Source organism: Macaca mulatta, chromosome 8 (assembly GCF_049350105.2).
Source record: "Macaca mulatta isolate MMU2019108-1 chromosome 8, T2T-MMU8v2.0, whole genome shotgun sequence".
Taxonomy (NCBI): Eukaryota; Metazoa; Chordata; class Mammalia; order Primates; family Cercopithecidae; genus Macaca; species Macaca mulatta.
The window spans coordinates 129,295,265-129,583,622 of NC_133413.1; the positions used below are offsets into that span (position 1 = coordinate 129,295,265).

A 288,358-nucleotide genomic window follows, 5' to 3' on the forward strand; every position below is an offset into this window, starting at 1 on the left:
AAGTGGTGATAACTAGGATGTTTAAAGAAAATTGACCTGACAGTTACATGCAAGAAGGATTGTAGTTGGTGAACCTAGAGGCAGGCAGAACAGTCAGGAAGTTCGACAATAACTTAGGCTCCTGAGGGTTTGAACTCTGAGTGGCAGTGGATGTGGGAGTGAAGGGGAGATGAATTCAGGAAAACTTGAGAAGAAAATCAGTTGAAGGGAAGATAACTTGCTTGAGAAGGGCAAAAGCACGGCATAGTCAAAGACAATTCCAGGTTTTCAAGTCTGGCAAGATGAAAAGATGTTTGGTGGTGTCCCTGACAGAACTGGGAGTGTTGGAGAAGGTAAGAAGTTTGGGGGGGGGGGGTCAGGTGGTGTAAGGTAATAATAAAAATCTTTTACATAATAAAAGGTTTGCCTGGCCTCTGTCCCTGGTTTCTGGAAGGGAGACTTTAAATCCTTGGACCATCCCAGGTGATGAAGAGTGTCTTTGTTATGCTAATAAGATAACTTATGATAGACCCGTAGATGATTTTGAACAGGGACTGGTCAGCAGAAAGACCAATGATGTTGATTAGAGTATTGGAACTCTGAGTTGGCCTGACTTCTGGGGAAAGAGAGGACTGGAAATTGAATTCAATCATGTGGTCAATGACTTAATCATGCTCATGTAATGAAACTCCAATAATAACTAAAAGGTGTAGCTTCCTGGTTGGTGCACACATTATTGCTGTGCTGTGGAGGTAATATGCTGATTCTATAGGAATAGGGTATGGAAGCTTTACATCTGGGAGCCTCCCGGATCTTACCGCTATGGATATCCTTTATAATAGAATTGTAATCACAAGTATAATGCTGTTCTGAGGTCTGTAAGTCGTTCTCATGAATTATCAAACCTGATGGAATTGTGGGAACCCCCAATTTGTGGCCAGTCAAAACCGTGGTGGCCAGGGGACCTTCTGAAACTTGTGGCTGGCATCTGAAGTGCGGGCAGTCCTGTGAAGCATTTTGCCCTTACCTGGGAGATCTGCACATACTCTGACTAGTTACTGTCAATTAAATTTTAGTTCACTCACTTTGGGGTGGAAACAGAATAGGTGGACGTTAAGATGACGTTAATTCCTGTCTGTAGGCAAAAGACGGTTATGTGAAACCAGTTTCCACTTAATACTGAGGCAAAAAAAAAAAAAAAATCAGAGAAAATTAAATGCAACTTTTAAATATTCACTTCTTGATTTCTGATTGACCTCTCTCTGACTTCCACAATGACTTTTTGGCCCAGTGTGATGGAACAAAATATCAGGGGTTTTAAAGACCGAAATGAGTTCAGATTCTGTCCTTGTCAGTTACTTGTTATGAAATAGCAGGCATGTAACTTATTCTTTTTGGATCGTAGCCACTTATCCTAAAATGAGAATATTAATGCCTAATTTGTAAAGCTGTTAAGAGGATGAACATAAAAAGGTAAGCTCTTGGTACGTAAGAGATGCACAAAGAATGTTATTTTCTGCTGTCCTTTATTTCCAATTGCAATGGTTCTTTCTGAGAGAGATTCTTTTATCCAGATTTATCAGAAGGGAGTCAAAGTGATTGATGTGGCTTCACGGAGCTTTCAGCGAACTCTCTGACTTTGGGGGATATGCTAACTCATCCTCTCAAAAGTCGGTGGCTGTTAGAGAGTTTTGTTCTAAGAAGAATTTTACAGTAATTGAAGAATTTGTAATCTCTGCCATGTATGTGAAGAGAAAAGATCTCTGCAATGCCTGCGTCAGCTTGGCACCACATTTGTCACTGACTAGCTGAGCTACAGGTGTTTTGTGAATGATCTCAACGGCACCATTGCAAGAGTCATACTATATACGTAAGTGATTTTTCCAAAGAGACCAAACAAGTCTGAAGCCCAGAATGACAGCCAGGCCCTTGGATTTGTCCTTGTATCCTCAGCTTTCCTCTCCTTACTTGCCTTTCTTCCACTTTGTGGTGAGGTGGTTACAGCTGTGAACCAAATAACTGGCATAGTTATCTTGAGGAATGCTCCTGAATCATCACCCTCAAAATGATTACATGAAATGGTTGGGCACCATCTCTTTTGCGAATTTATCTCTTGTGAAGAAATGTTAATACATGCTTTAACTATGACATACTGTGATAGAAACTTGTAGGGAATGTCCAAATAGGCTTTTGAGGTTTTATTCCACCTATTAGGCATATAGGGAGACTGAGTCCCAAAGTAATCAAGTGACCTGCCCAAGCCATACTATTTAAGAGAAGAGACAGGATTTGAAATCAAATGTCTTACTCTGAAGCCATTTTTGAAAGACTGTAACTTATTTCTAGGTGGAATCTGCTCCTGTTTTCTTTTTATTCTCAGACTCTATCTGATTTTATTTTTTCTAGACAATTTATTATGACATTTTTTATTCTTTAAATATAGCTTAGTCAACAGAGCTTATTTTCAAATTGTTTGTAAATAATATAGTACTAGATACACTAAAGTGCCAGTCTGCTGGCTTTAAGGTTTTTTGTTGTTGTTGTTGCTGTTTAACAGCTAGTTTCAAATTCAGGGTTTGGGTTTAACTGAAATTTATTCTGGAGGTTTCAGCAAGGTTTGCTTCTTTTGCCATCTCCTCTTAATGAGCAAATCCTGGAGACTTCCCTTGCCACAAGTGCTTAATGGCAGAGAACGTCTTGTCACCATCCAAGGCATATCCTTTTGAGTGATATATTCTTTTGGCTAGAGAGAAAAATCTGACCCAGACCCCACAAATAGCAGATTTATATTACATTTAAAACCATTACTCCTGGAATCCTGGCCAGTAGATTTCTGTTTTTCAGAATTTTTACTTTTTCTCTTTTGACTCTTGATGTCTTCACATTTCAGGGGTTATACTTGACTTCTGAAGCTTAAATCCAAAGGTATAATCAAAATAGATAATTGGTAGTATGTATAAAACTTGAGATGGTTGAGACTAAGAGATTAGGCAAATGTTGTGCCCAGTCTAAGCAGTAAACAGGTGTACAAGTCCCAATAAATGGGTGGTGGATGTCAGGGGAAGTCAGCTGCTGAAGCTGTTAGGATTTAATGAAGTGATAATGATGTAATAAATGAGCAGTGGAGGTCAGGGAGAGTCAGCTAATTGGGTCATTGAGATTTAATGAGATGATGTCTATAATTGTCTTAAGTGTAGGGCTGTGCACCTTGCAAGTTCTCAAAAAATGACATTTACTATGAGTACCGAAGTCAATGAGGGAGCAATAGCAAATCAGTACAAGATGAATCAGTAATCTCTTGTTTTTTGACTTTATAAAACATTGCTTTCTAGGAATCTAGCTGGGCCCAGAATATGGGGCTACAAGGAAAGCATTGAATAAATGATGTGATGATTATTTTCATTACCATACCAAAAGTATGGTAATGGTTATATACCAATGGTAACCTTGGCATTTAATCAAAGTTATATACCATATACTGTTGGTATATTTAACTTTTGGTTAAATACCAAAAGTATGGTAATGGAAATAACATGGTATCGGGTAAACTGATAAGTACAATGTCAGATTATAAAGTGCAACAATAGATGCATACACCCAAATAGGAAAGACTAGTTTTTCACCACCTTTATTAAGAGAAGTGCAGAGTCAAATGAATCTTAGTTGGACTGATGGGTTCTAAGTTCTACTGCTAGATGTGTAATTCAATTTCTTGCAGATTTATCTGGATCCTTAAAGATAATGCAAAATGATAGTTCCTGAAATTGCCCAGTGAGAATCCCAGCAACCCATTTCTGACCCACAGAATCAAAATCAGCTTGGAAGACAAATTAGTAACCTCTTGAACAAACATCCCAAATGATTCATATGATCAGTTAAGTTTGAAAAACACTGGGCTAGTTTTAGCTAGAACTGGGCTAACATCTCCTGTGCCATGCTGTAAAATTTCAAGAGAGTGGAAGTTTTTACTAGTTAGGAAGCCATTTTCTCCCAGTCCCAATTCCAGAGTAAGAGCTATGGGTTCCACCAGCACACACGCTCTGTTTCTCTCTCTCTGTCTGTCTCTATCTCTGTGCACATCTGCGTGCTTGTGTGTGTGTGTATGGAATCAATACAGTAATAAGATATTTAAAGTTGTTAAATCCAAAGTTACCACCCTCTAACATGGTTTTGGGTATAGCTGGAGCGAAGTAGGAGGAATGAACAGATGACCTCATTATCTCTTAGAAACCTATGATTCCATGAAAATGATACAGGTTTTATGCATGATTTGCCCTGTTTACCTCGAAATGTCTGAAGTCAGTGAGTCATAAAAAACCAAAATTGCTATAGAAATGTCAATTTGGAAGACATCTTTGTTTTAGTTAGAAGGATTTTTGTGGAAATATGACTTAAGCCTTTGTATTTCAAAAGATGAGGTATATTTCCCTGGGAAAAGACTCAAGAAAACACAAGGAAATGGAAGATTTATTTTCTATTAAATACTTGGAAAAAGACAGAAGTCTCAATCCATTAGTCACAACCAAATGCCCAGTGATGAAATTGCTCCTCTTATGACTCTTCTGGAAAGATTAATGGCTGTTTAATCTGACCCTTCCTTTCCACTCTGTGCTTCCACCTCCAGTCTGAGTTGTCTGTTTACTCATGACAGCTCTAATAGTCAACCACCTGTTTTAATTGTCTCCAGCTTATTTCTGCTCCGATCCATTTGACATCCCTGTGCCAAAAGAATCTTTCAGAAAAGCTGCTTTACAACTAATATCAACTTCAATAGTTCCCATTGTGTTTATAGATAAATATTATAGAATTAAAGATTCTCAGGTGGATAGCACCTCACAAATCATGACAGTTAGCTCCTCAAACCCAAAGATCTGTGTCTGACATTCAAGGCCTTCTTATGTACTCCATATATTAGTCAGGACTCTTGTTTACAAGAGAGGGACAGAAACTGTCTTGGGTAAAAAGGCAAATTCAAAATGATTCACAAAACTAAAAATGTGGAAGAAAAGATATGGCTAGAACCAAGGGCCTGAACATTAGGATTCTTTGCCTATCTCTTCTCCCTAGTTTTAGATTTCTCTCTCTTTGGCTCTGGCATCTTTAGGTTGAACATCTTTACATCTTTTCATTAAACAGAAAAAAAAAATCATTTTTAAGTAATTCCAAATGTACAGATCCTAAGAAAGGTCTCTGATTGAATATCTTGGGTTAGAGTTGGGGTAAGGTTGAGAATTATCAGTCCCCATTGGAAATATATGGATAAGTTGAGAGGATGTGAGAGAACAGTTTATTAAAAGACAAAGGTATTTAGCAAACAGAAATGAAGGTTTCTGGATAGATAAAGCAATTACTTTTATCTACTACAACCCACAGTGTATTATCAATCAGCTTCTACAAGCTTATTTTATACTAGTCATTGAATTTTTCTTTTTCTTTCTGAGACAGAGTTTTGCTCTTGTCGCCCAGGTGGGAGTACAATGGTGTGATCTCGGCTCACTGCAACTTCCGCCTCTTGGGTTCAAGTGATTATCCTGCCTCAGACTCCCAAGTAGCTGGGATTACAGGCACCTACCACCACGCCCTGCAATTTTTGTATTTTTAGTAGAGACGGGGTTTTACCATGTTGGCCAGGCTGGTTTCCAACTCCTGACCTCGTGATCCACCCGCCTCGGCTTCCCAAAGTGCTGGGATTACAGGCGTGAGCCACTGCACCCAGCCCTTACTGAATTTTTACACAAACCACATGGATCTAATCAGTGTTTCCCCAACATGTTACATATATTTTTCCTACAAAACCTAGCTGAAGTTACTGCTTCTTGGTCTGTCCTAAGGTTCAGAGATGACATTTGATGACTGTGCCCTGTTTATACAACTCAATTGGCACTAAGCACATACCATCTGGTATTAGTAAACATTCTTTCATGTGTATATCCTGTTTCCCCAGCTAGATTATAACCATCTTCAGAACAGATATATTTAAACTCAGGTAGAGAGAGAATTGCTGCTGGCTATTATTATTATTATTATTATTTTTTTGAGACGGAGTCTCGCTCTGTCCCCCAGGCTGGAGTGCAGTGGCCGGATCTCAGCTCACTGCAAGCTCCACCTCCCGGGTTCACGCCATTCTCCTGCCTCAGCCTCCCAAGTAGCTGGGACTACAGGCGCCCGCCACCGCTCCCGGCTAATTTTTGTATTTTTTTAGTAGAGACGGGGTTTCACCGTGTTAGCCAGGATGGTCTCGATCTCCTGACCTCGTGATCCACCCACCTCGGCCTCCCAAAGTGCTGGGATTACAGGCTTGAGCCACCGCGCCCGGCCGCTGCTGGCTATTATTAAGGTTAAATCCCTGTTTTATAATTTCCTAGTTTGGGAAAGAGAAATTTGAAACATAACAGCAAGGAAGTCATAAAAATTGGAGCCTAGTTGTATTCAACACCAACAATTGGAATTACACTAATTGAACAAATAGTAGCCATTGGGAACCCTTGATCAAGGTAAGAGAATAGTACAAGTTTGTCCCTCAGATTGAGTTTAGGCATTAATTCAGGAAACAACTCTGAAGGTACTAAGTATTTTAGAAAGGAGATATTTCCAGGGCTATAGAGCTCCACATTGGTAAAGAAGGTCTTAGAATTCTCTCCTATCAGAGCGCTCGCTCTCTCGCTCTCTCGCTCCCTCACACTCTCACACACAAAATCGTCTCTATGCCCATTTGCAAATAACTTCTGTTTGAGAATAATTTTACACATTACAAATTAAAACAACCTAAAACTCGATGCTCTTGAATGTAGTAGTGGTTTGCAACTGTATCTCTTGCTTAGAACTACATTGTCTTGAGTACTCAAAAACCTTTTCTTTTCAATAATTAACAAATGAGATTTTCAATGTATGAATCAAAAACTGAAGCTAGTCTATTGAATAAGATAATGAAAATAACAAATAAAAATTTTTAGTGGACTTCATAAAATGTTTTGCTAACACATCTAGAATAAAGACTTCAATATTGTTTCTTAGTTTTGATATTTTAGACTGTAATATTAATCTACAAAATATTTCACAACTTGCATAGGTTTCTAGATGAACAAGGGGACACAGTAGATCTGGACTCATGGAAATAATTTTAACTCTAAATCAATCTTTTACATCAAGTCTTTAAACAATGAAATTGACTTGATATGTTCTGGCCGCCACCCTGGTATGTATAAAACTGGAAAGTGTAGACAGCAAATATTAGTGATGTTCCAAAACTAATGACAGAAAAGATCAAATTCAAGTTCAAAATCATGGCTTTCAAAAACTCATTGGAGAACTGAGGTCACAGAACAAATAACAGGCCCCAAATCTAAGGGACAGTGACTCTGGGGAGAGAGGAGGTACAAATGAGTACCTATCTGAGATTGATACACTGGACACCAGTAGGAAGAATTCAGTAGACTAGCTGAAAAATCAATATAGGCCTAGTGTGGGTTGATGGAACAGCGTAGATATCCCTGGGTGTTAGAAAAAATGTGGGAATCTGTAGCCTTTTGCAGGATCTTTCTCCATTAACCCATTAAGCACTCAAAATAAAGATCAGAAAGAGTCATGCAATCTTGGAGAGCAGTCGCCCTGCATGAGAGCAACAAATATCACTCAAAAGTGTTTATGGAGGGAAAGCAAAACTACTGACTTTAGGATATTGGTGACCACTCATTGCAGCTGAGGAAAGGGAACAGGATGGAGGAAATAGAAGTGTATTCCTAGGAAGAACAGCCAGATTAAGTGCGGAGCCAACAAATATAGCCAAGAGAAAGGCAGGAGAGCTGAAAAGGCCATGCATCCCAGGGAAACAGACATACTTAACCTTAATGAGAACAACAGAGACTGTACCTGACACCCTTTACTGTGAAGCTAAGAAGCTTCGAATAACAAGTAACAGCGTAATGCCATTGAGAGAGGGATAGGAGAACAAGAACGTACAAAGAGAACCTCTTTGATGCACAGTTTAAAGGTAGGCCTAAGACTCAGAATCAAGCAAACATTGCTCTGGTATATATCCACCACCCTAGAAATAAGCTATCTATAGGAATTTGAAATCTGTAGTTCACTGAGTATAACCATAGCAACAACAACAAAATCATAAAACCTGTCCAATTTTCACTTGGATTAACGCAAAGCCCTCCATTAAAGTTCTAGAAGGAGGAAAGAAAGGCATGCCCATTGCCAGGTATAAAAAACATCTCCCAGACTTTCCTAACCTGCCAAACTTTTAACAACAACAACAAAATTATGAGGCATACTAAAAGGCAAGAAAAACCAACACATTCCCAAGTAACCAAGCAACCACTAAATAACTTCAAGACTTACTATAAAGCAAGTGTAATTAAGATAGTGTGGCACTGGTGAAAAATATAGACTTACTAAGTTAATGGAACAGAATACAGAACCCAGAAATATCCCCGCACAAACATTTCAACCAATTTTTGACAAAAATGCAAAGGCAATTCAATGAAGAAATGCTAACCTTTTCAACAAATCACACTGAAACAATGGGCCATCCATATGCAAAAAGAAAAGAGAAGAATGTCAACATATATTGTACAAAAATTAACTCAAAATGGATCCTATACCTATATTTGAAATGTGAAGCTATGAAAAAAACAGAAGGAAATCTGTGGGTCTGTTGATGAGTATGTAGATATGACACCAAAAGCACAATTCATTAAAAGAGAAAGATCAACTGTACCAACATTTAAAACTTTTGCTCTGTAGAACACACAGTAAGAGTATTAAAAGGTAAGCCCCAGATTAAGCAACTATGTTTGTAAATTGTACACTTGAAAGTCTGGTACCCAGAATATGCAAAGTACTCTTAAAACTCAACAATTAGAAGAAAATAAACAATATAACTTAAAAAATGGGCAAAAGATCTTGACTGACATTTCACCAAAGAAGATATATAGATGGCAAATAAACATGAAAAGATGCTCAACATTATTAGTATTATATAATAAACTGTCCTCAAAATTTATATGTTAAAACCCTAACCCTCATCATGTATTTGGAGATGGAGGTTATATGGAGATAATTAATTTTAAGCGAAGTCATAAGGTTGGGATCCTAATCACATAGTACTGGTGTTCTTATGAGAAAGAGACATGAAAGATCTCCCTCTGCATGTGCACAGAGGAAAGGCCATGTGCAGACACAATGCGAAGGCAGCCATCTAGAAACCAGGAAAAGAGGCTCCGCCGGAAACCAAGCCTGAAGGAACAATGACCTTGAACTTCTGGCCTCCAGAAATGTGGGAAGTAAATTTTTGTTGTTTCAGCACCCAGTCTGTGGTATTTTATTATGGCAGCCCCAGTAAACTAATTCATTTAGTCATTAGACAAATGCAAATTAGGAGTACAATAAGATCCCACGAAACAATGTAAGAATGGCTAAAAAATAAATAATAAAACCTGACAAAATGAGGTTGCGGCAAGAATGTAAAACAATAAGAATTCTCGTTTATTGTTGGAGGAAAAGCAAAATAGTATAGCCAAATTGGAAAAGAGTTTGGCAGTTTCTTATAATTAAACATAAACTTATCATATAACCCACCAATCTCATTCCTTGGTATTTACCCAAGTGGGTTGAAAATTTATGTTCACATAAAAATTAGTGTGCAAAATTGATAGTAACTTTATTCATAATCATCTCAAATAGCAAATAACTACAATCTGCTTCAACAGGTGAATGGAAAACCAAAACAATGGTCATCTAATAGAATGTTACTCAGAAAGACAAAAGAGCAAACTATTAATTCACATAGCAATATGAATGGAATCTCTAATGCATTTTGCTATGTGAAAATAGTCACAAAAATGGCAACATATTGTATGATTCACTTTATGTAACATTTTAGAAAAGGCAAAATTATAAGAATGGGAAACAGTTCAGTGATTGCTAGAAGTTGATAGAGGGGGCACAGACTAACTACAAAGGAGCTACCCAGAGACCTTGTTAGGGTAATGGAACTGTGATGTATGGCAATATGTTGGAGAATACATGATTTTATGCTGTTGTCAAAACCTTTGGTTTGCCACAAAAAGTATTTAATTGTATGCAAATTTAAAAAATCATTCAGGTTATAGGGGGATTCTCCAGGATAGAATGTAGACTGTAAGAATTAAATATAACTGTTTCAATATATGACATAACTTCACAGAAGGGGTGAGGACAAAAGAGCTGGCCCAAGTGACTTTGAAAAATGTTTTGAATGCATACTGTAATGCTGAAGATGAAAAGAACTGTAAAATAATACTGTATTCTAGTTGATAAATTTGTTTCTCACAGAGATACCTGTTAGAAAATCTGAAAATACTTTACATGCATTTGTGGTTAACAAATAAATAAATTACATATAATGTGAGCCATGTTACTCACTCTCAGAAGGATGACACAAGAAATCAGGGAGAAGGAGAGTGAAGGCTGGAATGAACCCAGTGACTTATATAGCTGTGTGTATTACATAGAATATATATGTATATAGATATAGAAATAAGTATGTGTAAACATACATGGGTTAACATACATATTATTTACTAGCTCTGTCTACTGAGATGGCCTAGGAGCAGTGATACCTCAGTAGCAAAGAGCACACCTAGCACCTGGATTGTGGTTTTTAAAATACCATTTTAGAATAAAAAGAAAAATGCCTGGTTCTAGAGTTAGGGAAGAAGAAATGCAAGATGAGCATGGAGAATCTACTAGTGTCAGAAAACACGAAATGCCCAAGAAAATAAGGATGGGGAGGGCATATTGAAAGGGCACAAGAGTCAATGGCCAAAGCTGAAACAATTTGAGCAACATAAATAGTGATATTATTGGAATATAATCCAAAGAATAACATTAATTTTCTTGAGTCCATAAGCATATAAATAAATGATTGACACAAATAGGCAGAAGAGAATGAAAGCACTTAAATGTAGGGGGCATGAGGGAAATAAGAAAATCGCCGTTAGAAATTCACAATAACAGTTGCTGCAGGCAAGATTGATTGATGAATGCTAAAATTAGTGGAAGAATCTTTGAGAAATGGTATTTTCAGAGCCTCCAAGACTCTCTTCCCTAAAGTGACTAAATCTGTGGTAGTTTTAATACATTAACGCAAATTCCTTGGTATCTCCTTCTCCAATATGAAGAGTTTAATTCTCCTTTCCTTGAGTGTGGGCTAGATCTAATGATCTAACAAATAATTATAATGAATAGAGTATACAAAGGGAAAAATAGTAACTTTACGGTGGAAAAACCTGGCAAAGCCATTTTAACCAAGTCATCACATTTAAATTAACATCAACAGTAATTAGTCATGCTGATATGGTTGGCTCCCGATCAGATGCAATGAGAAGAGTTATGGATTTCACAATATTCTTTCCCAAACTCATAATCTCAGTCTATTCCTGAGAAAACATCACAAATACACAAATTGAAGGATATTTTACAAAAGAACTGACCGCTTCTCTTCAAAAAGTGCCAAGTTGAGGAAAGACAACATAGACTGAAAAACTGTCACAGATCACAGGAGACTAAGAAGAGATGATAACGAAATGCAACATGGGCTCTTTATTTGGTCTTGAAACAGAAGATGAATACCACTGGAAACACTGGGAAAATCTCAGTAAAGTTGGCAGTTTAGTTAATAGTATCAGACTAAGAATTTTTTTTAATAAGTGAATAATGGTTATGAAAAATGATAATTTTAGAGGAGGCCGGGTGAAGGGTATACTAGAAAACTACTTACTATCTTTTCAGTGATTCTGTAAATCCAAAATGAATTCAGAATTAAATTTAAAAATATATATATATAGGCCAGGCACGGTGACTCACGCCTGTAATCCCAGCATTTTAGGAGGCCGAAGCAGACAAATCACGAGGTCGGGAGATCGAGACCATCCTGGCCAACGTGGTGAAATCTCATCTCTACTAAAATACAAAAAATTAGCCAGGAGTGGTGGCACGTGCCTGTAGTCCCAGCTACTCAGGAGGCTGAGGCAGGGGAATCGCTTGAACCCAGGAGGCGGAGGTTGAAGTGAGCCAAGATCGTGCCACTGCACTCCAGCCTGGTGACAGAGCAAGGCTCCATCTCAAAAACAAAAACAAAAACAAAACAAAACAAAAAAAGCACTGGTATGATATTTACAAATTTTATTTCCCTTGAAAGAGAAGTTCAAGGTAAACTGAACCCAAAGGAGCAGCCAGGGAGGCCGATCAAAGAAGCATTTGAATAATTTAGCCTTGATGCCATGAATTTTCAAACTTTTCTTAAACTTTGTGGAGTTGCGTAGGGCATTTCATTTTCTGCAAAGAACTTTGAGGGAAGAACTGGAGCTGCTGAAGGGAAAATGAGGCCTAATAGTTAACTCTTGGCCTTCTGCTTCTACTATCAGCATGTAATTTCCACCACTTTTGTCATGTCCAGTATTGCAACATTGGGAGGCTGTTACCCAGGTTAGAGCCTCTTGACTTCACTTTCACTTTTCATTTTTCCAGGTTTATGAGTCTGCGTGATATTTACCTAGACATACTCTTCTATCAAGGTGGCCATAACTGATCTAATTTCACAAATCTGCTTTCACAGGGATGGTCTGTGTCAACTCTAAATTTTAAGTCATAGTAAAGTGAGGAAGGCAATAATACACTAGGAACGGATAGGAAGTAATTTCTGGGCCCCATTCACAATGATATCTTCTTCTCGGGAAGTACAACTGATAAACAAGGACAGACACTCAATGGCCATGCCTTTACATCAATCAACCTAAGATTGTTAGAGTCTCCTTCCTGGGAATTTGGAACTAAAAGATACAAAGATGTTTGACTAGGAGGAAGAGTTGGACCTTCTGCCCCAAAGGACCCAGAGTTCTAGAGAGGCCTGTTTTGCGCCTACTTGTCTCCATCCTCTGGTGCCAGCTTCCTTACCATCATTGCCTCATTGAGGCATAGCTAGATTTTTCTTACAACAGTCTCTCCCCTCTTACTTCAACTTCTTCTTCTGGGGATAGGGGGAACTGGTGATATTGAAGATGACTAATTGCTATGTTACGGGTTTGAGTTGCATTTGGCTATAAAACAATCTTGTTTGGAAAAGTATATGGGGGAGAGGACCTCTTCCCACACACTCCTTGAGACAGATACCAAATGGTCTGTGATCTTGTTTGCAAGAGATTCTGCTGGCCAAACGCCTAAAGATAAAGGTGGGATGGCCTTCAGATTGTATCAGCTTAGCTAGCATTGCTAAGCAACTGTTGCCAGCTCTGAAAGTAAAAAATTTTGAGCCAACACGCCCCGGCCCCCTGCCACACACAAAAATTGATTCTGCTCTTTTTAAAGCTTGGATGCCATCTTTGTTAGTGTCCTGTGGCTGCTGCAGCAAATTACCACAGACCGCATGGTTTCAAACGATAGAAAGTTATTCTCTGACAGTTCTGGTGGCCAGAATTGCAAAATCCAGATGTCAGCAGAGCCCCACTCCCTACAGAGGCTCCAGCAGAGTGAGGGCAGCCCGTTACTGGCTGCTGTTAGCTTCCTCGACTTACAGCTATATGACTTCCACCTCCGCCTCTGTCTTCACATCATCTTTTTTTTCTGTTTGTCTGCTCTGTGTGTCTCATAAAGACACTTGTCATTGGATTTATGGCCCACCTGAATAACCCAAAATGCTTTCTTCATCTAAAGATCTTCAACTTAATTAAAATGACACTTTTTCTAAATAAGGAAATGTTCACAGCTTCTGCGAATTTTGAAAATATCTTTTGGGCGACCACCATTCAACTCAGTCAATATACTACTCTTCCAATTATTTTTTTTTTCTTAAACTTAATAGTGCTAGTTTCTCTTATTTGCTACCAAAATAGCTTACATAGCTTGGTGTCTCAGGGTTAGTGGCAGCAGTTATAAGTGGCTTGCACTATCTGTAATCTAAGGCTGACTTCAGAAGTTCTCCAGTTTTAGTGTAATACGAATTACTTTGGAACTTGTTAAAAATGCAAGTTTCTGTTCTCATTGCCAGAGTTTTTCAACAAATTGGTCCAGGAATCTGCATGTTTAACACTTCCCAGATGTTCCTGGTGATAACAGGGATATTATGAAAGCTCAGACCCATTAATGTCCCATTCAAATAAAAGCAATAGAAAAAGCAATAAAAAATAATTTGAAAACTTTAATAATGTCATTTATATAGTTATAAAACCAAAAAATCTTTTAAATAAGGTACATTCAATTTCTCAGAGCATCTAATATTCAGATAATTTATATTTCATACGTTTTTCCAACATTAAACAATTGACTAAATAATGCATTTTCTATAAAATGATATTACAGCTTATACAGATAAAATTATAAAAATACTCCACACAGAAAAAAATGGCAGTACCTATTAGAAAAATGCTACAAACTTTCCATTAAAAATATATTTTTATCTCTTTCATTTGTCATAATAAACAGAATATAATTTTTTCTAAAATTAAGTCATACCATTTCTTTATAGGATGATATGTACAAATCTTATATCTGAATGAATATAAATAGCAATACTGTAATAGTGTTACAGATATATTAGTAACTTTTACAGAAAAAAATATGGCTTTCTAATAAAAGCCTCTAGCATAGCTGAACTCTCAAAGCTATTTAAGTTAGACATTCCCATATTTAGTAAGGCACAATGGAGTCTAATTTTTTTTTGTAAATTTCCAGTTGAATTACTGCAAGCAGTAATAAGGCAAAATACAGTCAGTAGATAACGGACCAGATCTGACAGTTAGATAAACCATTTGGGGTTTATTGGAGGAGATGTTAGTTCTTTCTCCACATCATAGTTTCTTTTAGTACCCTGTGGCAAAATTAGTCATTGGTAATGAGAAAGATATCACCGAACGCCTCAAATGCCTGAGAAACAGTTTACTAATCCATGGGATCTGGCCAATTGTGAGGAAACAGCTCAATGGCCATTTCCAGTTATAAGCAGCTTATTTTTACTGATTGGACCTGGTTCCCTATCATTTCTAAAAATAACTTCTGATACAATTTGTACATTGTGAAGCTGTGAAGGAACCGGATGGTCTTCTTCAGACTCTGAGTGACAGTTTTGGGAAAGTGGTACGTCTTCGAGTGCTTTAGTGCGTGCATTAGACCCTTCAAGGTGTCTTGGTCGCCATTTTTTATTCTCCATAAGCTGAGCAGCTTCAGGATCTGGTCACTGGGTTTGCATGCCTTTGTTGTTTTCTCGATGTCTTCTGCTCCCACTTTCTTTCCAGGTAAGCTTTCCATCAAGCTACGAAGCTGCTCGAAGGTGAGGTTAGCATGTCCAATGTGCCGCTGCACACTGTTTTCACAGAGGTCAATATCTGCATAAAGCAAAAGCCCAAAGAAGTATTCACATCATTTATATTCATCCAATACCATCATAAAACCAGCCTGAGGCAAAAGGTTCTCACAGAATTTCATAATTATATTTTAATGATAACCTTTTCTTTTTTTGAGGGGGGGTTAAGTGACACCATTTATTTCTAAGAACTGAGATAAATATTTTTTGTTATAATAGGATAATATGCTATATATTCTTGGCATCCAATGAAACTTTGGAAGAAGCCCCTGAGTTTGAAAATTAACAGTAGAAAATAAGGTACATCACTCTCAGTTTTCTAAGAAAAAGTTTGAGAAATTAAAACCATAACATTTCAGAAAAAAAGGAAAGTATTCAAGTTAGCTGCTTTGTAATATAAAGTTTCATTCGTAGGAGCTAGTTAATAAGTTCATTGCTCTAACTAGTCTTTAAAGAATACACATAGCACCAGAGGACTACCTCCATGAGGAGGATATCTGAAAACCCAAAGACATGAGGTCAAGGAACTAAAGGAGACACACAGCCTAGAGAATATTTCAGTAATAAGCTAGGGTACAAACCTAAGAGGGAGGAAATAACATTTCTATTAATGACATGAGTCATTTAGTATCTGTGAGCCCTAAGGCAAATCAGTTCATCTTTCTGCGTTAAAATATCCTCATTTATAACATAGGGAATTTGGTCGCTTCCAATTCTAACAGTCTCTGATTTTCTCTTTTCTTTTGGCTTCAGGGCTAATTATACGTTCAAAGAATACTTTTGGTTTGCCTAAAACAGAATAAAAGTTTACTCTTTGCATGAACAAAAGCATTCAGCTCTCAAAGATGTTGGTCTCATAAAATGTTACCTCAGATTCAGACACTTAAAGTTTTTTAGGGTAGTGCAAGACTATACAGTCACTTAACTACTGGTGAGGACCAGAATGAATTTCTCATTGACCCTGTCTGCATTATGGAAACCCTCCCTCCTTTTTCTTCTAGCCTGTCCTCCCAATGCTTACTGAAGTTAGAACTCTATCCATCATGTGTCCTAAAACTTACAGTCCACACTGGATGAAACTGCTTTTCTTCAGATTCTTTCCCACTTCTCTCCCTATCTCTCTTTATTTCTCTCTCTCACCATTTCTAATGGAGAATCTTTATATAAACCTATAAAATGTGAGAATGTTTTGCTTTAGCTTTTTCCTACAAGAGTCTCATTTTTCAGACTTTATCTCATTAATTATCATAACATATGCTATGAAAATAATTTTAATACAGGCCATATCATGAGGATTAATAAGAGGATATTTGTAAGCTACCTAGGGCCTACCTGGAGAAAATTACCAAGTAAATACGACAGAGCTTCTTGGTAGAGATGCAATGTAAGATTCAAAGTTGTTATAGAGCTTCTCCTTGGTAGTCTAGAAGGACTGCTTACAGAAGAGTTAAGGGATCTGAAAGCAGATTCCCTGAGATATGGTCCTGCCTTCAAATGCATTTCTCTTCTCTTAGAGTGTTCAACATACTTTACAAGGAAACTGAGGAGCAGGGGTGAGAACAAAATCTTGTATAACTATTTTTGGAATCACATCTACATTATCAGTTGGTGGAAACTTTTTCAGATTGATCTTTATATTTTAGATTATCTTACCTTGGATGATCTTCTTGACTATATCTTGGTCTTTGTTTTGATGTTTCCATAACTTCAGCAGCTGGAAAGTCTGTTCCTGTGAGCTGTGTCGCCGTTTTATCCTCTCTACACTCTCTGCATTTACTTTGGTGCCAGGCAAATTGTCTACCAAGACACTAAGCCAGTTAGGTGTAAACTTTGTAGGAACAGCAAACCTGAAGAATGCCTCCTCACACAGGGTAACATCTAAAGAAAGGTTAGAAAACCAAGAAGATTTACTCAACAATTGGATTTCTGAAAGTCTATTCAATATCAACAAAAACAAAAAACCAACACAATTGAATTTTCCAAGATAAAATATGCTAAAATGCAAAGTTTGAATAAATCAAGCTTTTGTTGGCTGGTCTTAGTGGCAGAGACCAGCTAAGCTTATGTGCCTTCTAATGTTCTTTCTTGGGCATTGTTTTCAAGAGAAAGTTTAGTAAATGTCTAATTAGAATGACATATTGCTGTAAATAAGTAACAGCCAAAAATTCTTATAAAGAATACAAATATTAACATTATGTTAAAGGTTTACCTACTACCCACGGGGAACTTCACAATTAATGTCAAAACAAATATTATCACTGACTTAAAGGAATTTGAACAGTAATTTGGAATAATACTATGTTATTTTATGCCCACATCTAGACATATAGTTTACCTTTGGAAATAAGGCAAGAGATAGATACAGATATATAAGTAGACATTACATAGGAAAATAACCAAATATAAAACTATGTTATTTACATAGGCATTACAAAGGCCAGAGCATCTGGGTAGAGTAAGTATATCCCGGAAAACGGGAGTAATGAGGGTTTGTTTTTGGATTCATCAGACCTGGCTTTGAATACTAGTTCTGCCGTTCCACTACCTATATTCATCTGAAGCAACTTCCACAGTGTTTTTGTAAATATTAAAGCCTCTATAGCACAGTACCACATAGTAAGTGTGCAATACATGAAAAAAGTAAAATTAAAAATGAATTAAATTAAAGAGAATGTTAAAATTTAATCACTCCTTTTAATACCCCTTCCTTCATTTTTTTTTTTTTTAGATAAGAAAACAGGCTAAATGGCTTGTGTATGATTTCAATTACACAATGAAAAAATGTTGGAACTAGGTTAGAATCTCATATATATATATCAATTCACGTTCCTATGCTTCATAAACTTCTTTGTAGTACAAAAATCTGTTTGGGCAGAGTCAAGCTGGTTTATACCATTGCTTAATTAAACACAAAAAAGCAAATAATCTTTAGTGTGATGCGTCTTTGAGTGAAGGTCTGAGATTAGTCTAGCAGTGGGAGTGACAAGGTGAACACACACACTAGCCTGATGAATTGTCATCACGACCGTGGAATGCATTCAAATAACCTGAGCTTAATACTAGTGACCTGTACCCAGTGAAGAGCTTAACACAACCAGAGTATCTTGGAACTTCCATGCAATAGATACACTAATACCGTAGGTAACAAAGCCAAGTACACATTTCTAATTTATCTTTTTTTTTTTTTTTTTGAGATGAAATCTCACTCTGTTGCCCAGACTGGAGTGCAATGGTACAATCTCAGCTCACTGCAACCTCCACTTCCTGGGTTCAAGCGATTCTACTGCCTCAGCCCCGAGTAGCTGGTACTACAGGTGCCTACCATCATGCCAAGCTAATTTGTGTATTTTTTGTAGAAATGGGGTTTTACCATGTTGGTCAGGCTGGTCTTGAACTCCTGACCTCAAGTGATGTGCCCACCTCGGCCCCCAAAAGTGTTGGGATTACAGGCATGAGCCACCATGCCTGGCCTAATTTGTCATCATTTTTATATCAGTTTGCTTCTTAGTTGCCAATTTATACTTTAGCTAATCATACAGACAATCTCGAAAGTAATAACATATAACTTGAATTCTATAATTTGGACTCGACTCTCCTAATTCCATCTCAGTGGCAAACTTGACACTGCCCATCACTCATGGGTATGGGTAAGATTTGATTTCAGCGTGAAAGGAGAGAAAGTCAAGCTTTGAGGTGTTATCTGTGAGAAGATGACTTTTTGAGAGATTCCAAGTTGTAGCTTTAGCAGTGATCCATCAAGAATAGCCTTAGCTGGTGAAGGTTCAAGAAAGGGAAAATGTGAGTTTGACCAAGAATGTGGCCGGAGGCCTTGTGTTCAATTCAGAGAGAGATGATACTACAAAATCGTACTAAGACATATTTTGGAATGTAATTACCTATTCCACACTTTTGAGTTGATTCACTGTTTCCAGAACATATATTGTCGTGTGTTGCATTTCCTTTCTGAGTTAGCAGGAGACCAAAGACACTGCAGTTTGTGTGTTTTCTACAGGGTGCTTTAGATGACGTCTCATTTGAGAAGAATCCATCTGGACATCTTTTGCAAACTGTATTTCGCTCTGGGGTTCCTACAGAAAATACCAAGCAATTTAGTACCTTCTCCTCAAATCCTTTCCCAGCAGATGCCCTCTTAACACAGTTTTGGAAAGACTTTTCACTTGGTTTTTACTGCTACTCTTATGTTGCACAAAACTCTAGGCATTTTCATTTTTCACTTCATTAGACAGAACAAAACTTCCACTGTCATCCCCTTTGGCAGTTTCTTCTCTTTGTAATACAAATGCAAGTCAGTTTTCTCGTTACCTACAAAATGCTCATGAAATGTTAGAGGAAAGGAAAGAAGGGTAGGGTGTTCATTAGTCCAGCCTCTGCTGAGTGGCAGTAAGGGCTTGTTGTCAGCCATATTATTCATACAATTATTCCTAGAAAATCATCAAGATAACTGCTGTGTGTCTGCTGTAATATCATTCTTCGAAATTAGTACCCATTGAATGCTGCATCATTAAATTCCAATCAGTTCCTACTGAAGTTCTTTCTTTCCTGAATCCTAATTGTGAAGCAACTCATAAGTATGCTAACCTTGAGAAGTAAAAATTTACAACATTATAATAAACTTTTGAAGGTGGCAATAAAGTTGGCCGCTGACTCAAAAGCCTAAGCCTGCAGTTAAGTTACATAGTAAACGGAAGATGATATACTATTTGCTTAAACTGTTTAAAAGAGCAGAGTCGTTAAAAATTCAGGAAGGGTGACTGCAAGGGCATTTTACTTCATGATGGAAAGATATTTGATAAATTTGAAGAAATCATTGGCAGAAAAACTTGAACCAGTCAACAACTAAAGATGCTATTAAAAATAAATGCCTTCAAACACTTGAGTCTATTACACATGACTAGATCATACATTCCAGTGTATCTGAACATGAAAATATCTCCATCTAGTGTAAGCTAGTTGAACAGATTTAGACTTCAATATTCAAATGTAGATTTTACAGGCCAATTCTGGCTTATGCAAGATAACAAATATGAAAGAGACAAAGCTTACAGAAAGTTATTAAACTTCATTTATAAAAAATGTCAACCTCCTACCTCATTGCATCTTTTACCAAAACCTGAAAATAAAAAGGGGGCAAAATGGATTGGTTGTAGTTTCATCTCCTGTCTCTTACCTTTCTACATGATTCATTGACCTGTAAAAATGACAAAGGGCTGGCAGAAAAAAAGAACAGGAGGGGAAACCACAGCCTAAAACCTTCACATATTAAATGTTACTTCCAGCGTTACACTGACATTATCTTAGGAACCATGTTACAAAGCAAAGAGAAGTTTTTTGTTTGTGTGTTTGTTTTTAGTACTTTCCTGCTACATCCTACTCCTTAAATGGGATCCAACTCTACACCGAATTCTACAATATCATAAGCAGAGGTATTTGGGCAGGGATTCCATGGTGTTCTTTCATTGTTAATTTACTGAAAATAAGTGACTTGGACACCTGGACCCCGGTCTCCCTTTGTTGACTGCCATATGTTCTGCATGAAGAAGAATCTTTTTTGGGTGGAAAGGGAGGGGGGACCGCAGTGAGGACAGAGTCTCATCTGTCACCCAGACTGGAGTGTAGTAGTGGGATCTCAGCTCACCACAACCTCCACCTCCAGGGTTCTAAGCAATTCTCCTGTCTCAGCCTCCTGAATAGCTAGGATTACAGGTGTGCACCACCACGCCCGGCTTTTTTTATATTTTTAGTAGAGACAGGGTTTCATCATGTTGGTCAGGCTGGTCTTGAACTCCTGAGCTCAGGTGATCCGCCTGCCTTGGCCTCTCAAAGTGTTTAGATTACAGGTGTGAGCCACTGTGCCGAGCCTAAGAATCTTGTCATTCTTGAGATACGTACCTGTCGTGCATCCTAATGAAAAGTTCATATGTGTCAGATATTTCTTTTAGGTAAGTTAGCTTTTAAAGTTATTTAACAAAAAGAATCTAAGAATGACAGAACTAAGGTTTCATAATATATTCAGAAGCTTTATCTAATGACCTTCCTGAACATGACTTCCCTCTTTATAACTGATGGTACTTTTTATGAAAAAGATCTATCCATCTAAGTAATGATTTTACCTTATTACTATCAGTGGAAATATAAAAATTATAACCTGGCAGGCAAAATGTGAAATTATAATGATGGGAAATTTGGCTTTACAGTTTAGAATTCGCCATGGTTGCTATAAGTAATTCCACAGGAATTAACAGAATGAAGTAAATAAAATATGGAGAGGAGACAATCTGATTTCAAAACAGCAACAGCAACAACAAAACGGTTATTAAATACTTTTTAGAGTAACACCGCATAGTCTTTCCTTCTCTTTGGGCTGGAAACCTCTTATTTCCCAAGAGGAACCACTGTGTGGGTTTCTAGGGAGGGAGAGGTAAATAAATCCCACTGTGGTGCCAGTGTACACAGAGTAAAATGTGTACTTTTGTTCTGAGTCTTCTGGTTGCCTGCTTGCTTCATTCTACAAACAGATTTTCATACTTATTTAAGAAAGATCCTTGTTATTTCCATTATTTTTCAAAATTTTCTAGTTTCCAAGCTGCATAGCCCACGTTTAATTTTTCTACATATACAACTTACTGAATGAATTACATGGATTTGCTTTTATCAGATGGGATTCCACACCCCCACCACACACACACGATTTAGCTTAGCTTTTGAGTCCCAAAGTACCGTCCAATAAAAAGTAGGAAATAACACCAATTTCTCCCTCAGATACTCATACCAAGAGGAATTTTAAGAGACTCTGATGTAATTTGCATCTTCTGTGATTAATTTTATAAGATTCACTATTTGAGAAACTGAATAGATTTTGATTTTTGAGTATGTTTCATTTGTATGCCTTTAAACCTAAAATATTGGTCATCTAATAATTTAGACTTTGTATATCACAAGTTTTGAGAGTTAAAATAGTTACAAATACTTAGCACTGATGATCCTGTTCTCAACCAGGAGCGATTTTGCCACCTGACGACATTTGACAATGTCTGAAGACGTTTTTGGTTGTCGCATGGGGGAAAGATGACTGTTATTGGTATCTAGTGGTTAAAGTCCAGGGATGCTGCTAAAATTCTACAATGCACAGGACAGCTGTCCACAAAAGGGAGCCCAGCCCAGGAATCCAGATATTTCTTAAAATATCAGTAGGGCTGAAGTTGAGAAACACTGCTTCAAATTGAGTCATCAGAATCTATACTGATTACTTCCTCCATCTAAGTAAGTGGATACTCTTAATTTTCTCAAGCTATGAAAAGTTATAGACTGCACTGAAGCTTCACAAGTGTGGTAGAAAAAAATGTGGGTTACTGGTTTAAAAGATTCAATACACATGAGCCCTAACCTATGCTGTTCAAGATGCAAAAGAGAAAGCATTTTGTTTATAGACAAGTGCTTGCTCCTGGCTTGACAATCTGTTTTGTCTAAGATAAAGAATAAGCTCATTGAAAAGATGCTGCTATAGTCTTTATCCTCCCAGACACTCAGCTCCCATGCTAAAGGAAGAACTAGACTTGTTTTTAATAATGAAATGCAATTCCCCTCACCATTCTCATTTTTTACATAATTAATTATAACTGCTTATTGTTAGCACTCCGGAGTCTCATTAATATCAGCATAATTACTCTCTTGGTATAAATTAACATTTCTGATGTTTGTCAAAAAGCACTGCAGTTTGAAGGTGTCCATGCTGAAGTGAAACACAGAGGTATAGATCAACTATCAGCAGTGCAACTCGAGTTGGTTTCTTCAAAAAACAAACAAACAATCCATCACGCATCTCATGAGAGAACAATTTGCTGCATTTGAGATTTGTCACTAAATTGCCCTGTAGTGGCAAAGTATTCCTCTGAGCAATGGTCCTTTGGAAGCAGTCCAGACATATAGTACCTACCTGGCAGGTTCCATTACCTTTGCAATTTGCTATCCTAGAATGTCATCAGAAGAAAAGTGTTCTCCTAAACTGTCACAATTATCTGACTTTGCACGATCCTAATTAATTTTGCTGCACATTGACACGTACCAGCTTGCACCACTCCAAATCCAGGAGGGCAGCTCCTATGTTTCAAGCAGAACTCTATCTCAAGGTAGCGCCCTTCCTTGCATTCGCACACACGGTTGTGGGTGCGATTGCACTCCTGCTTGACGTACTGCAGCTCCTTGCACACAGGGCTGCAGTATAGACACTCATCACTGGTGTGCCAGCTGTCTGTGTAGTAGTGGTCAGGGCAAGGGGCACACACGGTCTTCCACTTCGCTGTACAGTGTTGTTTTAGGTAGGTACCAGGAGGACATTTGTCACATAACAGCTGATGAGAGGTTTCTTGATCATAATGAAGGTACTTTGGAGGAAATGTTTCCTGGGTGGTCCACTTAATGGAGATGTCCAGAAACTAGAAGGAGAAAGGAACGCAGTGGCATCTTAGCATGAAAATAGCATTGTTCTTATGTGCAATAGTATCATTTAACTCAAAAAGTCCTGTATTACCTTAAGCCTAATGAGATTTACCACAAAGTAAGCTTAGAAGCCATAATATTTTGCCTCCAGGAGCTTAATCTCAAAGACCAGGAATGCAGATAGCAGTGCTATCTGCTGGATTTTACATATTTTACTTAATATAAGACGACTGGAGTAGAAAGCTCAAAGACGACTGGAGTAGAAAGCCCATCAAAATAGAACTATAACACTTAGATGCACTGCTGAATTACCATGTGACCCGAAAGACACTGTCTTCTTGGGTTTCAGGATTATCTCTAGGTGAGTGAGTTGGATTAACTGGTTGTTCTCAGAACAGCTACACCAAAATCACCTGTTAAAAATGTAGATTCCTGGGATTCATATCCTTAAGTATTCTTATTCCACTGATGTGGGATTGGGCCTGGGGATTTAAAACACCTGCAGTGCTTCTGACGCCTGGGATGCATACTAAAAATTTATCTTTTCATTTATTCATTTGACAAATAATTACTGAGTCCTTTGTATGTGCCAGGCTTTGTTCTGGGCACTTGGGATACAACTCTGAATAAAAGAGGCAAGAAATCCTGCCCTTATGGAGTTAATCCAATTAGAGGAGTAAAAATAATACTTTATACTAAATTATGCAAGTATTGTTTTTTTTTTTTTTTTAAAAAAAAGGAGAGAGAGAGTAGGTAAAGAAGCCTGGAAACATGGAGGGGAAAATAGGGAGATTAACATTTCTAAGTAGGGTGTTCGTACTGGGGACTAAAAGATACCTCTTTCAGAAAGGATACCTCTTTCAATTTTCCTATTCTAAGACTTTTTGATTCCAAGAAAATGCGGAAGAATCGGTGATATGTGAAGGTACATGATTACAACAGTCATTCCTGTCATCATTCATGCAACAGATATATGTTGAATGCCTTCTAGGTGTCAAGCACCAGGAATATGCTGGTGAGTCAGATATGACCCCTGTTCCCATAAGCTTGCAATTCATGGAAAAGTTTCCTCAAATGTAAGGTTGATATTTTCTCTAAACATCATATTGATCAGCAGTCTTGACTCTCATAGGTGAATGACATCTAAAAAAAAATATTAAGCAAATTAAACAACCACATCTCTTCAGGTGTACTGGGATAAATTTCAGGGAGCAGGCAGGGTTCAGAAGTTTCCATACATAATGGCAGGAAGAGGCCTGTGGAGTAGGGGAAAGAGGATTTCATGGACAAGGGTGCCACTTGGAAGGACAGTTTCAAGTGGGTGTTCTATCTTGTATTTTAGATCCCCAAAGGTCTTCCAGGGAGCACTGAAGTAGTTCTTCACACTAATTACAGGAATCACACGCTCAGAAGAAACTGTGTTATTTGTGTGTAGGGGGTGGTTTGTTTGTTTTTGGTACAGGGATCAACACTGACTATTTTCAGGCTTTGGGGAGGTGGTAAACCAAACAATAATTTTTTCCAAACTCTCTTTGCAGAATTCAGGAAATCTCACAGGAACCCCCTGACCTGGAAAAAGCATGCCAAGCTAGGGAAACAGCACACCCTTTTGAATTAGGGGTGGCAAAGATAAAGAATGGCCCTTTTCATAAGCATTTGAACATTTTAACTAAAGTAACTTCATTCACTTCTTACGGAAACATGGCAAGTGTTTGGGCTGATTTGACCTAATATGAGTTGATAAACCGAAAGAGGGGAATGAAACATCTCATCCAGAGTCATTGACCTCTCCACAGAGACAATTTTCAAAGAGAGGGAGTGCTATAATGTAAGGAACTCCCAACCAACAATAAGCAAAATTCAGTGCAAGCTCAGAGGTGCTTCAGTGGTCTTTTCCGGACACTCCCTTGACCTGACAGTTTCTAGTGAAAGCATCTTCTTGAATTTTCCTGGGGATTTTAATTGTCTCAGGTGGAGTGGGTTGACACTAGATTAAAGAAATGGACCAGTAGTGAGTGGCAGCTCTGGTTTGTTCTGAATCTTTCAGAAATAGATGGAACCTATTTCTTCATTCAATACACATTTATTGAGCATTCACTATGTACCAGGCATCATGGAGGGAACTTAGCATGTGGCAAGAATAAAACACAAATGGCCCTTGCCTTCAAGTGCACAGTTGAGTGAGCATGCAGACAATAATAAGAAATAATTACGGCAAATAATTACAAATAATGATCAAAGTAATGCAAGAAAGCAAGATGACATGTCTGACTTTCTTGCTAGTTTGTCATTTGAATATATACTGGGACATCTTTCAGGGCTCCTATGATATAATTAATCCTATAATATATCGGAGAATTATATATGATATATAATTCAGGGCTCCTATTGTATAAGCAATTCTCAATATTATAAAATGAGATTTCCTGATTCAACTTGCAAAAACATGTGCAAGTAATGAGAAATACTATTTTCTCTTGCTGTTCACATTCAGTTTCCTGGAAAGCCACTTTTGAGAGTTTTGTTTGCTTTCAAGAGGCCTGGCATAGAGATCCGGAGGGATTCCTTTATCTTGAGTGCCACTGCTAAGTGAGTCACATCCTGGTAGGTAGGAGTCCTAAAGGTTTTCCCCAGCAGACCTTCTCACTGGTTTCCCTTTCCCATTTCAACATGGTTCAGGTGTGCCCATTTGTTCATCAACACACGGACTCTCCTCCCTTGCCAAAAAATGAGAACAGGGTGGGAAAACTCTACAGATGGTGCTTGTGATCTTCATTAGAAAAAGCCATATAAATACAGATATGACCAAGAACACTGATGCAATTTATATTTTTCTAGGTATTTGGACATGATATTGTTGGTTTCCAAAAACCATACTTCAGAAATGTGTTGCTCTTTCTTAAAGATACAGGGAGGTTGAGGTGAAGGGAACCCACAGAGAAAATGAAAAAATAAGGTCAACTTAAGAATTAGAGAGTATGTTAATGAAGGTAATGTCTCCAAGGCTATCACGTGGAATAATCATACACAGTTTTAAAACTCGGAAAGCCTTGAGAAATTACAAACTTGTTTTCAGCAAGGTCAATTGGGCCTCTGTGTTTTAGTTGAAGATTTTTCCACTTTGGTAAAAAGACAGGCTCTGTGTGGCCAAAATTGGATGTTTAGGTCTCAATCTTTGGTTAGCCCCAATTCCCACACAGAATTTCTGGACTCAGTTACTGGACAGAGGATGGGCAAGATTAATAGAGCTCTTCATCTCAGTCCTTTCTCTCGGTTTCTTCTGCTTATTTCCTGGAAAAGCAATGAAAAAGATGCCACAGGACAGATCACCTTAACATTGGATACAGCCCCTTTGCCACTTGATAATATTTTAAACCTAATAAGACCTTAAAAATTCATTTATGTGTAAAATGCAGACCCCTGATGACCATCTGCCCAAGCTGGGACACATGCATAGGAGTGTCTGCTGAAGCATGAGGTGCTGTCTATAGAAGAAGCTACTCCGAGATGGCGCCACTGCACTCCAGCCTGGCGACAGAGCGAGACTCTGTCTCAAAACAAAAACAAAACAAAACAAAACGCTACTCTATTTTTTGTGTGTTTTATGCTTGACTTTTAAAAAAGAAATGATTTTTTTTCTGTGTTCTTTCTTTCATCCTCCTCCCATTCCCTGGCTACCCATCCTTTGGTATAGACCACTTATGCTTGAAGAGAACCTGAAAGTCTTCTAATCTAGTGCTTCTCATCAGTCCAGAATTTCTTCCTGAAGCCTCCATTCCTTTTTTTGAAAGGACAGTTAAGGTTCCATCTCAGCTAGCTTTGTCCCTCTCCTTGCCTTCCATTTTTAATGTTGAGCAATGTTAAAGAATTTTCCATTTTAAGCTTAAGCATCTTTTCTCACATATCAAATGCTAGCAGACGATGGTAGTGGGTGAAGATGGTGGGTGAATTGAATTAGCTGTTCTCTAATGCCTTTTCTAGCTCTATCATTGTATTATCCTTTGGTTTCATAGTTTAATTACCCAGTAAACTTGGAAAAAAATGTGTTGCTCTAATCCCCTTCATACTTCTTGTTCCACTTTGTTTTATTTGTGAAACCCCTCTTCATAGCAGAACTCTTTACCAATCTCCCCTTCTCAGATTCTCCCATGCCTTCCATTCCCCCTGTAAAATCAACAGATTTCCCAGCTTATCAGTTATGCCTTTCCTCTAGCAAGCCAGCTCATGTTTGATCTTACCAGTGGAGCTGTATGCTTAACAAAAGTCAATTCTGAATCTGTTTATGCTAGTTGTAACTATAATTAGGAAATTCAATTAAATTTTATGTAAACCAACAAACATGAATGTGAAAAACATTTTTCTATGAAAAGTAAATGGAATGCTTTGGAATGACTTGAGAAAAATGAAGCCTTTCCCTTACCCTCAAAATAAAACACACAAAAAACAACCTACTGCAGAATTTGGAATAGGTGAGATAACTGTTAAGACAGGGAAAACACCTAGAAGGATCATTTAATCAATTAGTTTCATAAATAGCTTTAAGTTCCAAAGCTGAATGAATGGGTAATACTTACAGAAGGGGGTTTTGTAAGAAAGGCAGCATGAGAGCAAACACCGTCTCTAAGAAAGAGGTTAGTTGTATCTCAAAATACAGAGGAATGAATGTTTATTTAAATGTTTTAAGTCAAAATAAAATATTTAAGATATATGTATATAATTTTTATTAAATGCTCTGATTTTGCAATTAATCATATTTAAGAAGTAGGAAAGTATCATAATGGTATATGCAAGAAGAAAAAAATAAGTATTTTGAACTTGGAATTTTATTTTGTCTATATCAATTTTATTTTATTTTTATTGAGATGGAGTCTCGCCCAGACTGGTCTTGAACTCCTGGGCTCAAGCAATCTGCCTGCTTCAGCCTTCCAAAGTGCTGTGATTATAGGTGTGAGCCACCATGCCTGGCCTGTTTTGTCTGTTTCATTCGAGCATACATGTATTAAAGCAACTCTGTGTCAGACAGTGGAAGAATAAACAATGTATATAATATTTTGGTTTGTACCTACTTAGAATGTTTAATCATTGTTGTTATCATTAAGTCTTCACCAACTATAAAAATGAGTCATGGTAATTAACTTGCTTCACATCATAGTAATTAGTGCAGGCAGAATTCAAACTTCGAGCATGTGTCATATAAAATGAATTTTTTGGTCAAATCCTTTAACATTTACCAAATGCTTTCCCTTACACTATTCTCTTCATACATAGTCCAAAAGTAAGCCCTAAAGTGCTTAGTTTTCATTCAGTCTCAAGGGCATAGAGTTAGAAGATCACCAATGTTAGGACATCAATCACAACCTTCCTGAAGTCCAGATAAACTGACCTTGACTTTTCTTTGTGCTAAGACTAGCTCTTGTCCAAAGCTACTGAGTTGAAAATTTCTCAGATCACAATTGATTTGACTAGAGAATTCTACTGGTGTATGCGTCTTCCTAAAAAAACAAAAGAATACACTTGGTCCAGCAAGTTTATTTTTGTATTATGCAATGTAGCCAATCCCATACTACTGGGCTTGCTCTCTGTATGCAGAACCATGAGTGACACAGTGGGTTTCCATTTAGGGAAATTCATTAAAAGAAGCCCACACAAAGTCTGAAATAACCAGTTGGTTTGGGAGTTCCTTTTGTGATCCCTCGTCATGATCTTTGCCACAAAGAACTATTTGAGGACTACCCAGAGTTAGCTAAACTTCTGGTCAGTTTGAAAACCATGTCAGTTTACAGTTCATCTTAGCCAAGAAAGGAAACATCCAGGATATATACTATTTACTAAAGATCTCTTGTAGTATAAGTCATGAAAGTTATCAAAAACCATCTTCCTGTGAATGTCAGTTTATTTGATTTTTTATAGTCTTATATTACACCTCCTCTCCCCTTTTCCTCCATTCCTCAAATAATTCATTTATTCATTCAACAAGCACTCATTGAAACAATTGCTATATTCTGAGAATATGGCTAAGTGGAGTTGAATAAGTTAATGTTAGCATGCATCCAAAAGCCCATTCTGATGTAAAATACAAATCACTGCGAAACAATTGGAGGAATAAAAGGGGAGAAAGAAGAGCAAGAAAAGACTCAATAGAGAAAGAGGTTGGAAACTATAAGGGGTACTGGTAATGGAGAAGGAGAGGAAGGAATAGGTATGACATGTTGCCTGGTCACATTGGGAGGGGGTGGTGCTAAGAAGCAATTGAAGAGCACATCCATGAATTCTAGCCAGTAGGTATGTGGTGTTGCCATTAATTACTGGCAGCAGGAAGAGCCAACAATTGTGGAGAAAGAGAATGAATTTGATTTGGAACATCTTATCTGCCTTCTATAGGAGACTCAAGTGATGACGTCTGGTAGACAATTAGAAGTATGTATTGGGAACTCAGGACAGAAAAGCAGCTGAAGACATAGCTTTCATGGTTATGAGCACATAAATTACTCTAGAAGCAGAGAGACTGGAGTGACATTACCCAAGGAAATTGTGTACAAGCCAAAAAGGACAAAAGTGTTAACCCTTGAGACTTACAAACATTTGGTGAGGTAGGATGAAAAAGGGAAGGATTAAAAAAAAAAAAGCACGGAGAATTTTAAAAAGGGTGCTAAATCTATATACACTATGGAATACTATGCAGCCATAAAAAAGGATAAGTTCATGTCCTTTGCAGGGACATGGATGAAGCTGGAAACCATCATTTTCAGCAAACTATCACAAGGACAGAAAAACCAAACACCGCATGTTCTTACTCACAGGTGGGAATTAAACAATGAGATCACTTGGACACAGGGCGGGAAACATCACACACCAGGGCCTGTTGGGGGCTGGGGAGCTGGGGGAGGGATAGCATTAGGAGAAATACCTAATGTAAATGAGTTGATGGGTGCAGCAAATCAACATGGCACATGTATACCTATGTAAAAAACCTGCATGTTGTACACATGCACCCTAGATCTTAAAGTATTAAAGAAAAAAAGAAGGTGCTAAATGGGTAAGTTCTGAAAAAGTGCACAGCTTGGCTATTTGATCAATCAATTAACAAAAGCACTTTCAGCTGGGAAACCTGCATTTAGAATCTGCATACCATAATTCCAAATTGAGCTCCACCACTACTTAGTAACCATGATCTCACCTCTACAATAAAAATAAGCCTTATTTTTACCTACCTCAGTACAATTGTTATATTTCAAATCAACGAAGGGACACAAACTTGGTAAGAAATATGGGTCAGACTATCATGAGACATTATTACACATACTCATTACACAGGAGGTAGGAAGTAGAAGACATTTCAAATCAGACTCATTTCTGGAGACATTTTGAAGATTCTTGTTCTGTATGAAGTAATACACCTAAATTGTGCCATAAGTTCATTATCTACCCTGTTCTTGTCTCCAGAAAAAAAGCACCTTGGATTTGTTGATAAAATTAGTTTCAGTATCTTCCCAATTGGCATCATTTTCTTGGTGTAAAACAAATGATTCAAGGCAGTTCCATGACTTTGTTTAGAAAACTCAGCTAGAAAATAATTTGTCTCTGTATTTCTTAAATGCTTAGCATGGTGTCTTACAAATGGCAAGTATTCAATATATCTAACTTTTTTCAAATCAATAGACATATTGATTATCTACTATGTGTCATTTGGATCATTGGAATTCTACAGATGCCAATAAATATTCACCATGTAAAGGATACATTCGCAAGGATAAGCACAAAGCCTGCAATTTTCTCATCTGTAAAATGATAGTGATGACCGAAAGTGCCTAAAGGAAGAGATTTTTTTTAAAGCATCTTTCATCTCACATGGTGTCTTGTATGTACTGTTCCATTTGTTCTTAACTTCCATTTTAAAGGTAAATGTGTGAAAAGAGCAGACAACTCATGGGAGAGGTTTATCTACTGCTGCCAGTTCCCCACCTGAGAGTCTACCACTGCTTAATAGTTTTCACAATAGCCAGTTGTTTGGCCAAGAATTATGTCTCTAGGTAAGGCAAGAAGGGCAAATGAATTAAATCTGTTCATCTATACAGACCTGATTTGCTTCCAACTGCTTTCCTAGGTGAACAGGGGAAAAGAAACACAAACAATTATGATTTATTAGATGAGTCACTGGGCCAGATTCCACACGATTTTGCTTCCCTTGAGGCTGAAGAACTGTCTTCAGGTAAAATTTAACTTTCAGTGTAATTTTTGTTCCCTTCAGAAGTCTCCTTTAGTTGTCTGAAGGCTTTTAAATTAATTAGCAATACCTTGTTTGTGTTTGGAATCAATCATAATTGTTAGGTTGAATTTGCTTATGATGTTTTTTGCTTCTTCAGGGGAATGTTATAGACAATATTTAACAGATTAACAAGTGAAGACAAACAAACAAACAAACAAAAACACAAAAAATCTGAGAAAAGAGAACTTGTAATGCAGGGATATGCTTAAAACTTTCCCAAGAAGATATACAGAAATCGCACATATTTTATCTAATAGATCTTAATATTTCTTCCTTTGGGCTTCTGTTAATCATCAGATTTGAGAATTGGCATCAAGTTTGTAAAGCCAATTCAACAGCAGGGATGGCCGAATTTTTCATTGTAATTATCTCATTCAGGCCCACCTGACAAGCACAAGGGTAGCACCACTACCTCGGGGTCTTCCAGCTACAATCCCTGGCATTCTGGCTCAGAACTGGAAAAATATTTTTATATGTTGATATTTTTGAGCATCAATTTTTAAGTTCCATTTTATTTCTACAGTTGCTTTTCTTTGAAGATAATGCATTGCTCACATTACCTTATGAATCCCTTTTGGTTTTTAATGACCTATATTAAAGCCCAATCAATATATGACAATGGACGGCTGGTGAAAACTAGATACGAAAAGCCATGTGATGATGAAATAGAATAGAAACTAGAAGAAGAGATGGACTAAAACAGAATCCAAGCTAAACCTGCAGATATTGACTGCATGTCTATGATGAGCAAAACATCATATTGGAAGCCCTGGGTGATACGGCAAATATTAATAACTTAGTATACTATATTATTGTATAGTGGGCTCTATACTCAGCCCTTTCTTCACTTGCTATTACCTTCCATCCCCTGCAACAATCTCTAATGAGATATGATTATCCCTATTTTACATATAAAGAAACCGAATCTCAAAGAAGTTGAGTGACTTTTTAAAGGTGTCAGAACTAGCACACATTCAAGCTGGGATTTAAATCCTATCCTGTCTGAACCTAAGCCTTTAACAACTGACTTTTCCCTCTGGGAACTTGCAGTTATGAAGAAGACAGACATATAAATGACCAACTACAACACAAAATTCAATATGATTTACTATCTATCCATCTACCTACCTACCTATTTGACCATTCATCCATCCATCCACCCATCCACCTATTCATCCATCCACCTATCTACTCATACTGGTGAATAAATGCTTCTCCCTTCTTCTCTTGTCCTAAAATACAGTACTTTACACAACCTCTCTGGAAGACAGTCCTATGAGATTGAGTAATCAGTTGCAATTTATACTAAGCAATAGCTTCTCAGTAATTTGCTCCCTGTTCTCTTCCTTTTCTACATTACTCATCATACACTTTCTCCTGCTTCCCCAGGACTGCACTTTCTAAAAGGTACTCAAAGTTTTTGTTTTATGTTCTGTTACCTAGGGAATCTGGGCTTAGACTCATATCCACTAAGGCTAGGGCGCTTAATTGCTAAGAAAAGAAATATGGTAAACACCTGAAGCTTGAAGAAGGAGCTGAAAAAAGGATGAGAAATATACTAAAATCACTTCACCCAAGGATTTGACCCTCATGAACCCCATCCTGGGCATTCTTAACCCCTGTGGAAAACTCTGAGTTCAGGGTATCCACAGAGGGTTTCCTCTCATTAATGGGTATTTTTTACTGGACTCAGCTAATATATATACACTAGTATAGAGCAGAAAAATTTCTCAGCTGGGTAACATTAGGGAAAGTTACGTAACTTCTCTGAACCTCAATTTCCTTATCTTTGAGACAGAGATACTAATCTCTGCATCATAGGCTTTTTGTAAAAATTAAGTGAAATATGGTATATAAGGTCCAAATACAGTACCTATTCTAAAAATGATTAGCGTCTTTCTATTTTATGGCTTCCTCCTTTTGGCCTGGCTTAAATGGGTAGAAGTTGTAGATGAAGATAACTGAACTTCTACAAAGGGTGAACTGGAAGCAAGGAAAAACAGGATCCCTGTTTGCTTACTGTCACATAATAGGGTGTTTGATTTGGAGTGTATTGTTAAGTGTCTGTTGACCTTCCCACTTTGCAGCCCAGCTAACCCTTTATGTAATCTAAATTTTGAATTTTTGAATTTTCAGCAGCAGAAGGCAAAAGAGATCCTTCTTCATGAATCCTTCTAACAATAGCTTTGATGAAGAAGGGGTTGGAGAATCTAAAATCACAGATTTAGTCTTTTGGGGTTTGTAAATGTTCTTTGCAGTTGCTTACCCTCAATGATCAGATACAACTGGGATTTGGCTACTGAATAAGTCAAGGATGGTTGGGTCTTATGTCAGGCCAATAAACAACTTCAAGCATCTCACTGGCTTAAAAACAACAAAAGTTTATTTCTCACACATAGTAAAGTCCCTAGTTGGTCTACTGAAGACTCTTAACATTGTCTTCTGTCCAGGACCTAGGATGATATAGCAACCAACACCTGAAATATTGCTGATTTGCTGTCAAGGAGGAAAAGGGAAAAAACAAAAAACTTTGGGAGGGCTGTATACATCAACTATTAAGTGCTCTAATTTGGAAGTGACTTATATCATTTTAACTCATGAATTACTGGCCAGAACTATTCACGTTCTCCCCGACCCCATCCTTATCAGGAAACTAGGATACACAATCCCACCAAGCTTCTGGAAGGCAGAAGAACCGGGAACAACTGGCAAAGAGCACTAACAAGTACACCATCCTCATAAACATTGCTCATGCTTTCTATTGGCATTTATTTTAGCACAATCTAGTTGGGTTTTTTTTTTGTTTTGTTTTTTGTTTTTGTTTTTTTTTTTTTGTTTTTTTTTTTTTTTACATTTTTACTGGATATTAAAAGAAGAGACAGGAAACAGAGCGTGGGTGCAGAGGTTTCTGTCCATCAGCCTGGTGTATTATTCAAGTGTAGTTGTTAATGGTCATGCCAACATACCCATTATCATGCTTACTCTGCCTGAAGGTTTGACATTTATTCCAAAGAATGGTGTGCAGTTGTCAAGTACTTCCTTGTGAATACAAATTCAAAGAAAATTCCACTCAATGCGTCCAAGGAGACTGCAAGTGACCATAATTACATCTCTTCAGTAAGTCCTGAGGGAATGTCTTGAACCTGCTTTTAACTAAATGGGATATGAAAAATACTCACATTCATAACTTCTATGCATACTGGCTAAAGATAAGAAGAATGTGTCTCAGAATGAGAAGATATTTTTTGGCTTAAAAGAATAATTTGTGACTCTAAAATATATAAGTAATACTACCTAACAGTAGGTGACATTTCAAAAGCTGCTTCATCTTGTAGTCTCACTGATTTAAATAGGATTTCTTATACATGAACCAATGGGGCAGAATAAACTTTGACAAAGGCAACAAAATAGAATATTTTAAAACACTCCTATAATGTTTTTTATAGACAAGTCTGTTTGATATTTGCATGTTTTGAGCAGGAAATAATGCACAATCGTGTGTGTGTGTGTGTGTTCAGATGGCAAAATCTTTACATCAGACTTTCCACATATCACCTATTCTAACACCTCTATTTTAGCGATGCTGGAAGTAAGACCCATAGAAGTGGTGTCACCCATTAGAGTTCAGAGACTAAATAGAACTGAGAACTTTGGAACCTGGCTTTCCAAATTTAATTGGAATATGAAAAATGCACACATTCATAACTTGTATGCATGTTGGCTAAAAGACAAGAAGAATGTGTCTCAGAATGAGAAACTCTTGCCTCTCACCACTGCCACTGCAAAAGTATTGTCACCATGACCCACAACTGAATTGTTAAATTACATTCTTTGGCGATGGTGGTGGTGGTGAAATTGATGCAAATTGATGGTCAGGAGAATTTTTTAAGGAATAGAGTGCTGATATTCATATTTCTAAGAATAAAAGAAATCATTTTTTGGAACAAGAAAGTAGTATTACATGGCAAGAAAACTGAGGTTTCTGGATCAAAGACCAGAAAAGAAAATTGGATTTACTAAAGGCAGCCACAAAGCTTAGATGAGTCACTGTCTTGTCTTGAATCTAAATTCATCTTGACACCTATTTTCCTATTTTATTGGTGATTATTGAAGAGGCTGTTATAGAAAAGGTCCAGTCTGAATTGGAGTACAAATCTCAAAGCTATTCATTTTATTTTCAAAGAAAATGGCTTCAAGGAAATTAAATATTTTAATAGGTATTAAGACTATAAATCTAGAGAGGTGAATTTTTAAAAAAATCACAACAATAAAGTGGTAAATCAAAGTCATTATCAGCACATTACTTTTTTTGGAAGGGCTTTAGGAATTACATTTCATTTCCTCTTGCATCCTCTATCCAGTTATGGTCTGGCTGACTCAGGTGCTTCTGAGAAATTGGGGTGAAAAACTACTCAAGCACCTCGGAAATTATGTCAACTTGTAGCTGGAAAGAACCATTTTAGTGGGTCTAGAGACTGTTCTAGCCTCGGATCATTCATTTAGAGAGGCCAGGTAAATGTGAGAGAGAGTGGGTACCACTCAGTTTCTTACCTAATGTGTTGTAACACTATTCTTATCCCTTACAACTGTCTAAAATGATTCTTTTTTTAGACTTTCTATGCTAGTTACCCCAAAATATTCTGTGGTAGTGAGTTCCAAAAACTAATTACATGTCACATAAAAACACCGTCCTTGTATCTATTTCAAGTTGGCCATACCTCACTCTTTCTTCTCGCGTAGATAGTTTATGGATGTTCCTAGGATTTCCGATTCACTAGTTCCTGCTATTGTGGGTTGCTAAGTTTTATTTTGATTCTTGTTTTCTTTTCTAAACATGGCTGCTAGTGCTGTTCATATTTGCATTTTGTTTACCAGGCTATCGATATCAGAATTGTGCTCTGGGGGCAGCTTCACACTCTTCTGTCTTGGCATGTGAAGTCATCCTTCTCTAGGGCTCCAAAAGTCTTCTCTAGGCTGATGAGACACATTTTTTTTAATCTCCAGCCCAGCCTTCTCCTGCACTCTGAAATATTTTATGTCTAAATGCCTACTTGACATCTCTACTGAGACATGTTACAAACATATAAAATTTATCAAACCAAAAATGAACAGTTGATGTCCAAACCCACCATCATTTGTTCTCCACTCAGTAGCTGTGTATACTTGTATTCTCTATTCAGTAGATAGCACACAGTCCCAGCTGGATGGGAAGGCCAGAAAACCAGTCCTGCCAGGCTTAGATCGCACTCCAAATATCAATATATGAATCTGGTTCATTTTTGTTACTTAAGAATGGGCTTTCGTGAAGGTATTGATATGAACCTTTACAGTAGGAATGTACAAATGTATTTAAAATATTGGTCAGGTGGGTAGGATGTTATGTGTATCTTTTCAAAGAGATCAAAGTTAACATTAGAAGTGAACTATCTGGCAGTAAGCTAAATTCTGTTAGAACATCCATGGAACTTGCTAGCAGATTATCCAACACCCTAGCAGATCTCTTTATAGCTCCTTTGACTCAGGAAACATACCTTAGTGTCATGCACTATGGAGACCCTGGGGCTACAAATGAACAAGATGAAAATCTGTGCTTGCAAAAAGCTCATACTTTGCCACAGAGGTGGTGCTATCCCTCAGGAGAAGTTCTAGGAATCTGTGGGGGCATTTCTCTGGTCATAATGACTGTATGCTGCTGGACATCCTGAACAATGAAGAATAATCCCACATCCCACACACGTTCATGTCCTATTGACCACTGATACAAGTAATCTAAATTAAAAAACCTATTTATTAGTATCTGAGTCTAGACCAGAACTCCATTTTATATACACACGAAGTGTTTTTTGCATGATTGTTATCCATAATTTTTCAGGAATTTAACAAGATAAAATGTGATCGAAGATTATTAAAACTTGTTCTGTTTAAAACTCTAGCAACATTTGTTCACCATTTCAGAAAATCACAGTACCAAAGCCAATGCTGACCATGTTTTTGAGTCACCAATATTACACATGTTCCCCAGTCTTTATTCCTAGTGATGTGTTCATGGCAATTTTACAAAAAGATGCTAGCACATCACTACTTCTTTATGTCTTCTAGTGAAGCCTATTTTATTATAAATTACTTTCCTTTTATTACTCTTTATAGTATAGTTATGCCAGTATATTGATTTTTAAAAATTATATGTGCAGGTAAAATATATGCACTCTGAATTTCATTTCAGGAGAGCAAGGAGGTTGTTACAAAGGATGTATTGTAAAAGTGCATGGAAGAAATCTGATATAATTGAGAACTACTGCCCTACAGGGTAAACCACACAAATATCCTGATAATTTTGGCATCTCCGCTCCATTGTAGCAACAGAAGGAGCAGCTAGGCATCATCAGTCAAGGCTTTCATGCAAACATAAATTTTTGTAAGATTACTGTTTCCCTTCAAAATATTCCCCAGTCTTTTTTTTTTTTCTTTTTTGGCTGCAAAGGAGAAACTCAAACTAAAGGAAATGTTGTTGGTTAATGAGATGCTAGAGAAAATAATACTTTTCACAAAAAGCTTTCACACAAAGGGAACATGCCAGCAGGGGGCTGAGGGTTGCCAAGAGCAAAACCCAGCAGGCAAGTTAGTGGCTAGGAGAGCAAAAATACCTGAGTGTGTGTTTAGTTCCCTTTGATCAACACTGCCATAGCTGTCCTTCTAGAACTAACCAGATAAACCATCTGGTGCAGAACCCTTACTTCCCTGATCGATGGAATTTGACAGCTGTAGTTTCAGCTTAAGAAGTGAAATTTGAAACTAGATTGAAATGAGAAATTGTGCTGGAGGTTGCTAGGTGACCTAGGCCAGGAACGTTGCTATGGACAGGGATCAGGACTGTTTTGGATTGAGGGTTTGTCACATTTTCCTAGAAACTACAGGGTATTCGTTCTCTTAAAACAAAACAAAAAAATACAAACAAACAAACAACAACAAAAAAAACCTTAACCACTAGGGGGAGGGAGAGGAAACCAAAATAACAACTATAAAACAACAAAAAGCCCCCAAAGGCATTATCCTACAGGAAAATGGACCAGACATTTTTCCTGAGAAAAAAATAAATCTACTCCCTCCCTGCCCACTTCTCCACCCCAACTCCTAGTATCACAACATTAATTCAGAGCTTAGCTTTGAGAAGTTCAATGGATAATTCTGATACTAAATGATGGGAAGTTTCAGCCATCCGTTAAAACCTAAGCCTGAGTGAAGCAGAGAAGGCCTCTGCTTCAATGCATTAAGGAACATTCCAGGAAAACCCATGTCTGTGACATTAGTACTAATGACAACATCCCATTCCTACCTCCTTCTCTGCTTACCTACCAGCATATCCTTTGCTCTCAGAAAAAGAATCTAGAATTCTATTTTGCTACACAATCTTGCCTTCTCTCACTTCTTTGGTCCAGGACGCCTGATTTTAAATCTCCAACAATGACACGTCATACCCCTCCTCCGGGATGACAGTAGATGGCTATCTGTCCCTTCTCTGAGTATCATCAGCACTTCGTTTACATAATTCACTTGGCCCTAGATTGTCCTATAGTAAGTTATCTGTGAGCATCATGCTAGAAGCTAGTGTTGATATGAAGCAGAAACTTTACGTGGGTATCTTGGATATATGCATATCATTATTATCATTTTATAAAATACAAAACTAAAATTCAAGAAAGAAGTAACTTGGCCACAGTCATTTCTCAGGTAAGTGGTGGTACTGGTATTTGAATCTTGGTCCACATGATAACACTGCACTAGGAACTTCCCTTATAAGATGCTATAAGGCAGAATCTTTTATATTCCCAAGTCACCCATTAGTTTCTGTTTTGCAACTCTATATACACAATTACTTGCCCAATCTGCTTTCTCCATTACACTATGGGTCCATGGTGACAGGAATAGTGTCCATCTTGCTTTTCACACTGTCCTGATGCTTAGTGCTAGTGGAATGCCCATTATAAAGAAATAAATATCTGTGGTGCTTCTAGTTCCTACAATGGCACCTTGGTTTTACAAAAGGGCATCTGGACTCTATGTGTAAATACAAAGTGTCCATTTGCAATCATTTTCAAAATAAAGTAACTCTCAGAAGCTAAAGGGGAAGCAAAATTCTTCCTGTATAAAGTATTTACTGTGTTCCCAACACAAAGTCTTTTCTTTTGATAATGCTGTATCATCTAAAATTAGTATTATGTCTATCTTCCTGTACAGACCACATATAAAACTATTTTACTATCATTTATGGATACTTCTAAGTAGAAACCTATATTATTTAGTGGAAATCCTGAAATTTAACTCATTGCTAGTATGTTTATTATTAATTAAATCTTTGAAACAATAAAAAGGGCTAGGAAGAATAAAAGTGTCCCCATATTAACAGCAGCGTTATTTATACTAACCCAAAACTAGGATGATTAAATCAATTGTGGTGTGTCCATACAATGGAATACTATACAGCAGCGAAAATGGACAAATTATTATATATCCTATAGTACAGATGAATCTCACAACAGAACTTTGAGTGAAGGAAGTCAAATGCAAAAAAATGAATAAATTCCATTTATAGAAAGTTCAAATACAAGCAAAATTCATGTATGGTGTTCCAATCAGAATACTGATTGTTCTGGCCATGGACATAATAGTGATGGGAGTTCCTGGGGTGCTGATAATATGTTTCTTAATCTGTGTGCTAGCTCACAAGTGCTTACTTAGAAAAACTGCATTAGGCACTTACGACTTGCACAATTCTCTATGTGTTATATTTTAATAAAGGTTCACTTTTTTAAAAGCTCTCCATAGTATCTATAGTGATGAAGTTATACATACATACACACACACACACACACACACACACATGTATTTTAACATACTTATGGGTAGATTCCTATCCAACTTACCTGTTCTTTAGTGTCTTTGCTATTTATTCACTTATTTATGTTTCTGTATCCTAGGAACTAAGTGGAAGACTACCTAGCCTTCTATTCATTATTTGTGGGTTGGAGGTTGAAATTCAAACATTTACTCAAACACTTCCAAAACACATATGTGGCTTAAATATGGCTTTTCCTAGCCTTGCATAAATTTCTGATTCATATCTTGATGTACTCTACACTCTAGTGACATAAAGAAAATAAGTCATTGGTCGTAGAAAAACTTACATGCAAATCTTACTAACTTGATCAAAATCTAAGCTTAAAAAAAAATCTATGTTACAGAGATTCCTTTCTTTTCCAAATAACATTTTAGAAAAAATTTTTAGCCCTATTTAGGGAATTTCAATTATTTAGATATATTTTAGAACATAACATATGGCCAATATTTTCCACAGTATATTGAAGTTGAGAAGTGAAATAATTTTAACAATAAAATTTTATTAAAATATTAAATTGCACAATTAAGTGTGTGTGTATGCAAAAGACAGATCTTTTCTCCAAATTATTCCAAATATCCCATACTGTATTAGAAAAATCTAATAATCTATCATGTCATATTCCATGTATCCAAATTATATTCTAATTATAATGGTTTTAAGAAGACCAACGTCTTCTTCCAACTTACTCTGAATCTAAGGGACCACTTCTTTGCCACTAATAATAAAAGTCCAAGTTCATTAAGCAAAGATACTATGGACTACATGAGGGCGTTAATATTCCGAGATGAAGACAAAAGCTTAAAGACTAAAAAAACCTTCAAACGAAAAGTTCTCTCTCTTCTGTTCTCTCTCTCTCTCTCTTGCTGTCTCTCTCTCTGTCTCTCTCTCTCTCTCACTCGCTGTCTGTCTCTGTCTCTCTCGCTGTCTGTCTTCCATAAAGTCAGCAGGAACTTTGCAGCGTAAAAAGACACCCTAGGGGAAGCATGGCATAACTTAAAAGCGGTTTCCTGCTCCAGCCTGACCCCAAGCCTCTCCTGGGAGGGAGCCAGTGGAGCCTTCTTCCCGCCGGTCCGCTGGGAGGTTGGGAGACCAGGTGGCAGCAGCCTCCCCAGGCGCCGGGCACCCGTCGGCTGGCCCAGGGACTTACCACGAGCGCGCAGCACAGCAACTTGTTCATTGTGGTCCCAGGAAACCTCAGGCGCTTGGAGGCGGCGGCTGGGCGAGCGCTCCGGTGCGTCTCTGCAGCCCGTGCGCTCATCACGTTATATATAGCGTCCCAGCAACAGGAAGTATCGCCTGCCTTTGATCAGTCATTTTTCTATCCTGGACCAAACTTTGCACCTTTCTTTTTTAGGAAGCTTGGGCGGGAGCCGTCGGGGGGTGTGCAGAAAACTCCAGGGTTAACGCTTTCAGGGCTGGGGAGGAAAGGATCCCCCAGGGAGGTGGGGCCTGAGGGGTGGGGCGCTGGTGTCTGGCCTCTGGGAGAGCAGGGGAAAAAAAAGCCACCAGGCTGAGGAACAAGGCGGCTGCTGTCTCTGCGGGGCTCTGAGGTTTCCCGGCCCCTTCCCGCCAGCGGCCAGCCTCCTGGCAGCCGGGACTAGCAGTGGGAGGGCTGGGCACACGCTGGGCAGCTGCCGTGCTTGTGTCTCCTCCACCCTGAGCGTCCGATTCAGCCAAGATCCAGACGCAGCTGGAGTGTGTCCCAGACCTTTGTCCCCTCGCTGGGCGAAAGCTGTGAATTTCCGCCGTTCCCGGCTGCCTGACCCCTTCACTTCTGGTTCTGAAACCTCAAATTACAGGGCCCCTCTTTATGCATGGCATTGTCTGAGCCCTGTTCGGGGAGTTCGCAATTATTCATCTTCAAGTTTACATAAACCATGTAGTAGGAATTTTTCTAACTCATGTCTGATTGGCCCTAAAGCCCGTGCTATTCTGCATTCACTCCTTGTTATCTGGGGTAGTTACAGCCAGAGAGAATCTGCAGAGTGAAAATTGAACTGCCTAGGGTAGGGAGAACCTTGCGGAGCACTATTTCCTTCACCAACACCATCATCAAGAAAGGGCTATTGGTGCCAGAGCTTACTAGGTGCTGAACTTCTGGAGTTGTCTCCTCGAGGTCTTTCCACTAGCCTCAAGCTATTGACAGAAGTTTGGCACTTTGCTCTGGGGTTCGCTGTCTCCATCAATTCCCTAGTCTGGAAGTTAGACTTGATGACTTGTAAAGCTAGTCCCATTCATGGATTACAGTTCTCGGGTTGCCACTGAAACTGTTTGCAGATGGCTGAAAAAGTCCCTGCAGAGCTGCTTCCCCATCAGGGCCAAGTGTTCAAGTTACATGTCTCCAGAGAAGGGCAAATACTGCCTTTCACCAGATTCAAGGAAAGGAAGGTGAAGAATCAGGAGAGGGGACCTCCGGGGAGCAAGGATGGCCCACCGGGATCAGAGCACTTGCCCCTTCCAATGGACATCCTTCCACCACTAGTTCAAAGTGGATCCAGAGACTGTTCCACGCTACAAATTACAGAAGATGGCGGTGTCATTCAGCTTTGTTCCTCAAGGGCCAGAATATAACAGCATGCTGGTTTCTTAAGTGAACTAGTGAATAAATGTAGCTCAGTGAGTGTGGATAAAGTTGTGTGACTCCAAATCACTCCTCATGTTTTGAATCGTAGTTTCGACATCTATAACCTGAGATATCAACACTTAGACTTGCCACGGGACTCAGGTCAATCCAAGTGTTAGTAGTGAAGCACTATATAAATAGCAGTATTATTGTTTTTGTTAGAGTAATATTTGTCTAGGATATTATTTGAAGGTGTTTTTCTCAGAACATAAAATGATGTCAATATGTTGGTGTCAGACCTTAGAGAAAACTAATCAAGAATTGAGTCCTTCAGTGTTAACCCTGGGAAACGTTTATGTCTCCCTAAGCCTCATCTATAAGATAAAAATATGCTGATATTGCAGAACTGTGAGAGAAAGCAAATGGAAGCATTTAAAAAACAATTATATAAATGATGGTGATCACTAATTATGAGCATTAAATAAAGTAATGCATGTAAAATAACTCAGCACAATGCCTGGCCCATAGGAATTATTTCCTATAGTTATGATTATTCTAGGGCAATACCTAAGATACTGGCCTTTGAAACCTAGATTTGAGCCCCAACTCCAATTTTTCCTAGCTCTGTGACCTCAGACTAGTTGCCTTACCTATTTGTGTTTCCATTTTGTTTTTTATTCCTATAATGAGGATAATCATATCTACCTCAAAGTATCATAAAGGTTATTGTAAAGATTGAATTAGATAAAAGATGTAAAACACTAAAAATAGTGTCCAGCACATAGCGAGTGCTCATTAAGTATTATTATCTGAGGTTCTCATGTGGACATTTGTATAAGCACAAGGCAAATCTAGATTGTAAGCTCCTGAGGGCAGGAACTACATATTTTTCTATGGTATTCACTGAAGCTTTTAGCTCAAATTCTGGCTCTCCCTGTAAAGGAGCGATGGTGGTGATTTGGGGATTCAGGGGATTGGTGATTAGGTGTAATCTGGAGACAGGTTGGGGCACCATTTATCTAGAATCACAAAATAGACTGTGTATTGATTGTGCCTTTCATTTCAGGGTCTAACTGTGGGCCTTTTATTCATCACCCACTGACAGGAAACTGACAGAGACCATGAGTTATCAGTCATTTCATTTGTTATATTCTTGGAGCAATCTGGCCCATCCCCTAGGGTATTCCTAAGTAATCCACTACTGTGGGCTGCAGGCTCTGAACACTCTGAGCTGGAGTTCATTTTAAGATTTAATTGGAATGGACCCAGGGATTCTAGGCTGAACCCAAAGGGGGACATTCGAACAGTAACTAGAAGACTACATTCATCTTCCTGTGACAGATCCCTCATTGACAGAGGCCATCGGTGACATTAAGCAGAATGTTCCATAAATTTAACCTTCTGTTTCTAGGCACCAGATATATGTGATGCTGACTTTCTAGGGGATACCTCATCAGATATTCCTCATCTCTTGTATCCTAAACTCTTCTGAATTAGGTCCCATGTTGAACAGATTTTGGATTGGCCCCCAATGACATACTGTCTACTACCCCCAAACCCCATTTCAGCCACTTCTAAAGCTTAGAGAAATGGTGCCTGAATATTAGGAGTTCCTACGGGGAAAACACTTTATCTCTAGCACAGTAGCACAGGCCCTGATCCAGATGGTCATTTATAATCATCATCATAATGGAAATACCTGAGACTCAGGAAAGCAATTGACTTAGGTGATTTGGGAGACAAGCCACACAGCCCTAACGTAACTGAAAAGTGTCTAAAGCATCTTGTGCCTATGCTTCCTCACCTGAAAATTGTAAATAATAGTTCTGGTTATGCAGACAAAAGGATATTAACTTGAAGAACAAGAACAAATTCCTTGTTATTTCATTGTTATTAAAAAGAATTTTTATTCTTATTTTATAAAAGGAACAGAGAAAAACAGCAGATAGCCCATTGATTTATTTTATTAATGTTGTCAATTTCCTCCTTTAAAAACACAATTTTAACCATATTAATATTTGAGACACAAACTATTTACCTTTATAGGTCTAGACTATGTTTTAAAACATATATATTTAAAAAATAATGTACAGAAAGGTAAAGGTAAAGTTATCTAGCTGACTCACTTTCTGATGAAGCAAGCCACCAGCAGCTCAAGAGTTTGCCTGAACGAGTTGGACTAGCGGTCAGTAGTTGCTACTTATGGTTCACTACTCACCTATAATGTGATTCTGGCATTGCTAGCCATGCATTAACATAGCCCTTTCTTTGAAAATTGGCCTTAATCAATCACACAAATATAGAAATATAAACAAGACTGTGTATTACATGAAAAGAAATAAGTGGCAATAGAAGGACCTGACCCGGTGTGACTTTTAACAAGAACTCTGAAAACTGCATATATTAACAAATGATGAACACATGGTGAAGAGGTGGGGCGGGAGAGCCTTTGGGCAAGGAGGACAGGGTGTCAGTAGGTCTCCCAGTGGGAGGAAGCAAGGTAGGATTTCAAGGAACTAGAAATATTCCGGTATGGTTGCTGCGGAGAGCAAGGCATTGTGTGGACCAGGAGAGGCTGAAGAGGTGAGTGGACAGTGGCCAGGTTGCAGGTGGAAGTGTTTCCAGTCTTTCTTCAAAGAACCATACACAGTACTAGAGTTTTAAGCATAGGAGTGTGTCTTAATCACTTTGGACTATTATAACAAAATATCATAAACTGGGTGGCAAATTTAAGCCACAAAAATTTATTTCTCACAGTTTTGGAGGCTGGAAGTTGGAGGTCCAGAAACCAGCATGGTTGAGTTCTGATGAGGGCCTTCTTCTGGTTTGCAGACTGCCAACTTTGTCTTGCAACCTCACATGGCAGAAAGGGTTAGAGAGTTCTCTTGGGTCTCTTTTATAAGGGTACTAATCCTATTTGTTAAGGCTCCACCTGCATGGCCTAATCACCACCCAAAGGCCCCCTCTCCTAATAGCATCACCTTGAGGGTTAGGATTTCAACATCTGAATTTTTGAGCAACACAACATTCAGTCCATAACAAAATGACATGATCATTTAAGCTGCTGAAGGGTGTAATTCTCTGAACCTCACCCTGCTCGTGGCCATAAATACAAATACAGACATGTAAGAGAAAACTCTCTTAAACTGCAAATCACAGTCAAATTGATGACACCTCTGGGTAGGGAAGTTGGGAAATAAGGAACAATGACCTCAACAGTCCATAACAGGGATCTGTTTTTCTGATCAGCTCAAGGAAGAGATACAACCTCTTGCTTATAAACTTTTGCCAGTCACTCCAGTCACTTCAACTGGAATTTCCAGAAACTCAGATAGTCATCTAGAGCCTACTCAGTCCCAAGAAATCAGTTTCTTAGTTAACTGATGCATATTCCAAATAACCACTCATCAGATGGCTTCTGAACAAATAAATGTTTATATCAACAGAGTAGTAAAGAATACTGTACACCCATTCAGGGTTCCTCCTCAAAAAGTATTGATGTAATTTGGTCATCTCTAGCATTAATTCAGAAATGCTCCCCCACTTCCCTAATGCCCATGCAATTTGTCAGTACCTGGCTAATGAAGATGTCTTTATTAGATAAAAAGTCTTAAAACGATGTTCTTAATAGCCGATAAAATGCTTCTATCTGGGAAAGTCCTGACCTGGAACTAATATAAATTTTTAGAAACAGAAGTTTTGATGAGATAGTTTTCAGAGAAACTAGCCTGCAAGAGTGAATCGCTTCCTGAAACAAGGGTTTGCCTATAAAAGCCTTACCCTAAAGGAATCTTTTCAAATAAATATTAAACCAAAGAGGGGAGTTAAGTGCTTTAACATTTAATGAAGGGATACCATTAACAAATCAGGAAAGAAAGTATGTCTCAGCACCAAAAATGTATTCATTTATTGAGCCAAGATTTACTTCGTATCTACTAGTGACAAGCACTGTGTTAAGTACCCTGATGCAGATCAAAAGTCCCCATACTTCTGAAGCTTACAATCAAGCTGGAGAGAAAGAGTCACCAACTAAACCTAGAAATAAACTCTTCGGATGGTGATAGGTCAATTTTAGAGCGGTGATGTCTATGACACAAGCTAATGTAATGGTGACTGGCTATGAAGGCCTACTTTAGCTGAGCTTTTTAGGGAAGGATTTTCTGAAGAAGCCCCTTTTGATCAGACAATGAAAGTAGAGAAAAGAGCACATGAGGTGGCCCAAGGGAGCAAAGTCAATGAGGCTAGGGCCAAGGGAACTGGAGAGAGATACACCTTATGTGTCCAGAGAGGTGAACAGAGACAGTCCATGCAGTATCTAGAGGCTCAGGGTAAGGACTTGTCAGTTGAATCTGTGGACAGTAGGAAGTCATTGGCATGTCTTAAATGTGAGTGAAGTGATTTGACATATATGCTAACAGATAATGTGGCTAGAGTGGAAGCAGGAGGAACACTGGGTCACTGTCTCCAGGACAATCATCACTGAGTGCTTAGAATACATTAGGAATGAATTCTCTATCCACTCCTGCACCTCGCATAACCATAATTTCACCCACAGGAGCTCCTTTTACCACCATTATGCTAGGTAACAAAGCCTCTGGTGTTGCTGACAGATGGACAGGGCTGAATCCCTGGAATGGGAAACTTCTGATGAAATACTAGTTCCTCTCCTGGGAAGTGGGAATCCCAGTAAAGTCAATTGCCTGCCTGGAGAGAGTAGCTCAACCTGAAGAATGTGTACATAAGGTCACGCTGCCTGTGCTGAAGTATTTTGAAATAAATTACAGATATAATAACAGCAATCCAGAGCAAGCGAGTAGGCGGAGGAAAGAGTTGTGTGCAGGGAATAGCTCAGACGACAGTGGGAGAGAAAGAATAGGACTTGGCTCCAGAGGAGGATGAACAATGCATAAACAAAAAGCAGCCCTACTTTCATCACTGCAGTTTCTTCTCAGGTGCGTCAAATGGCCTTCAAGGGTTCATATTTCTGTACGCTCCACATAGCATTTGGTGAGAATTAGGGAGGTGAGAGCAGTGGAACCTGAAAACAGTCGAAGTCATCCTTTTGGTTTGGGTCGGAAAGACATTGTCTGTGCTTTAGGTTCTTTTCTCCAAAGACACACTGCTTCTGCTGGGAGGAGTTCCACCAAAGCCTAAGGCACACTTGTATTTGTAAACCAGACCACTTAACAGAGTTTTGCACAGTGGCACCAGAGGCTGCATCTAGAAATGATGACTGACTTGTTCTAACTCCAGTAAGTGTGTGGCAGGAATGCCTCCTTGGCAAGAAAAAGCCTCATGGCTGAATCTTTCAAATTCATGAACACTATGGGTCTTCTGCCCAGGATAAAAAAAAGTGTATCTAGGTTTACACAAATCTAGCATTCAATTTCAAAAAGTTCAAGGCCCTATGGCTCCAGTGGGGAAATTGATTTGGAATACGATGAGACCTTTCGCTGCTCAGTTTCAAAAAGATGTTTGTACCTTCGTTAATAATAATATTGTTGTATCATCATTTGTCATATTTCAATATTTATCTTTCCAGGGTTCTTGACCAGGATACCAATTCTGAATTTTCAATGAGGGTTACATAAATGAGGGTTTTCTCCTCACCAGTGCATCATTATACTAACCAGGTCTATAAATGGGCTTGTCCTTTGAAATTAGGTACCCTCAACAGCTCAGATCTCAAGGCAGCTGATTCTGCCTGGCAGGTGTGGGATGTGAGATTGAGTCATTCTAGAATCTCAAAGAGATACTTGTTGGAGGGAGCAGCAAACAGAGACTGATTCAGTAGCTCCTTGACTTCCAAACAACCTGGTACTTACCACAGTTTACATTTGAAGGAAGCTCTGCCCCTTCTTTAGTGGTTGTTAGATGTAGGGAGATGAAAGGTAGACAAAAGCAGAAGTTCCAACAGGCAAGCACAGTGGGAAGTGTGAAAGAGGGGATTTCTTTTCACGGTCTTTTTAAAGAACAACAAAAAATACCAGTGTCAGATAAGGCTTGGAGAGCATAAGATGAAGATCTGGAAGTTCAGTAGCAAATGTGGTCAAGTCATTTGGGGCCCTTGTAGACTGAAAACAATGGAGCACAGTGATTAGAGCTCAGGCTGTGAGGCTAGACTCTTGTATTTGAATCCTTATTCATTTGCTAGTTTTGTCTTTTCATTGCTCTGTGCCTCAGTTTCTCTAGGCAATAAAGAACCATATAATAGTATCCACCTCCTAGGAATGTTCTGAGTATTCAATGAGAAAATATATACAAGGCACTTAGAACAATGCCTGGCAAGCCATAAGCTCTCCACAAATATTAACTCCTATTTGCAATCAGATTCACTGCTGAGTTACCTGAGAGTGATTGTACCTTGTGCTGTGTGGAGACAGCTATTAGGTCATTGCATGAGGAGATTTTATAATTTTAAAGAATGTTCATGCTACTGCTACTACCTATTTGAAACTATAAACTAGCATACAAAACTGAAAACCTGGCAATCATGTCAGCTGGGACATGTGTCCCCAAGTTCCCACAATGTGTTCAGCCCCATGCCAGACACTATGAAACCTACTGAAATTGGCTATTCATGCGTCTTCCTTGACTTCTATCTAGTCTCTTGACCAAAGCTTGTTCTATACTTTTTCACACGGATTTTTAAAAGCTTCAGTAAAGAAGTGACGCAGAAGGTCAGAAGGCATAACGATGTGAGGATGGTATGAAGTCCTTAGAAGTTTAGAGATAGGAAGGATATATTTGAAAAGAGATGTAATGGTATTTGGAAAGGCTTCTTGAAAGAAAAGGTGTTTCAAACATTAGCAGTGCTTTGAGATGCAGATATGAGAAGGGAATGGATTCCAGATAGGAGACACGAGGCTACTGAAGACCCAGAGGTGGATAAGAGTGGGGGATGGGGGGTGTTGATGGTAGTGGTAGAACGGGTACTATAGCATGTGTGGCTCTAGCAGAGGGAATCTGGGCAGCAATGGTGAGAGAGGACCTAGTCCCAGTGCTAAAGCTGCAGAGAAGGAAAGGGCTAAGAAAAAGCATGGATAATTTTGAATTCCATGTGCTATTGTTTTACAGGCAGTAGAGGCTGAAAAGATTTTTGAGCATGATCAGACCTAAGCTTCTTTTGTACTTATTTTCTTTAAAATACTTTTGCATACTTTATTTCATTTTGTCCTGATAGCAGGGTTATGCAATGTGTAAGGGAGCCATCATAAGTCTCATTTTACCTAGCTGTGTCATACCCATTGCTCATAAAGCAGAATGATCAAGAGATTGCGCTGTAATCCCAGCACTTTGGGAGGCTGAGGCAGGTGGATCACCAGGTCAGGAGATCGAGACCATCCTGGCTAACACAGTGAAGCCCCATCTCTACCAAAAATACAAAAAATTATCCCAGTGTGGTGGCACGTGCCTGTAGTCCCAGCTACTCAGGAGGCTGAGGCAGGAGAATCGCTTGAACCCGGTGGGTGGAGGTTGCAGTGAGCCGAGATCATGCCACTGCACTCCAGCCTGGGGGAACAGAGCAAGACTCTGTTAAAAAAAAAAAAATTGTGCTGTTCACATGCAGGAGAAGGATTAGGAGGAAGGACACTAGACGATATGGATCACCTGCGAGCCAGGACCTCTTCCACTCTGCAGAACTACTTGTTTGGAAACAGAATCTGCTTCTGTTCCAAACTGTGCCAAAAGTTTAAATAAGAATAATGTCTTTATTCATAAAACATATATATTGTCATGTCATGATATCTTTAAATAGGCATTATCAATTTATATTTTAAGTCATACAACAAAATATAACATTTGTATGGTGATTTTAACCAACAAAACATTATTCGATCCTTTATTTGACCTTCCCAATAACTGAAATGTAGATAGGCTAAAATGTGATTAATATTCCTACTATAGTGATAAGGAAACTAAAACTCAGAGAGGACTAGTAACCAGTCCAAGGTGGTCCAGTTAGAAAGAGATAGAATCAAAATTAAAGCAAGAACTTGAACCCTACATTCTTTCAAAAATCCCATGGTTCATCATATTTTGTTAGCTGTTTCTGTTTAATGCAACTCAAACCATTACCATTACTTATGTGATAGTAAGCTCCAGCAGGCTAATGGGTATTTTTAACTATTAGTAGATTTCTTTCTTTGCTATGCCTGATGTATTTGAAACCTGTGGGTGGGTGCCAAGATGGAAGACTACAAGTGGCTCATCAGATTCAGGCGCTGGCCCTCTCTGCATGGGGCAGAAACTGGTCAGCAGCACCAAGGGACACTGCCACGCTGACTTTGCTATGAGACATGCTGCACTTTGCTGATATTTTGGCCTGCCTCCCTCTCCTCCCATCTCTTACTCCTTTCACTCAGGCCAGAGGAGCAGGGAGAGTCTGACACTGGAGCCCTACCTTTTCTGGCCAGCTACCCATCTGCGTCAAAGTGGTGTTGGCTTTGGCGCCTGGGTGGCTGGATTGGAGACCATTCTTGGGCAGTTATTATTTCTTTCTAATGGTTTCTTTACCTTTAAAGTCAAGGAGGGTTATTTTTGCTTAGAAAGACCTTAAGATTTCAATGGGAATTTTGGTTTTGGATATTTTTTAATGCCCTACTCTGTTCCGAAGAAATTAAAAGAGGCTAAATCACTTTCAAAGAAGTATTTTGCAAGTTGGCATGTCAGCTAGTGGGCCTGCAGCTGAGCTCATGTTCTCCAAGACCTACTTGTCTAAATGAGTCAGGGAAACCAATCACCCCCCTGTTGTTCTGTGTGACCTAAAAGCCAACACTCCCACAGGGCAGTGGTGGATGTAATTTCTGGCACCCATACAAAAATGTTGAGAAACATTTGCAGTCTCTTTAGAATCTTGTAAGGTAAACAGCATACCATGGTCTGCTGGGGCAGCACGTTGAAGTCCGACTGAGAGGTATAACTGACTGTGGTAGAGGTTTATGAGTATGATGAGGAACATCCAAGGTGAGTACCAACCTATGCATTCTACAGACTATTCCTATGTATTCCAGGGAGCAATAGTGTTCTCTGAAACTATTGCCAGTTAGTGTTTAAAGAAGTTTTGTTGAGTGCATAGATAAATATCTAGTGTATTCATCACCAAGGCTTTAATGAAACCATTCGCTTTACCTGGAAGGTCTTTTATCCAACAAATACTTTAATTTTACAGCTTTATTGAGCTGTATCAATAAAGTGTATCTCTTTATAAGAAAGGGATAGAATCAAAATTAAAGCAAGAACTTGAACTCTACGTTCTTTCAAAAATCCCATGGTTCATCATATTTTGTCAGCTGTTTCTGTTTAATGCAATTCAAGCCATTATCCATTATTTATTTGACAGTAAGCTTCAACAGGCTAACTGGTATTTTCAACTATTAGTAGAATTCTTTCTTTCCTATGCCTGATGTATTTGAAACCTGTGGGTGGGTGCCAAAGTGGAAGACTGAAAAAAATTCATATTAAATGAACAATAAATATGTAAGCTGTACAATTCGATGACTTTGGATATATGTGAACACCTGTGGTACCATCACCACAATCAAGGTAATAGGCATAATCAATACCTACCAACCATTCCTTGCATTTTTTTTTGTTTTTGAGGCAAGAACACTTAACATGAGATCTAGTCTCTTAAAAATTTGGGAGCTTATTTGAATTTATAGTATTGTTAATTATAAATACTGTGTTATACAGCAAATTTCTAGAATTTATTAATCTAGCATAATTAGAACTTAAGACAAATTGAACAACACCTTCCCATTTTCCACAACCCTCAGCCCTCAGCAAACACTATTGTATTCTCTGCTTTTATGATTTTGACTATTATAGATATCTCATAAGAGTGGAATCTTCAATATTTGTTTTCCTGTGACTGGCTTGCCCCAATTCATTCTCATATTCAGTCAACAAATATTGTAAGAACCTTCTTGGTGCCAGGCACTGGATATGAGTAAATCTGGGTTTTCATGTTCAAGGGATTAATAATCTAGCTGGGGAGACAGATTAGTGATAAGTTGAAACTGAGGGTGTAAAAGAAAAACACAGAGTGCCATGGAAGTATGCAGAGGGGGCAGGGAGCCGGGGTCTGGCAAGTCAGGGTGGAAGGTCTGACAGTTACAACAAACAACTAAACAATAAATCAGCTAAAGTTCAGTTCAGGAGTTACCAAATAAAGTAATAAAGGTAATAACAACTACCATTTATAGAATATCCATTAACTTTAGTCTTTTGCATACATCACCCATTTTCCAAATTAGGAAATTGAGACTCAGCAACTTGCTCAAGTTCACTCAACAAATAATTATCAGGGCTGAGGTTAGGATATATCTGCCACTAGCGTTACTACATAACATGTGAATACACACTTGGTTCTTGACTAATATTTCTATTCTTTATGACTAGTCACTTGTTTGATATTACACTCTCCCTCCATACCTAATTCCAGCTTCATTCGACTCAAGGAGCTCTCTCTTGACACAACCTGTCTACTTTTATATTTCACTTTAGCACTTGTCATCATCTAACATGAAATATCCTATTTCATCAAATCTAAGATGCCCATTTTTCATATTTTTACATCTCTGAAGTTAGGATGCATTAAAACATCAATGGCATAGAAGAGTTTGAGATATCCTTTTCATAGTCTACACATAAAAACAGAGCATTCTTGAATTGATAGCTCTAAAATTCCTCAAATATGTAGCATTTTATTTATGTTATATTGCTTTTTTTTTCTGTCTTTCCCCAGTAGAGTATAAGCTCCAAGAGGTTAGGGTTTTTGTCTGCCTTTTTCACCTTTGCATTCCCTATCGATTGGAACGTTGTTGAACAAATTAACAACTGGATAGATACAGAGTGCCTACTACACGTTGGACGCTGTGTGAGATGCTGGACATGGAGCGAGCAATGAAATGGATATGAGCCTTGCCCTCCTGTGGGGGATGCACGTTGAACAAACAGACAAACAAATGAATGCATATACCAATGTGCAATTTTATGTGGAGAGATGGAAAAAGTGAAAACATTGAAAGTGCTATGGAGCAAGTAAATGGGGACTGAGGTGTTTTCCAAATTTTGATTAAAAAGTCTAGGAGGACCTCTTTAAGGAAATGACATCAAAGCTGACACCAGAGGGATGAACGTAATAAGTCTAGGAAGCCAGACTGTTATGTTGCCCAGCACACCTAATAGCCAATCTTGATCATCCTAGTCCAAAATATTTTCTCCCTTCTTGCCACAATGTCTGATACCTGTATCTGCATGCACTTTTAGTTATATTTTTGCAGATGTCCTTTCATCCTCCTAGATTACAAATACATCGATCCCTTCTCATAGAATAGAGCACTAAATTAGGAGACAGTAGGTCTGGGTGGTAGTTCCAACTTTGCCCCTCCTTTACAAATTGAGGAAGTTAGATAAACTCTCTGGTCCTCAGTATCTTGCCTGTACAATTAGGTTATATTAGAGAATCTCTAAGGTGTCAATGAGCTTTAACATTTAAATTCTGTATTATTAGTCCACTTTAACAAACAGTTTTGAGGAACTACTATGTACTAAGCTGGTGAACTTTCTGTAGGGCACTGAAGAAATTAAGATGAAATAAAAGAGAAAGATATGACCTGTTTATTTAAGGTGCTTATGATCTTGAGAAGGATACTGATACTTTGATAACTTCAATATAATGTAGCATAGAAACTCCTCTGCTTCTGAATTTTCAGCTATTATAATTGTCTTTCCAAGGAGTGACCAAAGTCAGCCCTGTACCCTGAACTTCTAAGTAAAGGCATTTAACTCTGCTTGCCACCAACAGATGGTGCAAGTGGTCACATTGACTAGATACTGTTGCATTAAGTTTTAGAACTAATGGATGAGAGGCAGGTCTGATAGCCTAACTTATATGTAGGAAAATAAGTATAATGAGAGGCAGGTCTGATAACCTAAGTCATTTGTAGGAGAATAAGTATAAGCCAGGGTACCATGGGAATTGAAAGCAAAGGGTCACCTTGTTCCACCTAGGTGAAGGTGGCAGTGCTGTAGGGAGGTCAAAGAGAGAGATTTCATAGGGCATTGATGTCTCAGCTCAATGTTGAGGGAAGAGAAAGGATTAACCAGGTATCTTTCTTGGGATGCTTTCAACTTCAAAATACAGACTACCCATCTAAAGGTGGATTTGATAAGAAGTGCAATGACTATTCTATTATTTAAGACTATTCTACTATTATAAGATACAGAGTCAGGGTAATTCCCTGTATTGTAAGATACAGAGGCAGGGAAATTCTCTGTATTATAAGATACAGAGGCAGGGAAATTCCAAGCTCAAATGGAATCTCAATAACTCAAAATATCGTGGAGAACTCAGGCTCTTTCTACCTTTCCTAGGAATGCTGGGTTTTATTAAGTTTTTCCCTAGTGGTTGCAAGATGACTGTCAAATCTCTTTACCAAAAAGAATAACCGTACTCTTCTTGCTCCATTTTCCTCATTTCTCACCCCAGTCTCAACAAGATTCCTGGTAGGTTCTGGTGACCAGGCTGAGCCACACACCCATGCTCTAAATGCAAAGGAGGTTGGGAAAGTGTGTACCTGGCATTTCCAGTCTCCATATGAGATGGCAGATTCTGTCTGCTAGGAAGAAGTGTGGATGCAAAGCGGGGAAGAAGTAAGTGGAGTGATTGCTGGGTAGGCCTCCAATACGGTCTTTCAAAACAAGAAGAGAAGAAAAGGGGAGTTATTCATGGATTTCATGTTCAGGACCTGGCACAGTGCTTTGCTTTCTGCATTGCAGGCATTCAATTGATATTTTTTGATTTTGGAATCATTATCATGGAAATAGAATCAATGTCAGGTCAGGCAAGTGAGTAGTTAAATTAATTATTCTTTCCAGGCCATGACTAGATGACAGAAAATTAATTCCTTTATTTGAATGGGTGGCTGTTGATATTTCTAGTGAGGGGTTAAACTGAAATACTAATTCAACATCAAGAGAGGTAGTGGTGGCATTTTCATAAACCATGTCTAATTTGGCCATGGTTTTATAAACTAAAAGCAAATCAGGGGAAAATCTAAGTTAAATGGAAAAAGACCAGATCCTAGCAGATGAAAGTTTACTGAAAACACCATGTGAAGGGTTTTAATGGAAACAATAGAGTTTAAAATGGTCCCAGGAATATGGAAAAAATTTAGTAGGTCCTTATAAAGGATTGTTTGTTGACTATACATGGAAACTCACAAGAAGGAAGCAAAAGAGGACACCACATTAGTTCATTTAAAAAAAATCAACTATATACAAAGCAGACATTAATATTTTTTGGAAAAATTTCCTTTGCCTTTTCCACAACTACAGAAAGAACAGAAAGCTGTGAAATTTTTTCCTACTGTAACAACAACAAAAAGAATATTACATTCAGAAAGAAGAAACGAGTCATTCTTTTGGAAGGGGTGAATTATTTTAAATAATTTGTATGAAGTAATGCAGGGAGATTTCAGTATCAGTATGAACTTGTAGCACACTGATCCTTTGAAATATCTTTTCTTCATGTCTTTTAAGCCTGTCAAGTCCTTTTGCAGAACTGTGAGAGCTTACCTAAAGAACTGAAAACAATACAGATGAATAAAAGATATAGATTATTTCCCACTGCTCTTTCTTGGATGAAATTGTCTCATGGTTTTTTAAATGACTGGGACTATTTAACTGCAACCATAATGTATTTTCTGTGGTTTCTTAATTTGGAATTTTACTTTTCAGCTCCACTTCATCCTGTCTTTCTTCTTATTGAATGCCAAGGCATTCAACACAGGAAATGGGGCCACAAAGGATTATAGGAGGTTGGCTTATGTTTAAGTCTTTCTAATTTCATAGCATCTGCTGTGATGTGTCAAGCCAGGTACCATATTTCTATTATAAATCAGTCTTTCTGCCCAGACTAGATTCACAATCTTTTTAGAGTTATTATATACTTTTGTTGATCAACTTTTTAAAGACCACTTGGAGTCTTTAGATTCCTCCAATTCTTTAAAGGTAATGATGCGGTTTCTGTACCTCTTTCAATATTTAATAAGACACAGGAAAATGGTTTTACCCCAGGAATCCATATTACAATAACACAGGGAGATTTTATATCTATACAGGGTCTACTTGGCTTGGCATGCCAAATTAAAATCTCTAGGGTAGAGGTCTGGCAAAAGTGTTTGGAAACACTTGTTTGATTTATTCTGTTGTACAAGTCTGGTTCAGAGACATTGGCATATTTGAAGTAATAAATTTACCATCAAAAAAGAAAAGAAAAAAAATAGAAAGGAAAACCAAAGTCTGCATAGGCAGCTCTTGCCTCTAATATGCCACCTTCATAGTATGGTAATACTGAAAATTGACACAGTATCTTGCTTAGGATACAAATGCCCTGGATTCAAATTTCTGCTCTGCTTTGTCACCTGAATCAAAGTAAACTTGTAGCTGTTCTATGCCTTAGTTTACTTACTTGTATAATAAGTACAATAATAATGTCTGAAGTAATTTTGGAATTAAGTTATATATCATGTATAAGATTAAATACTTATAAAGTACCTTCTGACTGGCATAAATTAATTGCTCAAACAATGTCAATTGTTATTTCAGGCTGCTCAGAGGCTCAGATTGGAAGTTAAATAACGTGTTTTATTAGAAAATAAAAACATAAATAATTGCAAACAAAGAAATTTTGTTTAGTAGCTGGAGCATTTAAAAACCTAAGATCCACATGGGATTTTGTTTTAGGTCCTTGGTATTATAAATGTTAAATCCATATTTTCATTAAAATAATCATATTAGCATTGAGAATGCCAGAGCAGTCCCCTTTAATGGCATTAGTAAAACCCTAAAGTATCACAACGTGATAGAAATTACTGGGGTGGATAATTAAGGACGGTGTTATTTCCTGCAGGCTAGGAGTATTTTGGACTGGATTATCCAATAAGAAGATTAAGAATGCATTTAGTGCAAGAAGAGGACGTGACAAGAAAATGACAGTTCTTTAAATGAAATTATTCAATATAGATATTTCAGAAATGCATTTAATTAGTCATCAAAATAAAATTAGATATTTGTTTTAGCTATTTATATTTATTTTGTGTTTAGAGTTTTTTTTTTAATACAAATAAGAGTAGGACACAAAAAGTTTTTTTCAGTTCTTGGGGGTCTCTGATAGCTTTTAGTCTGGGCCTGAGTCAGATTCACTTCTAGGAATTCTGAGTGTGAATTCCGTGTAAGCAATTTCTTTAGACAGTGTTTTCTTGCAGTGATGTCATTTGGGAATGGAGTTAGTAGAAACTCTGTAATTAAAATCTTTGCTCTTATCCCTAAATATATGGCATAGATGCTAAACCATCTGGTTATACAATAGACAGGAGTCACCTGACAAAAATTCTCTTTCAGTGACTCTGATTTGCCATAGAACTCCTTTACTAACTTCATAATAGATTGTAAGCTCCACAGCAACAGGACCAGGCACTCTCCATGGTCCCTAGGCTCCACATCAGCAGTGGGAGCATCCCACATTTCAGAATCAAAGGAGTCTTTGTGTGTGTGTGTGTGTGTGTGTATACACACACACTTTAAATTCTGGGGTACATGTGCAGAACGCGTGCAGGTTTGTTACATAGGTGTACATGTGCCATGGTGGTTTACTGCACCCATCAACCCGTCATCTACATTAGGTATTTCTCCTAATGCTCTCCCTCCCCTAGCCCCCCACCCCCAACAGGCACCAGTGTGTGATGTTCCCCTCCCTGTGTCCATGTGTTCTCATTGTTCAACTCCCACTTATGAGCGAGAACATGTGGTGTTTGGTTTTCTGCTCTTGTGTTAGTTTCCTGAGAATGATGGTTTCAAACGAATACTGTTCCCTCAAAGATGTCCAGATTCTAATACCCAGAAACTGTGAATGTGTTAACTTACATAGCAAAAGAAGTTTCACAAATTTGATTACATTAAGGATCTTGAGTTAGGGGCATTATCCTGAATTATCTGGCAGGCCCGATTCAATGACAAGGATCTCTATAAGACGAACGCAACAGGATCAGTCAGTAGAAGGAATTATGACAATGGAAGTAGAGTTTGGAGTGATGGGGCCAAGAGCCAAGCCAGCAACCTCTGGAAGTGAATAAAGGGAGGAACAGATTTTCCCCTGAAGTCTCCAGAAGGAACCAGCACTGACAGTACTTTGATTGTAGCCCCATAAGACTTATTTTGAACTTGTGGCCTCCAGAATGATAATAAATTCATGTTTCTTTAAGCCACTAAATGTGTGATAATGTTGCAGCAAACATAGGCAACTAATGGAGACTCATGGATCATCACATTCAATCTACTCATTTTTGATTAAGTGATATAAGGTCCAGAGAGTTTGGGTGTGCATTTATTCACTTATTCAACAATTTATTCAGTTGCTAACATCTGCCAGGCACTGTTAGCAGTAAACATCTGATCTATACTACGCCTTTTTCTGAATATTTTGCTCAGGACCCTGGGAATTGGAATCTGGAATGGAGAGTACCCCAGAAGTGAGATGTTTGGAGCTGATGAATTGTAATGATGGTTCACCCAATCCCCACAGCTGTACTCTTTCCATTCCTTCCAGAGGCTGGATAATTGGTTTCTTTCTTTCTTTCTTTCTTTCTTTCTTTCTTTCTTTCTTTCTTTCTTTCTTTCTTTCTTTCTTTCTTTCTTTCTTTCTTTCTTTCTTTTTCTTTCTTTCTTTCTTTTTTTCTTTCTTTCTTTCTCTTTCTTTCTTTCTTTCTTTCTGTCTGTCTGTCTGTCTGTCTTTCTTTCTGTCTTTCTTTCTGTCTGTCTTTCTCTCTGTCTTTCTGTCTTTCTTTCTGTCTTTCTTTCTGTCTTTCTTTCTGTCTTTCTGTCTTTCTGTCTTTTCTTTTATTCAGCTCCTTATAATAAATTCCTTCATTTATGCAAGTTGGATAGAGTAGGTTTCTGTATTTTTTATACCCACTGTAGAAAATTATCTAAATAATCAGTTAATGGTGTCCTCTGATCACTTCAAAGGTTTATGAGAGTTTTAGATCAGTGATTTCTTTTTACAAAGGGCATTTTGTTCCACAGAAATAATTGGCAGGTCACTAACCAACTGATGTTGTCATCCCCAACAAACCAAGACCACACCCTCATCTCAGCATTTGGGAAATATTTTTCTCTGTCTATGTGGAAAGAAGAATGTGAGCCACAGACTGCATTTGCAATCCTCTGATGTCTGAGCTGCTAAAAATGTGTTGTGGATAGAATCATTTTATTATAAATATGAATTTCTTAATAATTTCAGTAAGCATTACCTGTCATCTACAAATAAGAAGATTGTTTTTATTGGATAAATTTTAAAAATAGCCAAGAAAGGTGTGATGGCAGATGTATCTTGAGTTTAATAAGTAGCCATAATACTATTTAAGGAGTAGCAAGTTATTGTAAGAAGGATAAAGGACAAATCAGAGAGCAGAGCCACTGCCTGTATGGGCACAGGTCTGTGGGGGTACATCCAATGACTCCACGAATAGTCTCTCGATGACTCCAGTTCCAGACACACTTGAGACTTTACTCTGTCTCCCCCTTTCTGACTTTGACAGTCTCTGATAGTAGCAAGATTCAACAGGTTGGTTAAAAGATTAAAACTGAATCCAGGTTCCACTATTTGATTTCCTTGATCAACTTAACTGTAAATGGTAATATTAACATCTATTTTCTAGGTGGTGGTCAAAGAATCAAATGAGATAATAGCTGTCAAGTATTTAGCAGTGTCTGATGCATAGTGGAATCTCAATATATGTTTTTGCCTTTTCCTTTTTTTTTTTTCAAATGCAAGTGTGACTAAGTACATGCTTTTGCTTTTGTATCTCTGGGAGATCATTAGAAAGCATTGTAACTCTTTGAATGATATAATACCCTTTCACACACATCATACTTTTTTGTCATACCAATAATTTAATGAGTAAGTACTATAATTATGTCCATTTTATAGATAAGGAAAATGAGGCTCAAAGAAATTAGGCAACTTGATCAATGAGTACAAGCATAATACTTGTCACAAATATGACTTGCATTCAAGTCATTGAACTCAGAGCCCCTTCATTTTACAGTCCATGCTTTTTCTTTGAAATTTGCAGGGAGCCTGACTTTGTAATGGCCAAAGATCAAGCCAGGTTAGGACTATCTCTGTCTAGTAGTCTTCCTATTTTCACTGTCAGTAAAAACACATGACTTAAGGTCAACCCTAGGTATGCTGAATCTTCACCAAGGAAAGGGGAGTTGGGTTAGTGTTAGTGTGAGTGTGGCCTCCTTATTCTGTAGGAGTGGGAAACCACGTTTTAATCTTGCTAGGGTTTCAGACAAGCAACCAAAAGGAAAAAAAAAAAAACTGTGCTTGCTATCTTTTCATCCTTCACTCCCAAACTCCACCCCCATCCTTGGCATGCTAGTTGGCAAAGACTACACTCTTTCTTTCTAGGTCACCTCTGGATGATTGAATTTCTATGCTGAAAGTCATAGGTGGCTTTAAGGCATGACTCTCTTTTTCTGGGTTCCAATAACCATATCATCTCAATTTTTGGAAGGTGGCAGGGGGAATTAGGAGTGGTAACACACTCAGGGTACCACACACCATTGTAAACAATAGCTTATTAAATCTTCCTCAATTTAGCCTACTTTTTAAATGGGAAAATAAGTGATAAAATAGGTAGCTCCAAATTGTTCTAGGAAGACCTACCCTAGGTAGATAATGGCTGTTTATATCAGCTTCTTTTCTCGTCTCCAAATCAAAGTCCTCAATTGCACAGTGTCCTTTTATGACTGTTTTCTCTTTCAAGGGTATCCTATGCAGTCATTTTAATTTGGTTTTCCTTATACATAAAAAATGTTGCAGTCTGGTTATGTGGACATTGTAAGGAATATTTAATACACAACCTCATAAAGGAGTCTAGTTGGATTTCAGAGGTAGCAGAAGATAATATAGTGAGAGTAGTGGTGTCAGATCACTTGGCTAAAAATCTCAGTTTTACCATCTGCTAACTATTTGATCCCAGTTTGCTTAAACTCTTTTTATTTCAGTAGCACCAGGAGAATTGTATCAGGAGCTTTTGACAGCTCTGCGCCACACTCCCACCTGCAATCAGACTTCTAACCTCTATCATTTTAAGATTAATCTGTACTTTACTGCTTCCCACTCCTACTCCAAGCTCATCCCCTTACTAGAGTCAAACTGAATGAATTTGTTTGCTGCTAACACATATGTGGCTCCTTCCTAAATTTTTTCTTAAAAAATAGCACCTAGTGTGATTTGAAAACTCTAATTTTTCTCTTGATGGTCATATGTGCCTTGAGTAGAAAAAGTTATGTTGGGCTTATAACCAATTTTCTGATCCTGCAATTCATTTATTTGTTTAACTTCATTTCCACAAGCCCACGTCTCTAGAAGGAAGCAGAGACCCTGAGCAATGCAATTTCAGGGCTTACATGTAACAGCTTCTGGTTTTACTCCATTCTTGGCTCTGAGAGAGTCAAATAAAGAGCTACTTCTATGTTCTCCTTTCTCCTTTGTCCTCTAGTTCTGGGGGTACCTGCTCTTACAATCTCCCAGGGAGAATGTGAGAGTAAATCATGTGATTTCCAAATTTGTATATCCAACCTGGGCTTTCCACCTGAACTCTAGATGTAATGTCTACTTGGGAATGACTGATAGGAGTCTCAAACTTGGCAATCCAAGGTAGAACGCCAATTTCCAACCTGTACCCTCACCTCTCCCTAAAAAGTAAAACAAACTGACAAAATTTTCTCCTAGTCTTCCCCAGTAACCTGAGTTGCTGTGGCTAAGAAGCTCAACACTACCCCTGACTTCTTACTTTCTCCCATAGTCCACATTCAATACATCCGCAAAACTATGAGCTCTGCCTTTAAAATCCATCTACCTTCTAGTATAATCATTATTGTACCCCTACTCCAGGTTATTAGTTCGTTCTCACGCTGCTGATAAAGACATACCTGAGACTGGGTAATTTATAAAGGAAAGAGGCTTAAATGACTCACAGTTCAGCATGGCTAGAGAGGCCTCAAGAAACTTACAATCACGGCAGAAAGGGAAGCTAACATATTTTTCTTCACATGACGTCAGCAAGAAGTGCTGAGCAAAAGAGAGAAAAGCCCCTTTTAAAGCCATCAGATCTCATGAGAACTCACTCACTATCAGAAGAACAGCAGCATGAGGGTAACCACCCCCATAATTCAATTACCTCCCACTGGATCCCTCCCATGACGTGGGGATTGTGGGAACTAAAATTCAAGATGAGATTTGGGTTAGGACACAGCCAAACCATATCACCAGGTAACTGATACTTCTCACCAGAATCATGGCTTGAGCTTCTTAACTGTTCTCTCAGCTTTTGCCTTTATTCTGTTTTAGTTATGTATTAATGCATAATAGTTCACCACAACATTAGCAGCTTAAAACAGCATTCATTTATTATCTTATAACTTCTATGGGTCAGGAGTCTTGGCACAGCTTCTCTCAGGGTCTCCTATAAGACTGCAATCATAGTGCAACCTGGGGCTAAGGTTTTATCTGAAGGCATGACTGGGGAAAGATTCACTTCCTCAAAGGCTGCTGGCCTGAAAGGGTCTCAGTTCCCTTTTGGCTGTTGGTCAGAGGCTACCCTCACTTCTTTGACATGTACATTTCTCCACTATGGCTTCTTGCTTCATCAAAGTACACAAGTCAAAAAGACAGGAGAATCTACTAGCAAGACAGAAGTTACAGTCTTATGCAACCTAATCACAGAAGCAACATCCCATTACATTTTCTACATTTTATTGGTTATAAGCAAGTCATAGATCTTGCTCACACTTAAGTGGAAGGCATTAAACAAGAGCATGAGTTAGCAAGAAACAGGAATCATTGAGAAGTTGCCTGCTACATTCTCTTACTCTTTCTTGTTCATGTAGCAGCTGGAGAAATCCTTTTAAGCATGAGTCAGGTCATGCCATACATATATTCCAAATCTTCCAACTATTACATATTTAACTCACAATAGACTCCAAATTTTTCACGATATCCTTGCATCATCCCCATCTCAACTTATATTACTCTTCTGATACTCACTTTGGTCTGGAAGTACTGACTTTCTTCTTATTGCTCAAACCCACCTGGCCCTGTCCCATTTCAGGACCTTTGCACTGTAATTCACTCTACTTGGATCCCTCTTGCCCCATGTACATTTATGGTCTTTCATTTAATTCAGGCTTTTGCTCCAATGTCACCTTTCTAAGAGGCCTTTCTAGACTATGCTATCTAAAACAGCAATTCCTGCCTTGCTTTCTGCCTCCTTACTTTTCTCTATTTTTATTCTTATTATTTTAACTGCATAAAATATTATATACCATATTTAATTCTCTGGGTTTTTTTTTTTTTACCACTAAAAGGAAAGCTGGAGCAAAGACTGCCTATTTTATTCATGCAATACATGGAGACTTATTTGTCAAAATACAGGGGAAGTATGATAGGACAAATGTAAGCACTAAAGAAGTAGAAAAAGGAGAGTGCTGATTTCTTCTAATAATTATACTGTAATCACTCAAAAGGGTACACCAAAGTACTCTGCTCTGACCCTAAGGAAGAGGTGTGTTTTCCCTCAATTAAGATAAGAATTCCTTCAAGAGCATTCAGTTAACTTTACTGCTGTCTTATCAAGCAACTTTGTGTCACTAACTCAGTTTTGTAATTGTCTTGTTCTGGGAACAACTGTGAACGGAGGGATATTGACATGAGGGTTTTGATGACTACAGTTGTTTATTCTCACTGTTCTCAAGTTTATAGTGGCATTTCTCCTTAAATTTACATCAACTTATAAAGTCAAGATTCCAAATCTGAAAAGCTAAGGACTCAACTCTGCACTGTGATCTTTTATCGAAGAAGCGGCAGCCGTCATAGAACACATCTGAAAAAGTTATCCAACCTTATCCATTACTATCATCTGGTATTCCAAGGAGGTCATATTTGTTTAAATGCAATAATTGCAGGTTTTTCAAAGTAATAAGCTTAAAGTTTATGGTTTCTTGCTGGGGGAAAAGGGAGACATTTCTGTGGCATTGGCCTTGAAGTTTACTTTTAAAGGACAGATTTTCATTTGATGAACTGCACAAAACAAAAATGCTACAGAAATTTTTCTCTAAGTAGCTACTTAATAAAGCCTAAACTGGACAACTTCCATGCCCTTCAGGGTTTCAGAAATACAAACAGGAAGTTAACATTTCCATAGCGATAATGATTCAGTAATAAAATCTGAGGAGAAACAATAAAACAGAAGGTCAGGATGAAAGCAATTTACATTTTATTAACATCCTAACACTACATCAGAATAGATATTAAATATTTAAATGGAGTCAGAGTGTAATTATAAAAGCATCTGTAATCAAATGACTTTTTTTTGTTTGTTTTTGGGCATGGCTTTGCTGTGGTCTTGTGTTAAAGTGCAAACTTATACAGCATTTCTAAATTCCCTCAACTTGTAAATTCTGCTTTGTTATCTTATGGACAATTTTTGCAGACTAAGTTTCTTGTGTAAATGTTCTTTTCAAGGAAAAGTCATATAACTTATAATGTCATTCATGTCATTATTGTCAGACACTGTATATTTTAATGAATGTGATGAAATTCAGTTATTGGAAATGAGTCAAATGAATTATTTCAGAATTTCAGACACTCTTTTAAGCCAATAGGGAGACAGATTGTCCTTTAGGCATGGACAGATCCTATAACTGGTAAAGTCTCCTGGGTTTTCCAGTGGCTTGGATTTTTCTTTTCCAAACTATTAATCTTGCCTTCTCTCTATTAGAGGAGAGAGGTGATTTCCTGAGAGAGTGATAAGATACTTCAACATTGCATTAGGAAGGAAGAACTGAATGTCAAGGAGAGAGAAAAGTGAATGTTCCAACCCTGAACTAGAGGAAGAATGACCAGGTGATGGTGAACCACTGTTAAGAATAGAAGGAAAGAAGGTGGTGTTAATTCTGTAAACCACGAATTTCTTACTGTGACCTTGAGCTGACCAGGCTTCTGGCGTTTTCTATCTTTGTCAGGTGTTGAGCTTCTAGGGTAGAAAAAGTAGCTAAGAATTGGGAAACTGATTCAAAAAATTTGGACTCCCTCTCATTGTAAAGATAATCTATCTTTCATCAGTTATCTTTTGTTGTTTCAGGAATACATACCCAGTTTCTTTAAATGTTTAAAATACCTTAATGACAGTTTCTAAGCCTTTCACTCCTTTAAAAATGTGCTGATGGCCAGATAGTATCCAAATAAATTCTTTTTCCATTATAATAACTATCCTCTTTTATTTTTCCACTTTACCTCTAGTCATTGAAATATGGTTTTGATGTGGGAAATAACACTGGTGTTGAACATTTAGTTGTAATCATGTACTTTGTAGTTTACACACGATACATAAAAAGTAACTCTTTCCAAGCCTACATCCTAGTCCTAGAATGTCCTCACTTAGTTGGGTTGACATACGTGTTTTAATATGCCACAGTACTGATGGGATTTAAGAATACTCTCCTTGTTCTAAATAAATGCAAATCTGACAGCCAGAGAAATTGTAATGTGACTTTGCTTTGACTGTAGTTGAGGTAAATTTATATACTTGTACTTAAAATATACAAATTACTTTTCCTAACACAGCCCTTAGGTTGTAATACTAGCAAGTGCTGCACCAGTCTCACACTCCTGTGATATCATTGTACTGAGCATCTACAGGAAATTGTGTAAGATATTGTGCAAATGGAATGCTGCCCTCTTATGGTTGCACAAACCCTTCCAGGGTCAAACATAAAGCCCCAGTCGCTAGCTAGGGTACTTAATAGAAAGATGTAAGAACTAGGAGGACATAAAAAAAATTAACCCACACTGATTTTACAAATTACAAACTGGATTGAATGGAGGAGACTCATACCAATTTCATATAAGCTGACAGGATAGAGCCAAAGATAAAATCAAGTTTATTGTTTCTTTCATTCTAATGCACATTTGAATATGATTTTTAACTTCTGGTTTCATAATTTAAGTATTCCAAGGGACGTCGCAAAACATCAATTTTATCAAAATAAGTTATAATAGGGTAATTACAGTAAGTCAACATGGTGTCACATTTCCTCAACCATTGAAGGACCTCTTCATTTTGTCAAATTAGAAGTCTCAAATATCTAACCAAAATTTGAAAAGGTCTCAAATATCAAACTCAAAAATTTTCAATTTCCAGGACATTTTTTCTTATATTTTCCTAAGATCATTCTTATTCTTGTTTATCATCTGGGGAGTCACAGTTGAATGCTTATCCAATATGTGACAGCCTGTCAAACATTGGATAAAAGCTGTTTTTTTTTTCCTAAAAAACCTCTTCCAAGATAGCTATTTGCATTTTTATTTGTTCTCTATGCAGTTTTAAAAATATATATTTAAGTTTACATTACTGCAATTTATTTATTGAACATAAATCACTCTTCATTATATATACACACATATATGTATATGATTGTATATATATAGTTTTATATATTCTGATTGCTGAGGCAAAAGATATGTATTTGCGTATAAAACTTAGATAGACAGTGTTAAATTGCTTCTGAAATAGCGATACCAATTTACCCTCCCACCAACAGTATACAAAAGCCCATTTTGCCGTACGCTTATAAATACCAGATAAACCTCTCATCCATGCCTTTTAACTTTTCTGTCATATTTTCTATCACTTAGGCATTTTTAAAACTATGAATTTGGAAAATCATTTTATCACTCACATTTTACAAATCTAATTTACCAGTTTGTTGCTTATCTTCTAATTTTACTTGTGTTATTTGACAAAGAGATGTTTTAAATTTAAGTAGTTTTCATGCCTTTGTTAAAGTAATTTACAAGATTTGCTCACCAAGTTTATATAAAATACTCAAATTTTCCTTTAGTGGCTTTGTGATTTATTTTATTGCCTTTTTATTTAAATCTTTATTTGAAATGCATTTTATTATATGGTGTAAAGTAAGATAATTTGATATTTTTTCCAAATGGTTATTTTTCTAAGCATTTATGAAACAGTTCATTGAAACCCTACCATTTAGAACTGTCGCTTTAAATCAAGTACCATACACTTATGTAAACTCAGAACTTTATTTGTTCTCTCTACTTTTTGGACATTTATTTTATTATTTTAACTTTATTACATGCATTGACATCCAATATTCCACAAATTCGTCTTTAAATATGTAGAAAATGACTATTATAGACTTCCAAATTTTTGACATTATTAAAATACAGTAAGGTAAACAATAATAATAATAATAACTTTCCACCTAGAATTAGCTGCTAACATTGTGGCATATTTGTTTTCAATTTTTTTTCAAATTACTCTGATATGCTTGTAAACATAAAACTGATATTTTGTAAATATGCTTGTTACAAAGAATTTAATCATTCCACAAATTGCAAATAGGCAACCATCGTCCCAATTTTCAAGAGCTAGAAATTGTCATCATTAACATTAGTTAAATGTCATTTCAAGTATTGTTCATACCTATATAAATATACAAGAATGGATGCATGAACAGACAGGCAGAAATGCATTTATTAGAAGTAAATGTGTCTGGAATTGCTTTCCAGCTTGAATTCTGTGAGGTTGCAGTCAAGCTGACAGCCAGACCATCCCATCGACATCTCAAAATCTGATCAAGTTGATGAGTTCAATTTCAAGCTCACTCACATGGGTGTTGGCAGACTTCTGTTCCTCATGGGTTATTGGACTGATGGCCTCAGTTTCTTGTCCTTTATAAGGCTGCTCAGAACTTGGCAGTTGGCTTCCCCAGTGTGAGTAATGTGTGAGAGAGAGTGAGAGAGAGAGGGAGAGAGAGAGAGAAAGAGGGCACGCAAGAGAGCCCAAGACAAAAGTCACCGTCTTATTACAACTTAATTTCAGAAGTCATATAATTTCTGCCGTATTTTATTAATTAGAAATGAGTCAATAAGGTTAGCCAACCATTAAGGATTACTCAAAGGCATGGATACCAGGAAATAAAGATCACTTGGGGATCTTTAAGTACCATAAAATATTCTGTCTTTTTTTTGAGACAGAGTCTTGCTCTGTCACCCAGGCTGGATTGCAATGGGGCGATCTCAGCTCACTGCAACTTCCACCTCCTGGAGATTCTCATGCCTCAGCTTCCCAGGTAGCTGGAATTATAGGCGAACACCAGCACGCCTGGCTAATTTTTGTATTTTTAGTTGAGATGAGGTTTTACCATGTTGGCCAGGGTGGTCTCGAACTCCTGACCTCAGGTGATCTGCCCGCCTCCACCTCCCAAAGGGCTAGGATTACAGGCGTGAACCACCATGCTCAACCCCATTAGACATTCTTTAAGCTGTAGTCTTATATTTTTTTAAATACCTGTCATCAAGTTAAGGACGTTCCATTATATTTGTAGTTTATTAAGAGTTGTTATAAGTAGCAATTAATTTTTTTAAAATAAAATTTTGCTTCTACTCAGGTGATTTTATGTATTGTCTTAGCTTTCTTGAAGCATGTTGTTCAAGATAGTACCATTTTCCGTACACTTAGAAATGAAATCTTCATTATTTATGAAAATTTAGAAATACAGACATGTTCAAAAAATTCAGTTGACATATTGATTGTAGAAGTTTCATTTGTAGTTTCATATGTGAAAAAATATTGTCTTCCCATTATGATAATTGTATATTTTCCTATGGCTCAAGTGTGTGTTTTTTTGCTTTTGTTTTTTTTTTTTTTTTCGGGGGGGGGGGTGTTTGTTTTTTACATCTAGGGCAAATTTTGTTGCTTCTTCATATTGACCCTGTGCATTTTTTGTCTAACTTATTTCAAGGTACCATATATTTCTTTGCAATGTTAATAATGGAAGTTTTCCTATATATATTTCCTAGCAGTGTTTGCCTACAGAGTCTTGTTAGTTGGAGTAAAAGTGTAAATCAGGTGGTTATAAGACAATAGGGAGTGGTGGGGCCTGGCTAAGCTCTTCTGTGGGTTCCACCTAAAAGTGACAAATTCAACTAAAACAAGCAAGCAATGAAACCAACACTGCAACAAACAAAACATATTTATACTTTTTGTTTAAAACAAACAAGAAAATAAACACTATGCTTTTTAAAACTATCTGCAGAATCATGGGCACCAAACTGAGATCTGTGATATCCTTTACATTACTGCAATTTGAATTTTCAGTTATGTTGCTTCCCTATGTCTGTTATATTTCTCAATTTTTATTTTCTTAAAAAAACTATCAATTTATTGAGCTATTTTGCACTTTTAATGCTTTTAGAAATACTATGCCATTTTTATCTCCCAGTGGTTATACTTAAATTTAATAAAATATATATTTTATCCTAGATTTTTAAAAAAATAAATTGTGTGGTATATTTTCCAACCTGGGGTAAAAATGAGATGTTCTGTAAAATTATCTTCTGTTTCTTGTAGTAATTCTATTTCTTCAGGGGGCATTTCCATCAAGTAATTGAATTGTTTTCCGTATTTGCAACTAAAGTTACTTGTATATCCAAAGATTAGTATTTTGCTTATCCTGATGGAATAGAGAAAACAAATTTTGTTCAGCAATTGAATCTGATATGGCCAGAGATGTTTGAATCCTGTTATTGATGTATTTTAGGCCCAGGGGATGGGATAAGAAAACATTGAAGATTGATTAAACCCCATTTTCTCAGTTCTCTGATGAGTTGCAAAGGATTTGCATGGAAACAATGACTTCCTGGAGGTCCTCCTAGTGTGATGAAGGGTTTGTGCCAGCTGAAGTTAGCTATTTCTTTCCTGACACATCTATTCTCCATATGACTCTGCCAGGGCATCATCCTGCTTTTTTTGACTTTATAAAATATAGTTTTATTGTTAATTATTTACCTTAATAATTTCAGAAAGAAAAACAGACTAGCTCAGTCCAACATGATTGGCAGTTGGCAAAATCTGGGGAAGCAAGTGTTCTGATTGCTAAGGATTTGATTAGATTCTTTTAATACTTAGCTATCTAATGCTTCACATATAATCCAGAATAAATGTATCATCTCCTTCCCTTTCACTTTAATACTACACCTACCTCCCTTCAATGTGGAAATATTTTCCTTAAATATGGTTTTCAGAAGAACAAGTTCCCTCAAGAATATAGCAATGAGGACAGTGCACAAAAAGAAAAACTCAAAATGAAACTCTACATGAAAATTTGTCTAAAGAAACAAATCTTTCAAAATATTATGAAATAAATCCAGTTACAAATACACTTATTCATCTGTGAATAGGTTCTGGTATAATAACTGAAAATGGCTGACTGTTTACAAGATACACAAACAGGAACAGTGCACCTACCCCTGTAATGGCCCTCAGAAGCCCAAAATGTTCCATATGCTGTAGGCCAGAACATACAAGAATCAATCTTCATCTTTTTCCTTCTGAAAAGCTGTCCCATAGTTAGGCTGGACTATGGGACTGTCTTGTTCACAAACAGGAAGATCTCCTTTTCAGAAGGAAGCTGAATCCTTTTCCTGATGATTCATATTAACTGAGCTACAGTGGCATCAACTGGACCCAACTTCCTCTGGTTGTCAGTGTTAACGACCTGAGAGCCTGAGACCTTTTCCACAATTACCAGAACCTGGTCGGGATATATTGCTCAGATCTTTGAGGATTCTATACATCTATGTTCCAGTGAGTGTTCTTCCTTGAACATCTACTTGATGATGGCGGTGAGTAGGAGGTGGAGCTGGCTCTTGGAGCTGTGGATCTCAGTGCACCAACCACACCATCCTCTGACTTATTTAGCCTGCTAGCCATGCTGTTACAGCTTGGGTTGAACATTGCAGTCCACGATGCTTCTTGTGTCATCACGGTGCTCTTTGCCTGAAATGCTGGTAGAATGGAGATGTGTTCTACAATGGATGTCCTACATCTCTGTTGTTGCTTTGAGCCCTTGCTCTGAATTTATCAGTATTTTGGTGTTCCACAGAGTTAGAGTGAGATCCTTTTGATATTTTCTTCTAATGAGCTTTTCCTTTGTTGACATCACAAATGATCAGTTATTTCAATCCACTCGTGTGTCTACCAGAATGCATAAAATCCTTCCCCAATTTCAAAGGCTAGTATATGTTTTTACTTCTTTTGTTTATACTTCTTTGTTTCTTATATGAGATTTTGAAGGTTAGTGAAGATAGGGAGGAGTTATATTTACAGTGTCAGTGTGATATGTTAAAGCAGATATCACATGACATATTCTTCATGAACCCAGTCTGCTTCCCAGCAACCGCATGGGCTTATTTTATGGAGGCTCATAGATACCTCTTAACAAAATCATCCAGAATAATTATTATGTGTTGAATTGTGTCCCTTCAAAAGATTGTTGAAGTCCTAATCCCTGGAAATTGTGAATGGGACCTTATTTGGAAATAGGGCTCTTAAAGCTATAATCATTACAGAATCTATAAAGAATTTAAACAACTTTACAGGCAAAAAACAACTCCACTGAAGAGTGGGCAAAGGATATGAACAGCTAATTTTCAAAAGAAGATTTACATGCAGCCAACAAGCATATGAAAAAATACTCAACAATACTAATAATTAGGTAAATGCAAATCAAAACCATGATGAGATACCATCTGACACCAGTCAGAATGGCTATTATTTAAAAAAAAAAAAACAAAACACAGATGCTGGCGAGGTTGCAGAGAAAAGGGAATGCTTATACACTACTGGTGGCAATGTAAATTAGTTCAGCCATTGTGGAAAGCAGTTTGATGATTCCTCAAAGACCTTAAAACAGAATTACCATTCAATCTGGTAATCCCATTACTGGGTATATTTTCAAAGCAATATAAATTGTTCTACCATAAAGACGTGCATAATCTATTAATTGCAACACTATTCACAATAGCAAAGACATGGAATCAACTTAAATGTCCATCAGTGGTAGACTGGACAAAGAAAATGTGACACATATACACCATGGAATACCATATAGTCATTAAAAAAGAATGAAATCATGTCCTCTGCAGCAACATGGATGGAGCTGGAGGCCATATCCTAAGCAAACACAGGAACAGAAAACCAAATACTATATGTTCTTACTTATAAGTGGGAGCTAAATAATGAGAACACGTGGATGCTAAGAAGGGAAAAACAGACTCTGAGGCCTACTTGAGGGTAGAGGGTGGGAGAAGGGAGAGGATCAGAAAAAGTAACTATTGTGTACTAGGCTTAGTACCTGAGTGATGAAATAATCTGTGAAACAAACCCCCATGACACGAGTTTACCTACATAACAAATCTGCCCATCTACCCCTGAACCTAAAATAAAGGTTAAATAAATACAGATGTAATCAAATGAAGATGAGGCCATTCTGGATTAAGGTCATACTGGATTATGTAGATCCTAATCCTGTGGCTTGTATTTTTATTCAAGGGAAATTTGGACACAGAGTCACAGAGGAAAAAAGCCATGTGATGATAGAGGCAGAGATTGGACTGATGTGTCTATAAGCCAAGGAACACAAAGAATCGTCAAAAGCCACCAGAGCCTAGGAAAAGGAAAGGAAGGTGTATTAGTTTGTTTTCACGCTGCTGATAAAGATGTACACAAGACTGGGCAATTTACAAAGAAAAGAGGTTTAATAGAGAACTCACAGTCCCACGTGGCTGAAGAAGCCTCATAATCATGGCGGAAGGCAAGGAGGAGCAAGTCACATCTTACGTGGATGGTGGCAGGATAAGAGAGCTTGTGCAGGACAACTCCCATTTTTTAAAACCATCATATCTTGTGAGACCCATTCACTATCAGAAGAACAGCACGGGAAAGACCCACCCTCATAATTCAATCGTTTTCCACCGGATCCCTCCCACAACACATGGAATTATGGGAGCTACAAGATGAGATTTGGGTGAGGACACAGAGCCAAACCATATCAGAAGGATAGTTCCCTGCAGCCCTCAGAAAAAGCATGGCCCTGCCAACACCTTGATTTTGGACGTCTAGCTCCCAGAATGGTGAGAGAATATTCTGTTGTTTGAAGCCACCAAGTTCATGGAACTTTGCTATAGCAGCCTTAGGAAAGGAATATGGTAGTCATTTGATAATTTGAAGAATTCAGGTCCTCCTTAAAAAAAAATTGGTAAGGAATATTTTATTGCCCACCATTCTGCAAAACCTCTTTCTTCATGATTCTGCGATGATCATTAATTTTGTAAGAAGGTCTGACAAATTTCATAATTTTTCCTTCTAGTTCCTATTGTGCAGGAGTATGAGAGAAAAAAGCAGCTTCTGAGCTTGGTGTAAATTTTACCTGGGGCCGTTGTTGAGTAAATGTGTTATTTTTAAAAAAGGTGATTTAAACAGGGATTTATGAGCATGTACTCTCCTTTCCACATATAAGATGTGCATTCAGTGGGTCCAAAGGGCAGATGGAACATGTGCTCAAGCCTCATTCTCCCTCTCTTGGTCCCCAGATATAACATACAGTTCTAGAAAGTACCCAAGAGGTCTAGAAATTATTAGGAAATCCTGAAGAAAGATATAAAGAAAATCAGTGGTCTAGAAATTATTAGGAAATCCTGAAGGAAGAGAAACCTAGAGCCAAAAGCATAGCTCCAAATACATTTCAGGTGGAAGAGGACTCATAGTTACTCCAAGCTGGGAGGTGGTAAATAAGATTGTTAGGTAGGGGCCCTGAAGTGCATATCAGGTGTTTGACTAGAGACCTATAGCAGTTCCAATCTGAAGTTTTCACCCTCTTTCAACAATCAGTTAGGCCAAGCAGTGACCAGTACAGGCAACTGCTCCACTGCCATCTTTGGAGTCAGAGTTCAGTAAACAAATACAGCACTTATAGAAAGGCTCTGCGAGAGACTCTCCAGTCATGATGGTCCCATGGTCAAGAATCACCAAAACTTGGGGAAATCTAATTTAATGAGGAATATTAATACAATGAAAACTCTCAAACAAAACCAAAGCAAATACAAAGATACCATGAAATGACTAGAAATGACAAATTAAGACTTTTAACAAAAGTTTATAACTAGTAAAGATATGGAGCAATATTATATCTATAGAAAAGAAACAGATGTAGAGATAGGAAATTCAAAATCTGCCCCTTGAAGAATGCATCTGATGCTCTGAGTAGCAGAATAAACATAAAAAGAGTTGTAAATGGAGTTGAGCCATTTTCTTTATTCAGGAGAAGAGAACAACGTGATTGAAAATGCAGAAGAAAACCAACATCCGACTGTTCTAAATAAACTTGTTAGAATTCCAGAAGAACATAAAGAGCATGGATGGAACAAAACATTCAAAGAAATGTTAAAAATTATTTTACAGTGCTGAGAAAAATAAATAGATTATAAAATTGAAAGTAATGATTGGATGCCAAACAAGATGAATGAAAAGAAGACCCACATCTAGGCCAAAATGTAGAAACAACTCAAATATCCATAAACAGATGAATGGATAAACAAAATATATTTATGTACACTCAAATAGTATTTCTCCATTAAAATGAATGAAGTACTGATGCATTCTACATTGTGGATAAACCTTCCAAGCCTTATGATAAGTGAAAGAAGCCAGTCACAAAAGGCCATACATATTATATGATTCCATGTACATGAAATATCTAAAATAGGTAAATTTATAGACACAGAAAGAAAATTGGTAGTTTTCAGGTATGGCACGTGGAAGGAATGGGGACAGACTTTTTAATGGGTAAGGGGGTTTCTTTTAGGGTGTTGAAATGTTTTAAAACTAGATGGAGGGTCTGGTTGCACAATATAGTATGCTAAATACCACTGAACTGTACATTTTTTAAAGATTAATTTTATGTGAATTTCACCTTAACTTTAAAAAAAGAAAAAGCAACAGGGGAAGAGAGGTGAATACTTTGTCTCGTCTCTGAGAGATACATGGGAATGCTTATGGAACTGTTCCTGGAGAGTAAAAACAAAACAAACCCACACCTTGATATATTGTAAGTGGAACTTTAGAACGTCAGATGTGAAGAGAAAATTCTAGAAGTTTCTGGAGAGAAAAGCAGATAACTTACAAAGGAGCAAGAATGATTGATAACCAGGCCAGGTGCAGTGGCTCACACATGTAATCCCAGAACTTTGAGAGTCTGAGGTGGCCAGATCACTTGAGGCCAGGGTTTTGAGACCAGCCTGGCCAACAGGGCAAAACCCTATCTCTACTGAAAATACAAACATTAGCCAAACATGGTGGTACAGGACTGTAATCCCAGCTACTTGGGAGGCTGAGGCATGAAAATCTCTTGAACCCAGGAGGCTGAGGTTGCAGTGAGCCAAGATCGCACCACTGCACTTCAGCCTGGGAGACAGAGTGATAATCTGTCTGAAAAAATAAAAAGAAGAAAGAAAAACTGATTATATACTCTTCATTAAAAACACTGAGTTCAAGAAAACATTTAATATCTTCAAAGTGTTGAGAAAAAAAATTCCAAGCCTTAAATTTTATGTGTAGACCAACTATCATTCATGTGAATGGCAGAATAAAGGTAGATGTAGACATTCCTGGACTTAGGACATTTATCACCCATAACCCTATCTGAAAAGCTTATTAAAGTTATATGTCACCAAAATATTTAAAAATCTTCCATGTATTTTATCAGGAGCATGATAAGCAAAGAAACTGATAAAACTTTTTAATAAGAATAATAAATAGTCTTTGGTTTCAGCACCAACAGGTAAAGTATGGAAATCATCACTCCTGTCCTTAGAACAAAAACAGCTGGACAAACTAAAAATCAACACATGTTTGGTTCCACCAGAGAACCTGGGTCTCATGGCAAACCACCCCAAATCTGGAGAGACAGGTGCATCCAGAGAGATCGAGCTGAGATCTGTTCACCTGGAAAAGAAGCTGCTGGAGTCATAGACTGGTGGAATACTTACATGGTAATTTTGATAAGTTATTGAAGGCTGACTGTGAACCAGCATGAATAAGAAACTACTAGGGACCCCAGTCTTCGGGATTTCCTAAAAGTTTGTGGGTTTTGCTTCCAGGAATATTATCAGATTCTCATCATGAAGATCTGGGAAAGATCCCCTTAGGGTTCTGGCGGTGGAGACAGGGGTAGGGGAGAGTAAGTATTGAGAAATGTGTCCAACTCCTCTCTATAACAAAGACATAGTCTCCCTGTGAAAGTCTTCAGCAGAGAGCAATTATGAAATCTGATCACAGCCGGAAATAGGGAATTCTTCCTACTCTAGTCCCTTCCAATCCTCTTGTTTCACCTAAGAGGGGAAAGACATTATCAACAGGAGTTAAGGCTTCAAGGAAATAGACTAGGAATGAGGTAGCTAGGGAAAGGAGTAGAAGACGAGAGAAAAAGTGGCATCACTGGCGAAACATCTGTGAAGGTCACTGCCCTGAGTCACAGACTGACTAAAAATCCAAGATCTAATTGAAAGATTATGGAAGGCTCCTTCTTCACCACACCTTACCATCACACTGACAAGTATAATAACAGTGAATTACAGCTGGAAAAGCTGCATGCCACAGACTCTCTTAGGACTGCATAAAAAAAAAAACCCAAGTCAACAGGGGAGCCAACAACAGAAACTCTAGAGGAATTAGAAACCTCTGACACCTATAGCTACAACAAATATTAAACATAATCTAACTCCTAGCCAGATTAACATAAATCCTCACACTGCAGGCCATTTTGCTCAGTTTTTATTACCCAGTACAATATGTCTGGCTTTCAACAGAAAATTATAAGGCATGCCAAAAGGCAAAAACAAAATAAAACAAAACCAACCAACCAACACACAAAAACATTCTGAAGAGACAAAGCAGTCATTAGAATGCGACTCAGATATGACACAGATATAGAATTACTAGGCAAACGATTTAAAATAACTATAATTAATGTGTTAAAGGCACTAATGGAAAAAGAAGATATCAGACAAGAACAGATGAGTAATGTAAGCAGATATTCTAAGAAAGAATCAAATGTAAATGCTAGAAATCAAAAGCAAAGCAACAGAAATGATGAATGCCTCTGATGCATTCATTAGTAGAGTGGACATAGCTGAGAACAGGATCAGTGAACTGGAACATAGATAATAGAAATTTTCTAAACTGAAATGCAAAGAGAATAAATAATGAACCAAACAGATGATAATATCCAAATAAAAGGTGTAACACCTATAGTTGGAATACCAGAAAGAAAGAATGGAGCAGAAGAAATATTTGCAACAACCATGCTCAAGTGCTTTCCAAAATGAATGTTACACACCAAATCACGGATTGAGTAAGCTTAGAGAACACCAAGCAGGATTTTAAAAAGACAAAACGCGCACACACACACAAACACACACAGACACACATCTGCCTGTAACTTACTCAAACTGCAGAATACCAAAGACAAAACCTTGAAAGAACAAATAAAATTATAGTCTTGGAAAGTTTAAGATTGTATCAATGTGTTAGTAGCATATGGTGAAAGGATGAAGGCAAGTAAAAATTTGTGTGTTTGTGTGTGGGAAGGCTGTATATACAGATTAGCTCTAGATAGTAATAAATGTCATATTGAGGTTGAGTATCCCTTATCCAACATGCTTGAGATGAGAAATGTTTTAGATTTCAGATTTTGAAATATTTTATTGTCATACTTACCAGTTTAACATCCCAAATCCAAAAATCTGAAATGTTTCAATGAGCATTTCCTTTGATCATCAGGTTGGTTCTCAAAAAGTTTTGGACTTTGGAGCATTTCAAATTTTGGATTTGGGGATTTGGGATGCTCAACCTGTGCTACATATATAGATACTGTGGAACTGTAACAGTAACAACTTGGGGGTTTGAAATAGGGTATGTAATTTCCAAATAACTAGAGGAAAAGAGATAGATAAAAAATGAAGTCTTATCAACCAGCTGTATTACATCTCTACCGAGGAATCTGAGGTCATTACAAAGAACAAGATAGATTGTATGGTCACTGAGCTCAAAATATTTTATCTAATATTATCCAATAAAAACTACATATTTTCATACATATGTATATGCATATAAATATATTTTAAAAGCTGAGAAGAATATACCTTTAGGAAGAGAAAGGAAATAGAAATGGTAAAGGGAAAAAGACATAATTTTTACTTATATTGTTTGAATATATGTAAACATTCATGTATAGCTGATATAATTTGGAAAGTGATTTCTAAAAACTACAAGCCTGTAAATAGATTCTGTCTTAATGCTGAAGAAAGGAAGGTGGACCTGAATTTTCCATTCTTCACTGTAAATGGGAGGACCAAGTTAACATAGAGTAATACGTAAAATTACAAATTATTTCTCTCCACAAAACCTTAAAATGTCATGTGAGAGGATAGAGCTTCAAAGGGAAATAATTTGTTCCTGGAACACAATTTTTCATTTAAACACCATCTTCATTTTGAAGAGAAAACAAATGTGTGCAATATGACCCTGCTGGCCTTAGGCCTACTCCTGTACCACAAGTGCCATATGAAACCATGAAAGGAACCACATCAAGGCAGATGAGACCACTGAGAACTTCAAGGAAATCATGTCAGCCACGTATGATTTATCTGTGGACCTATGTTGGGCAAAGCAAGCTGAGAGGCCCAGAGTTAATGGGAAAAGTCATCAAGTTAAAAGTCATCCTTGGAAAGAACACGAAGGAGCAGGAATCTAAAAAGTTTGGAAATGCTGTCAATTCCATAGACTTAGTACTCTTTCATTTAGGGAATTAGAGAGAAAAAAAACAAAAAACACCATAATGCTGTTCATTGTACTCAAAGGCAGTATTATTCTGACAATTTGGAAAATCTTTTATTCTTTCATTTAAGCCTAAGAAACAGTTTTTAGTTAATTTTATTTTGACAAAGTATTAATCATGTCATAAATACACTATTTGGGGGCATTTTTAATATTTCTGGAATTTCACGTGTATCATTTATTATCTGGAGGTCAGTGTTGTGTAGTTAAGAGACTGGGCTTAAGGCCACACTGCCTGAGACAGCATCCTACCTGCAACACTTACTAGCTATGTGACATTTGTCAGTATGTACCTTCCTGTGCCTTAACTACCTCAATTATAAAATGAACTGTACCCATTTCATCAAGTCGCTGTGAGGATCAAATGAAATACAAAAAGGAAATTTCTCGCAATCCTCCCTGGTACAAATGAACACTTATGAATAACATCTGTTAAAACCTTCATTCAACCCCAAGAGGTAGATTCCCCTTCTGAAGATAAAGTCACTGAAACCTAGAGAGGGAAAGTAATTGGTTTGAGTTTGCAAATGGTGGATAGAAGTGGTGGAGACAGAATGCAAACCAGTGGAGTCTGGCTCCCAAACCCCTGGTCTATGCAGTCACCATAATACATTGTTTTGAAAATTTTTCATACCTTTATCTTTTGCTTTTCCACTTGAACATAAACTCTGGGAAGTCAGAGGCAACTGTGTCTTCTATTTCTAGATTTTCTTGTGTGGCCCAATGCAGTGTCCTGAGTATGTGTGGCTAATATTGCTGAAAGGAGAAAACTGATATTAATAAAGCACTTAGGTAACAACTGCCAAGAATTATGGCCAGGTACTGAGATAAATTACATTTATACTCAATCCTTACTAAAATAAATTTCAAGAGACAGATATTATTATTCTTGTTTTACAGATGGTTTACAGTTGTTGCTTAGAGGACAAATCTTTCTTTCCTTGGACTGTACATTCTTCTTGTAGGAGGCACACGGTCATTGACAGCATGATTTTAAAGCTAGAGTTGATAAGAAATTTGATTCTGCTGCTTACATAAGAGTGTGATTTTTGAGTTATTAAACTTCTCTGAGTCTCATTTGTAAAATGCAAATAGAAAATACAGCCTACATAAATTAATAATGATAGTAAATGAGGAAATACATGTAAAGGTCTATGTTGGAATGACAGCAGTCTATAAATATTAGCTTTCACTATTATTATTATCATTTTTAATATGTGTTTCAATAGAGTCAGTTGAAGTGAAAGGATCTTTTTAAAAATTTTAACCTGTCAGTGTGCTCCAGTGTGAGAAACATCCTCTCTTCAACGGAAAAGCTTTAGGGGTCATTTATACAGGTAATTGAATCAGTTTAAACAACTCCACTAGGCAGTGCCTGTCCAAAATAATCATTGTTTCAGTAAAATGGTTGGCAGGACATGCTAGAAGATATTTTTAAAATATTACTTCCTAACAAAAGTGTTGCCTATAAGTTTATAGGAATAGGAAGCTTGTGATGGGCAGACAGAAATCTGTATGCAACAAATATTACTTCTCCAGCTAAAGGACTCGACCTTAAAAAGGACAGTGAAGCCAAATCTATTAAGATTTTATCATCATTTGGTGATTATACCTCAGAAGTTCAAAATCCCTGGGTGAAGAAAACACCACACATATTTTTATCTCATTCTACTTTTAGAAACTATGATAAACTACACTTTAACCAGAAAGATCAGTAAATTGGATGTTCTGGTTATAATCAAATAATATTTATCATACATCCCAAATGAATTAAAAGGTAGAATATTCACATCAAACATTATACCATAAACAATATACATAATAATAAGCTTTCAGTGTGTAAAATGTTTACTTTGATTATTCTGGAAGCACTCTAGGTTTTCAGAATGTCCCAGTATTATCATTATGAACCTTAATTGTTAGGATAATATAAATTTCAGCACAAGGTAAGGAATATCTTCTCACAGAGAAACAGCACCTCTACAATGGAATTGGGCCATAATGGAATTTCATGAGTTCCCTTTGCAGGGAGCTTTAAACAAAAGCTGTAGGATTGCTTGCCTAAAAGGTTGCAAAACAGATGTTGGTATAAGATAAGGAGTACTAGAGTTGTTTATAAGAGCTGGTTACATTAGTTTCCTAGGGCTTCCTTAACAAAGTACCACAGATTGGGTGGCTTAAACAACAGATATTTATTTTCTCAGTTGTGGGTACTGGAAGTACAAGAGCAAGATGTCAGCAGGATTTTTTTTTTCTCAAGTCCTTTCTCTTTGGCTTGTACATAGATGTCTTTTCTGTTTTCTCACATGGTTCTTCTTCCTTCTTTCTCCTTCTTTCCTTCTTCTTCTTTCCTCCTCCTCCTCCTCCTCCTCCTCCTTCTTCTTTCAGACAGAGTTTCACTCTTGTTGCTCAGGCTGGAGTGTGATGGCACAATCTTGGCTCACTGTAAACTTTACCTCCCAGGTTCAAGTGATTCTCCCGCCTCAGCCTCCCGAGTAGGTGGTGCCCACCACCACAGCTGGCTAATTTTTGCATTTTTAGTAGAGACGGGGTTTCTCCGTGGTGCCCAGGCTGGTCTTGAACTCCTGACCTCTGGTGATCCACCCGCCTTGGCCTCCCAAAGCGCTGGGATTACAGACATGAACCACTGCTCAGTCATGGTCTTTCTTCTATGTGTGTCTGTATCCTAATCTCTTCTTCCTATAAAGACACCAGTCATATTAAATAAGGGCACACATTAGTGATCTCATTTAGCCTTAAATACCTATTTAAAAACCCCATATCCAAATATAGTCACATTCTGAGGTACTGGGGTTTGGGACTTCAACATGTGAATTTTGGGGAACTTAATTCACCCTATAACAGGGGTTTAGAGGAGAAGCACTGGGACCCTGGTTAAAGATTAAGAATTCCTCAGCTTTACTCCTGAATATTGATTCAGTAGGCCAAGAGAGTTGCATTTTTCATGTGTCTAATAGCTAGGACTTGCTTTTAGCTAGTGTCAGGTGATCATCATCTTAAGCTAGCTCAGCTCAATCAACATGGAGGACGTATTGTCCCACACAAATAAACATTTCAAGAATAGGGTTTTAGAGGTACCTTGAATAAGGTCTGAATACAACAGCTTAGATTCTCTTTTTACATTCCTCCCATCTGCTTTCTCAGTGTGGCTTCCATTTTTCAGTCCCCTTGTGGCTGGAAGATGCCTTGACCCAGCCCCCTATGTTTACAAAGGTTCACGTTTAGTGGAGGTGGAGGCAAATCATTTAACATTTTACCTGTGAAGTGGCAAGGTAGCTCTTAAATGGCAAAAATGGATCTTAAGTGGCAAAACAAATGAGGAATAGGTGAATTTCTGCACTGTGGAACCTGAAAGAGCCAATTTACATACACATAAAGATACAAAATATACAATTATACAAAACTGTAATTCCAAGTTTGTTTTAGTAATAGGCAAATAATACTAATAGTGTTTACTTAGTGCTACCTGTCAGCCCCTAGCTTGAATACTTCACATGTATATTTAATACATTAGGTGCAGTTATGATCACCATTGTTCAGATAAGGAAACAAAGTGGGCCAGAGTCTATATCCCTTGCCCAAGGTAGAGCCAGTGAGAGCCATGAGGAGGCAGAACTGGGATTCGAGTCTTTGTCTTTGGAGTCCTTATTTGCTAATGCCACTTTTTGCAGCCTCCTCGACGCAGATACAGAGGGTATCAGAGTTATCCATCTCTAGTAGAGCTGAACTCACTCAAATTTCATGATACGACAGTAACGTCGGGGATGAAAGAAAAGTTATGTTATTTATTTTAATTATGCACATACACTAGAAAGACCCACTGATCTGACTTTAGTTTGAAAAGCTGTTTTCCAAATTTAATATGCCTGAGTTCATTTTATCTCACAGCACTGACAAACGGACCCATCACAAGGTAACTATTAATACTTATTAAGGATGTGTTAATTCAATGTGGGCAAAAGGGGAAAAAAAGAGTTAAATAATGCTGCTTTAGCCCCTCCTTGAGCTACGAATCTTATCTAATAATGAGGTCACTTGAAAACCTTACCAATCAGCAAACTGAGAAGCCTGACATAAATACTACCCAGTCAGTATTCAGTGTGTCTTGTCTTTATTTGATAAAGTATATTTCTTTCACTATTGAATTGCAGCAAAGGTGTAGGTCTTTCCCTGGAATTTGAGCAGAATGCTTTGTCCTATTGCTAAGAAAATGCATATAAGTGCCTGAGACAGTTTAGTGGTCTTTACCAAAAATAGCTTGGCCTTTTGACTCACCCAGGCTGCCAGTAAACTCTGTATTTTTTCCCTCTCTCCACAGATATGCTAAATCTGGTAACATCACGTCAGTGCATTCCGAATTGGATGCAACACTGAATTTGTTTTAATTTGGAAATCCTTGTTATCAGTTCATATGTTGAATCAGAGAACATTGGGACAGGAATGGTCTAGCAGATTATTTAGCCCAGCCTCATGGACTTATAGATAACAAAAGAAAATATAAGAGATGTTAAATGACCCACACAAGACCACATTGCTGGTAAGTGGCAGGCCCAAAATAACTCTGGGCTCCTGGTGCATGAAACAATTTGTTTTCTACCGGAGTCTTAACAGGAGGTTTCAGGGATAGGATATAGCCCACCCCTTCAAAAATAGTTTAGTAGAGTAACACAAGGTGTGAACCCTAGATGCTACTGTATTTAGGGACTTTTCATATTGCTATACAGTGCTATAGCAAGAAGGAATATTTAAGAATCAAATGATACAAAATCCAGGAAAACAAATAGATATTTTAATGATCAAACTTGGATATGGGTGGCTCTCTTTCTTTCTTTTTTTTAACTGTGGTAAGAATATTTAACATGAGATATACCCCCTGAACAAGTTTTTAGAGGTACAGTACAGTATTGTTGACTGCAGGTAGAATGTTGCACAGACAGTTGCTAGAACTTATTCATCTTGCATAGTTGAAACTTTGCACCTGTTGAACAGCACCTTCCCAGTCCCCTCTCCCCAAACCCCTGGCAGCCAACATTCTACTTTCTGCTTAATTGGACTGTTTTAGATAACTCACATAAAAAACGATCATGCTGTGTTTATTCTTCTTTTTGGCTTATTTCAGTTAGCATAGTGTCCTCAAGGATCATCCATGTTGTTACACATGGTAGTTTCCTTCTTTGACTAAGGCTGAACAGTATTCCGTTGTGTGTACATACAATGTTTTCTTTATTCACACAACCATGATAGCGATTTCTTGGCTATTGTAAATGATGCTATAATAAACATGGGACTGCACATATCACTTTGAGATCCTGATTTAAGTTATTTTGGAAAAATACCTAGAATTAAGATTGTTAGATCATATGATAGTTCTATTTTTAATTTTTTGAGGAACCCTCATTCTGCTTTTTATAGTGGCTACATCATTTTACATTCTTACCAACAGCATATAAGAGTTTTAATTTTTCTTCATCTTTGCCAGCACTTATCTTTTTTTAAAAAAAAAAATAAGGGCTATTCTAAAAGGTGTGAAGTGATACCTCATTATGGTTTTGGTTTACTTTTATTTGATTATTAGTGATGTTGGGCATCTTTTCATATACCTGTTGGCCATCTGTATGCTTTCTCTGCTAGTCTATTTGTGTTACCATAATGAAATACCTGAAAGTGGGTAATCTATAAGAAAAGACGTTTAATTGGCTCATGATTCTCCAGGCTGCACAGAAAACATGGCACCAGCATCTGCTCAGCTTCTAGTGAGGCATCAGGTTCATGGTAGAGGGCAAAGTGGGAGCGGGCGTGTCATGACAAGAGCAAAGCAAGAGAAAGAGCAAGGGTTGGGGGAGGTACCACACTCTAAAACAATCAGCTCTCACATGAACTAGCAGAGTGAGAACTCACTCATTACCACAGGGGTGGCATCAAGCCATTCATGCGGGATCCTCCCCCGTGACAAATGCCTCTTACTAGGCCTACCTCGCACATTGGAGATCACATTTCAACATGAGATTTGAAGAAAACACACTTCCAGACCATGTCACCTTTGGAGATATTTCTATTTAAATCCTTTGCCCATTTCAAAATCAGACTGTTGTTTTCATCAGGTTTTGTTTTGTTTTGCTATTGAATCACATGGGTTCCTTATATACATTTAATAATAACCTCTTACCAAATATATGGTTTACAAATATTTCCTCCAATTACTTAGGTTGTATTTTCACTCTGTTGATTGTTTCCTTCCCTGTGCAGAGGCGGTTTAGTTTGATGTGGTTCCACTTGTCTATTCTTGCTTTTGTTACCTGTGCTTTTGATGTCATATCCAATAAATCATTGTCAAGACCAATGTTTTGAAGCTTTTCCCCTGTGTTTTTTCCTAGGAGTTCTAAAGTTTCGTATCTTACATTTACATCTTTAATTCATTTTGAGTTGATTTTTATTCACAAGTACTTAGTAAGCACTTTAATCCTCATGCTGACCCTTGAATTACATTTTACTGTCCTCATTTTTAGATGAGAAACAGATTCAAAGTATTTATGCCTCAAGTGACACAGCAAAATCATGATGAAAACAGAGTCCGGACCCAGCTGCAACTGATTCTGAAAGCTATTCTCTACTCACTGCCTTCTAAAGAAATCTCTTTGTAGGCTGTTCTTTTGCTATAACTCTTCCTCCATTTTTGGTCGTGTTTGATAACTGGTGAGTGTTTGGGTGTCTTCTGCATTACTAGAAATTCACAAGAGTTAAATGGCTGTGTTTCATGGCATGTAAAGTTATATACAGTAGATTAAGGCATGCACCTGGAGCTTCTCAGTTAGAGGGATGTTAAGGGAAATGTTTTAGAGAGCAGTAAAATAAAGGTATTGGTGTTAACAAGTGGAAACAACCTGTTCTATTTCATATGATAAAATAAATTCATCTTGTACTCCATTAAGGTGGCAGCATTGAAAAATAGCACTGGAATGTTCAACATATGATCAGTCAAGACCTGGGTGTCAAGCACAAGTTTACCAAATACGAGTGATGTGATTTTGAACAGCAAATTAACCTCAGTATTTTCATCTATAAAATAAAAATATTCTTTCTGCTAACTCGCAAGGCTGACTTAAAAATGAAATGAGAAAAAATATAAAGATTTTATCTCCTCTAAAATGGTGTGAATTTAGAAGAAAGAAGTTAAATCTGCCTTTTACCCATAACATATTTCCCAGAGAGAGTAAACATTTCAATTATTCCCAGTGTGGATAAACTTAAACTCTGTATGAATTTAATAGGAAATATTCATTCTAAGCTTTTCTTGAATTGGCTGTATTCCTATCTAAAGTTGAGGAAATGGAGTTATTTGCGACATGTATGGTACAGTCATGAAACCATCACCTTGACCAAATAAAAAGTGTAATCACTTACACATTTTGCTGAGATAGCTCATGAATAGAAGTTCATAAAAGGCCAAGTGATTTTTACCATCTTGTGCATGTGATCTTGTGGTAAAAATTTGAGAACTTGGATGTGCTTGACTTGATTGCATCATTCTAAATAATAGCCCGTTGGTATCACAACTAAGATTTTTATTGTGTTAGCATTTATTGGAGGCCCCCTATTCTCCAGGCACTGTGCTAAGTACTTCATGTATATTATCACCTAATTTTCATAAGAACCCCAGGCACAAAGTAATGTTACCAGTAGAGACATAAATAAATATGTCCAAGGTCACATGGTTTGATATATACAAGGTATAGCTAAGACTATTAAAAAGGTCACATTTATTATAAATACATTCATTTATTTATTTGTTATTAATTACTCATTACTAGGAAGAATGGTGTGTGAGTGGCATTTTGAGCCATTAAAATGGATAAAATGGTCTTAGGAAAAGAGAAGCTAGTGAATGGGAAATGGCTGAGGACAGAGCCCTAGGACGTCCTGGAGTTAGAGGTCTGATAAAGAAGAGCCATCGCCTGTAATCCCAGTATTTTGGGAGGCTGAGGTGGCTGGATCATCTGAGGTCAGGAGTTCGAGACCAGCCAGGCCAACATGGTGAAATCCCATCTCTACTGAACATACAAAAATTAGCCAGGCATGGTGGTGGGCACCTGTAATCCCAGCTACTCAGGAGGGTGAGGTAGGAGAATTGCTTGAACCCAGGAGGTGGAGGTTGCTGTGAGCCGATATGACACCACTGCACTACAGCCTGGGCAACAGAGTAAGACTCCATCTAAAAAAAAAAAAAGAAAAGAAAAGAAGAAAAAAAGTCAGTAAAGGAGAATGAGAAAGAGTTTTCCTCAAGGTTTTCCTCAAGGTGGAAGAAAAAAGCACATAAACATGGTCTCAAAAGCCTAGAAAATGAAGTTATTTAAGAGAAGGAAATGGTCAGATTTGTTGAATCCTACTGAAATTTTGAGCAAGGTAGGACAGAAAATTGACCATTTGCTTTGGGAAGATATAAAATGTTGGTGATGGTGATAAAAGTAATTTCAGTTAACAACAGTTCAATTACAGTGAGGTTAAGACAGAATAGAATGGCAGGAAGTGGAAGCAATGAATACAGAAAATCCTTTAAGAGTTTTTTTGTAAAGAGAGCAGATATTGAAATGATAGCTGAAGAGGCATGGAATATTTTTAAATGATGGGTGATATGAAGGCATATTTGTGTGCAAGTAGAAATGATCTCGTGGAGAGGAAGAAAATAATGTTGCAAAAAAGAAAGAGCATAGTGCTGATCTCTGAAAGCAGCAATGAAGGGGATGGCCTTACATGACAGCAGGACACCTATTCCATTATAACTGGGAGAATGGCAGAGTGTGCAGATGCAGATAAAAGGAGGAGCCAGCATAGAAGATGAGGTCATTCTTTCCTGATTAATTTTCTGGGACCTATCTTGTGATGTTTTCAGCTGAGAGTGAGAGGGGAAGAAAAGTCGGACATCAGAAAAGGATGATACAGAGGAGAATAGGCAAATGAGTTTCCTAGAGAAGTGTGATGGGATTATATGGCATTGTGGGGTGCTAATTTGAGACTTGTAGTCATGAGTTTGAGACGAACTGCTCATCAGCACAGTTGTGTGCTTTTCTCCTAGCATCCTGGAGCCTCTCAGATACAGGCACAGAGCAAGTACACAAAGGAGCTTAATCAGGCTTGAGTATCACCAGGCAATAATGGCAGAGTAAGAGGGGAGAGAAGCAGAGTTAAGAGTGCTTGCAAGGAAGTGATTACACATCTGAACATGGAGTGTAAGCCGGAAAAGGAGCACAATAAAGATGTGAGAGGGTGGTGAATATTTAAAGAAAAGAAAAGTGATAGCAAAAGGGAGTAGAGGTCAGGAAATTTCTTAATTGGGTATATTAAGAGTATGTAAACTGGAATAATATGTTTTTAAATGGGCAAGTTATTAGGGAGAATAAGTTTCATACACGTAAATAATTGAGACAGAGGAAAAGAAGTCAAGGAACTTAGAGGCCAAGGTAATTGATAGGTGAAAATATTGAGTGCGCTGAGGATGATTGCAGGAAATGTAGAGAGGAAGACAGTGGGCCTGATGATAAAGTCACCCATAAATGCAGAGGCAGTGGTGGGACCACAATCAGTTCATATGAAATTCACATAGGAGAAAAGGTATTAACAGAAGGGCAGAGGAGTTATGGTCTGGAAATTACTGGGATGATCGGTAAAACCCTGCTCCTTCTGCAACCTTTTCATATGAGTGAGCTTCAGGGGTGCAGTTGGCCTAGGGAAGAACTGGAACTCAAGTCAGAATACACAGGAGGGATTAGGTGATGATATTGAGGATGCTAATCATTGCATTTTGAATTTTAGTGTCATAGTGGAAAAATTTGAGAAGGTGACAAGGAGTAGAAGATTGAAAAGAGAAAGAAAATACCAACTACGAAGATGGCACAGTAAGGAGAATAAAAACAAAAGGCTGGTATTTTGGCCGGTGATCAAGGAAATGGTGTTCTGAAGCAAGGCAGGTTAAATTTTGCCTAGATGCTAAATCCCAGTAGTGACATTGTATAAATTGGAGGAGGGAGAAAGAGGAAGAGAAGCTTCATGATTTAGCTACTGCCTAGCAAGAAAGCCTGGCTCTGGCCAAAACTGTCACATGGGGAAGGGAGCCAGTAGTGATGCAAAGTAATGGACCAAGCACCGTGATGCAACTCAGTGACAGCAGTGAGGTGGCAACTATAATAGGCACATAAAAATGCATGCTCAATAAAAACTTGGTAATTGGACTTGATCAGTAGGACCTCCAAGGCTTATGGATTCGTTGAATTCCCCTGACATCAAATCTGGTTCTCAATTCCACTTTTACCAGACACCAGCCAAAACAGTCAAAAACAAATAAACAAAAAAAACAGTAATTCTGAAACTAAAAGTTAGCAGTATATTGTAGGTATTTGTTTACAAATTTGAAGTTTGAATCAGAGAGAACCACATTCAGCTTTAATAATATAAATTACAAAAGAATAATCTGTAAATCCTCTACAGTCTTAAAGTTTATGATTTACAATATATGACACCACAGCCTGACTAGCTGAGCTTTGGCAGTCAAAAATCAAAACCATATTCGATTTGTCAATTACTTTCATGTTAGAATTTTGCCCCCCATTCACAAATACGAGCTTAGCTCTATTTCTGTGTCTTACAAACCAAGGCTCATCATGAAATTGGGCTTATATTTCTGCATTGCCTAGAAAAAAACCTGTCTAGTTAGTTTACAGTCCTACTTCATAAACACCAATACTCAATTACATAGTTGCTATAATTGTATGTGTGTATATAATTTTTAGTGTATACATTCATATAATTTATGAATTATATCTTGTTATTTCTATGGACAACTTTCATTTAAAATAAGTTTCAAAAGTAATAGAAAAATATTTAGAAAGTAGTAGTATTATTAATAAAACATCATAAATGTCGTAGTGTAGTTTCTTGAAATGTTTTTATCACACTAATAGCACTTAATTTAAACATTCCCTAATGAAATATATAAAAACACATTTGGATTATTAAAAGATAGGTTTCATTTTACTAGGAGAAACTCTAAAAATTTTAAATTCTATGAATGAATGCTCTTCCATTAAGGTATTAAATAATATTTGCTCTCAAAAGAAACTGAACAACTCTAGATTGGGGGCTGGGACCCAACTGTTAAAACATATTACAACCAATTACTTAATGAACTAGAATAAGTAGGATAATCTAGGCCAAATTTTCTGGATGATGGCATTTCATTTACCATACTTGGGTGTTCTATTCCAATGACTAAATGCCTTCTAGTCACTACAAGTTCATATATGGTCAATTAAATGTGTTACAAAAGAATCTAATTAGAAGGATGAATAGGGTTTACCCAGGCTAGCTAGAAAACAGGATTACATAGTTCTTGGGGAAAGCTTTGCTAAAATAGGTGACCAAAAGGCATTACCTGGATAGCATGGAAATTGTAGGTAGATTGGAAATTCAAAGAAAGACAGGTAGATCAACTCTGAGGAATTATGTCTCATGAGTGGGAGCATCATTTCAAATCCTGAGTTTTTGAAATAATCTAAACCTGACTTTATTCCCTACTCTGCCTCTTGGTAACTGAGTGACCTTGGACAAATTAGGGTAGGAGAATTCTTGACATAATCATATTTAAGTTTTTTATCCATTGGCTTGGTTCCAATTGAATTTGCACTTTGGAAAGAGAAATATTCTGGCTGAATATCATAACTATTTTTGAAATTCATGGGTAAATATTTAGGAACTGAAATGTATGGATAAATATTTAGGAAAAACTCTTTGCGTTGCCAATTTTTAAAAATGTGACAGTTATAAGAGAGACATGTATAAGACTTTACTTGACTATGTTTTTCAATTACTTTTCATAAATCTTTTAAGTCAGATAAATTTATGAGTGTACTCAGTAAGAAAGCTATATTTCAATCTGATTTGAAAATGCAATGTCAGAAACTATGTAGATGGAAATTGTCTGCAAAACGAAGTATACTTTATACCAAGTTCTCATTTGCAGGTTTTTAGGTTCTGCTGAAGCAGTTGGTTTGGCACCCAAATGGCATGATTGTTTAGAAAAGATAACAAGATGGACATCTGTTTTTGATGTTGTCTTGAAAAGTGAACAATTTCTGATGTCATCATCACAAAATTATTTCAGCATAAACAGAAGAAGGCTGTAGTGGACATCACTAAGGTGCAGGTAGAATAAAAATTGAGTTATGTAAAGTTGGGTAGCTCAAGCATTAGATTGGCATGGGGCTCAGAGGATGAATTAATGGAATGGGTCCCTTCTAGATGGATGCTTGGAAGACAGAGTGGAATTATGAAAGGATCACAAGCTTCAAAGTAAGAGAGATCTGATCCCACTTCCTGTTTGATCTTGGTTGCACCACTTAACCCATACCTTATCTCTAAATTGGAATAGTTATATCCAGCAGATTTCCCAGATTCTCTATGATTTTTACATCTTACCACACATGGAAAAGTCTAATATTTGCTTTGCACATTGAGGCAAATTGATAAGGGCAGAGGAAACTAGTTTGGGGCCCCCAACTACGCTAAATTGCCTAGCCTATTGAAGGGATCAATATTTCAGTGCATTTATACCTAGAAGGACTATACAGCTGATTATGCAGACATAGATACCTTTTAAAGAGAAATTGGGAATAGAAATAATAACCCGAGGACTTACTGGGAAAACCAGGACATATGCTTAACTGTAATCCATCCAGAACAAATAGCATACTTTTGGAGAAGCTCTAGGCTCAACCAATGCTTTTCATAGTAAGCAATCAAAATTGGTAGCTGTTGTTATTTACAAAAAAATCTAACTGCGGAGACCTACTTTGACCCCTGGGGAAGTAGTTTTCTCCAACTTAGTTATTACTAGTTCAGGATGGATCCCAACCATCTATTCTAGCTATTCCTACTATCAGATCAAGGGGAATAAATAACCTAACAACAATGATCCTAGGAATCACACATCATTATTTCTAGTGTCATAGATTTGTGTTACTTCACTTTCAATCTTCTCCTTTTTCCTTAGTGGCTGAGAGCTGCCCTTGAGAGAAGTCCATGATTCAGGAATCTTTCTGAGGCCATTGTTTATTTTCTCTCCTCATAATGGCTATATGCTATTAATTCTCACTCTACCCAGCCCTGGTCTCTCCCTTGAATTCCACATTGATATTCTCAATTCTTGCTTGATATATTCAAGCATGTATTTGGATGTATATATACACACACACACATATGCATATATGCATATGTATATATAGTTATGCATATGTATGTGTGTGTATATATCTCTCTCCAGATATCCAACCCATCTTCAAACTCTACATAGACAAGTGAGCATTGTATATCTCATGCTTCACCCACACCAGGCAACATTTTTCTAATCTATGTTTTTAATTTGTATTAGGTCACCCAATTGCTCCCCTGGGAGTAATCCTAGATTCCTCTATTTCTTATACTTTTGTTTTCAAACTCAAACCCAGGCCATTGACTCTTTCTCCAAAATAGCTTTCAAGAGATTATTCTCTGTATAATCCTACTGCCTGAATGTTTCCTATCATCCTCTTTCACCTCCTTACTAAAAATGGTTCTATTTGTTGGTCTTTATACTACTAGTTCTAGCACTTTTGCTGCCTACAAACTTTTATCATTCTAACATGCAGGTGTGGTCATATTATTTCCACGCTAAAAATCCATCAATGACATTTGGTAAAGGATAAAATCTAAAATACTTTTTCATCACATAAAAAGATCCTCGGATTCAGGTCTTTTAAGTGTCAAGCTTAATTTCACTCAATTCCTTTCCACATTACCCAATATTACCACCTCTGTGCTGTGTCAAATGTTCTCAACCTTTTGAAAGAGAAATTGGGAATAGAAAGAATAGCCCTAGGATTTACTGAGCAAACCATGATATATACGCAACCTAACTCTAACCCATTGAGAGCAGGAATAAACCTCTTATTTTAATCACAGTCACATTGTTATAACCAGTTCTGTATTGAATTCAACAAGCTTCATTCAGGTCCATTCTGAAAATGTCTCACCTTGTCCTCAAGCTACATAGTTTTTCTTTCCCCAGGGCTTCTCTGTCATCAAAGCATGGTGCACGCTGAGGAAGCCTCTCACTATCACAAGTGGGCAGCCTGAAATGGTAGGATGTTCACATGCATGGAACCACCTTGATGTGTGGGAGATAGAATCCTGGACCGATCGTTCAGAGATGTTTTATGAACCTTCACTTCAGGTCGTGTAGGGTTGAGCATTTGTCCACTGTACTAATGGCCTATTAAGCTACTCATATGTATATATTTTCTTTCTCTTTTTTACTCCCTCTTTCCATCATTCCTGATCCATGTGATTACTTCCCAAATAAATTACCTTTATGTAATCCTTGACTGAGGCCCAATTTTCAAAGAAATGTGAAAGACTAGTTTCTAAAGAGTGTTTATAAAACAGACCTCTGTGATGGGATTTTAAAGTTGATTACTCATAGATCAGAAAAGGCTAAAACTTTGATCACTTGTGGAAAGTCGGTGGTGATCATCTTTGGCATGCAGTCACATATAAAGACTGTCACATGGGGTGGATTGTGACGAGGTGCAGGTAGAAAGCAAGCTGAGTTATGTAAAGTAATTGGGTAGCTCAAGCATTTTATTGGCTTGGGGATCTCTTAATCATAAGGATTCCTGTTCATATCACAGATGTGTCCTCTAGGAGGATTTTCCTCACATTCTCATTTAGGAATATCCCTCACTGGGTCTGTGGTGTGCCAGCAGTGCTTTTAAAGCTATCATCAATATCCTATGTGAACACTAAAATATTCATGAATGTGACAGTGTCCTGAATCTTTGTGGAGTTCATTTTCTACCCTCTGTCTCTGACTCACATGTCTCTTACTGGGTATTTATATTTCTGGCTTCTTTATGCTCACAGGGTCCAGATGCACAGAAGGCAATGTTGTGATGGATCAGACTAGTGGCATAAGTGGACCTGAGTAGTGTGAGAATAGGAAGTATTGGAAAGTTCAAGTTTTCTTGCTTCACTTATGAGACACATATCATAAACTTCCATAAGCTCTTAGGCTCAAGCAACTGTTGCCTATGTCAGGGGTCAACTTAATAATGCAACCTTGTATTGGCTTACCTTCCTTTCCTGTTTCATTTTCCCCTGTCTATCTCTTCTGCTTTCTGAAATCACTTTCTAAATAAACTACCTTCACTACAAATTTGTTCCTGAAATTGTTTTGTGGGAAACACTCACTAAGAATTCATTTTAAATACTATTACCAAAATACTTACAGCACTTAACAAAGGGGCGGACACATGGTATGGGCCCAATCACTGTTGGTGTAATTAACATTGGTCTCTGTAAATGCCATGCTACTTCTATATCCTGGGTTCTGCCTGGATCTTTGCCCAGGATTTTCCTCTGTCCCAAATGCCTCCATCCAGACATTCCCTGGATATTCCTACTGCCTGGATATTGCCTATCATCATCTTTACCCATTTTTTTTTTAATCTCCCTCAGATATATCACCTGTGTAACTCCTGCTTATTTTTCAACTAATTTACATCTCCACTGGGTAAATTCTCCTGAGTTCTTTTAGGAAATATAACGTAATTTGTTCACAAAAAAAATCCCTGATTTCTGGAAATATTGCAAGAGAACATTTTCTAATCATCATTTCATGTAACTGGGTCAATATGACGGAGTTCTAGCCAGGGAAATGTAGGCAGTGGTAATATAAACAATTCAGAAAACCCTAGTCTTAAAACTATATGCAGGATTTTCTATACTTCCTCTAGTTATACCTATGCAAGCTGGAAGTGGAGGACTCAAAGATGACAAAACTATAAGCTGGAAACAGCTGTTTACTGGTTCATGACCTGGAAAACAGTTCCCTAAGAATATCACCAAACCGCATTAGACTGAAAAACTTTGTGTTAAGTCACTGAGATATCAGGCTTCATTTCTACTTTGATATAGCCTAGCATACCATAACTAATATGTCCCAGAAACATATAGGGAATTCCTCTATTTTCTACTGGACTTTGGACAGAACCTATATTAAATCAATAAATATTTAACTGTAGTTGTCTCATTTTATTTCCATCAATTTTACTGTAATCTCTTTGGATTTCCCAGTGCTGGCACTACATGACAAATTTACTGATTGGATAGATGGATAAGGAAGATTCTTCTGTAAGGTTCTAGGAGGAAAACGTTTAGAAATTATTGGGATTTACACGTTTTGATTGACTAAGTAAAAGTAGCTTCTCAAAAGTTTAATCATGGAACAATGGAAAAGAGCTGCTTTTGGAAGTGATGAATGATTTGTAACTTGGGAGCCCAGCTGGCCTGAAATTTAAGACCAATTGTCCAAACTTTTCAACTTACTAGTGAAGTAATTAAGTGCGGGGACATCAAAGGACTTACCCAAACTATGTTAGTAATAGAACTTAGAGTGAAATTGAATATCCTGTTTCCCATACCAGTAGTTTATTACATCAAAATTTTTAAAAAGGCTGAGTAATCAGCACATCCAATATGTACCAGAAATCAGTTCAAATCCTGACAATTTACTAATTATGTGCCTTTGGTTTGATTACTTAATCTGGCTCAGGGAATCAAGGAGGTTTTCTCATTTATAAAAATGAGATTTAAATATCTTCATAGGTTTTCATGAGATATAATAAGGTAATCTACATTGACCCTGAGCCTGACACAAGGTTGCAATTATTACTATGTTTATTATAATTTTACTAAGTACAAAACATTATTATTTAAGTTGATTATTTACATTTTACCATTTACTGTTATGATATTAAGTTTCAGCTACATTATAGGTCAGAGAGTTTGGGGAGCTAATTAGAAATATAGATCCATTGGAAAATTCCAGTTCAAGACCCACGCAACTGAATTCTAAGTGAATTGTGTAATGCCATAATTTTTTCAAACTGAGAACTTTCTGTAAAGACATTTTTATGTGTGGCTGTAATTAATTGCAAGCAGTAAGTGGAAAGGAATGGGAAAGGAGGTAATCTGGGAACTTAGATGATGGTGAATGCTGGAAAGTCCCAGAATACCATTCCTCTCCTTAGATTCCCAGTTTCCATAGTGATCTGGGACAGTATTCATTTGTGATTCCCATGAAAATAAGTAATTTAGTAAATGTGATACTATAGAGCCAGAGAAGGTCTAAGATGACAGAATCATCATCACGAGGATTTTATTTTTATTTATTTTTAATTTATTTTTTATTTTTTGCCATTGGGATTTGGCTTGTGCTTAAGGTTTGGATCCATGATAACTCAAAAGTTCACATCTCTTCAAGGAGATCTCCTAGAGAATAACCAGTGGGATGATTTCCCAGTACCTGGGCTCCCAGAGTTGCTTATGACCCTGGTGGGTCCCTCATGGAATACATTAAGGCAAGCGTGTGTGATGACTAAGACTCTGACATACCTAGATAACTCATCCTGGCTGTGCATGTCTGTAATCTTGAGAAAGTTACTAGGTTGGCTGGTGCAAAAGTAATTACGGTTTTTGCCGTTAAAAGTAAACCTTTTGAGCCTCTGTTCCTCCCGTACAAAATAGGGGTAACGACCCTGTATTGAATTGTTGTTACAATTAAGTGAAAATATGTGAACGAAAATGTTATCTAGCACAGTGCCTGGCACATAACAGGCACTCAATAGCAATTCCTTCTGTCTTCCTTTCTTTTTTTCCTGAGCATTATTATTAGCAAATTCATTTAATACCAACTTAGAATTCTCAAACACAAACACATACATTGTTCCAGTTTTCTCTGTTAGGCAAGCAGTGCCTTTCATACGTACTGATACATGCTTCAGCTACCATCCACCCATAAAGTTCACCTTTAAGATTCACTTCTATAAAACCCAGCACAGACAGGTGAGGAAAGGAGGAAGAGACCACTGGCCCAGACCCTCCTATGTATATTGCCTCCCCTTAGGGATGAATTTTGTGAGAAGTTAGAATAGAACCTTGCTATGGTTTGAACATGGTGTGATTCCACCAACACTTATGTTGAACCTTGATCCTCAATGTGGCAGCTTTGGAAGTGGGGCCTGTGAGAGGCGATTTGGTTGTTAAGAGGTACTAACGCCTTTCTATCCAGACTAAGTTCTCTCTCTCTCTTTCACCTCCCCATGGCAGCTAGTTGCTATAAGACAAGGCTCTTCTTGTGCTTGGTCTGTTTCTTAGGTGCCTGCTTCCTTTTCTTCTTCTCTGCCATGTAATGACATAGCATAAGGCCCTTATCAGAAGCCAAGTAGATGCCAGTGCCATGCTTTTTGGACTTCCCAGCTTCCAGAGCTATAAGAAATAAATTTCTTCATAAATCATCCAGTCTCGGGTAATCTGTTACAGCAACAGAAAATGAACTAAGACAAATGTAAAGAAGTGACAGATTTGTTGGGCACAGTATAAACGGCAGTCTGATTTTTTAATTCCCGCTTTATTCCTTTGGGAGACTGGCTAAATCACCTTTGATCTGCTCATCTATAGATTAAGGATTAAACTCACTTAGAGAAGATTATACTTTGGCTCCTAATAGTTATAAAGTGAGTGTAACAACTTACCCACAAATGAAAGCGTGGCTGTTTTTTTAAAAAAAATAAAATAAACTTTATTTTTTATATAATTTTTGGTTCATAGCAAAATAAAGTGGAAAATATAGAAACTTCCTGTCAAACCGCTGCCCCTACACCCCATGCATAGTCTCTCCCACTATCAAAATAATTGGTGCATTTGCTACAATTTATGAACATTAACACATCACTATTACCCAAAGTCCATAGTTTATACCATGGTTCACACTAAGCATTGTATATTCTGTGGGTTCAGGATAATGTATGATGACATCTATCCACAATCACAGTATCATGCAGAATAGTTCCCCTGACTTAAAAATCATCTGTGTTCTACGTATTTAGCCCTCCCTCCCTCCTAACCCCTGGCAGCCATTGATCTTTTTACTATCTTCAGAGTTTTGTCCATTCCAGAGTGTCAAATAGTTGGAATACTATAGTATGTAGCCTTTTCTGATTAGCTTCTTTCAGTAATATGCATTTCAGGTTCCTCCATGTCTTTTAATGGCTTGATAGCTATTTTTTTTGGCACAAAATAATAGTTCATTGTTTGGACATACTACAGTTTACTTGTCTGTTTACCTACTGAATAACATCTTGGTTGCTTTTAAGTTTTGGCAATCATGAAAAAAGGTGCTATAAATATCCATGTGCAAGTTTTTGTATAGATATACAAACTCCGTTAGTTAAATATCAGGGAATGCAATTACTGGATTTTATGGTAAGAGTATGTTCATATTTGTATGACACTGACAAACTGTTTCCAAAGTAGTTATACTGTTTTGCATTCTCACATGCAAGTTCCTATTGCTCCACATTCTTGCCAGCATTTGATGTCAGTGTTCTGGATTTCGTCCATTCAAATGGGTTTGTAAAGGCAACTTATTGTTGGTTTAATTTCCATTTATTTGATGACATATGAAGTGGAACATCTTCTCATATGGTAATTTGCCATCTGTGCATCTTTAGTGAGGTGTCTGTTAATGTCTGTGGCCCACTTTTAAATTGGGTTGTTAGCTTTCTTATTGTTGAATTTTAACAGTTCTTTGTACATTTTGGATAACAATCCTTGTAAGATATGTCTTATGTCTTTCAGTGTGTGATTTTCTTTCAATTCTCTTGGTAGTGTCTTTTGAGAGTAGGAGTTCTTCATTTTAATGAAGTTCAGCTTATCAGTTTTCTCTTTCATGGATTTTGGCTTTGGTGTTGTAGCAGAAAGATCATCACCAAACCTGAAGTCATCTAGATTTTCTTCTCTTGAAGTTTTATAGTCTGCATTTTACAATTAGGTCTGTGATTCATTTTGAGTTAATTTTTGTGAAGGTTGTAAAGTCTGTGTCTAGATTTATTTATTGGCATATCAATGTCCAGTTGTTCCAGCACTGTTTGTTGAAAAGAGTATTTTCTCCACTGTATTGCCTTTGAAAATTTGTCATAGATCAGTTGGCCATATTCATATGGGTCTATTTTTGTGCTCTCTGTTCTGATCCACCGATCTATTTGTCTGTTCTTTTGCCAGTACTACTACACTGTTTTGAGTAGTATAGCTTTAGAATAAATCCTCAGGTCAAGTAATAACAGTCCTCCAATTTTGTTTTCCTTCAATATTGTGTTGACTGTACTTGGTCATTTGCCACTCCATATAAACTTTGGATTTATTGATATCACAAAATAACTTGCTGGGATTTGATTGAGATTGGATCAAATCTATAGATCAAGTTAGAAAGAAGAGACTTGACACTACTGAGTTTTCCAGTCCATGAACATGGAATATTATTTAGTTGTTTAATTTCTTTCACAAGAGTTTTGTGGTTTTCTTTATACAAATGTTGCACATATATTGTTAGACTTATATCTAAGTATTTCATGCTTTCAGGTGCTAATCTTATATTGCATTTTTAATTTGAAATTTCATTTGTTTCTTGCTGGCATATAGAAAAGTGATTGACTTTTGTGCATTTACCTTGTATCCTTGCAACCTAGTTATAATTGTTCATTAGTTTCTGAAGTGTTATTTTTGGCATCCTTTTCAGAGTTTCTACATTAATGATCAGGACATCTGCAAACAAAGTCAGTTTTATTTCATTCTTCTCTACAGTATATATTTTATTTTTTCCTGTTCTTGTCTTATTGCATTATCTATGCCTTCTTTTCAGTATGATGTTGAAAAGAGGTAGGTAGTGAGAGAGGATATCCTTGCCTTATTCTTGATTTTAGCAGGAAAGCTTGGAGTTTCTCACCAGTAAGTATGAAGTTAGCAATAGGTTTTTTAAATAGATATTCTCTATCAGTTGAAGAAGTTCAGTTCTATTCTTAGTTTACTGAAAGTGTTTTTTAATCTTTAATGGGCGTTTGATTTTGTCAGATACATTCCCTGCATCTACTGATATAATCACATAATTTTTATTCTTTATCCTGTTAATGTGATGGATTACATTAACTAATTTTTGAATGTTGAAACAGCCTTGCATACCTGGGATAAACTCAACATAGTTATGTTGTATGACTCTTTTTATACATTGTTGGATCCAGCTTGTTAATATTTTGTTGAAGATCTTTGCATATATGTTCTTGAGAGATACTGGTCTGTAGTTTTTTTTTTTTTCTTGTGATGTCTTAGTCTGGTTTTAGTGTTAGGGTCATGCTAGCCTTATACAATGAGTTAGAAAATGTTCTCTCTGCTTTAATATTCTGTAAGAGTTTTCAGAGAATTTTGGTATTATTTATTCCTGATACATTTGATAGAGTTCACTCTTGAAAACTTCTGGTCCTAGTGTTTTATGTCTTGGAAGGTTACTAATTATTTTTTCAATTTCTATAATAGATACAGGCCTATTCAGATTGTTTATTTCTTCCTGTGTGAGTTTTGTAGATTATATTCTTCAAGGAATTCATTCATTTTATCTAGGTTATCAAATATGTAGGAACAAATTTTTATAGTATTATTTTATTTCCTTTTAATATCCATGGGATCTGTAGTGATGTTCCTTTTTCATTTCTGATATTAGTAATTTGTGTCCTTTCTCATTCTTCATAGTTAGGCTAGCTAGAAGCTTATTGATTGTATTGACGTATTCAAAGTCTCAACTTTTGGTTGTGATGATTTCCCTATTAATATTTTGTTTTCAATTTTGTTAATTTCTGATCTAATGTTTCTTTACGTCTGTTAACTCTAGATTTATTTCGCTGTTCTTTTTTTTTTCTAGTTTTCTAAGGTGGAAGCTTAGATGATTGAGTTTAGATCTTTCTTTTTTTCTATTATGTGCATTCAATACTATTATTTTCCTTCTAAGCACTGCTTTTGTGGCATTCCATGAACTGAATTTTGACATGTTGTGTTTTTACTTTCATTTAATTTAAAATATTTTTAAATCTCTATAGACATTTCTTCTTTGACCCATATGTTATTTAGAAGTGCATTGTTTAGTCTCCACATATTTTGGATTTTTTTCAGTTATCTTTCTATTATTGATTTCTAGTTTCATTCCACTGTGGTTTGAAAGCAGACATTGCATGATGTCTACTCTTTAAATGTGGTCAAGTATATTTTATTGCACAGAATGCAGTTTATCTTGGTGAATGTTACAAGTGAGCTTGAGAAGAACGTGTATTCTGCTCTTTTTGGATGAAGTAGTCTCTAGATGTCAATTATACTCAGTTGATTGATAGTGTGGTTGAGTTCAATTCAATGTCCTTATACTATGTCCTTACTGATTTTCTGCTTCTTGTATCTGTTCATTTCTGATAAAGAGGTATTGAAGTCTTCAACCATAATAGTGGATTAATCAATTTCTTCTTGATGTTTTATTACATCAAGTATTTTGTGGCAGTGTGGTTAGGCATATACATATTAAGTATTGTTATGTCTTTAAAAATTGATCAATTTTTCATTATGTAGTGCTCTTCCTTATCCCTGATTACTCTCCCTGCTTTAAAGTCTTGTTTGTCTGGAATTCATGTAGCTACTCCTGCTTTATTTTGATTAGTATTAGCATGATATATCTTTCTCCATCCATTTACTTTTAATCTTTATGTATCTTTATGCCTAATGTTTGCAATATACGTTTACAACTAATCCAAGCCCCCCCTTTTTATATACTTTAAGTTCTAGGGTACATGTGCACAATGTGCAGGTTTGTTACATATGTATACATGTGTCATGTTGGTGTGCTGCACCCATTAACTCATCATTTACATTAGGTATATCTCCTAATGCTATCCCTCCCCCCTACCCCCTCCCCACAATAGGACCCGGTGTGTGATGCTCCCCTTCCCATGTCCAAGTGAACTCATTGTTCAATTCCCACCTATGAGTGAGAACATGAGGTATTTGGTTTTCTGTTCTTGCGATAGTTTGCTGAGAATGATGGTTTCCAGGTTCATCCAATCCAAGCCCATTTTAAAGCAATAATGTATTGTTTCACGGGTAGTGCAAACACCTTATCATAACAAAATAATTTTAATCTCTCCCTTCCCTTTCTGTATTATTGCTCTCATTTATATTATTCATACACAAACACATACACACACACAGATATACACACACATTCAAATACATTGCTGCTATTATATTCTGAATGACTGTTATCCGTAAGATCAATTAAGAATAAGAAAAATTAAAGCTTACATTTTATCTTCACTTATTCTTTTTCTGATGCTATTATTTTATGTAGAATTAAGTTTCTGACCTACTTCATTTACCTTTTCTTTAAAGAATTTCTTTTAACATTTCTTGCAAGGTAGCTCTACTGGCATCAAATTCCTTCAATTTTTTTGTTTGTTTGTTTCAGAAAGTCTTTATTTCTCCTTCACTTTTGCAGAATAGTTTCACAGGGTACAGAATTCTAGATAGGTAGGATTTTTCCCCCTCAGTACTAAACACTTTACTCTTTCCTTGTTTGCATGATTTCTGAGGAGAAGCTGGATATAATTCTTAGCCTCTATAGGTAAACCAGTTTTCTTTCTTTTTTTTTTTTTTGCAATGTTTAGAACATTTTATTAAAGTACAAAATTGTTGGAATTTAGCTATTAGAAAGATATAGTAAATATTTACAAAAACATTGATAACATCACTCAAGTCACACACATGTAACAATGTAGACAGGTCTTAACAAAGTTTACAAATTGAAATTATGGAGATTTCCCAAAATGTATCTAATAGCTCATTGCTGAGCATGGTTATCAATATAACATTTAAGATCTTGGAGCAAATGTTGTCCCTGAGTCTTCTGCAATCCAGTGCCCCTTAGAAATTGGTTTCTTTCTTTGGGAGATTCAGACTCAGAGGCAGTCAGAGGGGACAGGTGAAGAGCTGAAATAATCACATAGCTAGGCCAGTTTTCTTTTTGTTTTTCTGGCTTCATTCAAAATTTTTTCTTCATCTTTTATTGTCTGAAGTTTGAATACAACATCCCAGATGTAGTTTTTGTTTGTTTGCTTGACATTTATCCTCCTTGGTTTCTCTGAACTTCCTAAACCTGTAGTTTAGTGTCTGATAATAATTTGGGGGAAATTATCAAATATTTTATCTGTTCTTTTCTCTCTTATCCTTTGGGTATATCCATTACAGATGTGTTACACCTTTTGTAGTTGTCTCACAATTCTTGTACATTCTGCTCTGGTTTTTTGTTTGCTTGTTTTTTGCCTTTATTTGTCTTTGCTTTTCCGTTTTGGAAATATCTATTGAGATAGTCTCAAACTCAGAATTTTTTTCCTCTACTGTGTCCAGTCCATTAGTAAGTCCACCAAAGGCATTCTTTATTTATGTTACAGTATCTTATGTTACATTTATTTTTAATTCTTTCTTAGAATTTCCATCTCTCCACTTACATTGCACAACTCTTCCTGTATTTTGTTTAGTTTAACCATTAGGGCCCTTAGCATATTAATCATAGTTCTTTTTTTTAAAGAATTCCAATCTGATAACTTCAATATCCCTGCCATATCTGAGTCTGGTTTAGATGCTTTAACTGTTTCTTCAAAGTATGTTTTTGCCTTTTAGTATGCCTTCTAATTTTTTCTTGATTGCAGGGCATGATGTATTGGGTAAAAGAAATTGCTCTTAGTAGGCCTTTAGTAATGTGGTGATATGGTGGGGAGGTGAGGCATTGTGTAGGCTTCTGAGTAGGTCTCAGTCTTTTGATGAGCCTGTGTCTCTGGACTGTGAATTTCACATATGTTTCTCAAGTCCCTCCCACTGTCTGACCATTAGGTAGGACAGGATGGCTAGTGTGGGCTGGAGTATGGTGATTCTCTTCTGCCAGATCACTTAGGCACTGATAAAACCTCCACAGATAAGGCTCTGGTTGAATAGTTTCTGCTAAGGGCAGATCTTGTTAAGAAGAACAGAATTCTCTGGTGTATTTCAAAATAGTTTCTTTTCCCCTGCCTGTGCTAGAAGCATGAGGGGATTTTCTTCCATATATACTATGAGGTAAAACACAAAATGTGTTGCAACCCTGCAATGACTGGGTCATGTTGGAGTTTTTGACCTTCAAACTTGTTCGCACTGAGACTCCAGCAATATGTTGGAATTTAGGATTTTCTGCTGTGCTGGTTCCTGTGAAGGTTTCTGCTTCAGTAAGTTGTAAGGTTCTGTATTCCTCTGTCTCTCCAATTTCAGGGGCCTGTACCTAAGAAGAGAGTGGTTTTCTTCAGTGTGCTTAGGTTATAACTTCTTGTTAGGATGGAGTGGTGGCTTCCTAGTTCCTTACATGCTATGCTAGAAAATGGCCAAACTCTGCTTTTTATGCTGGTTAGACTGGTTCTAATAAAGGTAGTAATAGCAACGAACCCTAGAATATATATTGTATACCAGGTAGTGATTGAATCCTCACAACCAACTTATAATATAGGTATGCTATCATTCTGCCTTTTACAAAGGAGGAAACTGGGCTTTTTATTTTTATCTTTAAGTTCTGGGATACATGTGCAGAACATGCAGGATTGTCACACAGGTATACATGTGCCATGGTAGTTTGCTGCACCTATCAACCTGTCATCTAAGTTTTAAGCCGCGCATGCATTAGCTGTTTGTCCTAATGCTCTCACTTCCCTTGCCCCCAACCCCCTGACAGGGCCAAGGGTGTGATATTCCCCTCCCTGTCTCCATGTGTTCTCATTGTTCACCTTCCACTTATTAGTGAGAACATGCAGTGTTTGGTTTTCTGTTCCTGTGCTAGTTTGCTAGAATGATGGCTTCCAGTTTCATCCGTGTTCCTGCAGAGGACATGAACTCATCCTTTTTATGGCTGCATAGTATTCCACAGTATATATGTGCCACATTTTCTTTATCCAGTCTATCACTGATAGGCATTTGGGTTGGTTCCAAGTCTTTGCTATTGTAAATAGTGCTGCAATAAACATATGTGTACATGTGTCTTTATAGTACAATGATTTATAATCTTTTGGGTATATACTCAGTAATGGGATTGCTGGGTCAAATGTTATTTCTGGTTCTAGATCCTTGAGAAATTACCACACTGTCTTCCACAGTGGTTGAACTAATTTACACTCCCACCAACAGTGTAAAATCATTTCTATTTCTCCACAGCCTTGCCAGCATCTGTTGTTTCCTGATTTTTTGTTTTGTTTGTTTTGTTTGTTTGTTTGTTTGAGACAGAGTCTTGCTCGGTCACGAGGCTGGAGTGCAGTGACGCAACCTCAGCTCACTGCAACCTCCGCCTCCTGGGTTCAAGCAATTCTCCTGCCTCAGCCTTCTGAGTAGATAGGACTACAGGTGCCCACCCCCATGCCCAGCTAATTCTTGTATTTTTTGTAGAGATGGGGTTTCACCATGTTGGCCAGGATGGTCTGATCTCTTGATCTTGTGATCTGCCTGCCTTGGGCTCCCAAAATGCTGGGATTACAGGGGTGAACCACCTAGCCTGGCTGTTGCCTGGCTTTTTAATAATGGCCATTCTAACTGGTGTGAAATGGTATCTCATTGTGGTTTTGATTTGCATTTCTCTAATGACCATTGATGACAAGCTTTTTTTCATATGGGAAACTGGAACTTTTTACAAATGAGGAAACTGAAGCATAGAATGACTAACTAACATATCCGAGGATATATTGCTAGGGATTAGTAGAATTGATATCTGAATCCAGGGCATGTGGTTCCAGAAACTGTGAGCTTAACCACTATACTCTACTACTGGGTTTGGAGAGTAAGTTTAGCAACTCTTAATTATAAGACAATAACCTACCAAGAAAATGATACCCTTCGGTGATGAGCAATTTAAGCAGGTAATTGTTTTCAAGACTACAGTAATGACAGCTCCTTGCATTTTTAGAGAGCCAGATAGTAAGAAGATTCCATACCAGCTCTTACTTATTGGTGGTGCTTGAAGCATTGTGTTGAGAATGATTCTGAGGCTTAAACCCAGCTCTGTGGGAATAAGTGCAAGGACTGACTAGCCATGTCTTCCACAAGTACCTGTGATTGAGGAACACAGCGTATTGACTAACTTCTTATTGAGAGCTGTATTTTGGAAATTGCTGTCATGTATCACTTCTTCCAGAGTTATCTCTTTGGAGCTCCTTCATCACTATGCATACCACTATGATTTTAAATAATTAATTGTGTAAATATCTATGGTGTTTTTCTTACTCTTAATCTTGAAGTCACAAACCTCATGTATCTGGGTAACCTAACTGTTCAGCATGACACAAATTCTGGCCCATAGTAGGACTCAATAAATAATTATTAAACAATGTATAGCTAAAAATAACTTCATAAGTGTTATTAGCTGTTTAAGAAGTCTGAGAATTCTGTGAAAACCACCTTGAGGGAGGGCAAGACTTGGCATCAAATTCACGAGTTTTCCTCTGGGCTAGATCTTATTTCTAAAATGTAAATGACTTACCCCATAGCCACTGGGAATTTTCAAAACCATTACTATTCTAGGCGGGGACAAAAGACTTCTAAAGTTGCTCCCAGTAGCTGACATACTGTACTTTGTTTGGAATTAAACTCTGCCTGTATTTCCTGCAAACTTCATTAGTTCCCTACAGACATGAAAAGAAACAGTTTGCACTGAGCCATCTTACCGGGAGACCTTTACTGAAAGTGTCCTGAAGAAGAAATTATTCTTCACCCCTAGGGTCACTTGGTAGCTAAAACAGACTCCTCTTTTTTCTTCCAATCTGTTCTACTTCACTGACTCCTTTTTCTGTGTGTTCTTAAAGGTATTGCCTTATTTACTTTGATGGTTTCTCAACTAATCGAATACAGCAGTGAGTTCTTTCTTTCTGGACTCTTTTGGATGTTTCTACTACCCCAAGGGGAAAGGTTCCCATCAGACAGCTTGACTTTGAGATGCTTGCTTATTGAAACTACTTTAAGAGTTATTGCTATTTACAGGGCTGTTAAAAGTTTGCACATTTGGCTAAACTATACAAAATAAATTGATGCCTGCTTTGGCTTTTGCCAATGGCAATCCTAACTTATGTATAGGGGAATAGTTTCTGAAAACAAAAACTGGATATGTCTTGTGACTTGATTTTTAGGTTGATGTGTAATCAGATCCTAATATGATTTTTTAATCTATGGAATCACCTGTCAATGAAGAATATAATACAAATTATAAAGTCCAAATCATGTAGAAACATTACTGGAAATAAAGAAGTAATTGTCTCAGAACCAAATTCTTGCCTTTAGCATGGAGATGATGTGATTCTGACTCCATAGGTAGTAAATCTTTTCTAATTATTTAATGTGTGCATACACATCCCCCCAGTACCCAGGGAAATCTTCCATAACTGGTTACAGTGGTATACAATCTTCTGTTACCCTCTTTCTTCCATTCCCATTTTCATATGCTCAAAACCTTTTTGTCAATATAAGGATTTTGTTTGAAAAAGCCATAAAAATCTAAGAAAAGATGCCTACTATCTTCCCCTTCTGCACAGTTATTCGCATCCAACAACTCCCAGAGCTCAGGATTTTCTAAGCTTCTATGTTTAGCATGTTGTATGTGTAATGAATCATAGTGTCCACCTGTAAGTGTCATAAACAGATGGTATAAATATGCTTGCACACTGTGACTCAAAACACATCTCCAGTTTTAGCTTGAGTTGAAACAATATTCACAGTTCCAAGAAACCTGTGGCTTGCAACTTCAGGGTCAGTGGGAGGAGAATACCGGAAAACTGGAAGCCTGTGTTCTCTGTTGCCTGTCAGTGCAGTCTGTATTGAAGAAACCCAGGAGGAAGGGAAGGGAGGGATAGTGAAGGAAAACCTGTTTTCCACGTGCTCTTGAAGCCAATCATTTTGAAGATGCTTGAGAAATCTGTCTTTGGATCCTATGGGAGTGGGTGGTTTCACTCATGGTCTTCCCTCTTCCTGGAATGTCCTTTCCTTCTTTCCACACCATGCCCCCACCACCCCACTTCCATTTTTCCCTGATTGTCTACAGTCATCTGCCAGGTTTCAACCTCAAAGTCTTTTCCTGTGTGAGGTCTTCCTAGCCCACAGACCAGGTAAGAGGCCTCTGCTCTCTGCATCCATGACACACCACTGAACCTCCCCAACTCCTTACTCTAACCAGATTCCACTGCGATTGCATTTTTAATGCATGCCCTTCTCACGACAGTGTGAATCCACTAGGGGAGGAATTGCCGTCTCATCTGATGGTGTATGCCCAGTATGGAACACAGCATCTAGCACTTAATAAATATTGTTCACTTGAAGGCCTATCCCAATAAACAATTGATAAAGCTAAACAGCCTAGTTAAAATTTCAATGTGATGTCATCTGGCTTCATGAAGGTGACAAGAATTTACTTTTGAAGAAAAACAGTACACAAGTTTACATTTGATTCTGGGGCATTTCATTCATTTCTCAATATTTCTCTCACACAAGGTCCAGATCCTGCATCCTCTCCTCTTTGAAGTTCTGTCTGATTTCCCTGGGCAAGCAGTAGCTTTCCCATGTATGATCACACAGGGCTTATTCATAGCCTGGCCTTTGTCTTTCCCCTCATTTTATCCTGGTCTACTAGGTCCTTAGACAGTCAAGATTGTGAACTGGGTTTCTGCTGCTTCTGCCTCATTTTATGGTCCCTAGGGCCTAGCATATTGCTTAGCATAGGGAAGGCACTCATATTTGCTGAAATGATTGAAATGGTGGTGAGAAAAATAGAACATCTATTCATTTAACCACCATTAAATAAATATTTATTGTGAGCCCAACTGTTTACCAGGTACTGTTTTAGGTGCTTAGAATACATCAATAAAATATTCCCTATTCAAATAAACATTTTGGAAGTTTTTGCCTTTTCCAAAAACTAAAGAAATGGTTTCCAGGTTTGTTTTGTAACTGTGGTTACCTAGTAGATGTACACAGACACTTAGTACATAAGGTTGCTGAGTACTGGGATTAAATTTTAAGGTTCTGATTAAGAGTCAAGCTTAGTAGTATCCTGCCAGTTATGGATGAACTTAGTACCCTGAAGATGTATTCAATGGGAAAAGATAGGAAGTAGCTAACTGAGTAAATAATTTCTATGGTTACCTGGTATTATCAAGGACACAAATATCTGTGTGATGGTGAAGGTTCCACTTACTTTTTAAATTATAAGTGTCTTAAAATGTCCTGTCAGTGTTGAATCAGTTCCTAAAATTGTGCTAAATTAAATTTGATCATTTACAAAGTGCCTAGTTCTTCTTAAGAAAATAACTCCTTTTATTATGCTATATTTAAATGTATCTAAAAATGGATTTTATGTGTGTTAGAATCATTAAAAATACACATGAATTTCATGCTGTGCAATATTTATCTATTCTAATGATGCTACTTTAGTTGAAGAGTGATTAAACATGTAGGACTTGCTCATTATCAGTCATTTCGATATTGTAGATGATATATGGAATATAGAAATTGATGTCAGTTATTATTCACTGACACACTTCATTTGCAAGCCAGTAAGCAACATTTTAAGGAGCAAACATTCAATGTTAATTGAAAAGCCAATAAAATTCAGAGAGAGAGAATTTTGTGTCTTCTATTTCCCTAATTTTAGAAGCAGCCTCAATTTAAATCCATAGTGTTAGCCCCCAATTTGTATTATTTTATGGAAAGGCAGAAGGTGATTTTTTATTCTTCTGGCATGTGAAAAGTCATGTAGCAAATTATTTCCAGATTTATGCTAACATGACTTAACATTTCTTAAAGGGCTCTGTAGCACCGCAGACTTCATAAACAGGTCCTCTTGTTTATCATAGAACTTTACTCCCCGCAGATGAACTACAGCAACAATTATGCCCAACACAGGGACTGTCTCATGCAGTTTAGGAGCAGAGAATGCATGTCCTCTACAATCAGTGCAGTAGGAGCTGGTAGGAATTACTACTGCCGGTAGAGGTCAAAGGCTTTCCTGGGGAGAGGAATGGAATAGACAGTGTTTCATCCTGAATGAGCGTGCATCTTGGGTTAAGGCCTTAGAGCCCTATGAACTTACTGAGCAATACCACTTTTGCTCTTGGGAAAAGCCATTCTTGGCAGCACTGTTAAATAGAGGAATGTTCATCTGTGGCACAATATCTCTTTCTAGATCCATCAATTCCAACAAGAAGAAACAAGCCTGGCCCTCGTAGTAAAAATATGACTACAGTCGAAATCTGAAACCAGTTTTGAGCTTGGCTCTGTCATTTATTAATGGTATGACATGGGGGAAATTAGTAAAGCTCCTTGTGACAATATGTTCCTCTGTACAATGCAGCCAACATCATTCACAGATTTTCTGTAATGATTACATATAAGTGAATGCATATGAAACAGGTCAACAGAAAAGCCATCTCTACACTTGTTAGACAACATAATTATTACCCATAAAGCTGGCCTTAGGGAAAAAGTTGTCAAGACCATTTTATAATTAGTAGCCTTTCCTCTAGCAATCCTCTTACTCAAATGCCAAGATTCCTCTAGCCTCTCTGCCAGTAACATCAAAATACAATATCTTGATATTTTAGGGAAAAAATGAAAGCTGTAACTGTCAGGACTGTTACAGAACTATCAAAAGTATATTAAATCAGCTACATAAATTGTGAAAAGAATCTGGATTCTACGTGTTCTGTGATAGTTTAAACACAGGCCAGCTCATTTAAGGAGGGCAAAATAAAAAACAAAGGGACTGAGCACCCTCTCTTAAGGAGACAGGCCACTCCCATAGTCAAGTATTTGTGCCTCTTAATTCTTTGTTTATTTCTTGATAAATCTGTGATGAATGAAGCACCAAAGATTTTTTAAAAGGTAGGGGAAATGTATGTTAGCATTACATAAAAATGACCTCGATACTAAGCAGGAGAAACTGCCAAAAGTAGGGAAGATAAAAAAAGGAGAGCTAATCATTTGTGTCTTGTAATGATGTTAGGAAAGGCTACTTATTTTTTTCACACCCCACATCCAATCTCCCAGGAAATTATGTTGACTTTTTTTTCAAAATAGATCTAGAAAGTGACCAGTGACTTTTTCCCACCTCCTCTTCTACCACTGTTGTATGAAGGACACTCACCTCTCACCTGGATGGTTGCAGGAGCCTCCTAACCTCTACTCTTCTTGCATAATACCGAGTCCTCCCCACTGGCTGCCTCTCCAGCTCAGTCGTCACAGTAATCCTTTTAAAATGTAAGCCAGGTCAGGTTCTTCTTCTGTTAAAAACCCTCCAGTAGCTGCCATCTCACTCAAAGTAAACGCCAAGATCTTGAAAATCTGCCCAAGGCCCTCCATACCCCACTTTTCCAACCTCTCTGACATCATTTCCTATTAATCTTCCTGTGGCTCAGTCTGGGCTCCTTGATCTTCCTCTTACTCAACAGGCACCTCCTGCCAGAGAGTCTTTGCACTGCTTAATTACTCCACTGGAAGCAACTGTGGTAATTCATGGTCTATCCCAGATATACACATGGTTTATATCTCTCTTGTTTCAAGGCTTTGCTTAAATACTATCCTCTCAATCAAGCTTATGCTGACCACCGTATTTAACCTTGCACATTGTCTGTCACTCCCTGCTTTCTGATTTTACTTATGCTTGTCTATTTTTTCTGTAGCTTGTATCACTGTTTCATATTCCACAAAATTTGCTTATTTATTATATTTACTATTTATTGTTCATCCTTTACTCATTCCCCCAATATAGAGTCCAAGAATGAAAGGATTTATGTCTATTTGTTTCACATATGTATCTCATTTGTAGAATATTAAATATGTGATAGCCCTTGGATATTTTTGAGAGTGACAATTTCAAGAGAAACCTTAGAAGCACAGAGCCTGGTATACAGTACTTTTAATATGGAAAAAGGCAGAGGGATACACGCTATTGAAAGAGAAATGAAATCAACAGAACTAAAACTTTGTTCTGAAGACTTATTTTAACCTCTAGTTTCTAAACACATTAATCGCAGTAACTGTTCATCTTAGTTGTTTCTTGGTGATTTCTCTGAAATTTAAAAAATATTCTGGGCCGGGCGTGGTGGCTCAAGCCTGTAATCCCAGCACTTTGGGAGGCCGAGGCGGGCGGATCACAAGGTCAGGAGATCGAGACCACAGTGAAACCCCGTCTCTACTAAAAATACAAAAAAAAAAAAATTAGCCGGGCGCGGTGGTGGGCGCCTGTAGTCCCAGCTACTCAGGAGGCTGAGGCAGGAGAATGGCGTGAACCCAGGAGGCGGAGCTTGCAGCGAGCCGAGATCGCGCCACTGCACTCCAGCCTGGGCAGCAGCGTGAGACTCCGTCTCAAAAAAAAAAAAAAAAATTCTGATTTTAAATTTTAGTTATGTTGAAAGAGTGAATAACAGTTAGTGAAACAGAACAATGACATTGTTTCTGTTATAGTTTTTAATGTCCATCATTAAATGTTTCAGTCAAAAGCAACATTCAGTCTCTATTTATTTTTCAGTCAACTTATTTGCTGACAATGCATTCTATGAAAACTACAATTGTACACCATCATTTGAAATCAGAGGAATAGATTTTTTTTAAATGGGCAAAAGCAGGTTTTTTAATGGTGCAAAAGCAGCTGTTTTGGTTTTAGAAGGGTGCATGGCAGTCCTGTATACCAGCTGCTTTTGTCCAGAGACAAGCATTGCAAATCAAAACCTCATGTGCCTGTATATTCCTTCTACATCGTTCCGTTTGGCAGATACATGTTTACATGCCAATGTAATACGGGCGGGGAGGTAAAGAGTATAGGATACAGTTTAGATATTACATTTGCAGTGTTCTCAGTTTTTCAGTCTTTCATTTAAAAAAAGCGCCTTCAACTTTGTGTTTCCACTCCTCTGGTTGGGTAGGAGGTGGCAGTATGCTTTTGGTGAAAGACAAAGTTGATGAGTACATAGATGGGTACCTTGAAGACAGACAAAGTTGATGGATACCATTCGTAGAACATTCCTTGAGGCCTTTGATCTTGCCTTTTTTTAAGAAAGCTTTTAAGGATTGGGAAAAGTGGAAGTGGAATAAAATAGGAAAAAATGTACTTTAAAATTATTTTTAGAGATTCCCTAGTGACAAGAACTAATGAGATTTTAGTAGTTTTCTTATAGTGAGTCCCTTATAATGCATAAGTTGTATATATGACCTCAGATGAGAATGGGTTCATGGAGCATCTCGGGATGCCAAACACTGATTTTCAAGACCCGGTCCTCATGGTAGAATCATTCCCCACCAACACACATACACACATACATATGCATACATGTATGCACATATAGGCACACATGCACACACACCACATATCTATGACAGTGTGCAGCCACCTGCCTTTGAGGGCAGTGGGCAGAGGACCGTTCACTGAATGTTCAGATGACATGAAACTTCTACTCTTCTTATATAATACCCAAGAGGAGGTGCCATATTAAAGACTGGATACTTTTTTTTTTCACTTTTGCCAGAAACATGAAGGCCTCAGGAGAAGTCATCTGATTTACAGAAAGAGAATAATATGATGTTCCTTGCTTCCAAGTTTTGCAGAATAAAAGTTACATCTGATATAAATGGTTCAAAGGCAATTGAAAGGGGATTTAGGATTTATTGACTTAGAGTTCTCATATGACTCTTTTTTTAAACCAGAAGAGATCCGGGCAAGAAAATAGACCTGTAATTCCCTCCACCCAGTTACAATGAGCTGGGAATTTACATGGATTGTCATAACTAACAAAAAGATCCCACTTTCTGTAAGACATTCATATAATTCTAGTAACACATATTTGTGTCTACACAGTACCATTTTTCAGAGCTTGGCCTCCAGCTCAAATCTATAGTCTATTTCTTCCAGAATGTTGAAATTGACTGCAAGGTCATGCATTTGATCTTTGCTTTCTAAAACTAAATGGAAAGAAAGTGATACTGAAGAATCTGGCAATTCAATCCACTGAGTGGAAAATCTGAAATGTTCCAGTCTTCAACATTTGCTTTTAGACTTACCGCGGAGATTATTTTTTAAAGCCTTAGCTGCTATTGCCTCTATTACATAATGCTTGGTACTGCACTCTGCTAAGAATAAACAAGCACAGAGGAGCACCAGTATTTCAAAAATGGATTCTGTGCTCTGTGGGTTCGTGGGAAACACTCTCTGTGGTTAATTCCCCTGGGCCACCCACCCCTGTGGCCTTAGGTCAGGAACTTCTTACCTGAAACAGTTCCTGGTGTTCTTCATAGTGTAATGGCAGGGCAAGCTTTAAGAAAAACCTTGGTCTTCAAAAAATTTTCAGTGCGGACACCAGGCACAAAGTGACTAAGCACGAGGCTTGACCACATCACAGTGTGGGATTTGAGAATTCCCTTTTGGGAACCTCCAGTTCTTGAGAAAGGAGAAGATATGCTGTAAATGGGTTGAGATGTTTTCTAAGGATTTATTGGAACCATATTGCTCTAAGTTCTCTGTGTACATGCAGCAGGTATAGCCCCAATTTTACCTTGACAAATAAGGAATGTTAGAAAACATCAAGACTCCATTCGGGCTTTCTTGAAAGCCAGGATTATTGACGGCATAATTTTCAATCACACTTCATCTCTAGATTCTCTCTGTAACACAGCAATTTAGTTTATGCCTGCATCATGTCACATCAACAACTCACTTGGATTGCTCATATGTTCCTATCACCAAAGCCATTGAACTCTTTTTAGTTTTCTTCAATTTAATCTTTTCTCAATACTTGATGTGATTGACTAGTTTCTGTTTCTTGAAACTTTCTCCTCCCTTGACTTTCACAGTAACTGGTTCAACATTTTCCCAGTTCTTTTCATTTTAAGTAAATTTTTATTGAATGGCTATCCTGTATTATGAATTAATACAAAAAGTAGGAGTCATAATTTGTCCATTTATGAATAATTTTTGCAGTACTGGGCATTGCCCTAAGTTCTTTGATTTTGGGAAGCTACATAGAAAAGTGTTTAAAACCATGACAAAGCCAGTCATGGTGGCTCATGCCTGTAATAGCACTTTGGGAGACCAAGACCAAGGATTGCTTGAGGCCAGGAGTTTGAGACCAGCCTGGGCAACATAGGAAGACCTCATCTCCACTAAGAAATAAAATAATAAAATTAACTACCCAATTATGGTGGCATGTGCCTACAATCCCAGCTACTTGGGAGGCTCAGACAGGAGAAGTGCTTGAGTTCAGGAGGTTGAGGCTGCAGAGCAAGACCCTATCTCAAAACAAAAACAACCATGGCTTTAGCTCTATACAATAAGTACATCTGGATTCAAATGCTAGCTCTGCCATTTGGTGGCTCTTAAGGATAGGATTCTCAGAGAACAGACTCTGAACATGGGAATCAGTTTTTAGGATGTTTACTAAACAGTGCTGTTGAGATCAACACCTGTGGGGGTGAGGGAAGAAAGCAAGTTTGGGCAAAAAGAGAAATTGGCTGTGGGAACATCCAACAAAGCCAATCTTATGAGGATGTCTGAAGCTAGGATAAGCTTTCAGAGTTGTCTGAAGCTGAAGAGAGAAAGCCATACCTTTGCAAACTTGCATCTATCAAGTTTTGGCTGTAGGCTGCCCCTGGGAAGGGCAGCATGACTTTGGGCAATGTGACTTATCCTAATGAGGCTGATTGCTGTGGGCTGAAGGCAGGAGCACTGCCAGATATCAGAGAAATATGTTGTGGTCCTAAAGGGAGTCTGGGTTGAGTGTCACACCTTGGGATGGATGCTTGATATCCTTGGAAAAATTATTTAATATTTCTGTGCTTCACTTTCCACTGCTATAAAACAGAAATAATAATAGTATGTATCACATGGTTTGTTTTTATTGCTTAGAACAATATCTATCATATAGTAAGTGCCTAATCAGTTGTATTATTTCTTAGTCACTCAAGACACCTGGGAAAATAAGAGGGTGCATGGAGATAAGTTCAACAGATTTCCAAGATATAACCTTGGACTTTTCCTAGACTGATGCCCACATTTGATTCATGCATTTTATTAAGTTTTTCTTTTAAATATCTTTCATATTTATGACCCGTCTCTAGTCTCAATGATATTCCCCTAGTTCAGATCCTTGTATGCTGTCATCAGGATTATGTCTTTATTTATTTTTCTTTCTTCCTTCCAAATAATCCTTTGTAAATAGCTAGTGATCTTTTATGGAAATTTAAATCCAGTCATCAGTTTCCTCCTTAAAAGTCCACAGCCAATAAGACAAAGTACACATTTGCTTTTCAGAGGGACAGCAATTTTGTCTTTTGCCTCTTCCTTATATGTAGCTAATTCTCCAGCAACAGCTAATTATTTTGAACTCATCAGACTTTTGCATTGCTCTGGGACCTTGACCAATTGTTTTGTCAGTTTAACTTCTCTCCACAGTTAAAATATCTTCTTTTCTATGAACCTTTCTCTGACTATGTCTTTGAGTGCACTAACACCTTCAGATGTTCATTTCATTGGCTGTGGAAGAATTACTCGGTCTCTCCTCGATGCTACCTTGCCTCTTCTATTCAAATTTTGGCTAAAACACTTAACAACTTGTATTATAATGTGGTTCATTGAACTCTGGAATTGGACATTTCTGGGTTTAAATCATAACTCAGTTCATATTAGTGTAGTAGCCTTATTGCCTGATTGCACCCTTAATTTTCTCAGCTTACCTTGAAGGATCTGTGTCAGGATTAAATGAGAGAATGCATTCAAAATTCACAAAGCATGTACTCAGTTCTTAGCAGATATAAGTGTTATTGTATTCATCTGCTTGTCTCCCCAATTTAGTACAAGGTCCTCAGGAGAAGGAGCCTTGTCTTATACATCTTTGTTTCTTGGCATCTTAGAAGTGTGTCTAGCATATTAAATGAATAACTGCTAGATAAATGGCTAAGGAAAGATTTGATACACATCATATATCATATTGAAATTGCACAGGAGTATAAAGGACAGACTTTTGGAAAAAGTGAAATGTCAAGTGTAAAAGACACCTAAATGTATTGTATTAGTTTGTTTACATGCTGCTTATAAAGACATACCTGAGACTAGGAATAAAAAGAGGTTTAATTGGATTTAACAGTTCCATATGGCTGGGGAGGCCTCAGAATCATGGCAGGAGGTGAAAGTAGCAGCAAGAGAAAATGAGGAAGAAGCCAAAGCGGAAACCCCTAATAAACCCATCAGATCTCGTGAGACTTATTCACTATCAGAAGAATTGCACGGGAAAGACCAGCCACCATCATTCAATCACCTCCCCCTGAGTCCCTCCCACAACAGGTGGGAATTCTGGGAGATACAATTCAAGTTGAGATTTGGGTGGGAACACAGCCAAACCATATCCTGTAAAGGGTTATTATATCTTTTCCAAATGAAAATGCTCCATAATCTATGTGAAGGCTGTTTCAAAGGTTAATTAATAGGTGGTCATGTCACCTTAGGTAGGTAAACATTATTTTCCCTTGCTGACAAGAATAAAAATCACTATGGCTAGTTAACAGTAGTAACTAGTAATTAATGGTACTTGTTCATCCCTTTATTCATTACTTTATTCAACAATTATGTGTTGAGCATCTACTACATGTTAATGGTGCTAGATGCAAGTAATTCAAAGATGAACAAAGGCAAATGTGGATCCAGCTCTCACAAAATCTGCGGTCACTAGGGGGATGACTGTTACAGCACTGAGCAATGACAGTCAGTGGGGTAAGTCCTTTCACAGGGAATGTGCAGCATGTAACAGGGGCACCTCACTAGCTGGAGGGAGTCATGCCACAGTGGTTCAGAGCACAGAGTTCCCAAAGGGATTTCTAATCTGTATTAAGCCTTTAGACTTTATGCAAAGGTAATGTGAGGGTTGAAGCAGGAGGAACTTAATTAGTGTGGGAGTAACATCATCAGGTTTTCATTTTGCAAAGACCACTCTGACTTCTGTGTGGATATTAGATTATAAAATGGCAAAAACTGAAGCCATCACAATCATCTGGGAGACGATCAGCAATGCGGACCATCAAGTCTTCGGTCTCTGAATCTGGATCTCCATTCACTATTTCTTTGTCTTTCAAGGCATGAGTATTATGCTATATGATAATAGGAGATAATAGGAGCCAGGACCATAGGTATTATGATAATAAGGGCTATGTGATTACATACAGACACACACACACACACACACACACACACACACACACACACACACAAAGTGTAAAGAAAACTATTGGAGTCATCTTGTTCATCACACTCACGTTTAGATGGAGCAGTTTTGCCTCACAAAGGTGGGTATCTCACCTAATAAAGTCCCTCTCATTGGGTCTAATTTATGTGCTTTGGGTTATAACCATCCTGAGGGCAATGGAAAAGAAATAGGGACCTGTTCCCTAGTTTCAAGGAACTTTTAATCTCATTGAAGAACACAAATAGCTCTATATAAAGTGACTTGAAGTCAAGAATAAAGAATAAATATAAGACAAATTGTGTTTCTACTACTTTAAGCATTCTCCATGCCCTTGTAAATTTATGGGAAATCTTTGTGATCCCTTTAGTTCTAAACAAGCCTATATAAAACCATAGTTAGCAGCATGGGTTGAACAGGAAGCCTACTGTTATAATGTCTCAAGAAATTCTAAAGTTGCCTCCTTAAGTATATATGCATGTAGTTTGCAGGAATAGGGATGGAGTAGGAAAATGTCCCTACTCATCCTCCTTTGGCCTGTCCCAGCAGAGCCGAAGTCCCCTGCAGATTATTAGTTGCCTGGAACCACCTATCTCCCTCTTTGTTATGGAAAGGTGTAAAAGAGTAAAGTCATGTGGTTGGGTACTACGGAAATATCTTAATTGTGGTCATCAATTGTAAAAGACTTCTATAGGAATATCAGGTATGTAGATTGGGGGCATTATGTTTTTACTCCAATAAGAATGTATTTTTAAGCCATAGATAGTTTTCAATATTTAATAGTATATCACTAATATTTCAATGTTTATAATATAACAAATGTTTTTAAATTAAAAATATACTTTAGTCCACAGTATAAAAGTGTGTTGGTGTGGCCAGGTATGGTGATTCATGCCTGTAATCCCAGCACTGTGGGAGGCTGAGGTGGGAAGATCACTTGAGGTCAGGAGTTCAAGACCAGCCTGGCCAATATGGTGAAACCCCATCTCTACTAAAAGTGTGTTACTACTTTGCAGTGACTTGCTCTGAAGTTTGAATCCTGGTTCTACTACTGACTCATCATGTGAATATAATCAGGTTGCATATCTTACACATGCCTCAGTTTTCATCACTAAGATGGAGGTCATAACAGCAGTCATCTCGCTGACATTGTTGGGAGGATTAAATGAGTCAATGCATGCAATGAGCTTAGAATAACACTTGACACATATTGTTTTGAACATTTTTAAGAAAATGTGGGCCGGGCGCGATGGCTCAAGCCTGTAATCCCAGCACTTTGGGAGGCCGAGACGGGCGGATCACGAGGTCAGGAGATCGAGACCATCCTGGCTAACATGGTGAAACCCCATCTCTACTAAAAAAATACAAAAAAACTAGCCGGGCGCGGTGGTGGGCGCCTGTAGTCCCAACTACTCGGGAGGCTGAGGCAGGAGAATGGCGTGAACCCGGGAGGCGGAGCTTGCAGTGAGCTGAGATCCGGCCACTGCACTCCAGCCTGGGCGGCAGAGCAAGACTCCGTCTCAAAAAAAAAAAAAAAAAAAAAAAGAAAATGTGGTTCCATCCATTAATAACTTTCCATAAAACGATGATCATGGGAAGGCATGTCTTATATTAAAGACAATTACTACCCTGGCCCTTACTTAAAATTCTGAGATAATATGTGCAAAAATACTTAACAATTGTCCATCCTGTATTTTACATGACGATTTCAAAAATCCCACTGATGACTCTGTGATGGAGGGATAGACATTATTTTAGAGTATCACACTCTGTTGGACTCTAATTGTCTCAGATGGAAACCATATCTAAAGGGGTAATGTATTCTTTGAAAGAAAAGATGTAGAGTGATGCCAGTGTTACATCATATTCCAAACCAGATTAAAAGTCTCTGGAGTTGTGGTTGTACACACCCAGTTTTATGGTTATAAAAACCTGTTCTTCCACTAAGAGCACATGGAGCTTTCTACAGAGTTCCATCTCTGAAGTACATAAACCAAATGAAATATCGTGTGGCAGTGAATGATTCTCAGTCACAAGAGTCAGGTAGGTTTGCATTTGTTAAATCTGTCGAGTGCACCCTATCTGTCGGGTATTGGGGTAGACATGGACGTACTAATAAGAAGAACACATCAACCCTCTGGCCAAGAAAATGACAATTACAGGAGGAAAGAGACAAGCAAAATATTCACAATAACATACGATCATAGAAGTATGTAGAATTCAAGGTAATGAGATGAGGGAAATAGAATAGGGTGATGTTGGACACAGAGGAAGCCACCTGGCAGGTGGTAGAACCTGGGCGGAGTCTCGAAGAACAAGTAGAAGTTAATTACCAAATAAGATAGTGTCATGAAAAGAGAATTGTGTTTCTGACTTAAGTAAATCAGTTAGCAAATTGTGATGCTGATGACTGGCAAGGAACATGAAGCTGAAAGAGCATAGTAAGTAACGTGAAGGACAAAATCATTTCCAGAATATTTTCCCATTCCCCTACATCTTAGTGCAAACCTCTATCCTGGTTATCCACAATTCTTTTTTTGATTATGTTAAATTTAATAATTAGTTCACAAGGAGGATAAATGGAAGGAATAATTATTTATTGATTTCTATTAAGTTTTACTTGACCTTAATTCAACTTGCAGTGAAAATTTGTAGAAATAAATGTAACTTAATGTCACATCTTAGACAACGAGACCTTAATTTGGAAAATAGTGCATTAATAAAAATAACTAAAATTAATTTGACACTTATTGTGTAGCAAACATTGCACTTAGCTCTTCACAGGTATAATTTCATTTAAGCTTCACAAAAAAACCTGTGAGGTAAATACCATTATTCTCCCCCATTTTACAGATGGGAAAATTGAGGCTTTCAGAGTTTGAATTACTCACTGTCAAGAGTTTAGTCAGGACTCAATTTGAGGTCATCTTATTTTGTGCAAAGAGCAGAGTATTGGAAATTCATGAATCTGGTTTAGAGTTCTAACTTATTTATTGGCGAGTCAATAGTCACATCACCCTTATCTGTAAAATATAAGTTGAGGGGTGGGTTGCTAATGCAGAAATAATTGGAGAAGTTGAAATTAAAGACCTATGTAACCCCTTCAAGCTTTGTTATTCTATGGGTTTTGTGCATTACGAAGTGTTCACTCTGGTAGTGACTCTGAGTGCAAAGGTATATGGTGACAGATCCACACAGTGTACTGAGAGGACAGTCACATCGCCAAAAGGAAGACAGACAATCACCCAATCAGTGTGATCATTGGTTCAATTCATGTGTTCATTAAAGGCCCACTGGAAATTCTACAGGCCATGGTTTTGTACTCAGCCTAAGGAGTTGTTACGATTATTGCCCATCCCTTTATAAGAGGGGGAATGAGGACCATTTCTGTGGAGAAAGGAAATCTTGTTCTCCCATAAACAAAGGTCTTCCGCCCAGCGTGGTGGCTCACACCTGTAATCCCAGAACGTTGGGAGGCCCAGGCTATCAGATCACGAGGTCAGGAGATCTCGAGACCATCCTGGCTAACACGGTGAAACCCCGTCTCTACTAAAAATACAAAAAATCAGCCGGGCGCAGTGGAGGGCACCTGTAGTCCCAGCTGCCTGGGAGGCTGAGGCAGGAGAATGGCGTGAACCCAGGAGGCGGAGGTTGCAGTGAGCCGAGATCGCGTCACTGCACCCCAGCCTGGGCGACAGAGGGAGACTCCATCTCAAAATAAAACCAAACCAAAACAAAAGCAAAGGTCTTCCTGACCACTGTTTGCATTTTAAAGTAATTCAGAGAGGGACTTTTTGTGATGTGCTCTCTCGAATTTTTTCATCTCTTTTTTACGCTGTAGTATGCTGTGCAAATATGGTAGAATGAAAGCCTTTCTAAGTAAAGTTTTGGAAAGGAAAACCCACAGAGGGTCTTTTCAAGCTGCAAATGGGGATGGGGAGGGCATAAGGGCTGAGTAGCACTTTCTAACTCTGGTCTTTTACACTGGGCTTGTAACTGCTGGCTTATTTCAGCCACAGGCAAGTTACTAGGGCTTTTTAGTAATTCACTTTCTTCAGAGAATTTTTTTTTAAGTGACTGCTTTGGTAATAAAAACCCTAGAAGAGAGGTGGAGCTTGCAATGAGCCAAGATTGTGCCACTGCCCTCCAGCCTGGGCGACGGAGTGAGACCATCTCAAAACAAAACAAAACAAAACAGAACAAAACAAAAACCCTAGAAGAAAAGCTACACAATACCACTAAAGACATATTATGGGCAAAGACTTCATGACTATAACACCAGAAGTAGTGGCAACAACAGCCAAAATTGACAAATGGGATCTAATTAAACTAAAGAGTTTCTGCACAGGAAAAGAAACTATCATCAGAGTGAGGAGGCAACCTACAGAATGGGAGAAAAATTTTGCAATCTATCCATCTGACAAAGGGCTAATATCTAGAATCTACAAGGAACTTAAATAAATTTACAAGAAAAAACAACTCCATCAAAAAGTGGGCCAAGGATATTAACAGACACTTCTCAAAAGAAGATATTTATGCAGCCAACAAACATATGAAAAAACCTCATCATCACTGGTCATTAGAAAAATACAAATCAAAACCACAATGAGATACCATTTCATGCCAGTTAGAATGGCGATCATTTAAAAAGTCAGGAAATAACAGATGCTGAGAGATATTGGAGAAATCGGAATGCTTTTATACTGTTGGTGGGAGTGTAAATTAGTTCATCCACTGTGGAAAACGTTTCCTCAAGGATCTAGAACCAGAAATACCATTTGACCCACCAATCCTATTATTGGGTATATACCCAAAGGATTATAAATCATTCTACTATAAAGACACATGCACACGTATGTTTATTGCAGCACTGTTCACAATAGCAAAGACTTGGAATCAACCCAAATGCCCATCAATAATAGACTGGATAAAGAAAATGTGGCACGTATACACCAGGGTATACTATCCAGCCATAAAAAGCATGAGTTCATGTCCTTTGCAGAGAAATAGATGAAGCTGGAAACCATTATTCTCAGCAAACTAACATAGGAACAGAAAACCAAACACCGCATGTTCTCGTAAGTGGGAGCTGAACAATGAGAATGCATGGACACGGGGAGGGGAACATCACACACTGGAGCCTGTTGAGGCGTGGGGGGCTAGAGGAGGGATAGCATTAGGAGAAATGCCTAATGTAGATGACGGGTTGATGGGTGCAGCAAACCACCATGGCAAGTGTATACCTATGTAACAAACAAACCTGCACATTCTGCACATGTATCCCAGAACTTAAAGTATTAAAAAACAAAACAAAAAAAAGGCTGGGTACGGTGGCTCACACCTGTAATCCGAGTACTTTGGGAGGCTGAGGCAGGTGGATCACAAGGTCAGGAGTTCAAGACCAGCCTGGCCAAGATAGTGAAACCCGATCTCTACTAAAAATACAAAAATTAGCCAAGTGTGGTGGCAGAATGCCTGTAATCCCAGCTACTTGGGAGGCTGAGGCAGAAAATTGCTTGAACCCAGGAGGCAGAGGTTGCAGTGAGCCAAGATCATGCCACTGCACTCCATCTCAAAAAACAAACAAAACTATGATGTTAGTCTTACTCTTGGGTTTAGAAGACATAAATGTTGAAGTCAGAATACTGACTCTAACACTTACTAGCTGTGCGATTCCAGATAATCCTGAACATCCATTTCTCATCTGTAAAATGGGAATCAAAATCTTTATTTCTTAGGATTATCACAAAGTTTGAATGCAATAATATATATAAAGTATTTAGTCTAGTGACTGCCTGAAGTTTAGTAAATGGCAACTAATCATATGTCCAAAAATAGCAAAGACTAGTATTCTGAGTTAGCAGCAATACTAATAGGGTAATATTCCCTGTTCATTGGGCAAGACCATCTATACAACACTTTCTTCTCCCTTGAATGTTTAACCTCTTTATGGCACATATGTGTAACAATAGCAACAAATGCTGCATCAGTTTGCAAACAGAATGGAAAACAATTAATGCAATATGTTTGTGCACTTAGAAGATTCTCTCAGATATTATAAAGCTTAGGATTTGAATTCTTCTGGAGGAAATCTGAGCTCAGGATGGCTTTATATGTGCATAAGCCATTCTTTTATGTACTTTCAGGAATATCTGCTATCTATGGTTGGTTGTGATTATTTGTGAAAAGCCGACATAGGAAGAAGAGATATGAAACTGTGCTGGCCTAATAAAAATAATGCCTGAGGCATGAACAGCATATTAATATACTTTGCACAAAAATGGCTGACCCTGCTGAGCTCAGATATCAATCCTATCTGTACACACGAAGATGCTAATTTTCAGTGAACAACCTTGGAAGGATGCCAATACATTCTGGGAAAAAGAAATAGTATTATACAGATCCCCTCTCAGAGACCTTTGATGTCCACGGAAAAACCTTTCCTGAAAAGCTAATTTTCTTCTTTGGTTCATCTTTGAGGATTGCCCCAACTAGGTCATTTTGCATCCAAAGACCACCACAGAGTTCAGAGAAGGTAGGAGGGGCCTTCCTTTAAACTCTGGGTGAACCATTTGCATTTTCCAAAAGTTAGTTGACAATTACATGGTTTTGGGACTTCCAGTTATAATTGTATTTTTAAAATAATAAGAAACAAGCAGCGGTTAGTTAACAGGCCCCTGGTAGCTATCAAGGATGTGTGGTTCGGCTTTTGAAGTCAGTTTCAATAGTTTTTCATGTGAAATAAGTGGAATAAGATGTTCCCATTTCAACTTTCTCAAGTTATGCTGTTTAAGGTACTAGTGTTGTTTCCTATATTTGTTTTAGGGAGTTTTTTTACTTCCTCTGAATGACCACTATTTTGGAAATCAGACCTCCTCTATTAGGCTAAGCAAAATGGGGGTTTAAGATTACATCTCTATTTGTTTATGTTTTTATATTTAATAAAATTAATTCAAGCACATGGTTTTAAAAAACAAAACAGATACAGAGTGTTAAAAGAATGAGAACAATCTTCTTTCTCTAGCATCTCTCCCCAAGAATATCCATTTCAAAATTTCTTTTCCTGTTTATCCAAGAGGAAATTTTAAAATAACACACACTTTATGTACAGACTCAATTATATGTATATTATTTCTTTTACACAAACAGGTACACAATGTACTGCTGAGTACTTTGATTTTTCACTTAATGTATCTTGGAGACTTTCAATATGATTATGCACAGATCTTTCTGGCATCTGCACTCCATTCAGTTGTTTAGATGTGCCATAATATATTTAACCAGTGATTTCTCTGTCTCATTATAATATATGTTGTAACAAGCAGTGTAAATTATTTTTATGTAATTACCAAATCAAATGGTAAGTATATTGAACATTTTGGCAGATATAAGTTCTAAGAGTATGTAAAAGTGTTTATGTTTTTAGGCATGTATTAATATTATATTACATCTATCTGTGTGCCTTCCTTTACAGCTGGTTGAGGGTGTGGCATTTATCAATGTTAGCAGAATAAGTAAATTAAAGATAGAAACTTGGGATACAACAAAGGTGTTATTTTAGTCAGGGTCCAAACAGGAAACAGAAGATACACTCAAATTAAGACTGTTTAAGGAAGAGTTATTTACAAAGGGACTATTTAAAAAGATGCAGGTAGACACAGGGGAAACCCATGGAATAGGGGAAAAACCTGGAGCTAGTAAATAGTAACTGAACTGTTACCACCTTAAGCTATAATGGAGAGAGAAGGGAGCAAATACTGAACCTCAAAAGGGGCCACGTGAGAAGGTCACCTGGAGAGGAACAGTAGCCGCTCCTAGAGGGCCCAGACATCAATGTTGTTGGGGCTTGCCATTGGCTAAATCCAAGCAGAAGCCAGAGCACATGCCTTTTGATGGGTTTCATGTTGGTCAGCTTCCCAAGGCAAAGAGGATGGTTAAAAAGCATGAAGAGCAGAGCCGAAGGGGCAAAACATCCAACGGATCCCAACACAGAGATTATGTCTATCATTATTCTGATTTCAAGCATGACCCATCCCAAACCAGAGAAGGACCCATACAATCTTCATACATCTCTAAGATCAGAATCTATACTTTCTTTTGATACAATAATATTTTGTCCATTCTCTAATTATTCTATTTTGTAAGCTGTCTGATATGAAGGACCATGTCTAACTTATTTCTCACACTTTCATGGAACACAGAACAGTGCCTGACACATATGAACTTCATTCATAGTTGCAGAATACATGTAAGAATAAATAAACATATACCAGAAAAAAACTTTGTTTCTAAACTTGGTATTTTTTATTGCTATCTATGCCAATGTCTTCATCATTAAGCACTGGTAGTATGACACAAAACGTGGGAAATTTCCTTCTGGAGAACGACTGGACTCTTGTGTCTTCATGAGATCCCAGCCCTAGAGCTGAAGTCATACTGAGCTCTGCTTTTCCAATGGGTTTTCCTATATGCTGAGTCTCAGGTATGTGAGTTTTACCCACATAAAGAACATGAGTGATGAGAGAAATTCCAGATATTTAGATGACCTTCTAGTCTACGGGAGGTTTCCATTTCTGCTCTCCTCCAAGTTTTCTGAACCCTAAGTTCATAATCTCTAGCACCCTATCTTTTGCATCATGCTATTCACAAACACAGAGTTTGACACCTAGTAGAGGCTCAATAAATAGAGGTTGAATTTATTCAGGAGTTCAGCATTCTTCTTCCCCGCTCTAGGCTGTGCCTGATACATTCCTACACTTTGGAGATACAGCGAGAAAGTTGATTCTCACTATTTGCTGTTGCTGAACAGAGAGCATGAAAATCAACATAGTAAGATAGAATAAACTTGGGCTTTGATATGAGACCAACCTGGGCTCAAATCACAGCTTTGCCATTTTTTAGCATGATAACCTTGAGCATTATTCAACTTCTCAAGACTACTGGGAGAATGTAATGGGATTATATACACAGTAAATTCACTGACACTTGATAAAATATTTACTTTCCTTCCTTTATCACATTCCCCTTAAGAATATCAAAAACTGTGCTCTGGTTAAAGTCAAAGGATGGGACAGTGAATTTAAATGGATGGTTTAAGGAATTTATTGTAATTTTGGAAAAAGGGAAGACTATAGTGGAAACAAACAGTCTTCTTTTAAACTTTCTTATCCGTAGGTTGTGGAAATTTAATCTTAGTACTACGTGGTGTTTCTCTCAAACAAACTAAAAAAGCAATTGAACACAACACAAAAGTTGATATGCATTTACTCTGCTCCCCATTCTTCTATATAAGTTGGCATTTGAACTTGTTTTAGAAATGCACTTAAACCAACAGATGTAGTATCTAAATGGTAATGTAACTAACACCTATGAATCTCTCATTGTCGTTCATTTGTGAAGTTCCCTCTTTTGGAACCATCACCAGTATTTCATTCACAAGTGAACCTGTTTTCAGTGTTTACTCAACACCCCTGGATTGTAGAGCAGTTTCCCACCTTCATCAGACTCTGCCTAGTCTTGCAGGCCCCTCTAATCCCTCTCTCGTCCCATCTCCCACTTGGCTCCAGTCACATTAGCCTTTATTTGAATTTTTTTGCCAATTTCCATGACCACCTAATTACTATTATACATAGAATTACAATATGAACGACTAAATATGTATACTAGTAACTATCTTACTGTTAGCATTAAACGATACCACCAAATTCTGTTTCTACAAGATCAGGGTTCACAAATCTGTAACACGAATCTCCCTGCTCACATTCAACAGCCCCATCACTCACCATGTTCTCTCTTACGCCTTCATTCCAGCCATGCAGAACCTTCGTTTGGGAGTACTCTAGGACTTTCCTTTTTATTCTGGAACATGCTGTTTCTTCTGTTTTAGTCCCTCATGCTTCAACTCCCAATCCCACCCACAAACCCAGGGTTGATTCACTACTGCTCATCCTGCAGTTTTCAATATGAAATAGCTGCTCCTCCAGAAACTGTTCCCAGTCCGTCCTGGTCACTCAGCCTGCTAGGTCACTGATAGCTTAAAGAACTTCCTGTAGGTAGCAATTCCCCTACTTTAAAGTTAATGCTTATTTAACCCTAACTTCCTCCACCAGACTGTAAGACCTAAGAGGGGAGGAACTACGTCTGTCTGATTTCTTGTTGACAACACTATGCCAGTGTTGAGCATAGTGCATGGCTCATAGAAGATGCTCAATAGATAATTATGGATTGAAACTCTGAGCTAAAGACATAAGGACATTTGTTGTGGAATGGTATTAGTTTCTTTTTGCTACTGTAACAAATTACCATATAGTGGCAACAATTACAATTTAGGAGATAAAAAAAATCCAAAGATGGGTATCACTAGGCTAAAATCATGGTGTCAGCGAGTCTCTGTTCTGAAGGTCCTGGGGGACATTCCATTTCCTTGCCTTGTTCAGTTTCTAGAAGCCTTGCAGGTCCGTTTCTTCATCTTCAAAGTCAGCAACATCTGACCAAGTCCTTCTCGTGGTGCCATCTTTCTCACTCTTTATTCTGCCTCTCTTCTACTTTTAAGGACTCTTGTGATTACACTGGGTCCTGTAGACAATCCAGGATAATCTCCCATTTTAAGGGAAGTAGATACAAGTTGCTACTTTAATTCCATCTGAATTATTAATTTACCTTGGGTGTGTAACCTAACATAGTCACAAGTTCTAGAGATTAGGGCATGGGCATCTTTGGGGATTATTATTCTGCTTACCCCAAGAATGTTACTCTTTTACTCACGTCTGTATCTATAAAATAAGAGGTGAGGTTAGTGGATCCCTAAAGAATCTTCTGTCTCTAGCCCAATTAGTACAGATAATATTAAATTATTAAATAGATGTATTCTACTCCTTTCTCTCAGGTAAATTATGTTTTCTGTAACTTGAAGTCATGAGCAATAATGGGCAGCACAAACAAAGGCAGTTACCAACCACAACAATGACATATGACTTTAATTTGAGTCTTAAAATAGTTATTGTCCTATTTTTGTTTTTCATGACCTATCAAGGCTATGGTCTTAAGAGGAGACATTCTTGAGAGAGAAAAGGATTTTCTCAATTATTTAGTATCTGATTGGCACATTAAGGTGGAAGATTGAAAATTGAACTTTATTCTAAACCATAAGAAATGAAATTAGGATATGATGCAAGAGATACATATATTATAAATGTAAGTGGACAGCCCATCCCTCCTTGATTTGTGGCGTGTAGGGAAAGGAGGAAAAGGTAAATGGGAAGGCTATAGTAAAATAGATATGCTGTGCTCTCCTCTCTGTTGAAATCCATAATGAAACTATCCATATAGATATGGGATGTATTAGTTGGGTCCTTTGCAGGAAGACATACAATCAAGGCTTTGAGAAAATGAAGTTTAATGAAAGGACCATTTACAGCCAGATGTGGGCAGGATTAAAGGAATCAACGAGAAATGGTAAAGCACCACCAGCTATCAACAGAAGGGAAGGATCAGAGCTGTGGCCATTGGTAGGGGAAGGAGCCACTTCAACACTGTAACCCCACAGGGTGAGTGTATGGGAAAACCTTGACTTCTCTCCCTACCCCATCTCCATCTGGTGCTGTTCTTCTATTTGTCAAACAAACTGGAAGCCACAAGGCAAGTGAGACTATGATGAGATCTAAAGAGGACAGTCCCTCAGGAAAAAAAGAACAAGGCATATGGAGAATAATTAATGCAGAGTGAGTCCCAATCACAGGGGATTTTAGTTTGTGTGCCTGGACATAACTTGGGTGAAACTGTTCTTTTACTTTGGCACTGTGCCAAAGGAGCACACAAATCCTTGTCTGAGGGTCTGCTTTTGGGGAATTTGACCTAAAATATGGTAGAGCTCAGTCTCAAACCTAGCTTCGCCTTCCTCCAAAGCTAGTGCTGCATGTACCACCTCATGCTGGCTCTTGTTGTTAGATGCTCAGCAGAGAATCTGTTGAAGCAGTATTTTTTTTTTCTGGCGTGATCCCTAATAGTACCATTTGATTCTGGAAGTAAAACCTTACCTGACGTTCTTTTTAAAAACAAAACAAACAACAGTATTTCCTCTAGTATATCGATTTAGTAGCAAAATCTATTAGAACGTATTTAAAATATTTCTACGATGTAGATATAGATAAAAAATACTACTGAACAGAACTGCTAAGCACTAGTAAGTTTGAAATATTCATTTTATAAACTGTACTTCCTGGGTTCAAATTCTAGTCTTGGCCCTTATTAAAATATGACCCCAATATACTACTTGAATTTTTTGCACCTCATTTTGTGTGCTTATGAAATTGGGGTAAATACTTATGCCATAGTATTGTTATTAGGATTCAATTATTTCATATGCCTAAAGTACTTAGAGGATACCTGGCATATCTTAGAGATTAAAGACTAAATAAACGTTATTGTTACATGGCTTAGTAAAAATACCCTCTGCTTTGATTCAACAAACCTTTAGTGAGCACTTTATGGAAAGACCTAGAAGAAATAGTTCCTGTAATTAAGGAACGCCAGAATTTAATCAGAAAAACAGGCATGTCAATCTAGAGTGGCACATGATAAAACAGAGTCATAGAGGTTTGGCTCCTATTATTCATCTTAATGTATTGGGATTGTCACAAATTCAGACCGGCAGATATAGATTGGGATATGAAATAGACAGGAGGTAGGGGGAAGCAATTGTTTTTCGGTTTTTTTGTTTTTTTGTTTTTTTAGAGACAGAGTCTTTCCCTGTCTCCCAGGCTGGAGTACAGTGGCACAATCTCTGCTCACCGCAACCTCTGCCTCTCAGGTTCAAGCAATTCCCCTGTTTCAGCCCCCCGAGAAGCTGGGATTACAGCAATGCACCACCACGCCTGGCTAATTTTTGTATTTTTAGTAGAGACAGGATTTCACCATGTTGGCCAGGCTGGTCTCGAACTCCTGACCTCGGGTAATCTGCCCATGTCAGCCTCCCAAAGTGCTAGGATTACAACCATGAGCCACTGCACCCAGCCGAAGCAATTGTTAAATGTGCCTCTGGCATTTGTGGTTAATGCAGCAGTTGTAAATGTATTATGCTTTCAATTTTTGTTTCTCTAAACTTTTATTTAACTTAATTTTTTTAATAGCTATGTCTTTAGAGATTTTACACTAAGGTAGCAACCCAAAGACATGGGGTTCAAGTGCTCATGCTACCACTTCCTGGCTTTGTAACACCGGTGATCCTCTCTCCACATTAATTCCTTATCTGTGGAATGAGCCCAGCACACATCCCCTTTTTGCTGCTCTCAGAGAGAATGAAGACCAAAGACAGTAAATGGATGTGCCAGTGGGAGTTAGATTTCAGATACACTCGGGTTTGAATTCTGACTCTGCCACTTACTAGCTGTGCAAACCTGGCTGAGTGATTGATCTTTCAAAACCTCAGTCTCTTCATCTATGTAATGGAAATAATTATACCTATCTTCTAAAGATTGCTTTGAGGATTAGTTGAGATTATGTATATAAAAATCCTAGAACATTAGCAAGCTCATAACTCAATTAGCTCTTTTCATTACCTATTCCTTTTATTGCAGCTTGGGTAAGAATGTGTCACAGGAATCAAATGAAGCAGCAATCCTGCTTCTGAAACGTACAACAGCGTCACCACAGAAGGGAAAAAACCACCTCTGTGTTTGTCTCCCTGGCACAGCCAGATGACTTGAGGAAGTTTGAAAATGTTAAGAGTTCAGACAAGCAATATGGAAAGACAAAACACCACCCCAAATTGTGCCTGTAACACATGCAGAAAGCAGATAAGGCTTATCGTTTATAATGTAAAAGGGAGGATTTATTAAACTAGATAAGGATCTAGGATTTATGATGAATTCTGTTTCTGTTTCTTATCCAACCCCTTTTAAGTTTTTAATAATTCACACCTCTAAAGTTACATGGGCTATGTAACTCTCTTTTATTGCCCAGTCTTTCCTTTCAGAAGACACATAAAACATTGCAAGGATTTGTAGACACTAAGAAACAATCGCAGGAAGCCAGAGAATTTGCCTAAAAATTGAAGCTGAGTCAAATAGGAAAAGTCCCCGTAACCAAGAGCAACCAGACAGCGTCTATTGTGACTTTGCCACATGAGAGACCCTGTTAAAACACCAAAGCCACCAGTATCCAAAACTGTAGAGTTTCTTGAAAAACACACATGAAAAATCATTTCCTGTCTGTCACTGAACTACCAAGTTGCTATAATATTATGTCTCTGGTGTGACTTTCAATATAGATAAACAATTTTGCTTTCTTTTTAAAGTTAACGTCACCAACAGTACATTCCCGACTTAAAATGTGGCTATTCTCTTATTTCATACTTATTAAAATTTTATTTTCTTCTTATAGTTGGCATGCATGTTTTATATATGCATATGAATACTTGCATATTTATATATATGGACAGCATGGAATTCCAAGGCCATTATGGAAAAAAGCTTAATGTTGTTTTAGTCCAACCCTCTCCTTTAATGGATACAAATACCGCGTCCAGGAGAGGACAATGACTTGCTGAAGGCCTTACAGTTGCAAGTAGGACATGGACCACCATATTTTTTTTCTTTTTCTTTTTACCTCTCCACTATATCATAGTGCCTTTTAGACCAGGGTAAAACAAAACAAAACAAAAATAAATAAAACCTACAAAGCAGACAGGAATGCCTGAATGTAACAGAACATATTTATTATTAGGTTGTTGGAAGCACTGAAGCTAGAGAGACCATGTGTCCTAGTTTGTCAGGAATATTTCAGGTTTGCACCTGTTGTGCTTTTGTAATAATTAATGGCATCCTCGTTTACTTTCAAAAATGTGCTGGTTTGGAGGATTATATATGGTCACCCTAATTAAAACACACGTTTCATGTTGAATGCCAGGATCCACATTTTACTTGCAAAGAATCAGAAAACATATTCTAAAATTTGGCTTCCCATAAGAAAATATACAAACTCTGTCACAAGAGTTGGGATTTTGAAAAGTAAGCGGGTAACACTATGTACTTGAAAATGAGCAAGACCATGTGGAATGGACCAAAGATGAGCTAGCCCTGGCCCCAAAGACTCAAGACACAAGTGTAGTTTTGCAAGGTGTATTCAATGAGAATTGTGGCTCTGTTTTTATTTTTGCTTGTTTTTAACAAACAAAATGAAAATATATGAAAGAGTAGTAAAGTGATGCTGTAATTAAAAAAAAAAAAAAAAAAACATAGCTGTGTGGGCATGGTGGCTCATGCCTGTAATCCCAGCACTTTGAGAGGCCGAAGAGAGGGGTGGATCACTTTAGGGCAGGAGTTCGAAACCAGCCTGGCCAACATGATGAAACCTCATCTGTACTAAAAATATGAAAATTACCTAGGCGTGGTGGCTCACGGCTGTAGCTACTCGGGGGAATGAGGCAGGAGAATCACTTGAACCCAAGAGGCAGAGGTTGCAGTGAGCCGGGATTGCACCAGCATGGGTGACAGAGGAGCGAGACTGTCTTCAAAAAAAGAAAGAAAAAAAAGGAAACCACAACTGAGAGTTGAGACGCAAGTGCAGTTCTTAGCAAAGTGTGTCTTGAGGCGAGTTAGTATATTTCTCTTGGCCCTATCGTTTCTGTCATCTATAAAATAAAGGGAATGAATGCAACTATCTCTTTCCAGTTCTAATTTTAGACTCCCATAGTCTTATTAATAAATTTCTACAATTTTTTCCTTCCCTTGGAATACGTATTACCCATTCATCCACTAATTACTCCCAAATTCTTGATGATACAAGTATTTCCTCAGAAATTTCAGAAAGAATGAGAAATAAGTAACAAAGAATTATCTCCTCCTGGGATTTACCTCTGGCATTAACACAATGTAACAAAATAAGGTGGGAACAAAGAGGGTCCATCTCTTCATTCCAGTGTCCTGGCTCAGACAAACGTCACTTGCATGTCCCATGTTCTATTTTATCAGCTCAGTGGCAAACCAAGACTGCCTATAGGTGTGGAATGGATAAAATAGAAAAATGTGGCATGACCAATTGGCTGAACATGGCTTTCTCCCCAACTGGTTCAGACCGCAGCCCAGCAACTCATACTGACAATAGATAAAGCTGAAACAATGGGATTAGATATGGTATAACTTTACTTGATGACACGAATATACCTAGCTTCATTTTTCTAGTGTTGATGGCTGAATTTTAATAAGTCCAAAGGTCAGTTACTTTTTGACCGCTTATATGGAGAGAAAACTGATATCTAGGGAAAGTTGATTGTATTATTCTTTCTGCACACATAGCAAGTTGATTTTCTACTTATAGAGAATGTTTTTAATTAGTGTTTGAATTGTGCATTAAAATTAGGCTTCTATAAATAGTAAACAGATGTGATATTTTATACCTTAAAATTCAAAACTTTTTTTTCTCCCTCATTTGATGAATTCTAACCCATAGCTCTCTGTTTACATGTTTGCTATTTTGGTTCTGTGTAATTCTAGAAATAACTAGTTTCAGACAGTTATGGTTTAGTGAACGCGGGGAATTGCTTTAGCTAAAATTATTGTTGCTTGTTTCTAAAACTCCTACAGAATAAATCTACGGTCTTTGGAAAAGCAGAAGTTATTTCCAATGACACATACTATTTGCTGAAAATTTACGGTAGATTGACTCATGCATCTTTGCATTGTACTTAGATTAAAATACTATAGCTTTGGTTGAGGGGTAGATGTGTCAGTGGCCTCGCTGTGGCTTAACAGTTTGTTTTGATAGGACAGAGAAAGTTTACCTAATTATAGGAGGCTCATTATTGGTTCTGAAGGAGGAAAAAAGTCATCTCAACATTGATTTCTTCTGGAAATGAATCATGCAGTTGTATAACTTTTAGCACCACTGTCTGTCTCCATCTGTGATCTTTTTTTTTTTTTCTCTCTTTTAGTTAATGTGAAGTTTGTCATTTCAAATAATGTCTGATGTCTGGCTCCAGGCTATTTGTAGATTTATCCTACTCAACATGTGTCACTCATCTTTGTTTAGAATCTGCAACCTTCATCCTAGCAACCTCTTTTTATTTTATCCTTGCTTTTGCTTCATTGGTGGCTCTATACAGATGATAATGGACTCTTGCAGTAAGACTATGATTAATGGTAGGTATCAAAAGTCCATAAATGTACAGTAAATTGAAATTCTTGACATGAATTTATCATCCAGATAAATATTGGCTGCATCTTATTTTAACAGACGCTTTATCCATATTTTATAGTGGCTAACTCATCCTTTTAGCAGTGCCTCTTAAAGAAACTATAGAAAGTTCAAGTGTGTCACTCCACACATTTAATCTCTGAGTTGAAGCTGGAGCCATCAGAATTCTTCCAAATGTGAAAAAAAATAAGCCTTGGAATTCCAAATGATTATAATCTTTATTTCAGTCTTTCTTGATTTTTATGTGATGTTTACTTTGTGTATCTGCTTGCACACAAACAAACAAAAAATCGATTCCAGCATGTTGTTGCCTATTTAGGAATCAAATTTTATCTAAACATGATCATGACCCATAAACTATCTTCCTATGGTCTCATAGGCTAGTCAGTGGTCCTAATATACGTTGAACAACAGAATTTTCTATCTCACCTTTAGATTTAATGTGAAGTAACCAACATGAATTTTTCAAGAACTCAGCTAAGAATGTGATGAGGCCTTAGGAAAAACATACCCTTGCAAAATCCCTAAATGCTGACAACTCTCCTAAGTAATTCAGCACTTCCACCTTGAACTTTATTCAAAAATGTATTAATATAAACCAACAGATGTTAAAGGGTACCATCTCAAAAGAAATAATACATCATTATCATAAAGAAGAAGCCACCCTCAAATAAAAATGTATTTGTATCTGTACAAGGTAAACAATTTGAGTACATCTGAGCTTTGGTGAAACTGGTTTACCACTTTTACTCTCTTGCCACATGGGTAATGGATCAAGCAGCCAGAAAATCATGGACTCATTTCAACTGTGGAAGTTCAGGGCGCGACTCCAAGCCAAAAGTGTGGCCATGGCCAGCTGTCTCAAGCCTCTATGTGTACTCAGTAACCAATAGTATGTTACAACATATGCTGCGTCAATCTAGCCATTGGCCTTCCAGACCAAGTTAGGAGGGTTTTTATTGCATTTGGTGCACTGACAAGGAAGCTTTGATTATATTCTATGGGTCAGGAAGTAGAAAAGCACAAAGACTAAAGATGAAAATACAATTTAGACTTTTCACTTTCAGGTTCATAACAGTAATATATTCATTTTTGTCTCCTTTTAGAACTAACCTATATTTAATATGTAAATGCAGGTTTCCCAAACACTTCCCCTATTAGTCGGAATTACAAAGAGTTTCCTTTCTGAAAAAAAAAGTTTATGTGCAAAACTAGAATGTATTTATTCTTTTAAGAATGAACCCTAAAAGTACTGGTTCATTTTCTGTTCTAATACTTTCCAGTTTTCTACATTTTGCTGTAAAGACAGACTGAAAACTAATAGGATAAAAACAAATGGCTCTGAGTGTTTAATGTTAAGGGTGTCATGCTAATCATAGTAAAAACCAATTATTAAAAACATAGCTCTCAGTAATAAAGCAAATAAATGGAAAATCTGAATTTCCCTCTCTTATTTAAAAAAAAAAAAAAAACCTGAGAGAATTATGAGAAAAACAGGCCTACCTGTTAGACAAATCTGATTTTCAAGATAAATTCTAGAGTTTGAAAAATTTTAATATACACACACACACACACACACACACACACACACACACACACACTACTGTAGAATAAGAACCATCAGTCTACATGATAACCCCCAATCCGTGGGTACTCAATCATCAAAGAAAAAAAATTATTATTTAGCATACTTATTTAGTAAAGCAGAAGAATAGCATAAGAGTATTTGAAAAGTTGGTTTTGTTTTTTAAATATTTTTTTCCGACTTTTATTTTAGATACAGAAAGTACATGTACAAGTTTGTCACCTGGATATATTGCACTCAGGTATTGAGCCTAGTACCCAATAGGTAATTTTTCGATCCATGCCCCACTTCCTCATTTCCCCCTCTAGTAGTCTGCAGTGTTTATTGTTCCCATGTTTATGTCCATGGCTGATCAATGTTTAGCTCCCACTTATAAATGACAACATGTAGATTTGGTTTTCTGTTCCTGCATTAACTCGTTTAGAATTATAACCTATAGCTCCATCCATGTTGCTGCACAGCACATAATTTTATTCTTTTTTACAGAGTGTTCTGTAGATGTCTATTCATTCCAGTTGGTCAAGTGTCAAGTTTAAATCCAGAATTTCTTTGTCAGTTTTATGACTTGATAATCTAACATTGTCAGCAGGACATTGATGCCTCCCACTATTATTGTGTGGTTGCCTAAGTCTTTTTATAGGTGAAGAACTTATATTATGAATCTGGGTGCTCCAATGCTGGATGTATATATTTAGGATGGTTAAGCTTTCTTTTTGGATTTTACCTTTTATTATTATGTAATGTCCTTTTTTTGGCCTTCTTTTCATTGGTTTAAAATCTGTTTTATCTGTTATAAGAATAGTGACTCCTGTTCTTTTCTGTTTTCTGTTTTTATGGTGGATCATAATCCATCCCCTGACTTCGAGCCTGTAGGTGTTGTTACATGTAAGATGGGTCTCTTGAAGACAGCAGATGGTTGGGGCTTGTCTTTTTATCCAGCTTGCCACTCTATATCTTTTAAATGGGGCATTTAGCCCATTTACATTCAGGAGTAATAACGATATGTGAGATTTCAATCCTGCTGTGTTGTCAGCTGGTTGTTATGCAGACTTGATTATGTAATTGTTTTATTGTGCCTGTGGGCTATGGGTTTAAGTGTGTTTTTGTGGTAGCAGGTACTGTTCTTTTGGTTCCATGTTTAGCACTTCCTTAAGGACCTCTTGTAAGGCTGGTCTTATTGAAATGTATTCCCTCAGCATTTGTTTGTCTGAGAAGGATTTTATTTCTCCTTCACTTATGAAGCTTAGTTTTCCAGGATATGAAATTCTTGGTTGGAATTTCTTTTATTTAAGCATGCTAAAAATAGTCCCCCAATCTCTTCTGGCTTGTAAGGCTTCTACTGAGAGGTCTGCTGCTAGCCTAATGGGGTTCCCTCTGTACATGACTTGACTTTTCTCTCTAGCTGCCTTTACATTGGTTTTTAACAAAGAGAAATTCTCAAGCTCAAACATTAAGTCTTATTAACTGTATTATCACTAGGGATTAGGTACATTCATAACATACAGTAGGTTCACCTAAATTCCTGATGAAGCATAGGTATTTTCTTTTTTTTGAGACAGAGTCTCACTCTGTTGCCCAGGCTGGAGTGCAGTGATGCAATCTCAGCTCACTGCAAGCGCTGCCTCCCAGGTTGACACCATTCTCCTGCCTCAGTCTCCTGAGTAGCTGGGACTACAAGTGCCGCCACTGCACCCGGCTAATTTTTTGTATTTTTAGTAGAGACAGGGTTTCACTGTGTTAGCCAGGATAGTCTCGATCTCCTGACCTTGTGATCTGCCAGCCTCAGCCTCCCAAAGTGCTGGGATTACAGGCGTGAGCCACCGTGCCTGGCCGATATTTTCTTTTAATACTTATTATAGGAGGCTACATTACTGGTTCTGAAAGAGGAACATTATGTCATCTTACCTGATTTTACCTGAAAATGAATCATACTATAAATCATACTATAATGTCTATCACTACTGTCTGTCTCCATTAATGAGCGAATTCCATTATCTTAAAATTCAATTTTCCCCATTTTGGGGGGAAATACAGTATTGCTATGGCTGAACAAGCTATTAGGAGAAGAGTCAATATGGCTTTGAGGCTGAAATTCAGACTGAAGTTGATTGTGCTCAGTTCCAGGACACCGTCATTAGCCATGAAACCTCGGACAAGTCACTTAACTTCGAAGCAACTCTTTCCTGGTAAAAATAGTCCCTACCTACTTGGCTTTGTGTGAGAATTTAGTTCATACATGTAAAGTACTTGCAAAATGAATGTTACCTAGCACTTCATAAGTTTCACCTACTCTATTTTGCATGAGATTATCAAAGATAATGCACTTAATTGAAAAACTCTTGTAATTTATAACTTTTAACAATATCCACAGTAACCAAACAAAAAATAACTGACTTTTCACTTTAATAGGCTCCTGAATGTCAAGGAAAAAAATAAATAAGGTTCATTTGGCCTACAAAATTTTGGTTTAATTTTAAACCCACAGCAACCTATTGAAATCAACTTATGGCAGCCTTAAAGTGATATGATTTCTTCAGAAGTGGGTCAGTAAAGAGATTTTCTATTTCAAGAGAATCTTATAAATCACCAGATAAAGACTATGAGAAACGGCATATACACACTTATAGTCTGATTAAATATCTGGATGGATATTTTTTCTTGGGAAAAAAGTCCTATATTTTATGGCTTAGTAATTTATTCTACTTTAGTAAAGCTGTTACCTTTTAAGACAACACAAAATTGAATGAATATATCATTCTAAGTGTAATTCATGTGGAAAAAATGTCTATTTTTGGAGATAAAAAGGCAGATAAATCAGTCCACATCTTGGTTACTGATGCAAAAGAACTCTGCCACGGTGGAAGGATATGTCAGTGATTCTGTCCTAAAATTATTGACATGTTTATAGAATGGGCCTGAGGAGGCCAAGTTCATGTGCTCATTGCCTGTGCAGGTTAAGTAGCAGTGATCTGTCCGTTACCCCTACACTGCTCCCTATTTAATTAAGCCAATTTATTTTTCATACATCTGAAATATTCTGCGAAGTCTTACCACCAGCAAGAAAGCTAAACTATTAATACTGCAGCTAAGGATGAACTAGAGCAAAAGAGAAAACTGATTGATTTTTAAAATGAATTAATCCTTACTCCTATCCTCTTTCTAAAGCTAAGTATTTAAGAGAAACAGGGATATCTTATAGAACTATTGACTAAAAACTGGTTTCTGAGTTAGAGGTGCAAGATTAAAAAAAGTGGACATGAAAGTTGTGTAATAAAATAAAATTTAAGAACATAATCAATTTTCAAAATTGAATCAAGAAAAGCATGAATTATAAATAATGTACCCACTTATTGCTTTTCCTAGATTACTGTTTTATGTGATATTTGGATTACAACTTGCTTCCTTTTTTAGTGATAAAACCACCAATATAGCAAATTAGAAAATCGAAATTCAAGTCCCTATGATTCCCAACAATCTGGCTGAGGGCAAATCTTTTAACCTTCTTGAGCCTCGGTTACTGTATTTTTAAAATGAAGGTTTTTATGAGGAAGATGGAGATAATTTATCTGTTGAAAATCTTATCAATGTTTTAAAACAGCAACAAGAATATCCTGCTTGGGGGACCAAGGTGTAAGTCTGAGACTTGATCACAAGCTGGAGCGTCTGGCACACAGAGATGGGGCTGAATCACTGTTCACAGAATGCTCATTAACGCATGAATGAATCAATGAATATGCAGTGGATAAAAGATTGTGAAACTTAGCCATAGCATGAGGAAAGAAAATTAAAACAATGAAAAGCTCATACCATATTAATAGAGACTGTGATTCATTTTGAGGGTGATGACATTATTTAAATTCTCAGTTTCTTAAATGTATACCATACACAGATTTTAACACGTTGAAGGAATGTGGCAAATGATAAAGGTAAAGGTTCTGAATCTAGTGACAGAGGGTAGAGACAGATGCTCAGACTCAGCTTAGATTCAGGCTTTGGGGCTTGAATCCTAGCCCTGCACTTCAATTGCTGTGCGATGTGAGGCAAATCACTTAAACACTCTGTCTGACTTTTTTCACATAAAAAAAAAATGAGAACGCTAACAGTTTTACTATGTCATACCAAACATCAAAAGAGATAGCCAAGATAGTAAAATGAATGACCTTTCTGGGGTAACTTTTTTAGCCCCTGAGCACCTGGTGATAGAAAATACAACAGGATGGCAAAATTTCTGTAAATATTCCCATCTATAAGATTATTAAAAATATTGAAGTTTCTCATTCTTAAGCAAAATTCATTTGGCTTGGTGATTGCAAAGCATTTTAGTCAATAGGGTTCTAGCAATATTCCATAATTTTAGCTTGAGTTTGCAAAACACATGCATTTTTTATAGGAGGTCAGGCACTAGACAAATTATGAAAAATGGTAGCAGCACCAAGTCTTTGCGTACGCTGACGTCTCACAAAGATCACATTAATGCCACTAAGACAGTGTTGCTGGGGAAGAGTTATTACAAGTCCTCTCAGCCAGTTAAGTATTTTAGAACAAAAATGACAACTCCAGCCATTACCCAAGGCATTATCTCATTGAATTTTTAAAGCTACCATAGATATCATTACTGGCCTTAATTTCTAAGATCTGAATTCAATTTCCAGTTGTGACATTTATTAGTTATACAAATTCATTATGTCCTCTTAAAGTTCCCCATGTCTCCATTTACTCACAGAGGAATGAGATCCTCAGATAAAAATAATGTCTGTGGAATAAATTATAAACAGTTAAGCAAGCCCACCCTCTCCTAAGGCTAGTTGGTGATGTTGTTTCTGTGCCATTCTATCTTCAGGGGAGAGAAAAATAAGAATTATTACATGCTAACTGGAAGACATGTTGCTGGTGGCAATAACTGTCTTAAGGTAAAAGTATTTTTATTTTAGAACTTACTAACAAATTTAGTCGAAGGCAAACAAGCAAGAGAGCTAAAATCTCTGCAAAATGAAAATAAAACAACAAAAAAAAAGATTTTGGAGCTGCTTTGGCAGCCAAGAGAGCAGGAGAGGGAGGAGATCTGGGAACTAAGAAGAAAGGGGAAGGCATAAAATTTCAGAGAAAAATGTGGAGAAGGAAAGTCCTGAGCGAAGACGGCAAAGAGGAAATTCCTAGTGTGATACTGGCTAGAGAATTCTAATGAACAGGAATGCCTCCTACTCAATTTTAAGTGGTTTGATTTGATGTGCTCTAAAATAATAGCTCTGTTATCCTCAACACTTCAGTAGAAAAATGCTGTATAAAACTGCCTTATATAGGGATGCTTCAGGGAAACCGTAAAAGGAGGGACTATGTTCTATCTGTGGGTGAGAGCAAGGGGGAGAAGTGAAATGAGCTGCAGGAAGAGAGGGTCAAGATGCTAAAAAGAGATGAGCAGCAGTGAATAGGAAATGAGTCTTCAGCAATTCTCAGCAATCTCAGTGAGGGCAATAGGCTAGCAAAGTTTGCAAGGCAGAAGCTCAAGGCTGTTTCATTTAAGGATGAAAGAGCATTATTACTCCTCAAAGCAGGAACACTTGAGTACGGTAAGGTGTGTGGCACCTGGGTTCCACATTTCCTAACATGCACAGTATGAAAGATTACGTTTGAGTTAGTGAGCAATAGTTCTTAGCAGGTTCTGTGCAGTGAACAATCAGGGTTTAAATCCTCACTTCACTACTTTCCTCTGAAACACAAAGTCAGTTACTAAAGTCTTCTAAGTCCGTTCTCCATTTGTGTCTCCAGATGATAACAGCTGCCTCTCAGGATTATAGGCAATTTAAAAAAAAAAAAAAGGGGGGGGCCTTATTTCTGAAGATCTGTAATATGATAGCTTGCACACAGTTAAACTTACACAATGACCTTCATTCTTTCCTTCAGTTCTTGATTTAGTCTGTTGACTTCAAATAATTTACAGTAGTCCCCTCTTTATCCATGGGGGATACATTCCAACTGGATACTTGAAACCGTGGATAGTATTGAACCCTATATATACTGGTTTTTTTTCCTATACATACATACCTATGATAAAATTTAATTTACATACTAGGCGCCGTAAGAGGTTAACAGCAACTAATAATAAAATGGAACAATTAAAATAACATGTCAGCATCACTACTCTTGCACTTTGGGGCCATTATTAAGTACAATAAGGGTTACTTGGACACAAGCTCTGTAATATTCCAACAGTCTCTCTCATCTCCAAGATGATTACTAAGTAACGACCAGGTAGCTAGTCAGAGTGGATAGGCTGGACAATGGAGGAATTCATGTCCCAGGCAGAATAGAGTAGGAGATGGTGTGAGATTTCATCATGCGACTCAGATGGCATCCAATTTAAAAACCTATGAATTGCTTATTTCTGGAATTTTCCATTTAATATTTTCAGAGTATGGTTGAACTGAAACCATTGAAAGTAAAACTGCAGATAAGAGGAGACTAATGTATTTTAGGAATGCAACTTGTAAATGTCATTATTTGCCAGGGGAATTCTTCAGATTGCAATAATCAGATTGCAAACAGGTCTTATAAAGACGTTTGCATTTTAAAATATAAGTGATGATGATATTCATTTAGGAAACATGTAAGAGACAAAGAGTCACTTAGCAGAGATGCCATGGGGCTGGGACTGGTTAGAAGAACGGAACACAAAACCAATTTTGAGTTGAGCTCAGCGGTACAATCCTAAAACATAAACCTAGCTTGTGGCATCCGAAATCGCTCACATCATTCTTGCTTGGGGTCCCTAGATTCTTGCTTCCATTTTCTATGATGTATTCTGGAATGATGCCTCTGGAATTAACAAGTTTTAAAAATATTTTGCAACAAAATTATTATTTTTAAATAAAAGTGTTCCTCAATGTTGTATAAATTGTGACATGTCCTTCCTTATAAACTTTTGAATCCTTTCACATAAAAAGTAATTATATGTGTAAAAGACTTCAATATCTATGAATGTTATGAAGTAGAAATTTTAGTCATTTATGGGAAGATAGAAAATGAAGGCTATTTTCTTGATGATCTTCTCAAAAGTAATTTATGAAAATATGTTTTGAGAATTTTACATGATGTAAGCAACCCAAATCTGTGATGTGAAGTATCTAAAACATAAACAGACCATTAAAAAAGAAACATATTATTTATTAGGCACATGCTTCTCAGTAGAGTTGAAATAAATATTTATCTCCATAAAGCAGAAAACATTTTCCCAGGAATGTGTTGTATTCTGTGTTTTATCAGTTCAGCAAATGCCTGATAGCCTTTCTTAACTTCTCTGTGTTGGGTATCAAACAAATACAATAGGTCAACCACTCACTGTTCAGTCTGTGGAAACCCTACTGATTGAGGCTTCTCAGAAGCAAGGGGTAAAGGAAGAACAGGAAGTGGCAATGACCCTGAAGAACACTCATCTCTGACCTCTGTGTATAGCAAGGAGAGAGAAAAGTATGCTCTTCAGTAACGCAATCTTTATTTTCCTATTTCTCAGGAGCCCATGTGCTGTAAACCTGTATTTGACCTGCTGCCCCAAGGTTAACATAGGCCCACAGCCTCCACATTTGCAAAATGGCGAGCTAAGATACAGAATAAGTAAATACTCATCCCAGGAGCAAAATTGTTGATGGCGTTGAAAGCCGGCTCCATGCCTCAAAAATGTCAAGTCACAACTAATGTTTAACAGTTTCTATTACACATATTCAATTTAATCAGCTATTTGTCTTAGAGAGCATAAAGCAATTTAAAATTGATCATGTGTTTGAGCTGACTACAAAGAATAAAAATGCCTGTAAAAAAGAGAAAAAAGTGCTATTAAGTATCAATTTCCTTTTTGCACTGCCAAAAACATCAAAGAATCTTCCAGTTATAAAATCTGAACATGCTTCCTCTTCAGAGTTGACAATTTACCAAATCCTATTCTGTCTTTAAAATACCTTGACTGTTTTTTTTTTTCTTCTCAGTTTCTATTTTTTGAGCTCTCATTCACTCCAATGACTTTAATTACGACTGATATGTAGATGACTTTCTAATCTGTACCCCGGGCTGAAATTTTTTTTGAGCCACCAGAAACCAACTCCACATATCCAAAATTCAATTCATTTACTTCTCTTCACAATTTGCATTCCTTGTTTCAGTAAATGACACCGTATCCAATTGTTTAAGGCAGGAACCTGGCAATCACCCTGACTTCTTCCTCTTCTTTACCCTCAATTTCCAAAGAATCAATAGGTCTTGTCACTTCCATTTGTGTTAATACCTTGAATCGATTTGCTTCTCTATAACCCCATTGTTACTGATAATGTCCAGGGCACCCTTAAAAAATCAAGCACTACAGGTTGCCTATTCAATATCTATTCTTGCTTCCAAAGCCTTGATTTACCTAATTTAAAATGTTTAATCTCTTAGTTTCCCTTGCTGCTAGCATAGGACATAATTCCGGCCAATGAGATGGAAGTTAATTTTACCCCAAAAGTTTTTTGGGAAAAACTCCTTAAAATTGATTAACTTAACTGTCTTGTTTCATCAGCTCTTGATCCACAACCTTTCCCTTCATGCCTAGAATGTACACGCAATGTCTGAATTGCAGCAGCCCTTTTGTGAGTACAAGGAGAAAAGCTCCATGCAAAAAACAGTGAAGCCAGAAGGGAGAAGTCATGGTTGCTGGCAGTAACACGGTGCTACTATGTCAAGATTTTCTGTGTCCATATTTCTTACTATCTGAAAAAACAAACACACAAACAAAATAAAACAAAACACCTCATTTCATTAAGTCAGTAAGCCACTGTTACTGGGTTTCTATTACATGAAGCCAATGAAGTTGTACCTCTGTCACATTTCTCATATTCTCCATTTTATTTCTAATATTGGCATTTAAAAAAAAAATCTTCACGGGCCATGATTGCCCTTATGATAGTTCCAAACTCCTCAGCAGCATGTATAACGCCTTTCAGGATCTAGTTCTTAACTCTAGGTTAAGCTTCATTTATCCCATCACGTTCGAACCTCTATGCTCAATCAATTATACTTTCAGTTCCTCAAACACATCATTCTCTCAACTAAGACTTAAATGTGCTATTCTGTCTAAATGGAATATTCTTTTATTCCTCTCCCACTTTACTTGGATAACTGACAAGTTTTCTAAAATCCTGCTGTTATGGTTTGGCTCTGTGTTCCCACCCAAATCTCATCTCAAATTGTAATCCCCACGTGTCAAGGGAGGGAGGTGACTGGATCATGAGGGTGGTTTCCTCCACACTGTTCTCCTGATAGTGAGTGAGTTCTCATAAGATCTGATGGTTTTGTAAGTGTTTGACATTTCTTCCTTCACTTGCTCTTCTTTCTCATGCCTCCTTGTGAAGAAGGTACTTGCTTCTCTGTCACCTTTCGCCATGATTGTAAGTTTCCTGAGACCTCCCACGCCATGTGGAACTGTAAGTCAATTAAACCTCTTTCCTTTATAAATTACCCAGTCTTGGGTATTTATTTATAGCAGTGTGAAAACAGACTAATATACCTTCTTAGGAAACACATCCTGAAAGAAACCTTTCTTGATCCAACAAGCCTAGATCAGGTGCCTCTACTCTGGGTCCCTATAACAATTACATGCCAGTATTTCTCTCCATCAGAATATTTTCCACACTAATGACAACTACTATTGTACTTCTCTGTCCCCTCAACTAGATGAAGATAAATTTCTTAAGGAAAAATTGTGTCTTATTCACTGTTGTAATTCCCTGGTTTATCACAATAGCTGATAAATAGTACTATATAGTTGTTGAATGAGTAGATGAATAAATGCATTTTCATTACACATATCTATCATTCAAGCTCAAACTCCCATCATTATGGGCCCTTACAATTCATTGTAATTCATCCAATATTATTCAAGACATTGTGGTATATAATTAATCACAGAACAACAATAATGAAAATTGTTGCCTCCAGCTCCATTAGGACCAGAAAAGGGTATTGATTTCTTAATAAGTTAAAAAGGTGTAGGGTACTTGAGCTCTTTAATACAATTAATTTTTGTAATTAACTTTATAATTAGGTATATTTAAATGAAAAATTTAGTTGTATCTATATTAATGTTTTTCTTCTATCTGGTTGTTTTCTATCAATTACTTTGACTGCAAAAGCCTCAACTGAAGACACTAAATCAGGGCATATAGAACCAGAAACAATCTTAAGATTACTGACTTCCTGAATCTACACGGACTTCTCTTCAAAATAGAGTCAAAATACAATTTGTCTACTTGACTATTTCCAGTCTTATAAAAACACTACTCGAGAATTATAACTATTTCAAGACTTTTGGAATACAGTTTTCATGACAGGTTTGAGGTTTTTTTTTTTTACACTTTTATGGTGGTATAAATTATATGTCATAAAATTAACTAATTGTAAGTGAAGAGTTGGATTTTTTAGTATACTTATATAGTTGTGCAATCATCACTTTACTGTAGATTTATAACACAGCTGTCACTTCCAAGAGTCCCATTGTGTCCATTTTCAAACAATCCCTGCTCCCACTCTCAGCCCCAGGCAACCACACATCTGCTTTCTATGTGTAGAGGGTTGCCTTTTCTAGAAATTTCATATAAATGGAGTCATACATGATGTATCCATTTGTGTCTGATTTTTCTTTTTTTATTTAGCATAATTTGGAGATGCAGTGCCATCTATGTTGCATGTATCAGCAGTTTGTTACTTTTATCGTTGAATAGCATTCCATTGTATAGATATACAATGTTCTGTTTACTTACTACTTGTGGATGTTTGTATTTTTTCCAATTTCTGGCGATGATGAATGACACTGTTATGAACATTTATGAAGAAGTGTTTGTGTGGACACATGTCTTGATTTCTTCCAAGTAGATATCTAGGAGTTTAATTGCTGGATTATGCTTTAAGTTTATATTTAACTTTTTAAGAAGCTGACAAACTGTTTTCAAAAGTGACTGTACATTTTACATCCATACCAAAAATGAATGAGGGCTTCAATTTACCACATTTCAGCAAACACTCAGTATTGTCACATTTATTATTATTATTATTATGGCTAGTCTTACCTGTATATAGTGATATCTCATTGAAATTTAATGAATAAAAATTGTAAGCACCTTTTTATGTGTGCATTAGCTATTTACCTTCTTTGCTGAATGTCCATTTAAATATTTTGCCCATTTTTAATTTGATTGTATTATTTAGCTAAGCACAAATTCTTTATTGGATATATGATTTGTAAATGTTTTTTCCAGTCTGTGACTTTTCTGTTTACTTTCTTAATGGTGTTTTTTGAAGCACAAATGCTTTAAATTTTGATGTAGTATAATTCATCAATCTTTTATGAATTGTTCTTTTGGTGTACTATCTAAGAAACTTCTACATAACCCAAGGTTGCAGAGGTCTTCTCCTATGTTTTTTTAAGAAGTTTTATAGTTTTGTCTTTTATATGTAAACCTTTGATACATTTCAGTAAATTTTTGTGTATACTGTGAGATAGGTTCCAATTTCATTTCTTTGCATGTTGTAGCTACCTAATTTTTACAGCGTCATTTGTTGAAAAGACTATTATTTCCCCCACTTAGTTGCCTTGGTACCTTTGTTAGCAATCAATGAACCATGAATGTGAGAATGTATTTCTGGGCTTACTAGTTGGTTACATTAATCAGTACTTTGCATATCTCCCTCCATACTGAGCCTATCTCTGTGAAAGCAAAGTTGCTGGATTTTCTGGCTGTCCCTGTGCTGATAAAACTGCAATTCTCACCAACTGCAATGAGGAGAGAGGTGGAGTTTTCTCCATACATGAAGGCCTCATACTTTTATTGTTCTTGCACAAAGCCAGGGTTTCTTTTCAAGAACAAATGCTTAGTTAGTGGGTACAAGGTAAGTTATTTGGGTGATGGATACCCTAAAAGTCCTGACCTGACCACTACCCAATCCACTCATACAACAAAATTGCAAATATACCCCATAATTTTGAACAAATCAAAAGAAAATAGAGCCCTGAAATGATTATTTTGATAACTTCATCTAGTTTCATAGATGTTTGTGGAAAGGGTGTTCTGACTTCTTCACATAGCCGTGGCTGAAACTTCCTTTTCATGACTAATTTTTAAGGGGAAGAATATGCTGTTGAGCCTCATCTCAGCACACCTACCCACAGAAGTTGCTTGAAATTATATTTAAAGTAATTTTTGGAACACCTGGGTCCATATGGCAGATTAAATCTACATGTTTATTCTCTGCTACCTCCACAATGTCACTAAAATAGCAGTAATAAAACTTTAAAAAACCCAAAATGACAGTAAGGAAACAAGAAAAGCAACCAAAAAGTGTTTTGGAAGCTAACAAAAGTATTAGACAATGGTCACTGTCTTAACAGAACAGAGAAACGTGAAAACTATCACTGGAAACAACAGAAAGATGTAAGTTGATAACACACCAGAAATTCAGAGGTCTCAGGAACTGAAGATACCATATACTATGTGTTTTGAATGGTGGCAAAATGAGGCTGAAAAGGAATATTGGGAAAGTCTTTAAAATGAACATTTATGGCTATTGATTTCCAAACCTACTATGTGCTGCTAGAGAACTACACCTGGTATATCTGAGTACAAGACTGAGATTTTAACCCATGGACACCGAGGGAGATCAGCCATAGCTGAGGTGATAGTGAGCTACAGAAGATTAAGAGAAAGTAAGAACACTGAGATACTTAAATCCCTTTCTTAATCAGAATGCTACTAGTAATATACACATCCCCTTAAACAAAGGATTGGAGTATGCTAAATAAATCTTACAGTTCAAAAAACAGAGATGCAGGTAATGAGAATGAGAGGCTCCCACAAATTAGGCAAGTCATTAACTCTTTGCCCTATAATACAGTACATATTGTCATTAGTCAACTAACTCCACTTGCATATACAGAGCTTCCAAGTATCGGTTTAGTGGCTCCTAACTATGAATGGATCAGTGTAGGATATCCAGATATTTTATTAAAGTCAGTGACAAGAAATATATAAATTAAATCAAACAGAAATACAAGGAATTTAGACTAAATAGTGACAATCCAAGAAACAAAAGAGCTTCTTAAAAAAAACTGTGATGGGTAGATTTAGAGATCTAATAAAAAAAAATAAGACAAAAGCTATAAAGGAAGAAAAATTAGACTGAGATATAATAGGTGCTCAATAAATATTCGTTGAATGAATTGAATTTTTATAACTATAAAGGATGTGCATATTTATAAATAATTTATAATGGTTCAGTGTAAAACACACATTGAACAAAAGAATTGAAAGACATGAGTGGATAAATACACCAGAAATTAGAAGATTAATCCAAAAGATCCAATATAACATTGAGAAATGGTCTTGAGAGACAGGGATGGGGACAGAGAGGTGGAGGTAATGAAATTATAAGGAGCCAACGCAAGAAAATTTATAATACTGATGGACAATTATTTCCAGACTTAAAGGATCTACAGTTAGCCAATACAGTAAATGCAAAAAGGTCCACATTAAGTCCATATCATTGAAATTTCAGAATAGCTGGTGTTTTAAAAAACTCAGAAAACTTCTAAAGAGAGAAAAAACATATTCTGTAGAAACTGGAGAAAATATGAACAACATCAAGTTTCTCAGCAGCAATACTAAAAGCTAAAAGAAAATAGAATAATATCTTTACACCTCAGGGTAAAAATTATTTTCATACTGGGATCCTATATCCGGCCAAAATATCATATAATTTGAAGGTACAATTACTATATTTTTAGACCTGCAATGTCTCAAAAATTTATCTGGAGTCCACTCCCTTTCAGGAAGCTACTAGAAGACATACTATATTAAAATGAAGGATGAAACCAAGGAAAAAAAAGATGCAGATGTCAGAAAAGGAGTTGCGTAATAATAATATCAATTCCTAGACAATAGTGAAGATGAGTCTCAGGATAACAGCTTGCCAACAAGCCTTCCAATCTTAATGGAGCAATAAGTTTGAGGGTTCCCAAAGATATTTCTAAGAAAAGTAATGGAAACTAATAGAAGACTTTACATTTCTACAAAACTGACAAATCTCAAATAATTGGTGGTTACTATGGGTTTGGTACATAGAAAGCTATGCAAAAAAAAAAAAAAAAAAAGCAATCATTAAACCTAGGGAGAAACAAAATTAGTACATGAAACACAATGTAATCATAATGTGCTATGTACCTCTGCTGTGAATAATTGTTACAGGCCCATTATATTATAAACATTATTGGATTAAAATTGTAATATTAAGTTACTAGGATTAAAAGAAGGAAAATGTGTGTGGAAGATGTAGACCTAGGAACGAGAGAAACATCTCCATCTTCCATATTGAGAAGTCAATGAGAAAAAAATAAAAAGCAGAGTATCAGTTTAAGTTTGTTACTTAAAAATACAAAGGAGATAAATTAAGAAGCACTAAAATAATTATTTTACTAATAATTAAATACTCCTATAGGTATTCTTACAGGAGTAAGACTCGAGTGGAGAGCAAACAGTGGGAGGCCTTCTGATTTTGTCTCATAAGCCTGTTAAAACCATTTGACTTTTTTTTAAAAAATCAGCTTTCCCAGGTTGAATATTTGATTTTTTTTTAATTTTTATTATTATTTTTTTAAGATGGAGTCTCACTCTGTTGCTCAGGCTGGAGTGCAGTGGCGTGATCTCGGCTCACTGAAACCTCCATCTCCTGGGTTCAAGTGATTCTCCTACCTCAACCCCCCAAGTAGCTGGTACTACAGGCATGCGTCACCACACCTGGCTAATTTTTATATTTTTAGTAGAGATGGGGTTTCACTATGTTGGCCAGGCTGGTTTTGAACTCTTAACCTCAAGCACTCTACCCACTTCAGCCTCCCAAAGTGCTGGGATTACAGACATGAGCCACCATGCCTAGCCTTGATTTTTTAAATGTGGTTTTATAATATGAAATTTGAAATATAAAAAAGAAATTATTATGTGTTTGCATGTTACTTTCTAAATGCTTTATTTTAAAAGTCACTCTACTAAGTTTCATCTTTTACAAACTGTATAAAGTTAAATTAACTCACAAGAGAGAATTTTAATCCACTAAGTACTTACGTGAATGGACAAAGCTGAAACCAAGTCCAAAGTTGAGTTATATCAATTTGTCAAGAAACCCCTTCTGGAGATGAGGTTGTCCTTGTGTTGCTATCCTGTTTTAACTAGTAAAATACTTCTGCCTTAGGATATGCTTTTTTCATATCCTGGAATTTATTTTCCTTCCAGGAAAATATCATGAAGCTGGATGCATGATCATTAAAATGCACAAGAACAGATGTTGCTGGGTGTCTGTCAAGCACTAAGTAAACGTTCTGATGTGTCATTTTTTCTAGTTACTGTGGATGAATAGCACAAAAATGGAGTGTTAGTTTGGGGCTGCCATAACAAGTTACCCCAAACTTAGTGCCCTAATACAGCAGAACTTTATTATCTCATACTTCTCAAGGCCACAAGTACAAAATCAAGGTATAGGGAGTAGAGAACTCTACTCTGCAGGCTGGAGGGGAGAAGCACTCCTTGCCTCTGACAGTTTATGGTGGCTGCAAGCCCATTCTTTAGTTTGTGGTTGTGTAACTCTCATTTCTGCCTTGGTCTGCACATGGCCTTCTCCTTTCGTCTCTGTCTCCCTCCTTTGGGTGTCTCTTCTAAGGACCCTAGTCACTGGATTTAGGATCCACCCAGATAATCTAGGATGATCTCATCTTGAGACTCTTAGCTTAATTATGTTTGCAAAGACCCTTTTGTCACATAAGGTCACATTCACAGGTTCCTGGGTTAGATGTGGATATATATATTTTTTTAAGGCCACAATTCAATTCACACACACACACACACACACACACACACACACACACACGCAAAGAGTAGAGAAATAACAGGGCAAATATCACTTGTTATTTACTTTAATGACAGGTCATATTTGGACAAACACAAAGCTAAGCCTGGAATTCCAATATCTTGGGAATTGAAAGATGAAAGCAGTCAGAAAAAGTAGAACTATGAAGACAGTTTTATAAACTAGCCACTAATTCTTTTCTTTTTAGATTTACCATTAACCTCTTCCACTTTTATGCCATCTGTAAACTTGACTGGCTTGTTGTCTATTTTAAAACGACGTTTTAAGGCAAAAACAGTGTTGGCTTGTTGTTCTCAGCGACTTCATTTTCTGAATAAACAAGACTGAACCCTTTTACATGTCAGTAGAAATCTTTCTGAGAAGCACTATTTTTTTGCACACTAGAGACGATATACTTAACATCATTCAACCACTTTCTTTTGTGTATTCAATCATCTTTCCCATTTTAAAATTAAGTAATGTTTTATATAAAATATGTGAATTCTCTGTAGCAATTTAAATTTTGATGTAGTATTTTCTACATTATATAGGAATATATTTTTATGCTTTATTGAGTAAAAAAAAAAGAAAAAAAAAGGGAGGGGGACAGAATATGCCAAGAAAAATTTTTAAGGACTATTATTTGTTTGAAATGGTGACCAGTTAATTTCTATATATAAATGCAATGATTCTGTTCTCATTGTATGCCAGGAAATGTTTGAAAATAAACAAATAGTGAAATAGACTTAGGGTAGTCTAAACAATTTAAAGAGTACCAATTTTCTTAGAATCATAGAATTTAGAAAGAATGTTAAATATGAAGTCCAAACTCACTTTATATGCCTCGTGGCAATTGACATTACGTGATTTGCTCTATATCACATATCTGGCTGTGACAGATGTAAAATTTTAGGTTCCTAACATCATTCTATTCTCATGATTTTTCTATCACTGTTAACCTGACAAATGCATCCACTTTAGACGTTTTAAGTGTTTGTGGAAAATTAATGCATCCTCAATGCTTGAAAATGTTCATCTTTATGGAAACCAAATAGTATTTTAAAAGCAGGATTTTGGGAAATAAATTTGTATTTGAGTTTTTTTTTTTTTTTTTTTTTTTGGTCACATTTTCAATGGATGACCTCATTCAAACTGCTTAATTTTTTTGAGCCTCAGCTGCTTTGTTTGCAAAATGAAAGGACTACTATATAATCCACAGGACTATTTTGAGACAAAATAAACTCAAGTTGAGACTAGCTCTCAGCCTGCATATAATGACTATTCAATCAGTGCCAGTTTCCTTCCCTGTACTGCTTATAAAAAAGTCAGTCAGTTACACTATAAACCTGTTGTGATGTATTCAGTTGTCTCCCTCCCACCTCAAAATTCGTGTGTTGAAGTTCTGATCCCCATTACCTCAGAGCAAATTTCTGCTCTTTAAGTCAAGGGTCCCCAATCCCCAGGCCACAGACTGGTATCGGTTTGGGGCCTGTTAGGAACAGGGCTGTACAGCAGGAGGTGGGTGGCGGGTGAGCCTGCCAAGTTTCATCTCTATTTACAGCTGCCCCTCATCAGTCACATTACTGCCTGAGTTCCACCTCCTCTCAGATCAGCAGTGGCATTAGGTTCTCATAGGAGCGCAAACCCTATTGTGAATTGTGCAAGTGGGGATTTAGGTTGCCTGATATTTAGGAGAATCTAATGCCTGATGTCTCCTATCACTGTCTCCTATCATCCCCAGATGGGAGCATCTAGTTGCAGTAAAACAAGTTCAGGGCTCCCACTGATTCTACGTTATAGTGAGTTGTATAATTATTTCATTATATAATACAATGTAAATAATAAAAATAAAGTGTACAATAAATGTAATGTGCTTGAGGCCAGGCACAGTGGCTCACACCTGTAATCCCAGCACTTATGGAGGCCAAGGTGGGCGGATCACTTGAGGTCAAGAGTTGGAGACCAGCCTGGCCAACATGGTAAACCCCCGACTGTGCTAAAAATACAAAAAATTAGCCAGGTGCAGTGGTGCATACCTGTAATCTCAGCTACTTGGGAGGCTGAGGCATGAGAATCGCTTGAACCCTGGAGGCAGAGGTTACAGTGAGCCAAGCTCATGCAACTGTACTCCAGCCTGGGCGACAGCGGGACTCCGTCTCAAAAAAAAAAAAAAAAAAAAAAAAAATGTACCTGAATCATCCTGCAACTATTTCCCCATCTTCCCCATAGAAAAATGGTCTTCCACCAAACTGGTCCCTGGTGTCAAAAGGGTTGGCACTGGTTTTAGCCAACTGGCCACTGGTGTAAGTCACTCAGTTTGTGGTGCTTTGTTATGGCAGTCCTAGGAAACTAATGCACCTGTATTTCTTGGATTGATGGTTACTTATGATGACATTTCTTAGGGATAGTTTTGCAGCAGTCAGTCTGTATCAGGATCTGTAAGGTCCTTCTTTTCCAATTTCAAGGAAAGCAGGTTCAAAATCCCTTTCACCTAACTCTTAGTTGAGATGCCTGTTCAAGAATGGAGAAGGTAAGGGGCCTCTCCAATATATGTGATTCTGGTTCCAATCTTCCAATATCTTGCTATGCCTATACTATTTGTACAGGTTATAGGTTCGTGGAATAGATAGAGATCCCGATCTCTGTATCTCTATCTATATGTCATCTACATACTCTACATCTAAATCTATTGAGCTTTCTGTGAAACATACCACAAGTTTTTACCCCTTATTTTATAAAAACTTGCTGAAAACACCACTTTAATCAAATCGTCATGTCATACCCTCTCATACATTTTTATTTACCATAATTTGCCCTCTGTTAACACGTTGTTAGACAATTGAAGGCCTTTCCCCTTTCTGCCACGTCCCTTCAAATGAAGCTTTGCCCACATTTCAGAGTATTTCTTTGAGATAGTGCACAGAAAGGCTAAAAGCTATAAACCAGGCCAAAGGTTATAAACATTTTAACATTCCTAATACTTATCACCAAGTTGCTTCACAGAAAAGCTGGTTGTTCTTTCCTTTTGAACTTAATCACAAGAGAATAATCTTGGTAGCAAGAGAAAGAAGGCCATGGAGGGCATTGGAAGCATTAGCGTTCAACAGGCACAAGCAGGTAATAAATATCACTTTATGAAAAGCTCAAAGCCATGCATGGTGTTTGCATAACATGTTGCTAACTGAAGACCTCTCTGGTTCACAACCTTTCTGAAACTCAGCGTTTAAATGCAATATAGCCTATTAAATTATCAGCTCAAGTACTCAGCAGAAGGCATCTCTATCTTCTTTGCTCTTAGGGATGTTTCTACTGACATGCACACTGGAGTCCAGAGATAATTTTCAATAAACTGTTGTCACTTGAAAATAAACAGTCTGGACAATGTATGGTCCATCTGGAACACTGAGAAAATAAACAATCTAGGATATGCTTCCTTCCTGCCTCTGTAGCCCTTTTTGGAATGTGTGTTCCAAATACTTCCCGTTCTTCCCCAAAGCAGGAGGTTTTATTTAAAATAAAGCTGTTTATTTGGCATTTCTGGGAGACCCTTTTCTGAGGAACCACAGCAATGAATGGCCTTGCATCCTTGCTTCGAAGAAACCAATTTATCCTCCTGGTACTATTTCTTTTGCAAATTCAGAGTCTGGGTCTGGATATCGATAGCCGTCCTACCGCTGAAGTCTGTGCCACACACACAATTTCACCAGGACCCAAAGGTGAGGAAAGAAAACCACGATTTTCATGTATAATAAATATGATCTCTTCCCTCATCTCTGAAACCCTTCCTAGATTTCAATGACTTTCTCTTCTCTCCGCTCTAGTTTCCTCCCACTTCCCTTCTATTTTGGAAAATCAGGATTTTCCAAATCTGGTCTGTTACTTATTTAAAGCTCTCCCTTGATGTTAGGTAAGAGGATGTTGGGAAGGGGAAACCCAGGACAGAGATCTGAGGGAACTTACCCGGGGCAGGGGGAAAGTCCCTGTTCCATTCTGCTCCGGGATAGATGCACAATCCAAGCATGAGTCTTCAGAAGTCCTTTCCTTCCTTAAAAGGAACTCTATTTTTGAGCTGTTTGTATTCTCCTCCTTTCTAATACTGATGCTGGTGAAGCTGTTTAAGCAAAGGGTCAGTAAAATAAAACTTAAATCTTACATATATATTTCATGAGTTAATGGGATCCTGAGTTCCAACGTAGAGGATGGAAACATTCTGTCAAGCATCATAGGTAGTAGATAAATGACCATTTCTTTCTTTGGAAGTGTAGTCTTTGGGGCCAAGTGCCTTCTGCTCAAGAATGGTAGAATATTGCAAAATGTTCTCCAGTAGAGCCAAGGTCCAAATATGCTTTAAGCAACTAGTAGATAAAAAAATCTATTTTTCTGGTTTTAGCTTTTACCCTTTTGTTCTGAATAGTGGTCACTGCACTGCAGATTGGTGCTCCCTTATTAGTAATTCATGCTGTTTCTCCAGGCTATAGGGTGGAAGAATTGCAGCTGCCTAAAATTTTAAGTAGAAAAAAGTGTTGTTTTTTTTTTTTTAAAATCAGAAATATGTTGCCCCATGCTTGTCAGTTATTTAAATGTGTATTGCTTAAAGTGCATTTTTCTTAATCACTGAATTAATTTTCCTCTAAGATTGCAATCCAAGTTTTAACCTTTGATACGATAAAATAAATGCTGTAAGGAACAATGAGACCTTAGAGCTTCCAAATAATTTCTTGGGTGAATAAATGAATAATGTGAGGGCAAATGTTCAGAAAGAAAGTTTTGATTAGAAATAAAGTATTTACTTAAAACCTGTCCTGAACTTTCCTTAGAGTATAGGAAACTTTAGATTATTCCTGGGGTGTCATGGGAGGCATCGAAAATTAAAGTTTTCCTTGTCCCTGCAAATGGGAGAATCCATTTGAGAATAGCACTATTTTTTACTTAGTAGAAAATTTCTCCCTCCCCATTTTCCCATTAGAAACCCTGTTAAGATTTCAGACAGTGGAAATCTCACTAACTTTCCTCCTGAGCACGTGCAGACATTATGAGATAATTACAAGCCAGACTGTGACAAAATGAAGTGAGTGCTCCCGGGGAAAAGGATTTGGGAAGCGGTGCTCTAGAACCCTGGGTTCTAGAACCAAGTTTGTTTGTTATGTTCTTGGGTTTGATTTCCTCTTCTTCATCTAGAGCTTGGAAACTGCATCAAATGGACTCTAAATTTTATTTTTAATAAAATTTTATTCTTAATAAAATAAATTCTTAATAAAAGTTAATAAATTTTATTCTTAATAAAGAAATTCATGATCCTCGAATGTACTGAATACCTACTAAGTTCCAGGCATCATGTTAGCTGCTAGGGGCTGGAAACTAAGATAAGGAACCTGTCTTAGCTCTTGCATCTACATACCAAGCTTTGTATTCTATTACAGACTCTTGAGGTTGGCACCAGTTAATTTATGCTTTTTCTTTGAAAATTTCCTACACACCTAAATGCACCTAAAGCAACATGAGTATATTCATATTCATCGCTGCCTTTCCTCTGCTCTAGGAATTGTGCAAGGTGATATGAGTACACCAGAAACAAAGACATGATACCTTCTCTTAAGATAGGAACAGTGGGCCAGGTGTGTTGCCTGTAATCCCAACACTTTGGGAGGTCAAGGCAGGTGGCTCGCTTGAGCCTAACAGTTTGAGACCAGCCTGGGTGACATAAGGAGACCCCATCTCTACAAAAATTAAAATAATTTTTTTTAATTAGCCAGGTGTGGTGGTGCACACCTGTAGTCCCAGTTACTTGGGAGTCTGAGGCAGGAGGATTACTTGAGTCCAGACAGTTGAGCCTGCATGGGCCCTGATCATGCCACTTCACTCCAGCCTGAACAACAGAGTGAGACCCCCATCTCAATATATATATACACACACACACACACACACACATATATACACATATTATATATGTATATATATGTATCTCTCATACACACACACACACTGCCATCTACTCTACCTTGTTCCTTCATGAACACACAACCCCTCCCTACTCCAAAATAAGGCAGATATGTATATTTACCTCTACAAAATTAAAAAAGAATAGTATGATGGCTGAGCAAATGTTTTAAAGGACTGGGTTATTACTGTTTTTTCAATATTTTTTCCCTAAGATCAAGCTAGTCTTAATACTTTTCTCCATGGCTAATCATCTCATTACTGTATTTTCTAGCACTGCAGCACGGTGCTCAGAAATTTCTAGATACTCTGGGAAACAGATTGTGAAAGGAATTTTCCCTAAATTCATTTGGGAGAGTGAAAACTAAATAATTTATTTAGAATTACAGAATGCCATTTGTGAAAACCCAGAAATGCTAACCAATCATAGTATATATTGACCAATATACAGATATTATTTTTAAAGTCTTATTTCCCAGACATGGCTTAGTGGAAAGAAAGACACTGGAGTCAATCTGTCTATCTTCAGCATGTTGTTACATCTGTTACACTTCAGTGTCTTCATTTGCAAAGTGAGCCTTCCTCACAGACCTGTTTTCAGAATTATCATAACCAATGTGAACTTTAAGCTGTGTAGACATCATCAATAGAAATTTTAACAAATTGTATTCTATCTTTCCCTTCTCTCCCTATCTAAGTCTGTCAAATAACAATTTTGAGAATAAGTTATCAAAACATCTCTGTTGCAAGCCATCATTATTTTTCTTTCTATGCCTTAAACTTGTTGTTTATGTTACCTAATAGGAAAATGAAATTCATTCTCTCTCTCTCTCTCTCTCTCTCTCTCCCCCTCCTCCTCCCCCCACCGCCCCCTTCCCTCCTCCTTCCCTCCCTCTCTCCTTCTCTCCCTCTCTCCCTTTCTCTTTTTCTCCCTCCTCCCCCATCTTGGTGGTTTCTTTAAACAATTTATGTGAAATTCTGACCTCTAGTGGTTTCCCTTGAAAATAACAATGACAAAATATGTACAACTATTAAGTATCCATAAAAAATTAAAAAGAAAAATAAATGAACACAAAGCAAAAGAGAGACAAGTTTTAAACAAAAAGTGTTAAAAAATGATTTTAACCAATTAATGTGGATGATGCTTTACAGTTTTCAAGGACCTTTAAAATCATTGTCTTGTTTAATTCCCATAATTTCCCTATGTGGTAGCAATTTCTTTAAACTTAGACCTAAGGAAACAATACCAGTGGGGCCAAGGGGAGTGCCCAAGGTCTTTCAGCAGGTGGAATCTTGCATCTTGAACTTGACCCTGGGCCTTCTGGCTCCAAGACCAGTGTCATTTCATTATATCCACTAGTTTGTACTAGTTATATATCAGGTTTGAAAATACAGTCCACCAGTCACATTTTGGTGATTAAAAAAATGTACAGGGCAAAGTCAAAGAACATGGCATCATGAAACCTCACAGCCCGGCACTGTCTTGGGTACTAAAATATGCTGAAAACGATGGTATATCTTCTCTTTGATAATCAACTTCATTACTTCATTAATTTGTTTGGAAATAATGTTATTTTACCCTATTACTTATTTTGGTATTTGCTAGCTTTTTAGTAGGGCCTTTTCAATGACATTTTTTTTGTGTGTGACCTACAAGGTCTTTTTTCCAACTGACTTCTCTCAGCTTCTCCCCCATCATTTCAAACTGCTGTTTTCACTTCTGCTTTTCAATGGGCATGCTGGTCTTCGCTCTCCTTCCTGACTCGGGACCTTGGCTCTTGATGGCTCTTCTGCCTGGTCCACCCTTATCCAGATCTTCCCAAGGATAATTCCTTCTCCTCATGGAGGTCTTAGCTCAAGTGTTATCCGTGCAGCAAGGCCCTGCCTACCTACCCCTGTACTCTTTGTCATAGTTCCAAGGTATTTTATTTTCACAGGCTTAGTACTAAGTGAAAATCTCTTGTGTATTGATGTATGTATAGTCAGTCCTGGCGTGCAGGCTTCCCAAATGGACAAGGATGCCAGTCCTTCTTGCTGAGCGTGGTTTTCTAAACCTGGAAGAGCTCCCAACACAGGGTGGGTGCTCAATACGTATTTGTGATTAAATGAATCTACCCACATTTTCCGTGAAAGACTCCCAACATTTTAATTTGAGGTCTTGATCTATTAACACAACTCTTTCATAATATCCTCTAAGTATGTCCTGAAGTTCCTAAAAACTGTTGCACATGCTCCCATAAAAGGACTGCTCCTGGGGGCCATGGCCATTGTGCCACTTCCCCAACAACTTAAGAACCTCCCTGCCAGGGGCCACTGCCTTTTTCGTAATTACAATAGTGCCTCTGCTTCCCAGGTGCCCCTGTCTCTGCCTAGCCAGTAACACACTGCTGCCTCCTTCACTAAGGCAGCCTTTCCGACACTTCTGAGGATACTGTGATTCTCACGGGTAACCGTCATGACTCCTCCACAAGTGTGGCCTGTGATGAAACCACAAGGCAGAGCAAAGCTCTTTCCCTTTCAGCATGACTCTAATCACCACATCCAATGGGGTGGCAGGAGCAAGATTGCTAGCACACATTGAGTAGCTGCCATTCACCCAGCACTGTGCGAGTGCTTTACAACCATGTTTAAATTTAATTACTTCAATGGACTTTGAGCAAAAAGATTTTATTATCTCAGTGAACTCTGAGAAAAAATACTTTATTATCTCAATGGACTTTTGAGAAAAAAAGGCTTTATCACTCCCATTGGACAGATAAAGAAATTGAGGTAAGAATTATTAAGTCCCTAACTTAGGTCCACAGAGCCAGAAGAGGCAAATTAAAACCCAGTTAAGTTCTAGTTGGGCCCTATGTTCCAATCAACCTGCTAAACCCACTAGCAAGCCAGAGAGGCCCCTACACGGTGTTGACGGCACCTCAGTGTTTTATGGGGCCAGAGGAAATGGCTACTTCAGTCTCTTTACTTAAACCCCCCTTGGTCCCCATGGAACTCCAGAGCACACACCTGAGTGTCAGACAATACAAGCTCTGCACAGTTGCTGCTCTTCTCTGATGAGAGAGGCTATGCCATGAGTAAAGCCTGACAGTCGTCACCCCTATCCTCAGGGATAATTCCTTTCTCAGAAGACCTCTTAGCTACTGAAAACTAGATTTCTATTTGGCCATCCACTATTTTACTGGACATGGCTCTGGATCCCAGCAATTGACACAACTTGAATAATTTACCAAGATACTTCTTAGCCTCCAACACAAATAAGACATTCTGTGACTTACCCAAATGGATAGAGAGAAACGCCCAAGAAAGTCCAATCTTTTTCATACTCAAACTGGAAGTCTTACTACCTGTGAGGTCACCCTCAGAGATAATTTTGTTTAACTCCAGTTATTTTTACTTTTGTGAAAACTGAGGCCCGGAGAGGTAAAATAACTTGTTCTAGGTCACACAGCGGCTAATAGGTAGCAGGGCTAGAACTAGAACTCAGATTCCAGATTTTTGGAGCAGGCATTGTTCCATTCCACCATGTTACATCATTTTCCTCACCTTATATCATTCTCATTAAACATAAAATGATTAGTTGGTTTTATAAATTAACATTAGAAAAGGAGTTCCATGAGATCAATGTATAAACATGACACAGAACTATTCTAGCTCAGTCACCCTGATGCAAGTTGAGTTGCTGATTCTTTTTCGGTAACTATCAGAAAGGGTAAACAACTAGGTGTTTTCCCAAAACTTTGTATTAATTGTATTAATTCACTAGATTCTTTCATTATGTGTTTTAATATGTATTTTCTGCATAAGGACAGAACAATATTTTCAGTGTTTTTTTTTTAACTTCTGTATTTCAGTGTATCGATACTTAGAACAATTTTTCATCTTTTTTTCTTTAGGTAGATACTAAGAAGGCATTTCAAGTTTAGGTCAGGAAGGGAAGAATAAAATTCCAGTCAATAAAAGTGTGGGTAAAGATGAGTCAGGAAGTAGTACTAAATGGTAATGATAAAAAACAATTTGTTTCGGCTGGGCACGGTGGCTCACGCCTGTAATCCCAGCAATTTGGGAGGCCAAGGCAGGTGGATCACGAGGTCAGGAGATCGAGACCATCCTGGCTAACATGGTGAAACCCTGTCTCTACTAAAAATACAAAAAATTAGCTGGGCGTGGTGGCGGGCGCCTGTAGTCCCAGCTACTAGGAGGCTGAGGCAGGAGAATGGCGTGAACCCGGGAGGCGGAGCTTGCAGTGAGCAGAGATGGCGCCACTGCACTCCAGCCTGTGCGACAGAGCGAGACTCCGTTTCAAAAAAAATAAAATAATTTGTTTCATTTTAATATGAACTTAATAAGCCGTGTCTCTCTTCAACACTCTTACATAATAATTTGGATATGTATTAATCACTAGTAGAGATCATAGCGATAGGCATTTTCATGTATGTGAAGATCATGGGCTTTTATATGTATATATCATGGACATATATATATATATGTATAGTTTTGAATGTGAGCTCTGCCACTTACCTAGCTATACGATCTTAAGCTTAAATGTCTTCATCTATAAAATGGCCAAAACATTGAACTCATGGAGATAGAGAATAGAAAGATGATTAACAGAGGCTAGGAAGGGGAGTTGGGGGACATAGGGACAATTAAGGGGTACAAAAATAATAGAAAAAAAGAAAAAGACCTAATATTTGATAGGACAACAGCTGAACTATAGCCAGTAATAATTTAATTGTATATTTGTAATAACTAAAAGAGTATAATTACATTGTAACACAAAGGAGAAATGTTCAGTATATCCAGTTTCCCATGATGTGATTGTTATACACTGCATGCTTGTACCAAAATATCTCATGGACCCCATAAATGTATACACCTACCACACACCCACAAAAATTAAAAATTAAAAAAAATTAGAAATACAATGGAGATCATATTGCCCACCTCAAATGCTTATTTTGAAATTGAAACATGTTTAGTATATAGCTTACCTATCATTTCTTTCACTAGTCTCCACTCCTGTTTGTTACTATAGGCTCTCTTCCCCCATTCCTAAAGAAAAGCTCATAGATTGTGAAGTCAGCTCCCCAAATAGAAATGTACCAGGGAAAGACAGCTCCTTTCTCCTACTTATCGCAATTTTCTGCCTATTTTCAGTCTTACTCCAAAGTCAACTTTTATTTATCAAGAGCTCACAAACTTGAGACCACCTCTTCTCTTCGCTGATATTGCTTCCTTTCTCCAGTTCTCCAACTGATCCTGGCGTTCCTTATTAGTAAAATGGAAATAACTAGTAAATACCCTCAAGTTTGTCATGGGGATTACATGAGTGAAAACAGAAAACTGTACCTCAGATTTCTCATCAGTAACATAAGGATGATAATAGTGTGATTTCTTCATAGGGTTGTGGTGAGGAAAAAAATGAGTTAAGCCACATAAAACTCTTAGCACCTGTAGTCTCAGGGACTCTATAAAATAAGAGCAAACCATGGGAGAGCAAAACCCAAGGGAGAATGAGATTGTGTTTCCTGTTTATTGTTCTTCCTTCTTCCTTTAAGAAATATTTCCTTTAGCTACTGTCTATGTCATATAGGCAGGCTATTCTACTGGCCTTGGGTCATTGATGACGTGTAGGCCAGGCACAAATTCTCTCTTGCTCTCTTACTCCTCTTGTTTATATTTATAAAATTCTACTTGTAGAAACTTGGTAACTCTGTTAGTTTCTTCATGATATTTCAACCCATAACCAATTTGTCTGTTATTTTTGCATTACATATTGGACTTGCAATATCCTGTAATTTTATACAATTCTTTAAATTATATTTTATAGCTTTCTCTGCTCTTTTAGAAAAGAATTGTACATACACACAGTAAAAATCGGACACTCAGAGATTCAAGTAAAGCAGCATCTAAATAATGTGGGGTTTCTTTTCACATTATTTACTGTGATTGTTCTTGATTCGACAGCTCTGGAAGCATCAGTTTAGGTCTCTTGTGGTTACGGGAAGATGCTTGTATCTGTTAAACAAATTATATGAACAGAAGTCATTCTTCAATTTGCAAAGCTTCATCTATTATTCTATTTTAGCTCAACTGACACCTATAAGGATCATCACCTTTATTTTAAGGAGAAGGAAACTAAAGCGTACTGCTCTTGCATGTGATTTCACCACACAGCTGTGAGAAAGTTTTCTGAGGAGAAACCCTGTACCCATTCTACCTCCCTAACTACGAAGAGAGGAGCCCTAATCAACCCAGCTGGTGAGAGAAGCTGAGATCTGTTAAATGAGATAATGTCATCTCAGGAATAATCACCCATATCTTAAGAAGACAGGCTAGATGTGCTGAGGACACAAAATTCTTTAAACAGATAACTTATTGTTACCTGCATTCAGAGCTTATAGACTTTGAAGGTCATTTATTTGATGCTGCTCAGGGATAAGTGTATGTGCAAGACATTATAGCATCAAGTGCAGTCAAAAATAGTTTTGATAGTGTTGTTCTGCCTGGCCTGAGATGAACCAGGATTTAGAAAAAGATTTCTCCAGTCAGAGCCAAAAGCTGTGAAAAAGTCATCTTTCTCTCATCAGACCACATACTGGGTGACCAAATGACAGGACAACCAAAAGAAGGAGGCCCATATGTCCAATGGGAAGTTGAGGGATGCAGTGTAGCAGCAAGTGTGACAATATACTCTAGACAAAAGTGAAAGCCCCCAAAGAAATGTGCGTGGGTCGGGGAACTTTGATACACCACAAGGGAAAGTCTCTGGAACCAATTTATCATTGTAACCCTAGCACCATGCTTCACTTGAAGGGCAAAGCTGGATAATGTCACCAATGATTTTGGGGCAAAGCCAGTGCTAGACCACAGACACAGACCAAGAATAAAGCTCACATAGAATGTACAAACGCAAGGGATATGACCTGCTTTCCTCAATTGGAGCACACTTAAGATGACATTTTACTTTTCAAATTAAAATGAGCTTGAAATTTTGATTAGCCCGAGTAGGGAATGATATATATAATACTATATATATATATATATATATATATAGCCTCTCCATGATTTGGGAGACAATATCATGTTGGTATTATTCTAATGTGGCCTATCCACACCAATGTGAAATTTTTTTCTGCTCCCTCTTTCTGATATCCAAAACTAAAATGTCCAGCATTCTCAACTGCCAAGGTGTCCCACCATCTGCCCACAGGGCTTTATTAAGGGGAAGATAATCTCCTAAAATACATCATATCACTGCCTTTTCTATATCTTTTCTTGTCTGAATTTTGGGAATGTAGAAAAATGGGCAAGTGAGAGGTTAGAGCATGGTATTCTATAGCATCAAAAAACATCACCAGTGCAACAAAGTTATTGACTCAGTTTTCTAGTTAGTAAAGACTCTGAGTCTTAAAGCAAAGGATATTCAATGGAGGAGGAGCTAACTAAGTGTTATCCTGCGCCCCCCCCCCCCTTTTTTTTCTGAGACAGAGTCTCGCTCTGTCGCCCAGGTTGGAGTGCAGTGGCGCGATCTCGGCTCACTGCAAGCTCCGCCTCCCGGGTTCACGCCATTCTCCTGCCTCAGCCTCTCGAGTAGCTGGGACTACAGGCGCCCGCCACCACGCCTGGCTAATTTTGTTTTGTATTTTTTAGTAGAGACGGGGTTTCACAGTGTTAGCCAGGATGGCCTCTATCTCCTGACCTCCTGATCCGCCCGCCTCGGCCTCCCAAAGTGCTGGGGATTACAGGCGTGAGCCACCGTGCCCAGCCTATCCTGCCCCCTTTTAAGTGGATAGGATTGGCATTTTAATAAGGTAGAACACAGAATTAGTTTTGTTGTTTTTTTGTTTTAACTCCAATGGCTTCAACATAAATAACAACTTATTATACTTGTCTGCTGCATTAATCCATTTTATGTTGCCATAATATAAAGGAATACCTTAAATTGGGTAGTTTATAAAAAAGAGGTTTATTTTGTTCATGCTACTGCAGACTGTACAAAAAGTGTGATACCACTATCTGCTTCTGGTGAGGGCCTCAGGAAAAGTACAATCATGGCAGAAGAGCAAAAGAAAGGAGGATAGTGTCACACTCTTTCAAATAACCAGATCCGGTGTAAACTGAGAGCGAGAACTCACTCATTACCACAAGGAAAGCACCAAGTCAGGCATAAGAGATCCTCCTACATGACCCAAACACATCCTGCCAGGCCCCACCTCCAACGAGGGGGATTGTATTTCAACATGAGATTTGGAGAAGACAAACATCAAACCATGTCATCTGCTAACCTAATTTTCATTGAACAGTGGGTTTTCTTTTCCACATAATTTTCGGAGTTATTTTGCAGAAGTTGTGAGATTGTTTGTATCTGGTCCAGTCAACCAAATGATAGTCTAAACCAGAGGAACCAATGGAAGTCTTTGAGTAGAACAACATTAGATTTGCTTTTTAGGCAGAGAAATCTCTTAGCAGGGTTGAAGATAGACTGAAGGATATGAGAAGGTCTTAGTGGGACATAAATGAAAGATAAGAGTTGCATAAGGGTTGCTGGAATAGAGAGAATGGGGTGCAATAGAGAGATACTTCAGAAGTAAATTGGGAGATTATGAGTTCTTAATTGTGTTTCAGTTGCATGTGAACACCAGTGGAAAATTCCAGTCGGCAGTTGGGAATAGATACCATAATATTTCTTAGACATTGTTTTTCTAGAAAAACTAATCACATAGCCCATTATCTTGACTTACAGTTTTTATATTTTGTCTCATTCAATGTTTGATGATTATCAAAGAGGATACTACCATTCTCACAGATACTTGAGATGTTCATAGATTGAGATGTTGGTATACATAATAATACAGTTATCGAAAGTAATGGCAAAAACTGCAATTACTTTAACACCAACCTAATAACTACATTTAATAACAATACTACACTTTTTCCTTAAATTTGTTTCTAACTCACTTTGTGCTGAAATTAATTTTAGGGAGAATATTGTATGTTACATATACAGAGTGTTGTAAATGTTTAGATGCCAAAAGCATAAATCTGCTCTGGGAAGACACACACACACACACCCCAACCCCAACCAGGATGTTGCAAATCTGCACGACAGGATAAGTTCTCACAGAGGCTTTCTTCCCCTTGTCCTCTTCTTTGTACCTCTCTCATTTCTAGTGACTAGATATTCCTCATGGCCCCTTGGATGCTACTGGCATAATGTAATAATGTAATATTCCAGAGTTCTCACTATCTTCTAAACACCCTTCTAAGCTCTTCATGTGCATGACCACATTTACTCCTCACAACAACCCTGTGAGGGAGGCACTTCATTATTCTGACTTACTGATGAGCAAATTGAGGCTTACAGAATTTAAATGGGTTGCTAAAGTCCCATACCCTGTCAGTGATGGAGCCCGGACTTGAACTAAGCGCTTTGATCCCAGATCCTATGCTCTTAACAACTGCATTGCATTGCAGAAGCGTGCCACTTAGTCCCGAATTGATGGGATTTCTCTTTGTTTTTGTTTCTATGGGCCTGGCTGAGAATGCATTTTAATAATGAATGATATGTGAAGGCAGAAGGAAACCTGCCTAACAAACCTTAATGTTGCATTTTTCATTAAGTACAGTGTTAGTTCCCACCCTCCCACCCCCACCCACTTACTCAAACATGTGATGACTGCAAAGTAAATGCAGACTCCAAGTGATCATTCTTTTTAAGCCAAATAAGCTTGAAAACAAAAAGAAGATACTTTGTAATTCAAATAGGAGAGACTGTAGGATACTTGAAATCCTCAGTTGTCTCTTTTGCTAGGTTGCAATAGAATAGCCAAGAACAATGAATGATAACATTCCATGATGAAATATGACATAGACTTATACATATACATACATATATTTCTCTAATAGTCTGGACATTTTCATCTATTATTTATTGCTTATATTTTTAGATTTTTAAATTTTATTTATTGTCCTTTTTGCAAAGCAATTTTCAAAAGTTCTTTGCATATTACAATATTACTAATTTCTCATATGCTATATATGTCTGTCTTTCCTTTTACGACCTTTAGATTCTTCTCTAAACAGATTAATTGCAAATGAAAAAAAAATGTTTTTCAATGGAGGTGGGAACTGAAAGACATTTTGATGAACAATGCATAAACAGATTGGGCAGGAATAGAAGGTTATGCAGCAGAGAAACTCCTGGGTTGTAATGAGTGTATATAAATTAGCCATTTATCAGAATGTCAGAAAATAATGTGGGAAAGTTCCATTGATGCCAGCCTGTGAAGGTTCATATACTAGACTAATTAGTTTGAAGTGGCCTATAAACACAGAAGAACTGTTGAAACATTTTGAATTGGGCAGTAGTATGATAAAAATATGATTTAATAAAGATTAATTTGCAAGATAGTTGGGAAAAGTAAAGTTCAGATTCAAGGAAACCAATATTTCAAGAAGTATTTATTGAACAGACACTAATCTAGGCACTTGAGATACATCAATAAAAATCTTTAGGAATCACCTGTAAGGAACAGGGTTACAGCATAAAGACAGGAAGGCATAAAATAACAGCAGCAGGGATGGGAGGAAAAAGAAAGACAGAGTGAACATATGAAAATTAAGAGTCAAGATGAGAGTGAGGAAGCTGATTTGGGTACCGAGCCTTGGAAATTAGACCATGACTGTAATATTGAGAGACAAAGGTAAATTGGAAGAAGAAACAAGAATATGGAGTGGACAGAAGCAGTAGAGGCAGTGGTGTGTGTATTTGCCTCCTGGGCTGCCTTATGAGATTATTGGCCATCAGCACACACCTCCCAGCAGGCTGGAGTCGATCCATTAATCAGCCATTATTGAGAAAGACATTTCAATCAATTACAAACTCATTTGACTGTATTGTCATTAAGCTCACATTTATCTACCTTGTCTTTAAGGATGTTACTCCTTTTATTTTGAAAACAATTATTGAGTAATCACCTATTTACAGATTCTCAGATTCTGTGCCAAGTGCTAGGAATACAGTCTATCATCCCTGACCTGTCTCATCACCTATGACACAATGCAATAGGACGCTGTAAAGTGAGAGGGGATTACCCTCCAGGGAGTTAGTTTAGTTGTGACCATTGAAGAGGGAGATGGAGCTAGGAAAATCTGTACTGAGAAGACTCCTTGGGAAAGGAGGTAACACGTGAGCTGAACTGACGAGGTCCAAGGAGTGCAACAGAAGACAAAAATCCACATAAAATTTCATTGGCAAAGACATTTTAGTACCAGCTTGCCCTCATATAAGGACAAATTTGTATTTTAGCTTATTTTCTTTGTATTTACCTTATAATGTAAGTTTATTCTGGTGGAGCTCAGTCTAAAGGATCCTATTTACTTCTTTTTGACAAAGAATAGTGGAGAATTTGAAGTGTGGGCAGGTAGGGTTAGGTGTTTCCTCCTTTGTGCTCCCACAGCAGTGACTGTCAGCATTTATCACAGTAATTATCTGCTTTTTTGTCCATCTTGTCCTGAGGCTTTGACCTCTTCCTGGGAAGGAACTTCTCCTAATCATTATCAAGTGGTTGTATTAGTACAGAAGTTTGTGTTGCCAAGTGACAGAGGTCAACACAAACCAAACTTACACTGGTCAACCAAACACACAGAGAAAAGCAGGGGAATTCACAGACTCACATAACAGGAGGGGATTCAAATTGAGTTAGGTCCAGCTGCTCGAATCACGTCTCCTGGGCAGAGTCTTCATCACACCATTCTGCTTTCCTCTATAATGACTGTAATGTGAGTTCTCTCTTAATGGTGTCAAAATAGATTCAGATTCTTCAATGATAGTCTATCCTCTCTGAGACTCCTGCAGAAAAAGCAAATCTCCATTTTTGAAAGTTCTAAATAATATCCTCAAAATGAGACTTGTGGGCTCTTATTGGGTCACACGTGAATTGCTGAATGAATTATTATGGATATGGTCTAAACCATATGGATTGAGAATGAGTAAGTGTGATTTCCTACAGAAAACTGTGGAGCTGTTACCTGAAGCCCAGGTAGTGGATACCAAGAAAAGGAAAGCAAAAAACGCTCACTATGGTTGCAATATTTATGCAGCAATGAGAGTACATTCCATGCAAGGGGCTCTTTGATGAATTTTATCATCCGTAATCTTACTTAATCTTTAGGTAATTCCATGAGAAAAGGGTCATCATCCCCATTTTCCCGGATAGGAAACTAAAGCAGGAAGGTTAATTATTTAGTGTAAGATTTAATGTAAGTTTAAATAATGTATCAAATAATTTAACAAATTACTTAATAAAATTATTAAAATTAAATAATTTATTAAATTCAGTTATCTATTACATTAAAATGTAGTAGCTGTTAGACAGGAAGTTCAGGAGTTGAGCCTAAGTACGTGTGACTATAAAATTCCTATTTTGTCCATTGTTCTGAGCTTTCAGAGGGAACTTGAATGAGTGCCCTATCTGCCAATACACACATGGTTCCTAAAGGTGGAGTTCCTTGGCAAATCGCATCTTTGTAAGGAGTTGCTATCTTTCTTATCAGACTCTTCCTGAGACAGCTTTTCCCCTTAAAGACACATAATTTTCTATGGACTAAGATGCAGTTGGTTCTTTTTAAACCATATCCTTACTTTAAGCCAATAATAAACAACATTTTTGAATGCTTTAAATGTGTTAGGAAAAGTGCTAATTGTTTTATATGAAAAATCTCATTTCCTGCACATTCAACATAAGATAATGTTAGGATACCATATTAGCCTGTTCTAACCTTGCTAATAAAGACATGCTCAAGACTGGGAAATTTATGAAGGAAAGACATTTAATTGACTCACAGTTCCACATGGCTGGGAAGGCCTCGCTATCATGGTGGAAGAGCAAGGGACGTCTCACACGGCGGAAGGCAAGAAGAGAGCATGTGCAGAAGAGCTCTTCTTTATAAAACCATCAGATCCCATGAGACTTTTTCACTACCACAAGAAGAGCGTGGAAAAGACCTGCCCCCATGATTCAATTATCTTTCCCCAGGTCCCTCCCATGACACATGGGAATTGTGGAAGCTACAATTCAAGATGAGATTTGGGTGGGAACACAGCCAAACCATATTAGATAGAATCTCAGAAAAATCTCTTAGAAGACCCTTGCCCCACTATCATGTACTTATTTTTTTTCTATTCCCGAGAAGCACACTGTTGTTTATTTGTTCTTGAGCAATGTTGCCAGGGTCTGGGCCTCCGTTTTCCACAGATAACCTGCCTCACAACAATGATGGTTGCAAACCTATAATGTTTACAAATCAGACTTCATTCAAAATCCATGCTCGCTTGCTTTTTATGTTTTTATTAAAAGAAATACAAAGAAAGCTTCCCCTAAATTTCCATCACAAAGTTATTAAAGTAAATCGAAGTAGCATGGGTCTCAGAGTGAGGGAGCAACCCCCAGGATGGGAGACTCTAGAACAGGTAAGCATTCTAGTTATTTCCAATTATAGATAAGAAAATGGGAGCACTGAGAGTTTAAATATCATAGCTAAGTTCACAGGGCTGATAAGCAATGTGATTAAGATTTGATTCCTGAATATGCAAGGTCAGGACCCTCTCCGGGGCTTCATCAATATGTCATCCTAACTTTCCAGGAATGACTCCCTTCTGTGAATCACCAGTGGAAATTTTTAGTCTTCCAACAACTGTGTCCAAGGCAGTTTCTTGATCTATTAGTTCTTTCAGAAGAGAAAATGGAATTATTTGTCATGATTTGTTTTCAAAGGATTTAGACTTACTCCTCTGAATGTCTACTTCTCTTCTAAGTACTCATTTCTTCCTTGTATGAGATTATAATCGCACAGCAGTGTGGGCTTGAAATGAACAAGATCACAGAAGTCTATCAAGGTGACTTTTTCAAATGCCTACAGCCCTTTAAAAAGCAAGATTGATATAACGATAATATGTTTATATGGGAGTTTGTTCTTACCCTTTAGAATCACTCACTGAAGTACTTAAGGGAGATATGTTCATGTCTATAATTTACTTTTTAAAAAAATATAGCAAAAATAAATACATGAAGCAATAACAATGTGCAGATTGGTCAATCTCAGTAATGGGTTTTTATCTTTAATTATGTGAAAAAGTTTCACAATAAAGGGTAAAAAAAATACAGCCAAGTAAAAGAGTAAGTAATGATTATATAATAGAGATTGAGGTAGTGAATATGAAGAAATAATCACTCATCTACTTCTATTCTCATTAAAGCAGACACTGATGAGTTTACCAACTAAGCCAGGCATGGTGTTGAACACTTTTCATCCACTGTCTCCATTAATCCACAGCAATCCTATGAGGTTGGGACTATTGTCTCCATTTATGGATGAGAAAACTGAGATTTGAAGAAACGAAATGGCTTGTTCCAGAGTACTCTTAACCAAGGCATTGCACTTTCTTTACCTTAGGGAAAGCTGTGCAGAAGTGGCTGACTTGAAAGAATTCAGGATAGCCAGGAATAGGCAGGTTGGGTAGGTGAAGGCACCAAGGGAATGTTAAATGGGTGAATGGGGAGAAGGCAAACAATAGCAGGTCCCAATGAGGCCTGAAGATTTCAGTGAAGTGATGAGGTTGAGATTGGGGAAGTAAAAGTACTAGGGAGTGGTCTGTTTTATGACTCTACTGGTACATGTCATGTATGTAAGAGGTATGGGGCATAATTGATGACTACTGAAATTTCCAAGAATGAGGATGCAATTGGCATAGATGGGAAGAAAGTGTAAGTAGGAGTGGGAAGGATATATTTTAGGCAGAAGTTATTGCCTTGTTAAGAAAGCACAACATACCACCTATTCCATTCAATTCTTTTATTTTATTTTATTTTTTTTTTTTTGAGATGGAGTCTCGCTCTGGCACCCAGGCTGGGGTGCAGTAGCACAATCTGCAACCTCCACCTCCTGGGTTCAAGCGATCTCCTGCCTCAGCCTACCGAGTAGCTGGGATTACAGAAACCTGCCACCATGCCCAGCTAATTTTTATATTCTTAGACGGGGTTTCACCATGTTGGTCAGGCTGTTCTTGAACTCCTGACTTCAAGCAATTTACCCGCCTCAGCCTCCCAAAGTGCTGAGATTACAGGCGTGAGCCACTGTGCCCAGCCTATCCCATTCAATTCTAAGGCTGATCAGGACAAAGGTTACTAACAACTCCCCAGTCTATAAGATTGTTTTGACAATGGGAAAAGGACTTTAATTAATTATTTTTAGCATCTCCAAAACAATTCACAACTTTTCAATAAGTATTTCCTTTGATTAAAGGGTACTGGCCTGGGTTACAACTAGAATTCAATTTTAAAAGATTTTTTGCTAATTGTGGGGGAAAAGTCCTATCTAATAAAATGTGGTCAAATGTGTACTCTGTTGGAATTCTGCTGGTGGCTTGGAGAGGGAGTGTGAGCAAAGCAAATCATTTTTGTAAAATTGAAATTAATTCATTTCAATTTATAGCTTTTCACTTAATTTTCAAATACAAGTGGCTATTTCTAAATGAAGTAAAATAGTCCAAATTGGTCCTACTCATCTAATAAATATAAAAACAAACAACTGTGAGCCAGGTGGAGAGCCCTAGCCAAAGCTTGCTTTTACATCTCCCTTCTGTTCTCATTAAAGCAAGTAAAAGATCAAACAAACCCAGGACCCACGCTGAAGGCTAGGGCTCAAGTTGTTACTTCATCTCTACCCGCAGCCTGCTTGGCCACCAGGCTGGGATGCAGTCACATGGGTCAAAGAATAATAAATAATCCTATTTCACCCTCCCAGATCTCCATCAATAGCCACCAGGGAGCAGGAGATGACTAAGTCACTCACCCGGGTGCCTCCAGTGAGACACTTGCTTGAAAATGAATGGGAAAGCTTATAAAAGGGGAAGAAGGAAGGAGAAAGAATAATGGCACCAATAATCACATCTGTGTGGCATTTTGATTCTCAAAGGGCTTCACATACGTGCTTGTTTTTGATCTTGCCTTTTCATGAGCAGGACGCGCATCACTAGTCCCATTGTACAGAAGAGCAATCCAAGACCCAGAAATGCTAAGGCAGGAATTTGCTCTAAATCATCCAGCTTGTTCAGAACATGGGCTAGGACAGATGACCCTGGTTTAAATCCTGGCTTTACCACTTATGAGCTATGTGACCTGGATGTTACTTAACCTCTCTGTGACCCTATTTCCTCTTCTGTAAAATGGAGCAAAGGATAGTACACATCTCAAAGCTTGCTGTGGGAATCAAATGATGTATGCCAAGTGCTGAGAACATTTTTGGCACAAAGTATTTGATAAACAGTATTATTATATTTGTAGAATGTCTTATGGTTCACACGAAGTGTACTCAGTTCAACTACATTTATTAAACACCAGAGCCAGGCACTGTGCTAAATTCTGGAGATGCTAGAATAAATCACTTATGATCCCACCATGCTTTGGATCACAGGGAGATGTAAGAGATAAGTGGAGATACGCCAACACGTTTGGTATAAAGTGTTATTTTTAAGCCACAAAGGTAATTAGAGGGAGAATTTAACCCAGTCTGGGAGTGTTAGAAAGGACTTCCTGAAGGAAAATACTTTTCTAGCTTTACCTTTGCTAAACACCCTCTGGGAAAAAAAAAAGTGTAATTTTTGTCTATTCTATGAATGCATGAAAAAAAGCTCAGAAAAGTTAAAGGACTTCCCAAAGTCCCTCAGTGAATGGCAAAGTGGTGTCTCAGTTATGCTACCCTATCCCTATCCCAAGGAAACACTTCCTGTGAATAAAGTCATTAAGGAATAAGTTGGGTTTTTTCTTTTCTCCCATTATCTTTCTTGTATAAAAGGAGACAAAAACTATCACTCTTTCTGCAACTCCCCTCTTCTCCCTGAAAAATTTGACAGAATGCCAAAGTCTGTAAAATCCACTATCTGCTAAGAGTTACAGAATCTAGGCCAAAAGATACAACTGTATACCATGAGGATTCTAGAGGGATAGAAACGTACATGTTGTTGAATCCTCATTTGACTATAAAAAGCTCTATGACAATAGGCAAGCAACTTAGCCACATAGTCTCATTTTTTTTCATTCATAAAATAGAGCAATGAGAGTTTCCATCTCCTAAATTGCTGTGATGACTACATGTCAAGTCCTTAGCTTGTGCTTGACTGACTTTATAATTGCTCAATAGACATTCACTGTTAACTTTAGCTAGAAAAATATCATCTACAGAAGGATCACTTGAGTCCAGGAGGTTGAGGCTACAATGAGCTGTGTTCGCACCACTGCACTCCAGCCTGGGTGACAAAGAAAGACACTGTCAGAAAGAAAGAGAGAAAGAGGGAGAGAAAGAAGGAAGGAATAGTGTGAAGGAAGGATAGTGGGAAGGGAAAAAGAAAGGAAGGAAGGAAGGAAGGGAGGGAGGGAGGAAGGGAGGAAGGGAGGTAGGAAAAGAAAAGGAAAAGAAAAGAAAAAGAAGAAAAATGTCATCTAGTTCACCTAATTCTCCCCTCTGGTCTGACCACAGATATCACCTGTGCATTCTTTTTTGAAAACCATCCTAGGAGGCATTTATAGCTTCCTTTGTGAAGTATTTCAATGTCTGATCAGTCTCACAACCCAGAAATCCAACTCTTCCATACATTGTGTTTGCTTTCATTTAAAATGTCAACATTCTGCACTCAGAAAAAATAAAAATAAAAAGAGGGAAAATCTCTGGTGGTGTTTTTTTCTTGGATAAATCAATGAACAACACAAGTTTCTCACACTCAAATTGTCTAATCCCAAGAACTTCATTTTTGTCTTTAGAAGGTTTTGTTTCTCCTCCTTTCCTCTGCTGATGGACAGGGCTTTTTCATGCCCTGAGATTGCTGTGGTGATAATGCGAGTATCTGGTCATAATATCGTGTATGTTGTGCTCTTTGTTTTCAAAGCACATTCACATGCTCACCTTGTTGATCCTAAAACAACTGAGTGAGGTGTGGAGAGCAGATACTATCCCCAGATTTAGGAAAGGAAGCATAAAGGAAACAAAAACAGCAGCCATCATTGCTAAGCACTGATTATATCCCAGGTGTTCTATGTCTATTGTCTCATTTAACCTACCTAAAAGCCCACTCCAGTAGGTGTTATTAGATCCATTTGCTGGAGAGAAAAGTGAGACTCGGGGAAGTTCTGTACTCAAATTTCTCCAGGTAGTGAGTGGTGGAGCTGAGACTTCAGTCAAATCTGTCCTAGTCCAAAGTCAATACACTCAATCACTGGCCTGTTGAAGATTTGTTCAACCCATCAGTGACTAACATGGCATTAAAATCCAAGACCCCTGATTCTCAGTCTGGGCACTGTTCATTAAACCATTCATTCAATCTTTAATTCTTCAAGGTGCTGGAGCTACAGTTGCCTATGATTAAGACAGTTGCCACTCACAGAAAACTGCTTTGTGGCTTCCCCATCCCTAGTCTCCTGTTCTTAACTTCCTAGGTCATGCCTACAATTTTGGGGTTCCCAAGCATGCAGTCAGAGAGTAATAAGTTATGTGTACCTCTGTGTGTGTGTGTGTGTGTGTGTGTGTGTGTGTGTGTGTGTGTAAGTTTTATGTTTATTGTCCATCAAGAATTTGCTAGATTCTACAGCAAGAATAAAGATTTGTCAGGCCAAACATTTCAATTCAGCAACAAGGATGTTTCTTCAAACATAAAGTTGGATGTGGAGAAAAGTGAAAAATAAAATATACTGGAAGTTTCTTCCTTTCACCTGAGTGTCAAGTCTGTGTGAACATATGTCCATACTCATGGCTGGGTTGTGAGGCAAGCACTGAGCTGAGGGAAGGAGTGTAACCATCTCCACCTTCCCCTGGGAGAATGTGGTCATGTAAATATTCGAGATGCTTCATTTTGTCTCATTTTCTGTTTCAAAAGGAGATGATGGTGAAAAAGGAGATCCAGGAGAAGAGGGAAAGCATGGCAAAGTGGGACGCATGGGGCCGAAAGGTAACTAAAATGATGTGAAACTGACATTTTAATGTCATAATTGCTCTTCTTTCTCTCCTGGCCCTTGCCCTGGAAATTAGCAGCTTTCATAATGCCCTCTGCCCCAGCAATGCCTGAAATATATTTCACACATGAATTAACTCACCATCTGAATGCCCCTCTGAGATTACCTGTCAACAAGACTCTGAGTTTCTCAAGTTGCATTCTTAGGGCTGGCTGGTGTGGGACACTGGGAGCCCCAGGGAAAAGCAGTCTCTGAGAATATTAAGAAACGATGTGTTATAGAGCTGTGTTCATACCTGTGTCTCCCTTCTAAAGCCACTGCTAAGCAGCATTTTTTTTTAAAGCTGGCGTAGAGTTTAAGGAGGAAGATAAAAAGAACAAAAAGAGCTACCTGATTCATTGATCTATTCATCTTTCCCCAAGATCTCTTTATTTCTTTAATTCCCACCCCCGCCCCCCGCCCCCCGCCCGTTTCATAACACAAAAGAATAACACAGTGGGGAAATGGTGGGGTATGGGAGAAGTGGGATTAAAGATGAAGAGGGTAACACAGAGGTGATTAGGAAGTATCTTCACTCACAAAGCTGGGCATTGGCCTTACCAAAATATAGCTTCTGGGTTGTGATGTGTTTGTGTGCACCTTCTGAACACTTAAAATATTTCTCATCAACTGCGAAAAGAGGGCTGCCCTAGACCACTTATTTTTAAATCTTGAATAATTTAAAAGGAAGAAAGACTCACAGACCTGTGAGACCTCAATTTGGGAAATGCTGACTTAAACCTATCTATAAATATGAATGTCAATTCCAAAATTATTCTTAGAAAACAAAGATTTTTAATTGGCAATTTTTTTTTTAGATTTTTGTAAAACGAAATAATATTGGAAAAGCTCAGTGATTCTTGACCGTAGTTTTTTGAAAGAAAATTCAGCAGGACCATGTCTGATGTTTCTTTGATCATTAGGTTTTATGACTGCACGTTCCCTGCCCTGTTTTTAAGTGGCACGATTGTCAAATCTTGTTTTAAAATAGAGAAGAAATAGAATTCCAAAAGGAAGACAGAATGCAGCTAAAGAAGAAAAAAACCAGAATTGAATCAAGAATACTTTCACCCGGCCCTTCTCTAACCTTTCTTTTAAACATCCTCTGCCATAGTAATTCCAGAAATACTATATCAGCAAGTATTTTAATATCATCATGTCCATAGTATATATTCATACTCACTCACATGTTAATTTTAATACATACACTATAAGTCTGTTAAACTAGACAATAGAGCACGGGATATATATTAGCTATCACTGGCAGAAGAATACACTTTTTGGTATTTCTTTCAAGTGAATGTCACATTAGCCACGTTTCAAGGGAAGATAAAACCTTATGATAAAAAGATAACATGTTTGCTTTTCAGGAATTAAAGGAGAACTGGGTGATATAGGAGATCAGGGCAATATTGGCAAGACTGGGCCCATTGGCAAGAAGGGTAAGTTGCATCTTACTATTCTCCAGTAGCAATTCAAAGCAAATTGAGGCTGGGTGCAATGGCTCACACCTGTAATCCCAACACTGGGAGACCAAGGTAGGAGGATACCTTGAAGCCAGGAATTCAAAATCAGTCTGGACAACAGAGCAAGACCCAGTCTCTTAAAAAAAAAAATTTAATTAGCTGGGCATGGTGGCACACAACCATAGTCCCAACTACGTAGGAGGCTGAGGTAGGAGGATCGTTTGAGCCCAGAAGTTTGAGTCTGCAGTGAACCATGATCACACCACTGCACTCCAGCCTGGGTGACAGAGTAAGACCCTGTCTCTAAAATAAATAAATAAATAAATAAATAAATAAATAAATAAATAAATAAAGCAAATTGAGGATACCCTTAATTGTTTTAAGGTGTTTTGTATCATAAAAAATGTCTCCTTTTTCTTCTTTTAAATTAATAATTCTGTCTTCATAGTTTGTCTCTTCCTCCCATATATAAGCATTATATCTCACAGCTCAAAAAAAAAATGAAACAAGATTTTGGAAACAGAATCAAGCATCAAGGTCTGATAGTCTTTATGTTGAATAATCTCCTGGGATCTACTTGTTGGCTACAAATCCTTGCTATGATCAAAATGATACACGATTATTAATAAAATACAAAGTAGGCAGAGGACAGTAAAATTTTCTTTTTTAATCTGAGTGGATTAACCAAAAATTCTGTGCCTATGATCTATTAACAGGATAGAAACTTGGAGCATATATGTGGATACCCATTTGTTTTCAGTCATGTCCTGATTTTTTTTTTTTTTTTTTTTTTGTGATGGAGTCTCACTCTGTCACCCAGGCCGGAGTGCAGCGGTGGGATCTCAACTCATTGCAACCTCTGCCTCTCAGGTTCAAGCAATTCTCCTGCCTCAGCCTCCCAAGTAGCTGGGACTACAGGTGCCCACCACCATGCCCAGCTGTTTCTTTATATTTTTAGTAGAGACAGGGGTTTCACTGTGCTAGCCAAGATGGTCTCTATCTCCTGACCTCAAGTGATCTGCCCACCTCGGCCTCCCAAAATGCTGGGGTTACAGGCATGAACCATCGCACCTGGCCCTGATCTTATACATCATTAAAGCCTGAATATTAGAAAACAGAGACAGTCACCTCTGTATTGTCTAAGCATTCCTTCCCTATCCTCCTCTCACAAAGCCCCACAATGGTAGCAGGTTCTAATTGCTCCTGATATTCAGTAATTTAAGCAAGCATTGTTTTACTTAGTTTAGAGATATGAAACTGAATGAACATAAAATTTTATTCCAAGAGATTCATAGACTATTCAGGAAGATAGAACTTTCTTAAAAAGAATTAGAGGCCCGGCGCAGTGGCTCACGCCTGTAATCCCAACACTTTAGGAGGCTGAGACGGGTGGATCACCTGAAGTCAGGAGTTCGAGACCAGCATGGCCAAGATGGCAAAACCCCATCTCTACTAAAATTACAAAAATTAACTCAGTGTGGTGGTACATGGCTGTAATCCCAGCTACTCAGGAGGCTAAGGTACAAGAATCGCTTGAACCTGGGAGGCAGAGTTTGCGTTCAGCCAAGATCATGTCACTGAACTCCAGCTTGGGACATAGAGTGAGACTCCATCTCAAAGAAAAACAAAATAATTATAATACTGAATAACATGACTACCCCAGGACTCATATTGGAGAGTAAGGCAAGATTGATATGCAAAAGAACAGACATAGGTCTTGAAGAATAGTAACATTATGGAAATAGGCAAAATGCACTAGAGAGAGATGCAAGAGATGCTTGTACAAAAAAAGATTAGGGGAAGCTCAGTCCCATGGGTAATATATTTCTGTAGCCTTGATGTTCCCTCCATCTTTTTGTAAATGCTTGAGCAGCTGCGTAACTAAGCATGTGGCTTACTTGTCCAGCGGTATGTCCTTGTAGGCAGGTTGACAGACTGTAGTCTGAGCTTAGGCTGTGGCCTCTCTCTTCCCATCCTGTGGCTCAGTACTCCCTCTTTCTCCACTCTCCAACTCACTCATTTGAGATATTCCCTTCAGCCTGCATTCGGAGACAGGGATGAAAGGCAGTGCCACTGAAGAGAAATTGCAATGGGTGTTTCTGATCTGGTGGGTTATATTGTGTATTTCCCTGTGGTTGAAATCCTTATAGCTGGGGAAGAGCCATGTGAGCTTCCCATGGTTCAGAAGTCCTGCTGCAGTGTGTGTCTGTGATGGTTTTACATGAAGAGTCCTCACGTGTTTCAGTCCTTCCCAAGACACAGATAAAAGCCACAGCAATGGGTTCACACGGTCATATACCTCGATAAAATTTGTGAAGGAAGACAGATTCACCTCAAATGATTAAAATAGTGCTCCTTAACATTTTTTAAAGTTACTACTCCCCTAACAAGGTTTTAAGACATATTTCTTTTCTAATTGCCCTTCCCCATGAATTTTTAATACCACCCATGGATGATATATTTATTTAGGTATTCTGTGTATGTTTGTGCTTTATATATTTTTAAAAGAGTACAATTCCATTTCCTAAAAACTAACTTGTGCATCTTTAAGTGATATTGCCCCATTGAAAAAGCACAGGTTAAGACTGCTCTCTCCTTCTGCTCCAGCTTCCCTCATCATCCTTCTTGTACTGGGCAGTTTTGGAGTGGATACAAGAATCTTCAGAGCTAGCTAAGAGGAGCTTGAGGGAGAAATGTTTAGTTTGGAGTTAATGAGATATCTTTACATAGTTTGATGTGACTTCCATTTATACTTATTGCTAGCAATTCCAATGTAGAAATAGATTCCAAGAATACTCCTACCACTTACTATGCAGCTCTATCCAAAGCCAGGATGCAAAGTGCTGAGCCAGAGGTCAGATCATCATATCAATGTGTCCTGGAGCATGCAGCCCACGAAACGTGCAGGTTGTGGAAAAGAAGCAATGGTTGAAATATACAGGGCCAGAGCTAGTCTGTGGAAAAAAAGTTTCCAAATCTAACAGCTTATATATGAAAACTATAGAGTATATTCTCAAAATTGACAATATTATTAATTGACATATATTACCAATAACAAGTTGTAATGGTGAAAGAAAAATCTGACACTACTACTAATAAAGACAAAATTCAGACTTCTGCTATAGGCCATGACAGATTTGCCTGCCTTACATTAATCTTTCTGCTAAGTATGACTAGCTGGGTCCAGAAAAAAATTTAAATATATATTTGAAGGTATGACAATGCAACCAAAATGAATAGAACTTTAGGGGCCATGATCTGGAGGAGAAGGGAATCATACTAAGGCAAGTCATGCATTCTGTACTACCTTCCTTCCAAGTCATTCACCAGTTCGTAAGTGGGGCAGCCCTAAGTGGCTAAAAGGCTTAAGCAGAAAGTTACTGAAACTGGATTCATATTCAAGGCCTGTCAAAGAGGAGTGGCCCAGGAAATGCCCCCATATTCCCAGTTAGAACTCCAGAAATACTACTTCAGAAAACACTTAATTAAACCTATACCTATTCATGTTTTTAAAAACTATTAGCAAATTAGAAATAGAAGGAAACATAATTTGTAAAGGAATACCAACAACAACAAAAATCTACTTAAAAATGATACTCCATAATAAAATACTGAACACTTATCTCCTGAGACTGGGAATTAAATTAGCATAGCCCTCTATCAGCAATTCTAATCAACATTATGTGTGAGGTTCTAACCACAGCAAAAATGGAAGAAAAATAAAAATCATAATTGAAAATAAAGGAATTTGAGCATTATTATTTGTGGAGAACATGATTGTATACGTAGAAAGTACAAAAGCATCTATAGATAATCTATTTGTATTGATGTGTTTTTTAGATGGCTTGACATACAAAAATCAATTTTGTTTCTACATAGAAACAGTTTAAAAAGAGACATTTATAATAGTGTCAAAATAAGTAAATATGTAAAAATGAATCCAACAAAAGTTACAAGCCCTCCATAATAAACTCCACATAATGACAATGAAAGAAATTAAAAAATATCTAAGGTAATGAAGGTAAAACTATGTTAATGGGTTCAGAGACTCAATATTGTTGATATGCCAATTCTCTCCCAAATTGATCCATTGACTCAATGCTACCTCAATCAAAATCCCAGAAGTGGGTCAGGCGTGGTGGCTCATGCTTTTAATCCTATCACTTTTGGGGGCCGAGGCGGATGGATCACCTGAGGTCAGGAGTTTGAGACCAGCCTGGCCAACATGGTAAAACCCTGTCTCTACTAAAAATACAAAACTTAGCCTGGTGTGGTGGTGCATGCCTGTAATCCCAGCTACTTGGAAGGCTGAGGTGGGAGAATGGCTTGAACCTGGGAGGCAGAGGTTGCAGTGAGCCGAGATCCCCGCACTGCACTCCAGCCTGGGCAATAGAGTGAGACTCTATCTCAAAAATAAAAATAAAAATAAAAAATCCCGGAAGTGTTCTTTTAGAATTGATAAGCCAATTCAGAATGTATGTGTAAATGAAAATGACCAAGAATACCCAAGACAATCTTGAAAAAATGAAAAATAAAAACAAAGGTAGAAGACTTAAATTACTGAGTTTGAGTTTATACATTGATTAGGAAACTAAACCATTAGAATAGTGTAATTTCATGAAGAGACAGACAAATGAATTAATAGGAAGAGTCCAGAAACAGACTACCAAACTTGATTTATGCAAAGCTGACACTATTTTGTAATGGAAGTCACAAGCTAATCAATATATAGTACTGAGTTATTGGTTATTCATGTATAAAAATAATAATCTCGATCCCATACTTAACACTGTACCTAAAATCAATGGTTTATAGATCTAAATTTGGTGGTAAACCCAAATCTGAGAGACCTAAATTTGAAAGGTAAAGCAATAATGCCTCTGGAAGTTAATATAGAGGTCTATATTTTTGATCCTATGGTAGCCAACACATTTTTAAACAGAATATGACAAAGACCATGTAAGAAAAACTAACAAATTGAAGCCTATCAAAATAAAGAACTTCTGGCCAGATGCAGTGGCTCATGCCTGTACTCCCAGCACTTTGGGAGGCCAAGGCAGTCAGGTCACCTGAGATCGGGAATTCGAGACCAGCCTAGCCAGCATGGCGAAACCCCATCTCTACTAAAAATGCAAAAATTAGCTGGCTATGGTGGCGTATGCCTGTAATTCCAGCTACTTGGGAGCCTGAGGTGGGAGAATCACTTGAACCAGGGAGGTGGAGATTGCAGTGAGCAAAGATCACGCTGCTGCACTCCAGCCTGGGCAACAGAGTGAGACTCCATCTCAAAAACAAAATAAAATAAAGAGCTTATATTCATTAAAAGATACTTCTCAGAGAACAAAAAAGGAAACCACAAAGTTGGCTATGTGCTACCTTTGTATTCAATAAAGGGCTTATATGTAAAACATACAAAGAGATTATACAAATCAGTAAGAAAAATAACTGACAACCCAAAAGAATAAAAAAGGTCAAAAGAATAGTCACTTAACAAAAGAACATATTCAGATGATCAATAAATATATTAAAAAGTGTCAACCTCATCAGGGTGATGGAAATTTGACTAAACTATGATAGTACTGCATACTAACCAAAATGGCTAAAATAAAAATGACTGACAATATCTAGTGTTGACAAGGATGTGGAACAACTGAAACTCTCATATTTTGCTTCACCATACCATGGAAATAAATATACTATTTCAATACGCAAAAAAATGAGTGAAGATATGGACACAGTATTGGGGAAAATATTCTATACAGAAAAAAAACCTATATGCCAAATGGTTCTATTTATAGAAATTTCAACAACATGAAAAATTTATGGCTTGAAAACTTGTAACACAGTTCTAAGTCAGTATGGTTATCTTTAGAAAGGAGGCTATAATAATCTGCAGATGACACAAAAGCGGCTGCTTGAGGATCTTGGTATTGGTTACATGGGTATTTTATTCTGTACAAAGTCATCAAGCTGAATCTTTGTGTTGGCAAATTTTCTTTGTGGTTTTTTTCAGTAAGCGAAGTTTAATAAAATAATTTTTGGTTAACTGTGCTAAGGGAAAGATTATTATCTGACTACATTATCCCTCTATCATCTCTTAAAAATGATATTAGAAATTTGTGGACAGATAAAGTAGCAATATGAATGCAGCCAAACATACATAGCTAATAATTATGAATAAAAGCATTTTCAAGGCACAATAATTCATTTATTGATTAAAATATTATGATGTTTAGTGAATTTTGTAATGTGCCATTGGTCTACTTTTAAAATTTAGTGATTTGTTTTTATTTCTTATGATAGATATTCATTTTTACAACCACTTTTCCATTTTTAATTTTGTATCTTTTTTCAAAGAAGTCCCTTCAAATTGTATAAGCTTCAGATAAAATGCATCATGGATCTGTCCCTATCTGTATCAACTTCCTTAAACCAGTGGTTAAAGAGACAGAAAGGTATAGCCGGAAAGTGGGATGTTGGACTTCAAAATTTTTGAGATGCAGCTATGCTAAATGTGATTAAGATCTCATCTATGTCTTGTATTGCTCTGTGGAGATAGCAGAAGTGGAGGGAGAGGGTAAATCGCTGCCATGAATAAGTCCAGAATTGAAGAACTTCTTTTTTATGGTCATTCTAGATTTTGCACTTCCCTGGATTTAGATGTGTAAGTCTTGATGGGATTCCATCTAGAAGAGTTAAAGCTAATGATCTTAAGCACAGTCTTAACCCTTGAATACAATAAGACTGCGTAACTTGGGAACATAGTAGATGACGAAGACAAGAAAGGCTCAAGAGTTTTTAGTATGACTAGCTGAGCCCCAAAGTGGATGAACGTCCAGAAATGTTGAAAAAGTAACAGTCTGGAAATGATAGGGTTAACTAACCTTATTTACTTCATGCTAATTCCTCCGGTAAGGCTCGGGTATATAGCACCTAATACATACCTTTGTCACTGTACTCACTGTCGTATCTGATTAGCTTCTCTGTTTCCCCTCATAGACTCTGAACTTCTTGGGAGAACAAATGAATGAAAAGTTCACTGGGTTTGTTTGTTTAAATAAAATAAGCTCTGTCAGGACCCTAGTATTTAACCACTTTATCTTAATGCCTATTATATATTATAGACACTTTCTCGATGTTTGTTGCATTAAGCATGAAAAACTGCCTAATAAAACTTATTACTTTTTACAGTTTGTCTCTCTTTACTACTCCGTATTCCTATAAGTACCACTTTTCCTTAATATCGATTTCCACCATTAGCTACTAAGATTTTCTTCTCCTCTAGAGATATGCCACCAAATTTGTGAGCATGTCCTGGAATTTTTTAAAATGGAGATACAATGATCCAGCTCGCTTGGATTAATTTCATTTTTAACCTGTACTTTGAAATTTATTGTCCTCATTTTTATGATTGCCTTTCTAAATTTTTTACTGACTCAGATTAATCTCAACTTTCTAGGCTGACCTTAACGTTGTCACTTGCATGGATAGGGTAGCTTTCTAGATGTCAATATTTCATTTTAGGAATAAGAAATAATAGTGATTTAGTATAGGTAAATTCCATCTCATTGCAAAATAAATGCTTTTATTTAAGGTCAATAATCCATTTACGCTGAAAGCATTATGATTTTTTTGTTTGTTTGTTTGAATGTGACCTCTAATTCTTCAACTTTTGGACAGTTATTACAGACATGGTCCCACTCATGGACCAAAATCAGTTTTTGTGGATGACTTTAAATCATAATTTGTTTTGGGGAAGTAGATATTCTAAGCTCAAATCTTCCAAAAGCTGGCTAAGTACTTGGCATGCATTCCTTTACCATAACTCAGATTCAGGAAACAGAAGTTAACATTGGTTGAGCATTCTCTGTAAGTCAAGCCCAGTGCTGATCCCATTATAAGAAAACATTACTATATCTAATTTATTCTCCTTAATGATCTCATAATTTTAAGTGCTAATTATTTCTGCTTTTAAAATAAAGAAAAGGAGGCTTAGAGAAATTAAGTAACCCGTCCATGTGTAGCCGGTAAGTGGCAAAGCCAGGATTCAAACCCTGATTTTGGGGAGCTTTCGTGATCTTTCATTGCACCACACTGCTTTGGTGTTCCCATTTGTCATGAAATGAAAAGAATTCATGTCAAAATACTGAAAAGCAGTCACAGAGTTTACATCTTCTCAGAAAAAGCGGTCACATACCAATTCAAGAAACTGTTTTCTATATTATTAAGTTCTAGCTAAAGGCTACTGCTTCAGTGAAGTCTTCTCCACTCTGATCCACACCATCTTTTCTTTTTCTGAATTCCTGCCAGGCTTTTCATTTACTTCACTCTGTTAGTACATGATAGTGTCTCATCTCTTTGTTCTCTTATGTGTGTTTTGCTTTCCTTAAAAGCCCATCATTTGCCCAAGGCACTCGATTTATGCTTCTTTTATGTCCATTATAAAGCTTAGCCCAGAACTAGGATCATAGCATAACTGGAATCAACGTTCCATCTATGTTGAATTAAAAGGTATTCACATGCGAAGAAAAAATAATGTTTTAAAAAATCAAAACATTAAACCCATAGTCATACAATCTTTTAAGTGCATAATGTCTTTGATGGTGATGAGGACTGTTATTCTTTGCAAATTTTGATAACATTTTTCAAACACCTTGCTTTTTTTCATTAAACCACTGGTTAACTCATTTGGAAGCACCATGAAAGGGGAGTCAGAAATGGTTGGGCAGGAATACGAGCACTGCCATTTAATGGCTAGATGTCCTTAAGCAAGTTATTTTGCCTCTCTGATCCTCAATTTCTTCAAGTTGTAGAATGGAGACAATGATAACACTTAGTTCATAGGATTTAATGTGATAATATGTATAAGGTATCCAGAATAGTACTTGATGATTGATGGGTACTTAGTAAAATGTATATTCCCTTTCTTCCATTAATATCTCAAAATCTATTCTTACTTTTTCCAACTTACATATAAGAGAAATAAGGAATTTGCAGGATATAACTAAGGTGTGAGCAGATTGATATTACTGAGTAGGGTGTTTGACATATGTTCATGCCCAACTATATCCTCTGCTGTATCTTGAACCTGACCTTGTGCCCACTTTCATTCAGTTGCTGAAGCTTTTCATAGCAAAGCTCAAATGCTAAGCTTTCCTTTACCCTTCCACTAGAAGCACTGTCTCTTCTGCCTTCCTCTCAGAGTATATTATCTCTCTGTTCAATGTCTTTCTCACAACATGTATCATGTTCCATTGGTATAGATTTCACCATATTCTCGTTTCTTCCAAGTACAAGTTCCAAGCCTTCCTCCTGCATGTGTAAATTGTATTCTGGCCTTCAAAGACCCCCACCTTCTGTTTGGGGAGCACACGAATGACTGGCATCAACTCTAAAGAAAAGTGTCCACATGGCTCAGTTTAGAAAGGCTCAGCAAATCCTTGGGGCCCCAGCAGGCATGCCTTCTTCTGAATGATAAGAGTAACTATGTAAGGAAAAGTACACATCAGACAATGATGAGAAAAGCCAATGGGTGTCCTCAGTACACACACCATGGGGCACCCTATGGATTTTAGAGTGGCTTTCACTTTTTCTCTGTTTCTGGTGAAGGATGAGGCTTGGCAGAACCTTAATACCAACTGCATTCCCTTTTGCATTGTCCCCTTGGGCCATATAACCAATTCTTTGACCACACCACATTCCTGTGAGGGTAAACCCCATACACCTAGCCTAGGTGACCTTCATCCTGTATTCATCCCTCGTGAGTTCTTTCTTATTCTTTTTTTCCAGATCACTATTGAAGCATAAACTCTATTTTACTTCTGTCAGGGTCTTCCCTTTTGATTCTCAAGAACCTCAGCCAAACATTTCTTCCTGAAAATCAAAAGCTTTTGCTTTCAATTATTGCGTCTGATGTGGGCCTCAAGAGCTTATTTTGAAGTTGAAAAAAAATTAACGTGTTTTATTCTTTCTCTCTGCTTTAAAAATCCTGCTTCTCTGAGAATTATTTTGTGGATACCTGCGAGTGAGAAAATGGTTACATATAAAGAAGTACAGAAAGGGAAAGTACCAAGGTTGCTATTTCAGTATAATATATTTGACATGACTTTGCATTATTAGTATTTGCATACACACTTCACTTCTAAAAATTGTAAACTCCTTCAAGTCATAGGTTGAAGTCATGTCTCTGTATATCCTTTCAAAGTACCCAGTCTTTTGTTTTTCATAGAGTAAGTAAATAGTAAATATTTGTCTAATTAAATTGAAAAAGCACAATACATGTGTTTTTTGTTCTGTTTTGTTTTGTTTTGGAAATCCAAGGGCAAAGCCCCTTGGAATAACTTGGGGCATAATAAGTACAAAGACACTGCAGTGTGCTAACAAATTGATCGAGATTCACAAAACAATGGTATTTTTAAAATTGAAAACATGCTGAGAATTGTATTAGCCTTGTTCAGAGGGCCACGTTATTAAAAAAGTATTAGTAGGATAGGTTACACAAATTCAAATGCTTCTCACAAACCCTGCTGGAATTCTATATTCAATCTAAATAAATTATGACTCATTTAATTAGTTGTGCCTGTGTAGCCAATTGAAAATCACATTATTTATAAAAACCAAGAGATATTAGAGATATTAGTTGTAGATATTGCAAATAAAATTTAAAACTGCTTTGACTCTAGATGTGAATTCACTCCTTTCTCCCTCCTTACCTCCCTCCCTCCCTCCTTCCTTCCTTCCTTCCTTCTGTCCTCCTTCCTTTTCTTCCTTCCTTCTTTGTTTCCTTCCTTCCTTCCTTGTTTCCTTCCTTCCTTCCTTGTTTCCTTCCTTCCTTCCTTCTTTCCTTCCTTCCTTCCTTCCTTCCTTCCTTCCTTCCTTCCTTCCTTATTTCCTTTCTTCTTTTACTTTAATTTTATTTTATTTTGGTTGCTATTGTTTTTATTCAGGTGACAAAGGGGAAAAAGGTTTGCTTGGAATACCTGGAGAAAAAGGCAAAGCAGGTATGATATGTTCAATGTTCTCTTTGATTTCTAGCACCATTCCAAATTTATCCATCTCAAAAATAAATATATTTTAAATGAAAAGCAAGAGTTCTTTTAGTATGCTTAACCTTATTTTCCTCAGGCTAGAAGAAAGGGAAGAAGGGGACTTTCCTGTCTCCCTGCTGGGGACTTTCCAAGCCCTGGGGATGGGGATGATGGCACGTTTCATCCCTGCCATGCTTACTATGAGAAGAAAGCCCAGTCCATCAGGAAGCAGCCTAATTCTTCTGGGCCAAGAGGAAAAGCTGGCACTAGGCCCTGCCTCAGCATGCCATGCCTTGCCTTTCACTAGCATCTCAACCAAATACTGGCCATCAGAGTGCAGCAGCAGCCTGACCTGATACAGACGGGCCCCTGGTTACAGTACATGCTTTCCATGACCGGGAGATTATCTAGGGTTATTCTCCTGGAGCTTTATTCCCAGTGCTTTACACAGGGAAAGAAAGATTGGTAATTTCAATTGTTTTCTATTCACAGGGCTCTGGTGAAGACAATTCTAAGAACTGTTTGACGTTCTTCATATTTCATATGAGTATGGATAAATAAGGCCATATTTATTCCTTTGGCTAATAAAATTATTTTTAATTTTCAAGCTACCAAAGGAAAAAACATTGAAATGTTTATGTACAACAGCCATTAAATAGAAAAAGGGAATCATTTGAATTTTACATGAGTTTCCTTGTAATTCCCTCTCTGTCACAGCAATATTTGCTGGTTGTTGAAAAGGTAGGTGAGCAAAGAAGAATGAAAGACACACTAAAATCATAGTTAATCCACAAACTGGGCAACTGGCTTTTACAAACTTAAGTCGAATCTATTTATATGATTTAAACTTTGTCCTTGAAACATGCAAGCTGTATTTTAAATGGATAATTAGAATTAACATTTGATTTAATCATGAAAAGTTTCTTCTGTCTTGGAAAAACTGTCATCTAGTGAATAATGCAATAACACAAGAGAACACTGGCAGGAAATACGTTTCAAGAAAGTTATAAAAATTTTATTCTGAGATTGGGCAGACTCATTCTGTGTTCAACAAAGAAAATGCCAAATGGTCCAAAATGTGTATGCAGTGGTTTGTTGTATGTATTCTTCTTTTTAATAATCTAGTTTAGAATTGTCTTATAGTTCATTCAAAATATTTACAAAGATATATTCTGAAATTCTATCAATAATGTAAATTGGAAACCTTATTTCAAATAAAAGGTTTAAAGTATAGCCATTCACAGATATGTAGAACCAGACTAGAAAACGATAGTGAATATTGGAAAGAGAGCAAATGTTCCTTTCCACTGGTCTGCATGTACTTCAACATGAATTCACAGTTTTTGTCATTTAAAAGGTACCGTCTGTGATTGTGGAAGATACCGGAAATTTGTTGGACAACTGGATATTAGTATTGCTCGGCTCAAGACATCTATGAAATTTGTGAAGAATGGTGAACATATTCTCTTTTGTGTTATGTATCTATTGATAAATCTCTATCAACACTACAATTCCAATACTCTTAGGTGGAAATATCTTGAGTTGGACAAAGGGCTATTGAGATAGTGTCACCAGCTTAAGGGTCTTCCAAATTGCTAATTATTCACTAAGACTCCCCCAGGACACCTCAAGTCCACTACATATATTTATATGTATGTGCATTGCCTATGGGAAGAGAAAGACTTTCTTAGGTGAGGGGAATGGAGAAAAGAGCAGAGTGTGGCAAGCTATGCTGTAAGAATAAAAAGAGACAGTAAGAGTCAGAACTAGCATCTCAGAAAAGAGAGGTAATAATAACAATAGCTGCTTTCTTGAGTGCATGGAATAGTGAACAACTACTAGCATTATCTCACTGAGTTCTCATAGTTGTTTATGTAGTATGTAGATACTATGATCGAACTAAAGCTTAGAGGAAGTACCTTGCCCATGATACAGACCTAATGAGCAGTAGAGTAGGAATGTATTACAAGCTTCTCTGACTCCTCTATCCACAATACAAACATTATGTGTTTATCTGTTTTGCAACTTCCAATATTGGTCATTTTTGTTATCCCTTGTCCATTTTTTTAATAGTAGTTATCAGAAAAGCCCTTGAAGTGGAAAGGGCTTATGTATTTTCTTCTGAAATGGTATTAATAAGGTAACTATTATAATTACAGTTAAAATTAGTTTCTTTTTCATATACTTTCATTTATTGTAACTCAGCTATATTTGTTGTACATTGTTGGAATCACATAGATGCTGTCTCATGTTCATCCTCATCTTGTAACACTAGAGGCAAAGGAAATACTTGATATTAACTAACCACACTAATTGTAACTCTAGTTATAATCTGTACTGCAGATTCTGTCTCTGATATGACTTAAACTGTCGTGAATAAGCCAGACCATACAGGGAGAACATAGAGCAATAGTTCTGAACATTTTAGTGGTCATAGATTTCTTTGTGAATTAAAGTTATGGATCCTAAAATGCGTATATAGAGGCCCCTGACACCCAAAACATACATGCCATATTATGAGTGAAGGGTGATTCTCAGTCTCCAGTTCTGTCCTGAAGCTAACTCAGTAGCTCAGTCTTCCTCTTGTACCTGGGATGAAATATGGACAAACCCAATTCATGTACATGTTCATCACAGCGCAGGAATTTGGTCCAATGTGGACAAATATCTGTATTATTCCTACATCATTTCAATAAGCATTTACCATTCCTATAAGTATTCCAGACACTGAAGCTAAAGAGTGTCAAAGACATGGTCATTGTCCTTAAGACATTCACAGGTAAGTAGGAGAGAAATGCAGACAAACGATGAGACTAAAATGTGTTGAGTGCTAGAAGGAGGAAGTGAAAGGGGCAATAGAAACACAGAGAAGAGTGACTGCCATGTCTACACAAGGGCATTGGAAAGACTTCCTATAGGAGGATACATTTCCACTGAGATCTAAAGGATAAGTAGAAGTTTGCCAGGTAGAAAAGAATTTCTAGGCATAAAAGGCATGGAAGTACAAGAGAGAAGGGTCTGCTTGTGTGGTCACAAGTAGAGCTAAAGCATCAACAATGTTGGGAAACATAGTATGAGATGGGCTGGCTGAAAGTTCACGTAACACGTCTTTGTCAACTTTGTGCTGGCCAGGTGTGTGAGAAGTTGAAGAGAAAAGGAAGGGAGAACAAACGGTAGATATTTGTTCTCTATTTGATAACTAGAGGTGGGGGTGATTAAATCTGTGACTACCTCATAATAGGACTTTGAAAAATAATTCTTGAATATTGAATAAATAAATGTAAATCTGGCAATATCATATAATTCTATTACCTTTTATCTTTTTGTGATACATAATGATACTCCTTTTTTTCTCTCCCTGCAGTGATAGCAGGGATTAGGGAAACTGAAGAGAAATTCTACTACATCGTGCAGGAAGAGAAGAACTACAGGGAATCCCTAACCCACTGCAGGATTCGGGGTGGAATGCTAGCCATGCCCAAGGATGAAGCTGCCAACACACTCATAGCTGACTATGTTGCCAAGAGTGGCTTCTTTCGGGTGTTCATTGGCGTGAATGACCTTGAAAGGGAGGGACAGTACGTGTTCACAGACAACACTCCACTGCAGAACTATAGCAACTGGAATGAGGGGGAACCCAGCGACCCCTATGGTCATGAGGACTGTGTGGAGATGCTGAGCTCTGGCCGATGGAATGACACAGAGTGCCATCTTACCATGTACTTTGTCTGTGAGTTTATCAAGAAGAAAAAGTAACTTCCCTCATCCTACGTATTTGCTCTTTTCCTGTGACCATCATTACAGTTACTATTATCCATCCTTTTTTTTTCCTAATTATACTACATTTGATCTGAGTCAACACAGCTAGGAAATGCTAAACTAAGGTATGGAGCCTCCATCATCATGCTCTTTTGTGATGATTTTCATATTTTCACACATGGTATGTTATTGACCCAGTAGCTCACCAGGTTACATGGGTCTTGAGAGAGAATTTTAATTACTAATTGTGCACAAGATGGATGGTTGTCTAGATGTCAAATGAGTTGTTCTCTTGGTATTTGCTCTACCATTTCTCCCTAGAGCACTCTGTGTCTATCCCAGTGGATAACTGCCCAGTTTATTGGTGATGATTAGGAAGGTTGTTGATGATTAGGCTAACCTGCCCTGGCCCAAAGCCTGACATGTAGAAGGGCTTTCTGTGAGCAATAATAAGATCTTTGAATCCAAGATGCCCAGATCTTTTACCAGTCACACCCTATGGCTATGGCCATACTTGGAAGTTTTCCTTGTTGGCACAGATAGAGAAATGCTTTAACCCCAAACTTTTATATGGGGGACTTCTAACTTGTTTCAGACTATGTGGAATGATGAATACTGTTTTTGTGCTTCTGATCTACCAATTTCACTAACATATAACAAGTAGGTGCTTTGGACCCCTTTCTGTAGGCCCACACCTTAATCTCAGGCCCCTATATAGTCACACTCTGATTTAAGAAAAATGGAACTCTTGAAATCAAAAGAAAAAAATGGGAAATTGTTCACAAACAATATTAGTTATAGTTCTTTTGCTAAATTACCCACTGCTATTAACTTAACTTCATTTTTATTTATCTTAGGTTTACCTGCCTCAATTTTATTCACCTTAGGCATGGGGAGTGAGGGAAGGAGTTTGTGAAGCCTTAAGAAAATTCTGGAAGCTTCAAAGTGCTACCAACATCATTTCCAGGCCCCATCGTCCTTGCCTCTAACATATCACTCGTGGTGACATTTCATGGGAGGCCTTTTACTCTTCATAAATATATGTGCTAAAAATCCTACTGGAGATGTCCCTTCTAATATTCTGAAATCACAGAAACGTGTGAGGTACAGAATTTGGAACATGCCTAGAACTCACATTTACTGAGCTGGTAAAATTCTACCTTGAACTGTAGATCAAACCTCAAAGCAGCTTTCACTAGGAATTTAAAAATAAACAGTTCAAAGATGCTGCAGATCATCACCCTATAAACTGCTACTCCAGTTCTGGTTTGTGACATATGATTAGACTGTTTCAAATGCTGGCAAAACGGTTAATGAAATAAGAGAAACAGATCAACAACATATGTTCACCTTAAACCATCTGTTCATGATTTCACCCGTGACTAACTGGTTATGAGATAGGATTTAATTAGGTTATTTCTGTGGGTTCAACAAGGGCCATAAACTCAGATCCTACAGGGGCCAGACAGATGACATATATAAATGAAGTGGAACAGGTGGGGACCCTAGTGCACTGAGCACAGCTTGCCCTTCCAAAGGAGCCAGCTGCTCCTCAGTGGCTGCTACTAGTGCTAGGAAGGACCCAGTCTTGCTACATTTCAAGAGAAGTCAGAAAGCTGGGAGTTTGTAACATATGTTCATATTTTAAAATGTTGGCAACTAATTAATTTTTAACTCAAATTTTAAGTCATATGGGTTAAAAATTAAAATTAAAGATTAGAGGTCAAAAGTCTTCTAGCTAAAATTGTCATCATTTCATGTCTTCTGGAGGAAGGTTCAGAAGGTTCTAACCAAATAGAATGTCATTAGGATATGATGACATCAAACTCAAGATATCCCATTAATACCTTATTCAATTCAGCTTAATAGGAATTTGTTATATGTTTGATATTTATCAGGTTACTAGTTTAACTCTTTTGAGATGATAGCACATGACATTTAAAGGCAGAAAGTTTAATGCAAATTACAAAGCAGGACATCAAATCAAAGCCAGTTTCCTTGGATAGAAAGCCATCCAAGATTATGAGGAATGAAAATCTAGAAACACCTGTGGGAAAAAAATCTCATATATAAGAAGAGAGGAAGGAGAGACATGCAGCAAATGTTGCCTATGGGCAGCTTCATGTTAAGGATCCATGTTCTGATTTGTTCTAAGCTCCCAAAGTGTGAGTATTTATTGTGTGTACTGTAAGTGCTATTATTATTTACTGTGAATGTTATAATAGTTCTTTCAATGACTCATCTTTTCTGTGATGCTTCTAAGAGAAGATACCAGAACTTCAACAAATAAGGTATATCCTGCAACCTTGCCTGAAAGAAATTTTGAAGACACCACAAACTTAATTAAAATTATTATGAAAACTCAAATTTGTGAAGCACTTTGTGCTTTAAAAAATGCCTTCACATATCATTTTTCATTTGATTCTGATAAACTCTGTGAAGGATGAAAAGCAGTCACTTTTACTGCCACTTCCCAATGATAACACTGAGGTCCAAGGAAGCTAAGCAATTTACCAAAATCAGCTCACATATAAAAGAAATTAATGCCGTTAACCTGCTGATTGAAACGGCCAATGCAATGTCTTCTCCAATTTCTGTGCATTGCTCATGTATTGAATGGAAATTCATCCACAATGGTCTTGTTATAGTAGGGCTCAAACAACTTATCTGTACTACATTCCAAAGTTAATGATGAGGATTAATTAACAGAGATGCTGGATACAGCAACTTGCCTTACACATTTAGTGTTCACTGTTTTGTTTTTCAATTCACAAATGTCCACATAGGCATTAGTATTGAGGAGGTGACTTACGGCAGCCACAGTACAATTCTGCAGATAACTATAGATATAGGGCAGCCAAAACAGATATATAAAAATCAATTCTGTTAATCTTTTCAAAATACCATCTCCTGGATTCCTGGACTTTTTGATGAGTTTTTCATGTCTCTATCTCCTTCAGTTCTGCTCTGATGTTAGTTATTTCTTGTCTTCTGCTAGCTTTTGAATTTGCTTGCTCTTGCTTCTCTAGTTATTTTAATTGTGATGTTAGGATGTCGATTTTAGATCTTTCCTGCTTTCTCCTGTTGGCATTTAGTTCTATAAATTTGCCTCTCAACACTGCTTTAGCTGTGTCCCAGAGATTTTGGTACGTTGTGCCTTTGTTCTCGTTGGTTTCAAAGAACTTATTTATTTCTGCCTCAGTTTTGTTAGTCACCCAGTAGTCAGTTATTCAGGAGCAGGTTGTTCAGTTTCCATGTAGTTGTGCGGTTTTGAGTGACTTTCTTAATCCTGAGTTCTAACTTGATTGCACTGTGGTCTGAGAGACTGTTTGTTATGACTTCCATTATTTTGCATTTGCTGAGGAGTGTTTTACTTCCAATTATGTGGTCAATTTTAGAGTAAGTGCAATGTGGTGCTGAGAAGAATGTATATTCTGTTGATTTGGGGTGGAGAGTTCTGTAAATGTCTATTATATCCAATAACAAGTTCTGAAATTGAGGCAGTAATTAATAGCCTACCAACCAAAAAAATCCCAAGACTAGACAGATTCATAGCCAAATTCTACCACAGGTACAAAGAGGAGCTGGTGCCATTCCTTCAGAAACTATTCCAAACAATAGAAAAAGAGGGACCCCTTCCTAACTCATTTTATGAAGCCAGCATCATCCTGATACCAAAACCTGGCAGAGAAACAACAATAACAAAAATTTCAGGCCAATATCCTTAATGAACATTGATGTGAAAATCCTCAATACAATATTGGCAAACCAAATTCAGCAGCACATTGGAAACCTTATCCACCATGATCGAGTCGGCGTCATCCCTGGGATGCAAGGCTAGTTCAACATACACAAATCAATAAACATAATCCATCACATAAACAGAACAATAACAAAAACCACATGATTATCTCAACAGATGCAGAAAAGGCCTTTGATAAAATTCAACACCCTTTATGCTAAAAACTCTCAATAAACTATTTATTGACGGAATGTTTCTCAAAATAATAAAGCTGTTTATGACAAACTCACAGCCAATATCATACTGAATTGGCAAAAGCTGGAACCATTCCCTTTGAAAATGGGCACAAGACAAGGATGCCCTTTCTCACCACTACTATTCAACATAGTATTGGAAGTTTGGGCCAGAGCAATCAAGCAAAAGAAAGAAATAAAAGGCATTCAAATAGGTAGAGAGGATGTCAAATTGTCTCTGTTTGCAATGACGTAATTGTACATTTAAAAAACCCGATGGTCTCAGCCCAAAATCTCCTTAAGCTGATAAGCAACTTCAGCAAAGTCTCAGGATACAAAATCAATGTGCAAAAATCACAAGCATTGCAATACACCAATAATAGACAGAGAGCCAACTCATGAGTGAACTTCCATTCACAATTGCTACAAAGAGAATAAAATACCTAGGAATCCAACTTACAAGGGATGTGAAGGACTTCTTCAAGCAGAACTACAAACCACTGCTCAAGGAAATCAGAGAGGACACAAACAAATGGATAGGAAGAATCAATATCGTGAAAGTGGCCATACTGCCCAAAGTAATTTATAGATTCAATGCTATTCCCATCAAGCTACCACTGACTTTCTTCACAGAATTGGAAAAAAACTACTTTAAAGTTCATATGGAACCAAAAAATAGCCCGTATAACCAAGAAAATCCTAAGTAAAAAGGAAAAACTGGAGGTATCACGCTACCTGAATTCAAACTATTCTACAAACCTCCAGTAACCAAAACAGTATGGTATTTGTACCAAAACAAATATATAGACTAATGGAACAGAACAAAGGCCTCAGAAATAATGCTACACATCTACAACCATCTGATCTTTGACAAACCTGACAGAAACAAGCAATGGGGAAAGGATTCCCTATTTTAAACATGGTGTTGGGAAAACTGGTTAGCCATATGCAGAAAAATAAAATTGGGCCCCTTCCTTACACCTTATACAAAAATTAACTCAAAATGGATTAAAGACTTTAATGTAAACCTAACACCATAAAAACTCTACAAGAAAACCTAGGTGATACCATTCAAGACATAGGCATGGGCAAAGACTTCATGACTAAAACACCAAAAGTAATGGCAACAAAAGCCAGAATTAACCAATGGGTTCTAATTAAACTAAAGAGCTTCTGCACAGCAAAAGAAACTATCATTAGAGTGGATAGGCAACCTACAGAATGGGAGAAAATTTTTGCAATCTACCCATCTGACAAAGGGCTAATATCCATAATCTACAAGGAACTTAAATTTACAAGAAAAAAAAGCCCCATCAATAAGTAGGTGAAGAATACGAACAGACATTTCTTAAAAGAAGACATTTATGTAGTCAACAGACATATGAAAAAAAGCTCATCATTACTGGTCATTAGAGAAACGCAAATCAAACCCACAATGAGATACCATCTCATGCCAGTTAGAATGGCAATCATTAAAAGGTCAGGAAACAACAGATGCTGGAGAGGATGAGGAGAAAGGAATGCTTTTACACTGTTGGTGGGACTGTAAACCAGTTCAACCATTGTGGAAGACAGTGTGGTGATTCCTCAAGGATCGAGAACCAGAAATACCATTTGACCCAGCAATCCCATTACTGGGTATATACCCAAAAGATTATAAATCATTCTACTATAAAGACACATGCAAATGTATGTTTATTGCAGCACTTTTCACAACAGCAAAGACTTGGAACCAACCCAAATGCCCATCAATGATAGACTGGATAAAGAAAATGTGGCACATATACACCTTGGAATACTATGCAGCCATAAAAAGGATGAGTTATTGTCCTTTGCAGGAACATGGATGAAACTGGAAACCATCATTCTCAGCAAACACAGGAACAGAAAACCAAACACTGCATGATCTCACTCATAAGTGGGAGCTGAACAATGAGAACACATGGACATGGGGAGGGGAACATCACACACCAGGCCTCTCACTGGGGTGGGTGACTAGGGCAGGGATAACATTAGGAGAAACACCAAATATAGATGACAGATAGATAGGTGCCGCAAACCACCATGGCACATGTATAAGTATGTAACAAACCTGTACATTCTCCACATGTGTCTCAGAACTTAAAGTATAATAAAAAAAGAAATCAAGATTTGCCCCTAGTAAAAATAAGCACATAATTATTTTCCTCATAAAAGAATTCACTAGAGAAGTGAGTCACTGCTCAAACACAGTAGAAAGGTGTACACCCTTGTTCTAGAAAGATATAGCAAATGCTCATTGCACTTTGGACAACTCACCCACAAACACTGCTGGCATTTTAAACAATGCATTTCATCCTGCTTAGATCTGTGTTACCCAATTATGAGCAGCTCTAATTGTCCTTAATCAAACAATTTCCAGCTCTTTGGATTGCATACTTTGAGGCAACAAGGTACTTGTGGAATGGTAAAAGTAAACTAAACAGCGTCACTCACAGCATCAACATATTGAGACTAAATTTTCTCAGGTATTATCAATGATAGGAAAATGATGGTGTGATTCCTTCCAGGGTAGCACTGGTTTGACAGCATCAGTTAGAAACTAAAAATCTAGATCTGATATCGCAACTGCCCAAAGGTCACACCAACTGTGCTTCTTACTAGTCATATTAGGAGAATATCTTAAGTGCTCTAAACCTTGTTTTTCTAATCTACATAGTTCTTCCCCACATAATATGATGAATAAAAGATGCAATATAAGGAGGTATTTAATGGGGTACCAGCAAAATAAGATATGAATGCAAAAAAACTAAGCCATTATGGCCAACTACATCTACTACCAGATTCATGTTGAAAAGAAAACATATTTTAACATATATTAAAAATTAACTGTGAATATATGTCTATCATATATATACTATACATACAACACATATATGTATACATTAAGTGTATTTGTGTGTGTGTGTACAGCACGATACATTTTTGTAGTTATTTATAGATAAAATTTTTATCTGTGGGAAGGTGAATAAATTTGCCAACAGTTGTACTGCTTGTTGGAATTAGACCTGAAGTCCATCACTGGATATGATTGATTCTAAAACTATCTATACATTTTTATAGGATGCAGTTTATCTGAACCTATGGTGATCACATAAAATTAACTATTTTCTACTTAAAAATGAAATCATTAGCTTGTATCTCCTTGAGGTTGTAAGGCCTTCATAATGTAGCCAAATCCTTTAAAATTCATAGGTGGGGGACATCTGACATGTCCTTTCACGTGGGATTGAAGGAAATGAGCCGCTGGCCACAGATATTGTACATATGGACCTTTTTATGAACATAAAACTTTATTTTACTCTTCCCCTAACACATGGTCATGCAGTTCATATTTGAACATTTTTGGTAATCTGGTAAGCCTATTAAAAAGTTTTTTCTTATAGTGACCTAAAATATGCTTTTCTCTGATTTCTACCCATGGTCCCTTCCTTTTCTTCTACTGTTTACAACTCTGGAAAGTCTGGTGCTGGCACAAGCTGGAGCACCATGAGCAGAGTTTTAAAGAAAAGACAAATAAGAAAGGGAATAACTATCCTCACTATAGACACAAAGGTGAATAAATAGGACTACACAAACCTCAAGATCTAGATCATATGTTCCATACTCAATACATTTAAATTTTGCTGGTGAAGCACAAGAGAGACAAATGTGGAGAATGAATTGTATTCAAAGCCAACTGCAACATCTCAAACATAACTAGTCTATTAGGAGGTGGTACATGGTAGAAAGAGTTCAACCCCCAGAGGAGGAAGTCTTTAAAAGGGAGATGGTTGGTAAGGCCCCCTTGAGAGGGTTCAGAGCAGGAGCCCAGTGCCAGTGGGAGTATGAAGTCAGAATCAGAGCTCAAATGCATGACGCCTACACCGTGAACAATTAGAAAGGCTATAGCTTAGATGAATAGTAGAGTTTGTTAACTCATTAATTCATCAGAAATGTTTATGGAGTATCTAATATGTTTTAGGCAGCACCCTGATAAGTGGTAGAGACACAATAGAGAAGAAGACAGATCAGATCTTTAGCCTTCAGAGTCACTGAATATCAAGCCTATGGCCTCGAAGCTCAAGATTCCATTATTTGTCAGGATTATATAAATCTATCCTATTTTTACACCTATGTTATGTTGCAGCATCATAGCTCTCAAAAATGTACTGAAATAAATTAGGCAAAAAAAATTGTATAACTGCATCACCCTTTCTTGAAGAATAACGTTGACACATCTGTTCAAATACATTAACATGCCCATTTTGGCTTACTCATGATGTGAACAAGGTGTTCCCATGTTAATGTAAATACCGACACCACTTCCTCATAAGATAGAATGCATCCTTGTGGTTGTGCATGAATGAGCGTTGGCAAATGGCAAATGGTCTTTTGCCTTAGTTTTCCCTAGTGATCTACACTTGACATTCAGTGAAACTCAGATTTGGCATAGATTATCACTTTCATAATGAAATAAGGAGGGGTAGGGAGAAAGGGAGAAGTGAGTCAGTCATTTTATAATGCATGAAAATGTGAGCACAGCAATTCCAAATTAATCACCTTGTTGATGACTACAGTTGGGAGATAATGCAGACTAATGGGTGTTTATACAATTTAAAGCTATATAGCACTTTGACATGCATTTTTTTACTTTGGAACCACTAAATTGATTAATTTATCAATGTTAGTCCTTCCTCTTTGTGTAAATCTAGTTGACAGCCCTTTGGGAGAGGTGTGGGAGATGCTAACGTCTATAGTTCAACCCACCTACTGATGTGTTGATGGAATGCTAGGCTTAGGAAGGGTACTCATAACCCCTGTTATGATGAGTAAAAAATCCAGGAAGGTACAGAAGCATTTTTGAAGTCTTGATCATATGAAGTAAGGGGAGATATAACTTCAAAACACATTCCATTTAAATCTAATAAGGTCTAGGTGAATATTTTTACTAAGAAGTGTTGTCTATATACTATAAAATTGTGGTTGACCCTTCCCTAGTAGGTCAACTTCTAGGGAACTAGCCAACTTACATGGCTATTTCCTGAATAAACTCAGAGAAGGTGGTTGTAGAGAAAGTTTACCAGGAGAAACAGATATGTTTTAGAAATGGATACTTTCTGGAAGTGTTTATGTTTAAAAATACTTTTCCCCAAATTCTCTGTTTTGTATGATCTTCAATTTTGCTGACTTTGGTCAGTCCCTTTTCAGGGACTTAAACTGTACAATTGATCAAGGATTATTATATGGAACTTACAGACACTATACTTTTCCCATTCACAGAAGAAGTACATTGTTTTTTCTCTAAACTTTAGGAAGAAATACCTAAAGAACCTTAAAACTAAAAGAACAGAATTAAAAAACACAAGTAGCTATTGCCAATTTTGATATCTATATTTGACATAAAAAAGGAAATAAGTTGATATATTTTTAAATGCATTTGAGACACTAGAATGAAATATCAAAAAGGAACAGCTTCTGAATAAGGCTGAAAAATATTCCTTCTGGGTTTCCTAACCCTAAATCCTTCAGCATAGAGAGATTTTATTAAAAAAAAAGAGTAAGTAAAGGAAGTCAGGGAGTAAATAAATATGATGTGTCTTCATATTTGAAAGTTCTGAACAGAAAGTACTTTACAACTTCTTTCCTTAGATCATCTATCTCATCAGGGGTGGGATGGGGAATTATACAACTGCTTCTCTTTAAAAATTTTTGTTATAAGTTTCCCCTATCCTTGTATTTCAGAAAATTCAATAGCTCAATATGCACTAATGTTCCGGCCTCACCTTTTCATGCCCCTATGAATTATCTAGATATTTGCAAGGTGAAATTATATACAAGGCAAAGGATGTGTCTTTTTTATTACCACAAATTCTCAGTTACAAATGGACAGAAATATACTTAATATCTGGGCCCTGGTATGCAAAATTTATTTAACTGGAAATCTTTATGTTTAAATTGCTTGCAATCACTCCTAAATTTGCATGCTGGGATTCTGAAACATACCTGCAATAACAATCTTTCTGGTACCTTAATTCCTGAGAATTACCAGCCATAGTTGTTAAAGAATATCCTCACATTTTGCAGAAGTGTAATTACCACGTACCCATTGGGATTATAGATTCATAGCTTCTTTACTCTTAACATGGCTTCTTCCTTTGACATCCAATAATCAAGGGTAAAAGACGAATTCATCTGTTTTGTGCTTACATCACTAAAAGTTAACTGACTCTCATTTAGGTTTATGTGCTCTTATTCTAGCAGTTCTTGGAGGGAACCTTTGATCCAGTGAATCTCCTTTCCATGAAGCTCAATAAATCCTACCTCAATTCACCAAAACTGGACAAAGTGCTGTTTTAACTGGTGTCCCAGTGTATCAGCTCATTCTTACACTGCTATAAAGAACTACCTGAGACTGGGTAATTTATGAAGCAAAGAGGTTAAATTGATTCACAGTTTTATAGGTTTTACAGGAAGCATGGTTGGGGAAGCCTCAGAAAACTTGGCAATCATAGCAGGAAAGCAAAGGGGAAGCAAGCACCATCTTCACATGGTGCAGTAGGAGAGAGAAAGAAAAAGGGGAAGTGACACATACTTTTAAACAATCAGATCTCCTGAGAACTCACTCACTATCATGGGAATAGCAACAAGGAAATCTGTCCCCATGATCCGATCACCTCCTACTAGGTCCCTTCCCCAACATTAAGGATTACAGTTCAACATGAGATTTGGGTGGGGACACAGAGCCAAGCCATATCATCCTGCCCCTGGCCCCTCCCAAATCTCATGATCTTCTCACATTTCAAAACCAATCATGCCTTCCCAACTGTCTGCCAGAATCTTAACTAATTCCAGCATTAACTCAAAAGTCCAAGTCCAAAGTCTTACCTGAGACAAGGCAACTCCCCTCTGCCTATGAGCCTGTAAAATCAAAATCAAGTTAGTTACTGCCAAGATATAATGGGGATATAGGCATTGGGTAAATGCTACCATTCCAGAAATGAGAAATTGACCAAAACAAAGGGGTTACAGGCCCATGTGAGTCCAAAACTCAGCAGGGCAGTCATTAAATCTTAAAGCTCCAAAATAATCTCCTTCAACTCCATATCTCACATTCAGGTAATGCTGATGCAAGGGGTGACCTCCCGACACTCCATCTTTGTGTCTCTGCAGGGTACAGGCCTTGCAGCTACTTTCACAGGCTGGTGTTAAGTGCCTTTTAAGTACAAGCTATCAGTGAATCTACCATTCTGGGGTCTGAAGGATGGTAGCCCTCTTCTCAGAGCTCCACTAGGCAGTGCTCTAGTGAAGACTGTGTGTTGGGGCTCCAACCCCACATTTCCCCTCTGCACTGCCTTAGTAGAAGTTCACCATGAGGGCTCCACCCCTGCACAGACTTCTGCCTGGACATCCAGGCATTTCTATAAATCCTCTGAAATCTAGGCATAGGCCCCCAAAACTCAACTATTGCCTTCTGCACACCTACAAGCCCAACACAGTGTGGAAGCTGCCAAGGCTTGGGGCTTGCACCTCTGAAGCAGTGGCCTGAGCTATACCTTGGCCCATTTTAGCCAAGATACATTCTTTAACCAGATATGCTAAATCATCTCCCTAAAGTTCAAAGTTTCACAGATCTCTAGAGCAGAGGCAGAATGCCACCTGTCTCTTTGCTAAAGTATAGCAAAAGTGACCTTTGCTCCAGTTCCCAATATGTTCCTCATCTCCATCTAAGACCCCCTCAGCTGGGACTTCACTGTCCATATCACTATCAGCATTTTGATCACAACCATTCAACAAGTCTCTAGGAAGTTCCAAACTTTCCCTCATTTTCCTGTCTTCTTCTGATCCCTCCAAACTGCTCCAACTTCTGCCCATTACCCAGTTCCAAACTCCCTTCTACATTTTCAAAGATCTTTATAGCAATGCCCCACTTATCTGGTACCAATTCTCTCTATTAGTCCATTCTGACACTGCAATAAAAAAACTACACGAGACTGAGTAAGTTGTGAAGAAAGGATGTTTAATCTTCCTGTACAGCAGTTCCATAGGTGTACAGAAAAGATGGTTGGGGAGGTCTCAGAATACTTACAATCATGGCAGAAAGGTGAAGGGGAAGCAAGCGCCTTCTTCACGTGGAGGAGTGGGAGAGAGAGTGAAAGGGGAAGTGGTATGCAATTTTAAACAACCAGATCTCATGAGACTCACTCATTGTTATGAGAACAGCAAGGGGGAAATCCATCTACATGACCAATCCCCACCAGGTCACCCCACACTGCAACATTAAGGATTACAGCTCAACATGAGATTTGGATGGAGACAAAGAGCCAAACCATATCACCCAGCTGCTGGAGACATTTTTCGTGGAAGAAAGCAGGTATACTGTCTATTTCAATCTCAGATGCTTCACATTATTCTCCTACTAGAAGACCTAAGCTGAAACTGCTGGTTGTGGTGAAGGATAATGTGAAACATACTCTATTCATTGACAGAAGAAGAAGGGGGCACCCACTAACTTTAGAAGTCTCAGAGGATCAAATTTTTCAGCTGTTGACATATTTGATCATATTCTGTGTCCAAGATCTTCCAGGGCTTTCCGTTTATTCAGTTACATCTTTCTTAAAGATGGTGGAGGACATTGTATTTTCTGCACGAGTCGCCATTGCCCTGGTGATCAGCAGTTCCATGTACTACTCCCCCTTTGATTTATTGATGTACTCCAGGAATACCTGGGCTACTGCTGTCTGCTTCTGCTTTTTCTTTCTCACTGTCCTGCCTTTCTGCCCTCCAACCATTCTAGGGCAATAAGAAAGGGTTAGTCTTTAATTTGCCTCCTTTAGGATCCATCAGGATAAATTTCCCTTTTTCCCTCAATAACTGAATGTGCCTAATAAGTCTTTGATTCTTTTACCATCATGTACCAGGCTTAACATTAGCGCACTCTGACATGAGAGGAGTGCTGTGTTAACCTTGTTTCCTCTCCTCCCACATAAGCTCTTCGATAATTTTTACTATCCAACTCACATGCAAAAAATGTCTCAGACCTAGATCAAAGAAATCAGAGACAAATTCAAAGACACAAGACTCATGGATATTTTATTAATTACTCAACAGTGATATCTACCAAATTATACATCTGAGCAAGTTTCCCTGCTATTCTTCACTAGAGTTCACTCAAGACAGTGGTAATATTCAGCAACCTCATATGGGGTGAGAAGTACACTATATCTGAGAAGCCCTGAACAATCAAATCTTCTCCTTTTTGAGAGACCTTGTCAGAAACAACTTATGCTGCTATATAAGGCAATAATTCTGCAACTCAAAGGCATATCATATGTGCCCAAAGACCAGGTTCCAGGACTTGAAATTCTTCTGTGCCAGCAATTTTGCAATCTCAATTTATCTGAGACTCTTGTCATAAAACCTGAACATTTCCCATTTATGTTCTTTTAAGCTCTTCCCTGGGGCAGTCCCGGCCACAGAGTACCATAGCAGTGATGGACATATAGATGGAATTTAACACTACAGAAATGGGTGAAGTAGCTTGGAGTAAAGATGTTGAGTGAGGAGAGCAGATATCCCAGGACTGAGATACAAATTATCCTAATATTTGAAGGTTGGGGAGAAGGAACAAGGAGAGTCTCTTAAGGAAGACTGGTAAAGAGTGGTCAGAGAAGTAGTAATAGAATCAGAAATGTTTGAAAACAAAGAAACAGACAACTATATTGAATGTCTCTGAAAATTCAAGTAAAAACAGCAATTAAAAAGTATCTATTGGGGGCCAGTGTGGTGGCTCACGCCTGTAATCCTAGCACTTTGGGAGGCTGAGGTGGGAGGATCACCTGAGATCAGGAGTTCAAGACCAGCCTGGCAAACATGGAAAACCCATCTCTACTAAAAATACAAAAAGTAGCCAGGTGCGGTGGCTCATGTCTGTAATCCCACCTACTCAGGAGGCTGAGGCAGGAGAATCGCTTGAACCCAGGAGGCAGAGGTTGCAGTGAGCTGAGATTGTGCCACTGTACTCCAGCCTGGGTGACAGAGTAAGACTCCATCTCAAAACAAACAAACAAACAAAAAGTATCTATTGTGTTTGTCAGTATCAGAATGGAAAACAAAAACGAAGTAGAATAGGCTTGGAGAGGAAATGGGCTGAAAGAAGTAGGGATAGTGTATATAGAAAAGATTTTCAAGAAGCTTTCTCATAAAGGAGAGTTAAAGCAGCAAGACTAAGAATGGTGGCTGGGCATGTGAGTCAGAAGATAGTCATAACTATTATTGTTATAAATATAATGCTGTAATTTGAGCATTATGCTAAGCATTTTACATGTTTTAGTCTGTGACACATACTATAATTATCTTCAATTTACCCGTAAGGAAATTGAGGCACAGAGACTGAATAACATCCCTCAGGCCACCCTGCTGAGATTTCAATGCAGCAGTCCAGTTCAGTGCTTGCATTCCTAATCACTGCATTTCTCTGTTTCACCCTATGATGATGGGCATATTTGGAAGGTGCAGAGTTTCTGCTATGGCTTTGCTACATGTGTTCTATGTGACTTCTCAAAACTCAACTTTTATAAGCCTGTCATCTGTATGTACAACACATCTATTCCTGGATGTGTGGGGAAGAAAAAGACTATAAAAACATTACTGTTACACAACACCTCCATTGGCTATGAATATGTTTGCAACTTAGAAACATTTCATCCATTCTTCAAAAGAAACAAATAGACATTTCAAGAATTTTGAAGACTATTCTCATTTCTATCCCTCAGAAGGCAAGGAAAAATATACACTCACATAAAGAAAATGATTCTAATAGAGATAGAGTGTTCCATGGGGATCTGGTTGAAAACGCTTAAAAAGTCAAACATGATAAACAAAGTCAAACGTGATAAAGATCCTAAAAAGAAAAAAAATAAAAGTATCTATTGAGATACTTTTGCTCTGAGAAACAACTGTTCTGACAGAGAGGGGGAAGATGACACATTCGGGTCCCCTGGGCTGGAGTGATGTTATCCTGAGAGGGAGTGTGTTGGGAAGATGGAAAGCACGGAGTCTTCTTAATGGACATTGAGAATGTTGCTGGAGGGAAGCATCATCTCAGGGGTCCACAGTGGTGAGGACCTCAAGTCCTTTGTCTGGGATTCTAAAAGCATGAGTGTCCCTCTGCTGTAGAAATATTATTCTAGACTAGAGAAGTTACTGTACATCAGTTTTAAATGAGTGCTATTTTCCTCTCTTTCTACTACTTCAGCACATCCTAGTTACTTGTAAATAATAGGATGTGCTACTTTTATCTAATTTTTAGAATACAATAGGACTTAATTCATGATGCCAATCATTTTTCTAACTTTTGCAGTTATACAGTCACAGAAGTATTGCCTCCAATCCTAGCTCTTAGTCTTGTATACCTGCAGATTAAAGCCACAAATTCACAACATGACGTGCTATGAAACTTAGATATTTGATGAATGAATATGCATTCTTTGTAATATGGCCTTTGCTTGCATTTTCACCTCCTGCTGTTTGCTACTTCCTTCCACGGACATACCTGCAAATAGACACATGTACTAGCAGTTTCTATGGCAGGTTTGTCTCTCTGATTTGTGTGTGTTGCCTCCTTTATGTATTGTTCCCTGTTGCTTGCTGTCTTAGTCCATTCAGGCTTCTATAACAGAGTTGCAGAGACTATATGACTTACAAACAACAGAAATTTAGCTCTCACAGTTCTGGAGGGTGAGAATTCCAAGACGCAGGAGCCAGAAGATTCGGTGTCTGGTGAGGGCCCAGTTGCTGTTTTAAAGAGATCTGTCTTCTAACGGTGTCTACACATGGCAGGAGGTGGGAAAAAAAAAAGGAGCTCTTTGAGGTGATTTTTTTGTTTTGTTTTGTTTTTTGTTTTGTTTTGTTTTGTTTTTGAGACGGAATATTGCTCTGTCGCCCAGGCTGGAGTGCAGTGGCGCTATCTTGGCTTACTGCAAGCTCCGCCTCCCGGGTTCACGCCATTCTCCTGCCTTAGCCTCCATTCGTGCTGGTTCTTCCTGGTAATCTAGTCACCTTCCAGGGTCCTCACCTTCTAATGCCTTCACATTGGGGGTTAGGATTTCAAAATATGGATTTTGAGCAGACAAGACATTCAATTCAGACCATAGCATCTACTGACTAACCTTTCATTCATTTGATAAAATACAGTTCACATATCTCAGCTTCCCAAAGTCTCTCAGGGATCTCTCTCAGTGAAGTTCTACATGTTTCTTTCATAGCATTTCCTGTTGAAGACAGGGATTATGCCACATTCATCACTGTAGCATGAAGTCCAAGGCAAAGTGTCCAGGATATAATAAGTAATGCATACATATTTGCCCTATAACCAGCTTATAAATGATGAACCCATGAATAGAACTCAAGGTCTCTAGGTGTCTACTGGTCTTATAATGTGCAATGTACCAATCAGGGAACAGGGATACTTTAGTGAGCATGTGAATGGGAAAGATGGCACAGTACATGGAGTAATTGAGAAGAGTAGCAAAGGGAATTTTTTACAAAGTTATAGCCAAGGTTAAGGGAAACCATCAAGGGGTGATAAACATGCAGAGCATTTGCAGCAGAGACCGTAGGGCCGACGTGAGGATCGTTAACCAAACCTGCACAGAGCCACATACAAGAGCTCCCTGAGAGGAACTGTGGCCTAGGAGGTGGGAAAACAAACTGCTGCCAGTCACAGAAGGAAGCCAAGAGGTCATCAGCTCACTTGCATCTCCTGCTGTTCGTTTGTTCTCCTACAGGTGCTTCCCATTGGTCAATCCCAGTAAGAAACCAGGGGTAAAGCATCCAGTTGTTGTTGTCTATAAATTCAGACTCCTGAGGCTCTGAACACGGTGAAGCCAGATAGACATGGAATTAGAGGAGCAAATGACTATATATAGCACAAAGAAGGGGACTGAACTCCCTTCTTCAGCAAATGAAGGCTGATGGAGGGATTCTGGAGACCAGGGCAAGATAAACTGGTTCAAAAACAGCAAGTAGGCCAGACACGGTGGCTCACACCTGTAATCCCATTACTTTGGGTAGATCACTTGAGGTCAGGAGTTTGAGACCAGCCTGGCCAACATGGCAAAACCCTGTCTCTACTAAAATAAACAACAAACAAAAAGCCAGGTATGGTGGCAAATGCCTATAATCCCAGCTACTCAGGAGGCTGATGCACAAGAATTGCTTGAACCCTGGAGGCAGAGATTGCAGTGAGCCCAGATGGCGCCATAGCACTCTAGCTTGGGTGATGGAGTGAGACTGTCTCAAAAAAACAGCAAGCAGAATTGATACAGACAGTCCTAATAAAGTGTCAGAATAAAACACTGAGAAGAATAGTAGAAACCAGATGTTATGCAATGGAACATGAACCCAGCATTGAACAGGCGATTTTTAATGAGAAATAGAGGGTAGAGCCAAGAGAAGTTCTCTAAGACAATAGAGCTTGTTGTAGGGACTTTTTATAAAATACCTGCAAGTAAATAGGTTTATTTACAGGTGAAAAGAGAGCTGTTGAGTCTGCAGAGCTGGTTTTGACAGCTACAAAAAGGTCTAAGATATGATTTCTAACTTTAGGAACTCTCTAAATTGCTAAGGCAAACAGTGCCAGATGTAATTCAAGAGGGCGGTCCACCCCTTGGCACATCTTAGCATGTCAGGTCTCTGAGGACGCTCCTGTAATTGCCAATCCTTATCTTTGAAAACCATTTTTGAAACATTTCCAGCAACAATACCCTGACATTCTTTGGCACCACAGGCATCATGCTTGCAAAGTGGATATTTATGCAATTATATTTTATGCTATCCAAAAAGAACTACCAGTAAGTTGGTTATTGTGGATTTATTTAAGTTTTAATCAAATCCCTACACATAGGGCATGACTAGACATTTTATTTTCAGTCACTGTTAGCTCAATCAAGAAAAAGGTCATTTGCACAGGTAATGGTTACCCCAAAAACAAGTTTCCCCTTTCCCTCTGCACCATCATTTCTAGGCTTGTTGCTCTCCTATAGTACTGCTGCTCCAGAATTTTTTAATGACAAGAAATCAGAAACCCAACTCAGACTAATGGAAACAGGGAAGGAAACTGGGAAACACAAGACTGCAGCTGGATTGGAGTCTATCTTGATGCAGGGCCTGAAGGGCTCTGCCTTCTCTAGGTTGTTGTCGTCTTTGTTTGGCTCTTTTCTGTAGTCCCTCATCACGTAATGAGAATGATGATCACCTGCAATTCCAAACTCTCATCCTCCCACTTTACCAGCTCCAGGGATAAATATAGTGTCCCTTGCTGACTGATAAAACTTCCTGTGATTGTCCCCAAGTTGCTCTGTCTTGGTCTTCTGCTTACATTTGGTCTTGTGCTCAGTCTTGCTCTTGTGTGGCAGGAGTAGGGGTAAGATGAGGGGTGAGTAAAGATTCCATTAACTCATGGAATTGCTGTCTTTCTCTGTGTCTCCTTTTCTCTCTTTTCCATCTATCTGTCTACCTACCTATTCATCTATCTAAACATTGATATGTCTTTGAATGGAATACTACTATTCTGAATTATGTTGACTTTGAATTGAACTGAATGGCTGAATGGAAGAAAGGAAAATAAATGAAAAGACACAAAGGGCAAAGGTATGCCATTACTCTACCTTCATCCTGCCCAAGTTAACATGATACATCACAATTTCTTGGAGCATTCAATCTTGTAAGTCTTAGGCCTCAATCTTGTTCTTCTACCCAGTGGCCTAAGAGCAGTGGGATCTTGGATATAAATATCATAAGGCACCAATATCCATCTTGTTTAATTGTAAAATTCCTCCTACACTTCTTTATTCCTTCTGTTCTCTCTCACCTCCCAGTTTCACAGTTAACTTAGGCATGCAAACTTGTTCTTGCCAAGTGATTCAGCTCAGGGAAGCTGAAATATGTCAATGTTGCAAAAATAAATTTATTTGCAGTTTCATATCTCATCTTAAAAATTTATCTAAATGTTTCAATCTATTCCACATTATAGTGTGTTTATTTTAATATAAAATAATGTGTCCATCTGGACTTTAAGTAAAACTGGTAGTAGAGAAAGACAGGCCATGCTTTCCTTTGCTTTGAACCTCCCAGGCACACTGGTCTGAATATCTCAATCCAATAAACAAGGCTGTGTTTGGTGGCTCACACAGAAACCAAACACAGATAAGACCATGAAGATATAATCACCAGCTAAAAATCAATCCTATTGACTCCTGATCATTTTCATATTCACCGAAATTTTAGTTTCCCTGAGTGTCTTGACAATTACTGGAATTTCCGAAATGAGAGACTAGCAATTACAATTTTCCAAGAAGATACTTCCATGAGGTATTTCGAATTGTTATAATGTCCATGATGATCTTATGGTCTATTTATTTTTTCTCAAGTTGACATTTTCGAGTTGAAAAAGGCTTGTGTTTATTATTTAAAGCAAGATATTTCTGTTAAAGTGAGACACTACACCTGGCAATTTGACAGTGCAGTGCCATTAGCCAATTTGAGAATATAAGGTTGTTCAGGCTGCCAGAATAAGTGCGTGTGTGCTCTTGTACACTGCTGTCTCAGCATCATTACTACGCTGCCTGGGAGGAATGCCTTTGACCGGTGTTCTCTACTACCCCCTGATTCTGTGTGCATGGAAGGTCTACCTTGTCCTTTGTTCTCCTTGGCCACAGCTGGTGCAGATGTTAGAGACCGTGTCTTCTTCTGGAGCTGTAATAGCCTTTGAAGCCTAGCTCTTTTTCTTCAAAGGTTTGGCACCTGAGGATTGTTTTAGATCTCATGAGATCAAAGGATTTTTTAGAGCAGAGTTGTGGTTTCTTTAGCAATGTAATCCCTTTAAAAATTAGTAGGCTTTGGGCTGGGCACAGTGGCTCATGCCTGTAATCCCAGCACTTTGGGAGGCCGAGGTGGGTAGATCACCTGAGGTCAGGAGTTCAAGAGAAGCCCGGCCAAAATGGCGAAACCCCACCTCTACTAAAAACACAAAAATTAGCCAGGCACAGTGGTGGGTGCCTGTAATCCCAGCTACTCGGGAGGCTGAGGCAGGAGAATCGCTTGAACCCGGGAGGCAGAGGTTGCAGTGAGCTGAGATCACGCCATTGCACTCCAGCCTGGGTGACAGAGCGAGACTCTCTCTCAAAAAAAAAAAAAAAAATTAATAGGTTTTGGATCCTAAATTTTGGTGCCGTGTACCAGCAACCACTCATAAAGCTCCTGGCTAGGAAGAGTTCTCAGACCCCATGTGTTGCATGCATGCTCAGCGCCTCCCACCCCACCCCACTTTCATCCCCAGTCCCCTCTTTCTCAAGTCAGTGGCTATTTCTTTGAGATTCTCTGGAACTGTAGGTGGGAAGTCTACCTTCTTCATCTAATCTTTGCCCCAAATCACTTTATTCAACTGAGAGGTTTTATTAGACCTTTCCTTCAATGTCTTGTAATATCTCAGTTTTAACTATTTGCCATCTTCTAACACAGCAAAGCTAACTCCCATTTCTGTACTCTCAATTCCCTTTCAACTCTGCTTGGCTTATACTTCTCTAATATATATACATATCAGAGAAGATATGTATGTATATATTATATATTTTTATGTATGTATTTGTATATAATTTCTGATATATTTATCTCTGATAAATATATATTCATTTTTATATATTTTATATGTATATGTATTTTATAAATTTGTATACATACACATGCATATTTATGTGTGTGTATATATATATATACACACAAATATATATATTTGTATTAACCTTGACGAGGAAGTCAGATATATATATATACTCACACACACACAGAGTTAATACAAATATATATGTGTGTGTATATATACATAAAATATATATATTTTTTAATTCTAGCCCACATGGCTCTAAGGCCAAAGTAACATGTATCTTCACGACTCATTATGCCCCATTTTATTTTAGCTCATTTAAATTTTACATGATTTATTTTAGAGTTTGAGCTTACCCAATGGGAACAGACATTAATGAAAGTTCTCAACATGGGGCAAGTCTGGTTCTTGCCTAAGGAAAATTTTTCCTAAATGCCATAGAGGATTAGATCACTGACTGAAACATTTGCCAGGAAGTGCATCTGTGTAAGAAAATATTGTCATTCATTCACAAATTAATTTATTCATTCACCAAAATTTAATAAGTGCTTAGTATGTGCCAGACACTGAACTAAGCAAAAAAAAGCTATAAATAATTCATTCTTCCTATAGCGGTAGGAACAGATTGTATGCTTGTGGAGTCAAATTTATTATTATCCATATTTTTATGAATAAAAAACTGGAGTTTGATAAGTTACCTTAGATGCTGCTCTACATCCTCCACTTAGAATAGGAAATGATAAAGTCAATACAGGCATCCAGGGCTGTCTCACGACAGCAGCTACACTTTCAATTCCTTCGCTAAGTCAGTGAGGGTGCAGGTAGGAGCAGCTGATAGACGCAAAATGATTAAGTCATGGCAAGTTTAAAATAAGGTCTAGGCTGAGCACGGTGGCTCATGCCTGTAATCCCAGCACTTTGAGAGGCCGAGGCGAGTGGATCACCTGAGGTCAGGAGTTCGAGACCAGCCTGGCCAACATGATGAAACCCCATCTCTACTAAAAATACAAAAATTAGCCGGGTGTGGTAGCTGGTGCCTATAATCCCAGCTACTTGGGATGCTGAGGCAGGAGAATCACGTGAACCCAGGAGGCAGAAGTTGCAGTGAGCCGAGATCATGCCACTGCATACCAGCCTGGGTGACAGAGCAAGATGACATCTCAAAAAAAAAGGGGGGGGGGCTAGAAACAAAGACATGGACAAAGTATAGAGAAACACAGAGATGATGTAGTGCCCTAGTAAAAATTGAGCACCATTAACACTCACAGGCCTGAAAAGAAAAGGGAGCAATTACTGGAAGCCAGAGAAAGGATGCTACCTGACAGAAAATAAGAACTTTGGTCAGAGGTACAGCCAGCCCAATGTGACTCCACTGGGAGGGAGTAGAGCAATAAACATTCAAAACGTCTCTTCCTTTTGTCTCCTGCCATTGTTCCTTTTGGCCAAAACAAGTCAGAGCCTGATAGCTAGGGAGTCTATTGATGAGTTAATTTTTATAGTCCAGCCTCCTGAATAACAGAAGAGAGCAGGAAGAGGAGAAAGAAAGGTGAAGTTGAGGGGAACATCAGACGATATACAGGGTAAACAGTGGAGTGGAAAGTCTCTGAGATGGTAAGGAAGACAGCTAGCATGACCACCTTAAGTAAGTGCTGAACTTACCTTATTCCACAGCATTTTTTGGAAAATGGTATTTGTCAAGATTTTACAATGGATCCAACTTAATTTTCACAGAAGCAACACTTTTATGATAAATATAACTTTGCTTCATTAATATTTAATTATTTTATTATAGTCATAAGTGAACTGGCATAAAGAGGTTCGGGAACATACACATTTGACCCTTAACACATGCATCAACAAGTGATAGCTGAAGCCTGCAGGCATATCACAGGTGTGGTATCCTGCGATGTCAATAGCCAGTGAGATGGTCATGGTGGTTTATCCAAATGATGACGCATGTTGGTGAAACCAGCAAATCCAATTTAAAGGGCTGGGAAGAGTGCTTCTAGTGGCATTTTTGTGTGGAGCACCTGGCTGTTTTTGCTTGGCACAAAGCAAGAACAGTTAAGTAGAGAAACATTTATCTGGCCAGATTACTCAGTCATTTTTCCTAATTTTTTCTTCCTCGAGTATCAACAGCCTTCAGCGTCTTATTGGAGCTGTCACTGGTGGTTAATATCTGTGTGGTTCTCATGTCTGAACATTTCACAGGTCAGCACCTCCTCTACTGCATGCTCAGTCCATTTTAACAGATCAGTTTTGCAGGCAACATAAATGATTAATGGATCTTGTGGGGTAACCTAGCAGCTTGTTTAATGTTTCTGACCTAGGTGCTTTAAAACTCATTAGTAGTACCTATTGAAGCTTTTCTAATGGATTTTAAAATAGATTTCACTACTGTTAACATCATTCTGCTCTTATGAGGTCTTCATTTTCATGTACCTTGTTTATATGTTGTTAGTTGTCATTGTTAGTCACTATCAAAAGACTTACATTTTTTAAAAAGTCAATCTGCATTCAGGGTGACAATTTATCATGTTCCATTTAGAAAAGAATGACATTTAGTACAAAGTTACATGTCTAGGCAATGGGCATTTGGCACAAGTACACATATTTTAAAAGTAGAATTTCTGTTTTTATTATTTAAAGCCAGGTCTACACTTAGATGGTGCCCTGGCCTGTTCCTTATAATGGACATTGATTATTCTCGTTCAGCACATGTTCTTCCACGTGGTTGTGATTAGGCTGCAAACCCGTTGTTCTGCCTCTCTTTTTCATGGGTGGGGACATGCCCTAGGCTGGCCCGTCAGATAAACTATTTTCACCAACCACCGTGATTGGTTCAAGAATGAGCATGCTACTCAATCATATGGCCAATCGATTTCTTGGAAGGTTTAATATATGGATGACAGGAGAGATTATGTAGCTTTCTTCGTCTGGGATTACAAACAATAAAGGTGATGGAAACTGGAGCTGTCATAGACACTCTTCCTTCATACACAGTGGAAGCCATCTGCAGTAGGAGAGCGTAGGAATAACTCAGAAAGACAGGCTCATAATTTAGTGCATAAAGAAAAAAATGACTTTATTACCATTCCCTTCTCTGGTGGATAGTATAAAATCTAGGATCTTCTGCATTCCTATATGACTGGTTTTTTTTCTTTTTTTTTTTTTTTTTTGGAGACAGTCTCACTCTGTCTCCCAGGTTGCAGTGTAGTGGCCTGATCTCGGCTCACTGCAACCTCTGACTCCTGGGTTCAAGTGATTCCCCTGCCTCAGACTCCTGAGTAGCTGGGATTATGGGTTCCTGCCACTACACCCCGCTAGCTTTTTGTAGTTTTATTAGAGATAGGGTTTCACCATGTTGGCCAGGCTGGTCTTGAACTCCTGACCTCGTGATTCGCTTAGCCCGGTCTCCCAAAGTTCTGGGATTACAGGCATGAACCACCATGCCTGACCCTTATATGACCCTTTTATGCTAGTTTAGACTTCAGTCTTTGGGGCTTTAGACATCTCTTAGCTTACGAAGGCCAGGAAACCTTGATGGACATTCTTCCAAGACTGCATTCTGTGGGGAAGAAAAACTGAGGTTACCAAAAGAAGAACGAATTAATGTAAATTACAGGGAAGAAAACAAAAAAGAATTAGAAAGAAAGGAAAATAAAAGCCATAAGCAGTAAGCCTCTAAATCTAGATTGAAAACCAAATTGCAATCAATCTTGGTGATTGCCTAAATAATTAAAATAGACAAAAAACAAACAGTAACTTTTTTAAAGACTTATAAAGTCGTATGCTTTTAAATTTCAGGATTCCAAAAGGACCGATGATATCAACAGCCAAGAAATGTTATAAAAGGTCATTCCAGGAAGTTGGATGCATTAACAAAACAATCTTAAGTGAGTAAATGGAATTGTCCACTGAAAGGAGACAATTTTATGATACACTCATATTCTTAGCTGTGGAGTAACTTTGAAAATACATTTGTGGTAAGAATTTCTAAGAACGTTATCACTAAAGATGACAAAGTATGGCAACGTTAATGTGATTCCCCCACTACATAGTAAAGACAAATCTTTCTCTATATTCATACTTAACCACACTGCATTTAAGGAAATTTTATTACCAAGAGAAGGCAAGTTAAACAGAGAAGATCCAGAAAGAAATAAATGCATAGGGTTAGACCCCAGGAAAAGTGAGTGACTGCCTTACACATCCAAAGTTATTAGAAAATAAAGCATTTCACAGAAAGGTGTCTGGATTGATGGAAATTTCCCTATTCAGTGACCAAATTCTTAAATGATTTTGGAGGAAAATTTAATAAACTGAATTACATTGCACTCACTTTTTCAAAATACTATATCAAATAGAAAAACATTTTTGTTTGTTGACATGATTATTATGAATATGAATTATTGTATCATATTATGAAATAAGGCGGCCCTGAGGACTTATAAAGTGTTTGGAGTTTTTCACTGATCCCAGGTAGCTACGCTTTCAGAATTTTGTGTCTGAATTTTAATATTCTTTTTTTCTTTTGCTTTCTTCCTGTTGAGTTGCCATTTATCTCTTCCTGTTATTGCTTGAATGCCTCAATAGCTGGTTACAACATTTTGGTGCCCTTATTTGCTAAGAGGCATTGTGTATAAGCTGGAGTCAAGGAGTGAAAAGTTAAAGCCACCTGTGGTAAAGTTTATCGGCTTTCTAAGCAGCACTATTTGCCAGCTATTTCAGATCCTCGTAAAATCTAATTTTCTCTCTCTCTCTCATTAGCTCTAACTCATTTTTGTGTATCACACTTTGCCCTGCATACAGAGGCAGCCTCATGTTTGATGTTAACGTGTATACTATTGCATGTGTGCGTATATATAGTACATATGCATACATGTTATACACATACACATATAGTGTAAGGTATAATGTATGTAGTATGAAAAAGAAAAAGAGTTGTTGGTTTCTGATTTAATAATAGAAAGTTATACCTACATTTATATACTTGATGATGTAGCAAGGAGACTGAGAATGAGAAAAATAAAGAAAAAGACTTCAATACAGAAATTTTAGATGAATGCAGTACTAATATTTAAATTCTGAAATTTCAACTATAAAAGAATTTCAATGTAAGGGTTTAAAATTATTTTGAAAAATGTTGGCCTATTTTATGTTCTATAGTACTTCCAAATCACATGGACTAAGATGTTTCAGCCATAAAAATGTAGTGCCTTGGAGCAAACAAATGACTAACACAATTGATGATATTTAGAGAATTTCCTTTAGATGATAATCATGACTCACTTGAAGCCAGAAACCAGCCGTGTTTATCTTCATCTCTTTTGCCACATCTAGCCTAGCATTGCACACAGAAAGAAGATACTCAAAAAAAGGCTATTTGAAAGAATGACTGTCAGCCTCGGACAAACTCCAAACCTATAGCTGGCTGCCTGGCTAAATAGATGAATATATGCATGGATATATAAATAAATATATTAGGAAAAAATTCTTCATTAGCTATTCAATCAATTATAAACAAAAACACTTCATTCCTTCCAAATATATTTATAGTCATTAAAATACATAGATCAATAAGAAAGTCTATGCCCTGAAGAGGATTACAGTTCCTTTGAAGAATGCAATATACATTATGATATCTAAAGCTTGCTTATTTCTGTAATATTCGGCATTACAGCTACTTAAAATGTCAAATAAAACTGAAGTGTATAAAATTTTATAATTTTTTTTATATTTATTACTTCCTTTCATTCAGAATGGTTGATGTAGTTTGTAAACTCTAAAGTACAGTTTCACTTCTCCTAATTATTTTCTGCTTTAAAAGACCAAAACCCTTATAAAAGAGATAAAATATGACTTGGCAAAGGTTATAAAGTCAATCTTTGATAAATCTAAACTTAAATATATTTCAGTATTTTACATTCAGAATTAAACCTCTGTTCTGCTCATTCATTCGTGTATTCGTTCACTAAGTGCACTGATAACTCCAGTGCATTTTTAAATGATGACAAATTTGTGCCAATGTTTTCTTCAGTAACTCTGTACATTCTGATTTTGTGAATAATTGGATTCAAAATCTTCATTCTTTTATTCCAAGCTATTAGATATCTGATTACCACAAAAATTCCAATGATCAAATGGTTCTATTTTTAAAACAAGTAAGGCAAGAAGTGCAAACGTTTACGTGGTTAGGCTCTATAGTCTTAAGAAACTGTTATCAAAATGAATTATTAAATAATAAAATTTATTATTCCCTAGAAACTAATAAGTCAAGAGATGACAGTTGTACTTTCCTGTAGTAACAAATATTTTCCCAAGCATAACATTAATCTAACTTGTTATCTGTAGTTTAATATCTGTGTTCTCTACGAGACTCTAAGCCCACAAGAGCAGGGAGTATTAATACGGTTTGACACTTTATGCTCAACACAATACAAAAGTGTCTAATCAACCCAACAATAATCAACCCAACAAATATTAGTTGAATAGAATAAAACTGAATAGGTGAAGCAGTGTAGAAGTCCCTTCATTTGTTAAAAATATAATAAGAAACTGCTACGTGTATGGAAAATTACAACTGTATCAAAAGAAATTAACTAAAATCTCTGTATATTTTATATATGTATTATGTATGTATAAATATGGATATAAATATATGTGTGCATGTGCTCATTTTGATGCCATATCGACAATGTCATAGAGTTTGAATGCTGAGAATGCAATAGTAATAATGGCAATAATAAAATAATATAGATAAAAATGTATTGAGTCCTAAATACGTGACAGGAACTATGTGCTTTACATGTATTAATTTATTTAATTTTCACAACTGCCCTAGTAGGTAAATACAATTTTATCCACATTTTGCAGAAAAGAAAACAGCCTAATTCTTTTTTTTTTTTTTTTTTTTAGACACAGTTTCACTCTGTCACCCAGGCTGGAGAGCAGTGGGGCAATCTCACTCATTGCAACTTCTGCCTCCCGGGTTCAAGTGATTCTCCTGCCTCAGCCTCCTGAGTAGCTGGGATTACAGGCACGCACCACCATGCCCAGCTAATTTTTGTATTATTAGTGGAGACACAGCTTCACCATGTTGGCCTGGCTGGTCTTGAACTCCTGACCTCAAGTGATCCTCCCACCTTGACCTCCCAAACTGCTGGGATTACAGATGTGAGCCACCATGCTTGGTTGGAAACAGCCTAATTCTACAGGTACTATAAAATAAATGGAAAGCAATGTCACCTTTATAGTTTAAACAGCTCCTCATATATCTACAGAAAAGGAAGGAAGAAAGGAAGAAAAGGAAGGAGGAAAAGAAATTCCTGTCCAGAAATTGTTAAATACACATCAGTACAGATCAGTCAGTTAGAAATTTGGTTGTACCACCTGTTACAGGAAGACAAGGAAGTATAATTGGGTGTGGCTCTGTAGTATATACACTTTAGTGTATGCCACTGATGAGTAATTCTTTTTAACTTCAGATATGCTTTTTGTATTGTACAGAATGGACAGAAATGACTTAGTAAGCAGAAAATGGCAAGTTGCTGTTATTCCAAGATTCCAGATAGGCTAAAGAATTTCACAGAATCAAGCTAAAATTAGGAATAGCAAATGGAAAATAGAAGATTCTGTCAGGAAAAGGTAAAGCAAGGTGGATATATCCATTGCCCTTTATGAAATGAAAATTCAGTGTCTCCTGATATAAAATAGAAATCAAGTTCTGAAGGTGACTAACAAGCCAAATAATGGCAATAGCTGGCAGTGACCAGTTTCGCATGCCATCTTGAGGAGAAAATAACATTGAAGTATTAAATATAATTTATAGATACATATATAATTGGTATAATCTATAATAAGTTTATTTTTATATAAAATGAATCGATATAATTTCTTGGTCTCTTCAAATAAACTAGGTGCCAGGTGGAGCACTTTTCATTGACCACCTAATTTAAGACTCCTAACGCACTTTAATAATGTGTTATCATTTCCTCCTTGTTATAGGTGAGGAAGTGGAAGTTAATAAGCTATCCAAGCTTACACATCAAAGCAGAGAGTGTCATCTCAACATAGACAGAACCCATCTGATTCTGGTATCCACACTATTTCACTGCTCCTTACCCTTTTTTTGGAAGCTAAGTTGCATTTGATAAGGACACATCAGTAGCTGGCCCAAAATCAAATATTGTAGAAGTTGAGGAGGAAGCGTGGAAATAAGGCAACAGATGACTGACATTGGTGGGGCTTGAGCTAATAAGAGGCCCACCTGGAGCTGTGTGTGACCATGGCGCTACATGTGACAGCCATTTGGGAGATTGAACTGCCAGAACTTCACACCCTTTAGATGTACAGTGATGGTAAAGGGGGGAACAAGGCTAACCCTTACCTCCTTGGTGTAAGCCGTGAGCAACTGTGCATGCTAAAAAATGCACAAAGATTTTGGGAAGTGGATTATTAATATTTCTAGTAAGAAATTGTTGAGTTTGAGATACCCATTCAGTTGGAGATGCCCAGGAGGCAGATAGATATGAAAGAGGGATTAGTTCCATGGAAAAGGATAGTGACAGTTGTAGCTCCAGGTAGTGGTGGTGGGAGGACGAGGGTTATTAAATGTGGCTAAGTATGTATGGAGTGGAAAAAATAGAAAACTAAGGAGAGGAACCCTAGAAATCACCAATATCTAAGGAGCTCTGCCATGCTTCCTAAGGTCAAGGCTTGATTTCTTCAAGATACTCATAGCTCTATGATCTTAATTATTGAACAGTTTTTATAATGATAAATTATGTTTGAATTCCAATAAAACATTATTGGATAAATATAATATATAAATATAATAAATATATATGTAATATATTAATACAATAAATATATATCATATAGAAATTATATATAATAAAATATATAAATATAAACTACATGGTATAAATAAGTAAATTTAATATAATTTAATGTAATAAATAATGTGTATATATATAATAAATATAAAATGAGAAAATAGGTTATCAAAAATTACACTCTTATAGACTTGACATTTATGTGATCACCCTACTTATTAAGTGACTTTGTTAAAATAAAAGTAGAATAATGCTGTGTACTTAGTTTGTGTTAAAATTTTTATTTGCACCTACCTAGAGCCTTCAGAAAAAGTGCCGTCCAGCCAAAACTTTGGTGTTAGCCCAGAGAAACCCACTTACAACCTTTAAAACTGGAGGATAATAAACTTGTGTTGTTTTATGTCACTGAATTTGTCATAATGTGTTACAGCAGCAGTAAGAAACTAATACATTTTATTTTATCATTATCAGAATTGGCTTCTTTTAATACGACCTTAGCAGATATAACATTTTGAAACCTCTCTAAACTCAGTCCAGATTGCCACAGAAATTTCTATTGATTTAGTTATAATTCCCAGTTACAAGATACCTTAAGGGAGAAATGTCTTCCAAATGCAGAGTTCTTTAAAAAGTGGGGTAACCAAAGCTAGCAAAATACAAGAAATAAAATCAAAGCTGAAATGAAGGAAATTGAGATGTGAAAAACCATACAAAATGTCAAAAACAATGATGGCTTCCAGCTTCATCCTTGTCCCTGCAAAGAACATGAACTCATCCTTTTTTATGGCTGCATAGTATTCCATGGTGTATATATGCCACATTTTCTTTATCCAGTCTGTCATTGATGGGCATTTGGGTTGGTTCCAAGTCTTTGCTATTATAAGTAGTGCTGCAATAAACATACGTGTGCATGTGTCTTTATAGTAGCATTATTCATAATCCTTTGAGTATATACCCAGTAATGGGATTGCTGTATCAAATGGTATTTCTGGTTCTAGATCCTTGGGGAATCACCACACTGTCTTCCACAATGGTTGCATACAAAGCTTAAAACCTAGATGATAGGTTGATAAGCACAGCAAACCATCATGGCACATGTATACCTAGGTAACAAACCTGCACGTTCTGCACATGTATCCTGGAACTTAAAGTAAAATTAAAAAATAAAAATAAAAATCAATGAATCCAGGAATTGGTTTTTTGAAAAAAATTAATAAAATAGACTGATAGCTAGACTAATAAGGAAAAAAAGAGAAAAGATCCAAATAAACGAAATCCGAAATGACAAAGGAGATGCTACCACTGACTCCACAGAAACACAAAAATCCCTCAGAGACTAACTATAAACGCTTCTATGGCCACAAGCTAGAAAAATCTAGAAGAAATGGATAAATTCCTGGACACGCATAACCTTCCAAGACTGAAAAAAGAAGAATTAAATTCCTGAGCAGACCAGTGATGAGTTCTTAAAATGAATCAGTAATACAAAGCCTGACAACTATAAAAAGCCCAGGATTCACAGGTGAATTCTCCCAGATGCACAAAGAAGAGCTGGTACCATTCCTACTGAAAGTGTTCCAAAAAATTGAGGAGGAAGGATTCCTCCCTAACTCATTCTATCAGGCCATAATCATCCTGATACGAAAACCAGGCAGAGACACAACAAAAAAAGAAAACTTAAGGCCAAAATCGTTGATGAACATAGATGCAAAAATCCTCAATAAAATACTAGCAAACTGAATCCAGCAGCCATCAAAAAAACTAATCTACCACAATCAAGTTGGCTTCATCTCTGGGATGCAAGTTTGGTTCAGCATATGCAAATCAGTAAGTGTGATTCATCACATGAACAGACATAAAAACAAAAATTACACAATTATCTCAACAGACATAGAAAAGGCTTTCAGTAAAAGACACAGAAAAGGCTTTCAGTAAAAGTTAACATCCTTCATAATAAAAACCCTCAACAAACTAATCATTAAAGGAACAAACTTCAAAATAATAAGAGCCATCTGTGACAAACCCACAACCAACATCATCCTGAAGGGCAAAAGCTGGAAGTATTCCCACTGAATACTGGAACAAGACAATGACACACCCTCTCACCACTCCTTTTTTTTTTTTTTTTTTTTTTTTTTTTTTTTGTCCCCTTCAACTTTTATTTTAAGTTCTGGGGTACATGTGCAGGATGTGCAGGCTTGTTACATAGGTAAAAGTATGCCATGGTGGTTTGCTGCACAGATCAACACATCGCCTAGGTATTAAGCCCAGCATCCATAAGCTATTCTTCCTGATGCTCTCCCTCTCCCTACCACCCCACCACAGGCCCCAGTGTGTGTTGTTGCCCACCATGTGTCCGTGTGTTCTCATCATTCAGCTCACACTTATAAGTGACAATATGTGGTGTTTGGTTTTCTGTTCCTGCATTAGTTTGCTGAGGATAACGGCTTCAAGCTCCATCCATGTCCCTGCAAAGGACATGATCTTGTTCCTTTTCATGGCTGCATAGTATCCATGATGTATCTGTACCACGTTTTCTTTATCCAGTCTACCACTGAAGGGCATTTAGGTTGATTCCATGTCTTTGCTATTGTGAATTGTGCTGTGATGAACATATGTGTGCATGTGTCTTTGTGATGGAATGATTAATATTCCTTTGGGTATATACCCAATAATGGAATTGCAGGACAAATGATAATTCTGTTTTGAGTTCTTTTAGAAATTTTCAAATTGCTTTCTGCAATGGTTGAACTAATTTACATTCTCAGCAGCAATGCATAAGTGTTGCCCTTTCTGCACAACCTCACCAGCCTATTTTTTACTTTTTAATAGCCATTTTGACTGGTGTAAGATGGTATCTCATTGTGATTTTGATTTGCATTGCTCTAACGATTAGTGATGTTGAGCTTTTTTTATGTTTGTTGGCCACATGAATGTCTTCTTTTGAGAAGTGTCTGTTCACATCCTTTGCACTCTTTTTAATGGAGTTGTTTGATCTTTTTTTCTTGTAAATCTGCTTAACTTTCTTGTAGGCTCTGGATATTAGACCTTTGTTAGATGGATACATTGCAAAAATTTTCTCTCATTCTGTAGGTTGTTCATTTTTGATTACTGATAGTTTTTGTTTGTTTGTTTGTTTTTTGTTTTTTGTTTGCTGTGCAGAAACTCTTTAGTTGAATTAGGTCCCATTTGTCAATTTTTGCTTTTGTTGCAATTGCTTTTGGCATTTTCATCATTAAATCATTGCCCGTGCCTGTGTCCTGAATGGTGTTGCCTAGATTTTCTTCTAGGGTTTTTATAGTTTGGGTTTTATATTTAAGTCTGTAACCCATCTTGAGTTAATTTTTGTATAAGCTGTTAGGAAAGAGTCCAGTTTCAATTTTCCGCTTATGGCTAGCCAGTTCTCCCAGCACCATTTATTAAATAAGGAGTCATTTCCCCCATCGCTTGTTTTTGTCAGGTTTGTCAAAGATCAGATGGTTGTAGGTGTGCAGTCTTATTTCTGAATTCTCTGTCTGTTCCATTGGTCTATGTGCCTGTTTTCATACCAGTTTTGGTTACCATAGACTTGTTGTATATTTGAAGTCAGGTTGTGTGATGCCTCCACCTCCAGCTTTGCTCTTTTTGCTTAGGATTGTCTTGGCTGTTCCATGTGAACTGTAAAATAGTTTTTAAAAGAAAAAATTCTGTGAAGAACGTTAATGGTAGTTTAATGGGAATAGCATTGAATCTATAAATTGCTTTGGGCAGTATGACTATTTTCACAATATTGATTCTTCCTGTCCATGAATATGAAATGCTTTTCCATTCATTTGTGTCCTCTCTGATTTCCCTGAACAGATGTTTGTAGCCGTCCTAGAAGAGGTCCTTCACTTCCCTTGTTAGCTGTGTCCCTAGGTATTTTATTTTCTTTGTAGCAATTGTGAATGGGAGTTCATTCATGATTTGGTTCTCTGCTTGCCTGTTGTTTGTGTGTAAAGATGCTAGTGATTTCTACACATTTATTTTGCATTTATTTTGTATCTTGAGAATTTGCTGAAGTTGCTTATCAGTTTAAGAAACTTTTGGGCTGAGATGATAGGATTTTCTAGATATAGGATTATGTCATCTGCAAATTAAGATAATTTGACTTCCCCTCTTCTTATTTGAATACTCTGTATTTCTTTTTTTTGCCTAATTACACTGGCCAGAACTTCCAATACTATGTTAAATAGGAGCTCACCACGCCTTTTCAATATACTACTGGAAGTCCTGGACAGGGCAATCAGGTAAGAGAAAGAAATTAAAGGCATTCGTATAGGAAGATAGGAAGTCAAACTACCTTGTTTGCAGATAGTATATTTCTATATCTAGAAAGCCCCATAGTCTCTCCCCAAAATCTTCATGATCTGATAAACAACTTCAGCAAAGTTTCAGCATTACAAAATCAATGTACAAAAATCAGGAGCATTCCTATACACCAACAACATCCAAGCTGAGAGCCAAATAAAGAATGTAATCCTATTCACAATAGCCACAGAAATAATAAAATACCTAGCAATATAACTAAACAGGGCAGTGAAAGATAACTACAACAAGAATTACAAAACACTGCTCAAAGAAATCAGAGATTACATAAGCAAGTGGAAAAACATTCCATGCTCATGGATAGGAAGTATCAATATTGTTAAAATGGACACATTTCCCAAAGCAATTTATAGTTTCAATGCTATTCTTATCAAACTACTAATGACATTCTTCACAGAATTAGAAAATCTAATTTAAAATTCATATGGAACAACAAAAAAAAGCCTGAATAGCCAAAGCAATGCTAAGCAAAAAGAACAGAGCTGGAGGCATCACGCTACCTGACTTCAAACTATACTACAAGGCTATAGTAAACAAAACAGCATGATACTTGTACAAAAACAGAAACATAGACTACTGGAACAGAATAGAGAGCCCAGAAATGATGCTACACACCTACAATCATCTTATCTTCAACAAAGTTGACAAAAAAAAAAGCAATGGGGAAAGAATTCCCTAGCCAATAAATGGTGCTGGAATAACTGGCTAGCCATATGCAAAAAGTTGAAACTGGACCCCTTCTTTACACCACATATAAAAAATCAACTCAAGATGGATTAAAGATTGAAATTCAAAACCTAAAACCGTAAGAACCCTGAAAATAGCCTAGGGAATACCATTCTGGACTTAGGAACAGGGAAATGTTTCTTGACAAAGGTACCAAAAACAATTGCAACAGAAAGAAAAATTGACAAATGGAACCCAATTAAACTAAAGAGCTTCTGCCAGCAAAAGAAACTATCAACAAAGTAAACAGACAGCCTACAGAATGGGAGAAATATTTGCGAACTATACATCTAACAAAGGCCTAATATCCAGAATCTATAAGGAACTTAAACAAATTCAGAAGCAAAGAACAACCGTATTAAAAATTGGGCAAAGGACATGAACAGACACTTTCCAAAAGAAGATATATAAGCGGCCAACAAGAATATGAGAAAATGCTCAACATCACTACTCATTAGAGAAATGCAAATAAAAACCATAATGAAATACAATCTCAAGCCAGTCAGTATGGCTGTTACTAAAACAAACAAACAAACAAACAAACAAACAAACACAAAAAAACAGATGCTGGTGGGGTTGTGAAGAAAACAGAATGCTTATACACTGCAAGCAGGAACATAAATTAGTCGAGCAACTGTGGAAAGCAGTTTGACTATTTCTGAAATAACTTGAAATAGAATTTCCATTCCACCCAACAATCCCATCTTTGGGTATACATCCAAAGAAATACAAAATATTCTACCATAAAGACACATGCACATGTATGTTCATTGTAGCACTATTCACAATATCAAACACATGAAATTCCATTAATGGTAGCCTGGATAAAGAGAATGGGATACATATACACCATGGAATACTATGCAGCCATAAAAAGAATGAGATCACGTTTTTGGCAGCAATATGGATAGAGCTGGTGACCATTGTCCTATGTGAACTAACACAGGAACACAAAACCAAATACTGCATGTTCTCACTTATAAGTGAGAGCTAAACATCAGGTATACATGAACATAAAGAAAGGGACAATTGATACCAGGGCCTACTTGAGAGTGGAGGGTGGAAAGAGGGTGAGGATTGAAAAATTACCTATCCAGTACTATGCTGATTACCTAGCTGACAAAATAACCTGTCCACCAAACACCTGCAACATGCAGTTTACCTATTTAACAAAGCTGCACATCTACCCCTGAACCTATAATAAAAGTTAAAAATACTAATAAAATGCATTTTAAAAACGGGGAGTAAAAAGGATGTATACTTGCATGTATGTCAGGAAGTAGGCATGAACAATTACTAGCAAGTATACATTTGTTTTAAAATGAGCACCTATAATTGGTACAAATATTTCCAATAATCTGAGGATATCAGCTAATATTAAACTTGTTCAATTTTTTAAAAGTTAGGATGTAATTGATATGGTGAGAAAGTTGCCTTGTTGGTCCAACCACTGTTAGACAAGTCTAAGCAGCACCAAAAGCTTTCCTTTCTACCCGCACATAACACCATATGCCTCTTCCCTCAGTTTTCTGCATTTAATTCATTTAATTCTTTTTTACATCTACTTTAATCTATTCTAACTCTTAAATAAAGTAAAGGTTGACCCACTGACATTTCTGCATTGCTCCTCTTTCCAATGTACACTAAATACCTGTGTTCATAGATGTTACTATCATCTGCTTCACTGAATCAATTGCACGGCTGAAAAAGAATTTGTAGGATGAGAGAGGGAGTTTTCTAATCTTTGGTCTCAAATGGCAATGTAAACAGTAAAGTACATGGCCTTGATCCAACACTCTTTATATATACATTATGTATTTTTACTTCCTTGTGTCAAGAAACAAGTAATGCTTTACCAAGAATGTCAACTAACTGGTTTGATTAGTTTTATTTCGTTTTAAAAAAATTAGTGAAAAGGAACAGATAGCAAATGTTTAATTTTAGTTTCACAAAAACCTACCTGTGTAATGTTAACATCTGTTGAACACTGAAAAATACATTAATGAACAGCTATTTCGTTAAAGATAAAAAAGGAAAACAATAGCTTAAAATAAGCCTGTGTTATATCAATACACACTCTACTCCGATTTAAGAAAATATTTTTATTACTAAGCTATTGCATTTGGCTTATGTGACTTTCTGCATCAGTTAGTCTTGGGACTAAATATTTCTCATGTATTTTTCTCACCAAAATACTTTTATAAAGCATATATTATAGGAATTTTTTATTTTCATGTAAATTAAGAATTAAAGGCCCAAAAAGAAGGAAAGGAAGCCCTTATATTGTGAGTATTGCTCTTCTTCTGTATTTTCTTGACAAATCACCATCCTGTTAATATGTGTAAAGTACCTGCTATGTGTGTGGTTTTTCTATTTAATATGCACGTTATTCTGAGATACCAACCATATAAAAAGGATAAGACACAGTCCAGCTTGAAACATACTTTAAAAAGGAAAAAAAAAATCTATTTGATATTTTTAAATATTTCTTTTATCTGAAAATCAACAGATTCAGTTATTATATGGTGTTCAGTGAAACTTAAAAATTTAAATAATACACATATGTCAAGGCAACACTCCCCTACTTAAGGACCATAATGAAACTGAACTTACTTATAGGATGAACAGCTCATTCAGGTTTGCCCAAGAATGTACCAGTTATAAAGATGAGGTCTTATATCCTGAAGACTCCCTCAGTCCTGCACAAGTTGGAATAGGTGGTCACCCTACTTGCACATGACCAGATCCAGGAAAGTTCAATTTAAAAAATACATAGGGAGTTTCTCATATGTGCTTAGCACTCTGCTAGGAATAGCAGGGAATTGTATGTGAACTAACCCATATCTCAAACTAAAACTTGATCTTACAAGGTTACACATATAGTCAGCACTATGTTTTAGTTTTATTTATCTCTTTATTTGAAAAAGCAACAAGAAATTTCAATGCCTTATACTCCTTAAACAATAAAAAAATGCAAACCTTCAAATCATCCACTTCTCAGGGGCAGTCCCTACAGTAGTCATTTCAGTCTTGTAGTACCACATTCTAGCCTAGTCATGCTAGAAATGTCAGTTGAACACAAGCAATTTATAATTACTGAGGGAATAATAACTTTGAATTAGTTCACCTTGGGGTTTTGTATCTATATTTTTAAGCCACAGTGTGAATTGATATCTGTTTTCATACTAATTTATAGTAAATGTTTCAGGACATGAAGGAAATTATTCTATCATTTGGTTCTTCAAAAATGTTGCTACTAATTTGGAACCTAAAGCAAACATATTAACTCAATCCAAGCATGTTATATTTTCCTTTTATGTAACTAAGATAAAAACTGGTGAGTTTTGGCTTACCATCGGCTTTTGAAATTGCACTGTTTTCTTTCTTTTTTTGAGACATGGTCACACTCTGTTGTCCAGGCTGGAGTGCAGTGGCACGATCTCAGCTCACTGCAACCTCCACCTCCCAGGCTCAAATGATTCTCATGTCTCAGCCTCCTGAGTAGCTGGAATTACAGAAGCGAGCCACCACACCCCACTAATTTTTGTATTTTTGTTAGAGATGGGGTTTCACCAAGTTGGCCAGGCTCATCTAAAACTCCTGACCTCAGTAATCCTCCCGCCTTGGCCTCCCAAAGTGCTGGAATTACAGGTGTGAGCCAGTGTGCCCAGACCAAATTTGCACTATTTTATTGACTGAAGGAAGTGAGCTCTTCATTTCAATTCAGCCACTCAGAGCTTCATATTAATATTTTTCTATTTTTGTGGTTTTTCTAGTTAATAGATTTTGATATTATTTAATACACTGAATTTGTGATAAAATACTTAGCCAAAATAGAAGCAGGAAATCTTTAAGTAGTCGCTAATAATTATCTTAGGTCTTCAATGAAGAATTGCTAAGGAAATACTCCAAGCAAAATAATTTTATTTACTAATGTTATTAAGATTCTTATAAATAATAAATAACATCGATTAATTTTCTCTGGGATAGAGTATCTACACTTGATTATCTCATAGACGTCTCAAATTTAACATGGCCAAAACTAACTGCTCATTTTCTTTTTTGTCAAACCAGTCCTCCTTTCTCCTCTTGTCCTCTCCTCTTCTCTATAAATGGCATGGTCATCCCATCTGCCTAGGCCAAAAGCCCAGGATGCTGTCATGAGTCCCACTTTCTCCTCTCCATTCCCTTGTGCTAATTGCCATCAAGACCTCTTTATCTTACTTTGAATAAATCTGGAATCCGTGTCCTCTCCACCGCCACTCATACCACCTCAGACCATACTATCATTGTTCCTTTTCTGAATCAATAGCCTCCTAACCATGTACCCTCCACTCTTGCCCATTTTAAATCCACACAGTGTTAAAAGTACAAATGTTCCGCAACTGACAATGGGGTTATGTTCTGATAAACCCATCATAAGTTGAAAATACAAGTTAAAAGTGAATTTAACACATCTAACCCACGAAACATTATAGTTTAGTCTAGTGTACCTTAAACATGCTCCAAACACATTAGCAAACAGCTGGGCAAAATCATCTAACACAAAGCCCATTATACAATAAAGTGTTAAATATCTCATGTTATTTATTGAATACTCTACTGAAAGTTAAAAAAGAATGATTGTACTCAATGTATGGTTTCTCCGGGATGTTTATTGCTTTTGCACCATTGTAAACTTAAAAATCCTAAGTGGAACCATTGTAAGTTGAACCATCATAAGTTAAGGACTGTCTGTATACTTAAAATATACATTGGGGTCACTTACCTGTTTCAAAGCCTGGCAATGATTTTCTACTGCACTTGGAACAGAATTCAAATTTCCAACCTGGGCCTATAATATCCTTCATGACCTTTCTTTGCCTGTCATTTCAGGTTTATTTTGTGCCTCTCTGTTGATATGTTGCTGGCTTTATTCACATGGATTCTGTGAACAAGACAAGGCTCTTCCCAGAGCTCCACGGAAAACACCTTCTCTCTCTCCCGCCAAACTTTCTCCCTGTTATTACATTGTTTAAATGTCACCTTCTCAGAGATGCCTTTCCTGATCCCTCTACTGAGAATGGGACACACTACCCTGATCACTGTGTCATTTTTACAACTTATAATCATTTGCTTATTTGCCTCTGTACTATTTTTGGTATGTTCCATCTTAAGATTATAAGGTCCATGAAGCAGAGGCTGGGTGCTCTGCACACATGTCTGTTTGTGGCACCTAGAGCCATGTCTAAAACAAAATGAGTGTTACATTAGTACCTGCTACAGAGTACAGGTTCTTACTGGTCCTAAGATTCTGCAAGAACCAAAGGCTCAGGGGAGCTGGGAAAAATAAAACACGAGCCTTAAAGGCCTCTCTTCTACCTGATTAGAAATTATAAAATTCTGATTTCTCTAATTGTATCACTCTTTCTACATTTCTTAGCTGGGATTCTTCCATTGCAAATGAGTCTTATGCTGCATATGTTTCATATGCTTCATAATGTGGGTAATTGAAATTACTAAATAATATGAATTATGAAACTCAGAGACTTTGAATAGACTTAACAAAAAAATATTCTGAAGTTAAAAGAGGGGAAAAATATTGGCTATTTTTCCTGCCGTTCTTGGTCAAGACTCTTCCTCTTATCTAGGCAATAGAGCAATTATTACCTCTTATGGGATCAGTAATGAGAAATTGTGCATTTTCTATTAGAATAAATTATTCTTATTAGAACAGTAGGTAAGCCTCCCTACATAGATATTACATTGAAATATCATGCATTTTCTTGTTTAAGTCTTGAGAGTAATAGGTTTAAGGTTTTCTTGTTTAAGTTAGGAGTTTGGCAATTACTGGTAGACTCACCATAAGCTAAAATTTCTTCAAACATCAAAAGTGATTAACTTACTCACTTACCCATGCAACTTTCCCCTCTCTATATACTCTTTATATATAATCTAAAAAGAGAGACTTGAGGTCATTATTTTAGAGGGAGAAAGAAGAGAAGCAGTTTCTTTCTCACCTAAATTCAATTATTCTACCTATACATGAACCAGTAAAATCAACTGAGCAACAGCTGTAAACACAAGTATAACACCACCACAGATCTGGATGAGTCAATCAGCCTCAAGCCATAAATCAGCGAGAGCCCGTGCAAACCAGAGCTCACTCAAGATAAGGAACACAAGTAGTGATAACAGAAAAAAGCTCAAGTTTTAGGAAAAAAGTATATAATAATGGTTTCCACCATCACATTTGCTTGGGGTTGGTGTCTGCTTCTGGGGGACTATTTAGATTTGGTTGGGAAAAGCTGGCCATATGAAGGAAGTGCTGATTCCCCTGATTGGTGGGTACACAGGAAGTCGTATGTAGGAAATCATAGATTTTCCTCACAGAATTTTTATCATAAAGACCAATGCATCCATAGGTCTACAGTATAGGAATTCATCTGTATATGGAACAACCTTCTAGGAAACAAATTACCTTAAGAAACAAGTTAATATTTGAGCCACACAAGAAGCTCAAGGCTAAATGAAGAAAGAACAGGAAAAGATTTAAAGGTATGGTCCCTCTTCTCTTTCCAAAGTCCACTGCTGGAGCCTATGCTATCACCTTAGCAAGGGAAGCCATTACAAAAAGAAAAAGGAGTCAGATAAGATACTAGGAACAAGGCAGTAAGCGCTGCTTGGTATCTCTCTAGAGAGGAAGTCTTCTCAGCATGAAGCACAGAGTGGATTTAGCTCATTAAAGACTACAGAAAACCCAATAAAGTTTTGTTACACTTAAGGTTCCAGTCCTGTAGTTCCACCAAGAATTTTGGTCAGTATCCAAAACTCCCTTGCTCTGTTGTCCTTTTGTCGTTCCTACACGGCAAATGGCCAACCAATAGTCAAGAATTGAGCTATGCATCTCCTCTGTGATGGCACCGGGTTGTTGAGTACTGCTGGGGAAAGTCCTATTATTGGAAAAATTGATACCACTATGAATTTATGTTCAACACTCTCAACTGAGCCCGAAGTATGGATCTGAAGTTAATGCTACCCTAGTACAATGCTAGTCATTGTGCACTGCCCCTTTGCTATGGTTTGAATGTGTCCCCCAAATCATATGTTGAAACTTAATCATCAGAGTGATAGTATGAAAAGATAGAACATTTAGGAAGTAATTAGGTCATGAGAGTAATTAGGTCATGAGTAATGAGATTAATGCCCTTAGAAAAGAGGCTTTATAGAGCTTCCTAGCCCTTTCTTGCCATCCCACTGTTCCACCATGGAAGGACAGAATGTTTGTCCCTTCTGTCATATGAGTACACAGCAAGAATGCTCTCACCAGACACCAAATGCCATGATCTTATACTGGACTTTTTAGCCTCCAGAACTGTAAGAAAATGAATCTCTGTTCTTCAGAAATTATCCAGTCTCGGGCCAGGCGTGGTGGCTCATGCCTGTAATCCCAGCACTTTGGGAGGCCGAGGCAGGCAGATCATGAGGTCAGGAGTTCTAGACCAGCCTGACCAACATGGTGAAACCCCATCTCTGCTAAAAATGCAAAAATTAGCTGGGTGTGGTGGCACATGCCTGTAATCCCAGCTGCTAGGGAGGCTGGAGCAGGAGAATCGCTTGAACCCGGGAGGCAGAGGTTGCAGTGAGCCAAGATCATGCCACTGCACTCCAGCTTGGGAGACAGAGTGAGACTTTGTTTCAAAAAAAAAAAAAAAGAAATTACCCAGTCTCGGGTATAGTAGTACGAATGGACTAAGACATCCTTCTTACAATAATTCTTCTTCTGCAATTTTCAACCCTCTAATTTTTCTTCATCCTCCCTCCTTCTCAGCAGATGATCTGAAGAAATTCCCCAAATTCAGAGAAACACAGAAACCCTCAATGAACAGAACCTCAATTCTCAGTCTTGAAAAGTACAAAAATCCTCAAATCAACTCCAATTTTTTTCCCATCATTTCGATGACCTTTTTAGGAAGCTATCATGTTTATTAATAATTATATCTCCTCCCCATCATCAGTTATGCGCATCTGTTGTTTACACATATGCATATATGTATATTTATGTATTTTCCTTCAAAGCTAACTCTTCTTTCAGTTACCACCCTAACTCTTTCCCTTTCTAAAGTAAAATTTCAGAGTTTTCTATCTTCACTCTCTGTGATTCCTCACCTCTCCTGCCTATCCTAACCTACTTCTACCATTTACTAACATAGTTCTTGCCAGGTGACTAACAATGTAAACATTACTACAAAGTATAATTTTAAAAGTAAACATTACTAAAGTATACTCTTAAGTCCTTGTTTTATTTTATCTCATCCAACAGGATTTCTTTTTCTTGAACCAGTCATTTCATCTGGCTTCCCTGATGTCTCTGCTTTTTGTTTGTTTGTTTTCTTTTGTTTTTGTTTTTGTTTTTGTTTGAGACAGAGTCTCGCTCTGTCACCCAGGCTGGAGTGCAATGGCGCGATCTTGGTTCACTGCAACCTCCACATCCCAGATTCAAGCGATTCTCCTGCCTCAGCCTCCCAAGTAGCTGTGACTACAAGTGCCTGCCACCAAGCCCAGCTAAATTTTTTGTAATTTATTAGAGATGGAGTTTCACCGTGTTAGCCAGGATTGTCTTGATCTCCTGACCTCAAGATCTACCTACCTCGGCCTCCCAAAGTGCTAGGATTACAGGAGTGAGCCACTATGCCTGGCCTGCCTCTGCTTTTTCATGTTTTTCTTCTTTTTCTCTGATCAAACTAGTTTCTATTACTGGGTCACACTCATCCAAATAGCATTGGATGTAGGAGTTCCTTGGGGCTTGGTATAGTATCCTCTGTCCACTCTCTTTCTAGGTAATCACTAACATTCTCACACTTCTCATTACCTATGTGTCTGCAGTCCAAACCTATGTCCCTGGACCTATAGATCCAACTGCCTTTTCATTTGAATTTCTCACAAGCATCTAAAATTTTGCTTTCCCAAGGAAGAATTCTTGCTCCTTATTCATTTCTCATGGACATTCATGAGACTGTATATTCATTCATAATGTTGCCTTCCTTTTATCATCTCACACAGTCACCCAGTCCTGCCAACTCTACCTCTAAAATCTCTCTCAAACCCATCTACTTCTCTCCATCTCTAATGGAAACACCCAAATACATGTCTCCATCATCTTCTGTCACAATATAATGAAAATATAATATGCTTTGACCTGGCCTCCTGCATCTAATGTTGCCTTTCAGGTCACCACTGATTCTTTATAGAGGTCCATAGGACCTCTTTAAAACCACCATTGTGATTATAAAGGCTATCTACTAAATTGCTTTGAAACTTCCTCTTATCTTTAGGATAAAGTCAAAAATTCCTAATATTTCTTTTAAGACATTGCTTGAATTCGCCCAGATTTACTTTTTGCTCCTCTTATACAATTATCTTCTGATACGGTTTGGCTGTGTCTCCACCCAAACCTCACCTTGAATTGTAATAATCCCCACATGTCAAGGGCAGGGACAGGTGGAGATCGTTAAATAATGAGGGTGTTTTTCCACCATACTGCTCTCGTGGTAGTGAGTGAGTTTCACGAGATCTGATTGTTTAATAAATGGGAGTTCCCCTGCACACACTCTCGTCTGCCACCATGTAAGGCATACGTTTGCTTTTCCGTTGCCTTCCACCGTGATTGTGAGGCCTCCCCAGCCATGTGGAACTGTGAGTCCATTAAACCTCTTTCCTTTATAAATTATCCAGTCTCCGGTATGTCTTTATTAGCAGTATAAGAACAGACTAATACATCTTCTTTTCAGCCCTGTTAAGCTTTCTAGAGACTCTGAGCATAGTACGCTCCTTTTCTTGAATCTTCATACAGGCAGTTGCTCCTGCCTACAAAGCTCTTCCTCTTTTCTGTACCAACACACTCTTTGTATCCCAGATTAATGACCTCCTCCTTGAGGAAGTTTTCCTCACCATCACCATTCCCTCAGGTCAGGCTTTCCACACCCTTGTATCATAGTCCTCTGTGCTATCCTGGCACATCAAGGCTCAAAAATATTTGCACACTGGCTTTTTTTTTTTTTTTTTTAGACAGTTTCTCCCTTGTTGCCCAGGCTGGAGTGCAATGGCGCAATCTCGGCTCACTGAAACCTCCACCTCCTGGGTTCAAGTGATTCTCCTGCCTTAGCCTCCCAAACAGCTGGGATTACAGCATGTACCACCCCACCCTGCTAATTTTGTATTTTTAGTAGAAACAGGGTTTCACCATGTTTGTCAGGCTGGTCTCAAACTCCTGACCTTAATTGACCTACCCGTGTTCACTGACTTTTTAATTCACCCCTGATCCATACTTTAGCCTGAAAGCTACTAAATATGGATGTGAATCGGGAGTAACGGAGGAGAACTATTTACCTTAGCATTTGTCCCAGAGTCGGTCTTAGTCAAAAGAGATATGTTAGTTGAAAACAGAAAACTCCCTTCCCCCACACCGTCAAGAGAGGCCCTGGTAATTTGCTATGTGGCCAAATGCTGTCAAAATTCTCAGTTTCTCCTCTACTGAAATGCGGTAGCTAAGCAACTTTGATAACATTTGGAACCAACCCACACAAATCTCATTCCAAGTCCAGATCAAGTGCCAAAGCTGGTTGGTTTCATTTCAGAGACACCCTCCCTAAGGCCATGAAGATGAGCCAAATGTCTGTGAAGAAATTGTTATAACTACCAGCATGCACAGGTATAATGTTTTATTGACTTAATTATGTGACATAGTGTCTGCCACAATACGTGAAAGGCTTAGGAATTCCTACTATAAAATGAAGATGTAAATAATTATCCTGCTAATATGGCATTTATTTGAAAAACTGGCTGCATATTGCAACATTGTAAATTAGGCAAAAGCAGTCATTTCAAGAGGGCTTTTTGATACATGACATTTTTTCTGTAATATTGGTCCTGTGAATACATTTAAAATGAAGTAATGAATCAAATGTCTTGTGCATATATACTTTAACTGATAATGATTTTAAGATGGAAAAAGCTACTGTAACAAGATTATTCAGGCAAACCTTTATCTTTCCATGGATTCAAATTAGCTGAAGCTTGGACATACCACTAAGGGACTCTCTAGATGTCACCAACATTAATATGATTGAGTTATCATCAATTTTAAAGATGGATAATGACAGCTGAATGCTCTGTCCCCTCAAAACATTCTAATGTGAATTGACTGAGTGTTTCTGTAAAGAAGAGTGTTAAGTGGAATACTGCTTATTCCATTATACAACTGTGTTTTCATACATAATTAAAACTTCCCAGTTGGGCAAGAAGAGTGATGTGATGGAACTGGTTGATTAGAGATTCCTTTTTAAATGGATTATTTATTAAACCACCTAGCTAGTCAATTATTTTTCTACTTCCTCATTTTATTTTACCCGATGTTATAAGCACATTCTACCTTTCCATAATATTTTTGATTAATCTAGAAAAAAGTCTTTTATTTCTGACAAGGCGATATATATTTGGTTTTTTCAAAAATCTATATATAAATAAATGGAAGAAAAATCTCATTATACTATGTGATTATCCTTAGTCTCTAATGGACTTTTAGCCTGGGATTTGCTCAATAAAGCAAACATACCACTATGAAAATAATGACTATATATTTCTCAGACTCACAAAATTATGTATTCATGATGACAAGCTCTTTTAAAGAGCAATAAAATATCCAAGTTTTTAAATACATAGCTTCAATTTTTAAAAATTCTTCCCTGACTTATTTATGCAAAATTAACAACTGAAAGTTCTACTCCACTTTAGTATATGCTTTAGCTGGTTTCAGAATAAACACATTTTTCTAAATCTATTTAATACAGACAAACAGCAGTAGTTAATTTACCAGATAGGAATTGTGGCATGTATGTTAGTTGTATGACTAAGATCATACAACTATGATTATGGCTTAGATCCAAAAAAATGTTTGGTGCCAAGTAATTGAGAAACTGCCTAAATGCATTTTGGGCTTTGATTTCTGAACAATTTTCAAGAAGTTCAATCCTGGGCCAATTATGCAGTATCATGCTTGGAAAACAGGAAACTGCCTTAGAGGAGCTTGTTACCGTCATTTATAAGATATCTCAGACAGCTCATTCAAGGACAGATAAGGTGTTTTCCCTGAAGCAGCTGTATTGTACTGGAAAGCAAAATATTCACAAGACTAGGATATGGAGCTTGGCTCCCCCATGTACTATTCCCAAGTATAACCTTGGGCAAGTCATTTAATGTCCCAGCCTCAATTTTATCATCCTTACAAAGTCTATAATAATATCTGCTTCAAAGGAATGCTATAAGGCTCATGTAATATAATAAATGGAAAACTGCTTTCTGTTGTAAAATATTCAACTAATCTAAGAGATGATGGTTATTATTTTCCATACACTAGTCCTTGCTATGGTATTAGTGAATTTATGACTTTGGATGTTGAGTTGTAAAGACCCTCTAAAGAGCTAACAACCTTTCCATCTAGATTGTAGGCATTAATAAATAAACATATAGAGAACATCTGAGAACCATTAAAATAAAGTAAATATGACATGTTTGGAATGAGATGGGTTTATGTGCAACCTTTGAACTTTTATATATCACCTACAGCAAGCTAAAATTTGTGATATTAAATATCTGGACATTTGTGCTTATTGGTTTGTCTTCATATACAGATATGTCCTGAAATTTTACATACAAATTGACTCATATTTAGTTATATTGAAAGGAGGTTATTATTTAGATTAAAAAAACACTGTGGTAAATCTCGTATAGAATAAAGAATCGTTCAGTGTTGAAACATGACGGTCTCATAAATTTGGATTTTTATGTGCCTAGTGTTCTAAATGTGGGAATATAACTTCACTAGACATTTTTTTCATTTATTTGGGAGCCCTATCCATAAACAAAAAGTATCTACATTGGACCAAGAGATGATGTATATAAAGAATTAAAACACTGTCATGTGAATACTCTTTTATTGAACTCATTGTCCGGGTGGCAAAACATTCTAACCACTTCCATACCACCCACTGAACAGCATCCTTCCCTTCTGCAAGTGGAGTCACAGGCATCCTTTGGGCACTGGCATCTGGGTATCAGTACCTGAACGTCAGCACTGGTATGATAGATATTACCTCTTAACTGCCCTTCCTATTCTGTTTACTCCATTTTGCCTTTTAACTGCCCTTCCTATCCTGTTTACTCCATTTTGATTACTCCATTTTGGTTATATATGGTTGAAGACTCTGGCTTTTGAGTCTCTTTCTTGTGTTTGTTATTTTTGTTGTTTACTCTAGGACTGGTTTATAAAGGTTCCAGAAGCTTCCTTTGTATGACCTCTTTGTTCCCAACTTCTCCTTTGCCCCTGACTTCCATCCCTTTCAATTTAGTTCCACTTAGAGCTAGGTAAGGACAATACCCACTCTTCAGTCAACCCCAACTTCAGGATCCTAGGGTCTTCTGTTTTCCCTGGAGTGGGGGTTTATGGATTCTTCATTTTTTAAGGCTTTCCTAAGTAAAGTTTATTTCTAATTGAAAACTACAGCAAGTCCATGAGAAACTGGTTGAGCCAAAAAATAGACATTGATTTGAAGATCTATAACCACAAAAATAGCAAATACACCCCAGGGTCCAATTTGGAATTGAAACTCCATTGTCTCCAGAACATATTTCATGTCTTCTTTCTACACGTTGGCTTCATTTTCTTAAGAAAGATTTTTCCACCAGCAGGAAATATAGAATCTGGCAACTCCATCTTCAGTCATTTAGAGTAATCATGAAAAAAATGACTGACCCCCGATGTCTCTTTTCCCAAATTAAAAAGTCAGGGAGAAGGTCTCTAATTTGGTCAGTTTAAGTGAAGGGCTTATACCTAGACAAATCAACAAACATCAAACGGTAAGTGGTGTCACTTTGGATTTCTTTACTCATCCTTAGACCATTAAGTGCGGGAGAAAGATCATTTTCTAGAAGAGGGAGGTGAGAATTGCTGGACCAGCGGGCAATACTCATTCACTGGGATAAATATTCATTTGGCATATTATCTTTTTTGGTATTTTTGTCTTCATATATCTCTCCATTGTCCTCCGGATTTTGTTTATGTCAAAGTTTTCTAAAGATTAAGGTGACTGATGGAGAGAAAAAACAAACAAATCTGACGAAAACTTTGTTAGGAGAATTAACACTTTTTGAGTACTGGCCAATTTTCAGAAATTTCTTCTATAATCTTTTCTTTCCTTCCCCCCAAACAATCCTGAAGTAAGAGATCTCCATTCCCAGATAAATTCATATTCAGAGATGATGAATAACTGCTTTAAGATAACAATGCTAGCAAGAACAAAGTTGGAACTGATAAACCCAATTATATTTAAATGAAAATGGAAATTGCAGTGGGGCTGGTGCAGGTAAGATTCAGGGGACAATTGTGAGGAAAAACTGGTTTCCAGGGCTCATCTTTACCCTCCAACTCCACTAAAGAGATTTATTCCTTTGCAAGGATCAAGTCCAAGAACAATTCAGGCCATATTATTGGATTATTAGTATAAGAAGTATAAATACATAAATGCTCTCCTTTATTTTCTTTGGGAACTATTTTACTCACCACATAGTGTTAAAATGGAAAGTTGAAATTAGGGTGTAGACCTAGAGAAGTGGGGCCAAGAAGAACAACTGTCCTGCTGATTGTAGTCCATGTTAAATGCTTTCTCACTGCATTGTATGGTAAGAAGACCCTATTGGGATTTGGCAGAAAGTCTTTTAAATATAAACAGAATGACTTTTTCCAAGAATATCCCCTTGACATAATGCCTTCTTGAATCCATGTAGGTGTTAGCCAGCTATTGGAGGATTCCTGGATCTTGGGTCCATGTCAAATGCCATTGCATTCCAAGTATGAATTGGCAAGTGATGGCTACACATACAGTACAATGAAAAATGAAAGGATACTTACTTTGTATCCACAGAAAATAGTTGAAGCCCTTCTTTTTATCTCATTACCTTTAACACACACCCAATATGTGTAGTCTTGTACCTGGCTCTAGACAGTATAGAGCCTTCCCTCAAACAGTATAGTGGATGTACTGTGATGCGTTCCTCAGTTTAAAACTTTAAATTGATTCCACTATAATTTTGTGATATGACTACCAAGTATGGTGAGTTTTTGGCATAGATTACAGGCCAACTCTGATAACATTTTGATAAAGTAGCTAACATCACTCCCCTATTGTTGATGATGGAACTAGCCTGAAAGCGAATAACTGGCCAAGGCAGGATTTGAGTCCATCTTCCAGGCTCAGGAGCACACACACTAGTCCCATTCCTCCCTGCTCCCATGCTAAGACTTCAAGCTGGAGAAGATGTCTTTTCTTTTCTATTCTTCTGCGTGTATCAATTTGGCTAAGACCTGGGGAATCTACAAATGTGCTGAATGATCTCAGCACACACATCCAATAAAATTAATTTGGTTTTGATACTGTATTTCATGTTTATTCAATATTTACTTTATAATAAAGTTGTAAAAGGTCATGGTCTAGAAAACTGAGATGAAATTAGAAAGTTTTTTTCTATCTAATTTCCAAGCCTAGAATTCCAACCAAGAGTTAATTTGGGTATTAAAAGCGTTTTTAGATGGAAAAACATGGCTCATGTGAACAGTAATATGCAAATGAAGTGATTCTGATATAAGGACAATATTGATTTTTATTCTTGAACTCAGATCTATTCTAGTCTATTTTAATATTGGTCAAATTATATTGACCAACATTATATTGACCAAATTTTCATTTTACCTTCCAACACTTTTATTACATATTTCTGATCTCTGCCTAACATTTAGCCAGGCAAACTGCCATCCGCCACCAACATCACTTTAAACTGGAAGGTCCTAATAAAATACCCTAACATACATTGAGTTTGTAAACATTCTGCAAAATTTTTTGGTATACATTTTCTTATTTAATCCAAAATGTAACAATTTTTGATAGATTATATAAAGGTATCTGAGACAGGTATCAATAAATTTAGAGATTTATTTTGCCAAGGTTAAGGATTATGAACCTGTAACACAGCCTCAGGATGTCCTGAGAACATGTGCCTAATATTGGGTTATGGCTTGGTTTTATATGTTTTAGGGAAACCTGAGACATTAATTAATACATGTGAAGTATACATTGGTACAGTCCAGAAAGGCAGGACAACTCAAAGAGGAGGTGGTGGGTAGAGATGGGGGTTCAGGTCATAGGCAGATTGAAAGATTTTCTGATTGACAATTGGTTGAAAAAGTTGAGTTATTATGTAAAAGCATGGAGTCAATAGAGTGACTGGATTAAAATAAGAGGTTGTGGAGACCGAGGTTCTTATTACATAGATGAAGTCTCATAAGTGGCCACTCTTAGAGGCAGTAGATGGCAAATGTTTCCTATTCAGACATTTAACTGGTGTTAGAGTCTCCACTAATCTCTTCAGAAAAAGACCCAGAAAGGGAAAAGGATTCTTGATAGAATATAAATTTCCCCCACAAGACACAGCTTTGCAGGGCATTTCAAAATATGTCAAAGAAATACATTTTGGGACAAAATACTTCAATTTCCTTCGGGGGCTGCTATCTGCCATGTGATGCTATACTAGAGTCAGATTGGAATTTGATATCTTATTGCTACACATAGTCTACTTTGTCAGTCTTGGGATCTCTATTTTAATGTTAGGGCTGGTCAGCTGTGTCTAAACTCCAAAAGGGAGAGGGTATAATGAAGCATTTCCAACCCACTCTTCCTGTCGTGGTCTGAACTAGTTCTTCAGGTTTCTTTGGAATCCTCTTGGCTGAGAGGGAGGTCCATTCAGTTAGTTGGGGGGCTTAGAATTTTATTTTTGGTTTACAAGCTGTTCTTACCTGAACACCTATTTTATGAAAGGTATCATGCCAGACAGTATTGAGACTAGAGATTAACAAGACCAAAATTCTGCTCTCATGGAGTTGAAGCTCTAGCCTGTGGACAAATTTCATTTCATTCAACTAATTTGTACTGAATCCTTACCAAGTACCAGGAACTGCACAATACCACTTATTCAACAAACAGGCTAGAAATTAAAAATTCAAAAGATTGTTATCCTTTAGAGTAATCACCTGAGGAAGATATATACTAATTTTTTTCCAATGTTGACATTGCTCAAAATATTTCTAGAATCAGTATATTTGGAATTTGATTATTTCTAAGTATATTTAAGGCTTATCAGGAAAACTATCATTACTTTAAATTTACACTTTGTTTTATATCTGTATGTTACATAATATATATTGTACATATTATACATATATGTGTGCATATATATATAAAGCTATCTAGTTTGATCACTCACCTTACATACAAAAAGTGACACTGATATTTAACAGTATCAACAAAATTAAATCTTTTCTTAGAGGATTAAGATGTGTCATTCTCTAAGGAATATGTGGCTGGCTGTGAAAGAGGTATACGAAAGATACTTTGAACACCGGTGAAATTGTTTTGGTTTATTTCCTATGCCTACCCAAGGTGATTACCTTATGGACATCTCTAGTTTACTTGAATAAATTCTAGTACATTTACCTAAAAATTAAATCTGTAGTCATATAAAAATCTGTGCTTTTATACCTCATTAACTGGCTTATTCATTCAATAAATGTTTACTGAGCCTTCACTTCATGTGAAGGTTTGAACTGTGTGTTGTGAACAAAGCAAAAAATAATAATAAACCATGTCTAAGATAATTCAAAACCCAGTATTTTTGCTTTAGTAGTTTGAAAATTGTGCAAACATCCATCTGAATTAAACTGACTCAGATCAAACTTCTGGCAAATGTTTAATTTCTCCATTTGAGTCTGCTTTATATTCTAATAAGTTTCTATTCTCCCTTTAAAGGTAAACGATAGAGATGGAAGACAAAAAAAATGTTTCCTGGATATTTATCTAGGCATACCTGCAGGACAGCCATGCCCCTTCAGCATATAGAGCAGAACCCCTCTAGAGGGGTCAGGAGGAACATCTCCTAATGCCTCGTGCCTAAGTCCTACCTCTTCAAAGAGCTATTGAGGAAGGTCATCTCTGTTGCAGATTCTTCTGCATCCAAGTATATCTAATTCTGATCATCCTTCAAGTACTCAGCCTATTTACACACTTCATTCTTCCAAAATGTATTCTTCTACCTTAGAGAGATCTGTACTACTTGGTATGGTTTCCTCTAATCCTTTAGATTTATATTTTTAAAATCTTCACACTCTTTCAGCTGGCTCATGGCTGTACTAAGTAAGTACAGCTACATTGCAAATTAACCTCCAAACTGCAGAGGCTGTTAAAAGAAAATCTCAGGCAAATTAAATTTAACAGAGCTTAATTGAGCAAAGAATGATTCATGAATCAGGCAGCCTCCTGAGCTGGAGTAGGCTCAGAGTCTTCAGTGCATGCAGCCACATGGTGGAAGAAGATACATGAACAGAAAAGGGAAAGTGAGGTACAGAAAATGGAAGCGAGGTACACAAACAGCTGGACTGGTTGCAGCTTGGCATTTGACTTATTTGGACCCAGTTTGCACGGTTGGCCACCTTTAATTGCCCAAAACTTGGTGATTGGCACCAGAGTAGATAGTTCATTTATACATCCAGTTAGATTTCAGTTTACTCTGTTCAGAGAAAACTTCAGGCTGAACTTAAAATCTGAAAGGAAGGCAGCTTTGGGCTAAACTTAACAAGGCTTAACTAAACAGATGTTTATTGTAGGTGAGCAGAAAGCTCCACTTCACCTGGTAGGTTAGGAACTGTATAATTTGGATGTCAGTAGGACACAGATGGCATACATGCGGCAACATTTAAGGACAGATTAATAAAGGTACCATTTACAAGGTGTGGGTGGGGTAAGAGAAACCACAAAGAAAACAGCAGTATCTCAGGGCTAACCATAATAGGCCAACACTAATGTCTAAAGTGGATAAAGGAGGGAGAAGATACTGGAATTTAGAAACTGTATAAAGAGGGCTACCTAAAAGGAGCAGTAAAATGTGCTCAGGGGGCTCAGACAGCCTGCAGCAACCTTCCAGGGAAGAAGTCAGTAATAAATATCCTTACTTTACTGCATTCCCCATTTCAGTCTCCTGCTGGTGGTCAACAATCATACGTAGAGCCTGAAAGAAAAGGAGTCCTTTATGTGGCACTTAAACAGACCAACTTCCTGGGCACACAGGAAGGTAGAGAAAAGAGAGAAGAGAGTGTAAAAGAGAAAATATCCAGCACTGGAAACCAAGTTGACTTGAGGCTCTGTGCCTGGTACATGACAGGAGCCCTAAACTATATGCTAATACCACTGAATTAATTATCTGGGGCTTGTGTTTAAAGAAAGGCACAGAATGGCTATGCAATAAATATTTACTAATTTCCCCATTCTAATGATTCCATGGTCATGGACTCCTCTGAATAAGCTCCACTTACAATCACAAATTCCAAGAATGAATGTTCATCCTTTCTACTTTTGATGCACTCCAGAAGAATAGGTTAAATTGTAGTAATCTATCAGCAGCTTAAGTTATTTGCAGTGACTATCAATGTGCCTTGTAAATAGCTGGCTTTCAACAAGTACCACTTTTGACTAAATTGAATCAAAAGTTCTATTTAAATTGCACAGTGTTATACCTATGAGAAAGGTGAATCCTGAGGGCCCCTCACATCTATCTCATTTCTAGAATGTTAAGAAAGAAAATTGCAAGTGAGCATTGCAAGGAAAGCCTGAACATCAGTGCTTCCCTCAATAATAAAAGGGATATTGCTCCATGATAAAGCTGCCATGTGAGATCAGATACAGCCCATTCCATTACTTTTGGCATCATACATTTGCCATGTAAACTTGGTCTCTTGGTATTTTCAAGCTCAACTAAATACACCAGAATGAAATATCGTAGAAATTTATATCTTAAAATGTTTACAATGAGAAATGTGCCAGCATCATGCATGCTATCTCAAAAGGCTATGTCAACAGCATTCATTATAACAAAAACCTTGAGTTCTCAGTTATTGAATTCAAGTTGCAAGGAAGGCAGAGATACAGTCATCAGCTTTATTATTCAAAACTCACCTGTCATATTTTCACTAAAATGTGATTTGGCTAAGTAATGGATTTTAGGAAATTGTCTGAAATACAAATAAGATCTAAAATCTTATTTACAATGACAGGATAATAATTTAAATGTGTTAGTTCTACCTTAACAATGTATTAGTACCCCAAACAAGCTTGGTATACAGTTATTTTATTTTCAAACAGACCCACTCTTTTTTTTTTTTTTTTTTGAGACGGAGTCTCGCTCTGTCACCCAGGCTGGAGTGCAGTGGCCGGATCTCAGCTCACTGCAAGCTCCGCCTCCCGGGTTCACGCCATTCTCCTGCCTCAGCCTCCCGAGTAGCTGGGACTACAGGCGCCCGCCACCTCGCCCGGCTAGTTTTTTTTGTATTTTTTAGTAGAGACGGGGTTTCACTGGGTTAGCCAGGATGGTCTCGATCTGCTGACCTCGTGATCCGCCCGTCTCGGCCTCCCAAAGTGCTGGGATTACAGGCTTGAGCCACCGCGCCCGGCCCAGACCCACTCTTTTTGACTCTTGTTTCCCATGACCTTCATGAACTGTTTAAACGTACAGGTCTTGTAAAATGTCAGTGTTCTGGCAATACTTTTCAGCTCCTATGCTTCCAGAAAACATAACTTACTACTTTGCAGAATAAATAGTTATCAGCAGAACCATGTACTTTTCATCAAAAGTGAGGCTTCCTGTGTTCAGCCACTCTAGGAATTCCTTTCATGAATTTCAAGACACAGACTCTCCCTAGCTAGTATCCTATACCTCGGAGACTTCCCCATGACACAGACAGACTGACAGACACTCACTAGTTTTTCACGTTCCTTCGGGCTGTTAATGTCTCTATCAAGACTGGTGATATTCAAAGGCGATGGGTTTGAAGTCACACTGAGCTTGAATCTTATCACTGTCACTAGCCAGAAACACAACCCTGGGCAAGCTACTTAAACCTCTGTGTCTTGATTTCCTGATCTGTAAAATGAGAATAAAAATATAATCTACTTGCAGGGCCATTGGCAGGATTAGTGAAATAATTCTAGAAAAACACTTTATAGGATGAGATCCATACTCCTACTTCTTTTTAATAAGCCTGTCTTTGTTCACATTCCAGGTGTGGCTATTTTATTCACAGGGCAAGAAGTTGCAGGAAAAATGGCTTCTAGCAGCAGAACTTCCTCATACACGTGATCTGTTTCTGATTAGAGAACTGCAGGAGGTGAAAACTGGGTTCAAGGCAAGTCCCTGACATTTAAAATACCCTTCTCCTTAGATGTGTATATTTAATGCACATTAGTTGAGAACTGTTAGGTTCAATATTATAAAACTGCCAATGATTTCTGTCTTAGTCCATTTTGTGCTGCTAAAAAAGAATACTTGAGACTGGATCATTTATAAACAATAGATTTTTGTTTGGCTCACAGTTCTAGAGGCTGGGAAATCCAAGATCCAAGGGCCTACCTGTGGAAAGTCTTCTTGCCCTGTCATACTTAGCAAAAGGCAACATATTGCTAGTGAGAAAGAGAGAGGGAGGGAAGAGGGCCAAACTCATCCTTTTATCACTCCAATCCACTCCCTCAATAACTAACCCACCCCCAGAATAATGACATCAATTCATTCATGCCGGCAGAACTCTCATGACCTAATCACCTCTTAAAGATCCCACCTTGTATTACTCAAGGTTCTCTTAGAGGATTAACTTGTATGATCACGAGGTCCCATAATCGGCTATCAGCAAGCTGACGAGTAAGGAGAGCCAGTCTGAGTCCCAAAACTGAAGAACTTAGAGTCCGATACTAGAGGGCATGAAGCATCCAGCAATGGAGAAAGATGTTGAACTGTTAGGTTCAATATTATAAAACTGCCAATGATTTCTGTCTTAGTCCATTTTGTGCTGCTAAAAAAGAACACTTGAGATGGGCTGGCAGGCTAGGCCCATCTCATCACTTCAAGTGTTTTCTGCCTCCTTTTTATATGGCGGCTGATTACATGGTGCCCACCCAATTAAGGATATGTCGGCCTTCCCCAGCCCACTGACTCAAATGTTCATTTCCTTTAGCAACACCCTCACAGACACACTCAGGATCAATATTGCATCCTTCAATCCAACCAAGTTCATACTCAGTATTAACCACCACACACCTCTCAACACTTTTTGCATTTGGAATTGAGTATTCAACAAATGAACTTTGGAGGACATATTCAAGTCATAGTAGTCTAATATGTTGAATTTCATACAATTCATTATAATGTCATGCCCCACGCAAAAAGTTAAGGATACCAAAATGAATAAAACAAACCCTGTCCTGACAAGTTGATGATCCAGGTAATGAGGCAGGGATGCACTCAGGGAGAGGGGTAAGTGAAGGGTGTCATGGCAGGAAATAGCATCTACCCATGCACCAAACTCAAAGGGATAAAGGTGGGGAAAGAGGCCAGGAGCGTTCAAGGAAAATCTTTCCTCATGGAACCCAAGTGACTGGGTCATAAGTGGTTTGGATGATGATTTGTTACAGTAACTAGTTTCCTTTGGTTATTGTAACAAATCATCACAAACTTACTGGTTTACAACACACTCATTAATTTTCTGGCAGTTCTGGAGGTCGAAAGTCCAAGATTAGTTTCCCTGTGCAAAATCAATGTATACGCAGGGTCAAACTCCCTCTGTAGGATCTAGTGGGGAGTATGTTTCCTTGACTTTCCCAGCTTCAAGAGCTGAAATGCTTGCATTGCTTGGCTTGTGGACCTCCTCCTTTGTCTTCAAAGTCAGCAGCATTGGATTTTGTTTCAATGGTCACATTGCCTTCTTCTGTGTGTCAAATGTCCTCTCTCTTTCTCGTATATGAATGCTTATGATTGCATTTAGGACCCACTTGGATAACCCAGTGTAATCTTCTCACCTCAAGATCCTTAATTTAATTATATCTGCAAAGTCTCTTTTGCCATAGAAGGGTAACATTCACAGGTTCTGGAAATTACTGCCTGGATATCTTTGGGGACCATTATTCAGGCTATTACACAAAGGGTGAAAGCTAATTAATTGCAAGAAAAGAAGTTAATGGGTTGTTGTTAGAGGACAAATGAAGATCCAGTCTTGGGGGCTGAGCGGCTAATTTGGGAGAATATAACAACCTTAACTGAGATGAACCAAATGAATAAAAAAGAAGGATATAAGGAAGGCAGATGGTAGGGCTTGTGCGAAGGTCCAAGAAAAGGAGAGCATGGCATATTTAAAGACTTAGGAAAAGTGTTTCCTGGTTTGAAGTTAGAATAAAAATAATGGTGGGGATAAGGTAAAAGAGAAGGCTGTTGGGGTGTGCATGGAATAGCTCATAAAGAACATCATAAGTTATACTAAGTAGACTTCATCCTATGGGAATGAGAAGCCAGTCATTAAAGTCTAAAAGCAGTGGGATGATTTGATTGGTTCTATGTTTCAGAAAGCTCTCTCTGTTCACCATGCTGAAAAAAAAAAGGATTAGAGGAGGACAAGACAGGGTAGGAAGACTGGCTTAAGGCTGGTTACCATTATTGATCCTAGAACTGAGGGGTCCTGGATTCTGTGCAGTCTGGTCCCTGGCCCCTGGGTATATTCATTTCACTTCCAAAAAATCCTTTTGAAATATATTTAAAACTCTAATTAAATGTGGTATCGGTAAAATGATTTCCACTTATATTAGGGTTTCTGCATTTAATTTTATGCTGTAGTTGTCTAGTGGGTAACAATGCTATCAGTTCAGGTTAATAGTCTATATTAACTCTAACCTGAAAAAGGGGTGTTTTACTCATCTAAAAATACCACTAAGCAAAAGACTCATGAGGACCTCTTGGTAAATGACTAAAATAAGGTGTTAAAACTGCATATGATTTGGATCCCTACTACTCTGATCTTTCAGATATAACATTATTAGTCACCATTATTGTTATTGTACATCTGGAACCTAAGATGTTCCTAAGTCCAAAAACAGATAACTGAACAAAATGTTGCTTAGATGTATAGAGTCATTAGTCATGTAGATTCATTACATGATCTTAAATGTATAAGTGTCTTCATTTGAATTTCCCACAAGACAAGAGCCTTGGACAAAAACTTCAAGGCATTGTTTTAAATGGTAGTAATCTCAAGAAGCAGAAGAGAAGGAGTAGGGAAAATAAGATGGCGAAGAAGAAAAAATCAATACAAGTGTGTTTCGAAATTACTGCTGTGGATGAATACACTAGTTCTTGCTATGATCCCTTAAGAATCTGCAAGATGGGAGGCTGGAGAATTTATCATCCAGAAGCAAGATCTTGATGGTTGAGAGTTGAGTCTGTGAGTATTCACTCCCTCATGTTTATGGGGAGGCATTTTTGCAAGCTGAGAACATCCCTCAGGATTAGAGGACCCTGGGACATGATGTCAAGGGATATCAGAACAAGCCAAGGAGTTGAACTGGCAGAGAGCTTTTCCCAGCATCTGTGGCTGGTAAAGAAATGAGCCGAAGCACGGTAATGTAGGTATCAAAGGCACCTGCTAGAGTGAAGAGTCTCCCCTGGAATTATGAACAAAGTTTCTGCAGGTATATGAAATTTTCCATCAATTCACAACAAAATATGTCTAGATTTGACTCTCATAGGATTATTTTCCCCTCAAAACCCAATCCTGAAATGTTGATATGATGTTAGCAAAGGATAATATGGTTCCTTGGGAATGGAGTCAGCAGAAGTAAATTCCATTATCCAGATCACGGGATATATCCCACAGAAAATAATAAAATGAAGAGATGGGTCCAAGATGGGACCAACAACAGATTGTGTTGAAGGGAAAACACTGACTATGTTAGCAATATGAATCAAAGCCCAGGAGATAATGGCAGACTCAAATCCTTTCTGAACAAGAGATGAGGTTCCTATGTAGATGAGGGTCTGAGATCATTAAGACTTCAGAGTACACGAAAGAGAGTAAGGGGGTATATCAAGGATAGAGAGTACTACATACTTCCAACTGAGAGCAGAAAGAGTAATACATTGGAAGGATGAATATCGATAGAAGGGAAAAAACCAGTTATTAACTTTTTCTACAGGGTAAAGATGGCAAAGAGCTTATCTAAAAATAGGTCACTGAACAGGATTGAAGAGGAGATAACTGACTGAGAGATAGTAAAGAGACAAATTCAGTGATATTCCAACATGGATTAGATGGGGCTAGTAAGCACGTCTCCCCAACTAGAGTTCCAGCTTCTGAGAAACAATGACTATTTCTTTATCATTCTGAATTCTACAACTGACATAGAGATTCAGTGAATATATGTTGCATTAAAAGAGCAGGGTTTCTAACTTGATCTACTGAGTCAGTAACAGCATCATCCACCAAGCTATGTAATGTAGGAAAAGGAGCAAAATTATGAGAAAATATGAAGTTGACTTTGGACAGTTTGAGTTTGAGATGCCCATGAGCACCCAAATGGATATATTTAGTAGGCAATTAGATATATAGGAGTTCAGGAAACAGGCTCAGCTGGAAATATAAATTGGGAAACTATCTGCATGCATGGCAGAGGCTGTCAAAATTGTGCAAATAGATGAGGTCTCCTAGGAAGCATAGACTGAAAAAAAGTTGAGGCTCGAGAATAAAACCACGGAACACCAAAATTCAAGGAATGTTAAAAAGGAGTAGCCAGAAGGGTAGGAAAGAAGGGAGTCATGGAAATAAATTAAATACTGCAGAGGTAGAATACAGTGAACTTTTTTTAATGGTTAGATTTAGTGATTTTATGGTTAGATTTAGTGATAAACCTTAACAGGAGCAGTGGAGTGGAATAGCAAGATAGGAAAGCAAACTGAAATAGATGAAGAAGAGATGACAAAGTCACAATTGAAAATACAAGCCTCTTTTTCTAGAAGTGTACAGCAATGGAAAGAAAAAAATATTAATAGCTAGAAAGAGAGATTGGTGTTTTTTGTTTGCTTGTTTGTTTTTGTTTTGTTTTGTTTTAGAGACAGGGCCTCTCTGTGTTGCCCAGGCTGGAGTACAGTGGTGCAATCATGGCTCACTGCCACCTTAACCTCCTCGGGGCTCAGGTGATCCTCCCACCTCACCCTCCCAAGTAGCTGGGACTACAGGTGCACGCCACCATGCCTGGCTAATTTTTTTTAATTTTTTATAGAGACAGGGTCTCACCCTGTTGCCCAGGCTGGTCTCAAACTTCTGGGCTCAAGCGATCCATCTACCTTGGCCTCCCAAAGTGCTGAGATTACAGGCATGAGTCACTGTGCCATACCTGTTTTTATTTTTGAAGATAGGAAAGACTTAGGCAAATTTAGACCCTAATGGGAAAATAACTAAAAGGGTGAAATCTGAGATGCAAAGGAGGAGATTTTCTAATAAAGTTTTATGTCTGGAAAGTTGGCCCGGGGTGAAATACAGAGCTTGCATTAAATGAGGGGACTTCAGGAAGAAAGTCTCAGGCACTGGGAGGGGAGGCAGGGTGGATGCAGAAAATATGTTAGAAAAAAAAGCGGGAGGGTAGTGGTTAAGGGCCTAGAGAAAAGCTGTGAAGGTTTCAAATGCAATGCACTGTACCATCCACGTGGCAGATCTGTTCTTTTACATTCTCAAACAATCACCGTGTCAGGAGTGCAGCTGCTTCCAGTAACAATGGAAAACAGTTTTTCAATAGCCCAACAGAGTATCACACTCTTACCTTCAGAATGAATCATGAATGAGTGGAGATAAATTTGGATAGAAGAGTTCTGACATTTTATTTGGCAATGTTGTCACTTCATATACACAATACCAGAATATAAGTGAAATGGATGGGCAGTACAGGATTCAGGACACTGAGCTTTTTACTGACATAAATAACAACAGCAATGATATAATTAGCTACCATTTATTGGCTGCTTATTATGTACCAGTAACAATGCTAATGTTTCCTTGCATTATCTCATTTGAGCTTCATGAAAGCCTCTATCATTCTGAGTACTTTTCATCATTGTTTTCATAATTCCAATAGGGTTATATGGAAGCCTACACACCTATATGTACATGCCCATAGAAGTCTGATTTTATAATGATACACTGCTACCTAATAAAGGCTTTCCTTGACATTCTGTGCAACTTCAAATTGTTTTTATTTGGAAGTTACTATTGCTCCAGTATATGCTTTATTGCTTTATTAGCACCAAAATTGCTTTTGGTCATTTTTTTGTTGTCTGGGCATTTTTTATCCCATCCAAAGTCAGTTTGTTCCTTCACTTACTTACCAAATATTTATTAAATAGTTATTATCTTTTAAGTGCTTGGGATACAGGGTTGGCTAGAAAGTTCTTGTCTCTCACACATCCAGAATTTTCTGTGAAATAAAGATTAGTACCTAGGTGATGAATGCACAGTGTAATTTTTGGCTGCATATTTATAAATAAGTCCTACAGAAGTACATGGTGAGGAGGGCACTTGGTCCGTCATAGGAGATTCAGCGGAGACTTCCTGGAAAAAGCGACTTCCAAACTTGGATGTAAAATATAAGTAGGAGTTTGAGGGTAAATAGGGTGCATAGAGAAAAACACTGCAGATAGAGTGCATGCCATTTACAAAGATTGAGAGAGAATGTGGGACACAATTAGAACCTCATATCATTTATTTTGGCTTCGGTCTAGTGTGTGAGGAATGGAGAAGAACTGATGAAGCTACACAGAATGCGTGGGTTAGATACAGAGAGATGTTCTGTCTTATTAAGGAGTTTGGATTTTATTCTTAGATTACTGGTGTGACAAGGAGGGGATTTGGGATCACCGAGGCTTAAAACTACAGGAATGTATGATCATAAGTTAATTGTGTATGTCTGTGTGTGTATGTGTGTTGTGTGTGTGTGTGTGTATGTTTTTGTTTTGTTTTGTTTCTGAGACAGAGTTTCACTCCTGTTGCCCAGGCTGGAGTGTAACGGTGCGATCTCAGTTCACTGCAACCTCCACCTCCCAGGTTCAGCCGATTCTCCTGCCTCAGCCTCCCAAGAAACTGGGATTACAGGTGCCTGCCAACACACCTGGTTAATTTTTGTGTTTTCAGTAGAGACAGGCATTCACCATCTTGGCCAGGCTGGTCTTGAACTCCTGACCTCGTGATCCACCCACCTTGGCCTCGCAAAGTGCTGGGATTACAGGTGTGAGCCACGGCACCTGGTCCATAATTTAACTTTTGTAGAGGAAAGTTATTTCCACCAAGCATCCCCCGCTACCCTTGACATCCCATCCCAAATAACATATTATCTAAGTAAAAAGAGTATACCTGCTTTGCAAACACAGCTTTAAAATGATCCTTCTCTCTCTCCTTACTTGCTATCACACATGTGTACACACCTCCCACCAGTGTTCCATCTCCTCCTAGCAGAAACCCCATCAACAATGAAAAGAAGGTCAAGAGATCACAAACAGAATTTTTCAAGGATTTTTCAAAACAGTAAGTTATTTTATTTCAGAATCAAAAATATGGCACAATACTGATCCCAACAGGAATTTTTAGCTGGAAGCTGCTTCTAAAAGATGCCTACAATTTAAATAGACCACTTCCCCCTGGTGATTGCCTAGCCCCTGGGTTAGTGTGAGCCCTTCTCTTCTGCTTCTCACTCCCCTTTCAAAGTACATGAGCCACACCCTTTCACCTGTTCTCCTCATTCCCTACCCCAGCTGAGGAAGGAAGACAGTTGTTGAAACCAAGAAAGGGAAGGTACTATTTATGGAGCACCTGTTACAAGGCATGTTAGGCATTTCCAGATAACTTTGCTACGTTCATTGTGATCCTTACGAAAACCCTGCGAGGTAGGTAAAAATCCTATTCTGCATGTGAGAAATTGAGCTTCGTGGTGATTCATTTCTTTTTTCTCTGTGCCAGGCACTAGGGCATGGGCTAGAAGCTGAGCCATAGAAACCTGCTCTGGGTCACAGAGCATGATGGGGAAGGGAATTGAGGTCAGATTCTTCAGCTCATGCCTTTACCACTACATCATAAACAGGGTTAGGTCCCCGTTATCGAGGTCTTTTGTTACTGGCACCTGTGTTCACACAGCTTGCCGAGTTTCTAGTTCACTGGCTGGCTCTGCCTTTCCCTCCCAGTGGCATTCTCAGTTTATGGCTGCCTGCCCTCTCCACTTGGGAGTCCTCATGTTACTTTGCCCTTGGGTGTCTGTAGCCTCCTGATTTCTGCCTACCTACCTGGATAAACTTCCTCTTTGGTTTGGGGCCAGCTGAGAACTGTTCACCTGGCTCTAGTGTCTAAGCTCCATTTTGTCCCCCAAAGCCCGTATTTGCCAAATATAGCCCAAGCAGGACTCAGTCTCTTCCCAGTTTCCAAGCACCTGTCACACTCTCCAATCCAAAGCCTGCCAGTCATTTTTATCATATCCTTTAGCAAGAGAAATCTTTAGAAGCTGCTCTGTTTTCTCTATCACTACCATTTAGTATTTAAAAAAATATATTTACTTATTTTTCCAAATAAGTCATAATGAGGTGCGTGATGAAGTACTCGTGCTCTCTGTTTTTTATTAAACACTTAGGATCAATTATATCTACCTTTTTTTTTTAAACAAATTGAATAAAGACTGCAAAAAATATGCTTCTGGGTAAATTCAGTTTAAGCATGTTGTCAGAAAATTACAAGACTACGAGATTCCTGAATGGGCATTTAGCCTACCTTTTACCTCCAGACAGGAACATGGCCAACATTTACTAAAGGAGAGAAAGAAAGAGAGCAATTCCATTATATTAGAATAAAACAAAACAAAAACTTTAGGAGATGAACTATCTAGGCTCTCCTTCACCTAGGTCCATTTGTACTGGTGATCACTGTATTGATGAAAGAGTCTTAGTGGACAGAAAGCAGGATTTGAAAAAGTTTTATAAGGAAAGAGAGTTTTTCCAGTGGCAGTTACCATATTTGTAAAATTCAGTATGTAATGGCCAAAACTACAGATCATAATGATAGTTTGCTATTTTTTAAATTTAGATAAATTTTAACTAATAATAATGTATTTCCTGATCCAAGGTAAGATATGAATGATCAAATCTCATGCTTCAGGCTACAAAGTAATTACTGCCAGAGAACAGAGTTCCTTTGCCTTTGTTGACAGGCAGGGAGAGAGAGAGTGAGAAAGCATGCAAGCAAGAAAGAGGGATTAAGAGAAGCACAGGCACATACACCATGCAACCCATGTTCCTTCCCCGGGACTCCGCACTGATTTCCCAATCCAGCCACTCCAATTTCCCAATCAAGGAGCTATGACTTTGAAATAGTGATGGTGTAGCTTTAGCCCCAGTATACAAAGTGCTCCCACTTTTTGCCAGTCACTTCAAAGTTCTCCCTTGATTTGCCAAGATAAACCTCCTCCCTCGAAGTAAAATAAACGTATGGTTTCTCTAAGTTAACATAAAGAAAATAATACAATGCCTGTGTTACTACATGACTTTTTTAAGCAACAGAAGACTGGTAAAGAGGCTGTTATTTAAAAATGATTGAAATGGATTCAGAGTACAGGCCCTGTGCCAGGTGGCATGAACTTGTAACCCAGATTTGTTATATTAGTCATGGTAATCCGATAGATAATAAGTTTAATTGTGTGTGTGTGTGTGTATCTGTGTGTGTGTGATTAAGGTTGTATTCAAATTAAAATACTAAAAGCTGAAGAACAAGCACAGAAACTGTAGTATGGGGATTTGAATTTGACAGAAATGGATTTAAGTAAAGGCCTTGCCAATTACTAGCTGGATAGCATCAGACAACTAATATAATCTGCATTTCAGTTGGAGAGATTAAAATAAGAAATGTAAAAAGGGAAAACAATGATTCTGATCTCCTAGAGAGATTGTGAGGATTAAAGGGATAATAGCCAGTGTCCAGCACATAATAAATATTCTCAGCAAATGATATTATATTTGTATTACTAATTATAATAAGTTTATCCTTCTTGAAATTTGGATTTAGAAATTTAGAGAAATTCCTATACCCTTTCCAGCTAAAATATATATTTCTGTGAATAGCGTATTCAGTTATAAGAGCCTCAATGCAGAAATTCCAGAATGAGTCTGCTTATCATTTTGCAGTTACTTAAAAAATAAACATTCTTGTGCCATTGAAATCAGATTCCTTGGCTGATACTAAGATCTCTAGTTCCTTGTTATTCAAAGTGTGGTCAGAAAAACAGCAGTAGTAGCAGCGCCAAGGAACTTATCAAAGCTTTTGAACCTCAGGCACTATTCAAACTACTGAATCAGAAAACGTATTTAAACAAAATCTCCAGGTGATTCATATGCACATGAAAGTTTGAAAAGAATTGCTCTAGTACAAGGGTTCTCAGACTTTAGCATGTGCCAGAAGTACCTTGAGAACTTGTTAAAACAGGTAGCTGAGCCTTAAATCTAGATTTTTAAATTCAGTACATCTGGATTAGGGCTAAAATTTTTGCATTACTAACCAGGTGGTGCTGATGTTGCTAGTCCAGGAACCACACTTCAATGATAATTAAGACATTCAATAGCTCAACAATTAGAAAAAAATACGAAGTATTTAAGATGAAGAAAATAATAAAAGATTAGAACAAAAACCAGTGAAACATACAACAAATAATATAGAAAACATATAAAAACCAAAGATGTTAAGAGATCAGTGAAATAATGCACTTTTATATAGATTGAACAAGAAAAAAAAGAGAAAGGTGCAAATTACAAATATCAAGAATAAAAGAGAATATGTCTCCATAGACCCCAAAGGGATTAAAAGTATAATAGAAAAACATTAAGAATAACTTCGTGACAATAAATTTGAAACACTGATGAAATTGACATATTTTAAAATTTCTTTATATTTTAAAACTTTATGTCATTTAGAATATTCCCACAAAGAAAGTTTTGGGTCAGAATGGCTTCACCAGGGAATTCTATCACTTAGGAAAAAATAATACCAACCCTACAAGAAATCTCTCAGAAAACCAAGGATAAACATTTTCCAAGCCATTTCATAGGGCCAAAATTACATTGTTATCGATGACACTGCAAAAAAAGAAAACTACAGTTGTCCTCCCTTATTTTCAGTTTTGCTTTCTGAGGTGTCAGTTACCCACAGTCAACTGCAGTCTGAAAATATTTAATGGAAAATTCCAGAAAGAAACAATTCACAGGTTTTAAATTGTGTGCCATTCTGAGCATGATGAAACCCTGCAACATCCGGCTCCATCCTCCCTGGCTGTGACATAGTCCTTTGCCCAGTGTCTCCATCATATATACTGTTAGTCACTTAGTAGCCATCTGGGTTGTCAGGCGGTTGTGGTATTGCAGTGTGTGTGTTCAAGTAACCCTTATTTTATTTAATAATGGTCCCAAAATGCAAGAGTAATGATGCTGGCAATGTTTGTTTGAGAAAGAGAAGCTGTAAAGTGCTTCCTTTAAGTGAAAAGATGAAAGATCTTGGTTTAATAAGGAAAGAAAAACAAATATGCTGAGGTTGCTAAGCTACTGTATGAATGAATCTTCTCCCAGTGAAACTGTGAAGATAGAAAAAGAAGTTCATGCTAGTTTTGCTGTCACACATCAAGCGGATGATCCTCCTTCTGCCTTATTGTCAGAAGGTCAATAGTAGCCTAACGCTAAATCACAATGCCTTTATCATTTACCTCACTCCATCTCATTACTTAGGCATTGTGTCATCTCATACCATCACATGAAAAAGAAAGGTGAGACCAATACAATAAGATATTTTGAGAGAAACAGAGAAATAGGACACATTCATATAACTTTTATTACAGTATATTGTTATAATTGTTCTATTTTTAGTTATTGTTCATTTCTTACGGTGGCAAATTTATGAACTAAACTTTATCATTGGCATGTATGTGTAGGGAAAAGCATAGTCTACATAGGGTTTGGTTACTATCTGCAGTTTCAGGAATCTACTGGGAACCTTAGAACAAGTCCTCCATGAATAAGTAGGGACTACTGTACCAAAAACTCTTTCTAGTGAAAATAGGAGCAAAACTCCTTTATGTTATATTAGCAAATACAATTTAGTAATATAATATATAAAGAGTATCCTGCACCTGATCAAATGTGTTTTATGTCACAAGTGCAAGCTTGTTTTACTCTAAAAGATCAAACAGTATGATTAACTATATTAATAGCATAATAGGGTAAAACCAATATGATCATCTCACTAAGTTCAGAATAAGCATTTGAAAAGATCTTACATACATTCTTGTTGAAAACTCTAAGTAGAAGTAGAGGGCAAATCTCTCAATATGATAAAGGCCATCTATGAAAAAACTACAGCTAACATCATATTCTATGATTGAAAATTGAATATTCTCTCTTTGAAGATCTCAAAAGAATTTCTACTCTCACCTTTTCAAATGGACTTTGTATTGAAAGTCCTAGCCAGTGCTATATAACAAGAAAACAAGTAAAAGACATACAGATTGGAAAGGTAGAAATAAAATAGGCTGTATGTGTAGACCTGATAATGCCTACAAAAAATCCTAAGAAACCTAGAAAAAGAAGCTATTAGAGCTAATATATGTGTTTAGAAAGATCACAGATTACAAGGTCAAAAATCCAAAATTAGTTGTATTTCTATATGCCAGAAGTGAACAATTGAAAATCGAAATTAAAAACAATATAATTTATAATAATATCAAAAAATTAAATGTATAGGAATAAATTTAGCAATGCATATGCATGACCTCTATACTGGTAATTATAAAACATTGCTGAAAGAAATTAAGCTTAAATAAAAGTAGAAATATGCCATGTTTATAATTTGAAACAATATTTTTAAGATGTCAATGAAATAAAATGTCAAATTCTTAGCATGTTTTATGTAGAATATGACAAGCTGATTTTAAAATTTGTATAGAAATTCAAAAGACTAAGAAAAGCAATTTGAAAAAGGAGAAACAAGTTGAAGGTCTTAACACTCATAATTTCAAGACTTACAATCAAGTTTTAAAAACCAAGACAGTAGGATATTATAAGAATAAACACATTAGTTAATAAAGCAGAATAAATGGGCTCTCTCTGTCTCTCTTCTTCTCCATTTCTTTCTCTTTTCCTCCCTCCCCCTCTGTTCCTCCATCCCTCTTTCTTTCCCTCTCTTCTGTCCTCTCTTTGTCCCTCCCTTCTTTTCTCCTTGCTTTCCGCATTTCATCTCTTTATCTGCCTATCTATCTTAAATTTATTTTTGATACAGGTGTCAAGATAATTCAATAGGAAAAGTATAGTTTTTCTCAATAAATGATGCTGAACAATTGGGTATATCTATTATCCTAAATGAAAAGCACTCCATTCACAAAAGCAATATTATACAATTCCACTTATATGAAATGTGCAGAATAGATAAACTGTAGAGACAGAATATACATTAGTGGTTTTCTGGGGCTAGGCAGAGACGGGCAGGGGGCGGAAATGAGGAGTGATTGCTAATGAATATGGGATTTCTTTCTGGGGTGATGAAAATATTCTAAAATTGATTGTGTTGATGGTTACACCCTGTGAATACAATAAACACCATTGCATTGTACACTTCAGTGGGTGAAATGTGTGACTTATAAATTATTTTTCAATAAAGCTGCTATATTTTAAAAAATAGAAAAGAAAGAAAGGGTAGCATTTGATTAGCTAGCACCCAGCAGTCATGAATTACTTCAACATGAACAATTTCAATTTAAGTTGAGAGAGGGGTTATAGAAGCCAAATTATGTTGTTTGTTGTTAAAATAAAAAGGAAGTTGTTGAAGACAGTGAATATAGACCACTCATTTTAAAAAGTCTAGCTGCAATGAGGAAGCAAAAGCATACAGAATGAGGTAATAGACTTTAGAGACTCAGAAGAGGGAGTTCGGGGAGGGGGTTAGGGATTGAAAACTACGCATTATGTACAATGTACACTACTTGAGTGATAGCTACAGTAAATCTCAGAATTCACCACCATATAATTCATCCATGTAACAAAAAACCACTTGGACCCCAAAAGCTATTGAAATAAGAAATCTTGTTAAAAGCCAAAAGAACACAAGTTTTAAAAATTAAAATAAAATGTCTAGCTGCAAAAGAAAGAAAACAGTCACCTGGCAAGATTTGTGCTAAATGGAATGAGATAATAGGAGGTGAAAGGAAAAGAGAGAGAAGAGTGCTGGTGGGAATGAGAGTTGATGGGGAAAGGTTTGAGGGGAAATGGAATCTAGAGAACGAAAAGGAAATAACCCTGGACATTGACATTACCACTCTTCAACTGACATGAGAAGGAAGAAATGAAGAACACATGTTCTACCCTTGTGTTGCTCACAACTCAAGAAGTAGCCGTGTGGATCTTGCTGAGGAGACGTTACTCAGACATCTCTAAATCTCTCCAACACCTGGTGTGGTTGCATGCGTGTGCATGTGCGTGTGCATGTGTGTGTGCATGGGCGTGTTGTGGTGAGGGAAACTATCCTTCTCAATGAGATGTCACTAAGAAAAAAATGACAATTCTCATGAGGAAACCTGACAGCTTTGAAGGTGTAGCATCTATGGGGGATTCTCAAACCAAACTTAGAGATTTTAAAACAGGGGCTGCCAACTCAATGCCTACAAGGTTCAGGTGGTTAATAATAACACCCACAGTGTATTGAGCACATATTGTATGCAGGCACCAGTCTAAGCACTTTACATTCATAAGCTTATTTAACCCTCACAACAATCTTATGAGGTAGGTACTCTTAACCTTACAAGACAGGTAGAGCATCGAGGCACATAAGGTACAGGAACTCACCAAGGACACAGAGTTAGCAAGTATGTAGAGGTGGGTGTCACATCCAGGAAGTTTGACTGAGATCACATGCTTCTCAGGAATGAAGCCATATTGCCTCTTGGCAAGCCGATATAAACAAGAAAATGGTCTGTCCAGGGCCTACGAGGAAGAGAAGAGCCTATGACTATGCTGGAATGAAGCAGCCATTACTTATGTCTAGCTCATTCCTGACGCACAAATGTGGGCCCAGTCTTCCCAGATCATAAGAGGAAGTTGCAATCTAAACTTATAAATAAAACTTCACAATATTTAAACATTGCTAACTTATTTTTGAGTTCAAATATTATTGGCAAATGTGTCAACAATTCAGATATGGTGCATGATAAGCTAGTGTGTGACCTCTGCTTTAAACAGGCCTGTAGTCTGCTAAGGGTGTCCAAGATAAACAGGAGTATACATTCAAAATAGGAAGTTCTGATAACTTCAGAATCTTGATGTATGTGAAAATGGAATTTTTAAATGTACAGTATAAGGGGTGAAAGTACACACATTAAGAAACAAGCAACCTAACAAATATGCATCAAGAAGAAAACTTGGTAATACCAGCCCGAAACAAAGAGGAGAAAAGGAAGACATTTTAAAAAGCAAACAATACCAACAAGAAAGCTGGGCTCCTACACTGACAAGGTCAGTTGAGATGAGACATCATTCTCCAAGAAAGTTAAATGTGATCTGGAAGAATACATCTCTTGTTGTGAAAATCCTGTCCCACTTACATCAGACATACTATATTCAGTGAGACATTGACAAGTAAGTAGCAAATCCACACCTCACAAGGTCATTGGAAGAAGAAGGGGAAAAACGCAGCTCATTGTGGGCCCAAATACATCCCATCTTTAATTAATTATTTTTAAACTCTATCAGACTTTATCCCAGGCAGATGCAACCAGGAAATGTAAATGGTTCTAGAAATCCTTACCAAATTTTTTTTACTCTTAGTAAGGTTGAATACTTTCCATCTACTTATTCGACATTTGAGTCATTATTTTGTGAATAATCTTTTCTTATCCTTTGCCCATTTATCTATTTAAAATACCATTTTGACTATTGAGTTATTATAGCAATTCTTTTAAATGGCATCATGTAATACAAGTTAGCATGCGGTAAAACTGGCATTCTCACCCATGACTGACACTTGGGAAAGCAATTTGATATGTGTGTCAAGACAGTTTTACATCTTTTTACTTGATAAAATCACTTTTGGGAATCTATGCTAACAAATGCACCTGAGACACAGAAAATAATGTTTTATGAACAAAGATATTCAACATAAGAGGTACTTATAAGAGTGCAAAACTGAAAACATAGTAGGTAATCTCATTCATTTTTTTTAAAAAAATAGCACAGGAAATGCTTAAAATATCTCATAAAAGAAGAAAGAAAAAGGATATTCAGATCTATTACCACTGCTATGCAAATACACATAGAAAGATGACTAGAAGGAAAATCTAAAACTATCAACGGATAGGATTATGGATGATTATTTTCTACTCTAATGCATTTTCCATATTTTCGTCAATGAATGTGTATCATTTTTCATCACACACCATTATCTAACATGAAACCTGAAATGCCATAATTAGATGCATTTATTTATATCTCAAAAATTTTGATAATCAACTCACATATAAGTCCAGGCACATTGGCTCACACCTGCAATCCCAACAGTTTAGAAGGCTAAGTGGAGAGGAGTTTTAGATCAGCCTGGGCACCATGGTAAGATCCCATCTCTACAAAAAAATTAAAAATTAGTCATATGGTGTGCACCTGTGGTCCCTGCTACTCAGGAGGCTGAGATGGGAGGATTACTTGACCCTAGGAGTTTGAGGCTGCAATGAGTCATGTTCCTGCCACCACACTTGAGGCTGAGTGACAGAGCAAGACGATGTCTCAAAAAAAATTCATGTAAAGATCGCTTGATGATGGATGAATGGATGCCTAAGTTATATAAATGGCAGGTGGAAAGTGGTAGGTAGCGGGTAAGTAGCAGAAATTTTCTTTGAGGATGTATCAATTAAGGACCCCATTTGCAATTAAGAGAAACACTCTATTTACCTGCTGCATACATAATGAAAGCTGTCACTGGAGCAGCTGCCACTGCAAGTCAGGTATTTTTTCTGCAGAGCACAAATAGTCTCATTTTCATCTCATTACTAGCTTCTGAGTCAATATCTGAAGTGGGCACATCTGATAGGTGGATCCAATGTAACATGCTAAATCCAAACTGCAAGGGGGACTAGAAAGTGAGTGGAAAGTGACTACCTAGCATTTTAGTTTCTGTCATGTGAGAAGGGGTGTCTATCTCAGGTGGGGAAATTCCCCCAACTCAGGAAGGAGGTTCTTGTACTACAGCAAAAAGGACAAATGCCCAATACAGAAGATGTATCACTCAGGACCTGTAAAGGGAGTGCATCTGTACAGCCACAGAACTGAAAACTGGATCCAGGAGCTCAACTGAAAACTGGATCCAGGCTGCACTGGATGCCTTGCATGTATCCATTCAAGCAAGGGTTAGACTATAGCTTTTCTGAGTCTCGGCAGAAGAACTTATGATTCTCCAGGAACATAATGGAATAGAACATGTCTAAGAAACAACTGTGAGGCCATCTATCACTTGCCTTCCTATTTCTGCTCCTTGTCTCCTTGGGTTTCTGAGGAAGTATGGGCTTCTATATCATCCTCCTCAGAACAGAGGTGCAGAACTCAAAATTTCTTAGCTGACATCTAGAATTAATTCCTCAGAAACAGGGTATCTCAACTAGTGATTCATTCATCTGAATGTTTGCTTTTTAAAATCAAAAATTTTATTTTTATGGGTTTTTAACACACAAAAATCTGTACATAATTAGCGTATACAACCTGATGAGGCTAGGGATAAGTGTACACCCATAAAAATATCACCACAATCTGTGTCATAAGCCATTCATCTTTTTGGCTAGCATCTATGACACTCTTCTTTTTGTTCTCTACACTGTATGAGCAATAAATTGTCCAAATATAAAGTGGCTCATTGTATCTTTACAGGTCAAATCCCTTAGGCTGTAGTTTTGGCTTTACCTTGTCTTACATATGTGTCCAACCTAAACCAGCTCAAACAAGAAAATTTATTGAGCCATGGAACTGAAAACTGGATCCAGGAGCTCAAATGAATTTATCATGCTACATTTTCTCTTCTCATTGCAGATTCTGTTATCTTCAGTTTGGCTTTTCTTTCCAGAAAGTCTAGCTCTACAAGATGGTCTCTGGCATATCCAGGTTCAAGGAATCCTTAGAGCAGCAATCCAGTGAAAAGAGTTTATCTTTCCCAAACATTCCAACAGGACAGGAACCTCAGAATGTAATCTCTCAGGATGGACCTGGATCATGAATACAATATGAAAACTGGTCAGGGCTCCACCAAGTTTTTACCCTTGGAGGCGACAACAGAATTTTTCCTACCCAAACTACACAGACTAAGATTGGGGAGATGGGACTCATTAAAGGAAACGCAAAGTCCTATAACCAGAGGGGGAAAATACATGCTCAACAAGCAAACCACTGATATTTACCTCAAAGGATAACTTTTGAGGTTGTCACCAGTTTACATCATGTTGAGGTACAGTTGAAAGGGAGACTGTGTTGCACTTTACAGGAATTAGATGTAGTAAAGAATAGGTGGGGGTGGACATGAAAGAATGAGGAGAGAGAAGAAGGCTGATGAATAAATAGGAAGCCAGAAAACACTGACTTTATAAACACTCCCAATGTCTGCTGGCGCTGACCTAGACTAACAGAAGGGGTCAAGGTACCACTCATTCCATGATGCACATGTAAGAGCCTATCGTAATGCAGGTAAATAGGTAGATATTTGAGAAGTCAGAAATAAGACATATGTACCAGGCAAACATTTGCAAGAGATGCCTTAGAATCATGCATAAGAATTACCTGGGGTCTTGGTTAAAGGCAGACTCTGATTCAGTAGATTTGAGGTGAGACCAGAGATGCTTCATCTCTAACAAGCATACAGGTGATGCTGAGGCTGCTGGTCCACACTGGTAGCAATGATCTACGTGGCAAAACTTAGATGCACTATTCACAGCTTCACAGATGGTGCAAATCAAATCCTGCTTTTTGTTGTTGCTGTCTTTTATCTTTCTGCTTGAGATTCATAGACCCGAGAGCACAGATATGATCGGCCTAACTTGGGTCATATGGTCACCTCTTGGCTAAGGAGCATTAACCAATGCATGGATAGGAGAAAGGTATTTCCCCAAAGGCAAAATTGGTCTGCTGGTACAATGAGAAGAAATAGTAGATGCTGAATAGTTCTGTAGGGGCGTAGGTTGTAAGGTGTACAGTAGGAATTTGAAAACAGATCACCAGACCAGGACTCTTCCATAGCTGCCCAAGAATATCATACCTAGAGTGATGTGATGTGTCTAAAACAGTGCTGCATGACCTGTTCACAGACCATTTTCAAACATTTCTGTCTGCACGACTAAAGGGGCTAAAAGGCACAAACTGCCTTTAAAGTACCCAGTAAGAATTATAAACCAATCACAATGACAGGATCAAAGGTACCTGCATCTACACAAGCGTCCACTGTTACCACTCTGGACTGAGTAACAGTTCACGGGGTTGTCCCTGTCTGGAAGAAACTGTTTATTGCCCCAATATAGTTCTATTTTGTATTCATAAGGCAAAATTGTCTTTTGTGCCTGTAAAGAAACTCTTTCTTAGTTGCCAGCTTAACCATATGCTACACCTCCCACCTCTTACAACTCTTTGTTAAATCCCATGACCCTCTCCGGCAAAGGTTCCATCTGGTAGAATTGCTAAAACCACAAAAACAAACAAAAAAGCCAGCAGCAACATTAAAGAATGTCAATTTTATGAATGTGTATTGTGTGTAGGTGCTTCTCTAGGATTTCACGTGTATTGTTTCTTTTATGATGCAATCTAGGTGATTCTGCACTGGTCAATTTAGCTGAGCTGGGTCTTCACTTTCCAGATTCCTTTACCCAGATAGTTCCAGTTTAAATTCAGCCACAGGAAAATGTGGGTGAGATTTGCTGAGGTGGAAGTGAAGGGGTAGCCATTACACTCTGGTCATCGTTGGTTTGAGGTGGTGAGGGACAGTTGCAAAGCTGATGGTGGGAAAGAGTTCATCTTTCCCAAACATTCCAAGAGGACAGGAACCTCAGAATTTAATCTCTCAGGATGGATTTGGATCATGAATAGAGTATGAAAACTGGTCAGGGCTCCACCATGTTCTTACCCTTGGAGGTGACAACAGAATTTTTCCTACCCAAACTACACAGACGGAGATTGTTGGCGAAATGAGACTCGTTAAAGGAAATGCAAAGTTCTATAACCAGAAGGGGAAAATACATGCTCAACAAGCAAACTGGCCCATTCTTGATTTTTCCTGCTCCATGCCTGGTTCTTTGTCTCAACTGATGGCCTTGCTGACCAAAAGTTACCACAGGCCAGAGTTACCAGATTTAGCAGTAAAAATACAGGAATATTCAGCTAAATTTGAATTTCAGATAAGTAGAGCATTTTTTAAAGTGTCAGTATAGTCCATGCAATATTTATTCCATGCAAGAGATTATTTGTTGTTTATCTGAAATTCAAATTTAACTGGGCATCCTGTAGTTCCTCTGGACCCTAACACGGGCACACCTCGAGGTGCTTTACTGAGAGTTCAGAGAGGCAGCAGCGGCAAAGAGCCAAACACCATGACTTCATGGGCTTCTATGGCAGCTGGCCGTACCTCGCTTCTGGAAACCTCTCACCTATTCACCATGCCAGGGCTGGTTCACAACTTTCTTCCAATGTTTTTCAGAACTTTATTTCTCCAGATTCTTCCCATGGTTGTGTAAGGTTGAATTCCTGCAATGCATGCTTTATACCATAACACTCAGGAGGTTTCTGCTTCCTTGATTATATGCTAACTAATACTCACTATGACTTCAAGAGAAAAGTGCTATTATTCCTACTTCACAAGATAAGAAAATGCAGCACAAAGAGGTAAAGCTACATGCCCAAAGCCGCGCAACTGACAAGCAGTGGAACTAGAACTCAAGCCCAGGAAGTCTGATGTAACAGCTGAGTTAACTTCCATAGCATATTGCCATAGCAGTTTTTATATGTAGACACAAGTATTATATAACTGTCATATCAGTATATATAAAGATATAATTTACATTATGTATATCTTATATATATCATATAATGCACGCATTTTGTTAGTAGTATATGTTTGTATATATAAACTACAGAACTGATTAGATAGATATAAATATGTAAATATTTACCCTGTATATGAAATTTAGCTCCAGAATTTCATAGAAACTGGTTTTTCAATGTTGTCCCTGGTGGATATCAAAAAACACCAACTGTGTGCAATTGAAAATTCTCAGTTATATACAGTAAGTATTTTGATATTTGCTAGTGACAAGAGTTGAAAAACTAGTTTCTATAAAACACTGGAGCCAAACTGTCATATAAACAAAAAGATGAGTCGACGTGCTTCTTTGGATAATATTGGTTATTCCACGAAAAAAAAAAAAGAGAGAGAGAAGAAAAACAAAAAGAAAGAGATTGAGCTCATTGACGTTCAAATGAGGATCCATTTGAACAGAGAAGGTTAATGAGTACACAGTGTCGGAGGAGTCCTGAGACAGTTTAAGGCCATGAAACAAATGCAATGTTTAGAAGAAAATGATAGATAATTCCACTTAATGAGTACACAGCAGACTAATTATTGCAATGAAAAAATGTTTAATTAAAAAGAAGTCTGCTTTCTAATGATTGTACTGACTGTAAACCAGTTTAGAAAATCCCAAAGACAGCCCAAGACATATAAAGACTGCAGGGAAAGTTTACACAAAGAAGATAAGTATATTTGTTTATTATTATGGTTTAAAGTTAGCATTCTAGCAATCCTAGCCTCTTTTAATACAATGTTCCCTGATCTCTTAAGAAAACACCCAGTTGAACATGGGAGAAGAGATTACTTGGAAACAAAAGTAAGTCATAGCAGAGTCATTTTAATAAATTATAATATTAATTCAGAGAAAATATATTTTAACACAAATTTGTTTTAAAAATGTGAAATTATAGCAAATTCCATTCAGGACATTAGTGCCAAAATCCATTCATGGAATCAAAATATCAACCAAGCCTATACAGCTCCAGTTTGTGGTGGGACTTGAGAAAGACAGACAAGGAATATTTTCACATTCTGCTTCACTTCAACAACCACCAGTGTCTCAATGGACAGGGCATGCAACTGGAAGAGAGTAGAACTAGGAGTTTCAAGACAGGGCTGCAAAATGTGACTCTTTCTGCCTCTGATTTCTCTGTGAGAATAAGTGTGTGTGTGTGTGTGTGTGTGTGTGTGAGAGAGAGAGAGAGAGAGAAAGAGAAAGAGAAGGAGAGCAAAAGCAAGAGCAAGAGCAAGACAGAGTATGGATAGTGTTATCAGTTATCAATTTCAATCCAGGGAAATCCATAATCATTCATTTTCTGGGCCTTTTCTTACCTTGACTTGCCCACTTCTCTTCCTCTTCTCAGATAAATGGAGAGATGGAAGCAGTGTTGTGCTGGGGTCAGCCTGTACCAACTCATGAGAGTTGTCAAATTTTTAAGTAACTTGCAAGCCGCCTATGACAAAATTTATAGCCATCATTAAAGTTTAAACTATATACACTTACAAGTAGATAAATTGTATTAGAAACAAAAGTGATAAATATTCAAACTCAACAATTTTGAAGTTTTCCCTGGAGCTTATCTACACCTGTCGTTTCTGTAGAGTGTATGTACTACTGCACATCTCTTTGTAATTCCACCCTCAGTGACTTCACATTGGTAGCTTGAAATTGACAATGGCAGAAATATTTACACCACAGAATAAGCATGTGCTAGAATTAAGAGCTCCCCTCTACCCCCGGTGGTTGTTAAACATTTACCAACACATCACTGGATAGAGGCCATCATGAGGAATGGAGCCATGGTGGGTAGATTCTATGTTTAGAGGGTGGCACTTAAGCTCTGCCTGCTGTTGGAGCAGAGGGAACTGATAAGAGGTGAGTCTGCAGAAGAAAACCCAAACAGATGTGATATCAATGCACTGGTATTCTGAAGAAGCTAGTGAGAGAGAAGTAAAGACTCTGGCTAGGAACTGTTGAGATGAGAATTCAGAAAACCCAACAAAATCAGAAATTATAAAAAAGTAGACAGATGGTGAAACCACAGAAAAATTATTCAACTGAGTAGATCAGCATGTTTTATCATTTGGGTATCAGACATGGACAAGGAAGAAGCATTTTAAAGCAGGTACACTGATTTCCACATTTATCTTGCATCACTTCAAACATAATTCTGTTCTTCTGAAATTATTTCTCTTTATTCAAAGCTCTCTAACCCTCAATATTTGATCTGCATTTAAAAAGAAAGAAACTGGATTAAAATAATTTACATTGAGATACAATTAATGTTCCTGAGTACTAGGATCAATGTTCACACACACATACACATGAGGGCAGGGTGTTGCTAGAATAGCATTCATTGATAAAAACTATTGGAAATAGAATCAGTAGCAGATCGATAGGTTCCTAGTTGTAGCATAACCATGCATAAAAGTTACTAAACTTTGAGCTGTGAAGTTTTAATCATGCTACATGATTAGAGAAGCATTGTTTCCCCTTCCCTTGTGTGATTATCTGCTATGATGTGGCAGACACTTGGCTCCAACTGTATCCTGCTTGTTTATTTTTCATGAGTAGTGAGAAACAAGAGTCTCTGTCCTGGGCATTGAGGTCTAAGCCTTGTAGTTTCAGTTATATGATATATCAAACTAGCAGTAGGAATTGTACCATCAGGGTTTATGGTTGGAGACACATCAGTCCTCCCCTGGCATGATCGAGGGTTGGAGCTCAAGCCTTGCCTTCAACTAGGATTGATCACTCTGAGAACTGGGACATAACCAGCTAGCACAGAGTTTGTACAAAGTCAGCTCCTTTTCTGGGAGGTCAGTCTGCAGGGGATCATTCTTGGACAAGTTTCTCCTTCTTTTTCATTGACACACATACCCTGGATTCTTCAAGAGACTCTTGGAATGTAATTGATGAGTTAATCAACACAGAATAATCTATATTAGATGACAGTTCAAATAGTTTTCTTAAAAAAAAAAAAAAAAAAAGAAGCCAAGACAAATAGGTGTTCTGCTGTCTTTTCCTCTGTCTTGCAGAACACTTCATTGCCACCAGAACAGTTCTTCACACCTTAAAAACACCCAAGACAGGGATAACAGACTTTTTTCCCCAGTGTCAACTGCTCCAAGGAAAAGTATGCTACAATTGATTACTGATGTCTGTCATGGGTGTAGGGGTAAAAGGTTATATGACACATACTATATATTGGTCATTTTACCTATCTTTCTGGCAAATTATTCTTCCCACTTCAAAAACCATATCTTTTAGGCATCTGTCTCCTTAAAAACCACAAGTTAGACAAGGGAATGTTACTCAATGCTAGAAAGAAATGAGCTAAGTCATGAAAAGACATGAAGGAAACAAATGCATATTACTAAGTGAAAGAAGCGAATGTGAAAAGGCAACATACTGTATAACTCTATATCTTGTTCTAGAAAAGACAAAGCTATGGAGACAATTAAAAAGTCAGTAGCTGTCAGGGGGCAGGAGAAAAAAGGGACGAATGGGTGGAGCACAGAGGATTTTTAGGGCTGTGAAACTACTGTGTCTGATACTATAATGGTAAATACATATGTGTAAACCCATATAATGTACAAAACTAAGAGTGAACCCTTATGCAAACTATGGACTTTGGGTGATAATGGTGTGTGAATATAGGTTCATCATTTGTAAGAGATGTTAACGACTCTAGTGGGGAATATTGGTAACGGAGTTGGCTATTCATGTCGGGGTTAACGGGGTATATGAGAAATCTCTGTACCTTCCACTCAGTTTTGCTGTAAAACTAAAACTGCTCTTAAAATAAAGTATTTTTTAAAAAAAGAATAAAAGTTCCAATAAGCTACTGATCTCTGCTATGATCTTTCCAACGGTTATGCCCTTATGTGTGATATAGTTGAAGGTAAATTAACTAAATAGGCTGTATTTCTCCTTGGAAAATGTTGTAGTTAGGCTAAATTTGGTTATGTCTAAGGCTTGAAAAACATTGATAGAAGAAATTCACTGGGGAAAGATTTATTTCTCTCTTCTGGTGAGACAATGCTAAGTGAGAAATTGGCCATCTGAAATGTGTTTTCCTCTGTAAAAGTAATGGCAACACCTGTTCCCTCTTGCCTTTGTAAACACCAATGCATTTCTTTATTTTATGGATTCCAAAGTCATTTTCTATTGGGTGAATTTAAACAATTACCAGAATGAAGAGGCAACATAATGTATACTTCAGGAATAATTTTTATGATGTGTGCTTTATTAGTAATGATGTTTAGCATTTATTAAGTGCTTGCTATGAGTTTGGTACTGGGATAAGTCCTCTGTAATCTGCAGAATAGCACTGCCTCTCTACAAAAATGTGATCAAAAATATAAAAGCAAGGGACTCATTAGAATACATAGTGTTCTTTAAATTTTGAAACTAGAATATTTCCCCACAAGTTTAATAATTTTTATTTTCCTGTTATGGTGGCATAAACCTGTAGTCGCAGCTACTTGGGAGGCTGAGGCAGGAGGATCACTTGAGCCAAGGAGTTCAACTCTGCAGTGAGCTATGATAGCACTACAGTACTCCAGCCTGGGCAACAGAGGGAGACTCCATCTCTTAAATTTTTTTTTTAAATAATTTGTTCACTCTCAGCCATACTTACCAAAATGACTGAGTACTCATTAAATATTTATTATGACATCATATTTATGAGCATTCAGAATTGAAATCACATCCTCTAATTCATTTTGCCTCACAATAACCTCAAAGGTGGATAAAGACAGGAAAATAACCCCTATTCTAAGGATGAGGAATGCGCCTTAGGAAGGTTAAATAATTTGTTCAAGCTAAGCAAGTCTTTTCTCCAAAGTTTGTAAATTTACCCCCTCACCATACTACTTTCCAATTTAGTTGCTGGTTTCAACATTTGTGTACCAGTTTATTCTTTATGTAGCACCCTGAGTTACCTCTTTAAAGTGTGGGCTTCATAAGGTCACTCCTCTGATACTATAATGATAAATACGTAAGTCTAAACAGATAGAATGTACAACACCAAGAGTGAACCCTTACGTAAATTATTGAGTTTGGATGATGATGTGTGAATATAGATTCATCATTTGTAACAAATGTACCACTCTGGTGGGGAATGTTGATAATGAAGTTGGCTATTCATGTGTGGGGGAACAGGATATATGATAAATCACTTGAGCCCTGTTGTAATAAATATTTAGTGAGTGCTCAATTATTTTGCTGAGCAGGGTTGAGAGTGAACAAATTATTTTTAAAAACATTTTTTAGGAGATGGGGTCTCTCTCTGCTGCCCAGGCTGGAGTACAGTAGTGCTATTAAAACAGGGAAGGTTCCCTTTTCCCCCTCATAGGGCATGCGATGGGGGTGTGGCTCATTTCTTCAGTGCCCTGCTGCTCAAACCTCTAGGGGAGCATACAGACGGGCAGGCTGTGGGGCTCCGACCATGGCAATGTCTAGGGGTGAATGTTTACAGCTCCTGAAATCCCAGTGGGCGTGCGTTACAGGGTGCTCTTTTAGTTTGCCGTCTATAGGTGGCTTGTGTTAACCCGCTCAATTAGACCCTCTACTTTGTGGCAAGGATGGAGGGCTTTCTGTATCCTGGGTTCTTGCTTTGGTGTACTGGAAGAATCAGATCACAAGTGGGCTTGGAGAATGAGTGCAAAGTTTCATTGAGTGGAAGTAGTTCTCCACCGATGATGTAGCCAGAAGGGAGTTGGTTTTCCCCTGGAGTTGGGCAGCTCAGCAGCCAACTGCCCAGCCAAACTCTGCCTCGTCCCACCAGTCGATGGCCTGCTGGCGTGCAGGTGCCTGTCAGTGTGCTCTTCTGCCAGCGTTCTCCTCTGGACGTCCTCTCCAAAATCAACTGTTTGCATCTTCTTCAGCTGATGTGCTCCTCACAACGTTGTGTCTCTGCTTTGCTAGGATCTTGGGTTTTTATAGGCCCAGGATTGGGGTGTGGCAGGAAGGCAGAAGTGCCTGTCCTCACCTAACTCCATGGGGGTGGAGCCCTAGCCAGGGACCACCCCTCCTCTACCCAGCACTTCCCTTCCCCACTTCTGTATCATTTAAAGGGACCACACTCTTCCCTTCCCAGCATTCCCATATCACTGCCATAGCTCACTGCAGCCTTGAATGCCTGGGCTCAAGTGATCGAGTTCTTTTAGAGTTCTTGGGATTAAGTTCATAATCTGAAGCATGAACCATAAGGCTCTGGAGGACCAAAGCTTCATTTAACTCCCTGGCTTCATCTCAAAATACATAGATTTCACTCAGTTTTTCACCACCTAGCTCCTTCTTGAATAACAGCCTTCACATATGCTCTTCTCTTCGTTTATAATGCCCCTTCCTCCTCCACTCTTCAGTTGTCTAACTTTTATTCATCCTCAGGAGCACTTTGAGTCACTTACCCCCGAAAGGTTTCCCCAACTTCCCACATTAGGTGAAGATTCTGTCGTTCACTCTTATGCTTTCCATATAAAGAAAAAAGTTTGACAAGGTCTTTTAGGCTGCCCAGCATAAGGGCCAAGCCTTTATTTGGCCAATTTTCCAAAGAATATGTTATGGTGAGAAGTAGACCCCAGCTCTGGCGATGGAGGTCTAAAAGTAGATACCTATGTTCCCGTCTTTCTTTTCAGCTAGATTACAGATGGATGAGCTAGGTTTACCAAGTCAGATGCACGTGCTTCCAGTTTTTAATGAGACGCTGGCGACCCAATGAAGCATGGACAGAAGAGCATTTATTCTCAAGGAGGTGACAGTGGCTGCACCAACATCCAGTTTTAAGGGATCCACAGAGATAGTAATGGCTTTAGTACTGATGGTGGAATCCTTGGTCCAGTTCTGGCAGTGTAAGAAGTGGAAGGCACAGATTTTGGTGATGGGTGAAGTTGAGTGTAGTGTTCTCACTAGACTGTTTCTGTAACTTAATTGTGGCTGTGAGTTTGGGTGTGTATCTGACCTTATTCCTGTCCACTTTCTGAGCTTGGTTTCTCAACCTTCCTGCCAAGTCCATGAACGAATACTACATGTCTTTAAAATAAATTATCTTTCTGTTTAAATCAGCCAGATTCAGTTTCTATTGCTTGCAACTTAGAACTCTGACTGATAAAAAACATCCTTGCCCTTTACAACATTTACCATAATTTTAAATAAATAATGATTTTACTGATAACTACATCTCCCACTGCACTATAAGCCCGATGAAGATTAGGCCTCTGCCTATTGTATGCACCACTGTATCTCTAGTGCCAGACTTGTCACATAATAACCACAAAATAAATTTGTTGAATGAAAGAATAAGTTAATATGTGTACAACACTGTGCCTAAATGGTGGAGAGAGTAGGGGACAATAGGGCATACAAAGGAAGATCACAAACATAATCCTCCACAGGCCAGACACAGTGGCCCGTGCCTGTAATCCCAGCAGTTTGAGAGGCCAAGGCAGGAGAATCACTTGAGGCCAGAAGTTTGAGACCAGCCTGTGCAACACAGCAAGACCTTGTTTCTACAAAAAAATTTTAAAATTAGCCAGGCCTGGTGGCACATGCCTACAGTCCCAGCTACTCAGATGGCTAAGGCATCTTACTCAGATGGCTAAGGCAAGAAGATAGCTTGGCCACAGGAGTTTGAGACTGCGGCAAACCATGATCATGCTACCACCCTCCAGTCTGGATGACAGAGTGAAATCCTGTTTCTTAAAAAAAACCCTAAAATTCTTAATAGAAATTAAAAAAAAAATTCTCAATAGAAAAGAGGTTATAATGAATTAAAGTGATTATACACAGACAGACATATACATATGTCTGTCTATATATACACATATATACATGCAAATTCATGTGAGCTGAACTCATGAGGTCCATTATCAGCACCTATGGCCCATGTATATATGTGTATATATATGTCTGTAGTTTCTTTCCCTAGGCAAAGTTGAGCCCCTGTATATTTATATATGTCTCTCTCTATATATTTATATATATGTCTATACACTATGTATGTGTATAATCACTTTAATTCATTATACCTACATACATATGTATATATGTGAGTTTGCACGTATATATGTGTATTGATATTATATATATATACACGCATATATGCGTGTGAGAGAGTGTGAGCTAATGAATGACCATTATGTAAGACAGAATGTGAAAAGTGTTGGAAAGATAGAAAGATCAAAAGGGAAAACAACAGAGGGCCTTTTGAAAGAGGTCCTTTTGAGGCAGGATCTTAAAGTATAGATCAAATTTGGATATTCAAAAGTTTAAGGAGGGAGTCTGGACAAAGGCACAGAGATCAGAATGTGTAGAGTTATGAGGTATAACAAGTTGTCCAGTTCTCATTTACTTAGGATGCAATGGGGAGCCATCAAAAGCTATTAGGAAGGAAAATGGCATGTCTAGGCTGTGCTTTGATAAAGTCAATGTCACAGAACTATTTAAAATTTACCAGCAGATAAAAGGACTAGACTCAATGAAATTAGATATTTGAGAAAAAAAGAAAAAGAAGAGGCAATAGGGCATTGTTTTAAGTCGTAGGAATAAATGAAGAGGACAGACGTATGAGTTATCAAAGAAGTAAGATTGCAAAGATTTGGACACTGGATATGGAAGTACAATAGAAGAAAGGTAGTTTTGTAAAATGAAATTAAAAACTGAATAACTGAGAATATGGTAATAGCAAGAAAAGAAGGAAGAAACAAAAGTAAAAAGGTGAAGTTTCATAGAGAAAGATAAAATAGACTATAAGATATATTGTATTAGTCTGTTCTCATGCTACTAATAAAGACAACCTGAGACCGGGTAACTTATAAAGGAAAGAGGTTTAATTGACTCACAGTTCCACATGGCTGGGGAGGCCTCACAATCATGGCAGAAGACAAAGGAGCAGCAAAGGGACGTCTTACGTGGCGGCAGACAGGAGAGTTTGTGCAGGGGAACTCCCATTTATAAAACCATCAGATCTCATGAGACTTATTCACTATCACAAGAACAGCATGGGAAAGACCCGCCCCTATGATTCAATTACCTCCCACTGGGTCCCTCCCACAACACATGGGAATTATGGGAGCTACAATTGAAGATGAGATTTGGGTAGAGACATAGCCAATCTGTATCATATGTTGAGCTTAAAGTAGATGTGCATTCCAACAGACAATAGAAGTAGAGATCTGAAGTTTGAGAGAGAATATCAGAGTTAGGAGCACAGATTAGGGAGAGAAGCAGATAATGTCATTGCTGTCCCAGATTCCTTCAAATCCCTTTACACCATTTCTGTGCACTCATCTTTACACCATTTCTGTGCACCTGTCTCCCCACTTTGGTGTGGATTCCATTATCAACACCTATGGCTCATTTTTGGAAGACAACCTTGAGCTCTTGCAGGTGCACTGCCTGCATGTGCAGAGAACTAGAAGAGTTTGGAGTCTATGCTCCTCCTTCCCTTTCCTCCTTAGCCTTTGACAGTGATAGATAGGTGAAGATGTGAAGACATAAGAAAGTCTTGCATCAGATTGTGCAATACTGAGTCGTAACTTACATTCCGGTTTTTCTGCTGGATTAAGCTGACTTTTGCCTGAGATCATACTCTTGCCTGGCTTCCTCTCCCTTGTCCTGCTTTACTTACTGTTTTTTTGTTTTGTTCTGTGTTTGTTTTTTCAGACTCAGCACAAGAGTACCTCTTTAATCAATCCCTTGCACATTAATCCATATCTCAGGGTTTGCCTCTGGGGAACCAGGCTGAAGACAGGGATTTGTTTGATAGCGTTGATCAAGTCTTCTATAACGTCACTGATATTCTAATTTTTTTTATCAACTATTGAAAAAGGACCAATGAGATTTCTAACTGTAATTGTGGTTTCTGTACTTTTCCTTGCATCTTATTATTTTGCACCATCTATTGTTAAAATTGTTATAAGGTGTATTAACATTTGGGAGTTTTAAACCCTCTTGATAAATTGACCCTTTTATCATTATGCAATAACCTTCTTTATCTTTGATAACTTTCTGGCATTAAAACCCATTTAGCTTGATATTAATATAGCCCCTTGGGCTTTCTTTTGCTTATTTTTTTCATGAGATACCTATTTACATCCTTTTGCTTTTAATATATTTGTGTCTTTACATTTAAAGTAAGTTTTTCTGTAGATAGTATATAGTTGTGGATTGCTTTTTATCAAAGCTGATCATCTCTGCCTTTAAATTGAAAATTTGAAAGGAATTTGCATTTAATGTAATTATTGGTTTAATTTTACCATCTTCCTGTTTTCTGTTTGTTTCATATATTCTTTGCTTCCTTTTTCATCTTTGCATGACTTCTTTTGGATTAATTTTTTATCTCCCATGTTTCCTTTACATCTCCTTTGTTGACTTATTAGCTATAACTCTTTTTTTCTTGTTTTGTAATTTATTTAGGGTTTACAGTATGCATCTTTAATTTTCCACAGTCTAACCTCACATACTATTACACCACTTCAAGTGGAGTATAAAAGTTTTAGAACACTACATGTGGCATTTCCCTCTCAAGACTTTGGTGGTGTTGTCATCATATATCATATTTTTACAGATATTGTAAATGTTAAACACACTAATAATTTTTGCTTTAATCATTGACAATAATTTAAATTTTTAAATTTATAAAATGTATTGTATTTATCCAAATACTTACCCTTTGTGGTCATTTTATTTCTTTGTGTTGATGCAAATTTCCAACTGGCATCAACTTAGGTCTGCCTGAAAGACTTTATCATTTCCTATAGTGCATTATCTGCTGCCATCAAATATGTTCTGCTTCTCCATCTCTGAAAAAGTCTATATTTCATTGTCATTTTAAAGGACATTTTTCCTGTGTATAAAATTAAGGTCACAGTGTTGATTTTCTTTTAGCAGCTTAAAGACGGTCTACTCTCTTCTTGCCTAAATTGTTTCCTATGAGAAGTCTGTTACTATTCTTTTCTTCATTGCTCTGTATGTAATGTGTCTTTTATCCAGTATACTTAAAGATTTTCTCTTTATTATTTCTTATAGGCAATTTGATTATGATGTGCCTTGGTTTTGATTTCATGTTTTCAATTCTTTTTTTTTTTTAATTTATTTATTATTATTATACTTTAAGTTGTAGGGTACATGTGCATAACGTGCAGGTTTGTTACATATGTATACTTGTGCCATGTTGCTGTGCTGCACCCATCAACTCGTCATTTACATCAGGTATAACTCCCAATGCAATCCCTCATGTTTTCAATTCTTAAGATTCATTGAGTTAATTCAGTCTCTGGGTATAAATTACAACAATTTTGAAATCTCTCAGCCATATTTTTCCTGTGTCTTCCTCTCTTCTACTTCCGAGACTCTAATTACAAATATATGAAAACACTTGCCCCGGTAGAGTGGCTCATGTCTGTAATCCCAGCACTTTGGGAGGCCGAGGCGGGTGGATCACTTGAGGTCAGGAGTTTCAGATCAACCTGGCCAACATGGTGAAACCCTGCTTCTACGAAAAATACAAAAATTAGCCAGGCGTGGTGGTGGGTGCCTGTAATCCCAGCTACTCGGGAGGCTAACGCAGGAGAATTTCTTGAACCTGGGAGGTGGAGGTTGCAGTGAGCTGAGATTGCACCACTGCACTCCAGCCTGGGCAACAGAGCGAGACTCTGTCTCAAAACAAACAAACAAACAACAACAACAAAACACTTAATGTTATGCTGCTGGCTAATGCTCTGTTCATTTTTTCAGGTATTTTTTCCTCTGTGTGTTTCATTTTCAATAGTTTCTATATCTTCAAGGTAACTAATCTTTTCTTCTGCAGTGTCTAACGCGTTAATCCTCTGCAGGTATCTTTCATCTTAGACATTGTAGTCTTCATATCTAAAAGTTGTTTGGATCTTTTAAAATGTCTTCTGTGTTTCTATATGATGTGTTCAATATTTACTCTATTTTTCAACATAAAATACATTTATAACAACTGTCCTAATGTTCTTTTTACTACCACAATCGACTATGTGATTTCTAAGTCTGCTTGTAGTGAATGATTATATCCTCACTATGTATCATATTTCCTGCTTCTTTGTATGCCTGGCAATTTTTAATTGGATGTCAGACACTGTGAACCTTATCTTATTGCTGGACATTTTTGTATTCCTATAATATTCTTGACCATTGTTCTGTGGTTCGTTTGAATTATTTGACCCTTCCGATGCTTTTTATAAAGCTTTGTGAAGCAGAATGAAAGCAGCCTTTTTTTTTTCTTTTTGTCTAAGGTTGACTTTGCCCTAATACTGAGGCAATATCCTTCTGAATATTCTATCCAGTGCTCCATTAATTAGGAGATTTTCCACTCTGAATGGTGGAAATATGAACTATTCCTGCTCCTGCATGAATTCGTGGGATTGTTCCTCTGCTCCTTTGGAATGTTTCTGCCCTGGCCTTGGGTAAGTTAGTCACCTTCATGTGCTAATCAGCACTCAGTTGAAGATTTAATAGAGGGGGCCTTTTGCTGGCCTCCCAGTGTTTATCTGTATGCAGCTCTTTTCTCCCCAGTACTCTGTGAACTCTAGCTTGCTTGGCCTCCTCAAATTCCCAGCTTCACCACCTCATCTCATGGAGACTGCGAGATTCCACCAGTGTCTACCCTCCCTGTGCTCTGAAAACTCTCTCCAAACTTGGGAAATGGCAGGGCTCCCATCATTTCTTCCCATCTCCAATGGATCACTGTTCTGCGTTACCTGAAATGCAACATCTGAAACTATTGTTTCATATATTTCCTCTGGGATTTTAGCTTTTTCATGCAAGGAAGGTTAATCTAGTCTTGGTTATTATATTTTAGACTGGAGTTACTTGTTGCTGTTTTTGATGATAAGGGAAACATACATATTCAAAGCGAAAGGCTGCGTATAAAGCAAAAATTGAACATTGAGGAGAGAGTAAAGAAAATTAAGAATTAATTTCCTAAGAAAAATACAAAAGGGAAATGATAAAAAGCTGAGATGGGGCTCAACTTTGCCTAGGGAAATAAACACTTCTTATGAAACATGAAGTAGCATAGGAACAACGATGAAGCATAGAAATTCAGATGCAGCGTTCATTTGGTCAGCTGATTTTACTTGAGTTTCTATTATATAATGTGAATAAAACTCAGCTGTTTCCTCCAGTGAGGAAGAGGGGGATGGAGGGGGGAAGAGTGAAGTGTGATTCCTAGCACGCTGCCTCCCCACTCCACTACCAAAAAAGAAATCTTTCCAAATCCTCTAACTCCTGAGCTTTTCATATTCTTGATAGAAGTAAGGGGTTTATAGATTGTCTAAGGAGATCGCAGTCAGCTCACTTTAAAACTTCTGGTGGTCTGATTCAACAGCTCATGTTGGTATCTGATATCTACCATCTTCTGGTGCCTCCACTGAACTTTTCAATTTAATATCCTGTTACACAACACTAGCAAGGAATAGGAGACAAGTAAAAACACAATTTCAATTCAGTGAGATATGTTCTCTATGTGGATTAAGCACAGCAGGTTATAGAAATACACTGGGTGAGAGGTGGCCCATATAATCTTGAATGGGCAGAGAAAGGCAGCCAGAAAGATCTTGCCCTGTGACCCAAAAGATACAGGAAATAGGTTTAGGATATGGGAGTGGTAAGAAGAAAGGATATTCTGCAAAAGAGAGGATAATATGTAAAGGTTGGAGGCAGGAGGTATTGCAGCTGTAGGTGGATCAACAAGGCTGGTGAGGTGGGAGGGCTCATCAGAAGTCATGTGCCAGAAATACCTTGAATGCACCCCAGGGCATCTGTAATTGATCCTGAGAAAAGTAAGGAATTGGAGGGGTTTTAAGTAGAGGGGTGACTAATAAATTTTCTATTTAGAGATCATTCACATAGCAGTACAGAGAATATAAGAGAGGGAAATTCACTGTCAGAAGCATATTCCTTGTGAGAAGAGCATTCACTGTGAGAGGGATAGTCAGAGTCAGAACAGAGGGAATGGAAAGTGGATCTATTCTAGAAAATAAAATGGTAGAACTGCCAGAACCTGGTGACTGATTAAATATGTGTCATGAGAAGGAGGTACCAAGGGAAACACCCAGGTGTTTGTCTTGGATAACTGGATTGATGGCAGTGTTTTCAATGAGACAAGTATTACTGGCTAGATGTCCTAAAACTTCTTGTAAACTAAAAGAAACTATGGAAGGGTGGAACAGTCTAGATTTGTTTTTATTCGCTGAACATAATGTCTACTTATGACAGGCACAAAGACTAGTAAAACAAAAGAAGCTATGGGATAAGAACTGAGAGAAATATTGCCAGGCATGGGGGTGGTGGGGCCGGGGGCAGGGGGAGATAAAAGGAAAACGACAACTGGGAATACCTAAGGCCCAGCGAAGGTTAGATCACATGAATTTGTAGTGGAACCAAGAGTCTTCATTATGACCTTCTTTCAGCAACCGTGGGCAGTGTGCTGAATGATTCAGAGAGGGCAGATGTAGACTGTGGGTTGAACTCAAGCTGAAGAATAAGGAATGGTGAGAGTAAGTTTAGAGTCAAGTACAAGATAGGAAGTAATGTGAGACCAACACGAGCATCCCGAAAATGCCTTCCCATGAGCACATGGGTGGAGAAGCTAGAAAAGCTAGAATGGGACCAATGAGAGAATATGAGGGATGGTAGGGTTGATGGCCAAAGAATTGGGGATGAAAGAGATAAACCAATAGGAGACAATCATCAGAATGTCAGCATTCAAGAGAATGGCAGCAGAAAAATTCCCAATAATAAGGTGAGAATTTATTGACGGTAGCAAGTCATTTTGAGTCAAGATCGTTGAAAATATTGTAACGTGAATGTTGACATTCCATAAAAATGGAGTTCAAAGGAAATCTATGAGCAGGGTTAAAGTTATGCTGGAAGTCAGGAATCACCGGAACAGGATGGGAAAAGAGCAGAAAGGTGAAACTGTTAAGAGCTCATGGTTAGTGTCCTGGATGAAGAGGCAGAGGGGTGGGGTGGAGTGGAGCTAAGTGTGTTTTCTTCCTTTGATTTTAAAGGTGTTGCTTTCACTAGAGGGAAACTGGTATTATCAAGAACAAATAGGTGTTGGTAGTGATCGTAAGAGAAAAAAGCATTCTAGAAAAGGGTTCTCTTTCAGCTAGGCACGGTGGCTCACGCTTGTAATCCCAGCACTTTGGGAGGCTGAGGTGGGCGGATCACCAGGTCAGGAGTTTGAGACCAGCCTGGCCAACATAGTGAAACCCTGTCTCTACTAAAAATACAAAAATTAGCTGGGTGTGGTGGCATGTGCCTGTGTTCCCAGCGACTCGGGAGGCTAAGGCGGGAGAATCGCTTGATCCTGGGAGGCAGAGGTTGCAGTGAGCCGAGACCACACTCCTGCACTTCAGCCTGGGAGACAGAGTGAGACTCTCTCAAAAAAAAAAAAAAGAAAAAAGAAAAAAAAGTGTTCTTTTTCAAGCAGATAATATGTTACAATAACAGAGGGCTCACTGACAACCTTTTTTCATGCCACTGGTCACTGTGGAAGCAGGAAGGAGAAGTAAAGAAAAGATGGTTGAGGATATGCAGTACAGCAAGGAGGGTGCAGTAAGAAACCCAGTGAAAGTGTTCTCCTAGGTAGCAATGTTAAAATAAGCTCACTTGAGGCTCTTCTGAATCATTAGCCCTTTTAGAAACTTCAAGGACATATTAAGTTCATTCACTAAAATATTTTGGGCCTATTGTAGCTGCTGATCATTTCCATGATTACTTCTTTGAAGTCTTTCCTTTGAACATTTTTTAAAGTGCTTACTGAGAATTCTTAGGCAGAAAATAAAACAGAAGGATCATCCCCTGCCAATCAGAGTCAGAACACAGAAAGGGCTCATCGATCAAACAAATCAATGCAGAAAACTTAAAATTTCCTGTTAAATAAACACCACACATTAAATACCAGAAAGTGGTGACTAAGAGGTGGAGAGAGGAGGGATATACAATAGGTTTCACTCACACCCTGTTTTGTGGTTTTTACCCGGATGCCACAACCACACCTATGAGTTTCACTTATAAAATAATAGAGAAGTAGAGTAACTAGAATCTGCTGACCAGAGCATAGTGCTAAATACAGTTCCTCAGAGACTGAACCTGACAGGCAAGGTCAGGATTCAACATGGAGAACGTCTGATGAGATTAGCTAATGTTTTCTTTTTTCCAACGTGGTCTACCTGTGT

The 288,358-nt window shown here is 37.6% G+C and overlaps 2 protein-coding genes and 3 long non-coding RNA genes across 6 annotated transcripts; 2 read left to right on the forward strand and 3 right to left on the reverse strand.

The window, feature by feature from the left end:
• Positions 1-14,143: 14,143 nt before the first annotated feature.
• Positions 14,144-42,633, reverse strand: TNFRSF11B (TNF receptor superfamily member 11b). The gene is made up of 5 exons (XM_001096915.4): positions 42,089-42,633; positions 23,406-23,775; positions 19,219-19,410; positions 16,976-17,200; positions 14,144-15,344 (listed from the first exon to the last, which is right to left on the reverse strand). Exons 1-5 carry the CDS (start codon positions 42,197-42,199, stop codon positions 14,956-14,958), a joined length of 1,287 nt encoding a protein of 428 aa, XP_001096915.1. The 5' UTR covers positions 42,200-42,633; the 3' UTR covers positions 14,144-14,955.
• Positions 42,634-52,378: 9,745 nt separating this feature from the next.
• Positions 52,379-197,862, forward strand: COLEC10 (collectin subfamily member 10). 2 transcript variants are annotated; one of them, XM_077942871.1, is made up of 6 exons: positions 52,379-52,471; positions 179,129-179,200; positions 180,614-180,685; positions 191,656-191,709; positions 193,094-193,189; positions 195,101-197,862. In XM_077942871.1, the coding sequence occupies exons 1-6, from the start codon at positions 52,447-52,449 to the stop codon at positions 195,490-195,492; spliced, it is 711 nt and encodes a 236-aa protein (XP_077798997.1). In that variant the 5' UTR covers positions 52,379-52,446; the 3' UTR covers positions 195,493-197,862. The 2 variants fall into 2 exon arrangements, with proteins under 2 accessions (XP_077798997.1, XP_015001401.2); XM_015145915.3 differs by lacking the exon at positions 52,379-52,471 and adding an exon at positions 157,708-157,979.
• LOC144330629 (uncharacterized) lies at positions 68,672-129,478 on the reverse strand. Its single transcript, XR_013396957.1, has 3 exons — positions 129,362-129,478; positions 80,978-83,043; positions 68,672-69,370 (listed from the first exon to the last, which is right to left on the reverse strand). It is a non-coding gene; the product is annotated as an uncharacterized LOC144330629 (long non-coding RNA).
• Positions 153,464-159,333, reverse strand: LOC106999914 (uncharacterized). The gene is made up of 2 exons (XR_001446830.3): positions 158,224-159,333; positions 153,464-153,763 (listed from the first exon to the last, which is right to left on the reverse strand). It is a non-coding gene; the product is annotated as an uncharacterized LOC106999914 (long non-coding RNA).
• A 19,298-nt stretch (positions 197,863-217,160) lies between the features above and the next one.
• Positions 217,161-224,939, forward strand: LOC144330630 (uncharacterized). Its single transcript, XR_013396958.1, has 3 exons — positions 217,161-220,047; positions 223,070-223,368; positions 224,159-224,939. It is a non-coding gene; the product is annotated as an uncharacterized LOC144330630 (long non-coding RNA).
• The last annotated feature ends 63,419 nt before the right edge of the window (positions 224,940-288,358 follow it).

What these genes read in the sequence shown, in the direction of transcription:
- TNFRSF11B (XM_001096915.4), bottom strand. Translation starts at nt 42,199, where the DNA reads ATGAGCGCACGGGCTGCAGAGACGCACCGGAGCGCTCGCCCAGCCGCC. An exon ending in ATTTGGAGTGGTGCAAGCTG is followed by an intron (nt 19,411 to 23,405) that starts GTACGTGTCAAT and finishes TATTTTCTGTAG; the next exon opens with GAACCCCAGAGCGAAATACA. An exon ending in AGTCAAGAAGATCATCCAAG is followed by an intron (nt 15,345 to 16,975) that starts GTAAGATAATCT and finishes TGCTTTATGCAG; the next exon opens with ATATTGACCTCTGTGAAAAC.
- COLEC10 (XM_015145915.3), top strand. Translation starts at nt 157,832, where the DNA reads ATGAATGGCCTTGCATCCTTGCTTCGAAGAAACCAATTTATCCTCCTG. An exon ending in TGGGCCCATTGGCAAGAAGG is followed by an intron (nt 180,686 to 191,655) that starts GTAAGTTGCATC and finishes GTTTTTATTCAG; the next exon opens with GTGACAAAGGGGAAAAAGGT. An exon ending in TATGAAATTTGTGAAGAATG is followed by an intron (nt 193,190 to 195,100) that starts GTGAACATATTC and finishes CTCTCCCTGCAG; the next exon opens with TGATAGCAGGGATTAGGGAA.